Below are 288358 nucleotides of genomic sequence, written 5' to 3'. Positions count from 1 at the left end.
GGCATTTTTCTAAATACACTAAAATCGTTCATTATGTCGTGGGGTGATTAGATGAAAGTAAAATCCAAAATGCCAGATAATATGGCCCTTTAACTTGTTAGCGGCGGTTAGGGGCGATTATTTCACCAAACCAAATGATATTTAGAGACAAACTGTAGGAGCATATGAATGATATGATAACACCGCATACATGCCTATCAAGAGTTCCAGGGCCACATGACAGACTCTGGAGCAAGTTGGCCGGTTGTAATGTTCTCAATTTAGTAACCTTCACCCAGCAAAACAGTTCTGGATCAAGTTCCCCGCAAATGCATCATTTGTTGAGCACGACTACATGGTTTGGGTGGGGGGATGCTGACCATACATTTCAGTTTTGGATGTCCAATTGTGCATACCCTTCAGCGTGTTTCAGACATCGATTTGCTAGAACTTTGTCCATAACCAGCTGACGTGTACAGTGGCCTGTGCAAACACAGATTCTATTAGAGCGTCTAGAGAGAGAATACAATCAAGCTCTCGCCACTTTCAAAGCTGTTCCTTTCCCCACAACGTAACAGCACGTTGTCATATCCAGTAAGAGCATGAGCTGGCGGGATGTCAATGGTACTGGACATATGTTTCTCAGAAGTTGAACCAATGTCAACGGTTGTTCTTTCCTCGATTGGTGATTCCATTGTAAGAAGCTTGTTATAGACAGAGCTATTGCAAATCGCTACCAGAAACACGTTGGAGGGTATAGGCATCCAAAACGGGAAATCTGTCGTCATCATCCCCACCTAAACCATGTAGTCTTGCTCCAAAGAATAATGCATGTGTAGGGAACGTACAAAGATGTTATCACCAAGCTATTGTGTGGCGTTTTGACTGGAAGATCGTAATCCGCAGGAACTATATTGCTGGGTTAAGGACACTAAATTGAGAACATTACAACCGGTCAACGTGCTCCGGAGTCTGTTAAGTGGCTCAGATGTGGATGCAAGAGTGACATGCAGTATGGGTGCTTGTAGCTACACTAGGGATGGTTTAGATTATACAGTATTGTGCCCCCCTTTCCAGGGCCGATACATGTGGCCCTGGTGCTCATGATAGGCATGTATGTAGTGTTATTCTATCACTCATATGCTCCTATATCCAGGAATATATAATTTGTCTCTAGATATAGTTTGGTTTGGTGAAATAATCGCCCCAACCGCCGCTAACGAGTTAAAGGGTCATATTGTCTGGCATTTTGGATTTTACTATCATCTAATCACCCCACAACATAATGAACGATCAAAGTGTATTTAGAGGACACCTTAGGCTACTAAAGTCAATCATAAAAAAACTTTGTAAACAATTTCCAGGTTCAGTCATAGTTCCGCCAGATTAATAGTGTGGTGAATATACTCCATCGGAACTTAACCTTCAATCATTACCTTCCTCCATTTTCAACCAAAGGTAGATCAGTGTCATTCTGAAAATCATTTTGGCACTGATAATGAATTTTATGAATGCAAAATTTATTATCGGGGCCAAAATGATGTTCAGCATAACATAGTCTTTGAAAAATGCTTTTCCATGTCACGAAAATAGAAGATTTGGAGCACCATCTTGGATTTCCACCATCTTGGATTCTTACAATCTCATTTAAGATAGTGGGAATGGACTCTACATACCTGAAAAGCATAAAATAGACACATTACAAGCCATACCTGACCTTTCTAAGTGATCTGTCAAGCTCAAAACGTCCGAAAATCCAGAAAATAGTCACAATTTTGGAAAAAAATGGCCGCCGGCAGCCATTTTTGGCAAGAAAATTCTGAAAATATTATGGTGTAAGTTTGACCCCAAGTGGACTTCGGTGACGGGTAGAAACCTTAGAAATTCCCCAAAAAGTGAAAAGTGAAACACCCTACTGTTCACTGGTTCAACGGAAAGAGCGACTTGTACGTAACAAGAAGTATGGTCGTCTGTCCAACCTTCGCGTGGCCAGGTTAAATTCTATAAAGCTTTGTTGGAAACGCCGCTCTCCGGGTACACCCTCTCCGTGACTGGTATATCCCCTTCCGCCCCTCTCCTTGTACACCCCTCTCGGAGTACACACTCTCCTTCCTCCTCCCCCTCCTCGGGACTGGTTGAAATATATGTGGTTACTTAAGATGGTTATATGTCTAGCGAGGATGATTTAGGTTCGGACAAGAAGAATAAGAGAGAGAGAGAGAGAGAGAGAGAGAGAGAAATGGGGTTTAACGTCCACTCGACACATGGTTCAATTTTATTTCTTTAATTCGCTTGCGTGTAGGGGTCTCTAGCAGTGAGAGGAAACCGAAGGTCCCGGAGAAAACCCACGAGGTTGGATAGGTGACCCTACTCCTTGTCACGTACAACCGGGGATTCGAAACCATGCCACTTGACTCAATGACAGACCCTATGATACAGCACGCACGTGTTAACCATTCGCCCCCCCCCCCCCCTCGACAAGAAGAATAAAAGAAATGGGTTCAACGTCCTACTGTTCTGCTCCGACTGGGAAAATAAAGACGGACATATGCAATACAGCGCGCTATGAGTGAAATTTTGCCAGGGCAGCAACACTACGACCTACTCTTATATCGAATTCAAGCGGCTAAGGGTTCTTTTACGTGCACGCAAATGTGCACGGGACCTCGTGTTTTCGTCACAAGAAGAAGGCGAGCGGACTTACTCTTTCTGCAGCCGTATTGATGTCGACAAGGTCCCCTCCCATAGACTGACATCTTATTCTGGCATCTATCCATGATTTCACCAACGCATCTCTTGTAAATTTATAACAACTGTTAAATCTAGGAAACCATCCCCAAGGACACTTAGAGGCTCCTGAAAAATACAAACAAAATACCTAACAGCTGGAGGACTGCACCACACACTCATACAAATATACAAGATACGTCCACAGACATCACAAACAATATCGGATAAAGTGAATGGATCCTGGGCATAGTCGTAAGCGTCCACTCTGCTGTCTATCCCTGGCCTGTAGTGTTGCAGTCCTCACTCAAAATGAAAAACGAATTAACAATAAGAAAATACTCCCCAACGTTTTATAATACTAAAACTAGTGTAAGCCTACATAAAGAGAGAGAGGGAGAAAGAGAAATGGGTTCAACGTCCAAACTAGGTCATTTCGGGACTAAAACATGGTCCAATTTTATTTCAATATTTCACTTGCGCCAAGGACTCGTTAGCAGTGAGAGGAAAACAGAGGACCCGGAGAAAATCCACGAGGCTGGGAGTCTACATAAACTAATCCAAGTGAATTTCAATCATCTGCGGTGATTCAGTGAGTAAGGTACTAGCTCCCTAATCTGGAGATTCCAGCAGGTTCGATCCCGATATTGGCAGAGAATCAACTATGAAAATATTAAATTCTCTTCGAAAAGAATTGTCAGCCATTTTGATTATTTCCCCTTTATTTCTTAATACGTAACGCAAATCGAATAATCATTTAATATCCTTGAGTGGCATTTAGTATTCCATATAAATTGTGTTGTGTTTTTCAAATAATCATTATTTGGATTAATTATTAATTATTAGGGGTAAATAATGACTCTAGACAGGCTTTATCAATTATCAATGACATTAATGCACGACAATTAATTAGTATCAGCTATGTCAGCTAGTTGATCAATTTATGGGATGTCGCGACGAGACTGTGATTGACACTGGTATCAATACGATTAGAATTTTAAGATTGTTTAACGCCACTTCTCAAGAAGGATCGCACGTACCCCAAATTGTTATCGCAAAACTTATCGCTTAATATCTTAATCGGCAGTTTCAGTATTGCTTTATCCCAAATTGTGGCTTTGACAAGCGACAGCGTGATACATGGCCGAAATGATGCCTTGAAGGTTACGTCTCGACATTTGGGTGGCACGAAAACCGGAAGTTCCGTGTACACATTGACGTGCATTACGTATACATGCAGTATCTTCCTTGTCCCCGTTGGGACAGAAAGTAGCACGCTATAAACAAAGTCAACTCATATTTTAAGAGACACTTAATAATTGAGAAATACGTGCTGTAAAGTAGTTAAGTCTCTGAATCAATAGAATCCAAAGTCTTCGACATTGAAAACACGATCTTACCGGGACAAGATGTGCTTCTGCTATCCAATATTTAAGACAAAATAAACATTTTGCCATTGGTACAGGAATCGTGTACCATAACGTGTTTTAGAGCCATTTGTAACAAGGGACTCGAAGAACGAGGCTAGACATATTCCACAAATCATGTCAAGTCATGTCTCTTATCTGGAGGGCATGCGCAATAGACTGGAATAACCAGACGCTAGATTGTCATTCGATGGAGACTTCTGGCGTATTTCGCCGAACATAATTGATTTGAAATCGAGTAAAAACGGAAAAGATTGAATGTAAATCAGTTTATTTACATTCATATTACATTATTATATGCGTTGCAACCCATTTGTGTCCATATCTAGGTCCCAAATATTAGCGATTTAGTTTGTTTAACGATCACATACAGCATGTATTCTCTCTTATCGTTATCAAGAACAATGACATTTAGTTAACTACTTTTTTAATAAGCCGACCACTTAATCAGTTATTTTTATGCATATTAATTTCATTGTTATTGTTAACTAATCTTTGTAGCTGACTTCAAAATGTTTTTTTTTTCCTTTTTTTTCTTTGTTATTGTTAACTAATCTTTTTTAATAGCGCCACCATAAATATCATATATATTGACCTCAGTTAATGTGATTAAAGATACATTATAAAAGTTAAAAACTAGATAATGTAAAGGGAATTTACTGAAAATTTCAGTCAAATTGGTCCACCCTGAACCGAGTATTAGCGAGTGAATTTTAGGTACGATAAAAAATATAGTCTAGATTATCCATTTTTTGATTTAATCAGAAGCAGCAGACCGGGTTCTAATCCAAAAAATATCGCAGGCTAGCGATGCCATCGAGAGTTGAATATGATCTGGATAAGTTAATTAATGTCTAATTAATAATTTAGATAATAGTTCAAACCTAAAGAAAGACCTGCAATAGGCAGATTTAGATCTTGTATAATGTATGTTTAATAACGATAAGAGGATATTTATAGGTATGTCGTGTTTATATCATACAACACGTGATTGCATTGTGCCATGACAATTGTGTACTGTAATGTAACAAATGCAGTCAAAGTTATTTTCCGTTGGTTTTCACCCTCCTAACCTCGTGGGTTGTCTCCCGGTTGTCTGGTTTTATTCCCACTGCTAAACACCCTGAAGAGCAAGCTAATTATTGAAATGATATTAAACCATATGTTAGTCGTGAAATGACCTAGTTAAACCCCGTACATAATGTTGATTATAAGTTGAACTACTGTCTTGGTCTTGATTTGATTAGTAATGGGAAAGGAAGTCTGTGCGATTAAAGCTTAACGTCCACTTGACACAAACTAGGTCATTCCGAGACCAACATATGGTTCAATTTTATTTCAATAATTTGATTGCGCGTAGGTATCTTCAGCAGTGGGAGGAAACTGGAGGAACCGGAGAAAGCTCACAAGGTTGGACAGGCGACCCTACTCCATGGCACGTACAACCACGGAATCGAAACCACACCAGGGTCCGGTTCCTAGAAAATTCTTAAAGTAAGCACAAAGTCATGCTTCACTCTTTTTACGTAAGAAACTTATAAAAATACCGTCCCTAGAAAATTCTCAAGACCATTCTTACGGAAGCACAAGTCAAGTATAAGTCTAAGCACATTGTGACTGGTAAAGTTTACCATAAACTGAGACTACGATGCTCTTTAACGTCACAAAAGCAACTTTGGTATGCGAATTACGTCATAAATTTGTCGTCTGCTTCATTGACGTCATATATATATGGTTCATTTCGATACATTTGAATACATTTAAAATGTGCCACAAGATAAAAATCCCCAGACACATACAAACTAACTGAATAATTGTGAGAGCACCTGATCTTAAAGTAGCCTGTGTGTTTGTAGCCTATTGTTTACTTATTGGCAAATAAATAAAATGGTTCCAGGGTCACGTAGAAGCGACATTTTCTATAGTAGGCCTAGGCCTATTCTTAATTTCTTCTGGAGAAGGATTTTCTCTGTCTCTTGTAATTGTCTCTTTGGTATCAAAAGGTGTCGGAAATGCCGTCGAATAACTCTACGGTCAGCCATCTTTTTGAAGTGGAAACAGACTTAAGGTTGGTAAGCAAGCCGTATACCTTGCTTGGGACTTGTTGAAGAACGAAGTTGTGCTTAAGTTTTTTCTTGGAACGCATAATAACGTTCTTGTGCTTACAATGAAGTCTACTTAAAATCTAAGCACAAGAACGTTCTTAGGAATTTTCTGGGAACACAAAATAAGGTAAGTTTACTTAAATGAAAAGTCTACTTAAATCTAAGCACAAGAACGTGCTTAAGAATTTTCTAGGAATCGGGCCCAGTTGACTCAATGACAGACCTTATGATACAGCGTGCATGTGCTAGCCGGCCATCTCCCCACCCCCCGATGCAGTAAAGTATAACGTTAAAACTTATTTCATATCATTACAAATTCTGGTTTTATTATTAATACTTCATGCTAAGGTCCGACCTGGGGGGGGGGGGCAGTCATACCGGCTATCTGTTTTCACCAGCTAGTATGTCAAGGTCCTACAAAATGAACATTTTTTTTTTATTAAAATAATCGATCTTTTTAAAAGGGAAATCAGTGATAAGCTACTTTACAAAGCTGATTGTTTACTTGCAAAAAACCAAAAAAAACCCAAAATTTTGTTTATTCACAAAAAAATTGTTTTTTTTACCAAATCAATTGTTTTTCCCAAAACATTCGTTTTTTTCCCAAAACATTTTTTTTTTCCCAAAACATTGTTTTTTTTCCCAAAACATTGTTTTTTCCTCCAAAAACATTGTTTTTTCCTCCAAAAACATTGGTTTTTTTTCACAAAACATTGTTTTTTTTTCACAAAACATTGGTTTTTTTTCACAAAACATTGTTGTTGTTTTTTAACAAAATAATTGTTTACACGAAAACATAATTGTTTACTTTCAAAATAATTGTGTACTTTCAATTTAATTTTTGTTTACTTCCTCAAATAAGTGTTTATGTGTAACACCAACGGTTCAGTTACATCGCAAGAGTTATGTTTTTCGATTCGAATCAAGAATATTTAATCTAATCTAGTCTAAAACCCAATCTAATTAAAACACAGTTCCTATTTCGTTTCGTTTTTTTTTTAGTTTTTTAATCCGTTTTACATTTGGTAGAGGAACTCAAAATTATATAAAAAAACGAAACGGAAGTCCACAAGACAAAATTTTATGTATTTACAATTTCTGGACCATAAAAGCGCAACTTTTCGGGGAAATAATGACGTCACAAGGTATTTAGCGTCATATTATATTTAGTAACTCGTGCATCGCCGATTAGTGACAGACAAGTGTCGTGGACGAGGTAGACTATGCTTGCCTTTTCTAGAGCATTTGATACCACGCCTCACTTATTTGAGATTTGCCATTTAGTCTAGTGTGGTGCTTTCGATTTCCCGCTTGGACGTGGCAAGGAGTAGTGCCACCTTTCCAACCTCGTGGGTTTTCTTCGGGTCCTCCCACTTTTGAAATAAAACTGAACTATATGTTAGTCCCGAAATGACGTGGTTTGTGTCGAATGAATGATTATTTAATGTCAATGAAATTAGTCTTCAAAGGGGCAATAACCCAGAATAATTTATTGTAATTTAACATTTAAAACTCATGTACCCTAATCCTAATAATGCCTATTCTTTATTTCTGAATAATACAGTATGGTGAAAGGGGGTTGGATGGCCGAATGGTTAGTGTGTGTGCGTTGTATCATAAGGTCTGTCATTGAGTCAAGTGGCGTGGTTTCGATTCCTTGCTTGTACGTGACAAAGAGTAGTTTCACTTGTCCAACCTAGTTTGTGTCGAGTAGACGTTAAATCCCATCTCTTTCCTTTCCTCCCTCTCTCCCCCTCTCTCTCTCTCTCTCTCCCCCTCTCTCCCCCTCTCTCTTTCTCTCTCTCTCTCTCTCTGGTATTTCTAGACTATCGATGTAAACAATAAAATTGCCGCAAAATTCTACCACGTCTACTACGAAGAAACAGAAATCTTACCTTGTACAGGTACAAAACAAAACAAAAGGAAAAGAAATAAAGGTGTGAACGTCGCCATGAGATGCTGTCTGTTAGTAAATATACGACTGATAAATTAAATTATTGTTTTATTTTATATGATTATATATAGATATGAATATAGATAAAAACAGTTTAATGATATTGTTCAAGATGGCGTATTTACCTGTAGCACAGGTACATCGACAATCTAAAGGCTCAAAGGTTCATCATGTTGGACATAATTAGACTGGGGTTTAAAGTCCCGTCAATACACTACACATACATGATGATCTGAACAGTTGTACTGGAAGATCGCGTCAGGGGTCATACGAGCGGCTTTTGTCTCATACCGTTAGACATTGATTTATCAATCAGCGTTGACGTTTCAAGTGGTTTACCCTCAGTTCCGCGCACCAAGAAATCGCCGTAACAGACGGTTTCATTGGCTAATCCCTCACTTCAACCAGAACTCTCCCAAATCCTAGTGATCTATAAAAAAAGAAACGAAATTTTTGAACTATAAAAAAAGAAACGAAATAGGATCTGTGTTTGAATCAGATTGCGTTAGAGCCGTATTTACCCATAAACTTAGCAGGCTAAAGCCCAGTGTCTCAAGATCTAGGCAGCCCCTATTTTTACGCTGTCGAATCCTTTTTAAACACACAGAAGAGTCTTAAACAATCGTCATGATAATAATAATAATAATAATAATGATAATAATAACTTTTTTTTGAGAAGGATAAAGGATTAGGCTGCAGAAATTTTTCTATCATCCGGCCCTTCATGAAAATTATAATACAAATTTAGTTTAAAATACACTCATCTGCCTCTAGTTGTGTGTGTGTGTGGGGGGGGGGGGGCACATAAGTACTGGGTATCATCCATTGTTGACTAATTAAATTAGAGAGAAATGGGGTTTAACGTCCACTCTGTGCACGACACACACTAGGTCATTTCGGGACTAATACATGGTTCAATTTTATTTCAATAATTCGCTTGCGCGTAGGGGTCTTTAACAGTGGGAGGAAACCGGAGAACCAGGAGAAAACCCACGCTGTTGGACAGGCGAGCCTATACTCCTTGTCACCTACACCACGCCAGCTGACACAATGACAGACCTGGTGATACAACGCGCTCGCACTAACCATTCGGCGATCCAACATCGTTGTCTAATTAAATGATGTAGCCGACCTTGAACGTTGAGTTATCTATCTATGATTACCATACCATTGTTTCACTGACCTTCATATTGAGTTCAATCACGTTTTAAACGCTTGATCTGTGCTCTCTATATTCATTATATGTTGTTACTCCATATCAGTGGTGCACGGTGGTTGACCTGGAAAGGAACGGTGTCTAGTCCTTCGGGTGGGACCAAAAATCGAGGTCCCATGTTTCTCAATATCAGTGGTGAATGATCGTTGACCTGGCAAGCAACGGTGTCTAGTGCTTCGGGTAGGTCGATAAATCGAGGTCCTATACACAGGGGTGGTTTCGATATTCATAATAAAGTTGTTTCTCCTTATCAATGGTGCACGACCGTTGACCTAGCAAGGAACGGAAAATGAAATGAAATGGGGTTTAACGTCCTATTGTTCTGCTCCGACTGGGCTAATAAAGACGGGCATACGCCATACAATGTGCATGAGGGAAATTTTGCTCGGACAGCGGCGCTACGGCCTACTCTTATATCGAATTCCACCTGCCAAGGGATAATTTACGTGCACAGGTATGGATACACGGGACCTCCGTTTTTCGGCCCATCCGAACGACTAGACAGCTGTCATTATTATTATTATTATTATTATTATTATTATTACCCATTGCTACTCATGTGCGCTTTACAAAAATAGAGTAAAACAATATTACATTTCCATAACAATGATCGTGTGAAGGGGCTTTACGAAAAAAATGAGGAGCGTGGTATGAACGTAGAGCAATCTGATTGGTCGCAGAGGTCTTTATCGGCGTATTAAGAGCGTGACCACGGCGTGACCACGTGCGTTTTCCCGCTCGAATGTATAAATTGTCTTTGTTAACGATTTAATTCACGCGAGAAAATGAACGGATCACAGCGCTAACTGGATACGATAATCTATATCGGGAATGTTGTTAGATAAGATTGATATTTCAAATCAGTTAACCATAGCCATGTAGAAAAACTCATGTACGTTGTACAAATTCGTAGTGTATGGCATGGAGTGGAGTAGGTCGTAGCACCGCTGTCCAGGCAAAATGTCCCCCATGAAACTTTCGTTATTCTGATAGATGCCGACCCCCCCCCCCTCTGATTACACCCACAGTGTGTACATAGCTTGCTTACTCTATAATACAGGGACAGGGCCGTAACTAGCGCAGAGCATCGAGGGGGGGGGGGGCGGGAAGTGTTCTCAGGGGTGCTGTAATATTGACGGTCACTGCATATGTAGGGGTTTTTATGGTCGACAATTATTTCACGGGGGGGGGGGGGCATTTTCAGAGGGGTTGTGGGGGGTCCTATTTTCAGGCCTGCAGATAACACCCACAGTGTGCACATAGCTTATTTGGACTACTGATAAAACCAATTGTTATAATTTGTAAATACAAGTATTGGGATTATTTGGGAATGTATTATCTTATGAGATATTTATTATCACTGCTTATTTCTTCTAAAATGTTCTTAATAACCCCTTGTTAAATAATTTTAATATTTAAATATATTATTCCTGCTGTTGGATAACCTAATAGTTTAACGCGTGCGCCTTAGATCTTAAAATATATCATTGAGTCAAATAGGGTCGGCTGTCCAACCTCGTGAGTTTTCTCCGGGTCCTTCAGTTTTCTCCCATAGCTAAACACCCCTACGAGCAAGCGAATTATTGAAGTCCAATTGAACCATTTGTTAGTCCCGAAATGAGCTACGTTGTATCGAGTGGACGTTTCCGACTGTATTGCATAAACACATCATTTATTACGTACAGTGTTCGCATTACATAAACACATCACGTACAGTCTTCGCATTACATAAACACATATTGCACACATAAATACAACTATAATACATGCTTTATGACGTATATAGTGCCTACATTACATATAAACAATATATGATTTATTACGTTTCTGTATTACATAAAAACATCTGATTTATTACATAGTGTCTGCATTACATATACACAACATATGATGTATTACATAATGTCTGCATTACATATAACATAGTGTCTGCATTACATATAACATAGTGTCTGCATTACATAAACAAAACTATAAACATAATACATGTTTTATGACGTATATAGTGTCCGCATTACATATATACAACTATGATTACAGACATGGTTTTTACACAAGACACCTATCTGTAATAATTGTTTAATCTAATCAAGATTAAATGTACCAGGTACTATCAACTCGATAACAACCATCCTACACCTGTACAATAATATTACATCTGTAATTAGCTATCTATAGATAAACATAAACCCTCTATTGTTACCTGAATACCCTTTTTTCAAGTTCTTCGATAACTTAATTTCACCATAGATAAATAACATTTACATTTAAAAAAAAAAAAAGATTCACTTTCAATATGCTTTTCGCTCAATGTAAAAAAAAATCTCTTTCAGTCATCTAGAGGCGTAAAATCACCCCATGATCCTTATGACAAATTGTTCTATAACTTTCATGAAATTGAACGATTGTTTAGGTGCAGTGACGATACAAGTATATGATATTATCTTATTAACTCTACGAATAATGTATTAATTAATACTACGTGTATAACCTGGCCAGTGTCTTCAAATGAAATAAGTATGTGGTCATCTATACATACAATGACGTAGTAAATACACAACAATGAGTTTGTGGTGTTAGACTCAAATTCCTTATAAGAAGTTCGCATCCCTTTTGTATCTGTTTTCTCTAATTGTTGGGCTTATAACCAGGAGTTTACTGACAGTTAAAGGGACGAGAGACGTGGAACGAGTCAAGAGGCGGGCGGAATGGTTATCTTAAACTATCCATGTACTGTGTTGATGTTATTGTTTATGTGCCTGGCGTAGTTTAGTTCCTGTTCCCGATGTAAATAAATAATATATTTACTAAACTGATCTCTGTTATCACTACTAACAGTGTTACATCTTTGACACCATGACCCATAACCCTACGACCCATGACCCTGTGAACTAGATAACCGGAGAGAGAGGGGGAGCGAGAGAGAGAGAGATGGGTTTAACGTCCACACGACACAAACTAGATAATATTGGGACTAACATATCGTTCAATTTGATTTTAGTAACTCCAATGCGCGTAGAGGTCTTTAGCTATGGTATTTTCGGGAGGGGGTCTTTTAGTCTTTTACAATTATTTTTTAATATATTATCTGATTGGTGGTTTCCAGACTCTGGAGATTCGGTACTCAGGATATACTTTAGAGAGCAACATACACAGTCCGTGTTTAAAAACATACCTCGTGCTAGGGAGGAGAGAGCCCCCAGTCCGTGACTACGGGGTCGAGGGATTTCTTACTTATTTTGTAACATAGTTTAGTCAGAAAGATATCAGCAGCGGTTTGTTGAAAACATTAGAGAACAATCATAAAAGCTTATAATCATCGGAAACAAGTCAGTGGTTATTATAACACGGAGTTTAATCTTCACTTGAAAATTACAGACACGAACAGCGGCACCACTCTTATATTGGTTCTTTTACGTGCACGCCAATGTGTACATGGGATCTCGGTTTTTCGTCTCATCCTAACGACTATATGTTGTCCCTTGAACTACACTTCGTATGACACCACTGACAAGGGGACCACGCTGGAAAATCCTGATTAACTTTCTCAGGCCAACACCAGGATCGAATACCGGACTTCCGGGTTAGTGAACCAATTTCTTACTCACTAGGTCAAGGTAGCTCCCTACAAACGTAGTACGCACCATGGACACTATTGAGCTAGTCTCAAAACATCGTCCAACCCGGGGAGCCACAATAATTGACAGTCACCCCAAGAAATGAACCGATAAACAGCCCCAACCTCTCGTTAATGAATTAAACAAGATTGGCGCGGCGCCTAACTTGGACAAATTTGTCTTCAACTATGCATGCACACAAAAACCTTTATCACTGAGGTCGGCGGCCACCTTAAAACGGGGCCATAAAGTGGTTCGTCTTGAACCTACATCGACTAAGAGTGCTTCACCCACCACTTAACGCCATCACCGTTACACATCCACACGTACCGTCTATTTATAGCAATTCTCTCTCTGTCTCTTTTCTCCCCTTTTGCATGCCCATTTTTGTTGATTTTTTTTGGTCTAGAATGGACGAAGAGGGTTTGAATTAATATTTTCTGTCAGGTTTTGGTAAATATTCATGATTTTGAGGCGGAAGGATAACGGGGTTATCAGTTTGGCTACGGTGATATGTATGGCAACTATTTATATGTTTTTAGTATGCTTCTTCAAGTTTGTGTATCTCAAAATTTTGGTGGTCAACTTCATACAAATTTTAGTGCAAAGACATGACCATTTGTTCCTCTGTCTGTGGTGAAAAGCATTCAGCCCAACGAAAATTTGGGGAAAAGTTGGAGGTGGGCAAAGAGGCCAGAATTAACATTGAAGTCAATGGGGAAATTAATGGTGGTCTGCCTCCAGTTAACAAATATGGATTGTCGCCCTTTAATTGGTGTCCAACGAGACTCTTTACACAGTCACCACTATTTTATGGAGTATAATTAAATTTGTATAACCATAACATAAACACCATTCTAGAACTTTTAATTTCTACCCACATTTACTACAAAGCCGAGTTTATATTCTTTGAAATGCAGCCAATGGGTTTGAATATACCTCGTTAGTAGAATTCCATGTTATCAAATGAATAATTAATTTCTAATCCACAAAGACCGTCTAGTTAAACAATAAAACCGATCGCCATGCGTGGGTGGCGCACTGTCAGGCCTGTAGCTAGTCCAAAACTGTGGGGGGGGAGGGGGGGCAAGGGACGCCGATAGGGCTTCTGGTCTGGGTGCGCCCATGTACCTATACACGGTCACCGTGGACCGTGGGGTGCTCTTCCCCCAGAAAATTTTGCACCTGAGGAGAGGAACTATGAAAGTGACGGAAAATTTCAATTTTGAGACTGGATCTGCGATATTATGATATTTTGATATGAACATTATAAACTTTTGAAGGAAGAATACGACTTTAGCATACTTATAATAATTTATAAGTAAATGAAAAGTTCGGGTTTGAGTGCGACTTGTTTGAATATTGAAGATTATTACTTGAATCAATCTCACTCGGCATGATGCATCATTATAAGACGCCCCCCTCCCCCGAATCCATACCATTATGGGCGCCCCTCCGGGATAAGGCACCCCATAGATCACGTCATTTGGGCGTCCCATCAATCAAGTTGTGGTGTTAATCGTGTGATTCAATATGAGCGCCTCACCATTTGGTGGGCGCCTCATAAATAACGACATGATGGGCGAGGCGCCCATAAAACCAAGAGACATTGGTTGTACACCCTGCCATACTGATATGGGCACATTGTTCTTTAGCCTGAGTGTCTTTATGATGTCCACCAGCACACGAACACGGGGAGCTATCCGACAGGTGTAAGAGGTATTTCATTTACTTTTTGGTAACAGTTAATTGAGGACACCTGTTTCCATCAGGTGCTATTTCAATAAAGGAGTAATCTAGGGTCTCAGTTGATGATCCATTTCACAAGCAAAGCCCATGTAAAAATAGAGAATGCCTTTCTTTAGTCTCAGTATTCAATCTTTTGTCATTTTCGATGAGCTGAACCCCGATTGGTGTTGCTAATTTACTCCTGTAGTATTGTCAAATCATAATGTTGTTATTGATCAAATGAAAATGTTAAAACATCATGAAGATTATCAAAAGAAAATGAAAGATTACACTGATAAACGTAGAAATGCGACATCACATAATTTTAAAATTGGTGATATAGTGTATATGGCGAACTTGAACCCAAGTAAATTACAATCAAACTTTAATAGTATAAAATATGTTATTTTCAAATTTTTTGCTAATGAAACTGTTGAAATAGTGAATACAGAAACCGAAGTTTAATATATATATATTATAAATGTAAAGTTTTTAAGACTAGTACCTAGTGAAAATTATGACATTTTATTAGATAGTGATATGACAGTAGATTTGCTAGAACCTAAAGAAAACGTTACAGCATCGAAGAACAAAGATTCATTTAATGTGAGAAAATCTAAAAGAGTGAGAAAAAATAATAGAGATAATAATTTTGTGTATTATTATAACTGTTGATTGAAACATTTCAGTAAAAAGAAGTTTATTTAAAAGAACATTTGTATTTTCAAAGTATGAAAATTTAAGATTATTTTAAATAGATTTATAATGTGTATTGTTAAAACTTTATTTAAAGATATAGTTTTAATTTAAATTAAGGAGGAATGTAGGATTGTCAAATCATAATGGTGTTATAGATATAAGGGAGATAATTACTGTAAAACAAAAGAAAGGAGTTATCCTAAGAAAAGATGGAGACAGGTACGCATAAAACCAGAATTTAGAAGACAATTAAGAATAAATAAACAATGTAACAATTGTATCTTAGTTAAACGATTCTCAAACGAAGGCACGACACAGCAACTCTTAATGTGCATACATAAAAACGTACGGAAAGAATAAACCTTTATTAATGTAAAGCTCGTCTGATGGACGGAATATTATCAAAATATTACAATAGGTTTCACATAATAATAAAACGGGACATGGGTGTATTATTATCACAAAACGCTTGCTTACAGTAGGATTAAGGAGAGGCCTAACTATTTATCAATCTGATTAAAACACAGATCCTATTTCGTTTCGTTTTTTATAGTTCAAAATTTCGTTTTACTTTTCTTTACTACACTAGGATCTGGAAGGGTTGTTATATTACCGGCGTTTTGGTTAAAGTGAGGGAAAAGCCAATGAAACGGTCTGTTACGACGACTTCTTGGCGTGCCATGCACGGAACTGTGGGTAAACCACTAGAAACGTCAACGCTGGTTGATTAATCAATGTCTGACGTGTTAGGGTCAAAATCCGCTCGTACGACCCCTGACGTGACCTCCCACTACAACTGGTCAGATCGAAAGTATAAAATAACGAAACTATATATAGACCTGTATTTTAATCAGAATGATTGTCTATATAATATTTATATTATGTACGCCATCATAGCTAATGATACTGAAACCATGACAACAGCACGGGACAACGGTGCAGCATTATGGTTTCTTGTAGCTGTCGAAGGTGTAGTTATAGGATTCTTTCCTGGTGCTGCCGTAAGATTCTGTCCTGGTGCTGCCGTGGTACTATTTCCTAGTGTTGCCGTAAAATTCTTTCCTGGTGTTGTTGTAAAATTCTTTCCTGGTCCTGTCGTAAAATTCTTTCCTGGTCCTGCCGTGCGATTCTGTCCTGGTCCTGCCGTAATATTCATTCCTGGTCCTGCCGTGACATTCTGTCCTGGTGTTGCTGGTACACCTGCAGCTATGTTCCCTGTTCCTGCCGGAGATGTAGCTTCTACGCTACCTATAAATAACCAGGTTTACAATGACAAAAAGTACGAAATGACCCAGGAGTGGTACCCATTGCACTAGCTTATGAAACAAAGAACTAACACATACTATCTAACTTCGACAAAATTCTTAATAATCCTTGTTTTTACAATGCTGTTCTGTAAAAAATCGAAAAGACCCCCCCCCCCCACTTCCTATCATTGTACTCCTGGGGGTGGGGTTGTATGGCTAAATGGTTAGCGTGTGCGCGCTGTATCATAAACTCTGTCATTAAGTCAGATGACGTGGCTTCGATTCCCCAGTTGTACGTGACAAGTAGTAGGGCCGCCTGTCCAATGTCGTGGGTTTTCACCGGGTCCTCCGGTTTCCTCCTACTGCTAAAGACCCCTACGCGAATTATTGAAATATAATTGAACCATATGTTAGTCCCGAAATGACCTAGTTTGTGTCAAGTGGGTGTAATCATGTCACAGTTCTGTCGTGACGTAATTAAACATGACCACCATGTTCAACTGTCGTGGTTGGTTTCGATATCTTCGTATTATGTAGACGCATGCGCTGTAACCTTTCCACTCGATTGTTACTATTCGGGGGAGAATTTAATACCTTTCCCTGTTGATTCTCTCAATTCCAAATATAGTAACAATCGACTGAAAAGGGGGCATGCGCCAACTGAGCACGAACATATCCCGATCATGATAGCTGAAACATATTCGTTGTGTTTAATTAAGTCACGATTCTACTCACACCACCTCCGTTGTCGGAGGACTGAATTCAGCGTCACTCGATTACAGTATTCTGTCAATTCGGGACGTTCCGGACTGACAATCGAGTATCCCAAGTAGGGTGTTCTGGTGGATTATCTCTATTAGACAATTGATGGGTCTTGCGCCTGTTTGCTCACTACACTTATTATTTTAGCGTTTTCCGAGATGCTATCCGGATTATCGCCCTTATTGTTTAAATTGTTTGACGTTCTAATTCATGACGTAAAGCGCAGTGGACGCTTATGGCTGGCCCCCGGATCCATTCACTTGATTTGATATTTGTTTATTTGGTGCAATGTCTATTTTCTGTCTTGTCCGCAGGTTTATCTTGTAGATTTTTGCTTTGCGTGTAGTGCGGTCCTCCTGCACTTACTATAAGTTTTGAATGGCCCAGTTAGTGTTGAATGGAAAGGCTTTCATTAACTTGCTGGAATATGAAGATATGATACCAACCTGTCACCATGGAGACGACAATAACCACAGCTAGAATATATATTATAACAAAAGTCTTCATGTTTCGATATAAAAACAAGTTCTGGAACTGAAAGTTTTTCAAATCTGAAATTGAAAAGAAATGTAATTCATTTCAGGGTTTAATCCGAGTTGAAAAATTTGCTCAAATTGGTTAACATATCTTCCTGTGTGGAAGAGGCCGATCAAAATGTTTCAGCGAAATCATGGGTTGTGTTGTGGATGTCGATTGTTGACTTTTAATTCATCATATCTCTGTAAATACTGAAAGGAATTCAACCATTTTAGAGCTGATATTTATATTATAGATTTGTCTTTCATAATATTGTAGTTTACAAAAGGTTGACAGTTCCTCAAAATATGATAACCAGGGGCATTAAGCTGCTTCACGGGGTTTCGTTCCAGACAGCTGTTAGATACGTTGTATCATCAGGTCTGTCATTGAGTCAACTGGCGAGGTTTCGATTTCCGGTTTCCTACCACTGCTAAAGACCCTTACGCGCAAGCGAGTTATCGAAATAAATTTTAACCATATATTAGTGCCGAAATGACCTAATTTGTGTTGAGTGCACTTTACCCCCCCCCCCCGCCTCTCTGTCTCAGTTTGGTCACTTATCTCTCTCGTTTGATATGTACAAACATGTTGGGTTGTACAATGCATATCGTTAGTTTAGTAATCCTGGTTACCCAACCCCGTATATTAACCTAGTAACGTTATCAATAGGTATTATTTGAATTGTGACCCTGCAGCTACTTTTATTATATTTTTTCATTTCGTCATGTCAACACGGATTAAATCAACTTTAAAATGGTAACCTGGGTGCTATTTACACCAGGGGCTGGGCCCTAATCGCTGCTAATCTTCTTGTTGGACTGACGCCATTAGAAAAAAAACCCTCCAAAGCTCTCCAGTTCATGCATAATCGTCACGGAACTTGACGTACTGTTCTCTGGACAATTGCGCATATATGCCACAATTATATAGATAAAGATATATTTATATCGAATTCCAACTCCCAAGAGATCTTTTACGTGCACTCCAATGTGTACAAGGGACCTCGTTTTTTTCCATACCATCCGAACGACTAGGCAGCTGTTCTCATCAGGCCTTCCACTGACAAGGGGCAAGCACGCCGGAAAATCGCGATGAAATGAAATGAAATGGAATTTAACGTCCTACTGTTCTGCTAAATCCCGATTAACTTTCTCGACCAAAACACTAGAGAGCTAGCGTCTTACCCACTTAGCCACCGTGGATCTCGGGGCCATATACGTTTATGAGTCAACTGGCGTGGTTTCGATTCCCCGGTTGTACGTGACAAGGAGTAGGGTCGCCTGTCCAACCTCGTGGGTTTTCTCCGGGTCCTCCGGTTTCCTCCCACTGCTAAAGACCCCTACGCGCAAGCGAATTATTGAAATAAAATTGAACCATGTGTTAGTCCCGAAATGACCTAGTTTGTGTTGAGTGGACGTTAAACCCCCCCCCCTCTCTCTCTCTCTCTCCCTCTCTGTCTCTCTCATATACATTTATACTAGTTTGTTGAAGCTTGATAAATACGAACATACTGTTTTTTATGTTGTTATCAGATAAGGGATATACCGTATCGATCAAGATGTCTCGAGGGATTAAGATAATGCAGGTTTTGGGACGTTCCATTGTGTGTCCGGTATCTCACACAGGGGTGTGGTGGAGAACAGGATCCACAAAAACAAAATAATAATTATATCGTTAGGGGTTCTGGGAGTACTCGCCCCCTCCCCCTCCCCCCTTCCACACCGAATAATTTTAGACTATGACTATGTTGATGTGTACCATATCTCAAACACGGTATATGTTTGAGCATAGAACTATTTTTAGAAGGATCAGTCGATATGCACCCATTTTAAGAACCAATCTTTGCTACGTCCATTCTCGTTCGTCTATCCCAGGCATGCGGGTCGACACAACTCTACAGAATGAGTAATAGCTGATTCCCATAAACAAGCTAGTACAAAATATAGTTAAACTAGAGATAACCACATAACAGGGCCATCTAGCTGTACCCAGACATACGAACATAGACAGCATACCACAGAGATTCCACATCTAGCTGTACCCAGATATACCGTACATAGATACACAGCATACCACAGGGCAGGGCAATCTAGCTGTCCTTAGACAGACCTGAACCCTGTGGCTGTTTCACAAAAACTTAAGCTAAAATCACTAAAATAGATTTTAACCTAAAATCAAATTGAAATTTTAAATTTTATGCGTTTCACGAAGATCGATTGTAACATAAAATGCAATTTTAAAAGGTTACAATTGCGCTTGCGCCCGCGCATTGCACATTTCCGTTCAGGGCACTTAGCGTATAAGCAAATACGCTTCGAAACTGAAAACTGTTGACAGGTTGAACTAACGGTTACAATATAAATGGGGAGGGTTTCATAGGTTGTACCAATTTCTGCACATGGTCAGACAGTCGTAGAGAGATCAATTAAATGAGTTTATTGCGTATTATTCGTTTCGCCTTGAACTTGCATCCTGCTTTCATGACCTTGGCATTTGATTTATGATATTTTGGATAACAGAAGCTATTGCGAGTTATCACAAACATATGATATTTGTGACTCAAACTACTAATCTAGGCTGTAATTTTTTTTGTGTCGAATTTTAAAAGTATTTAACAACTTTGAAACTAATCCACCAAATATCCGATGTTCCGATGTCTAGATCTGAAATGTCAGTCCCATAAACCCTTTCAATGATACCAGAATGCCACACTTCTTATTGAATAATGCCTATCTATCTTACTCAATTAAAATGATTTTTTCCCCAAGATAAAATATCTTTGACTCCTAAAACTTCTCTGATATAGGTTGTGTTATTAACGTAAGCCTTCATTAAGAAATAATAATAAAGTTATGATATTAGAATTTAATTTCAAATAGGCCTATAAAATTTTTTCAATAAACAGATTTGAGATTATTGATTTATCTTGTTACAAATCATCATAACCCCAAAAACATTTGAGTAAATACTTTACATATGACATTTCTAATATTATACGCCTTTAGGTCTTCTCATATCAAGAAATTGGCCATTTTAAACCATTGTAAACGAAGATATTCTTCCCATGACATTGGATATGAAGTGATTTTTTTTTTAGTGTTGGGGTTCTTATTTGGGGCGCCATCTAAATGCTTAAATGCCTTACAATAAACGGGTACAATGTAGCTGTATTTACCATGCAATATTACGAAATTGAATGAGGATTATTTTTGTAAATGATGGAATGTTAAAATTATGTAATCCAGGCCATTGGCAATGTTATCATTATTCCAAATATATCTATATGTCGCAATAGATCTCACAACGTAGCCCTAATCATTGTTTGTTAATGTGGCGATTTTAAGTTAGGAGTGGGTGACGGCTGTCCTAAGTTAAATTTGATTCTAGGTTAGTGAAACGCCACTATTTACGATAAGATAAAATTTTAACTCACAATATAATTTTAGTGGATTTTATCTAAAATGCTTAAAATCGTTTTGTGAAACTCATCTATCTTAAGTTAGGATGAAATTTTAGTTTAAGGCGATTTTAAGGAGATTTAAGTTTTTGTGAAACTGGACCCAGCTGCACGTCATGACTACTACAACAAAAGTTAGACTCTCCGCAAAATAATGTTCGATGTGACGCCTCTACTAGTATAAAACAATTTGGAATCGAAAACGACACTGCTCGGGGACAATTCACACATCGACTTAGAAATAAGACATGAACCACCTCGGCCAACATCGAGTTCGATCCCGCAGCCCCAAGGCATCAACTAAAAACTTTGTTTAAAAAAAGTTTTACAACGCTTTCAATACTTACGTGTGATTATACGGTCTTGTTTTCTGTGAATTATCTCGAATATATCAGTACTTAAAAATAAATGTTATTTTTATCAAAAGCACTGTGGTTTTATCAGATAGTTTGATGTTTGTTGTAGTTGTTACTATGGTATTAAAAAACACAACTGATAACGCAATAATTCAAACGTTTTAGCACAGAAAGGAGATAACCTTTCAAAACCTAATATATAAATTATATAATTTCCAGGGGAGCTCGGAGGGGACGGGAGGTCTTGGGGGTTTGTATGGACAGAATATAGCAAATGCAAACGGGGCAACAAAAATTTGTTAGCCATATGAACCTCTCGAATGAGACGTGGTATCCGATGATTACATTGTGTCTCAGCTGTCATTATTTACCGAAAAACGAAACAACTAAACGTCACTCTATTTGGTTTGGAAAGCACAGTGGCTCAGTCAGTAAGCTGATAGCCCAGAAAGCTCTTGTGTGGTTTCAACATGTCAATGGAACCGGTCGGGAAACCGGGTACAAAGCCCGGACAGTGGCTCAGTCAGTAAGATGATAGCCCAGAAAGTTCTAGTGTGGTTTCGGAAACCGGGTATGAACCCTGGGCAGTTGAAATTCGAAATAAAAGTAGCCCGTATATGTCCCGTATGAACGTCTTCATTAGCCCCAATGGAACAGAAAGGACATTAACCCTCATTTCATTTCGTTATTTTGTAGTATAGGCGAAATGAAATAAACTGGGGTTAGCATTCAACTTTTCGGCACCAAATGTAAACGAATGTAAACCATACACAGTGCTAAGAGCGAAAATTTGCCTGAATATCGGTGCTACGACCTAATCGTATTAGAATAACGGGGGCGGGGGGGGGGGGGTAGCACGTGCTCGCTGTATCATAAGGTATGGCATTGTGTTAACTGGCGTGGTTTTAATTCCCCGGTTGTACGATTCCAACCTCGTGGGTTTCCTCCGGGTCCTCCGGTCTCCTCCCACTCCTAAAGACCCCTACGCACAAGCGAATTATTCAAATAAAATCGAACCATGTGTTAGTCCCAAAATGACCTGGTTTGTGGACGTCTATCTCTCTCCCTCCCCCCCCTCTCTCTCTCTCTCTCTCATAGAATTACAACTGTCAAGGGTTTCTTTCACGTTCACTCAAACGTGTACACGGGCCGTCAGGCTTTCGTACCAACTTGCACCACTGACAAGGGAAAGCGGTCTGGGAGATTTCGAGGAACTGTGGTATAGGAGGTAAATGTATGAATCATATCTCTACCATTAGACGTTGTTATGAAGATATATAATATTAGTTGAAACTACTTGTATCGGGATATCAACAGCTTTTTTTTATTATCTTACGTAATTTTTTTTTACCAGACAACATTGTTATCAGTGTTATTGCCCAATTACAAATAGCGTAGGTAAAGGTGTAACACATCGAATTTCTTTCCCGGGAAATGCAGTATTGACGAGACTTGTTTGGCCATTCCGCGGTTAAAGTTGCAATTTCATATTTTTACGTAATATTTTTAAAATTGATTAAAATAAAGCCTTAAAATAGATGGTATCAATAAAGAGTCCTACCTTGTTAAAGAATGATCCTATTAATCCTATAATTCACTATTGCCAGTTGAGAAATTGGCAAAAATATCATTTTCCTCTTCGAATACAAACGTTTGAGGATAGCTACTCCATGGTGGAGAATAGAAAACAAGGGAGGTAATTGTGTTATTATTTCCGGTGTAAATGAGTTTTAAGGGTGAGAATGACACCTATTATCGTATAATAGTGAGTTGACAACCTATTGAGCAAAAGACATAGAAATAATTATGTTTTGGCTTTCTTAGAAAATATGAAATTGTAACTTTAAGCCCCAGCTATGTGATTATTCGATTAGGTCAATTCTTGGTCATGGGTTCTTTTCCGACTGTCTGATGGTGCAGATCATCGTTTTCAACCCGTTGCGAACCGGTCAGTTTCACTGGATATATTAGTCTGCGATTTCATACGAGGTGAAAGCGGGACAGAGAGAGAGAGAGAGAGAGAGAGAGAGGGGTGGTTTAACATCCACAAACTAACATATGGTTCAATTTTATTTCAGTAATTTGCTTGAGCGTAGGGCTCTTCAGCAGTGGAAGGAAACCAGAGAGAAGCGGGCATATAGGAAATAGGGTGTCACTGGTCAGGCTTGACGGACTTTCCCTTTAGACAACACCGTTGTTGATTTGTTTCTTTACTTAGTCTATCCTACATCCTACAGGTCATATCTATTTCTATTACATCCGGGTTATGTCTCCTTCAATTACTCCAGGATCAGACCCATCAATTACGCCCGGATCAGACCTCTTTCATTAAGCCCGGGTCATACCCCCTCAATTACGCCCGGATCAGACCTCTTTCAATTACGCCCGGGTAATTCCCCTTTCCATTATTTCCTGGTCATACGACTGTGGTTTTTCAGACGGGACTTTAAACCCCAATCTGTTTTTAAAAAACTATTTTATCTATATTCATATCTATATATAATCATATAAAATAAAACAATAATTTAATTTATCAGTCGTATATTTACTAACAGACAGCATCTCATGGCGACGTTCACACCTTTATTTCTTTTCCTTTTATTCTGTTTTGTACCTGTACAAGGTAAGACGTTGTGTTATTTCTTGGGACGTGATAAAATTTTGCTTCGATATTTTGGTTTGTACCCGATGGTCAAGAACTATAAAATAAGTGAGGCGTGGTATCGGAAGGTCTAGAAAGAGCAGGCATAGTCTACCTGGTCCACGACATTCGTCATTAGTAGACGATGAACGAGTTACTAAATATTTGACGTCATTATTTCCCGGAGTAGTTGTAGCCATTTGGTATAATAATATAAAGAATATTTAGACCTTGGAAAAATATAAAAATATGCAGATCTTTTTGATTTAGATGTTTTAAAACAGAATGAAGTACATTACGGAAAACCTGCTAGGGTTAGGATTCATTACGATAACTAACACTAAAATCAACAAACGTGTAACCCTACGTCATAGTTTTTAACATCAACTCGACAAAAACTAGGTCATTTCGACACTGGCATATGGTTCAATTTTATTTCAATAATTCGCTTGCGCGCAGTGGTCTTTAGAAGTGGGGTTAAACCGGAGCACCCGGAGAAAACCCACGAGGTTGGATAGGGGACCCTACTCCTTGTCACATACAACCGGGGAATCGAAACCACACCAGTTGACTCAATGACAGACCTAATGATACAGGGCGCACGCGCTATCCATTCGGCCATCCAACCTCCATGATGCGTCCCCCATGCTAACCATTCGGCCATCCAACCCCCATGATACGTCCCCCATGCTAACCTTTCGCCCCCCCCCCCTCCATGGTGGTAATGAATCAAAGTGAGATCACGACAGATATAATGAAGGTAATCTAACATTTAGAGTGTCTGAACCTTGCATTTGTTGTTCTTGTAGCAGGTCCAGCTGTTGTTAACACAGGAGTAAATGTTGTGGACGAAATACCATATTTTCCTTTTAAAGCAGCAGTTCTTGCTTTTGACAACGCAGTAGTTTCTGTGGGTGAAGTAGTAGTAGCTGTTGGTAAAGCTGTTGCTTTTGATTTTGGTAAAGTACTTGTAGCTGTCGGTGAAGCAATAGTTTCTATTGGTGAAACAGTTATTTCTATTGGTAACGCTATTGGTACAGCAGTAGCACTTGCTGGTTTCATAGTGGCAGCTGTTGGCCAAGGAATTGTGGCTTTTGGTCAAGTAGTGATAGCCATCGGTCAAGCTATTGGTGCAAAAGGAGCAGTAGTGACTTTACCGCCAGCTAGAGCTGCAGCTGGTATTGTATATTGACGTTTAATCCAAAAATGAAATTGTAATTAGTAAACTCCCGTGTATAGCCAAATATACGCGAGAGGTCAATAATCATTATTTTGATTTATGAAATTATAAATTTAAATGTATAGAGCTTGTCTCACCACCCTAAACCAGAAGAGAGAGGACGACATATACTTGCCTGTTTCTCAATTTTTAATAGAATATTGGTTTTGAAACATATTGAGTCATAACTACTGACCAATCTCAGTTTTAGAATATGACTACTGACAACCTCAGTTTTAGAATATGACTACTGACCAACCTCAGTTTTAGAATATGACTATAATGTACTAACGTTTATAGATGACAAAAATGTGACAAGCTTCTTCATTATATAAAAAAAAATAATCGCTAAAATTGAAATTTAATTGAAATAAATTAATCTTAAATGACACAAGTCGTTATTTTGTTATTCGAAAAATACCATACAAATGGTGAATAATTATGTTATTGTATATTGTGGTTACTGTGGTATCCGTAGTCTACAGAGTTCGATATACAGACGATACGAGCTGGTAAATATGTATGGTCCATTATAATAAATGTTTTAATTTATTGCAAATCAACAACATGAATTATCTATACCGACTTTTTGAAATCATCAAAATGATGTTCTAGACAAAGCTCGCTCATCGATCACCAAATGGTGTTCAGGGGTTAGTTGATATCTGCGGACAAATCCTTAACTTTAAAGAGAGAGAGAGAGAAATGGGGTTTAACGCCCCACTTGACTAAAACTAGGTCATTTCGGGACTAACACGTGGTTCAATTTTATTTAAATAATTCGCTTGCGCGTAGGGGTCTTTAGCACTGGGGGGGGGGGGGCGGAACTGGCGGACCTCGAGAAAATCCACGAGGTTGGACAGGCGACCCTACTCCTTGTCACGTACAACCGGAGAATCAATACCAAGCCAGCTGACTCAATGACAGACCTTTTGATACAACGCACACGCGCTAACTATTCGGCCATTCAACCCAATGTGTACACGGGACCTCGGTTTTTTGTCCCATCCGAACGACTAGACAGCTTCCTTGAGACTGAAAACACTGTAAACATATGAAATCATTATTTTATTCAAATCTATTCAGACAGTCTTTACGACATAGATAACAGCGAAAATTTCAAATTTCAATTATTTTTCTCAATTTCACTGTTGATTGGATGGCCGTGCCCGTCGCCCACTGTATCCCCCCCCCCCTCTTCCCGCCCCCTGTGTACGACACCATGACAACTTCTTGTAATAATGTCCGTCTGCGTTTCTACATGCAATTCGCTGTTTAATTAGGGACACAGATTGTTTTTTTTTTTAAAAAAACATAAAAATTAAACAATAAAAAAACACAAAACAACGAAAGAAGCCTATTAATTAAACAAAATAAAACATACTTCAAAACATTGTTTTATAAATAAATTATATTTCAAATAAAACAGGCTTACATTTTAATAATTTAAACATCGATATTACACGTACATACTGATCATTTCAATAATAAACCGAGTTTTGATAATTCATAAATAATTTTAAAATAATAAACATATTTTATTATCTAAACAGAATAGAACTGAGTTTTAATAATTTAACCATTTATAGATAATTTTAGAATAGTTTATTATTTTAAAATAACTTTTATTAAATTAAAATAAATAAAAACATTCTGAGCATTAATAATTGTTTACTACACAAAACAAATATACAATATCCATTTATATACATGTTAAAGAAATTAACTCTAAATACACAAGATTAAAATATACCCGGGTTACAGTGTTAATTCCCCTGGTATTTATTTTAAACCACCCTGTTTATATTTAATTATTTAGAAGACAGCGATTAGAAGGTATGGGATACATAGAGAATCTCCTACTCGTCTTTTTTTATGTCAAAAATATTAACACAAGTCGATAAAGTAAAAAAAAAACGAGACTGTCGAGTTTTTTTTTTAAAATTTATCAGTATTGATATATTTTGATATAAAAAAAGAGTAGGAGATTGTATTTATCACACAATCCTTTCGTACACGCACAAATAAGTAAATATAATTCTTTGGTATAGATTTTATCATTTCTTTTACCCGTTGCAAAGTCCTATATATTGACCCAGTGTTTCCTTTAAGGTTACGGGGAGTATTGTAATTGTATACGGTAACTGAGAACTTTTCTCCAACAATATTACCGGATCCAAAAAGTAGTTCCTTTTTAATAAAAAAAAAGTAGTTCCTTTTTAATAAAAAAGTAGTCCCTTTTTAATTGACCAATCAAACTCATGTAAAGCGATATCTCTGAGTAGATTATGAAATTTATCACACAAGCATATCTACTTTAGAATGTGTTATTGGGTGATAAAATGTATTATTTAATGAAAAGATTTCAACACCCAGCCAGATTACGAATCTGGTTCATTTAATTCGTGAATTTCACCAAGAGTTCTTAAAACATTTGGTTTCTCTTCCTGATTTTCACTAAAAGTCTTAATGTTATTATATTTGGCAGGATTGTTTGTTTTATCTGTGTTGTGTTGAACATTTCACCCCATGATCGATTGTTTGTTCTGACTGTGTTGTGTTGAACATTTCACCTCATAATCTAATGTATGTTCAGTATGTATTGATTTGAACATTTCATCGCATGAGTTTTCTCCCTTTATTAAATCTTTAGAATTTGAGTAGATCGTCACTACCAGAAATGTCAATTTCACCCCGTTCATTTACTTCAACATAATTCAATCGGCCAACCGGCCCTGGTTGACTGTCGCCATTCCTGTATTTGTCTAAAATATCCTGACCGATGCCGAGAATTTGTCCCGGTCCGATTTCTCTACTCGCGCCTGCACCAGAGCTGACCGTAGCATTATTTGCATCAAGATTACTCGCCGACAAAGAACTTTCGTTGGTTTCATTCTCAAAGGAAAAAGTACGAGTTGCCTCCCCCAAAGGACTCATTTCCATATCACTAGACACACTGTTTGAAGTCGAGGCATTTTGATTAGTTGCTGAGTCATTCCCACTTCCGGTTCCGTTCTGAGTCACTCGTTTATCTCTCGTCAGTGTAAACACTACGGGATGTCTGTCTGGCATGAAGTCCGTGAAGTACATGGGGTTCTCGAACCCACCTTTCGACACGGTAGGTTTGTCTTTATAGATGCGGTAACTGTAGAGTATTATGGCGAACAGAATAAAAACTATCACAACAACAGTTATAACCAGTCCGAATATACCGTGACTTGTAAGGCCAGCAACGTCTAAAAAAGAAAACGAAACATGTTCTGTGATAATTACGTGGAATTACATGGAATGGGTCAGTTATTGCAATAAACAGATGCACAATAACATCATAATGTGGCAATGCGCCACTAGGGGGAGATGGGTTTAATATAGGCTACGCCTAGCTGTCACCCAACCCCTATTCAGATGCAATTTGTTCATAAAAAAATAAACGCGCCACTGTTATGGCGTTTCCAGGCTAATATAGTGCCTTATTTGTATTTGTATTTGCGTAAGCTCGCGAGGTTTTAGCAAAAGGGGGGGGGGGGGTGAGGGGAGAATACTTGGCGGGAACCTATGAAGTTAGGCAAACAACAGCCCAGGAACTGACTCATCATTTGAATAGATGAGGTTGTACTTATCTAAAGCTAGGGTTTCAGACCACTTGGTCACCCAAACCCGCGTCTGAGCCATTATGAAAGTCTCGAAGCTAGATAATTAGATAAAATTATAAGACTGGGATTTTTATTGCAACTAATAGACTATGAAGCATTAACTATCCAACCAAAACACGTACAATTCACAGTGTCAAAGTCACGGACAGCCAACAATAATCGCATGCCTCCTCAAGCTGCAGACTTTCCAGTCACGAACAACCCAAAGTTCCTGATATCTCACTAATATCACATCCTGATTGAGGAAATTTGATGTTTCCCTTTTCTTCAACACAGACCAAGCCCTATTTCGCCTTATTCATACAGACATTTTTTGCATGGTTTATCTTTATTTTCGACTTGGGTCACATTCTTCTCCAGGAATCGGCTTATGTGTTGGAATTTAGCCTACTTTATCATGTGATCATTAGCCTACTTTATCATGTGTTCATTAGCCTACTTTATCATGTGTTCATTAGCCTACTTTATCATGTGTTCATTAGCCTACTTTATCATGTGTTCATAACACAACATAATATCTTGCAACCTTGCAACAACTTAGGGATGATTACCTGAATCTTGTGAGCTAAATTGGTTTGGATTTTGAGACGTTTTAACCTGAATCAACGAGACGTCAAATAGACGCAATTTCAATTCCAATGTCGGAAATCGTACCTTGTAAAAGAGGGAGGAAAGGGATTTAACGTCAAGCCTACTCTTATATCGAATTCCAACTGTCAAGTGGTCTTTTACGTGCATGTCAATGTTTACACGGGACCTCGGTTTTTCGTCCCATCCGAACGACTAGACAGCTGTCCTTGTCAGGCCCTCCGTCCTGCATCACTGCAAAGGGGAACCACGCCGGAAAATCTGAATGAACTTTCTCGCTCGGCCAATGCTTCTGTTTGTCTTACCTTGACTTTTTGTTGATGATTCTAAAGATACCTTGTAAGATGTTGTCGAAATCGTGGATGAAGAAGATGAAGCTGGTGGTGCTGGTGAGGTATTAGATTGGGTTGACTGTTCTACAAATATAAATTTAAATTGATTATTTCATTCATGCTGTAGTAGGAAATTTTAATTTTAATTAGAACACCATTATATAATTCCACTTTACCTTGAATCGTTGCCCTTGAGGTTGTGATTCTGTTGGTGGTCGCAGGAAGAGCTGACGTGCTAGTGGTCGCGGTGCTTCTAGTGGTGGTGGTCGCAGGAAGAGCTGACGTGTTGGTGGTCGAGGTGGTCCTACTGGGGGTGGTCGCTGGAAGAATTGGCTTGCTGGCGGTCGAGGTAGTTCTGGTGGTGTTGAAAGGAAGAACTGTCGGTGTTGTATGTAAATCGATCCTAGGAGGAACTTCACAAATGAACGGTTTGGCTTCAGAACACTGATGATCTTCCCACATACCTAATGGTTCTTTACCTCTGACTGACACACACGTCTCAGTTTCATTTCCTGTAGATTATATATCAACAAACTATGTAAACGATGTATTTTTTTTTGTGCCGTTTGAAAAACCATAATTGAAACCGAAATCTGTCGAGAGAGAGAGAGAGAGAGAAAGATATGGGTTTTAACGTCCACTCGACACAAACTAGGTCATTTCGGGACTAACATATGGTTCAGTTTTATTTAAATAATTCGCTTGCGCGTAGGGGTCTTTAGCAGTCGGTGGAAACTGGAGGACCCGGAGGTTGGAAACCCACGTTGGATAGGCGACCCTACTCCTTGATACGTATAACCGGGGAATCGACACCACGCCACTTGACTCAATGCCAGACCTTATGATGCAACACGCACGCGCTAACCATTTGGCCATCCAATCCCCCTGAATGAAATGCGGTTTAACATTTTACTCTCCTGTACCACCTGAGCTTTTCAAGATAAATATTACACGGACAGCGACGGTTCGTCTATTCTTCGGTGAATTCCAAAGAGTAAGAGTACGCAAGTACACCGTGATGTGTCTCCCATCTCCCCTCAGTCCTGTTCTGGTGGTCCAGGGTCGATCCAGATGTTGGCCGAGCAGATGGAAACACCGATTTCAGGACAAAATTTCCCTCATAGCACACTGCATGACATGTCCACAGTGGCGGACTGGGTCTGAAAATAGTGGTTGCCAGGAGACAAAGGGGACCCACCCACCAATATAATTCTATAATTTAATTTTAAAAATGAATAAATTAAATTTTCAAAATATATGTAAGTGGAAACAAACAGATCTGATTAGAATTTTCATGCTAATAATTTTATTTCTAATATTTATATAATTTTTGATAATTTATATTTTGAATATATTGTCTAAGGGGACCCACTTCCTCAGGGGCCCACTTGCCATAGGGCAAGCTGACAACCTGATCAGTCCGCTACTGTATGTCCATTTTCGCTAGCCCCGTTGGTGCAGAAAAGTAGGACGTAAAATTCCATTTTATTTCAGAAGATACACTTAAAGTTCAATATTTTTAGTAGCACATCCTTTCTTATCGATGGCCATTTAGAATCGTGAATCTGTCGATATCTTTACCTGACAATCGGTAAATTCACCTGAGATTTCATAAACGATTTTGATTAACCTGACCAACTCACCTGTGTGTTTTGACTACCAGTTCGTATAACCTACCTGTGTTGGTTGAGTATGAGTTCGTGCAACATACCTATGTGAGTTGACTACCAGTTCGTAACATACATGTATGAGTTGACTACTAGTTCGTAACCTACCTGTATGAGTTGACTACTAGTTCGTAACATACCTGTATGAGTTGAGTACCAGTTTGTAACCTACCTATGTGAGTTGAGTACCAATTCGTATAATCAAGTGGTTTATAATCCGACCAGGTGTATCTACCAGGTGACAAAACATCCGATAATCCAATCCACATGTCAGAAAATCCACCTTGTAGAATTCTAGATGTTATAAACGCTTGGAGATGACTGAAAAATATGAATTAATATGGCTATCAGCAGGGAATACATGAGGTATTATGAAATGTGTATATTATTATCACTGTCAACATGAGATACGTGAATTGTTATCACTAATACGTGAGTCATTAGCACCGTCAACATGAAATACATTAGGTATTATCACTGTCAACATGGAATGCATGAGTCATTAGCACTGTCAACATGAAATACATGAGTCATAAGCACTGTCAACATGAAATACATGAGTCATTATCACTGTCAACATGAAATACATGAGTCATTAGCACTGTCAACATGAAATACATGAGTTAGTATCACTGTCAACATGAAATACATAAGTTAGTATCACCGTCAACATGAAATACATGAGTCATTAGCACCGTCAACATGAAAGACACGAGTCATTAGCACCGTCAACATGAATTGCACGAGTCATTAGCACTGTCAACATGAATTGCACGAGTTACTATCAATGTCAACATGAAATACATAAGGTACTATTACTGTCAACATGAAATACACGAGGTACTATCACTGTCAACCATAACTAAAAGTATACACTATAATATTCACGATACTCCTAGACCTATCGATGACCATATATATTTACCTGTTTTTTATAGAAACCAACGATCCGCTATATGATTTACAACGATTATCGCTCTCATACCAACTGTTTGGTTGATTGACGTGAAATATATAACATCTCGATTGGTAATAAACACCATCCTACAAAATAACATATCATATAGGTAATTAGTCTTGATTGATCCAGCCTACTAATACATACCATTCTAGACTTATAATAAACACCATCCTACAAACAATAGTTAATTAGTCTTGATTGGTCCAGCCCACTGATAAACACTATCCCAAAACGTAATATATCATTTCGTTAATTTGATCCAGACCAAATAGTTGATTAGTCTCGATTGATCCAGACCACAAACAGTTAGCCCAAATTCGTATGTAAGGTAACTATATAGGGACCTGACTATTCGTGTCTACCGTTCTAATGATAAGGCCAGCTCAATTTTACGTCATAGGTCACGAGATGTAAACAGGGCTAGCTCTAATCTCAACCCTAACCCTAACCCTGGTCCAAGCCCCAATGCTTGCCATATCCTTAACCTACAATCTCGCCAACAATCACGTGCCCTAACCTTATTTACATCTCAACGACCTTGACAAAAATTGAGCTGGCCTTAACAAATAGATTTGGCCCAATGAAATGTATGAAATGTTGTCTCAATTCACAATCAACAATACATTCGGCATACTTCTAACAGTAAAGTGGGGGCCATTTTCCTCTCAACAAATGCCACAATCTTTGAAAAGACAGCCAGCTGGTCTATATCAGATCTAACTGTACTGTAGTTTATTTATTTTATATCAAATATTGTAATCAACTAACATTTCGCGTTTTTTGAAGTCCTCCGTCGGGTATCAAAAACATAAGTTTCCCTAAACTCAACTAGTATATTAAACATGCATTAAGCAAGAGCTAAATCCGCCTATTGCAGGTCTTTCTTTAGGCCTGAAATGTTATCTAAATTATTAATTAGACATTAATTAACTTATCCAAGCCATAATCAACTCTCGATGCCATTGCTACCCTGCGATTGGAATACATTTTGTGATGGTTGATTTGACGTAAAAATGGATAACCGAGACTTTTTTTTTCATTATCGTAGCAACGGTAGAAATGACGATCGAGGCTCGCCTAAAATTGAATCGCCAATATCACAGTTCAGAGTGAAGCAATTTGAATGAAATGTTCAGCTTGTTATGTTTACATTATCTATGTTGTAACTATTATAGCAAGAACTGTCAGATCTATATCTAATCTTCCATAATGCGATTTTAAGTTTGAATTAAGCCCGTCTTACCTGTGGACACACCTGGAACTGTTTATCTGATTTACTGATGAGTTCCATTGGTCGTTTACAGATTGTAACAGGAGATGTCGAACTACAATTACTCACCAACCAGGTTCCCTTAAAGATACATAGACAGAGAAATAGGGTTTAACGCCCACTCAACTCAAACTAAGTCATTTCAGAGGAAACCGAGGGTGGTGGAGGAACCGGGGGGGGGGGGGACTCACGAGGTTTGTCATGTACAACCGGGCAATCGAAACCACGCCAGTTGGCTCAGTAACAGACCGTATGATACAGGGTACACGCGCTAACCATTCGGCCATCCAACATCCCGCTTCTGGAAGTGACATACCGAGTAGGACTAAGGTCGCTCCCCAACTCGAGCTACCCAGATACCTCAGATCTAGTCGGCCTCAGTTCGCTCCCTGACTCAAGCTGCCCAGATACCCCAGATCAAGTAAGTCTGAGGTCGCTCCCCGACTCGAGCTGCCCAGATACCCAGATCAAGTAGGTTGCTCCGGGACTCGAACTGCCCAGGTACCCCAGATCGAGTAGGCCAGCCTCGAACATGAAGAAACACACAACCACTAACAGACGATCATGGACTAAATCGTGATATTGTCTTACCTGTTGATTCATACAGACACAGTCTTCTCCGTCATATAGGTAGCCAGGTTGATTAGAACCCCAGTTTACATATCTCACCTGTTCACCACTAGACCATACAAACAGAGATTTATTCTCAAGATCATTCAAACCAATCCAAGCCTTGGTAACTGATAATAAAAATAACTTATATCTTTATCAATCTGATTCAAACACAGATCCTATTTCATTTCGTTTTTTATAGTTTAAAATTTCGTTATATTGACGTGTTCTGCATTATGTGAGTGATTAGCCAATGAAACGGTCTGTTGCAGCGAGATCTTGGCGTGCAGAACTGTGGGTATCCCACTAGAAACATCAACGCTCATTGGTTGATCAAATGTCTGACGTCATAAGGTCAAAAGCCACTAGTATGACCTCTGGCACGACTTCCACTGTAACCTGTCAGATCTTTATGTAGTGTAGGCCATCCTAAGTAAAAAAAAAAAGGAAATGAAATATAGATCTGTATTGTAATCAGATTGGTCTGAACAGTGACGTTCCCATCTCTTCTTCGTCGAATTCCAACTGTGACGGGTTTTTCACCAAACCCTTGCGAGATCCTGTACCACTGACAGGGGAAACCACGCTGAAAGATACCAGGGAACTTAATGGACCAAAACCGGGATTGAATTCGGGACCTCCTGGCTACTGAGCCCGTGCCTTACTTACTGAGCCACCGTGTTTCTATAAATATCTGATTGACTATAGAACAGTAATTTACATATGATCCTTACCTTCAGCAGGAATAATACTACAGATCATATTATTTTCATCTTTATTACTAATACTGACTAGATCTGCTGACTGTTCGACTCGACATAAATCTCTGGCTTCATTCCACGATAAACTCTTCTCAACAGCCAGATAACAATATCCCATATACTCCATCCAATATATATCATTACAACCATATATCATACCATCTATAACAATATCAATTATATTACAACCATACCATATATAATAATAACAATTTATATTACAACCATACATCATGATATCTATAATTATATCAACTATATTACAACCATACCATCTATAATAATATCAATTATATTACAACCACTCTATATAATATTATATCAACTATGTTACAACCATACATGTGACACCCATATATAATAATATTATATCATTTTATATTACAACCATATATATAATATTATTATAATAGTTATATTACAACCATACATCATACCATATATAATAATGTAATGTCAATTAATTATAGCACAGCCATACATCATACCATATATAATAATATAATACATGTATATCATTTTCATCATCATTTTTAATATCAATATTACAACCGTACATCATACCATATTCAATATCATCATTATTAATACCAATATTATAACAGATAATGATTACCTGAAACAGATGGTCCTGTTGGTGTTGATACAGGAATAATGGTCGTTGTTGCTGAAAATAATAATAATAATAATTTTAAAAATGTTGCTCTTTGCGGTTTTAATTTAAAGTGAGCCAGTTACTGGGGCTTTACCAGTCTGGCTTCCATTGTCAGTAGTATAGGACCACTGGCATGTCTAGTCCTTCAGATGGGACGACAAGCACTATGCACAGTTCGGCAATCAAATCAAATAATTATGTCATACGATGCAGTTCTATGAGTCGCTGTCTAGATGTGAAAAGTACAAAGGGACAAAAACTCTCCACATTCAACGTGTGACGCACACGCTCTTCTCTGCTACGGTTTCTACAGTTTTGTATCAAGTTGGATATATAGGTTACACTTATAGATTAAAAATAAAGTCTTTCTCTCTATCTCTCAACCCACTTAACTTGCTAGTGTGAGTTTGCTAATAGAACTCGCTACATTCTCTCCTGTAGAATGTACATGGTGGTCTAAAATCGCCCAAATCTCTATCTGATATCTATAATTTAATTAGTCAAAAATTAAGTAATTAATTATGATTGGTTACTAAGCCTAATGACCACACGACTAAGTCAAATATGGAATGGGAATATTCCTCATATAATTGTAATAAACAATAGAATTTATCCTTGGCCTTAGATTCCAACGCTCTGTTATTCTCACAATATTTCATAAACAATTTAATTTGAGTTTTAAAAAAACCTCATATCATAGCTAATATAAATTATAAATCATATCCTCTGATGCACTTATATTCGCCTAATGCAATTTCGCATAAATTACCAATTTATAATATCACAATTTGAGTTGTGTTAAAGAACCTATGACAGATGGACTGAAATTCGGCGTAGAGTAGGCGGAAACATCTCGGGCCAGACACACTCCTCGCAGTGTTTCGTTTGATTATACCTAATCCCACTAAACACTGCTTTAACGAAAGCAAATTTCTGTTCAAAATTATGACTGGTCAATGGTCCGATTAACAACCAATAGCTAACTGCGTTCCAAAAGCATTACGTTTAAAACAGAGCTCCATATTGGACCAAATATGTTTACATAACGTTAGGTCATGACTCACGATTTTATTATACCCAATTAACCAGTACATAGCAGAATATTGCCGAAAAACTAATTGCGTGACAAACGAGGCTGTCAAATCGAAAACAATCTAAACAATACTGTTTGGAGACGAACAAACTTTCACCGTCAATCCAGCAATGGCCAGAGAGGGATTTCTCGGGCCATTGCTTCAGGAATATGCTGACCAGAGAAACTTTCCCATTAAACCTCATTTTATTTCATTGTTATCATTAAGATATTTAGATATTTTTATCCCCAGATGCTAATATCATAATAAAAGTGCTTGTATCTCTTTAAGAATTAAAACACGGACTTACCTGGTGGATATGTTTTTTTACATATATATCTAGACTTATGATAACAATCCCAGTTGGTCCAGCCATCTTTCTCTGTATTGATTGATACACAGTCACGACCATCACTCTCCTCAGTCTGGGGGAAACCTATCCGATATAACACAAAAGGACTTTTAGCTTACTATATGAACCTGACGTCATCGCAGCCATCTTGGGATTATGACGTTAAAATGATGCGCAATTGTGTAAAGAACAAAGTCGTCGTACACAAGGGGATTATTAGCTTACTACTTAAACCAGAAACCGAACATGACGTCATCGCAGCCATCTTGGAATTATGACGTTAAGATGATGCGCAAATAAATTGTGTAAAGAACAAAGTCGATCGTACCCTGTGCCTCATTTTTCAAGAAGAAGAAGAAGAAGAGGGTGCCTTAAACCTATCCTTTTCGCTGTGTTTAGAATTTTAACCTGTCAGTGTTAGCGAGACGAAACGAATACAGGCCAACAATGTTGTAAAGGAACCAGTGACAGTTAGCGGGGGGGGGGGGGGAGATGGAACCCAACCTCCGTTTTCCTGAGGCTAACCGTGTACACACCAGTAACAGTACTCAATTAGATAGTCGTATTTTAGTCTCAAAATGATCGAAGCCATGTTTCACTTTAAATAGCAACGTTTACCTGTTTCCCAGGTAACATAATCTAAATAGCAACGTTTACCTGTTCCCCAGGTAACATAATCTAAATACAAAAATTTACCTGTTTCCCAGGTAACATAATTTAAATAGAAACGTTTACCTATTCCCCAGGTAACATAATTTAAATAGCAACATTTACCTGTTCCCCAGGTAACATGATCTAAATAGCAACATTTACCTGTTCCCCAGTTAACATAATCTAAATAGCAACATTTACCTGCTTCCCAGGTAACGTAGTTTAAAGGTGTCCCATCTGTCCATCGCCAGATTCCTGTTGTGTTTAAGTCATTTAATCCAATCCATATTAAAGCCATATTCTGATCGCTGATACGAGCTATAATAAAATACAACCAAAATATGAAGACAGGCATATGTCATACAGTGTGCTATGAGGGAAATTTTGACCGGAGAGCGGCACTACGGCCTATTCGTATACTGAATTACAACTGCCAAGGGATCTTTACGTGCACGCCAATGTGTACACGGTACTTCGGGTTTTCGTCCCCTCCGTCCTACACCACTGACAAGGGGAAAACACGTCAGAATATGCCGACGAACTTCTCGGTCAATGCAGTAATCGAACACGCGACCTCCAGACTAGCGAGCCAGTGCCTTATCCACTTAGCCACCCAAGAAGACAAACCCGTGGACAACAAAGAAATAAAAGAAAAACACTATCACATCCAATGAATGGATCCCGGGGCCAGTCACAAGCGTCCACTGTACTATACTATTCCAAGCCATGCTACACTCGAAATGAATACAAATTCAATACAAGGGAGACAACCTACCAACGCAAAACTCGAAAAATGAGAGAGAGAGAGTCTAACGTCAACTTTATTTCAATAACTCACTTGCGCGTAGGGGTCTTTAGCAGTGGGAGGAAACCGAATGATCCAGAGAAAAACCACGAGGATGGACAGGTGACCCTACTCTTTGTCACGTACAACCAGTCAATCGAAACCACGCTAGTTGACTCAATGTCAGACTTTATGATACATCGCGCATGTGCTAACCATTCAGCCATCCACCCCCACCCCACCTAAACCCCCACGACACATGGGAGTATTGTTTATGTGTAAATGAAATCGATGTATTATATTCGCCCCCGCCCCCCCCCCCCCACCCCAACCCACACCCTCGACAAACGGGGCATTGTAAATGTTTAAATGAAAGCTATATACTATTACATGTAAATACCTCTGATGTAGGTTTGTTCAGTGTTTGATGTTACACTTAATAGATCAGCATCCATACTCCGACAATCATTTCTAGCGTTCATCCAGTTTAATGATTCATCAGAGAACATATAACATGTGTTAGTTATCACAGATAAATCCCAAAATGGTCCACAATCTTTAACAGATAAAAAACAAAACATAGACATAGACTGTTTCCCCACTCACAGATAAATCCCAAAATGGTCCACAATCTTTAACAGATAAAAAACAACATAGACATAGTCTGTTTCCCTACTCAGAAATAAATCACAAGATGGTCCACACCAGTTAACAGAAAAAAACAGAAGCCTGTTTCCCCACTGCAAATTCGGATACTGGCTAAATAAAAATATTGTGTTAAAAACTCCAGAAAAATACAAGACTGTGAAAATATAAGTAGAACATAAGAAAGGTCCATTTGAGGAAAACAGACGTCCTCGAAACATGAAAACAACCACAATGTGATACGGGCAGAGTATTAAAATATATATAACCCCTTTGTGTTCCATTGTTGACACAATAGGCCCCAAATTTAATTGTATAGAGCTTACGCGGTCACAAATCCTATAGGTGGTCCCAAAACCCCCTGTTGACCTTGGAGTGAACGTATGCAGAAAAGCCGTTTTTCGCCGCAGCCAACTGCATGGCATGTGCCCATTTCCAGTAACCTAATTGGTACAGAAAAGTAGCACCTTAAACTCCATTTCATAACGTTTCGTAGATTAATCTTGATAAAGGGTTCGGGTGGGGTGGGTAGGGGATGCTTATAAATTCCTTATTAAATGGTTTAGGTACTTCTCTGCCAAATATTATCAAATACATCTTTTATGACGACTATCATAAGTGTACCTTGTATAGAAGCAGGTGAGGTGGTAACAACGGGCAAGGTGCTGACGGTTCCTGTAAATAATATAAATAATATCATCAGACATCTATTCCCCTTTAAATAGACCAGATTGTATTAATAGACGTCTATTCCCCTTTAATTAGACCAGATTGTATTAATAGACGTCTATTCCCCTTTAATTAGACCAGATTGTATTAATAGACGCATATTCACCTTTAAATAGGTTAGGTTGTATTAATAGACGTCTATTCCCATTTAAAAAGGTTATATTGAATTAAACAATTAAAACGGTTGTAATAATCCACAGAATGCTTTATAAACGCCAACATAATGTTTTATACAGAGGCAAAGCAATAGTAACATAAAAACAGTCCAAGAAATTATATCTTAATTTAGTAATTCTTAAGTCGAGTCAATGGCACTGGGCCGCCTAGAAATATACGGTATAATTGCATTTCATAGGTCTTTAAAAGTGGGTGGTAAGTCATGAAGTGTGATTATAGACACTATCCCTGGTATAGACACCATGAAATATGATTATGGACACTATCCCTGGTATGATATAGACAAAATGACTGGTACAGATAATCTACAGCAGGTGTTAGACCACTAAGAGACTTAAACCCCCAGCCTCGAAATATAATTAACAAGACTGTTAAGAATAAAATATATACGCTTTAGCCATGATACATAACATATCATGTATTTTTTACAATACGAACATAATTCAGTTTACCTGAAGGTCTTGGCTTTTTACAGACATATTTATTTTGATAATGACAAGGGAGATCGACCCATCCAGGTTGTGTGGTGGTAATAGCCACACATTTTCCACTGTTATCTGGCTCACCTAACAAACAACACATACAATTTTATAACAGTATAATCCTTGAAAGAGAGAGAGAGAGAGAGAGAGAGAGATAGATGGTTTAACGCCCACTCGACACATGGTTTATTTTTATTTCAATAATTCGCTTGCGCATAGGGGTCTTTAGCAGTGGGAGGAAACCCACGAGGTTCGACTGGCGACCTTTAAAATCGAAGCTAACCAAATGCAGAGGGTGTATAAAATTGATAAGACACAGTTTAGAATCGGGTTGGAACAAGATAACATTAAAATCCTTCCAAATCGAGGTTAAATAAAGCTCAGAAAGTCTCAGGTGCATGACACAAGCCGAAGGGGATTGCTGTCGTTTATAAATAGGTATATTATCCTTTAAAATTGAAATATACAATTTAGAGTTGGCTTGTCACCAGAAGTTAAATATGATTTAGTTATAGTTCCAGTATTCACTGGTATCCACTGTATCAACATTTATTTAAAAGAGATACAGTGTCTATGCTGAATATGATGATATGATCTTTTAGAAGGCCAGGGTGCATGATGCAAACCAAAGGGCATTACAATCGTTTATAGGTGTCATAATACTTAACAATTGGGTCAAACCGAGATACACTGACATATAGATCTATTTTTACTTTTGTTCAAATGACTTGTAACAAAAAGCTAAAATCATTAGTTTTAGTTCCCAAAAAATTATCAGTACATTAATTACCTTTTATCCAGTTGAGGGATGTAAGGGTCGAATTATCTGACCATTGCCAGAATCCTGTTCGTGATTGATCGTTTAAACCAATCCAGATATAACTCAACTCACGAGCTGTGATGTGATCTGTAAAATAAAAATATTAAATTACAGTACATATGGATAATCAAGACTTTGTTTATTATCGTAACAATGGAAGCAATGACAATCAAGGCTACACTGTTCCTTTAATGCGGCTTAAGGTGAAGTAATTTGACTGAAATTTTCAACCGATTCCCTTATCAATATCTAGTTTTTAACTATTATAATGAGAACTGTCAGCTCTTTATCTAATCTTACCTAATGCCTTTAATTAAGAAATTCAAACGTTGTACTTGATAAATGTGGAGTGTTGTAAGATTTAAAGGGTTTTAACTTTATGTAAAAGATGGAGGTGGTTGTTTTGGGGGGGTTTGTTTATAAATTTATAAGTATATACCTTTAACTCTATGTAAAAGTTTTTTTTTTTATAAATTTATAAGTATATACCTTTAAAACAAGTTGGACGTGGTTGTTCGGTTTGGGGTTTTTTTTATAAAATAAGTTCGTACCTGTTATATACGCTTGTTCTGCCGACGATATAATGCTTAATAAATCCCCACCATCTCTTTTACATTCTAACCTGGCATCAGACCAATTTAAACTATCTTCTGAGAACTGGTAACAATGTTGGGTTGCAGCAACCCATTCCCAATTTGTTCCACAAACTGAAACTTTAAAGAAAATCTATATGTTTTTGTATTTTCACAACTGGTGATGCTACTGGTGGTCTACAACCCGGAGTTCAAGTCAATCAGCTACAGGTGATGCTACTGGTGGTCTTCAGCCGGAAAGTCATAGTCAATCAGCTACATGTAGTAGCGGGTGTAGTGCACGAGGCAGGGTATAATCATTTTTTTATAGTACTCCCGACAACAATTGAGGAGTTCACATGCCTAACAATGAAGACGGCCATGCCGTCTAATCTAAGGGGGATGTTGCCTATACAGCGGCGTGTCTGCCAGCTCCTTAGCATGCACCTAAAAGAACGCTTGTCAGTTTCAATTGCAATCTGATTAAAATACAGATCTATACTTTGTTTCGTTTTTTTTTATACTTTCGACGGCCTACACTACATGAAGATCTGACCGGTTGTAGTGGAAGGTCGTGTCAGAGGCCAAACGAGCGGCTTTTGGCTCAAAGACGTCAGACATGTGATTAACTGATCAGTGTTGATGTTTCTAGTGGGTTACCCACAATTCCGTGAGAACTCGCTGCAACAGACCGTTTCATTGGCTAATCCCTCTCATCAAGATAACAACTCTTCCAGATCCTAGTGTAATAAAGACAACTAAAACGAAAATTTTCAACTATAAAAAACGGAACGAAATAAGATCTGTGTTTTAATAAAATTGTTTAAATGACACCATACAGAACATAATCTGATGTACATAGAAAAAGTTACCTGGTTTAGATGACGTCGTTGGCTGGGTAACCATAGGACTTGTTGTTGTGGCTATAGAAAAATAAAACAGGTTTTAAGAATTGAATACCACTTGTAGGAGAGAAATGTGATGTGGTAGGCTTCATGTTTATCATGATATTCAGTTTATTATGGTACATTGGGTTTTTATGTCGTCGTGCTGGTAGTCTGTCATTTGGAATAGGCTTTGGTTAAAATATCCTCGTTGTATATTGGGGCAATTTATATAAATACATGTATGTAATCCTTTGGAGACAGTCCCGGTATCCCGGTGGAGTTCCTAGGTTAGAATCCGGTGTAGGCTGAGAGAGTTCTTTTTTTTTAAGGTGGTTACCACTTGTCAGTAGTACAGGGTAGAAGGCCAACGTCCCAGGTTGATATACTCATAAAACAACCCTTGGCATTCGACCAAGAATTTGCGAATACGATGCTGCACTGGCACAATGTTCCTCGTTGCGCGAGGGGGGGGGGCAAATGGTTAGCGATTGAGCGTCTTATCTTTAGGTCTGTCATTGTGTCAACTGGAGTGGTTTCGATTAGTAGGATCGCCTGTCCAACCTCGTGGATCTTCTCCGACCCCACCTCTCTCTCTCTCTCTCTCTCTCTCTCTCTCTCTCTCTCTCTCTCCCCTGGTTAAGCTCTGTATGTCCACCTTCATTATCCCGATTAGTGTGAAAAGCAGCTTGACGTTAAACACCATTTCATTCATTCTGGGGGTAGAGTAAGTATTCATGATTATGGTGGTTTGAAATGCTCATGTTTACCTGGTGACATGTGATATTTACCTGGTGATGGATGTTTTTTACAGATATATCTGGACATTGTAGTACATTGTTGATTAAACCAACCATATTCCAGATTACTGATAGCACCACAATCAGCACCAGAACCATCAACAGTTTCCGGTTCACCTGAATAAATACATACATTGATTAAAAAAAACAACTATCAACAAATACCACCGGATCAGGAACTAAATATGACGTCGTCACAACAATCTTGGAATTGTGACGTCAACAGTCGAACAAACATGTCAAGTTTCATGTTGATCGTACAGGAATTAGCGGATCCGTTGAGCGTCGCCTCCCAAAAAACAATTACTGGTCCAAAAAGGACGACAACCGGCAATCGATACGCAATCGTGCCTGGATTCGTATCGATATACATGAAATGGGGGAAACTTTAGACTTTCTTTTTTCGAAGAATAAAATGAGCAGCGAAAGATGATTAGTTCATGGACCAGAAATTAGGTGAACAACATAAATAATTCAAACCCCAGAGAATAAATTAACATTCTTACCTTTCAACCAGTTTGTTAAGTTTAATGGAGAACCATCCGACCACTGCCAGGTTTCATCTTTATTTAAATTAGTTAAACCAATCCAAATAATTCCACTATCGTTACTTCCCCTTATACGACCTGTACGTGAAATAAAAAAAAATATACAGGTACTATATGAACAAGCAACCGGGCATGACGTATAAGAGAGAGAGAGAGAGAGAGAGAGAGAGGGGGGGGGGTAACGTCCACTCGACATAAACTTGGTCTGTTTCGGACTAACTAACATGTGGTTGAATAATTTCAACAATTCACTGGTGCATGGAAAACCTGGTAAGACAAACAACTCTACGCCTTTTCGCCTACAGACAGGGGGTCTAAATCACGCGCTATACCATTCGATCACCCCGAAGCAGAACATTAGGACGTTAAACCCACTTCCATTTCATTTCAAATGGAATGGGTTCACTAAAAATGATAAATACATTCATTAAAGCATTTTAATGCTTAGTTAAGCACGCTCATCGGTAATCATTTTGTGAGTGCAGACATTATTTTCAAGTCCCCCTTAGTCAAAAAAGGGATTCTTTACGGGCGCAGTAAGAGTAATGAAATGAGTGTAAATAGTGCTTAACGTCCCACGTTTCTGCGCCAACCGGGGTTAATGAAGACAGGAATAAGCCATGCAGTATGCTGTGTGGGGGATTTTGCCTTTACAGTGGCGCTACGACTTACTCTTATTTCGAATTCCAACTGCTCATGGTTCTTTTACGTGTACTAGGGACGATAAAAGACTCCAAATCGGGGTTCAACACGGGTAAAATAATAGAACCAACGGTTTACCTTCCACGTAATCCTGTTCAGTTTTTGAGGTTATACTTAAGAGATCCCCTCCCTTTCCTCTACAGTCACCTCGAGCCATCAGCCAGTTGAGTTGATTCTCAGAGAACTTGTAACACGTGTGAGTTTCCGGGGCCACCTCAAACCCTTCTCCACAATCTTAAATACAATAAAGGCAATATAAATCACTCACAATTTCTAAAAATGATTTGGTTATACCAGACAAAATTATCGATTTCACTGGAAATCTGATTACAACACAGATCCTATTTCGTTTCGTTTTTATAGTTCAAAATTTCGTTTTACTTGTCTTTACTACACTAGGATCTGGAAGAGTTGTTATCATTGACGTGTTCTGAATGATGTGAGGGATTAGCCAATGAAACGGTCTGTTACGGCGAGCTTTAGGCGTGTTTTGCACGGAACTGTGGGTAATCCACTAGAAACATCAAAGCTGATTGTTTAATCAAATGTCTGACGGCATAGGGTCAAAAGCCGCTCGTATGACCTCTGACGCGACCTATTGCTACAACTGGTCGGATCTTCATTTAGTGTAGACCATCGAAAATATAAAAAAACGAAACGAAATATAGATTTGTATTTTAGTTCGATTGATTTCACTTGATATTATATTTATTGGCACGCGGTTAAAGGTGAATTGGACACGAGCTGAGTCCTACTCCTACATGGCTGCATCGCATATTAATTGATTTATTTTTAACTTAGTGTTAGGGTTAGGAGAGGGGTTATAATTATAGGCTATGCCCGTACCTCACTCCCTTTCAATTTTAAATAAAATATTGTTTATCAAAAATATGACCTCTGTACATGTTAAACGACACAATTTATACTACTAACTGATTAGGACAGAGGTCATATGCCTATTCCTCAATCCTTTTCAATTTCTGGATAAAATATTGGGGTTTTTTTAAAAAAAGAAGAAGGAAAATATTATATACGGCGGCTATGTTGAACTCAACTTGGGATCAATTTACCACTGATCCTTGAGAATCTTTTACAAGCTTATATTATTATTAATTCCATTCAATTTACCATCCAATTATCATAAATTCTTTAAGTGGTATTATTTGGTAATTGAGAAACACATTAACAAAACTTTATTTTTATGGAACACAATCACTAGTTATCTATACGTAAAACGTTTCGATAAATATCATCTTATGGTTATCAAGCACAGTGATAAACAGGTTAATATAAACATTTTACTTACCGTATGCTGGAGTCTTCATTAATCCTGAAAAATATCATTGATAAAAAAAATAAAAACCCAAATAGAGAGAAAGATAGAAATAGGGTTTAACGACCACTCGACAGAAACTACGTCATTTCGGGTCTAACATATTGTTCAATTTTATTTCAATAATTCGCTTGCGCATAGGGCTATTTCGCAGTTGGGGGGGGGGGGGCGGAGAAAACCCACGAGGTTGGACAGGCGACCCTACCCCTTGTCACGTACAACTGGCGGAATCGAAACCACGCCAGTTGACTCAATGATAGACTTTATGATGCAACCATTCAGCCCCCCCCCCCCGGAATAAACAACCCAAATAGAAACCGTTTTACAACTAAATCTGATCTGGCTATTGCATTGTGTATTACGTAGCTCTACAATGTTGTTGTTCGCGGTGTTTAACGTCCGCTTCCAAGGAGGGTGATATCGCAGACAAGCAGACAAGTTATCTTGTTTTGGTTTTTTTAGGCACGCGCAGGGGTCCTTCCTGTGGAGTATAGTCGGAGCATCCGGAGTAAACCCACGAGATTGAGAAGGCGCTCCTATTTCCAAGCCACATACTTTCACACCAGGAATCGAAACCATGACCACAAGCCAGAAGTGACCGACCAGCTATAACTCAAAGTGTGCCAGTCTAAACCACTAGCCCACCCCAGCCTCACTTTTGTAAGGTCTTCAATCTGGACATGAACAATCCTAATTATATCTTTTCAGAAAAAAACGCTTGCGTGTTTGCAAGGGAGTCCGGCTTAGGGATCGAACAAAGGTCGAGGAACTGTACGAAAACTGGCAACGCAAGTAGACGAATTTACAATCATATACCCAATTTCCGCAGCTTTAAGTCAAATTTGTCTCTCACTTTGACCAAACGCTGGATAAAATGAAATGGGGTTTGACGTCCTACTTTTCTGCACCCAAAATTATAGTACCCCATGTATGTTCCACGCCTGGACTGTCCGATCGCAAATATGTCTCGTACTTGCCCACAAATTCTGTTGACAAAATGTTAAATGCATTTCTTCCAGTAGGCCGTAAAATGTCATTAGTACTATCCTTATTAAATAAGGAACTGGTCCCCAAAGGCTACGCCAATTCAAGTACGATTAACATAACACTTGACAACATTGCTCTTTGGACAATTGCGCATCAGATATCGCCGATTATGTCAAGAATCAGAGGTTTATATATAGTATTACCGTTTGGCGGAATACGATTCGAAGATTGTGTCTATGACGTCACGAATCTGAGGTTTATGGTAGTATCGTTTGGCGGAATACGATTCGAAGATGGTGTCTATGACGTCTCGAATCTGAGGTTTATAGTAATACCGTCGTGCTTGTTTCCAAGGTGACTGGATGAAGCAATGTCTTACCTGGTTGCTTGAGACAGTAGAATGAATGACCTACAGAACAAAGGGTAGGTTGCCATGGTTTATTTTTACCACCTGGTGATGAACTGATTATAACACATGGCGGTTGTCCATCAATCAAACTGAAATTACAAAACAATAATATGTTTCGTGATTCACCAATATTAGATCGATCAATGCTTGTTCAATATACCGACCTTTATTTTATGAGTATTTTTTTAATTTATATTTGTGTAGATAATAATCATAATAATTTATTTATTTATAAGGCGACAATATCCACATAAAAAAGATAATAAAAATATGGACACCGGTATGACATTGCTAAAACATAATATCCCTATAATAATTCATTTCATATACTTTAAAGTCGCTACATATTGCCACTTAAAATCTCTGAACATTATTTAAGGGATTTTGGGAATCCTTTGCAACCTATAATATTGTGTCAGTTGAATCTCATCCAATCAGTCTAAGAATGGTTCAATTCAGTTAAATATTTACAAAGATATAATGAATTGAAATTAATTAAACAAATGACATCCACTGCAGATATAGTCAACACAAGCCAGTGACATATGTGAGTTTGATAGGCCTCTTGTTAATCCGATGGAATCAGCACAGGAAAATAATCTACCACTGACATTTTCATTTTTTTTGTTTAATTAAATGAGTATTATTGAAGATTAGACAAAGAGCTGACAGTTCTCGATATAATAGTTTGAAAAATAGATAATGTAAATAGAATATGCTGAAAATTTCAGTCAAATTGCTTCACTCTGAATCGAGATATCGCCGATACAATTACATTGTAGCCTCGTTCGTCATTGCTACCGCTGTTACTATAATAAACAAAGTCTCGATTATCCATTGTTACGGTAAATCATCAACCACAAAACGTATTTAAAGCTACTTAATATCGGAGCCATCGAGAATTGATTATGGTCTTGGTAAGTTAATTAATGTCTAATTAATAATTAAGATAATATTTCAGGCCTAAAGAAAGGCCTGCAATAGGCAGATTTAGCTCTTACATAATGTATGTTTAATTAAAAGTTAAATAATCAATTTCAGTACATTTTAGCGAAACTTTTATATTTTTCGAAAATTGCACATGATGCACTGAGACTAATATATTAATTATGAACTATACCTAGAAACAGAATCGTCGCCATTATTCCAGTAATCATCTAACGTCAACTGTGCACCATCCACCCACTGCCATTTTAACTTCCCATTCTATTTATAAAAACAAACAAACATCAATAAATATTGTTCACGAGTTAAAATATACGATACAGCGTTCGGGAAATATTACCCACATTTCATTCTTGAGTTGCTTCCCTTATGTCTGTGTCTCTTGTCCCTCGGTTTGTTATTTGTATTTGGTGTGGTTTCCCCTTATTAGGTGCAGGACAAAAGGTTTGACAGAGACAGTTGTCTAGTCGTTCGGGTGGAACGAAAAACCGCCGTCCCGTGTACACATTGGCGTATACATGATCCCTTGGCAGTTGGAATTCGATATAACAGTAGGCCGTAGCGCCGCTGTATGGACAAAATTTCCATCATAGCACACTGTATGGCGTATACCCGTCCTCGTTAGCACAATAGGGGCAGATCAGTAGGACGTTAAACCTCATTTCATTTCAGTTTTGTGTTTTATAATTATTTCTGTGTGTTCCAGAGAAACATATTTAAAAAATAAATACGGTTTGTCTTTTAACCACCATGAATTCTGTAGTGGTACAGAACTGGGGGTTGGGACAAGGAACATTGTCTAGTTGTTCGGTGGGACGAAAAACCGAGATTCCAAGTAGTAGACGGTTGTGGGTACGTTGAGGAACCCTTGACAGAAGGAATTCGATGACGGGCAAAATTTCCCTCTTATTACACTGCATGGCATGTGTTCACTATCCTGGTTGGTGTAGAAAAGTGGGACGTTAAACCACATTTCATTTTATTTCATGTCATTTCCTTTCACAAATAAATTGTCTGTAAATATTAGGAGAAGGAAGAAAATCTTACCGTTTGTAGTACCGTTAATCCCAACCATAGGTCCTGTTTTCTGATGGTAGCTAAACTATACAAGATCGTCTCTATACTTGAATTTGTTACGACTGGTAATTCCGCATTCATACCGTGACATGTAGCCCTAAATAAAATAAACAATAATAAGTATAATGCATACCCTTCCTCGTGCACGGTACACGTGAACAACACTTACCAAAGTGTACAACAATAGTGATAAATAAGCGGTAAAGCAGTCTACTATCCATACGTCACACCCAAATATTCAAAAGAGGCCTTACTTTTGTAATGGTCACTAAAATAAAATATGTTCTTAAATGACCTAATTATTATTATTATTACATCATATTTATTATCATTACAGAATATTTATTATTAGTTATTAGTACAGAATTGTTATAGTGCGCCCTTTCATATAACGGGTTCATTGGCACCTTACAAAGTGACAATGTAATCATAAAAACATCCAACAAGATTAACAGTTGTATACAGAGTCAGTTAAATAAATGTGTTTTAAGTTGTTTTTTAAAAGAATATAGAGATGTACAACATCTTAAGGTAAATGGTAGATTATTCCATAAAACAGGTGCTGGAAAACTAAAAGAGCGCTGACCATAAGAGATTAGTTGAACAATTTTGGGCTTTAAGAGTAGTTTATCTGCATAAAGCTCGACAAATTGGATATATAAATTCGAATACCCGATTGACACGCTAATCAGGGATTCGATTTGCGAGTGTACTTGATGACGTGCACGTAAAAGAACCATTGACGTCTTAATAAGCCCGGTAGGTGCAGAAAAGTGGGACATTAAAGTGGCTAAGTCTCCAACTCAATATCATCCAAAGTCTTCCAAGTTGAAAACGCGAATTATTTGTCAATTCAAATCAACATTAATGTTGTGATCTTACCGGGAAAGGGTAGGCTTCTGATATCCAATATTTAAGACAAAATAAACATTTTACCATTGGTACACGAATCGTGTACCATAGTGCGTTTCAGCGTCATTTGTATCAAGTGACCAGAAACAACGAGGCTAGAATATTCCACAACTCATGTCAAACGGTCACGCCATATCTTATCTGGAGAGCATGCCCAATAGACTGGAATAACCAGACGCTAGAAATTGCCATTCGGTTGAGACTCCTGCCGTATTTCGCTGGACGTAACTGATTTGAAATTAGAGTCAAAACGGAAACAATTGAATGTAAATCAGTTTATATACAATCAGATTACATTATTATATGCGTTGCGACCCATTTGGGTCAATTTCTGGGTCCCAAATATTAGCGATTTAGCTCCTGTAAACTCTGGCATTTCATCTGACATTTTACACACGGTTATTGTGTTTTCACTTATGACCGAGCGAAGCGATGTGTTAAAACTTATATGTCTACTTACTGAGCACCATCAAAATTTGTGAGATGAGTGAAATATTTAAAGCAAGTATTACCATACATCTGCCAACCATTTTTACTGTCACATGTTGTAGTTAGAACTGTAATAAGATAGAATGAGATTTAAAAATGCTGAACAGAAAATATAATACTGTGAAAGATGGGCCACTTAAAGTAGCTAAGTCTCTAACTCAATATCAATTTGTCAATTTAAAACAACATTGATGTCGTGATCTTACCGGGAAAAGATGGGCTTCTGATATCCATTATTTAAGACAAAATAAAAATTTTACCATTGGTACTCGAATCGTGTACCAGAATGCGATTCAGCGTCATTTGTAACAAGCGACTCGAAGAACGAGGTTAGACATATTCCACAAGTCATGTCAAACTGTGACCAATATTCTTATCGGTGTAGACTGGAATAACAAGACGCTAGAGATTGCCATTCGACTTCTTGCGTATTTTGCCGAACATAACTGATTAGAAATTAGAGTAAAAAAAACCAAACGATTGAATGTAAATCAGTTTATATATATTCATATTATATTATTATATGTTTTGCGACCCAGTTGTGTCTATTTCTAAATGCCAAACAGTCGCGATTTACAGGTTAGTATTTACAAAGATATGATGAATTAAAAATTTGGCATCCCGCTTCAGACGACAAAAACAAGCCAGTGTCTGCGGTGAAGTCAGTGGGGGTCAATTACGATTTCAGGTTATAGCTTACCCTTGGGCATCTTACAAATCATCTGGTGGAGGTCATCACAATCACCTACTGCAAATATCTGACCCCAGATAGACCCACAACGTGTATCTGTATTATTGACTGATGTTTCGACTAGTCTCGACGCATCTCTGTAAATACACAATATATACCATATTTATAGCAGTCTGATAAAAACACAGATTCTATTTCGTTTCGTTTTTTTTTATAGTTCAAAATTTCGTTTTATTTGTCTTTACTACAACGGGATCTGGAAGAGTTGTTATATAACCTGCGTTCTGGATAGCATGGGAGATTAGCGAATGAAACCATTTGTTACGGCAACTTCTTGGCGTGCGATGCACAGAACTGTGGGTAAACAGTCAACGCTGATTGATTAAACAATGTCTGACGTCATAGGGTCAAAAGCCGTTCGTACGACCTCTGACGCGACCTTTTACTACAACCGGCCAGTTCCTCGTGTAGTGTAGGCCATCAAAAATATATATATAAAAAAAACGAAACGAAATATAGATCTGTATTTTAAACAGATTGTATTTATAGTATGCTATTATGGGTCAAACCGCTGGTCGGTTGGCTGATGCCATCCAATAAAGCGACTGGGCAGAAGGGGAAACTCAAAGTCTTGCGTCACGTTCAATCGTTGGGAATCTGACCAATAACCATATTGTAAAGACAAAATATCCACAGGCTAACTCGTTGCGAGAGAGATGGGATTTAACTTCCACTGACACAAACTTGGCCATTTCGGGACTAATACACGGTTTAATTTTATTTCAATAATTCGCTTGTGAGTATGGGTCTTTAGCAAGGTTGAAGGAGGGGGGAGGGGGGCTGGAGGACCAGGTGAAAACCAACGAGGTTGGACAGGCGACCCTACTCCTTGTCACCTCAATGACAGACCTTATGGTAGAACGCGCACGCGCTAACCATTCGGCTACCCACCTCCCCTAGTTGAAGTAGGAAATCAATCAATGGCCCCTTCTTTACGTGATTAGACGTGGGTGTACGTTTTAAAGGGACACTGGCAGTGACGAATTGTATTGTGAGTAATATATTTCATTTTGGCCTTTTATAGCCATGGGCCATTAATCTGTGTTGGTGTTAAGGCCAGTTTGATACAACATGTTGTCAATTAACCATAACCTTGAATCCTGTCCGGGATACATAGACGAGTGTATTATTGTATTACGTCATATCCGGAATACTTACATGAGTGCAGTATTGTATTTGTTTCCGCTGATCCAGTTAAATACATCTCCTCCAGAATCACCTGTCGTCTGCTCACCCAAATATAGTAACCCAGTCCACCATTGATTGCTGACGTCATCAGATAGATATTGGATCAGATAATCCAGTAACCACGCCTGAATATAGAAGAGTTTAAAATAGAGAGAGAGGATCGATGGCAAGGAACGGGCATGTCTAGGGCCGGATTAAGCTTGCATAGTGCCCCTGGCTAAAAAGGAAAAGCCACTGGGACCCTTGTATCAATAAGTAATAGGAAGAATGTTCCGGTCATAGAAAGGCCATATTCAGATATGTGGGGGTCCCTTTAATATTGAGACTCCTGGCTACAGCCCCCACCCCACCCCCAGTTGATAAGGTTTCTTTTGAATGCGCGCCAGGGTAAGGGTTAGGGTTGGCGCTAGCTCTGTTTACATCTCGACACTTTGACAAAATCTGCAGGCCCTAACTCAGTCTTAGCCTAACCCTAACCCACAATCTACATATGACGTCATATGTGCTAAAATGTGCAGGACCGTGTCTGATCCAGCGTTCTCCCACACTGACCAGGAGTTCCGTGGAACGGTCCTGGAGTTGTCCTAAAAAGTACCACGGTGCACACTTTGACATGCACGTAAATGATCCCTTGACAGTTGGAATTTGATACAACAGTAGGCCATAGTGCACGTAAATGATCCCTTGACAGTTGGAATTTGATACAACAGTAAGCCGTAGTGCCGCTGTCCGGGCAAAATGTCCCTCATAGCACCCTGTATGGCGTATGTCTGTCTTCATTAGCCCAGTCGTAGCAGAACAGTAGGACGTTAAATCCCATTTCATTTCATTTTATTTTTCTTCATTATTCCGGTTGGTGCAGAAAAGTAGGACGTTAAACCCTATTGTATTTTTATTAGTCACTGATCCACGGGAAATAATACATGTGGTTATACGTGACGTTTACCTTTTCTGTATTATCTGTCATCCACAACAGTTGACTTCTCATCAGCTGACATGTCCGGCTGGCTTCTAACCACGTGACCGCCTGGTCCTCGGTTGTCACATAATAACAATAGTCGGACTGTGGCCGTTCTGTCCAACCAGGGGGGCAGGTGCCATTACACACTATAAACAATACAATAATGTTGTTTTTATAGATATATATAATAAATAACAAAGGATGAAATGATATATATATACTGGAGCCTATAATAACGTGCCTTAATTGGAGCACGAACGTGCTTCAAAATGAAAGATCCGTGCTTCGAAAATAAGAAAAGCGTGCTCTGAAGAAAAAAAATTAGTGTATCTTTGTTAGCGATAGAATTTGAGTTTTGATGTTGATGTGATGATAGAATTTGAATTATAATTCAAATATTATCGTAACAAACTAGAGCTGAGTTTTCACGCGAAAAAAAGCTGCGCATAGCCAAACTCCTATGTAAACTGCGCCAGAATAGTCTACAGATGCCGTTTTTCAGCTCTGAATCTTTTTCAAAATCCGAGCTACGAGAATTTAACCTTATTTTAGGCCCTGGTATAGAGACCCCATAAAGTGACCTATAGAAATGAAATGGGGTTTAACGTCCTACTGTTCTGCTCCTATACTGGGCTAATGAAGACGGGCATACGCCATACAGTGTGCTATGAGGAAAATTTTGCCCGGACAGCGGCCCTTCGGCCTACTTTTATATCGAATTCCAACTGTCAAGGATTCTTTTACGTGCACGCCAATGTGTACACTGCGACTTTTTTGTCACATACGAACGACTATACGCTATCCCTAGGCAGGTCCACCCTCCTACGCCCCTGACAAGGTGGAACCAACACCAGGGTCGAATATATGGAACCTCTAGGTTAGCGAACCAACGTTTTACTCGCTGGGTCGCCATTGCCCCCCCCCCCCCCAACTACCTGGAGGTATGAAACAAAACAAAAATAACACGAAGAAAGTAAAAGAAGGGGCTTAACATCCTACTTTTCTGTGCCAACCGGGCTACTAAGTATACTTCGAGAATTTTGTTGAGTATTTATTTTGCTTCCATCTATTAAAATTGAAAAAGTTTATTTAGTCTTTGTGTGTATGACAGATGTGAAACGGAGTAGAAACGCATTACAAAACAGTATTCTAATTTTTGGATATGGTGGCCATTTAGGGCAGAAATGGATGGATGTGTGCAGAATGGATTATATATAGTTCATGTAGTGTGCTATGGGGGGGGGGGGGGGGTGTTGACCCGGGCAGCGGCGCAATGGTCTACTCGTTTCTGGCCTACCCTTTATATCGAATTACAACTCGTTTTTTCCCGGCCCGTTTCAACCCAGCGACTAAAAGTTGATAGAAATAGAGATAATATCGCATGAAGGTTAGTAAACCTGTAATTATGTTTTAAAGGGCTAATCCCGATATTTATTGGAGAATAAAACTGCTTAATTTTGTGTTAAAATCCTTTAGCTAAGGGCCAAGCAACTAACTCAATATTTGTGATAAGTTTTCAAACAACTTAAACCCGTCAGTCTTCATATGGAAATGGAGACCGGTGTCCCAAGCTGTATTATGTGGTGTCTGGGTAAAAATAATGTGTAGGTGAAATTACCTTTCGTTATCAAGAAGAGCACATGGGTTATTTACTAAATAGACCTCTCAAGGAACGGGAATCGATTATCAGATCACCCAACGAAAAAACTGCCCGGAAATCTTAAAAGGGTTACGTGTCCGGATAAGCAGTTTTGACGTTCACGTCCAAACGGCTCAATATTTTGAGCTGGAATTTTGAGAGAAGGTAAATACACCATTCCTCTATATTTTGACGCTTAAATTGCATACGTACTCTGACTTTTATTTTGGAGACTCTCTTGAAATCGGGATAGTCCCTTTAACTTATTTTAGATACCTTGCGTATCACTGCTGAAACAGGGATATCCGATAACTCCATTTTGTAAAAATTGGCATGACATTTATCACTTTTTTTAAAAAGAGTTCTGGGTTCCACTGAATTGTTATAACTAGTTTTTGAGGAATATTAGCGGAATTTTTTAATTTCAAAATCCCAAGAAACTATCCCGACTTATATAACAACGGGGTTAAACCGGGGCCGCCTGGTTAGTGAGCCAGTGCCTTAGTCCCTCGGGAAATGCTAATTGTAATCCGGTCGGGGAGGTCCTGGAATTTCCGGAGTCCATCACAGCCGCTTTATGTTAATGAGTATTTTGGGGGGTAGAAGGTAAAGTGGATCCAAGTTCAGTATTCTAAAAAGGGTTAGGGTTAGGGTTAATATTCCCAAAAATACTCATTTATATAAAATGACCATTGTGGACTCCGGAAATTCCCGGACCTTCCCGACCGGCCTACAATTAGCATCTCCCGATGAAGATACCGTGTGTTACTTCCATCTGTAAATATAGGTTTCCCTTAAAGAGACATTTAGCTGACAGCCGATATCAAGATATATAAGAAATAATACAGACAAATATCATTTTAAAATCGAAATAAATAAAGAGGAATTCCCATTATCAACGCTCTAATACGGAGGTGGTATAAGGGTGTTACGAGGCTATCAGTATACGTTATATAGGTACATTTGAAAGAATGCTCGGAATTACTTACTATGGCTTGTAATTATTGTACACTGTGACAAAAAATATCCGTGAAAAAACGTAAAAAAAATTTCCGAGAACAAAAATTACCAGGAAAATTTTATCCGTATTTGGATTTTCCTGTAATTTACAGAAATTCCTTCAATTAACATAAATTCCATTTTCAAACACCGAAAAAAAAATCCTGGTAATTTTTGTTTCCTGAGCATGGGAGTGATCAAAATTTCGTTGAATTAACCATTGACTTTATACGCGTTTTTGAAATAGCTTTATTTAACGTCCGCTTCCACCGAAATGATATCGCAGACAATCTATACGCAAACTCTTTCCGCTAATATAAGAGTACGGAATATACTAATCGAGAGACGAGCGCAAAGTATCACAAACCACTATACTCCCAAAGTAGTCTGTTTTTTAAGCTGTGCGAAAGTTAGTTAGGCAATGAATTACATTATCTTTTATAAGTAAAACGTTCATTTAGCGTTGATTTGGTCAATTGTTTAAAATTTTACATACAGTCTTATAAATAGTATAATATGTCAAATCAAAAATTATTTCTTTATTAATTGGTGAAACCTCAAAAGTTCGAATGCCGGGAGACTGGGAGGGGGGGGGGGTGATCAATTGGCTAATTCGTGCGCTTTAGATCATAAGGTCTGTCATTGAGTCAAGTGGAATGGTTTTGATCCCACATTTGTACGTGACGAGGAGTAGGGTCGCCTGTCTAACCTCGTGAGTTTTCTCCAGGGCTTCCAGTTTCCTCCCACTGCTAAAGACCCCTACACGCAAATATAGTATAACCTAGTTACATGCTAGTCCCGCAATGGCCTTGTGTGTGTTGAATGGACAGTATCTCTCTCTCTCCGTCTATCTCTCTCTCTCTCCGTCTATCTCTCTCTCTCATTGAGCTCGCACGTGGAATGGGGCAAGAATAATTTGTTTGGTCGTTCGAATAGAGAGGAGAGAGAGAGAGAGAGAGAGAGAGAGAGAGAGAGAGAGAGAGAGAAATGGGGTTTAACATCCACTCGACACAAACTAGGTCATTTCTGGACTAACATAATAAGGTTCAATTTTATTTCAATAATTCGCCTGCGCGTAGGGGTTTTCATCAGTGGGGGAGAAACCGGAGGACCCGGAGAAAACCCACGCTGTTGGACAGGCGACCCTGTATACTCCTTGTCACGTATAGCCGGGGAATCGAAACCACACCAGTTGACTCAATGACAGAGCTAATGACACAGCGCGCACCCGCTAACCATCCGGCCATCTAACCCCTCTCGTCTGAATGAGATAGCAAACCGACATATGTAGAAATAGGTTTCGAAAATAATTTGTTGTCTACAGCGGGATAAAAAATAAATATTGGCGACTTGTCTCTTTAAAATCAGAATCGTTATCAATATGTCCCAAATTTACATTCTTCAATTAAAAGGTCGTACTTTAAATATATAGACTACGTCATATAACTTACCGTCCACTCTCCCCAAACACAGGTAGAATATAACCAAGGCAGCGACGTTATACTTGTACATCCTTTATTTATAAACTTTCATATTTAAACATTGCTTCATCAACACCGTTCACATCAAATGTAACAGTTCGAGACGGGGTGTTTATCATTTTATCAGCCGTTTAGTTATCTTATCACCAACATTATTATAGAATAAAAGATGAGCATTGCTTACATTGAATTAGGCAAACATGACATAAATATATTATTTTTAGTATGCACGCTTTCTAAACAATAGTTTTATAAACTGCCTCATATTAACACGAACTATTTTTACTCATCTTCGTTTGATGTTTTGTATTAAATGGTTTCATGTGACTTTTTCGTTCATTCATTCATTCATTCATTCATTTTCTCCTATACAGCCAAATTTTTCTTTGTGCTTCGAAATCTGTGTGTTCTATTTAAAACACCACATCAGTTTTGTATTAACGCGGGCGCTGTCCTGGCAAAAATTAGTGACGTGATCTTGTCGGGACAATGGTAGATCTGTTTCGAAAATATCATTAACAGTAGTTCACTTACACTTTGTGGCAGGCCGTAGGAGGGGGGGGGGGGATATCGGTAAGAAATTTCTCAACAGCCGCTGTCCATAGATAAGATAAGAGAGGGAGAGAGAGAGAGAGATTTAAAGTCCACTCGACACAAACTAGGTCATTTCGGGACTAACATATGGTTTAATTTTATTTCAATAATTCGCTTGCGCGTAGGGGTCTTTAGCAGTGGGAGGAAACCGGGGGACCCGGAGAAACCCCACGAAGTTGGACATGCGACCCTACTCCTTGTCACGTACAACCGGGGAATCGAAACCACGAAAGTTGACTCAATGACAGACCTTATGATACAGCGCGCACAAGCTAACAATTCACCCATCCAACCCCCCCCCCCCCCCAGATAAGATAAGATTTTATTGTATGGAAACTTCCATTTAGGACAGTATACAATTTAAACATGTACATATATTTATAACAATATGACAAATAATATTCACAAATAAGGCGAGGGTAATTTTAATCTAGATTATAATATAGATTTGCTAACAGGACAATAGTATGTAATATACACATTTACATCAAACGGGTTTGATAATGACACAGCATTCAATACAATTATGAGGCAGAAATGAAATTAAATGGGGTTTAACGTCCTACTGTTCTGCTCCGAACTGGGCTAAAGAAGACGGGCATACGCCATACAGTGTGCCAAGGGATCTCTTACGCACACGCCAATGTGTACATGGGACCTCGGTTTTTCGTACCATCCGAACGACTAGACAGCTGTCCTTGTCAGGCTCTCCGTACTGCATCACTGACAAGGGGGAAACTATGCCGGAAAATCTGGATGAACTTTCTCGGTCAATGCAGGGATCGAAAACCCGACCTCCAGGCTAGAGAGCCAGCGTGATCCCCCAATTATGATGCATGGGTATAAATATTATAAATACATAAATAACGAGAAGACTTAGTAGGTCTATAGATATTGATTTTTAATATATAATAATGATATAAATCAAAAATAGAATATGGAATGAAATATATTAAATCATGGAAATAATTTGGATACAAAAAGGTAGAGATAGGCTACATGTAGCTGTATATACATTTTATGTTTTTGAATATATCTTATGAAATGAAATGAAATGGGGTTTAACGTCCTACTGTTCTGCTCCGAACTGGGCTAATGAAGACGGGCATACGCCATACAGTGTGCTATGAGGGAAATTTTGCCCGAACAGCGGCAATACGGCCTACTCTTAAATCGAATTCCAACTGTCAAGGGATCTTTTACGTGCACGCCAGTGTGTACACGGGACCTCGGTTTTTCGTCCCATCCGAACGACTAGACAGCTGTCCTTGTCAGGCACTCCGTCTTGCATCACTGACAAGGGGGAACCACGTCGGAAAAACCCCATAAACATTCTCGACCAACGCAGGGATCGAAACATACTTTATGCCCATGATTCAATGCCGAAAGTTGCAGTTTGTTTTGCACACTGATCAGCAGAGAATATTCGAAAAGGCCGCGACAATCACTGATAAAGATGACATCGATGCGACTTAATGAGCCACAAATATTAACTTTTTTCCTCCGACAAATTAAATTCTAAAACAATTTTTTTTTATGTATTAGAAAAATAAATAAAGACGTTTGACGTATTTGTAGGTAAAAATTATTTCCTATTTAAGTGTAAGTGGGTATTAAATGAGTAAAAGGGTTCATATCGCCCGAATGAAAAGTCACGTGTTGAAGGTAGTCATCTTTTACAGAGATATTAGAATCCTTTCGTAATCCTCTGTGAAACATATTGGTTGTTTTGTAGTGGTGTCTTATCGGACACTGTTGTTTTGTGACTTTTCGAAACCAAAAGGGGGATCACGTGTCTAAGTGGGTAAGACGCCGGCTCGCTAGCCTGGAGGTCGGGTGTTCGATCCCTGCATTGGCCGAGAAAGTTCATCCAGATTTTCTGGTGTGCCCCCCCCCCCTTGTCAGTGATGCAGGACGGAGGGCCTGACATGGACATCTGTCTAGTCCTTCGGATGAGACGAAAAACCAAAGTCCCGTGTATACATTGGAATGCACGTAAAAGATCCCTTGGCAGTTGGAATTCGATATAAGACTAGGCGATAGTGCCGCTGCCCGGGCAAAATTTCCCTCATTGCACACTGTATGGCGTATGCCCGTCTTCATTAGCCCATGTTAGGAGCAGAACAGCAGGACGTTAAACCCCATTTCATTTTTTCATTTGAAACCAAAAATCGTAATCGTCGTGTTCTGTCTAGTCTAGAAGACTAGTATCATTGTGGATGCCGAGCTGGTGAAGACTAGTTCGATGAAGTTCACCCCACTAAATTATTCACATGACACCGCTACAAATCTAAGCTAGTCCCTTTTCAGCATATCGTTACATACGCGCGTCACCGCTTTGATAAAACCCCATGATGTGTCCATAAGAAATATGAAACTGCAACATAACAACTATTTATTCACCATCACATTAGTTATTTCACAAAGGTTCACTGGTTACAAGTCATATTCTGATAGATACATACATAGATAATCTTAGCGTTTTGCTCGTGTTAACTTGCGGTAGAAAACAGTACGCTGTCACCAGCTCACATCACGCACTTTCATCTTTACTTTCATCGCACATGTTCACAACATCCGCTCGGTTGCTAAGCAACTGACTCGATTTTCAAGACACTAGATACTATCCTACAATATGCAATTAGACTCGATTAACTCACATTTAACTTAATATACTGCATGTATGCACAGACACATTATATTGCCATATGTAGATTTTGAACATTACATTCCGGCCCCTATCTTATGATAACAAAGAATAAGATATACAACATTACAATGTTCAAAGATCAAAATAAACAAGAAACTCTTAACTAGAGCTAATTCACCAAGCTAACTCACTTCACAAATACTGTTTCACAATTCAGCACTCACACTTCACGACTTTTACAATTATAATCAAACTAAACAAATGAATAAAACTGTAATTTACAACAAAATAAACAATAATGTTATAAAGAATGATGTCACAATCTACAAATTCACAAGTTTACTGAAGTTCACAATTAAGTTAAAGATTACATGATTCACATATAAAGAAAAGATACTAGTTGTACAGATTTCACAAATGAAAGTTACCTTTAAACTTAAAGTTATGACATTCTAAAGTATTTAGAAAGTTCACGGGTTCACAGTTCAGCACGATTCACAGTTCATCACGATTCGCATTTCACGCATCTTGCTCTAATAAAAAGCATAATTTAGTTGTCTGACCAATGTAGTGGTCTTTGTCCTTAGCTGTACACTTCTCACTAGACCTTGTTTATTTGGATATACATCAATAATAACACCCATAAGCCACGAACATCTAGGTGCATTATCGTCCACTATCAAAACTACGTCACCTATTTTAAAGTTCCTATTTGGTTTTAGCCACTTTTGTCTTTGTTGCAACATTGGGAGATATTCCCTAGTCCACCGTTTCCAAAATAACTCGGCTAGATATTGTATTTGCCGCCATCTACGTTTTGAGTAAATGTCACGTTCACAGAATACACCTGTAGGAAATGACGTCACAGGTTGCAACAATAATAATGAGTTTGGAGTAATTACTTCCAAATCATTCGGATCTTCAGAGACACGAGTTAAAGGACGACTGTTTATAATCGATTCCACCTCACAAAGAAATGTTTGTAATTGTTCTTCAGTTTGACTGGTTTTCAAATATTGTTCACTCAACAGTGATTGTAATATTTTGCGTATTGTGCGTATTTGTCTCTCCCATACACCACCGTGGTGAGAGGCAGTAGGAGGGTTAAAATGCCACTTAAAGTTAAGTTCTACAGCAAATCTGTTAAGATCAGCTTGATTAAGTTCTTTCACACCATCGCGTAGTTCTTTACTTGCACTTACTAAATTAGTTCCATGTCAGAAAATATGTCCTTTGGCACACCCTTTCTAGCAATAAACCGACGGATAGCACTAACACAAGAACTAGTATCTAAAGAAGTTGACACCTCTATATGGATGGCACGGGTAGTAAAACATGTAAATATCACTCCATACCGCTTTTTCACCGATCGACCTACTTTAATCTCAAAATGACCAAAGTAGTCGATGCCTACACTGGTAAATGCTTTAAGATCAGCTTGAACACGAGTTTTAGGCAAATCAGCCATCTTTTGCTGACCAGCACGAGAATTTATCTTACGGCATATGACACAGTTACGGATTATCTCTTTCACTAAAACACCAGATCTTATGATCCAGAATTTCTGACGTATCTCAGCAGTCGTATGATTACGACCCTGGTGACCTACTTTATGATGAAAGTATTTAACAATTAAGATCGACACATGATTATTCTTTGGGAGAATAATTTGATGTTTAGCATCACTAGGAATGTCAGCATTTCTTAATCTGCCACCGACACAGATTAGACCATTTAAAAATACAGGATCCAAATTTGACAAAGCACTATTGGACTTAACAGAATTATTTTTGTCACCAGAGATTATTTTATAATCTTCAGAAAAAACAGATTTCTGAATACACTGAATGATAGATTTCTCAGCACTTGATACTTCATCCACGGTCAAGATTCCATTCCGTAAACTGTCAGGAATTTCGAGTTTTTGGCTTTTCAATTTTAAAATAGCCTTTAGTCTTAACCACCACGATATACCGCGTTTAAGACGATTCCAGTTCGAATAATGATTAAATAACTTGTTTACATCGTCTTGATTTACCTTGATACACCCGACGTTTATTTCACTCACAGTTTCATTGTCAAGTTTTTCACTAAATACTGGCATAGGCGGCCATTTCTCAGATGACTCATACAGAAAACCTGGACCCGTTATCCAGTTGACAGATTTAAGGGCATCTGCACTAAGACCTCGAGAGGCATGATCAGCGGGGTTCTGCTTAGACGGAACATACCTCCATTGATCAATTTCCGATCCATCACGTATTACTGCTAAGCGATTAGACACGAACACCTGATAACGCGCTTTCTCATTCGCGATATACTTCAGTACCGTCTGGCTGTCTGTCCAGAAGTACACTTGGTTCACTGGTATAGTCAATTCCGTATTCAACATATTGTTAATTCTTACAACTGACGTAGCAGCTGATAATTCCAACTTTACAATTGTGTGCGGTTTAATAGGCGCAACACGTGATCTCCCTATCACAAATGACACATGTACTTCACCACGGTCACTTTCAAATCTTACATAAGTAACCATTGCGTATGCATTTTGCGATGAATCTGCGAAATGATGCAATTGTGTATTCACAATATTACCAAAAGACTTCGGCTTTAAACAGCGATCAATTGACACGTTTTCTAAGTTCGGTAAATCATTTACCCAGTTTCTCCAATCGCGTTCATGTTTTTCTGGTATTTCTTGATCCCAACCAAGTTTTTCGCGACATAAGTCTTGAATGATTAACTTAGCACGGAGAACGAACGGAGAAGCGAACCCAAACGGGTCGTACACAGAACTCATAACCGATAAAATGTTACGACGAGTTGCTTTTGGATTCATAGAGCTCACACTAAATTCAATTTTATCGTCTTCGACACCCCATTTCACACCCAATGCACGTTGCACTGGTAAATTGTCATTGATATTGTCGAAATCCAAGTTTTTGGTTTCATCAACTCTATCAGATGCCGGGATAGTTTTCATCAAATTGCGACTGTTACTGACCCATTTTGTCAAATTAAAACCACCGGATCTTAATACAGTACGAATATCTTTCACTAAGGAAATGGCTTCAGGTTCACTCGGCAACGATTTTAAAAAGTCATCCACGTAAAAATCATTGTTGATTGAGTCAATGACACTTTGATCTACTTTACCTATATTGTCGCTTGCTACACGTTTGAGAGCGAAATTGGAACAGCTCGGAGAACTGACAGCTCCAAATAAATGGACTAACATACGATATTCAGTTAATGCTTGATTTATGTCCCCTTTTGGCCACCATAAAAATCTCATAAAGTCTACATCAGATTTACTAACTCTGACTTGATAAAACATGCTCTCTATATCGCTCATGACAGCAAAATAGTCTTGTCGCCATCTTAAAAGCACACCGAGTAATTTATTTGTCAAGTCAGGGCCTGACAATAATTGTTCATTGAGAGATGTATTATCATACATCAAAGGGCAGTTAAATACCACTCTCACCTTATTGGGTTTTCTTGGATGCACAACATTATGATGATTTAAATACCATACTTTACCATCTAGTTTCACCAATTCACCTTTTGGCACTTTTTCGGCATAGTTTTTCGATTCTAAATTATTCATGAAATCGGTATATTGTTTATGAAGAAATTCATTGACACTTAATCTCTTTCTCAGTTTATAAGCGAACACTTCGGCTTGAAGCCTGTTATTTGGCATCACAACATCACGATTTCTTAAAGGCAGATTGGTTTCATAATGTCCATCTTTTAATTTTATAGAATTGTCCATAATATTGATGAAACGTTTATCTTCTACTGACATGAATTGTCGGTCATCACATAGCCTTTCACCGAATTCGAGATTAAAGTACCTTTTAACTTGTAGCTCTAAATTATGGTCAACATGACAATAATTAACACTAATATGATTTTCAAATTTCCCGTTAAGACCGTAGAACAACCAACCCAAAGGTGATCTTACAGCATACGGTTCACCGAGGTTGCCTGTACGAATCTCGAGTGGCTGTGTCGCCAATGGAAAGTTCACACCAATCATCACTGTCACTTTGGGTATACAGTTACCACCCAAATCAGGTAATTTAATGTCCTTAAAATGTTCCCATTTATTGATATCGGACTGTTGAGGTGCATCCTTTATAGTAACTGGAATTTCATCCCTTATGTACGCTGGAGGCAAATCATAAAATGCTTTACCACAAACATCACTAACTTGTACAAGATCAGTCACTATACTAGTGTTTATAGTCTCTTCCAAATTAATGGTTTTTAACACAACTTGAGTTTGTTTACATCTGAGTTTCAGATGATATGAAATCTCATTGTTAAAAAATAACACACCCGAGCCATTATCTACGAAGGCATAGGTTGAAACTATATCGTCATTCACTTTTGGTTTTAGGCAGATAGGAACAATTGCCATTAAAGGGTTTCCACCCATAATTTCAGCTTTAACACAACCTGAAGTTATTTTGTAGTTCGTATTATCAATACTTTTCTTGACACTGGTTTCACTATTATTATTAAAGTTTTTCCTGTCCCTTGCAGGATCATGCATAACAGTTTGGTGAGTTCTCGTACACTTGTCACATTTTGACCATTCAGGATTTGGACATGTATCCTTCATATGACCAGGATTTAGGCATGCATAACACAAACCAAGTTTTCTTACTGACATATCACGATCAGATTGAGTGATTCCAGCAAATCGTCTACACTGCAATAAAGAATGATACGTTTGCTGTCCACAATAAAGGCATGGCGACTTTGCTGCTAGATTTTCACGTTTCGTACCATGTTGTACCACAGGTTGAATGTTTGTTGCGTTCACTCTCCTTTGTGGGATTTTTGGTTGAACGCTGAATGACTGATAATTTGATCTCTGTTGGTAACCCAATCCACTAACTCTCGGATCGTTCTCGTTCCTTGATAAAACACCCACAAAGTTTTCAAAGTCAATTAAAGTAGGAGAACGATTCTCCTTTTCACGGAGTCGACCAACTTCCGAAATCCACTTTTGTTGTATGGCTATAGGCAGTTTACTACACAATGTCTTAATAAATTCAAAACCATCAAGAAAGTTCATGTCTTTATTATTTTGTTTTGAATTAACACAATTGGTTAAGAATATTGAAAACTTTCTTAACCCCACTTTATCACCATTCTGAATTTTCGACCAATGTTCAGCTTTTGATGCAAATGCAGAGGCTATGAGTTGCGAATTACCATAGTCCCTGTCTAACAGTCTTCTTGCTTCACGATACGCATCAACAGGCGGTTCTATCAAAGGGCAGAATTTGATCAGTTCGTGTGCTTCACCCTTTGTGTATTTTAACATAAATTCTAAAAGTCTGGCAGGGTCACTAGTGTTCCGTTCAATAATAAATTGAAAATTCTTCACAAATGTTTGATAAGATAACACATCAGTTCCATCAAAATAATGTAATTCCTGACTAGGAAGTACTTGGTCCCTCTGATTTTCAACAAGTTTAGCCAATATATCGGATATGTCAACATTATTCACAGCCGTTTTAGGGCAACTATCAGAACTCACAGGGATTTCCGGTTCAATATTCACACAACTTTCAGGTTCAGTCACATGATTAGAAACACTGCTGGGAGAATGTTCAGGAATTATAGGTTTTTGTTTCAATGTTAGTTCTGAATCTGACACTCTACTTTTATTTTCTAACACTGTTGCTATTTCTGTTGCTGCTTTAAGTTGTGCTCGCAGACGTATTTCTTTTTGTTTTCTGTTGATTTCTTCCATGGCTCCTTCCATGGCTCGTTGCATTTCAAGTTTTTGTTTTTCTAGTTGATTGGACTCTTCCAAAGCAAACAATTCCTCTTTTAGTTTAATTGCACGCATTTTGGCTCTAGAGGCTGAAGAAATTTTACTCCCTTTACTACTAATATTCGAGATACTATCTTCGGGATTCACAGTGGGTTTATCATCAACCATAGACATAGTACCGGCCCCATGTGGCGCACGTGCTGCTGTCACTTGTTCGTCATGAATACCGGCCCCGTGCAGGCCAGTCGGCCTGTCGTCATTCTCAGTTACTTCAATGTCATTTTGTATCACATCATCGGAAATCAATCCAGGATCCGAGACAGTTTCACGACTAGAATTTGTACTTACAATTTCTATGTGTGGCTCCAAGACAGGCGGAGGAGGGGTTATGTTTCCCGCTTCACGTTTCTTCATTCCAGACATCAGAAAAACACAAATTAATGTCACAAAAGTGAAAGTCGCACAACACGATGTTTTCATCGAAATGTCAATTTCAGATGTTTTCTACTTGATTATGTGGATGCCGAGCTGGTGAAGACTAGTTCGATGAAGTTCACCCCACTAAATTATTCACATGACACCGCTACAAATCTAAGCTAGTCCCTTTTCAGCATATCGTTACATACGCGCGTCACCGCTTTGATAAAACCCCATGATGTGTCCATAAGAAATATGAAACTGCAACATAACAACTATTTATTCACCATCACATTAGTTATTTCACAAAGGTTCACTGGTTACAAGTCATATTCTGATAGATACATACATAGATAATCTTAGCGTTTTGCTCGTGTTAACTTGCGGTAGAAAACAGTACGCTGTCACCAGCTCACATCACGCACTTTCATCTTTACTTTCATCGCACATGTTCACAACATCCGCTCGGTTGCTAAGCAACTGACTCGATTTTCAAGACACTAGATACTATCCTACAATATGCAATTAGACTCGATTAACTCACATTTAACTTAATATACTGCATGTATGCACAGACACATTATATTGCCATATGTAGATTTTGAACATTACAATCATAAATAATGTTGAATTGTTGATTCCTAGCCCGGTATACTTAATTAAATTAATCACATTGTGTAACGTACAGAATTTAAAAAAAAAATAATAATAATGCTTTATTCAGTAATAAAATCATACTATCTACATGTTGTTTATCGCTTGTAAAATGTCTATGTGGTTTGTCACGTCCCCGGGTTTTATCTGTGTCTAGCGCGTCTTTCTGCACTCACTATTGTCCAGGGCGATAATCTCAACCCTTGATGAACGCGACTAAAGAGACTGGATAACTATATCTTTATTTCTACCGGAAGTTGTTATGTTGCTATGTCGAGTAAAATATTTCTAGTGAATATTATGTGATATTTATGGAATTTTGACTAATTAGTATTCTTTAATCGCGTGGTAAGTTGATTAATGATTATCGTGAATTGATGAACGAATTCCTTTAGAAGTGATTTAAAGCGATTACATAGCCTAATTATTCCGATTGCAGGCAGAACAAACGTTTTCGAAATTTTGTTTGTAAAAATGTAAATTTGATCTATGATTCTATGACTATTTCACTGTCTGGTTCTTCATAAATAATAAACTAATTTGTCCCGTATGATCAAACTGCCTCTTAAACCTACACAGAGACTACAATTCTCGAGTACTACTAGTCTCGGTAGACCTAATGTGCGATAGGTTTTGTTGGCTAGTCTGTTGAAATACCGATATAAAAAATTCGGTACTATATTTCAGTAACGTACCAGTTCCCATGATCGTAGAGACTTGATATTCTCAGGGGGTATTCATGGGGCCTAGCCATGACCTCACATTCTCTAATTCAAGTGACCATGCCTGGGTGTTTTGCCAAGTTCTGGCTGTATAAGGCCACTATAGGCCTATATTAATATATATTGACATATTGTTCTTTTATTAAACAGTTGAGGTGTAAATTTTTCCTGTAGACAATTTCATTGTCTGTGGGGGTGGCCAGGTGGGTTGGGAATTTTCCAGCGAGTATAAAGAGCCAGAAGCGATTAACACTAACAGACTATTCAAAGTGGCTCCATTCTATGTTTCTGTTGCTGCTTATAATTTTATAGATATATAAAGGTTAGAGAGAAAATGGAGGCTGACGAGACGTTAAAACAGCAGTTTAAACTCTTACAAGATCAACAACAATTGAAATTACTCCGGCGAAAACAAATGAAGGAAGAAAAGGAAAACTCTTCAAATAATTCTACTAAGAATAAATCTTTTGGTATTGATGACAATTTAGATTTAAAGGTGAGATTACATATTTTACAATTTACCTGTTTTGAGTGAAGTCTGTATCATTACAGGCCCGGGACTTGCTTGCAGCTAGCCTCCAGATATGTTCACTTTATTATTAGATAAATACATTTGTTTTATATTGTTTGAGGGGGGTTGGATGGCCGATTGATTAGCACGTGTGCGCTGTATCATATGGTCTGTCATTGCGTCAACTGGCGTGGTTTCGAATTCCGGGTTGTACCTGACAAGGAGTAGGGTCGCCTGTCCAACCTTGTGGGTTTTCTGCCTGCAGGTCCTCCGGTTTCCTCCCACTGCTAAAGACCCCTATGTGCAAGCGAATTATTGAAATAAAAAATTTAACCATATGTTAGTCCCGAAATTACCTAGTTTGTGTCGAGTGGACGTTAAACTCCATTTTTCTCTCTCTCTTTTTTTATTGTTTGAAATGTCAGTGTATATTGTGTGTCACATCCTCGGGTTTGCCTTGTGTTGTTTGTGTGTGGTGCAGTCATCCTGCGTTTACTTTTTAATGTGAGGTTCTGTATGGTACAATATCTGTTTAAAAATCTGAAAAACACATAATGACCTAGTTTGAGTTGAGTGGACATCAATTCTCAACGCTCTCTCAATATATCACTGGATATCTGTTTGATTGATGAAGGGCTGGACTTTAACAATTTATAGAATTTAACAAAAATTACTATAATATGCCATTAAACCCCCTTTCCATTCCATCGTAATAAAAATCCTGATCATATACCTCACATCCAATCCATCCTATTAATAAACATTCCATTATTATACCATTAAATCCCATCCCATTCTGGTATTAAAGCTGGTTGTATTATTTTTCAGATTGAGAAAAACAATAGTTGTAATTACATATCAGAGGAATTGGTTGAACATCTTAATAACCAAATACGAGTAAGTTATAACACATGTCATCTGTTTCTTCTTTCTTCATCCGGGTAAGACGTTGGCTCGCTAGCGTGCATTGGCCGAGAAAGTTCTTCATTTCCCCTTGTCAGTGGTGCAGGGCGGAGGGCCTGAAAAGGACAGCTGTCTAGTCATTTGGATGGGATAAAAAAAGCAAGGTCCTGTGTATAGATTGGCATGAACTTAAAAGATCCCTTAGGCAGTTGGAATTAGATATAAAAGTAGGTCATAGTGCCGCTGTCCAGGCAAAATGTCCCTCATAGCACACTGTATGGCGTACGCCTGTCTTCATTAGCCGACTCGGAGTAGAACAGTAGGACAGTAGGACGTTAAACCCCATTTCATTTCATTTCACGTCATTTTCTTGTTTCTGTCTCAACACTTGTTTTCTTTTATTAAGATTTTAAACTTACTTTCAGTCTAGAATAAACTCTCACTTTTTATCAGACAAAGCGATACTGTATCTCTTTTAAAATCCTGTTTAAACCACTTTTTGATTTTATTGTTGATTTTATTGAATACCGGTATTGTTATCATTTATTTTGTGTAGGAATTACGTGATGAAAATGGTCGATGTTATAAATTGTTAAGTGAAAGAGAATTTGAAATAAAACAATTGAAGAAGAAGAAGATTGAGGAGAAATCAGCGTTATCTGGTGAATAATCAATTCTATATTTAAAACGGGTGGGGTGGGGGAGCGGCAAACGGTCAAACACATAGGCTTTAGACACTTATGTCTATCATTGGTGCAGTTTCTATGCCAAGCTTGTACGTGACAGGAAGTAGTGTCGTCTGCCCAATGTTATGAGTTTCCTATAAGCTTATTCATTTCTCTGTTCAGGTATTTTTTACCTTTTCTGTTTAATTGTAATCATTACCTTCTAAACTTTTAAATTCAGTTACGTTCAGTTCTAATAAAATTTCATTGAAGTAGAAAGACTATGAATTATTTATTGCACATTTTTGACACTTGTCACCAATTAACAAATCTGACATTTCACAGATTTTTTTTTTATTAAACCCACCAATCGAGGTTTGTATTCTTGGACAATATCTGAGTTTCACGATTTTCACGCTATTGAGTTTTTCATAATTAAAATGAAAATTAAAATGACAAAACGAAAGAAGTGTTAAGATTTTTTTTGATGTAATTATCGAAAATATTTCTTTTTTTAGGCGTAGAGATAACAAATGAAACTGCAGCTACAAAGATTGTTGAATTATCCAAAAAAGTTCGAGAATTGACATCGGAACTTGAATCTGAAAAAACTAAAAACAAACAAATTGGTAAAAGATGTCATGATTTACAGACACAGGTAAATTTTATTCTATATAATTGTGGGGGGTTGGATGGCCGAATGTTTAGCATGCGCGAGCTGTATCATACGGTCTGTCATCGAGTCAACTGGCATGGTTTCGATTCCTTGGTTGTACGTGACAAGGAGTAGTGTCACCTGTCCAACCTCGTAGGTTTTCTCCGGGTCGTCTGGTTTCCTCCCACTGCTAAAGACTCCTACGCACAAGCGAATTATTGAAATAAAATTTCACATATATATATGTTAGTCCCGAAATGACCTTGTTTGTGTCGAGTGGACGTTAAACCCCATTTCTCTCTCTCTATAGAATCGTAAAGTTAGTAATCCCAGACAAATGTGTCGGGGTGGGGGGTGTCACATTGAGTCATGTGACTGCATGGGCTTTGGATCATAATGTCTGTTACTGAGTGTAAAGAGGGCTAGGTCTATTTGTTAAGGCCAACTCAATTTTCGTCAAGGTTAGAGCATGTGATTGTAGGTGAGATTGTAGGTTAGGGTAAGTGTTAGGGCTAGGTTCAAGCTTAGGGTTGGGATTAGAGCTAGCCTTGTTTACATCTCGTGACCTTTGACCAAAGAGGCGTGGTTTGATTTAATTCTTGTAGGTAACGAGGAGGAGAGTCGCCTTCCTAACTTCGTGCAGTTTCTCTGTGCCTGCCGGTTTTCTATGCACAATTTAATTAAAAGTGTACCATATGTTGGGGAGGCACGATGACTCAGTGAGCAGGACGTTGGCTTGCTAACCGGAGATCCCGTGTTCAATCCCTGCGTTGGCCAAGAAAGTTTGTCAGGATTTTCCAGTGTGGTTTCCCTTTGTCAATAGTGCAAGACGGAGTGCCTGGCAAGGGACAATGTATAGTTGTTTAGATGGGCCAAAAACCAAGGTCCCGTGTGGAAATTGGAATTCGACATAAGAGTAGGCCGTAGTGCTGCTGTTCGGGCAAAATTTCCCTCATAGCACACTGCAAGGCGTATGCCCGTCTTCATTAGTCTAGTCAGAGCAGAACAGTAGGACGTTAAACCCCATTTCATTTTATTGATTACCATGTTAGTCCTAGAATAACCTACTTTGTGTTGAATGGATATTAAACCCCATTTCTCTCTCTCTCTTTCCCAAACTCACTGGGCTTAAATATCTATGTGTTAACTTTCCGGATGGGAGATAGAAATGGGGTTTTTAACATCCACTCGACACAAACTGGATGAGAGAGATATTGCCATATTACTATTATAAACTGAATTTTTGGACCTATAACTTATCCCTAAGCACTGCTTATCTGGTTCTTTCTTTTACTTGGGAGCGACGTCCTTCGAAGAATAGTCAAGGCTCTTTCAATTCAAGTATGATTGTCATTAAACTTGGCATGTTTGTTCCTTAGACAAATTTGTTTATATATATATGTCCACACAATTCCAAGATGACCACATGTGAAGGTGTCATACTGAGTTCCTGGTCCATGTACTACTACCGTTTTTGTTATTATAGATTTCAGCGATTCCAGAAGATGCCAGGAATACATTTGGTTCAGCGAGTACATTTCGATCTATTTATACAGATAATGATCGGGTAAATACACTTTCTTTATTTTGTAATTTTGGATTCATTGACTGTCCAATTTAAAATGATACTAAGTAATATTATCATGTATCTATTACTATAGGAACAAGCTGAGTTAGACGTAAAAGCGTTACAAGATAAGTTAAAACAAACGGAATCAAAAGTTGCTGAATTCAGAAACCAGTCGTCACAGTTAAAACAAGAACTGAAGATAGCGCACAAGGTAAATTCTTATTTATATAAAAAAAAACCAAATATTTATTATCAAGGGGGCCTCGTCAAACAAATTGTTCACAAGAGTTTTCTCCCAGTTTATTTGCCCTCGAGCAATAAATGAAAAGAAATAAAATCTAGTTTAACTTCCTACTATTCTGCTCCTACTGGGCTAATGAAGATGGGCTATTAGGGAAATTTTGCCAGGACACCAACTGTCAAGACTTGTTTTACGTGCACTCCAAAGTGTACTTTTAATTGCTCGATTTTTGTTACCATCAAAACTTCCTGCATCCCTGGGGGAACCACCCTGGAAAATGCTTGGGAAACTTTCATGACTAACACCCAGATTGAACCCTTCACTTACATATTTAATGGGTAGACAATCCCCAGCTCATGTTGATTTTTATGTTTTGATTTATTCCAGGTTTTAAATCAAGAAGTTGGAGAGAATGTAAATATACAGAGTTTATTGTCTGGTAATACAAACTGGCGAGGTCGAGCTCAACAAATTCTTTTACTACAGAAAAAGGTGATTATAAACTTTATTACCTGCTAATACAAATTGGATAGTTAGTTACAGGTAGAAGGGTTTGTTACAGATAGAAGGGTTTGTTACAGGTAGAAGAGGTTGTTACAGGTAGAAGGGGTTTCATACAGGTAAAAGAGTTTGTTATAGGTAGAAGGGTTTGTTACAGGTAGATGGGTTTGTTACAGGTAGATGGGTTTGTTAGTTACAGGTAGATGGGTTTGTTACAGGTAAAGAGTTTGTTATAGGTAGAAGGGTTTGTTACAGATAGAAGGGGTTGTTACAGGTAGATGAGTTTGTTACAGGTAGATGGGTTTGTTACAGGTAGAAGGGTTTGTTACAGGTAAAAGGGTTAGTTACAGGTAGAATGGTTGGTTACAGGTAGAAGGGTTTGTTACAGGTAGAATGGTTTGTTACAGGTAAAGGGTTTGTTAATTGCAGGTAGACGGGTTGATTAATTGTATTTCGTCTACTAATTACAGGTAGAAGAGTTAAAGCAGCAGGTGTCACCTTCTAAATCTCGAGATGAAGATGACCTTGAGAATGAACTGATGGGAAGAACAACGTCGTCCACACGTCGTCGTAACCAAGATGATAAATATCGTGAAGAATTGAGGAAATATGATAAAGAAAAGAAAGAGGCCCAAGAGGTATGGCTATTAAATAAATAACTTGATTTATTCCCTTGATTTGATATATACGTTTGTTGTTAATTGCTTACAATGCCTATGTTGTTTGTGTGTCTGGGCCGGGGTTAGTGGGTAAACACGTGCGTGTGAAATTATAAGGTCTGTCATAGAGTCTGTTAGTATGGATAAATACTATGGTATCCCTATTATTGTTCAAAAGGAAAAACCCACCAATGAAATGACAACTTACAATCTGATTAAAACACAGATCCTATTTCATTTTGTTTTTTATAGTTCAAAATTTTGTATTACTTGTCTTTACTACACTAGGATCTGGAAGAGATTTTATCATTGACGTGTTCTGGATGATGTGAGGGATTAGCCAATGAAACGATCTTTTACGGCGAGCTTTAGACCGGTTTTGCACGGAACTGTGGGCAACCCACTAGAAACATCAACGCTGATTGGTTAATCAAATGTGTGATGTCATAGGGTCAAAAGCCGGTCAGATCTTCATGTAGTGTAGGCCATCAAAAGTATGAAAAATCGAAACAAAATATAGATCTGTATTTTAATCTGATTGTATGAAAAGAGATCAGTGAACAGGCATACATGGAAAGTATAAAAAAAACGAAACGAAATATTGATCTGTATTTTAATCCGATTGGACGACTTATTGTATTTTTATTGTATTTATCAAGAATGAAATGATGACTTATTTTGTCACAGAAACTGGTGAATGAATTCAAAGCTCTAGAAAATGACCACACTGCTTTAAAATCAAAAATGGAAGCTGCTAAGGCAAGGTAGGTTTCTGTTTTTCCACATTAAAGATATTTAGCTCTACCACTCTTCCGATCTTCTGTGTAATGGATGAGATTTCTGTCTGGCTATAAAATACAATTTGGACAATATATTCTACTTTACCAGATTAAAGATATTTTGGTTGGGTTAGCTTTGTGCTGCGGGTGGGTGGGGGGTGGTAGGTGACAAGAAGTAGGGTCACCTGAAATAGAATTAAACTATATGTTAGTCCCAAACCTAGTTTGTGTCGAGTGGAAGCTAAGCCCCATTTTTCTCTCTCTCTGTTTGTGCTGCAGTGAGTAAGGTTATGGTCCCAGTTTCGATTTCATTTTCGATTGAAATAGTTGTTCAGTATTTGCCATGTGTAGGACAAGGTTACTGAAAAAATCAGATCCTGTTTGACCTGTTTAGACAGTGGCATCATGTTATCATCCCCTGATGTTGTCTGGACGTATCTGCGTCTATTAGCTGGGTTGGTGCAGAAAAGTAGGACGTTAAATTCTTATTTTATTCTAAATTAAACTATACTACATCCATACTATAACTGGCTTATTAATCAAGAAATATCAGTGACATTCTTCCATGATTGATTATTTATTATAATATTGTGGTTTTGTTTTAGAAATAAAGTTTTAGCCACGGAAATGAAGTCTATAAAACAACAAATGGCAACTTTATTAGAAAAGGGTAAAAATGATGATGAATTAATTCAAGCTTTAATGGTGAGTCAAACATGCTTTATTTATTATCGTAGATAGAAATATTGGGTTGTTGAACTGTGTATTGGGAGGTTGGATGGCCAAATGGTTAGTGCGAGCGTGTTGTATCATAAGGTCTGTCATTGAGTCAACTGGCGTGGTTTCGAGTCCCCGGTTGTATATGACAAGGAGTAGAGTCGTCTGTCCAACCTCGTGGGTTTTATCTGGGTCCTCCTGTTTCCTTCCACTGTTAAAGGACCACTACGCGCAAGCGAATTATTTAAATAAAATTGAACCATATGTTAGTCCAGCAATGACATAGTTTGTGTCCAGTAGACCTTTAACCCATTTCTCTCTCTCTCTCTCTCTCTCTCTCTCTCTCTCTCTCTCAATTACTTTCACTAATTTATAAATGATTTTATATATAGGTCTGGTGGAAGGGGTTGTAAGTAAGGCGCTGTATGTGACAAGGAGTAGGATGCCTGTCCAACCTCATGGGTTTTCTTTGTGAGTAAGGCACTTGCTCACTGGTTAACTCCCAGTATTAGCAGATTTTTCAGTGTGATTCTTCTTGTCAGTGATCCAGGACAGGGGGCGTGGCAAGGAATACAATCTAGTCATTTGGGCCCTGCTTTGTTGTGAAGTAGAAGAAGCTTTAAGTTGGAAGACAAAAGTTTAGGCATCTTAGCGGTGCTGTCCTGGAAAAATGTCTCTCATAGGACACTGTATAGGACACTGCCCGTCTTTATCAACTCGTCAGCAGCAGAAAAGTAGGACGTTAAACCCCATTTCATGTTATTTTGTTTTATTTATTTACAGAGACAACAGACTCAGTTGAAGGAAATGTTAGACACGTCCAACATACATCAGAAACAGAATAATCTCAATCAACAAGATATGTTGAATGAACTGTCAATCAAATCTCAACAAGATCATAATATTGTAGAACAACTTAAATCTATCGTCGCAGAAAAAGAATTTAAAGTCCATAGATTAGAGGAAGAAATAAATTCTTTAAAACTACAGGTAACAATAACAGGTTTATTGTGACGTTGGTCTTCTATTCGCAGGTAACATTAACAAGTTTATTGTGACCTTCGTCTTCTATTGGCACTTTTTGAAACTACAGGTAACAATCACAAGTTTATTGTATTGTGAGTTCGTCTTCTGTTGGCACTCTTTGAAACTACAGGTAACATTAACAGGTTTATCTAAAGATATGGTAACAAGATGTTGGGTTTTATCTGGGTTTTCTAGTCCCCCCCCCCCCCAATGACACAGCTAAAGGTAACAAACAATAAGTTTATTGTGACATTCGTCATCTCTAGGCACTCTTCGAACATAGATACGGCAACAAGATGTTGGGTTTTGTCTGGGTATTCTAGCCCCCCCCACTCTCACTAAAGACACTGCTACAGACCTCTGCAAAGGATGGTTGTCCAAGGTTTTTGGGTGATTTTAGTCATCTTTAGGAGCTTTCGAAATATAGATAACATTACGTGAAAGTTGTTTGCCTTACTTCATAGCTTTTAGCTGGGTTCTCTAGTTTAATCCCAATGCTAATTACTAAAAACACCTGCATATCGCGCCAGTGACATGGAACAGGATTGTCTTCCTCCGATAGCTGAAGAACACCTGCATAATGTGTCAGTGACATGGAACCGGGTCGTCTTCCTCCGATAGCTGAAGAACACCTGCATAATGTGTCAGTGACATGGAACCGGGTCGTCTTCCTCCGATAGCTGAAAAACACCTGCTCACAAGCGAATTATTTATAAAACAAAATAATTACCATAATTTAATATAGAAATGATCTAGTTTATGTGGAGTGGACATTAAACCCTATTTCTTCTCTGAGTGTGAACTGGACAGGGTTCAAATTCAGGCATGGGTTTTGATGGAGAGTCGACAAAATTCTCCTTCCTAATTTCGCACACATGACCATAAATATTGTGCTTCAGTTTCAAAATGACAGAGATTTTGTGATGACAAGAAGATAAACTACATTCCTTTCTCCTTCAATGTGATAATTTCCTCTTTCAGCATCTACAGAAGATACAAGATGAGGGTAGATCAAACATTTCAAATATGTCGCGACAATTCACGACCACTAATCACGACAGTCTAGTCTTACAATCAGTCACGCCACCTGGTACTGGATCAAGGTAAACTTCACTTTTATTTCACGGCAGTCTGTAGAACATGTCCCACCTGCAAACTGTAATATAAACATGCCCCACCCACAGTCTGTAATATTCATTTGAACCCCCAAACACTCATTCCACGATTTCGTATAGAAAGATTTGGAGTTCACAATTTTCATCCCTTGAAATTTCGTATCTGACTTTTTTATATCCACAAGAGCTTGCATGATGATTAAGTTAAAATTTAAGTAGTTTGTCAATTACTTTTCCCTTAAAATATTATTTAATCACCCCAATAAAACATGATGGCTTTTACAGTGAAACACTAAATTTGTGCTTTTTGACTTCCAGCATTTCCCTATAACCTCCATTTTCACTGCCCCTTAATTCATGATAATTATTCTTTGTATTTATATTGTAGACGTGACGAACGTCCTCCAACTGTAGCTGGTCGAGCTGAAAGTGCCAGATCGTTACCATCGCGATCATCAGTCCGACCACCGTCTGCGAGGTAATATAATTTATACTTCACTCACAGGATATTCTAGGTTTTATACTTCACTTCACTGGTTTTAAAGTACAATATTGGTGTCGGTTATTATCACCTATGTGATAGAACTGGTTAAACACGTTCCAAATATAATTTTAACACAGAGATCATTGCTACGATAGATGCGTTATAAAGCTTTCAAGAAAATGAAGTGACGAACTCAAAAGGAAAACATGAGTTATCCTTCTATATAACTGACTGAAGTAACGAGCGATAACAGATACACGAGCGAATTCTATTGAAGATGAAAAGTTGTTATCTGAGATAATGAGAGGATATCTGACAATTCAAAATAGAAATTGGCTATCACTAGATACGAGAAAATGAGAAAAATAGAAAAAGGTGCCTGCATTCCCTTGTTTTTGTTCATTATGTACTTGATTAAAACATGATGTTTATTTTTAACACATAGTTTTTGTAATTTCCAGCCATGTTTCATCGAATCAAGAGATAGGAGCGTTACAGTATCAGTGCCAGGAATATAAAATATTGATGCAAACGGCAGACGTGGAGAAAGAAAAACTAGCAGAACTAGTCAAAATATTACAAAAACGGTACTGTATATATATATATATATCTATCTCTATATCTTTATTCAAAATGGATAAAAGATTCATTAAATTCTTTGCCATGATCATGGACCTTATAATACATGGATTTATAATGGAGCAGTACACATGCCAGGTTACCACAGACGCTGCTGAGGGACATAACTCGTTAATAACTTCCGATAAGGCGTCTCAAATTCCTGTTATTAAGCTGTTACCAGTCCATGTATTATAAGGTCCATGCCATGATGTCTATCAGATTTAAAGAAAAACGACATTAGAACTTTATTTAAAGTGATTTATTAGTTGACCAATTTCTAAATGATTCGTTAAATTCTGTACATTATGACGTTTCGCTAAATTCACACTTACAGTTACACTTAGTAGGTGGAAACACAAACTTGGTCCATGATCTTGATAGGCTTTCATAACAGATAGATTGTTACAGATGAGATTAGTAAAGTACGCAAATGATTTGTCTCAGCCTCTTCGTATTTTGTCTACATGAAAGTCTTCTCTCTGGATTTAGTTCGTGAAAATCACGATTCAGAGAAAAATTATGGACTGGATCATAGGAATTAAACAAGGTTTAGCTAAATGTTGTGAACTTACAGCTATGGAGGCTGCTATCCGTCGGACACACTATTATGACGTGCGCTTCACGTCATACTTCACAAAAGCTGATGACGTTTAACGTCTAAGTGTAAATGTAAAATTTACAGAATTGAAGAAGTTAGGTTGAAACATAACAAGATATTATTATATTTATATATTATTTACAGAATTGAAGAAGTTGTATTAAAACATAATGAAAGTCAAACTGAGTTAATAAATCAACGTAGAAATAACGCCCTGTTAGAAAAACAACTTGCTAAATACAAGGTTGATCAGAATAAATTTACTAAAGGCAGTAAGTTATATGCTTAATATTATTATTACTCATGGGGGGGTAGATGGCCGAATGGTTAGCGGGGTTAGATGGCCGAATGGTTACCGGGGTTAGATGGCCGAATGGTTACCGGGGTTAGATGGCCGAATGGTTAGCAGGGTTGTTCACCTGTCCAATCTCGTGGGTTTTCTCCAGGTTCTCCAGTTTCCTACCACTGCTAAAGACTCCTACGCGCAAACGAATTATTGAAAGAAAATTGAGCCACACATGTTAGTCCTGAAATGACTTAGTTTGTGTCCAGTGGACGTTAAACCCCATTTCTCTCTCTCTATATCATACTGTCATCAGAGCTCGCTAGCCTGGACGCTGCGGGTTCGCTCCAGGTATTGGCCGAGAAAGTTCATTGGGATTTTCTAGTGTGATTTCCGCTTTACAGTAGTGCAGGACGGAGGGCCTGACAAGGACACCTGTCTAGTAAAAAAAACAATGTCACATGTAGGCCTACTCATTGGCATGCACATAAAAGATCACTTGCTAGTTGGAATTCAATATAAGAGTAGGCCACAGTGCTGCTGTCCGGGCAGAATGTCTCTCATAGTACATTGTATAGCGTATTCCCATTTTCATTAGCCCAGCTGGAGCACAACAGTAGGACATTAAACCACATTTCATTTCAATTCACTTTCTCTTCGGATTGGTTTTAAATTTTATTACAAATATTTACCTGTTTGTGTGTTTACAGATACAAGTGCCCGTAAAAAAGGTCTATCATCAGGTAGAATAGGAGGGGATCCTATTTATAAATCTCTAGATGATGAAACAGACGTTCAAACTTTAGAAGAAATTCAAACATGGTAAGTAGAAAGAAGATGTTGTTACACAAATTAAAGGCCCAATATGTGTGGTTTACAGGTCAATGGTTAGGCATTATGTAATATATTGGTACTGCAGGAATCTATTGACCCAAGTTTTGTTGCACAATGGACCTTTATGCAACTTCACAATCTGATTAAAACAGATTTCATTTAGTTTTTTATGGTTCAAAATTTCGTTTTACTTGTCTTTACTACACTAGGATTTTGAAGAGTTGTTATATAATCCGCGTTCTGGTTGATATGAGGGATTAGCCAATGAAACGGTCTGTTGCAGCGAGTTCTTGGAACTGTGGGTATCCTACTAGAAACATCATCGCTGATTGTTTAATCAAATGTCTGATGCCATAGGGTCAAAAGTCACTACAACTGGTTTAGATTCCCTGGTTGCATGTAACAAGGAGTAGGTTTGCCTGTCCACCCTTGTGGGTTTTCTCCAGGTCCTCCGGTTTCCCCCCATTGCTAAAGACCCCTACGCGCAAGCGAATTATTGAAATGAAATTGAACTATATGTTAGTCTTGAAATGATCTGGTTATGTTGAGTGGACGTAACCCCATTTATCTGTCTCTCTCCATCAAGGTATTCGCCTAATAAACACCTACACAAAGTTTAAACTGATGTTTTCAGGGGAACAGTTCTTAAAAATATTTAAAATATGTACAAAAATTACATTACTTATTTTACAGTTTTTATTTCATGTAATCGGCTGTGGTCTCTCTCTCTTCTATATCATAATAAAGATACATTTATCATTCTTGAAAGTAATCACACTTAATTTCTTTATCAATAAAAAAAAAACTTTTCTTTTATAGTCTGGAGATTCAGAAAGATGAAAATGAAGCCCTAAAGTCCGCGTTACACAGTACGTTACAAGCCAAAGAAGAAGATCTGAGAATTTATTCCAATACCATCGACGAAACTAAAAAAGTTTTACTCCAGGCTTTAAGACAATATAAACAGAATATGGTTCAAGATGGAACATTGTCGTAGATCGCATTGTTTGTCGTTTATTTACAAAATAGGATACCAAATAGAACATCAATCCGATTACAATACAGATCTATATTTCGTTTCTTTTTTTTTATATATCGATGGCCTTCACTACATAAAGATCTGACCGGTTGTAGTAAAAGGTCGCAGCAGAGGTCGTACGAACGTTTTTTTAACCTATGACATCAGATAATTGATTAATCAATCAGCTTTGACGTTTCTAGTGGCTGAGCCACAGTTCCGTGCATCAAACGCCAAGAAGTCGCCGTAACAAATGGTTTAATTTGCTAATCCCTCACACCATCCAGAATGCAGGTTATATAACAACTCTTCCAGGTTCTAGTGTAGTAAAGACAAATAAAAGGAAATTTTGAACTATAAAAAAACGAAACGAAATAGAATCTGTGTTTTAATCAGATTGATGGAATATAGTCAGATTGTCTTGTTTCTTTTACATAATATGATTCAACATGGAATATACAATCATGGATAGCCTTACTGTTCGTGATAGGATTCATCACGCCGTAGTTTTCTGTCTATACAAGATGCCGTACATGAAACACCAGACATGACAACAGCTTTAATGTGTCAAGTTTTGACAATCAAACCTGAGGAAAACTGAATGTAATATCACCTTTAACTTCCCATGTTTTTTTTTTTTTTATAATAAATGGTCAAACTGAAACCTGAGGAGAACTGGATGTGATGTCAACTTTAAATCAAGAATTGCATTTTTTTAAGTCATATGTTAAAATAAATCCTTAAAATACATGACATCTATACACACAGTCTCGTTCCTTGTTAAAAAATAATCCTAAATCATATACTTCACTTGTGTCAGTTGCGAAATTGACAAATATATCATTTTCTTTTTAAATCCAACATTGATTTTTACGGTGTTATTATTACGTGTGCAGGTTTGAAAGTCTCACTCAACCAGGCATCATTATCCTTATCTGTTTAACCACGGACCTTGACAATTGAGCCAACCCTCTCTTTTATTGTGTAGACTTCGTTATCCAGTGAAAAGAAATGATACAAATTCTAGATACTGTCGGCAAGTAGTACTTTTTTCCAATTTTTACATGAATGTTTTTTTAAGTGCTAGACTAATTCCTATGATTATATAAAAGTGATTTAACAACCTAATTAAGTAATAGATATATAAAAAACTATTCAATTATTGCTTTATTTTGTCTAGCTTATATTTTTATAAATGGAATGTCTGATTTTAATAGCAACCATTAATTATGTGTTCAGTTATTAATCATCATATGTTAGTACTTTCATTTTATACATACTGCTAACACTGTTTTATATATTTACAGTAAATAATCCAAGATAAATATCATTAGAATTTTAAGATTTTTTTCCGCCAGTTCTCAACAAAAAAATCGTCAGTACCACAAAAAATTATCGCCAAAATCAAATTTGGATTGCCACTTTCATATTGTTATCACAGATTGTGACTTTGGCGACTGACATTGTGAGCCCTGGTAGATGTAACCCGGTTGATACTGATGTATGCATACTGCTAACACTATTTTATATACAGTCGATATAACCTGGTTGATGCTGATGTGCCATTGTATACATACTGCTAACACTATTTTATATACAGTCGATATAGCCCGATTGATGCTGAGGTGCCATTAAATCACATATCATTCATTCATTATACAGTAGTACTGTTCTCTAATGTCCACCCTAATCTTACCATTTCCAAGTAAATGGGGGTTTTCTTTGGTTTATTTTTTTTTTAAAACAGGGATGGTAAGTCGTGCTACATTATATATACTATTCAAAAAAAGTAGGGGATATTTGATTTTTAAGTGTTATTAAAGTCACCTAATGAAACTGACGAAGAAACAAATGACAAAATGAAATGAAGTTCACATTCATCGATTTATTCCAAATGATCGTTAGACTTAGTAAGGCACAGACTGACCATTATAAGGGTAAAATGATACCCGGGGTCAAACAGCAAAGTTACCACAGCATCACAACCAAGTCAGTAACGGGTAAATCCTCCTCTGTTTGCCAAACAAGCATTGATCCGATGTGGCATACTCCTAATGAGACGTCTAAGGTCATTTTGGTCCAGATTGTCCCATTCCTGTTGCAACGCAGCAGCAAGTTCTTGGACATTGGCAGGACGTTGTTGACGTTGACGTAACCGCTGTCCAAGCATGTCCCAGACATGCTCGATGGGGGAGAGGTCGGGACTCAGTGCTGGCCAAGGTAATGTGGTGATGTTCTGTTGTTGGAGGTAACCTGTAACGATCCTGGCCCTGTGACATCTTGCGTTGTCATCCTGGAAGATGAAACGGCGGCCATGACGTTGTGCGAACGGCACAACATGGACTGCCAAGATGTTGTCCCGGTAGTACTGGCCTGTAACACGCCCTGCAACAACATGTAAAGCCGTTCTTCCAGCAACAGTGATGCCTCCCCACACCATAACAGAACCACCCCCAAATCGATCATGTCTGATGACGTTAACGTCTTGGAAGCGCTCGTTTCGACGACGCCACACCCTCCTACGTCTGTCCAAAAAATCAACAGTGAACCTTGACTCACCTGAAAACATCACATTGCTCCAGCGTCGATTATCCCAGTGTTGACGATCCCTACACCAACTACGTCTTGCCTGAATGTGATGATCTCTCAAACAAGGGATCACGCGAGGACGTCGGGCGCGAAGGTGACCCCTATGCAGTCGATTCCGAATCGTCTGGCCACTCACTCTCACACCAGTGTCTGTTTGAAGACGAGCGCTGATCTGATTTGCTGTGATGACACGATTTCTCAAGGCCAAGGTACGGATAAATCGATCCTGGGCTTGAGTTGTCGCCCTTGGTCGACCTGAGCGTGGTCTGTCCTGTACAGATTGTGTATCACGGTATCTGGACCATAGCCTGCTTATGACAGACTGAGAAACATTCATCGTCCGCGCCACAACCGCCTGTGTTGTGCCGATCTGTAGCATGCCAAGGGCACGTAACCTTTCATTTTGGGTAAGCCGACGCATATCAAAATTTGTTTTCTGGTCACTAAAACAATTAAACTGATGTTTCCACTCTGGAATTCAATGCCACAATGACTGTAACATTCAAAGTCAGAGTCGTGCAAATCTTGGGTTGGACCCCCATGATGATCCCAAGCATCACCTGCATTCCATGCGGTAGCTATTGGTGCGTTTGGGCGTCACATGTAACTGGAAATGTTTCTTCTGTTAGGTTCTATAGTGACTTTTTTCTTAGTTATTTGCATATTTTAGTATTATGCCCCCAAAATCAAATATCCCCTACTTTTTTTGAATAGTATATGACCAGGTGACGACTAAGATGCCTTAAATGCGTCCCTTTTATAATTTTAATTAAAGAGTGTTAACAAATGAACCTTTTAAGTCACAAAATAGCCAAATTCTCCCAGGTTTTAAAAATGTATTGTCAATTAATAAAGCTTGGGCTGCTCTTGATGATCTGATAATGTTTTTGTTTATAGTCTAACAATTTATAGTTAAAAATGGTATGGTTGCCATGGTGATGATAATATATTTATAATTAACAATGGTTTGGTTGCCATGGTAATAATATATATATAATTAAAATTGGTATGGTTGCCATACCATGATAATATATTTATAATTGACAATGGTATGGTTGCCATGGTGATGATAATATATTTATATTTGATAGTGATATGGTTGCCATGAAAATAATATATTTATATTTGATAATTGTCTGGTTGTCATGGAGATGAGAATATATTTATAATTGACAATAGTATGGTTGTCGTGGCGATTAGAAAATATTTATGATTGACAATAGTATGGTTGTTGTGATGAGAATATATTTAAAACTGACAGTGGTATGGTTGTCATGGTGATGAGAATATTTTTATGATTGACAGGTGTATGGTTGTATCATGATGAGAATAATTTATATTTGTATATTATTGTTGACAATGGTATCATTGTTATAGTGATGAGAATATATTTATAATTGATATTCGTATGGTTGTCATGGTGATCAGAACATATTTATAATTGACAATAGTATAGTTGTCATAGAGATGACAATATATTATTGACAATGGTATGGTTGTCATAGTGATGAGAACATATTTATAATTGACGAAGGTATAATTTAATGCTGTGATGTATTAATATGATTATTAGACAATAAATTATTATTGTGTGTAATAAACGAGTTGATTGTTGGAGACTAGAAACAAATTTCTACCCCCCTCCCCACCACCAGACTTTCGGTTAGACTCTTTCTGGCTCCAATCCCACGAGAACCAAGATGGAGTTGTACATCTTACATCGTACCTGAACCAACCGGGCTAATGAAGACAGACAAAATTCTGTCCGAACAGCAGTCTATCTACTACAGTTACATATGTCAAGGGTTCTTTTCTGTGCATGGCAATATGTTCCTGAAGCAACGCCGACAGCGAGTTTTATAACATCTAGCTAGTTAAGGCGAGATAAAGCCTACTATTGAGGATGATATGTACAAATGGCCGAATGGTTAACACATGCGTGCAATATCATACGGTCTGTCATTGAGTCAACTGGCAGGGTTTCGATTCCCCGGTTGTATGTGACAAGGAGTAGGGTCGCATGTCCAACTTGTGGGTTTTCTCAGGGTCATCCGGTTTCCTCTACGCGCAAGCGAATTATTGAAATAAAATTGAACCATGTGTTAGTCCCGAAATGACCTAGTTTGTGTCGAGTGGACGTTAAACCCCATTTCTCTCTATCTCTCCTTATCAGAGCCCCAAACCTGCATCACTGACAAGGGAAAATCACTCTTGAGATACTTTCTCTGTCAACATTGGTTGATTACATTACAACCTAGTTCCTACCAGTGAGTCAGTAAAATATGTCTAGTAGGGCATGTAAAATATCCTTTGAAAACTTGAACAAGCCAGAATTGCCACTGTTCAGGCCAAATTCTCTCGATTGGCGTCACCCACCTGTCATCCTTTACGAGTTCTTATCAATTTGTTTGGCAGACAAATGCCTTTAACAATAAGTAATATATAATTAAATTTTTAGAATAAATTTATATGATCTGCTGCTGGCCAATTTTTGTGTCAAATCATTTCATTTATTAGATTAATCATTTTGGGGGAGGGAGGGGGGCTCACCACCGGATCTCTGTGTATGATTAGGGCAGCTGTGTGTAGCGGCTTGCAACACAATTTTAACGTTTTAGATTCTCTCTTGCAGGCCTGTTATACTGACTTAGAGGGGTTGGGTGACCTTATTTTGTATCAAGCTGAGGCAAGGGTGACCTAGTTTGTATCAAGATGACGCAACACACCATTTCTCTATTATATGTGTTGCAACCCATTTGTGTCCATTTTTAGGTGCCAAAGAAAAGTGATTTGGCTCCTTTAACCCAGAATAATTTAATTTGACTAAAATTTTCAATATATTCATATTTCTGTACCTTAAAATCTGGCATAATGCCTCTCTTAACACGGAGAGTGAGAAAGAGAGAGAGAGATGGGGTTTAACCTCCATGACACAAACTAGGTCATTTTGGGACTAACACATGGTTTAATTTTATTTCAATAATTTGCTTGCGCGTAGGGATCTTTAGCAGTGGGAGGGTTGGACAGACGACCCTACTCCTTATCACATACAACCAGCAAATCGAAACCACACCAGTTGAATCAATGAAAGACCTTATGATATGATATAGCATGCACGTGTTAACCCCCATCTTTAAACACTGACTGTACTATAAAAATGAAATGAATTCCAACTGCCAAGGGATCTTTTACGTGCACGCCAATGTGTACACGGGACCTCGGTTTTTCGTCCCATCCGAACGACTAGACAGCTTTCCTTGTCAGCCCCTCCGTCCTGCATCACTGACAACGGAGAGTACTATATAAAACTCTGGCATAATTTAACATGATTATACTGATTGTACTATATAAAAGCTGAACAAAAAATAACAACTTCTAGTTTCTTCAACCTGACAGAAAATAAAATTTATTCAATTTTGAGATAAGAGTTTTAAAATATGAAAAAACGAAAAAAAATAACAATACAATACTCTACTGAGTGTTCAAAACTTTGTTTTACGAAAAAATTTCCTTTAAATAATTATGGGAAATGTGTGACAACTTGATTCCTTAATCGTGTTTTATCCCCTTTCAATGTCGTATCAATTCTTATAGAATGTATATTTATACACTTTGGTCCTCATATCTGAAGCTAAAGTTTACTATCTCAATCTTTCACAGCACAAGTTTTTAAAACTGTAACTGACTGCAAAATGTGAGAACGCAACAGGGAACAAAGTAAACAAATGAAAAAAGAAATTTTGTCGAAATTATAATTTAAGGATGATCTGTTCCTGAGTTGTTTTACATCTTCATGGGTTCTGAACCGTCACTGTTCTTGCCTTGTTTCTCGAGTTCTGCTCTATAAAATAAAAGTTTCAACGCATTATTTCTGATGAAATGTGAAATGGTTGTGTATACATTAATTAAGATTAAACATACATTATGCAAGAGTTAAATCTGCCTATTGTAGATCTTTCTTTAGGCCTGAAATGTTATCTAAATTATTAATTATACATAAAATAACTTATCAAGACCAAAATCAACTCTTGCTGCCATCGCTAGCCTGTGATGTTTATTGGATTAGGTTTTGATTTGCTGTTCGACTTCCATTCACAATTAAATCAAAAAATGGATAATTGAGACTATGTTTTTTATCCTACCGACTTCAGTAATGATGATTGAGGCTAGCCCCAATATTCAATCGCTAAAATCTCGGTTCAGAATGGATCAATTTGACTAAAATTTTCAGCAAATTCCCATTAGTTTTTAACTATTATGGCGAAAACTGACAGCTCTTTATCTAATCTCCCATAATGTATCTTTAATTTGACCCATGATACTCTTGATTCTTTGACCCTTGGGCAGCCCTTATTAGTTCTCCTTCGACCATCCCAAACAGCCGTTTCACGTGCATAGTGATGACGCTCCCAGAAAAACTAGCAAATGGTCACATATCTTTTTTATTTTCTTCGAAAAACTGGGGACATCAATATTTAAAGATACATTATGTAAGATTTAGATAAAAAGCTGGTAGATCATGCTATAATAGTTCAAAAATAGATAGTTCAAAAATGAATATATTGAAAATTTCATTCAAATTACTTTACTCTGAGTAAAGATATTAGCCCTTGAATGTTTGACAAGATCTGTGCACTGATTGTAACCACCATACTGGTTGTTCGAAGCTTAGCCTCACTTCACCGTTTTTTAGATTAAATCATTAGATGGCTGGATCGTTCTAATCTACTTATCATCGGGAGTAGGGTCGCCTGTCCAACATCGTATGTTTCCTCCAGGTTCTCCGGTTTCCTCCCAGTTCTAAAGACCCCTACGCGGTATTGAAATAAAATTGAACCATATGTTAGTCCCCATATGACATAGTTTGTGTCGAGTGGATATTAAATTCAATTTCTCTCTCTCTCTTCAGTATAAAAATTACTAACCGTAATTGTTTTGAGAAATCGTCTTCTATATTATCATCATCCCAGTTGTCTTCCCAAACTTTTATATCTTCATCATCTTCTTCTTCACCTGTCCAATCTAAAAACAACAATGCAATAGAACAATGTTAGAAAATGATAAACAACTACAAACTAGGTCATTGCGGGACTAACATATGGTTCAATCTTATTTCAATAATTCACTTGCGCGTAGGGGGTCTTAAGCAGTGGGAGGCAACCGGAGGACCTGCAGAAAACCAAAAGGGTTGGACAAGCGACCCTACTTCTTGTCACGTACAACCGAGAAATCGAAACCATGCCAGTTGACTCAATGACAGACCTTAAGTTGCATTTTAAGTTTGACTTTAACAGCATCAGACATATTTTCTTTGTAAATAGTGCTTAAACCATGTGATTTCATTGACCAATCACAGAGCTTCACTTTGTGGTGATCTGGGGTAATTTTAAAACCAAAGTTGACGTCCTACATACAAACCCAAGATTTAACCAATATAACAGGATTTACGGTCAGCAGCACACTGGTTAGACCATGGATTTGGCCCGTCAATTCCCTATGAAAATGAGGTAGTGTGTGTACTGGCCACCGGACTTAATAAGTCACTGTGACTGTAGTTTCCGTTAACACCTAAGGCATATAAAGCCTGACGAGATAAGGTCTTCCAAAAAGAAAAGTTTTTTTTTAAAACCAAAAATAGCAACATTCAAGGATTTCACTCAGAACAGAGAATAGGGGCTGGGTAAGTAATACACTGACTGTGACTGTCACTCACTTACTGTGTAACACCTGTGAGACATCTGAAGCCTGACGAGATTAGGGACTTCCGATTGTTTTGTTTTTTAAAACCAAAATAGCAACATTCAAGGATTTCAGAATAAGTATTTCTGGAGCAAATTCCACAGACGACATAGCAAAAGATACCGTACTAAAGAGAACCAGCAACGTGATTTAGCAAAATGAAGCGTCAAGACTTTGAGGTAGAGGTTTATCTTTTGAAGGTTTTTCGACTTTTTCACAAAATGTTAATGGTTTTTAGTCTTTTCCCAAAGTAGAAATATTAAACGAATCTATATTTTTATGAATTCATTGATACCTTCAGCGGGAAATTCTTCAAATTCGTCATCTTCTTCTAATAAACCCAAATCGGGTTTCTTTTGTTGCTTTTCAGCCATGCTTAGTATTTTCCTATCTTTTCACTGAAGAGTAGAAACATGTGAATTATGCCCCTTTGGGGAGCGTGCTAAATTTCGATTATCCAGTTCCATCGTACTAAAGAACATTCGGCAAACTCCGGCGATACGAAATGCAATGAAGTTTAGCAAGCTTCATTTAGCGGTTTGGGCAAAACGAACCCACCGTAATACATTCTTCGGCAGTTTTTCCTTTTGGCCACAGATCACTAAATATTTGCCCTTTGACTTTAATGTTAATTCTCGTCTCTTAGACCGGCTCTAACTTTTTCCCAAATTTTCGCTGGGTAGAACGCTTTCTACCACAGATGGAGCAACATGTGGCAACCTCTTGGCCAAAAGCACACACGTATGAGGTTCACCATGGAAAACTTGAGATACACAAGCTGGAAGTAGAGACAAAAAAACATTCAATTTTGGACCCTACATTTCAACCTAACCAACCTATCAACTCTTGTATCCTTCCGCCTCAAAATCATGAATATTCATCAAAACCTGGTAGAAAATGTATTTTCAAACCCTTTTCTTCGATTCTACACCAAAAAGTCAACAAAAATCGCCATGCAAAAAGGGGAAAAAGGGAAAGGGAGAGAAAGACTAAAAATAACTTTCGACGGCGTAGAAATATTTGGTGAGCTGTGTCCTTTTCCTTGGTTACTGTTCCATTTCTTTAGAATTCTCTCCCTTATCAGATTCAACGGCTATTTTTAAACCAAGATTTAATGCGAGAGAGAGAGAGAGAGAAATGGAATTTAACGTCCACTCGACACAAACTAGGTCATTTCGGGACTAACATATGGTTTTTAATTTTATTTCAATAATTCGCTTGCGCGTAGGGGTCTTTAGCAGTGGGAGGAAACCGGAAAGATTTAATGCTGTAGATATATTTTTTATATGTAATCCTATACGTTTGATATTTATGTTACGTTTTTAGTCCGGTAGTTCTATTTATACTTGTTCTTTCCATTTCAGTTGTTTATACTCTGGTTAAATTGATGCTTATTTTATAAGTTTCACTTATAACAATAACAGGCAATTACCAGCACCATCATATCACTACTAGGTTTCTAGCAGGCCCGTAGCCAGAGGGGGGCAATGTCCCCCCCCCCCCCCGAAAAAATGTTCCCCCCCCCCCCCCGAAAAAAAAATTGCCGACCATAGCACTAAAATACCTACTGTAGACTGTGCCGGGTGTGCCCCCCCCCCCCTAAAAACTTCAATGCCTCTCCGAAGCTAGCAACCTGGCTACCGCGGGCCTGGTTTCTAGGCACCTTATAAGATAGGTAGATATACATTATTATTGCACGAATATAGCTAACACCCTGATGTATCCGATTAAAACACAGATGCTCTTTCGTTCCCTTTTTTATAATTCAAACTTCTACTTGTCTTTACTAAACTAGGATGAGGAAGAGTTGTTATATAACCCGCGTTCTGATTAATGTAAGGGATTAGCCAATGAAACGGTCTGTTGCAGGGAGTTCTTGGCGTGTCATGCACGAAACTGTGGGTATCTTACCGGAAACATGAACGCTGATTGGTTAATCAAATGTCTGACGCCATACGGTCAAAAAACCGCCTGTATGACCCTAGTCCAGCTCTGAACGTAGGTCTCATTACACTCGCCTCTACGTCCAGGGAACGTGTTATTGAAGCCTTGGCGAAAAAGTTTGGCTTCCCAGTCAATTTTACTGGGCAACTTTTTACTGCGAAACGGTCGCGTGTCAGTCCCTGTGAACGCCTGAACAATATAAATGAAAATCTTAGTGAGAAAATAAGACCTTGCTTACCTCGCTAGAGTCAGTATGAGCGACACAACACGCTGTTAAAAAATACGTCTCCGTCTTCTAACCGACTTTGCGGACATCATTGAAAGGGTAACGCACAAATTTAAGAACTCGGCCATATAAGATGAAACGAAATTTAAGTAAGCCTGGGAGAAAAAAAATGAAATCTTTGAAAAGTTGAGAATCCTCAGTGATTTATTGCTTTGCCTAGCTAAATTACAATAATTTACAATCAAATTCTTTCAAAAATCCCAATTTTTTCGCACTTTCTCGGCCAACGCAGGGATCGAACATGGTACCTCCAGGTTAGCCAGCCAACGTCCCACTCACTGAGCCATCGTGCCTCCCGTTTTGCAATGCTATTCTAGGCCGTTTTACATATAAGTTACACACAAAGACTATTTTTTAAAATTTTATTAAACGGAAGGGGATTTTTTAATTAGTGTTTTCGACTAAAATCGGGGGGTTGGATGGCTGAATGGTTAGCGTGCGCGCGCTGTATCATAAAGTCTGTCATTGAGTCGACTGGCGTGGTTTCGAATCCCCGGTTGTACGTGACAAGGAGTAGGGTCGCCTGTCCAACCTCGTGGGTTTTCTCCGGGTCCTCCGGTTTCCTCCCACTGCTAAAGACCCTTATGCGCAAGCGAATTATTGAAATAAAATTAAACCATATATGTTGGTCCCGAAATGACCTAGTTTGTGTCGAGTGGACGTTAAACCCCATTTCTCTCTCTCTCGACTAAAACCGTCGATATACAAATGTCAGCTTCGTCTCTTGGCAAACCTCGGCAGATTCCGGTACCCAACATGTAGCCTCGGCTTTATGACGGTAAGTGATATGTACCTACACCTATACAATTGTGATGCGGCTATCGGTTTACTGATAGAAAAACTTGCCGCTTTAAGAAAAAAAGTTCTAAAAATGGTGTCGTTCGAAGAGTGTGTAGAGTTTTCATTGCAAAGTTGTCCTTTGTTTAAAGAAAACCGAATAAACTTGAAAGAAGAGAGAACGAGAGAAGTGGAGTTTATCGTCCACTTGACACAAACAAGATCATTTCGGGACTAACACATGGTCCAATTTTATTTCAATAAATCACTTACGCGTAAGGGTCTTTAGCAGTGGGAGGAAACCGGAAGACCCGGAGAAAAAGCACGAGGTTGGACAGGCGGCCCTTCTCCTTGTCACGTAGGCTACAAACGGGGAATTGAAAACACGCCAGTTGACTCAATGACAGACCTCATGATACAGCACGCACCTGTTAACCATTCGGCCCCCGAATTTAAAAAATGGGTTAGGGTTAGGGGTTAGGGTTGCGGACCCTCTGACTGCAATAACATCGGGATTATCAGTTAATCAGCTTTAATTATCCCGCTTTGATCGTTGCCATTTCTTATATTTTCCACAAAAAAACGTTGCCATCTACGACAAGCATGTCAACGTGCAGCTCACGGATTATCGTTAACAATTTCTAGGGGCTTGTAAAAAAGATTGCATGTCGTGTAAATATTTATTTTGTTTTTTGTGTAGGTCATTTTCAAATAAATTCATCAGCATATTATTCGTTTTAAATAAATATATAACTTTTATGAGAAACGATGATTATCAAAGAACCGTAAGTGCAACTAATGTTTTATCGTTTGGTTGAGCTTTTACTAACCACGTGTTTCATGTTAATAAATATTTTCTTTCGTGTTTTGAATTGGCCTATTTCTAATAAATTATCCCGAGTCCCAAACGTTGTATACGCGAGTCCCAAACGACGTATACCAAAGTCCCAAACGTCGTATACCCAAGTCCCAAATGTCGTGGTCATATTTTTTTGAGTCCCAAATGACGCGAGTCCCAAATGACGTGAGTCCCAAATGACATGTAATCCCCACCCCACCCCACACACACTTGAAAGAAAAACAGCTTCAGACATTGGAAGCTTTGTATGATAAAACACTTCATGGGCGCCGCCATTTGCAATCGGGGACTTGAAAGTAGTTCCAATGGCGAAATTCGTCATACAGGCGAGACTAGATGTAGGGTATGGTGGGCTAAACCCATTTGTTAATGTCGGCACAATTAGTCGTTGAGATGTAAATTAGGTTAGGGCACGTGATTGTTGGCGCGATTGTAGGTTAGGTTTAAGAATTTGGGGCTAGGTCCAGGGTCAGGTTTAAGAATATGGGGGAGAGGTTAAGTTTCCACATAAGCAATGACCTGGGATGAAAAGTAAGAAAAGTAAGACATTAAACTCTATTTCATTTCGCTTACACTTGTCTCAAATATTTATAACTCACGACCAATTACTCAGACGTCCATCATGACGTCATGCACTGGCTGGCAAGACGCCATTTTATGTTTTCTTCTTTAAATTGTAGGCCTACTAAAAACAATGAGCGAAATACAAGATTATAGAAGCCTATTATATGACAACAATAAAATATTATTGATTGATGGCAACAGGAAGTCGGTGAAATGGGGTTTGATTTCCTGTAAACATGTCTTAACGGTAAAGTCTAAAAATTGGAACCATCTTGACCCGACAAGTCGACGAAATGAAGGCGACGATCGTCGGGTTATTTTGTCGTGTTGGCGGGTTGATTTCGTCGACTTGTCGACTTGTCGACTTGTTCATAAGGCGACGATTTAGATGACATTTGAATGGCCGCTAACAGCCACCATATAAATGGCTGTAACATCACAGGCTGTAGATTTTTTGCTCAACATTCCACTGGTTCCAATCATTATAGGCACATAGGGGACCGCATTTTGCAATCTCCTCATCATAACTTTGTAGGCTGTTGACCGTTTAGATTTTTTGCTCCCTTCCGACACAATGATTGCTCTGCAGAAAGACACTTTACACCCCCTATCCCTTCGCTGTAATATCATCAGTATTACCCAAAGCTGCTATGAAAATTGCAAATTGGACCCCTATTCTCCAATTTTTAGACCAAAAGTCAAACAGCAAATGCAGGAAGAGGAGAGAAAAACAAATTAAGGGCGATTCGACCTACATTCCACGTACATGTGTGAGAGAGAGGGCGGATGGATTGACGTCCACTCGACCCAAACTAGGTCATTTCAGGTCGAACATATTCTTCAATTTTATTTCAATAATCCGCTTGTGCGGAGGGGTCTTGGGAAACCAGAGGACCCAGAGAAAACCCACGAGGTTGGACAGGAGACCCTACTCCTTGTCACGTACGTTCAACGTTGGATGACACATGTTTCATCCTTAAAATAATGGCCGAGCTCATTTCTCAGGTATGTACCAGATACCATAGCTTTCACATATTTTGGGGGGTTGGATGGCCGAATGGTTAGCACGTGCACGTTGTATCATAAGGCCTGTCATTGAGTCAACTCGCGTGGTTTCGAATCACCGGTTGTACGTGACAAGGAGTAAGGTCGCCTGTCCAACCCCGTGGGTTTTCACCTGGTCCTCCGGTTTTCTCCCACTCCTAAAAACCCCTACGCGCAAGCGAATTATTGAAAAAAACTGAACCATGTGTTAGTCCTGAAATGACATAGTTTGCTAGTTTGTGTCTAGTGAACGTTAAACCCCATTTCTCTCTCTCTCTCTCCCTCTCTCTCTCTCCACATAATTTATGAACCAAATTGATGTTATACTCTAGCCCCGACAAATTATTGTATGAACCGAACCCGACAAAATATCGGAATCTCCTATTCTACTTTGATCACTATAGCAACAAGCACTGCACCTCCAAGCAGCAGACAATAATAACAGATAACATCTGGGGCCTTATTAAAGAGTCGGTGCAGAACTGTAGGGGGTTAAACCCCATTTCATTTCATTTAATTTCCTTATTTAAAAAACAAACTAATTTAAATCATTGTACAATTCGTACCATTTCATAAATAGGGCCATAGGGCCATGGCCTATACACGGATACTACCTACAGAGCGCCGGTTCAATCTGATTAAAATACATTTCGTTTCGTTTTTGTTTTATATTTCGACGGCCTCTACTACATGAAGACCTGACCAGTTGTATAGTGAGAGGCCACGTCAGGGATCATACGAGTGGCTTTTGACCCTATGACGTTTGATGTTTCTAGTAGGATACTGACAGTTCCGTGCATCACACACCAAGAACTCACTGCAATAGACCATTTCATTAGCTAATCCCTCACATCATCCAGAACGCGGGTTACATAACAACTCTTGCAAATCCTAGTGTAGTAATGACAAGTAAAACGAAATTTTGAAGTATAAAAAACGAAACGAAATAGTATCTGTGTTTTAATCAGATTGGCACTGGTTCAGCGAATCCAACTGTACTACACTGCATTCAAATTACGTCTACTCGTAGCGTTGACCTGGCGAACTTATTGGCTGCTGTCGTCGATCCGGACAGCGGTGCCACGACCTACTGGTTTATTTTAAATTCCAACTATCAAGGGATCTTTTTCGTACACCCATATGTGTAGTCGGGACCTCGGTTGTTCCTCCCATCAACACGACTATACATTCTCTGTTGCCCGGCCCTACGTCCTACACCACTGATATAAGGGGGAAAATTCCGATGAACTCTCTTAGGGGGTGTTCGATTGTCATCCGGAACGTTCCGAATTGACGAAAAAGCAATCGAGTGACACGGGATTCAGACCTATCACAGATCTGTCAGTCCCGACAACGGAGGTGGTCTGAGTAGAATTGTGACGTAATTATCTAATGAATATGTTTCAGCTGTCATGGTTGGTTGAGATATTTTCTCATGCAGTCGGCGCATGCGTTCTGGCCCAAAATCCCATTTTCACTCGATTGTCCCTATTTTTGGGTTTGACAGAATTCAATCCCGGAATGTTCAATCGAGCATCCCTTTAACCAACACGCAGGGATCGAATACTGTAACTCCAGGTTAATGAGCCAACGACTTACTCACGGAGTCACCGCGACTCTTCTCGATCCATTCAACAAATGAAATGAAATGGGGTTTAACGTTCTACTGTTCTGCTCCTAAACTGGGCTAATGAAGACGGGTATACACCATACAGTGTGACATGAGGGAAATTTTGCCCGGACAGCGGCACTCAGGCCTAGTGCCTAATCTTATATCGAATTCCAACTGTCAAGGGATCTTTTACGTGCACGCCAATGTGTATACACGGGACCTCGGTTTTTCGTCCCATCCGAACGACTTGACAGCTGTCCCATCCGAACGACTTTACAGCTGTCCTTGTCAGGCCCTCCGTCCTGCATCAATGACAAGGTGGAACCACCGGGGGAACCACGCCTGAAAATCTGGTAGAACTTTCTCGGCCAATGCAGTGATCGAACACTTCCATTCAACAAGGAACACTTACTAACAAAATATTATTGTATTAAAAATACTGATACAGTTTATTGTAATGTATTGATGCGTGTATGATACGATATATTCGCCACTGGGGAATACCCCAATTGTTTATACGCTGTTTTACAAACACTGTCTATTATAAATATCTCAGCTCTTCTCAAATCTTTCTTCCATTTGTTGGCTGTTGACGTAGAGTTACTTCTCTTGATGTCATAGTTACGCTCAGCCACGCCCCCCATCGACGTAATACAGAACACATAGCCGTAAATCTCCAACGACGGTGTCGTGCCGAGAAAATCGTATAAACGCGCTGTGGTTTTATATGGATGCTCGGCTAGATTTTCATACTGTAAAACAATTAGTCTAGTCGAGTAGTCTTTTATTATGGCGTTAGTGACAGACATGTCCCTCGACATCTCCGCGCACAATTCTGTAGTATGCGTGCGCACTCTGCTTCTAGGGAAATATTTCGGCTCTGTTGCAATACGGGAGTTAAAAATTCCTCGCGGATCTCTTATTAAATGAATGATTTTAAAATTGGGATAATTTTCTAAAAGGGGTTTCGCTGAATTCATTGTCATTCGTATTGTTTTTATTATTCTTACGTTAGAGTTTTTGCACTCACGGATTAAATCTGGAAGACATTTTTTTATTTTGGCTAAACTTTTTTCTCTTCCTATACAATGATAATAGTTTGAAGTTTGACGTCCAAAATCAAGGAACAGATATCGTAAAGCTTTCACATCAAGTTGATACAAGTCGCACGTATACCAGGCTAGTAATTGGGTCAGTGCTTCCTTTCGAAGGTCGGTTTCCATGGTGAGGTTCCTGAAATGAGAAATAAAGAAGCGGATTAACTTCCGTTTTAACATTCATTAGTAAATGGAGAGCCACTGAGGCTAAGTGGGTAACACGCTGGTTGGTGCTAAATGATAAGGCCAGCTCAATTTTTGGTTAAGGTCGCTGAGATGTTAGGGCACGTGATTGTTGGCGAGATTGTAGGTTAGGGTTAGGCTAAGCATAAGGACTAGGTCCAAGGTCAGGGTCAGGGTTGGGATAAGCGCAAGTCCTGTTTATATCTCGTGACCTTTGACGAAAAATTGAGGTGACCTTATCATTTAACATTAACCACGCTGGCTCGCTAACCTGGAAGTCGCGTGTTCGATCCCGGCATTGGCCGAGAAAGTTAATCGGATTTTTCTGACGTGGTTTCCCCTTTTCAGTGGTGCAGGACGGAGGGCCTGAAAAGGACAGCTGTCTAGTCGTTCGGATGGGACGAAAAACCGCGGTCACGCGTATACATTAGCATCCACGTAAAAGATCCATTGGGAGTTGAAATTCGATATAAGAGTAGGTCATAGTGCCGCTGTCCCGGCAAAATTTCCCTAATATTACACTGTATGGCGTATGCATGCCCGTCTTCATTAGCCCAGTCGGAGCAGAACAGTAGGATGTTAAACCCCATTTCATTTCATTTCATTTATTTGTAAATATGAAATAACCATGACTTCATAAAAATATGAAACGAAACAGTGAAGACAAGCATATTTTCTGTGAGCGATTTCTTTTTTCTTTTTTTTTAAACCAACCATATATACAACCATGGAATGAAATAGAGTTTAACGTCTCGCATTTCCGGTTATTCGGGCTAATAGCGACGAGCACTCGCGGTGCAGTCCAATACTGTAAGAGGGACATTTTTCCCGGAAAGCAGCGCTACGAACTTTTCTTATTTCGATTTTGAACCATCAGACGACCTTTAACGTGCAGCCAGTGGCATACACAGGACCTAGAATTTTCGTCCTGTCCGAATGACTAGACGCCTTACACTCTAGTACCGTTTAAATATAGTATATATCTATCGTGGTATATTGATGATATTTACCTTCTAGTACCGTTTAAATATAGTTTATATCCATCGTGGTATATTGATGATATTTACCTTCTAGTACCGTTTAAATATAGTATATATCTATCATGGTATATTGATGATATTTACCTTCTACTACCGTTTAAATATAGTATATATCTATAGTGGTATATTGATGATATTTACCTTCTAGTACCGTTTAAATATAGTATATATCTATCATGGTATATTGATGATATTTACCTTCTACTACCGTTTAAATATAGTATATATCTATCGTGGTATATTGATGATATTTACCTTCTAGTACCGTTTAAAAATAGTATATATCTACCATGGTATATTGATGATATTTACCTTCTAGTACCGTTTAAATATAGTATATATCTATCGTGGTATATTGATATTAAAGGCTCGAACACATAAAATGCATGAGGGTGGCGCTGTAACACATCTCCCGTAAACGATGATCCACTGCGCATGTATGTTAAAATCATAACATATTGGACGGAGGGTGCGTCTATTTTATTATGTCCTCTAACAGCAACTGAAAAAGAAAACGAAAATAAACAACAACAAAAAAACAATAAAAAACAATAAGGTATAATTTTACCCCGAAAACGTAAGCACGGTCTGCCTTATTCACGATATTATGCCCGTCTTGGTGTAACCATGGTCCATAACATATCTCGAGAGTGCTCTATCGGACTGGAGGGGGGTGGGGGATGGTTTAAAGCGTGCGCGTTAAATTACATGGTCTGTCACTGAGTCAAGTGGCGTGATTTCGACTTCACGTTTGTACATAGGTTTTCTCGGGGTCCTCCCTCTGCTAAAGACTGCTACGGGCAAGCGAATTATTGAAATAAAATTGAACCGCATGTTAGTTCCGAAATGACCTTTCGAATTCCAGAGAGAGTGAAATGGGGTATAACGTCCTCTCGATATAAACTAGGTTATTTCTGGACTAACATTGTTCAATTTTTCTATCATTAATCTACTTGCGAGTAGGAGTCTTTAACAGTGGAGGAAATGAAATGAAATTAAATGGGGTTTAACGTCCTACTGTTCTACTCCGAACTGGGCTAATGAGGACGGGCATACGCCATACAGTGTGCTATGAGGGAAATTTTGCCCGGACAGCGGCACTACGACCTACTCTTATATCGAATTCCAACTGTCAAGGGATCATTTACGTGCACGCCAATGTGTACACGGGACCTCGGTTTTTCGTCCCATCCGAACGACTAGACAGCTGTCCTTGCCAGGCTTTCCGTCCTGCATCACTGACATGGGGGAACCACGCCGGATGATCTGTATTACCTTTCTCGACCAATGCACTTAGCCACCGTGATCCCTAACAGTGGAAGGGAACCGGATAATCTAGAGAAAACCCACGAAATTGAACAGGCGACCCTACTCCTTGTCACATACAAGCGGGTAATTGAAACCACTCCACTCGACTCAATGATAGACCTTATGATCCAACGCGTTAACCATTCGGCTAATCCTTTTCTAATTCCATCTGTCGCCTGTGGACGTATAAAATTTCCCCTATCGTGGAGGTAAGTAGCCTCCTTCGGAAGGGACGCTTAACCGCGATCCACCCGTATAATTGATGACGTAAGAGAAGACTGGACAGATGGAATTGGATGATACGTACCGGTAGGCGAAAATGTCGTTTACGGACAAAATCCCCCGACATAGTACCTCTTAACGCTGTTATCCCCCAACTCTTAATTCACGAAAACGCCGATTCAAAGCACCTGCTAAGATTCCAGACCGAAAAGGGTAAACATTAATGGCCATGCAGAAGGGGTGAAAAGGTGGTCCTAATTCATGTATTCCAGGGATAGTTAACGGAAGTGCAGCGCGGAGAGGATGAAAATATCATGTGACCTACTATATGCCCTTTCTTTCTCTGACCATAAATATTGTGTTCCAACTGTTACACTTGATATATCAACACCTGTAATAATATATTTAATATAAATTATAATATAGTAGTAGCAGGTAAAACGGTGCGCCGATAGGAGGGCTCTGGAGCCCCCCCCCACCCACCATAACCATAATACACATCATAAATTATAATAATATAGTAGCAGGTGAAATGGTGCAATGAAATGAAATGTGGTTTAACGTCCTAGTGGTCTGCTCCGAACTGGGCTAATGAAGACGAGGTGAAACGGTGCGCCGATAGAAGAGGCGCCGGAGTTTCAGCCTCCCCCCACCCCCAGCGAAGAACATAACATAATACACATCAATTATACTTAAACTGTTAATTAATAAATATAATAGAATTGTGTTAGGCGACTTGTATCCTTCTAAAGTCACGGCAGAAAACAAAATAGGTTGCCAGACAACGAAACATTCGCCTAAAGCAGCCAATTCGTCCGTGATGTCCAAAATTATACAGTTAAAGAACAAAAACTTTTTATACCTCTAAAGTCCTAGTAGGAAAATAAGATAGGTTGTCACACAACGAAACATACGCCCAAAGATCAGATGATAACTTTAGTCCTTAGCGTGTTCACAAGGTGCAACAAAGGGAAACAATTGCCCATAACTCTAGAAGTTCTATGTGGAAATTTCTGAAATTCTACAGGCGTCTTTGTTTTACTATCTAAATAATGAATATGAATTTAATACAGATCGGATGATCACTTTTGTAAATAGAGCGTTCACTAGGCTCAACAAAGTGAAACAAAGTCCATAACTCTGGAAGTTTTTAACAGACATTGCTGAAATTCTGTAGCCTTCTTCGTTTTATTAATTGAAATAATTCATACAAATTTAATACAGATCGAGTGATAATAGCGTTCACATGGTTCTTCAAAGTGAAATAAGGACCATGACTCTACACGTAATTAACGGAAATTGTTGAAATAAAAAAAAAAAGTCTATGCATTAAAGTTATGGTGGCTGAAAGCGTCCATTTAGATCGGCGGGTTTCTAGATACAACGCGAGAGTCGCCGTTAAGCCAGCACGACGAAAAAGGCGCCTTTTTCGGCGACTTTTTCGTCGCTCTGGCTTAACGGCGACTCTCGTCTCGGAAGTTTATAGTTAGTTACATGCGCAATGGCTACATTTTACTTCTTGTATGGGCATAGATTACCAAATGTAGGGAGAAAGTTATTTTTAGTCTTTCTCTCCCTTTCCCTTTTCCCCCTTTTGCATGCCGATTTTTGGTGTAGAATCGAAGAAAGGGGTTTGAAAATACATTTTCTGCTAGGTTTTGGTGAATATTCATGATTTTGAGAGGTTGGTTAGGTTGAAATGTAGGGCCGAAAATTGCATGTTTACTTGTCTCTACTTGTGAACCTCATACATGCTTTTGTGCAAGAGTTTGCCACATGTTGCTCCATCTGTGGCAGAAAGCGTTCTACCCAATGAAAATTTGGGAAAAAGTTAGAGCCGGTCTAAGATACGAGAATTAACATTAAATCAATGGGGAAATATTAAGTGATATAAAGACGTGTACATTTTAAATGTAATTCCAGTGTAACTAATCTGGTTTTGAAAGTACACGTGTTTGTAACACTCATAAATTTTAATTTGCCCTAGTGTCACTGAAAATGTTGATATAGCTCGACAGCCCAAATGTAGCGTAAAATGTAGCCATTGCGCATGTAACTAACTATAAACTTCCGAGGCGAGAGTAGACTGGACAACCTGGTCTAAATGACGCCAGGCTGGTTCCTACGTCACTGCGCTAGTCTGACTTCTTATTATGCAAGTCAGAAAAGGAGTGACGTAGGAGCGTGTCTGACGTATTAGAGCAGGTTATCCAGTCTAAGGCGAGAGTCGCCGTTAACCAGGGCGACGAAAAGGTCGCCGAAAAAGGCGCTGACTTTTTCGTCGCGTGGCTTAACGGCGACTCTCGTGTTGTGAAAGTCGCGGGTCGCCGTTAAGCTAGTACGACGAAAAAGTCGCCGATCGACCTTTACGGTCTAGTGTAAACGATGTGTACTGTGCCTTTAAAGTAAAGTCTACTGTAAACGATCTATTATGTAATTGGGTTACCGACCAGTGGATTAGTAAAAGTTCACGTGATAATTGCTCTAACAGTTGGCGGTGATATTGTGTTGCTGCCTTGTTGAGACGTGAAATATATCACCACTCTGCTATTTATATGTCAGGATAACTTTTCTTAACGACCATGTCGCGACCTGGTGGTCAACTCCGTCACTAGGTAAATATTCATCGATTAAATTGAGTTAAATATAAACCGTGATGGAGTCTGTTCCGTGTTAGTTAAGTCAATAAGAGGACATCTTGTTTACAATCCAATATTTGTCAATACATGTAGGAATGATGTAAATACACCAGCCCGATGAAACTCTATTTTAAACTAGCTAAATCTCTAACTCGATATCATCCAAAATCTTCAACATTGAAATCACGATTTATTTGTCAATTTAAATCAACATTGATGTTGCTATCTTACCGGAAAAAGATGGGCTTCTGATATCCAATATTGAAGACAAAATAAACATTTTAATATTGGTTCACGAATCGTATACCATAATCCGTTTTAGTGTCATTTGTAACAAGGGACTCGAAGAACGAGGCTAGACATATTTCACAAGTCATGTCAAACGGGCATGCCATATTCTTATCTGGCGAGCATGCACAATAAATTGACATCAAACGTGGTGTTGGATTCCTCTTTTTAAAAAAGTTCAATGTGTATGTATGCCTGCATAATTCGGAGACGATGATGGCATCATGCAGTGTCAACTGTCAAATTTCCTTAACAAGAACCTGGCAAACCCCCCTCCTGCAAAAAATCCTGGGTTCGACCCTGTACATACGCCACGCAGTGTTCCACGCCAGGTCGTCCGTCCTGCGACATTGACAATGAGAAACAATGCGTTACTCACTCACCGAGACACCGTGACAAAAGCCAACAATATTCTACATCAAATATTGAAAAACACACACACAAATAAAAGGACAGAAAGTGTGGATTATTCCAGAGTTGAATATCAACTTCTGTCTCGCGTATTTCTTGACTTAGATTTATCAATAAACAACAGACAAATGACCTTTATAAAAATGATAAACACACTTTATGTACAGCCTCACGCCATGATAACATTAGTGGAATTTTGGGTGTAGGTTGACGTCAAACAGGAAAAGTCCAGCACATAAATTTAGTGTTTTAAAGCGATCTTCTTTGATTGGCAATTTAGTAATTGGACATATTAAAGGAGGTAAATCGCTAATATTTGGGATCTAGAAATTGACACAAATGGGTCGCAACGCATATAATAATGTATTATGAATGTATATAAACTGATTTACATTCAATCGTTTCCGTTTTTACTCTAATTTCAAATCAGTTATGTTCGGTGAAATACGCCTGAAGTCTCAATAAAATGGCAATCTGTAGCGTCTGGTTTTTCCAGTCTACATCAAAAGTATTTATTGTGGAATATGTCTAGCCTCGTTCTTCGAGTCCCTTGTTACAAATGGCGCTGAAACGCATTATGGTACACGATTCGTGTATGTTTATACATGTAATTACTTATCTAAATTGACTAATGACCTTTAAGTGGATTAAGTTAATCTTTACCCCGAACCCCGATCGTTTTAATCTGAACACACTGTCTTATCTATTTACCTTTTCTGACCATCTATCTTAAAATAATTTAATATTACATGCAAATGATGCATCTTAGTCATTGAGTAAGTATGTACCTATATTTGAGTTAGGTCTCAGTAATATAAATATGTTAATTTATATCACATTTTATTTTATATGTTTACCTCGTATCATGTATATATTGAAATATTTCTAATTTAATTAGGGCGAAAATTATTTTAGTCTTTCTCTCCCTTTCCCTTTTTCCCCTTTTTGCATGGCGATTTTTGTTGACTTTTTGGTGTAGAATCGAAGAAAAGGGTTTGAAACTACATTTTCTGCCAGGTTTTGGTGAATATTCATGATTTTGAGGCGGACGGATATGAGAGTTAAGAGGATGGTTAGGTTGAAATGTAGGGCGGAAAATGGCATGTTTACTTGTCTCTACTTCCAGCTTGTGTATCTAATTTTTTTATGGTGAACCTCATACGTGCTTTTGAGCAAAAGGCTGCCACATGTTGCTCCATCTGTGGTAGAAAGTGTTCTACCCAATTTGGGTAAACGTTAGAGCCGGTCTAAGAGACGAGAATTAACATTAAAGTCAATTGGGAAATCATTGGTGATCGGTGACCGTCAGTATATGTGACCAGAATGTCTGATATCCAACAGCCGCGATTCCCAAAAGGATGTAACTCTAACATTTGGCCTACCAGCTCGACTAATGCAGCAATACAATATTACCATAATTATTACCATTCATATTATTAACCTTTAAGTTAACTCCACTGACCGACAGTAATGTGAATGATAAAAATACATGACATTTCATTGTCCCGGGAAATAATCACAGAGTGATCGAGGTTAGAAAAACATCACGGGCAGATCCGGGGGGGGGGGGCAGGCTCCTGTTAAGAAGGAAATTTGACAGTTGACAATGCATGATGCCATTATCGTCTCTAAATTACGTAAGCATACATACACATTGAGCTTTTTAAAGAGAGAAATACAGCACCCCGTTTGGCGGCAATTTTTATCATGAACTAATAGGATGACATTGTGATTTAATTTCATTGATGCAAAGCATTAATAGTGATATTACACATTTCTATATCATTATTGCGCACTTTGAAAGACGCAGACGACAAAAAATGACATTTATTCTATAACTACATGCAAATAGAAGCAAATATCATTGAATACAACCATTGAATACAGCCATTGAATAACCTATGGTTGTATTCAATGGCTTGTACACATACTACTTTTGTCCAGAATGACGTCACTTTCAGAATTACGTCAAACTGTAATGACGTCAACACTAGCAACCACAATTTTTGTAAAAAAAAAAATAGAAAGAAAAAAGGGCAGAACCTATGATGAATTTTGACGTTATTGGTGATTTTGTTTTTGATAATCTGGATAGTACAGTGTATTTTGAGATTTGCATGCAGTTATAGAATAAAAACAGAACTCAATGACCATTGAATACCGCTCAGGTTATTCAATGGTTCAAGAAAGTGTATCCCTGCGCAAGTATTCCACGAGCGCTAGTGGTATTCAATGGTCATTGAGTTCTATCTATTTATTTATTTTTAAAATGATTAAATAGCTAAAACCAGCAGGCTTAAATGACTTCATTATATACCGACCAAATATTTATCATGTAAGAATCTATGAACATCTTTCAGAATACGCAATGCAGAATAGCAATTTTTCAGAACTCCTCTTCAACAAAACAATGGGACAGATTTGATTTCAATATAAGAATTTCTCCGTCTCTTACTACTTTCAAACAAAAATAATTGAAACTAAATGATCTTATTATTCTAAATTCATTTTTACAAAAAAAACAAAAAAACCCAAAAACAATCAGATGACCGTTTTCTTGTAAACGGGTATAAATTTTTACGACATATCTCCGAGGATCCATCTTGCAGTCATCGATTTGAAGATTCTAAACATTTTCTCCACTGGTGTCCTTTATATTCAGATGCACGAAGAAATTCAATAAATCTTTTACCATTACATCAGTAATGAATTACATCATTTCTATTTGGTATAAATACTCAGGCAACATGAAGACTTTGATGTCACCAGAAGTTTCAATAAGGATTTTTCTCTTCTGATCAATTTGTAATTATGTTATAAAATAGTCTCTTCATTTTTATTTTCTTGTCAATAGTGTATACAGTTTTATATGTTTTTTTTTAGTTTCCCATTATTTTATAATATTGTTTATAATATATTTGATATTCCGTGTATGAGGTAAGGGGTGATGCATGTTCCCTGATCCCTTTTCATCAAATTGAAATAAAATATTGTTATAAAAAGATGTCGGGCAATATCCAAATGGGGTTTTAACGTCCAACTTTCGCCGTAAAGAACAGAGAGAGAGAGAGAGAGAGAGAGAGAGAGAGAGAGAGAGAGAGAGAGAGATATTTCAATATTATTTCAAAAATTCCCTTAGTAAAAGAAGGTGGGCTTCGTGGTATCCAACTAGCTTCGTCACTTTGTGGTCATGGACGCCCGATTCCGGCCATGGACGGTTGATATCGGTGACAAACGAGAAGACCCTCGTCGTATGGCAACTTTAACCCCTGTCTCGAAATACTGCAAGTAACAATATCAATACATGATTCCTGGAGGGATTCCAAAACGAACAAATAATTAGCTTTATGTGGCCTCATCCATTATGATTTGATTGGCGCGTTACTAAGGGACATATTTAGTTTCGCACATCGATCGATTCGATTGATCGAGAGAGAGAGAGAGAGAGAGAGTGGGAGAGAGAGAGAGAGAGAGCAGTTTTTTCGGAGATAGAGAAAAGGGGTTAACGTCCACTCAAAACAAACTGAGCCATTTCTGGACTAACATTATAGTACAATATTTTATTTCAATATTTCCTTTGTGGATAGGTGTCCTGTGGGATGAAACCGGGGGACTCTGGAAAATTGGTGTAATCAGGATTAACAACAGCATTGCTATGGTAACTACAGTACCTATTATTCTCTCCAAATAGGTACTTCCAAATATAGCAAGGTTTTATTAGCTACATGTTGACATATATAAGTCGAATCGTCCGTGTAAATAGAGGTCGGATCGCCCGTAGGTCACATGTAAAAATCAGTCGAATCGCCTGTACATTTAGGTCGGGGAGTGGGGCGGGGAATGGCCGAATGGTTAGCGCGTGCGCGTTGCATCATAAGGTCTGTGATTGAGTAATCTGGCGTGGTTTCGATTCCCCGGTAGTACGTGACAAGAAGTAGGGCCGCCGGTCCAACCATATATTCATCCCGAAATGACCTAGTTTGTGTCGAGTCGACGTAAAACCCCATTTCTCTCTCTCTCACACACACATTTAGGTCAAGTGTAAGTCGAATCGCCGGTACATTTATGTCGAATGTCGGTCGAATCGCCCGGAATTAACAGTAACTGATATAAAGCTACTCACTTGAATAAAACATAACCATACTACCAAATACCACACCAACAAAGAAAAGTAGTCCGTATCTACAGGCGTAGAAATTACGTGACGTCAGCATACTCCTGACAACCTTCACATCAATCATGATGTTTATATTTTATGGATGGTCCTGTTTGGGGTTCGGGTTTGGTTGGTCCCCTATTTCAACACCAGTTACACCTGTCCCTGTTAAAAAAACGAAACAAACATAATTTATAGCAAAATTTAATAAAAAAAATATAGGCAAAGGAGTATCATATGAACCGAGGGGGTGGATGGCTGAATGGTTAACGCGTGCGCGTTGTATCATGTTATTGATTCTACTGACGTGGTTTCGATTCCCCAGTTGTACGTGACAAGGAGTAGGGTCGCCTGTCCAACCTCGTGGGTTTTCTCCGGATCCTCCGGTTTCTCCCCACTGCTAAAGACCCCTACGCCCAAGCGAATTATTGAAATAAAATTGAACCATATGTTAGTCCCGAAATGACCTTGTCTGTGTCAAGTGGACGTTACCCCCCCCCTCTCTCTCTCTCTCTCTCTCTCCCATATAAACCAGTACCAACGGCCAACTCCTATTTGGAATTCCAACTGTCAAGGGTTCTCGGTTGTTCGACCCTAGACACTGTCCTTGCCAGACCCCCTGTCCTGTACCACTGACAAGGGGAACCGCGCATCCTTGATTTAATAATATACAAGGTCTTCACACTGTCGTACCGAACTACAGAGGTATAAGGTATAGTTTACCAGGGACGGATCATCGGATGACCACAACCAGTCGGAGAAGAACAGTAGGGTTTTATACCCTATTTCCACAAACATTACAAATTTAAGTGACATTTGCTAGAACGTCCACAAGTGTGTACAAATTGCGACAGTAAGTATCGGAAATCATCGAAAATCATTGAAAACCACTAGGCTTCTATGTCTCACGTACACAAACATGATGATCACTTTAGCCTATAGAATCCCCCCCCCACCATGTTTTAAAAAATTGATTAAGGGCGATAACTCAAACCGTAATTACCAGAAATCGGTAGATAGGTGTCTTTGTCTCAGGTATTGTGGGCGACGGATGGACGACGAAATATAAAAAATATCTAATTCCCAAAATAACAGGGGCCTGTTTAACGAAATTTTAACAGAGATAAAATTCAAATTTTAGTAATTTGATTGGATAATATTAGATTGATTTTAATTTTAGTGCTTAGCCAATCAAAATTGAAGTATCTACTAAAATTTGGATTTTATCTTTAGTTATCGAGAAACAGGTCCCTCATTAAAGGAGCTAAATCGCTAACATTTTGGACCTAGAAATTGACAAAAGTGGGTCGCACCTCATATAATACTGTAATATGAATGTATATAAACTGATTTACGTTCAATGGTTTCCGTTTTTACTCCAATTTCAAATCAGTTTTGTTCGGCGAAATAAGCCAGCAGTCTCAAGCGAGTGCAAATTTCTAGCGTCTGGTTATTCCAGTCTACAATGTGTGCAGATTTGGTGCAATGTGTCTATCCTCGTCCCTCGAGTCTCTTGATACAACTGGGGCTGGAGCGCATTATGGTACACGATTCGTGTACCAATGGTAAAATGTTTATTTTGTCTTAAATATTGGATATCAAAAGCCCATCTTTTTCCGGTAAGATCACAACATGAATGTTGATTTAATTTGACAAATAAATCGTGTTTTCATTGTTGAAGATTTTGGATGATATTGACTTAGCTACTTTAAATAAATGTGTTTTAAGTTGTTTTTTAAAAGAATATAGAGATGTATAACATCTTAAACTAAATGGTAGATTATTCCATAAAACAGGTGCTTGATAACTAAAAGAGCGCTGACCATAAGAGACTAGTTGAACAGTTTTGGGCTTTACAAATAGTTTATCTGAACATGTACGTAATCTTCGGCCTGGTGTATAAAGTTCTAAAAGATCTGAGAGGTAAACAGGTGCTAAATTATTTAAACATTTAAAATTAAGTAATAAAATCTTAAAATCAGTTCGATATTTAACAGGTAACCATTCCAGTGTAAATTATATAAAACAGGAGTTATGAAGTAAAACGTCTAGCTGAAGTATTCTGTACTTTTTGTAATTTATCTGTAAGCTTTAAAGGTAAACCAACTAAAAGTGAATTAAAGTTATCTAATCGAGAAGTGACCAGAGAATTAACAAGTGACTTAGTGACCTCTACAGTTACATATTTACTTATTTTACCTAATAATATTGAGGACCTCTGTTTTTCGTATCATTCGTACCACTATTCCTTGCTTGCCTGATAAAAAAGTCCGTTTCGTCCCGAACACAAAGTACACACTGGCTTCAAACCAAGCTTCTTGCTGTTTATAATATCCCTGTTCATCTTAGTTTTAACGCACACAGATATTTCTAGCAAACAAAAAAAAAAAACATACTCGCCTACTCAAATGTCAAGACGCGATATAGTTACATTTATGAAGGAAAGAGATGTCGTTTGTTCGTCTAGGGCATAAAAACCCTAAAACCAACAAACATGTGTTAGCTGTAACAAACCCGTTTAAAATACATGATCACTAAATAACATGACGTCATCGCCGTCATGACGTCATCGACGGTTGGATGGCTGAATATTTAGCGCGTGTGCGTTGTATCATAAGGTCTGTCATTGAGTTAATTGGCGTGGTTTCGATTCCCCGGTTGTACGTGACAAGGAGTAGGGTCGCCTGGACAAGCTACTGGGTTTTCTCCGGGTCCTCCGGTTTCCTCACACTGCTAAAGACCCCTACGCGCAAGCGATTTATTGAAATAAAATTGAACCATATGTTAGTCCCGAAATGACCTAGTTTGTGTCGAGTGGACGTTAAACCCTCTCTCTCTCTCTCTCTCTCTCGCTCTCTCTCTCTCTCTCTCATTTCTATTCTCTGATCAATGCGCAGTTGTCCAAGAAACACGTATGTCAAGTTCCATGTTGAACGTACTTGAATTGCCCGTCTAATGTGTTTGTCGCGAAATGACCTAGCCCCCCCCCCCCTCCAACCAACACCCAAAAAGTGGTCGTCGATCGCTTACACCCAATTCGACTTTAAGTCATTATCTAAACCACCATCCATCTTTATTTTTGTCGTCATAAAATAAAATTAGTTGATTTGAACTCAGACCTTTGTCGACTTTCTTCTACTTGACTGAAGATGTTTCCATGGATATCAATAATTAACCAATTAGAATTCAACAACAAAGATGGCGACTTCTCAACAGAATTGCAACCGGTAAAGTTCAGACATTAAGGCGGTTTCAACAATTCTGAAGCGTGCCCAATCAAGAACTATTTCAATTAGGCCTACGATTGAAGTATAAGGACTAAGAATCACGCATGACGTCATCGCCGCCATCTTGACACTGTGATGTCATATCAAATATCAAAAGCCCGTCAGTCGATGCGCAATTATCCAAGGAAGTATGTCGATCACACTTCAATTATCCTTAGGCCCCGAGTAGAACAACAACATTCAAAATGAGTGAAGTTGTTCGTTACTCGAAAATCAGTACAAGTCAGCATTTTTTATTCCACAGTAGGCTATATAGTGACTCGTCAACACGCTTCATCAAACAGCAATTCGGCCCTGTATTTTCTCCCACCGGCCCTGGACACAAGTCAGCATTTATTCCACAGTACACAGTCAATTGGTTTCATCAAACAGGTTCGTATGTTACCCACTTTAAATCTATACTGGTGTTGTCTATAAATATTTGTTGACATCAAGATGAACAAAATAACGATTTGAAATCAAACTGTGGCTAAGTTGACTGAAGATACAAGATTTTAACTTCAACGGAACGTGGTAAAGTTTGCCCTCAATGTATTTATTTGTTGTATCAGTGAATTCGAAACGAGGCTATAATATTTTTAGTAAATAGACTTAAAGAAAAGTGATAATAGAATATAAAAAAATAGAACTAAATCTGAATTTACAAATATTCAACTGTTTCTTCGTAATCCGATTTAATCCAATCTAAGATTTATCCACTGCTGATATTTTTATTTCGTTTTCCTTTAAATCAAATATTGAATATTTAACTGGAGTATATTTTTAATTAGCATAGATTAATGGGACACACATTAAGTAATTTGCAGAAATTGCAAATGGCTTACAGGGACTTTTAAATGAAATGAAATGAAATGGGGTTTAACGTCCTACTGTTCTGCTCCTAAACTGGGCTAATGAAGACGGGCATACGCCATACAGTGTGCTATGAGGGAAATTTTGCCCGGGCAGCGGCGCTACGGCCTACTCTTATATCGAATTCCAACTGCCAAGGGATCTTTTACGTGCACGCCAATATGTACACGGGACCTCGGTTTTTCGTCCCATCCGAACGACTAGACAGCTGTCCTTGTCAGGCCCTCCGTCCTGCATCACTGACAAGGGGAAACCACGCCGGAAAATCTGGATGAACTTTCTCGGCCAATGCAGGGATCGAACACCCGACCTCCAGGCTAGCGAGCCAGCGTCTTACCCACTTAGCCACGTGACCCCCGGGACTTTTAAAACAAAGATACTAGAATTAGGCAGTAGTCACAGTCTAATGGGATATACAGCAGTCACAGCCCAATGAGATATTAGCATTTTACAGTCACAGCCCATTGGGATATTAGCATTAAACAGTAGTCACAGCCCAGTGGGATATTAGAATTTTACAGTCGTCACAGCCCATTGGGATATTAGCATTAAACAGTAGTCACGGCCCAGTGGGGCTGTAAACAACAATCGTAGCCCAGTGAGGCATTGACATTAAACAGTGTGCTATATTATATTTTAAACATCTCTGTGCTTACCCTAACAAAGGATTGACTCATCCAAGTCTTGTTGACTCTTCTCTATAATCCTAACAACATATTCAACGTTGTGTAATTGGTTCTTTTTTCTTAAATGTGAATTGTTATTTCCAATATATCCAAGACTTGTCAGTCTATTTTGTTTTAAACCACATAGTTAATATATATTCATTTTGTGAACCTCTCGTGTCAACGGTATACAAATATAATCCACAACTTGACAGATAATTGTTTTATTTTTTAGTTTTGTTCTTCCCCAATATATTATAGATTTCCTAACCGCCAGAGAATAGACACGCTACGAAACTTTGTTCCGTCTGCAATATCACTTTGTTCCGTCTGCGATATCACTGTGTTCCGTATCCGATATCACTTTGTCGCCTGCGATATCACTTTGTTCTGTCTGCGATATCACCGTGTTCCGTCTGCGATATCATTCAGTTCCGTTTGCGATACCATGCACTTAGTTCCGTCTGAGGTATCACTTAGTTCCGTCTGCGATATCACTGTGTTCCGTCTGCAATATCACTTTGTTCCGTCTGAGATATCACTGTGTTCCGTTTGCGATATCACTCAGTTCCGTCTGCGATAACATGCACTTAGTTCCGTCTGCGATATCACTGTATTCCGTCTGTCATAGCACTTAGTTCCGGCTGCGATATCACTTTGTTCCGTCTGCAATATCACTTTGTTCCGTCTGCGATATCACTGTGTTCCGTATCCGATATCACTTTGTCGCCTGCGAAATCACTTTGTTCTGTCTGGGATATCACCGTGTTCCGTCTGCGATATCACTGTGTTCCGTCTGCGATATCACTGTGCTCCGTCTGCGATATCACTTTATTCCGTCTACAATATAACGGAGGAAATGATTGTTTTAGTGTATATGTATATTGTATTTCCTGTATTTATGTGCGGTTTGTTCTGTCTATACATTATTGAACAGTTTGTCTGCATTATCTACATGTATGGTTAATATACAACACTTTTTTTTAAGTCAACGTCTCGTATTTTTAGACCAGGAAGGACTCACATTTTACTGCCACTCAAAATATTTCCACAAAAACATGTGACATATCCTTTAGAAACCTGATAAAAAAATATATCAAAGCACATTAACCTTTCGTTTCGCTTAAAATCCCAAGTAAACACTATCCCAGTCAGTCCATTAAACCCTATCCTAGTCTGTCGACTCCAACTATAAATGTAAAACATGTATAAAATTCAAATCCCCTCTCGTAAAACATCATCTTAAAAAATCTTCCAGTTCGACCTCTGATATTTACTTCAAGTCTCTTACAAAATGTCACACCGTGTTCACGTCGCGGGGATCTTTTTTTTATCGTGTTGTAAAACCAAAATATATCCAATAGATAATGTCTGTCCTCACCATTTATAATTTTCTAAAATATAACCACTCACACTTAATCCAACATCTTAAAACATTCAATGATTTTTTTTATTTTGCTAAAATGTAAAATAATCGTGTTTCCTGGTTTAAAGTTAAATCTAAAATTAAGAATATATAAGTTCCTGTTCTTCATCCGATATCAAACGGTTCGCTCAGACACAATACAAAGCTTTGAACCTCATTTTGAACTAAACTTTCCGTTTACATCAACGTCACTGGTTTATCTAATTTACATTTCTGAATATAATATTTAATACATCCAGTCCTTTTGTATAATTAATGAACATTTACATCGACGCCAGGGTTTTATCTAATCCTCTCTTGTGACGTCATGTGACTAGAACGTGCTATTAGGTTTCTATGACTAACCAGACAAAAATATCTGGAGTTTTACATAGGCGAAGCGAAAATGGCGTGAACTGGCTCGCCAAGACTTCATAGAATATAGTTCTAACTAGTTTAATTAATATAACGGTACCTTGGACATTTTAAATATGACGTCACTTCCTTTTAGACAAACATTCTACTCGTAAACAGACTTGGCCCAAACACTGATTCCAATTCGTGATACCATTTGACATCAAATTTCCTAACGCCAACTATCTAGTAGTAGTATGGATGGTTGTCGTACATAAGACAGAATATGCTTAATATTCCTACAACATCTAACAATAATGTAACTGACATCTTAAACATCTCATACCACTTATCCTTCACTTCCGGTTGTAATTTTTGTTTATATTAACAAGTATTTCCTTTAACATTACACCAAAATCTCATATAGCATATCACGTGACTGGCATTTTAAATGTCACTTATCCTTCACTTCCGATTGTAATACATATTTAATCCCCTTAACTTGACACAACTGATCTCAAATAGCATATTATGACGTAACTGATATAACTAATGGCGTCACTGACACGTGATAAGGAACCTGACTATCGTCTCCAATATGAATACTAAACTGATGTCCATGGAATCAAATAACAGACTATTACAGATTCACAATGATATCCAAATAACACAATTAGTATCTGATCGGATTGTTGTATTTATATAACCACAAATAACCACATGAATCCTTCAGTACACACCATCTTTCCTCTTCAACCTACAACATCATATCAAAATATGTTCAACTTATTTGATAACCTCCGATCTTTTCTACACGACGAATTCCTCGCTCAATCGAATCCATTATGCAACGTGATTGACAAAACCGACGTATTTAAACCAAAAAGCAGACGTACTACAAATATGGTATGGAGTGCGCAGTGGGTGCTAACATTGATGTCATGTCAAGAACAAACAATGGTCTAACGATACGTCTCGAGAACAACTTGAGGCAATCAATGCAACACTAGAATACAAGTCTTCTTTCATTAAAAATCTCTGTCGTCTTCACTATTTTTATCTCCAGTGGTTCACCATCTTCTGCTACTCTGCTGATATCTGTCAGTTTACATGTTTGGCTTTGCGTGTCATTTTCGCCATATTATTTTAAAGATGCATTCCCGGGAAGGTATTTCCAATAAAAGAATGTAAGTGTGGGCCTATACTAACAGACAGCCTTATTTTAAGGTATGTCGTTACCGACTATCTTATCTTATATATATATATTTATATATATATATACAGAGAGAGAGAGGGGGTGGGGGTAACGTCCACTCGACACAAATTAGGTCATTTCGGAACTAACATTCAATTGTATTTCATTTGATATATACATTTGCTTCATCAAACTCATCCAACTTTTCATAAATCAATAGGCGTCTTCCTCACATGAACCGTGTATAACTTTCTAGCCAATCAGAGCGTCAACAAGCAATAGACGAATGTTTCAATGTTGACATATAAAATTATGAACTAGTATTATATCAACTAGGAATATAACCAAGCGTAGTGTTTGTGACGTTATCACCTCCCAATGTTGTTTTATTACACGTTGGCAATGTTTACAATTTGTCACGTTACCACCGGTGTTGGCGATGTTTATAATTTCTATTGTAAGCTTGTAATTCCATGGAGTAAGACGTCGACTCATTAATTATGTAAACAAAGCAAGAAATGGGGTTTAAAATCCTACTTTTCTGCACCGACTGGGCTAATGAAGACGGTACACTAATTAGGTGATTCCAAGTTCGATCCTGGCGCTGGTCTAGAAAGTACTTCGGTTTCTTCAGGGTCTGGCAAGGAATATCGTCTAGTCGATCGGATGTTCACGTTGGCGTGTATGTAAAAGAGCCCCTAACACGTGGAATTCGAAGGCCCAAACGCCACTGTTTGGTCACAATCTCGCTCATAGCACACTGCATGCGCATGCCCGTTTTTTATTATCCCGATTGGAGCATAAAAGTAATAAGTAACCTAGACAACACGTTGTTATAGCAACATTACCAAATATCAACAGTTATTTAATTGTTAAATGCGTAAATTATCAAGAATTAACAAAAGTCCTATACAAAAACTCACAAAACACGATTTTCACCCCAAAATATAATTGATCGTCCAAACAGACAAATTTCTCTACTACACACCCCTGTTATATTTACAAACATGGTGTACAGGGGGTGGGGTGGGGGCAGGGGTTAGTTTCTTGTGTTGAGATGAAGTCAGTAAATTTACACTTATTACATAAACCGCCATCTCATCATGTCTTACCGTTCGTCTTAACCACGATAAATTGTAAATAACACGTTTAAAGTTGATCTTCACACACAAAAAACTTGTTTGATCATAAAAACTCGTCATGTTGCTCCCATGTCAACGTCACGTAACGTCACGTAACGTCACGTAACGTTTATGTAACGAAACTAATGTAAATTACTTTATTTACATTCAACTCGGTGCACGAGGCCTTGGTTTATCGTCCCACCCGATCTACTAGACGCTGTTGATTTTAGCCCGCCCCCCACTCCAGTAATGCACAACCGACAATGGGAAATCACGAGGAACGGGAGCTAGGTCTAATTCTTAAGCCTAGCTGTAGGTCGCTGAGATGTAAATAAGGTTTGGGCGCGTGATATTTGACGAGATGGTAGGTTAGGGTTAGGGTAAGCGTTATGGCTAGGTCCAGGGTTAGGGTTGGGATTAGCGCTAGCTCTGTTTACATCTCGTGACCTTTGACCAAACTTGGAGCTGGCCTTATTAAATAGATCCAACCTGGAACGGGTTCGAAACCGGGATCTCCTGGTTAGTGCGCCTGCGCCAATGAATCCATGCCAGAGTTGTAGCTGCTTACCTCCCCTTGAGATATAAAATGTCAGTAGTTATGAATAAAGAGAGAGAGAGAGAGAGAGAGAGAGAGAGAGAGATTACATGATTTAGAAGAGATAAAGCCCTCTTTCGTTTCTGAAAATAGACTACTTTCAATTAATTTTATATTTTATTTAATGCTAGATCATATTAACCAATGTATAGAGAGAGAGGGACATAACACGCACGTGATCCCACTAAAGTCGCGGTCATCGAGCGATTTTCTGATTGTATATATGCTTGCTCGATTCTCCTTTATTGTATGGTGACTTATTGTATGCAGGGTTGATTTCCGCTCATGTCCTCATAATATTCCGGTTCGATGAATTTCGAGAAATGTTTTGGGAGAAATGGTTTGCAAGGTTTGTATTTGGAGATTTGTATTTAGAAATTTGTTGTTCCAGATTTGTTTTTCGTCATATTTCTCTGATGAAATGTAAATGTAGGCTAAGTTTTGATTTTCTAAAATACATTTTATCGTTATATTGAAATACAATTAAAATACATTTAACAAATCTGATGACAAATGTCTGATTTGTAAAAGAAATATTGATTTCGAGATACAAATGTTAATTTTACTGTACAAATGTCGAAATACGACAACAAATGAAGAAATAAGAATTAAGGACTGTGAATTAAGAGATAAGGACTAAGAACACGAATATAGAGCTGTTTGGTCTTAAATACCCCTCCACCTCACGGGTAAACACTTCAACGTTAATGACAAATTGTGTTGAGTGGACGTTACCCCCCCCCCTCCCCTCTCTCTCTCTCTCTCTCTCTCTCTCTCTCCCGCCCCTTGGTATTAGAACCGATTGAAGTTGAACCGATTAACGTCATCTTACCACACTGTTCCTGTGATGTCAGACTAAGCTTCTAATCCTGAAGGGTACCGAATGATGATTGATGGACGGATTAATAGACGTTAACAGGCAGATCAAAACAACATCATTGATGGGATTATCTCCCCCTGTCAATTATAAGTTCTATTAATTGGATTGCTAAAACTATCCACTCGACACAAACAAGGTCAATTCGGGGTTAATATATGGTTCAATTTTATTTCAATAATACGCTTTAGTTGTGGGAGAAAACCGGGGACACGGAAAAAACCCACAAAGTTGGACAGGTGACCCCACTCCTTGTCATGTACAAGCGGAGAATCAAAACCACACCACCTGACTCAATGACAGACTTTATTATCTAGTGCGCACGCGTTAAACCACTACACCGCCCTGCCCCTGATAACGAAAACAATCACACCCGTGGCATCTGAATTAATCTCACAAGAAATATAGAACAAGTATGCCTGCCTGTCTGTTGTCTGTCGTCCATGGGTTTGGCGTGGTGGGGTGGGGAGGTGTCCAAGCGCATTCAATTTACGGAGGCATTCAATCAAAGAGTAATTTTTTTAATTATCGCTGTTAACTGTGTTGTACAAGCTGTTCTACTTAATTTGAATAAAAAGTTTATATCATCTGTTTCTCAAATTTCTCAGTACGAGGTCCCTATACTGAAGTGTTGATGGAATGTAACTAACCAAGGAGTAGCCCTTATATTGAAGTCTTGATAAAATCGAGTCAAGGAGTTGACCCCTATATACTGAAGTCTTGATAGAATCGAGTCAAGGAGTTGACCCCTATATACTGAAGTCTTGATGGAATCGAATCAAGGAGTTCGGCCCCAGACATCATCCTATCTCAGTACTAGCCCCCTATACTCGACCATGTAATCAAAGAGTTGATCCCGGGTATCCACAAACCTCGACACATCACTACACCTTTCAGAACAACAGCTAAACAAAATTACTGGTTTAAACCTCGACACATCACTACATCTTTCAGAACAACAGCTAAACAAAATTACTGGTTTAAACCTCGACACACCACTAAACCTTTCAGAACAATAGCTAAACAAAATTACTGGTTTAAACCTCGACACACCACTACACCTTTCAGAACAATAGCTAAACAAAATTACTGGTTTAAACCTCGACACATCACTACACCTTTCAGAACAATAGCTAAACAAAATTACTGGTTTAAACCTCGACACATCACTGCACCTTTCAGAACAATAGCTAAACAAAATTACTGGTTTAAAGTACCTAAGTCTCTAACTCAGTATCATCCAAAACCTTCGACATTGAAAACACGAATTATTTGTCAATATTAATCAACATTGGTGTTGTGGTCTTACCGGAAAAAGATGGGCTTCTGATATCCAATATTTAAGACAAAATAAACTTTTTACGATTGGTACACGAATCGTGTACCATAATGCGTAACAAGCGACCCGAGGAACAAGGTTAGGCATACATGTATTCCACAAGTCATGTCAAACGGTGACCCCCATATTCTTATCTGGAGAGCATGCGCAATAAATACTATCAGTGTAGACTGGAATAACCAGTCGCTAGAGATTGCCATTCGATTGAGACTTCGAACATAACTGCTTTGAAATTAGAGTAAAAACAGAAACGATTGAATGTAAATCAGTTTATTTACATTCATATTACATTATTATATACGTTGCGACCCATTTGTGTCAATTTGTAGGTCCAAAATATTAGCGATTTAGCTCCTTTAAACCCGTGTTTCTATAACGGTGATAAATTTATAAACTGTTTCTGTTTCATTCTTTCAATTGTTCGTGCATTATTCATCCATTCAATTAAATATTTCTATTATTCTTGTTTCAATTAATCCTTCGTTATTAATTAAATTAATTAAATGTTAAGCTACTAATCGAATGACAGACGGTTGACAGTTGACATATTAATGAGTTTCATTACTGTCTTATTGTTTTATTTTACTATAATGTCTTTTTTGTTAATCTTTCGTCTTTATTTTAGGTTTCGTCCCGTTTCTAGGACAGTTACTCTGTTTGTCGGACGTGCTGTTCTTCGTATATGACGTTTAATGTTTTCCAGTAATAAATAATTTCAAGGATAGTTCCAGTCTTTAGTTATTATCAAAGGTTTTCACTGCTACATTTATATAGTAGTAATTACATATTTGAATAAAATAAATGCATTCATCTCCACACATGCAAAATACAATAATTATAAATGATTAAATATCAATATGAGAGAGAGAGAGTAGGAGAAAAATGGGGTTTAACGTCCACTCGACATAGACTAGGTCATATCGGGACTAACAAATGGTTTAATTTTATTTCAATAATTCGCTTGCGCGTAGGGGTCTTTAGCAGTGGGAGGGAACCGGAGGACCCAGAGAAAACCCAAGAGGTTTTACAGGCAAAATATGAATATGGATAAAGTTTCATGGTTATTATGGTGAAGAGAACGCATCATCAATATAAAGATTCATTATAATAATATGTGATGTTGACATGACCACTTTCCGACGTGGTTTCCCCTTGTCAGTGGTGCAGAACGGATGGCCTGACAAGGGCAGCTGTCTAGTCCTTTGGATAAGACGGAAAACCGAGGTCCCGTGTATATATTGGAATGCACGTAAAAGATCCCCTGGCAGTTGGAATTCGATATAAGAATAGGCGATAGTGCCGCTGCCCAGGCAAAATTTCCCTCATAGCACACTGTATGGCGTATGCCCGTCTTCATTAGCCCAGTATAGGAGCAGAACAGTAGGACGTTAAACCCCATTTCATTTCATTTCATTGATGTGACCACACCCAGGGTTCACGAACTATTTCCAGACAAACTATGTTTTAATTAAAGACGATACATGTGAAAATACAAGATAAGAATTAAATTATGTGTTTATTTATCAACCACGTGGTTTTCATTTATTTCACATTCCTGAAATATTTCAACTTTAAACATATATTATGTAATCTTGGGAAAATCAACCTATTGCAGGTCTGGCTCGAAATGTTATATATAAATCGTTATTTAGGAATTTATTCACATGCCAAGCCCATAATCGTGATATAGCATCGGTATAAACCCGGGACCTCCTGATGGCCATGATATAGCATCGGTACAAACCCAACCTCCGTGTAGTCGTCTTTGGCAGAGGGAGGAAACTTGAACACCCAGAGAAAACCCACGAGGTTGGACAAGCTACCCTACTCCTTGCCACATACAAGCGGGTAATTGAAACCGCGCCACTTGACTCAATGACAGGCCACCCAACCCCCATACATCAAAGGTGTAATAATGTGCGCTATATTAACTTCAACAAACATTAACACGTGTTGTTATTATAGTATTTTAAGTCATTTCTTCACAAAACTCGCTCATAGCTATACGCTGTCCCTTGTCTAGACTTCCGCCCTGCGCCAGGGAAAACCACGCTGGAAAATTCCGCGGAACTTTCCCGACTAACAGCGTGATCGACCCCCGGGGACTCATGGTTAGAGAACCAACACCTTACTCACTAAGCCACCGCGGCTCCCGCCTGCAATGTTCATAACTTGTCAAAAATATATGACATTTACTGATACCCTTTGTTCAATCCTGTGAGTTGGATGACCGAATGGTTAGCACGTGCGCGCTGTATCATAAGGTCTGTCATTGAGTCAACTAACGGGGTTTCGATTCCCTGGTTGTGTACGTGACAAGGAGTAGGGTCGCCTGTCCAACCTCGTGGGTTTTCTCCGGGTCCTCCGGTTTCCTCCCACTGCTAAAGACCCCAACGCGCCAGCGAATTATTGAAATAAAATTGAACCATGTGTTAGTCCCGAAATGACATAATTTGTGTCGAGTGGACGTTAAACCCCATTTCTATCTCTCTCTCCCTTTGTTCAATCCGCTTCTAAAGTTGGTAATTTTATATTGAGGTCACATGCACGTGGTAAACATGTGTTTATCTGTGTTTTAACCTTTCTCCTGTGTTTTTATTATAAATGTGTTTTTGGTGTAGAATTTACCATGTCTATATCCACACTATATTTATAACCTAGACGTATATCAGTGAACGGATGGGTGGGGATGATTTCAACAGGATATAAACATAGAACGACAGAAATGCTTTCATCAGACTTTTGCGCGCAGTCACGATATCTTAAAGACTCTATGTGAGGTTTTAGCATTATACTAGAAAATAAAATGAAATGGGGTTTAACGTCCTACTGTTCTGCTCTGACTAGGCTAATGAAGATGGGTCTACAGTGTGCAGTGAGGGAATTTTTCCCGGTCAGCGGTGATATGGCCTCTTATATCGGTTTTCTTTGTATTTTGTTTTTGTTTTTTTTTGTTTAATTATTATTTTGTCCATTGTGAATCAGCCATTACTAATTACTTCTGTACTGTCTTGATGGGTAGAAATACACGACACGTGTACTGATTTTAACATGTTCATTATACCATAAATATTTCATACTAGGATCCCATTTCATTCTAATTGTTTTAGTTCCTTCAAGTGTTTGTAGAACAATCAGTCAGTATAAGTTCAAACGGATATGACCGGACATTAAAGATACATTATGTAAGATTTATATTAAGAACTGGCCGTTTTTGCTGTAATAGTTCACAGATAGATAATGCAAAATGAATATATTAAAAATTTCATTCAAAGTACTTGCAGTTATGACAATATGTTTGCATCGAATATTTATTATCGTAACCGTGGTGCTGGTTATTCGAGGCTTTTTTAATCAAATCATTAAATGGTCGAGCCGTTCTAATCTATATTTACTTAAAATCGGAGCCATTCGATCGCATCGATATTTGAATATGATCTTGTTATGTTAATAAATGTCTAAATAATAATTCATATAACATTTAAGACTTAATATGCTAGTAGTATAGCTTCGGATTTACGTGAACTTGGAGAAAAAATCCAAAAGAAATGATTCTTGGTTTTTATGAAAGGTCTATTTGATAACAACTTCAGGATAAGAACACACCAAAATCGCCCTTGATCAAGAAACGTTACAGGCGTTCTAGTTTTCGTACCCTTTCGACTTAAAATATTTTCGTCACTTTATTTGGCACGTTCAGAATATATTTGTGAATCACAAATGCTTCTCCGCTATTAGACCATGACAAAATCAGTAAATTCACATATTGGTAAATTCTAATTGTAAAGATGTCAAATACCGCCCCACCCAACAGCTAAGCAAGACTTATACATTTACTAATTGCATGAAATTTGTTGCATGATGTTCAGGATCGTCACGTGCATCAAAAGTGCCAACTGCCAGATATTTTCAGTGATGGGGAAAACTGTCAGGAGTCCCTAATTGCCCCACTCCACCTCACTAGCTCATTTACTAACCACACGAAACATGTTGCTAAATGTTCAGCAAATTTACCCACTACTAATAAAACACTACTAAATACTACCTCATTATTGCTGGAAACTAAGTTCATTCAGATGATATTCCGGCGTGGTTCCCCCTTGTCAGTGATGCAGGGCGGAGGGCCTGACAAGGACAGCTGTCCAGTCGTTCGGATGGGACGAAAAACCGACAAGGATTGTAGATAATTTGGCGTATAAAAAGCAAAAATAGTTTGTTTCGGATTTTTTCCCCATGTTGGAGCGTCTTTTACCAGCCTATAAAGAAAAACCTGCAATAAGAAGATTTAGCTCTTGCATAATGTATCTTTAAACAAGAAATCTGGATTATTGCCCCTAGTTGACCTATTTCTAATTAATAATTATATAATTCAACTAATTAATACTTGACCCACATTAACCAGTTGTTTAAAATAATCTAAACAGTTGCCTGGTGTAAATAACAGATGATCTATTTTAATAAAAACAATTTACACTAACATATGGGTATTATTTTGAAGGTGTCGATGTAGGAAGAATTTGAAGAAATTTTGAGACATATATATAGGATTTTTATTACGGTGACCAAGGGGTGGGGGGGTCAGTTTAAGTAGCCTGATATATTTGTACGTACACTCTTCAATAGGGTCGGCTGTAGAAAATGCTGGAAGTTACAGGATATGAATACATTGCAACAGTAGGATATGAAAAAATAGCCACACTTGGCAGCCTGGAAAAAGTTTAAGTTAGTGAGCTGTGGGACCTCTTTCTAGTGTGGGGCCCAATTTAGGGAAATTGGTCAATTTCTTTTTTATGTGCTCCTCAATTAGAGTATTTCCTTATAATTCTCATCATTTTATATTTTCGCAGTTTAGAAAGTAGCATCTCTCTCTCTCTCTCTCTCTCTCTCTCTCTCTCTGTGAAAATCTAAAACTCCGGATAGGAATAGCATCACCTCACCCAATGGACCGAATCACGAACCAGTAAAAGAGAACTAGTGTCCACTTGTGTTCATTGTTATTAGGGTCTCACGGTACATTTAATGTTATTGACAATGATCTTATCACCAGGGGCACGGTCTTATCTTGCCATAGAAATTATAATCTTAGAAAATTTATAATGTTCTTGATAAGAAAGTTTCGAGTATCGACTCCAACGATAGACCGCCTATTAATAAACTAATAAAATATTAATTTGACGTGAATTGACTATAAAACGGTTACCATATAATCGAGTGCAAACATTTGAGAAGTATCTGGCAAACAAAGGATGCGTTGTAAATTTCAGAGAGCCCATGATCGTATAATAGCGACTTGATAACCTGTTGAGCAAAAGACACAGAAATAATTATGTTTTGACTTTCTTAGAAAATTTGAAATTCTCGCTTTAACGTCCGTCTCGCTCGCTCTCTCCCCCCCCCCCCTCTCTCTCTCTCTCTCTCTCTCACTCTCTCTTGCGCGCTTAACGTCCGCTGGTAATATCGCAGACAAATAACATGAATTCAATAACAGGAGGGCTTAATATATTTGTTAAGGCCAGCTCAATTTTCGTCAAGTGTCATGAAATGTAAATAAGGTTAGGGCACGTGATTGTTGGCGAGATTGTAGGTTAGGGTAAGGTCAAGGGTCAGGGTTGGGATTAGCGCTAACCCTGTTTACATCTCGTGACCTTTGAGCAAACTTGAAGTTGGCCTTATCAATTAGACCTAGCCATAAATGGAGATTATATTTATAAAATGGTCGCAATAGGCTTCCATAAATATTTGTCTTAAGCGTCATATAAACCATCAATGAACTTGATTGACTACATGTTAATTAATTACGGTCACGTGATAAGTTGTAATGGCTTCTGTTGAGGTGACGCTATAAGATAGGTTCTCCTTAATAATAATTTGAGATTATTTAATATTAAATATTTTTATACAATACAAATTATCGTCTTGTCCTTCAGTTGGGACAAAAGCGAAGTCCCGCGTACACATTGACGTGCACGTAAAGGAGGCCTTGAGAGGCTGAAATGCAGCTGCCTGGGTCAAAATGTCCGGAGCAGCACACTGCATGGCGGATGTCCGTCTTCATTGGCCAGCTGGTACTGAAAGATAGGAGGGAGCCACCGTGGCTCAGTGGGTAGGACGTCGGCTCTCTAACCTGGACGTCCCGACGTCTTCGATCCCGGTGTTGGCCGAGAAAATTCATTGGGCATGGCAAGGTACAATGTATAGTCGTTTGGATGTCACAAAAACAGAAGTCCCGTGTACATATTGCCGTCCACGTCAAAAAAAACCCTCATTGACAGTTGAAATGTGATATACTAGTAGGTCGTAGTTCAAAATTTCCTCATAGCACACTCACTCATTTTAAATTTCTCAAGTACATGTAAGTGGTTTATAGCCAACTAACAGGCATATCACCCGTCTCCTCGTACAAGGAATATAATAAACAGATCTGCTATATTATAAAATAATACGTTATATACAAACTATTTAGGACAAATGAAAAAGCGGAAGTGCTTGTTTATAACATGATTATTCATTATTCAGAAGATAAAATCTCTTTAAATATTAAAACGACTGGAGACAACAAAGTATATAAAACATCTAAACAGATCTGCTATGTACATACTATAAAATGATGGTGACGGTCATATAAAGTAAATAAGTTATATACAAATGAAATAAGAGGAGGTGCTGGTTTGTAACATGATTTAAAATTAATAAATTAAAATCAAATATTGAAACGTCTGGTGACAACAAAGTATCCATGTATTTATACCAAATAGAGACGATTTAATTCATTACTGATGTAATGGTAAAAGATTTATTATGTTTTTTCGTGTATGCATCTAAATGCTATCTTGTGTTTTCACTCTCACTATCCTTCGGAGTTATTTCAGTTAATGGTAATTTCTGTTTTAGGGTTTATCTCAGGGGGTAATGGATGCTAAAATATTCTTCAATTGATTTAGTTATTTACTGGCGATGTTTAATTAAAGATTTCATGCGCTACATTAATCCCTTGCAAAGTGTTGCTTCATCCCTCAAATGAAATGAAATGGGGTTTAACGTCCTACTGTTCTGCTCCTATACTGGGCTAATGAAGACGGGCATATGCCATACAGTGTGCAATGAGGGACATTTTGCCCGGACAGCGGCACTATCGCCTACTCTTATATCGAATTCCAATTGTCAAGGGTTCTTTTACGTGCACACAAATGTGTACACGGGGCCTCGTTTTTTTGTCCCATCCGAACGACTAGACAGCTGTCCTTGCCAGGCCCTCTGTCCTGCATCACTGACAAGGGGAAACCACGCCGGAAAATCTGTATGAACTTTCTCGGCCAATGCACGGATCGAACACCTGACTTTCTGGCTAATGAGCCAGCGTCTTACCCACTTAGCCACCGTGATCCCAAATTGACTTGAAAAAATATGAAATGAGTGAGTGTGCTATGAGTAAATTTTGAACAACGACATATTTGTATATCGCATTTCAACTGTCAATGTAATGAAATGAATTGAAATGGGGTTTAACGTCCTACTGTTCTGGTCCGAACTGGCTTCATCTCTTATAAGTATTTCAGTCCAAACATTGTTAATTTCGTTTAGTATTTACAAAGTTATGATAAATTGAAATTTTAAAGATCAATGCTGCCTGTGTGTAATAAAACGCCGCCATCTTGTATTGGTAGCGGAGAAACCTGATGGGCCTAGTTTACATCCGAATGTTTCAAGTCAGGTGATCATTTAGAGTTGATATTTTGGTTTTATTTTTTTAATCAAATGTTACATAATCAATCTGAGTACATATTTAGTGTGTAGTATGTTGGGAAAAAGTTGAAATTTTACCGAAAATGCAAATGATGCATCGAGCCTTTAAGAAAAAAAACCAAAATATTATCAATGGTTGATAATCCCCCGGGCCGAATTCATTCGGATTAAAAATAGACCCATGAAAAGAGTATACTACGTGCAATAATATCAGTTACTTATTATTTCATTATAATATAACAAAATACAATTTAGAACGTAAGTCATTATTTAATATCTATCTATCTATCTATATATATATTTGTTACTGTCGTTTATCTGTCTGTCTGTTCGGGGTTGGCGGCTACACTAGGTCTGCCCCGAGTCTGAAATTTGGGGTATAGGGGTAGCTCGGACCGGGGAGTAACATAGGCCTTGTGGCGTTAGTCTACCACTTCCGGTTTCGGAATTATGACCCCCGAGCGAAGCCGGGTATCCTGCTAGTATTGTAAATAAAATAGAATGTCACGATAAAAGTTCCCGGGAGGAAAATGATGAGAGAATAGGAAATGCTATACGAGAATACATAGATTTAAGAGATTGTTCACCATCTGAATATATATAATTAAATGAAATAATCAACTCTGTATTAATTGAGAACTTGTATATAATTTTATATGTATGTATTTTACTTGGTGTACGAATAAAATTTATTATCATAGGGGAGAGAAGAGAGACATTGGGTTTAACGTCCACTCGACATAAACACGGACTATATGTGTAGCATGCTTGTTTTGAGCCATCCTCGATGTCCCCAGTGGTCTCACTCCGTTCTACTCCACTATACCCTGGGTTCATCCATGCAGTATTCACGTATTCATAATTATTTGCCTATGATCGTAGCTTGAGTCTGCGAACCAATCAAAAATGGGTTTGAGCATACCCCGTTCATATCTTCTTCAGTGGATGCCGAATGCTGGTAAATATTGAGCGTAGGGTTGGATGGCCGAATGGTTAGCGTATGCGCGTTGTATCATAAGGTCTGTCATTGAGTCAACTGGCGTGGTTTCGATTTCCCGGTTGTACGTGATAAGCAGTTGGGTCGCCTGTCCATCCTCGTGGGTTTTCTCCGGGTACTCCGGTTTCCTCCCACCACTGCTAAATATGCCTATGCGCAAGCGAGTTATTGAAATGAAAATGAACCATATGTTAGTCCCGAAATGACCTAGTTTGTGTCGAATGGACGTTAAATCTCTCTCTCTCTCTCTCTCTGGTTGTGGTTCAGACAACGAAGAGCGTCTTGTCGTTCGGATGGTACGAAAAACAATGAACCTTTGACAGTTGAAATTCAATTGCTGTCCGGGCTAAATTTTCCTCTAAGTACACTGTATGACGTATAGTGTGGTATGACATGTCGTCAAAACAGCTTCCGTAGGATTTGTATGCTAAAATTGATGTTTTTGTTGTTTTAAGATGATTAGGGACCAAGCTATCCAAAAATGTCGGGGTTCAAATTTTCCGACCCCTTGTCCCCTCTGGGAGGGGCATTTTTGAAATCGGGACCCCTCTGAACGAGGACATGGCTATCTCCGCCAATAATAGTTGGGTTTTCATGATCTATGGGCTAATATACCACAGTTTACATCAATGATTTTCAATCAACAACGTTTGGTGAAGTAAATTATACACTACGATGGATTCTGGTGAATAAAACAATCTTTAACGCGGTGTAAAATAATTGTGTTCATTTTTTACATAATTCATTGATGGTCGATTTGTCTTTTAGTGAGACATTTTTCAGATAAACGTAGCAATGTTGTTATTAATTTATAAAAAATAATATTTAACTCGGTTCAAATATAGTATTTACATCATTAATATCGGTTTACAAATGGTCGATTGGAGGGCCTTTAGTTCTTAAGTAGTAGGCAAGAGAGAGAGAGAGAGCGAGAGAGAGAGAGAGAGAGAGAGAGAGAGAGAGAGAGAGGGAGTTTAACGCCCACTCGACACAAACTAGGTCATTTCGGGACTAACACATGGTTCAATTTTATTTCAATAATTCGGTTGCGCTTTGGGGTCTTTAGCAGTGGGAGGAAAGCGGAGGACCCGGAGAAAACCCGCGAGGTTGGTCAGGCGACCCTACTCCTTGTCACGTACAACAGGAGAATGTCGTTAAATTCGCAATATTATTATTAATTTATAAAAACAACATGTTCTGTCTTGGAATGCCGTTCAAACATTCTATATTCTGGTTATCAACAAACTTAGTGAATTATACAAACTCCCACAGAACTCCATTTCATTTATTCATTAAAACCTTCACATGTCTGAACTATAACGTTTGGGAACTCTAATTCTTAAAGTTGTATTTACAGTTAGTGAAGTTAAAAACAAATAGGGGGTTGGGTGGCCGAATGGTTAACGCGTGTGCGTTTGATCACAGGGTCTGTCATTGAGTCAAGTGGAGTGGTTTCGATTCCCCGCTTGTACGTGACAAGGAGTAGGGTCGCCTGTCCAACCCCGTGGGTTTTCTCCGGGTATAATATAGACATTATATTATACACAAACATTGTAAGTACGGAGCTTTGTGCCGTACCAATGAAATTTTGGTGTAATTTTAATTGGGCAGTGTTTTTGAAAGAATATTCATTTTGACGTTTTCGTTGTTCTGGAGGTATCTTCTTCCCTCGGGATTCTGGACTGTAATCAGGCTCATTATTGTAGAATAACATATCTAAAATACCAAGTCCTGGGCTGGTCACAGTTCCACAAGCGCTACTTATTCCCGTTCCTCTGCTGCTTCTTCTTGGTGGTACGACACTTTTTGAAAATAGCTCAATTCTCCACGAATTCAAGTACCATCGGCATTAAACTTGGCATGCCCGTTCCTTGGACAATTGCACATGTGACTCAGTGTTTGATTACGTCACAATTCCAAGAAGGCGGCGATGACTATATGTTCAGTTCCTTGTCCATATACATGTAGTAGCCTGCCGTCGTCCTTGCTGTCACACAACGTCAATATCATTCCAATACATAGCTGAAACCCACATAACGTCAATAGCTATCCAATACATAACTGAATCTCACATAACGTCAATAACTATCCAATACTTAACTGAAACTCACATAACGTCAATAGCTATCCAATACATAACTGAATCTCACATAACGTCAATAGCTATCCAATACATAACTGAATCTCACATAACGTCAATAACTATCCAATACTTAACTGAAACTCACATAACGTCAATAGCTATCCAATACATAACTGAATCTCAATACTGTTTGTCTGTTATTAATTCTGTATATTAACTTTATATTTGTTACATCTCACAATTCTCCAAGGAAACTGCACTATTTTATATTTACACAATTTCTGAATATTGAAAGGACGTTTATAAGTTTTAATAACTTTTTTCCAATCCAATTTTATCAATAATTATTTTTGTTGATGCAATAAAATATCAAACTGACTGAAACTGAGATATTAATTATACCCCTGTGGGTTTATTTTATAAAATGATGGATGATAATTAGAATATAAAATACCGGTCATACGACACTCGTGTTTATAAAAAATAGATTTGGCATCTCAACCAGATTTAATTAGTCGATGACTCCGGGAAAAAATAACCGCCAACATCATCATCTTCATCATCATAATTATATCCCACAGTCGCTATCAATGTCAGTAGCCTATGATGGTGATGATGGTGGTGGCGGTTGTGGGGGGAGGGAGGGGCATTATCTATATATATCCCGCAGTTGCTATCAATGACAGTAGCCCATCATGGTGGCGGGCTTGGCGTGTGGGGATGAGGGGTGGGCAAATCCACAATGTGCTATCCACCTCACAGTGCCCGACCATGGCGGTGTGTGGGGAAGTGGGTGTGGCGGGGAGGGCGGGGCAGATCCACAATGTCCGAATTTCATTACTGTCCTAATAAACGATCTATTTATACAATCTGAGTTAAGAAAAGTTCTGTAAATGTATTTTATAAACAAGTACATAAAATGATTCACATGTTGCTCCATTTTTTACACCGTATCTAAAAATATCTGGTTTCTGGCAGTGAGGTATATCTTAATGTATAAATACGACAAATTTCACATTACTATAAAAATATGCCTTTTACAATTTTATTTAAATCTTTATATATCATACGTATACACGCGTTTATTATTTGGTACTCAATATACATAATTGCTTGAATTTTATTTTTTAACTTTATATACCACCCTTATTACTTCTTTAATTCTATTTTCATACTTTATATACCCTACTATAAACTATTAAATATTACATATACATTATATATACGTATATGTTTAATTTTATTTTCATACTTTATATACCATACTATAAACTATTAAATATTACATATACATTATATATACGTATATGTTTAATTTTATTTTCATACTTTATATACCCTACTATAAACTATTAAATATTACATATAGATTATATATACGTATATGTTTAATTTTATTTTCATACTTTATATACCATACTATAAACTATTAAATATTACATATACATTATATATACGTATATGTTTAATTTTATTTTCATACTTTATATACCATACTATAAACTATTAAATATTACATATACATTATATATACGTATATGTTTAATTTTATTTTCATACTTTATATACCATAATAACTATTACATATAGATGTACTTATATATTTAGTTTTATTTTCATACTTTATTATATACCACACTATATCCGCCAATATTACACATATACAGACTTATAAATTTGACGGTATATCTCAAGTGTATGTCTATATACTCAGCCAAAACGGAAAGGGCGAATTAAATTATTGTACAAAATGTTAAAAACATAAACTGTATACAGACCACCTCCATATTCAATTTGAATTCAATAAGATCAACCGTATGTTTAGCAACAACTAATACCCGACAATATATTTGACAGGCTATTTTCATAATTCAACAGAGTAAAACTTTCTATTTTAGGGACCTAAGGGAGAGTCGAACTTCTCGACAATATCTTCTAATTAGAGTTTGAAACAGGGGTATATGAATATGGCACTCTATTTTCAGAAGAGTGCAAGATTCCATTTTGGGGGATCCATGGGAGCGCGTGGCACTCCCCTACGATATCTTCAAGGATTTAGAACAAGGATATAATAATATGTTACTTACTGGAACTAAGCTGTGAGTTTTAATCCCGGGAAACATCACACAATAAAACCAGGAATAATTCCAGAGAAGAAAACCATTCTCTACAGTTCTACACCGATAACACGTCAGTTCTCTCTCGAGATTACCCTACATCTGTGGCTGGGATGTTGTACACACACATACACACTACTGGATAAAAAGTCTGTGTCTATTTATAGTAACGCTGATGACGTACAGCTGGTAGAGTATATTACATTTATTCGTTGATACAACTATCGCGTCGAGTAGGTTTCATGGTCCCTCGTGCCGCTTGATAGCTAACGTAGAGTGTTGATTGATGAAGAAAGAGGAAATTAATTAATTAATTAGTTTTCGTAACGTAATTATTTTTTAATTTGAAATGGTGGATTAACGTACATCCGGGGCAATTAGGCGGGCACGTGTCATGCAGTGTTTTATAAGGTGAATTTTGCCCCGACAGCGACGTTCCGCCTATTCTTTAAGGGATCGTTTACGTGCACGCCGACGTCAGCTTCCTTTGATGTCAATACGTGCATCTACACATACATGTATAGTGCTATTAGTGGGTCAACACGTACATGTGTAGTGGGACTACTTGTACATGTATGTAGACCGCGTCTACACGTACATATAGTGGGTCCACACGTGCATAATACATGAAAGTGTACCTAGTCGTATGTATGGGACGAACATAAACCCGATCCACCCGTGTGCAATTGGGAGAGAGAGAGAATGGAGCTTAACATAATTACAGACTAATATCGTCGTCAATATCTAAAGTTCTCGAACGGCACATTCACAGTAATTTATATAATTATTTCAAGATACAATATTGAAGATTAGATAAAGATCTGGAAGTTTCTCACTATAATAGATAAAAACTATAACGACGTTAATGATGTAAATGGATTATGCTGTAAATTCTAGTTAAACTACTTCGTTCTAAGTCTAGGGTCATACGCCTACCACCTTCGTTCTAAGTCTAGGGTCATACGCCTACCACCTTCGTTCTAAGTCTAGGGTCATACGTCTACCACCTTCGTTCTAAGTCTCGGGTCATACGCCTACCACCTTCGTTCTAAGTCTAGGGTCATACGCCTACCACCTTCGTTCTAAGTCTAGGGTCATACGCCTACCACCTTCGTTCTAAGTCTAGGGTCATACGCCTACCACCTTCGTTCTAAGTCTAGGGTCATACGCCTACCACCTTCGTTCTAAGTCTAGGGTCATACGCCTACCACCTTCGTTCTAAGTCTAGGGTCATACGTCTACCACCTTGAAAACTCCAGTTCCTGTCCGATCACTGAAGTTAAGCAACGTCGGGTCCGGTTAGTACATGGATGGGTGACCGCCTTAACATGCATACAAATGTCCAAAGAGCAACCTATACACGTCTATAGTTATGTCCAGTGCTAGAAAGAAATGTTTTACTAATCTATCGGATGATCATCATTCATATCAACATGATCACATTTCAAGCCAAATTCAGGCATAGTCAAAATCCTGTACCGCGTAATTGATGCTTACGGTTGGCCCCCGGATCCATTCACTTGATTGCTTATTGTTTGAAATATAACCGAGGGCTTGATACACAAAATCATATTTTTCATTTTTCAGATCACACACACGAAATATACATCGTAACTGTAGAATACCGCCTAACACGGAACACCTCAGATCATCTTGAAAATTAAATAATAAAATGTTAAAATGTTTTCCACGTGGACGACACACCCTGACCACTGGCTTCTCAGACCGCGGCTCGGTCGACTTAAAACGAGAATGTTTTAGGCATTCCACTTATTTCAGGTGGGAATAGAGTGGGAATTTGGTTGCAAGAACACAAACATTTAAAAAAACAAATTTATTGGACCACTTTCAAGTTTCTGTATACACGACCTGGAATAGTAGAAAACGCATATGTAAAAAAACATTGGGCTCGTGCGCCTATGTTCGGGAATACTTTGCACACTAACAATATTATATGAATAATTATAAGTAGTATATATGTAAATTCTGAGGTGTCTTTTGAAAATATGTGAGCTGTTTTTTTCTTAAATACAGAACCACAGCTTGCCCAGACGTATATTAGACGAACATTAATTATCCTATTAAAGACGTTTATCACCCAATAATATATTCGCGTGTGTCATAAATTTCATATCGCTTTACATGAATTTGATTGGTGAATCAAAAAGGAACTACTTTGCATAAAATTTGCCAAATGTTTTTATTGTATTTTTGTGACCATATATCCATCTTTACCTGAGCATCAAGGCTCCTTCCCAAACACAGAATTGAACCCAGGAAATGTTCTCAAAAACGCAACCTGACTTCTAAGATGGTAATATGTTTTCTCCATGATTTTCATGTAACTCAAGCTGCACGTGCTGTTCACCGGGACCGGCCCTATAATATGCACCCCCATACCTGGTTGAATCATTCACACTACAACGTCAGCAGCATGTCACGACTCACGACAGCTCAGAGGAACCAGGCGCTTGGAAGACTCGGCGCTGGCCAAACTGCCCAAGCCGTTGTCAATCACTTCCAGGTCAATGTTCGGACCATCTACAGTCTTCAGCAACGCTTTCGGGCCAACAACACCACGGATGATCACCCCGAACTGGTAGACCAAGGGTTACCACAAGGCGAAGTGCGACAGCACGTGCAGAATCCCTTCACACAGGCATCTGAGACAGCACGTCAGACAGTGGGAACACACGGAAGACCCATCAGTACCGATACAGTGCGCCGACGTCTCACCAGAGAGAACATCCATTTCCGTAGACCTTACCGTGGACCGATCTTCACCCCTCGCCATCGACGTGAACGTCTACAGTGTGCCCAACAACACCGATGAGAGTCGGTATTGCGTATCAACTGCAGATGGCAGGACCAGAATATGGCGTCGACGTGGCCAGCGTTATTCTGACTAATGTGTCATGGAACGAGACTCAAGGGGGAGGGGGGAGGGGTCCAAGCATAATGATTTGGGGTGGAATCGGCCGGAACCAGAGAGTTGGTCCTGTGATGTTCCAAAATCCTGGTCCAGGGAGAGGAGGCGGCATCGCAGCAGTGCGCTACATCGATCAAGCTCTCAGACCCCACGTCATACCACATTTCGCACGTCATCCAAACAACGTTTTCCAACATGACAATGCCCGTGCTCACACCGCCAGAGTTACTCGGGACGTTCTACAGCAGAACGGTGTCAACGTTATGCACTGGCCAACCCTTAGTCCGGACTTAAACCCGATTGAACATCTTTGGGATGAAATTCAGAGGAGACTTAATAACGTCGTACCGAGACCAAACACAGCTTGACAGGCTGAAGCCTAGGATGGGGACCGTCATGGATCCTTCAACCAAGATGTGGTATAATATGTTTGACACTGCAATACGTCCATCTTACACATGTATTTTTAAACACGTCGCCATCCTCGGCTTTTCTCAGTTTTATTATTTCTAAAGCTAGGTTCCTACTATCGTGCGATACGTTACCATAGGGTTGTCCCTAACGAGTCCACGATCTGGAAGATACGTTCAGATATGTTGCGATACGATCAACAGGATTGCTACGACTCACCTCAATATATGATAAGACCTGATAGGATCACCACGATTACTCCACGATTAAAACCATGATTTCAGTCGTAGCACGAATCGTGAAACCTAGCATTACACCCCCCCCCCCACCTTCCTCTAGTCGTGAGGGTCAGGGAAGGGTTTGGGAAGGCCATCACAAGTGGAATAGCCTAGTCTCTTTTAAAATACAGATCTACATTTCGTTTCGTTTGGCCAGTTGGTTGGTCGCGTCAGAGGTCATACGAGCGACTTTTGACCATATGACGTCAGATACTTGATTAACCAATCAGCATTGATGTTTCTAGTGGATTACCCACAGTTCCGTGCACCTCACGCCAAAAGCTGGCCATAACAGACCGTTTCATTGGCCAGTCCCTCACATTGATCCAGAACACGTCAGTGATAACAACTCTTCCAGAAATTTTGAACTCTAAAAAACGAAACGAAATAGGATCTGTGTTTTAATCAGATTGTGAATAGCCTCTCTTCATCTAAATGTCTGTGATACAATGATATTTGTGTGAAATTGATTGGCATCAGTTTATGTAATGTATAATCGCATATCGAATTTGGGGCTGTATTAAATAGATCTATCCCAGTCTTCTAATATCTCTGTCAAAGATGACTACCTTCAACACGTGACGTCTCATCACGCGGCGTCAATCATTGGCTCAATGGCGCGTGCATTGTTTACATAAGACCTTACTGGTAATATCCATTTACACTAAAATAGGTATTTACCCACAAATACGTCAAACGTCTTTATATATTTTTCTAATACATAAAAAAAAATGTTTTAGAATTTAATTTGTCGGAGGAAAAAAGTTAATATTTGAGACTCATTAAGTCGCATCGATGTCATCCTTATCATTGATTGTAGCGTCCTAGCGAATATTCACTGCTGATCAATGTGAATCAATCCACGTCAACCATTTGCAGAGATAAATCGGTGAATAAAAATGTATGTTTTTATAAATATAGAAATACAGTATTCGTTTTCACTTTTATTAAAAGTGGTGTTCATCACTCCAAGAATTTGAGGTTGTATTAAATAGATCGCCTACTCTTTGTCCAATTCCAACTGTCAAGGGTTCTTTTGTTTGTCACTTGTCAGCTCCGCGGACGATAACACTGACATGTGGAAGTGCAATTTATTATCTTTATTAGCGAGGAGCGATTTTTGCCTGCATAGCGCCACTTCTACATATTTTTTGAATCTGAAATGAAATGAAATGGGGTTTAACGTCCTATTGTTCAGCACCGACTGAGTAATTGAAGACGGGCATACGCCCCGGAAAGCCGCACTATGGCCTACTCTTATATAGGATTCCAACTGCCAAGGGGTCTTTTACGTGTACGCCAATGTGTACACGGTATCCGTTGTTCGTCCCATCCAAACGACTATACGTTATCCCTTCCCTGGCCACCTGTCCTGCACCACTGACAAGGGGAAACCACGCCGGAAATCTCCATGACCCTTCTCGGCCAACGCAGGGATCGAACACGCAACCTCCAGGTTAGCGAGTCAATGGTGGCTCCTGTTTTTCGAGATTCCTGTCTCGTGTATGGGAATATTGATACCCCACCCCACCCACACTTCTATCTTGTAAGTATAATTCAAGACGCGTAATAATTGTTGAACTGTGTATAAATGTCTCCAGACATCTACCAATTTGACCGATTCGATCAGGCATGTAGTAATTCTGTAATGTTCTGTCCCTGGTGCCAGAAATTAGAAGCGATACTATTAGATCTATATATATGTAAATGGGGAGAGAATAAACAATGGTTGATCAATATACATCGTGGTGAATTAATTAACAAGACAAGCGGGGGCATTTCCTGTATTGTTTGAACATTCCTAATTAGGGTTCCACACAGCGGCAGTCTATAATACTATTATTTTAATTCTGATAATTTTTTACTATCATTTTCTATGTTACTATTTCTCAGAAACTACTACTTATAAGGTTGGTTTTAAATTTCCATGGAAACGTGGGCGTTACCTCGATAAAGCAATTTTGAAACGTGTGAGTCAAACGGTTATTCCAATTTTGTGACATGTTTTCGAAAGCCATTACCAGGGCACAATTACCCACCATTTGTGAATTTTGATTTTTGAAACTTGTAATAATAAAATACATCCATAAAACCTGCAATGAAAAAATCACACTACGATTATAATTCGGGGATAATCACACTACGATACCATTTGTGGATAATCATGCTATTACGCTACGATATTAGTTGTCGATAAATACGCTACGATACTGCTTGGAGATAATCATGCTACGATAATATTTGATGATAACACGCTACGATACTGTTTGGGAATAATCACACTACGATACTGCTTGGGGATAATAATGCTACGATAATAAGATAATAATCACACTTCGATTCTGTTTGGGGATAATCACACTACGATACTATTTAGAGATAATCACACTACGATATTATTTAGGGATAATCACACTACGATATTATTTGGGAATCATTACAATACGATAATATTTAGAGATAATCACACTACGCTATTATTTAGAGGTAATCACACTACGATATTATTTAGAGATAATCACACTACGATATTAGTTGGAGATAATCACACTACGCTATTATTTAGAGATAATCACACGAGGATATAGGGGATAATCACACTACGCTATTATTTAAAGATAATCACGCTAGGATATATGTGGATAATCACACTACGATAGTATTTCGGGGATACTCACACTACGACATTATTTATAGATAATCACACTACGATATTATTTAGAGATAATCACACTACGATAGTATTTCGGGGATAATCACACTACGACATTATTTAGTGATAATCACACTACGATAGTATTTCGGAGATAATCACACTACGACATTATTTAGAGATAATCACACTACGATATTATTTAGAGATAATCACACTACGATATTATTTAGAGATAATCGCACTGGGCTCTTAACTAGTATTTATTTATAGATCACAATAAGAAAATTATTATAAGACATCGTTTCGACGTTTGTTATTTTGTCAGGAACGACATATGTGATGGTTTCGAAGTTCCTAGGAAAGCGAGTATAACTTATGGAATAAAGTCAGTTTTGCACCAAGGGAAATACCTAAAATCGGGTGTTCTTTTTGAAAAAAGGAGGGATTTAATGGCCGTTTTTTTTGGTTTTTTTTAAAAATGAAACCACTCTGAATGTAATTAAATTGGTTATCTAAAAATAGCTTCATAAACAGAAGTAACATTATTTGTGGTTTCAGAATTCCTTTTCTGGCCACGTCATAATCCTTTCACGATAATAAATATATACAATCAATTTATATTTCTGTGGACACGTTTCACCGATACAGGACGCTACGTGTTAAAGGGCTTCGATGAAACCCGTCATTACTGCAACGCGGGTCTAGAAATCTAATTATTATTCTTCTATGGCTGACTGGGTTTTTAATCCCCGGTCTTTTGTAGGTAGCAAGGATCTCATGAGTAATAATCCCGCTCGTATTATATTATTAGTTTCTCGCTTCCGCAATCGTACAATCCGATTTCAATTAATTCTTATTACTCGATTCCCGGTTGTATGTGACAAGGAGTAGGGTCGCCTGTGGCTGCAATATTTGCTGCCGTGATAATTCTTATTCACAACTACAATTGATACAATATTCGAGGCTTTGCGCAAGTCGAATTAGGTTCAATTGCAAAAAATTTCAACATATATCATCACAGTTCGCATGGAAACAAGTAATTATGTTACAATTAGTGAAGATTGGAACACTGAAATCATAATCTTATCTTACCGAATAGTTTTTCTGTATTTTCGAGTAATATAATATCACGTAATTCTGGTTCGGCGGTAATTTTAAAATGAACTTAAATTTCGCATAGCAGTTGGGTTTCATCAAATCATATAATTATGCGGTAAATTTTCACCTTTATTTCACTGGGAATTGGTTTATTATATGTTAATCTATGTACAGTGTAATTTGAAATTAAGGGAGTTAGGCCAATAACTTTTTTGTAGTCAAATGACTACAAAACTTGCTCAAAGGAAGGTCCTAGGACGGTCACCTACTGTGGCTAGAGCAAGACGGAAGACGGAAGACATCAGTGGTGGAACCATTTCTAGGTCGCATGTCCAACCACGCGGGCTTTCTCTTGTACCCGACAAGAAATATGATCGCCATGGCCCGTGAGAAGGGGAAGGGGCAGCTGGGTCATTTTTCCAGGGGGCCCGGAAAAAGAATTGTTGGTATAAATTATTAAAAATAAATATACTGTTATAAGTACTTGATCGTAAAGTAGAAAAAATACGGTGACTTTTCTGAATGTGTGTACCTAGTGTCATGGGTAGGATTAATCGAATTCTGTCAGTCCACATTTTTAAAAAAAAAATTGAATTTAAAACTATAAACCACGTGCGCGGGTAATCACGCCGTGGGGCACCGACTTGTCCTCGTTCCATCAGGGTATCCGGGCCCCGGCAGGTAATCGGGGCCTAGTCCAGACCACAATGATGGTGAGCGCGCCAGTGTTATCGATCACTTATGTAGGCTGACTGGTATTCGATTATTAAAAACGAACTGAAAGAGAAACTTTCATTTTCGTCCTCGTTTCGTTAGGCGTTAATAAATCTCGATATTTTTCGATATTTTTGGCAATTGTGGACCTTTTGCCGACCAATGACAGCGTGATTCGTCACTTATATGCCCGAGAGAAGCTTATTATCCGTTCTGTCTGGCAAATTTAAGCGTTGATAATGGCTTGCCACGTACTGCGATTAGCAAAAGTATCGATAATTCTATCCCTGTCACCGTCTTCCAATATTGCAGACTATAGCAAACATCAGGCATTTATCGGTATGACATTATATCGGAAATTACGAAAATCCACTTGACAAGAGAACAAAGAGCAATCAAATTCAATCAAATTCCGCAACGGTCAAACAATGAATCAGCTGCTAGTAAAAACCTCAGTCACAGCCACGAGATTAAAATCACAAAATAATCCAAGTACAATCTCGACAAATAACGGCACGTAGTACATAGCGGTGTGGATTGACAGGAACTACACTTTGAGTTTGAGAACTAGACGCCCTGAATCAAAATCAAAAGTGTGTGATTTTCTGAAACTCTGAATTCCGGTTGGGAATATAGCATCACCTCACACAATAGTAAATGTCCCGGATTTCGGGCACTTTATTATGCCGGATGGAATAATTTTCATATTTTTCCTTTTATATCCACTCAGGTTTCGCCCCCACCCCCCACCCCCATGAAAATATTGTCGACCATTAAAAAAATAGATATACATTGCCCGTCAAATTTACAGCACCCCTGAGAACACTTCCCGCCCCCACCCCCACTCGTTGCTCTGGGATAGTTACGGCCCTGATGACCCCTCCCCCCTCCCTCCCCCAACAATGTCAAAGCCATTTGGCAACTCAAATATAAAATACATTTTACTTTGACATTTGGTTTAACTTGATGGACTTGAAATGAATGACGGAGTCATGGCGGTTTAAGTAAGATAATATAGCGCCAAAATATAGAGGAATGGTGTATTGACCTTATCTCAAAATTTCAGCTCAAAATTTTGAGTCGTTTGGACGTGACCGTCAAAACTGCTTATCCGGACACGTAACACTTTTAAGATTTCGGGTCAATTTTTCGCTGGGAGACCTGATAATCGATTGCCGTTCCTTTAGAGGTCTATACAGCGAATGACCCAAATGCTGTACTTGATAACGAAAGGCAAATGTCACCTACACATTAATTTTATACAAAAAATGTCTGGTTTTATCTAGACACCGCATAATACAGCTTGGGACACTGGTCTCCATTAACAGATGAAGACTGACGGGTTTCAGATATTTGAAAACTTATCACAAATATTGAGTTAGTTGCTCAGTCCTCAGGAAGAGGACTTTCATGGATTTTCAAACAAAATTAAACAGTTTTATTCTCCAAAAAATTATCGGGATTAGCCCTTTAACGTCCTACTGTTCTGCTACAGTGTGGTATGAGGGAAATTTTTGCCCGGACAGCGGCACTACGGCCTACTCTTACATCGAATTCCAACTGTCAAGGGATCTTTTACGTGCACGCCAATGTGTACACGGGACTTCGGTTTTTCGTCCCATCCGAACGACTAGACAAGCCCTCCGTCCTGCATCACTGACAAGGGGGATCAGTAGGACGTTAAACCCCATTTCATTTCATCTTATTTCTTATTATTTTAATCAAGTGAAATTTGTCGATCTTGTTAATGATATCATTACGTCATCAGAAGATGAAATAACAACACGTCACCAGCTGCGGCTGAGCATTCTGCACACGGAGAGATCTTCCCTGAATGGCCGCCATATCCAAACATTAGTAGCCTGTTTTGTTAATGCAGTTCTAATCCGTTTTACGTATTTCTTGCACACAAATTCTAGATAAACATTATCAGTTTTATTATTAAATGGAAGCAGAATAAATACTTCTCATAATTCTAGATGTAGGCCTATACTTAGTGTTTTCGATTACGTGGGTGGGGGTGGGGGTGGATGGCCAAATGGTTAGCGCGTGCGTGTGTATCATAAGGTCGGTCATTGAGTCAATTGGGGTGGTTTCGATTCCCCGGTTGTAGGTGACAAGGAGTAGGGTCGCCTGTCCAACCTCGTGGGTTTTCTCCGGGTCCTCTGGTCTCCCCCCACTACTAAATATCCCTATACGCCCAAGCGAATTATTTAAAGAAAATTGAACCATGTGTTAATCCCGAAATTACCTAGTTTGTGTCGAGTGAACATTACCCCCCCCCCCCCTCTCCATCTCTCTTTTCGATTAAAATCGCCGAAGTAGGAATTAAAATGTCGGTCAGTCTGCTACATGTCTGTTCTCGAACACAGCTAATTGTAAGTTTCGTATGCTTGCTTTAATCGATGTCCACTTGTAACTAGCTTTATATATACGTTCGTTTATTTGTTACATGTATATTTGTTGTATTGTATTAATGTCATTTTTGTAATTGTATACTGCTCCTCGTCGGCGTTTTTATGCAATAAATTATTATGCCAGCTGCTCTGTATGTCAGACGCTAGGATATTGCAACTAGTGGAAAGAAAGAAAGAAAGAAATGGGTTTTAACGTCCACTCGACACAAACTAGGTCATTTCGGGACTAACATATGTTTTTAATTTTATTTCAATAATTCGCTTGCGCGTAGGGGTCTTTAGCAGTGGGAGGAAACCGGAGGACCCGGAGAAAACTCACGAGGTTGGACAGGCGACCCTATTCCTTGTCACGTACAACCGGAGATTCGAAACCACGCCAGTTGACTCAATGACAAGCCGTGCTAACCATTCGGCCATCCAACCCCCGACAACTAATGGGAAAACATACTAATACTCAGTTTAATTCAGAGCTAATGATGCATGATGTAAGATTTAGATAAAAAGGTCATAGAAGTGGCCGTTCTTGCTACAATAGTTCAAAGATGGGCGAAATGTTACATTTTTATTAATATTACTAATACATATTTTACAAAAAAAATTAAAAAAAATTTTAAAAAAATTGTGTCGACTTCTCGTTCACCAAAACAAGTTAGTCATCTGACGTGGTGAGCCCATACTCATCCCAGTGTTTCGTTTGATTAGACCAAACGCCAGAGAGGGATTTCTCGGGCCAATGCTTCAGTAAATGTGGTGAGCCGTGTGGAAAGAGTTTCGTCCCTTAGTGTGCTCTTTTATATTAGAGAACAAAATATTAATTTACAGCGGGAACTAAAAATGTAAACAAAGTTGCGAAGGGTAAGCGATGAGCGCAGTACGTTGATCAGGTTACTCTAGGGTTAGGGTTAGTAGTAGAAATCTTGTGAAATCGTGTGGAAGTCAGAAGTAGCCGGGTCAACGTACTAGGCCGCGATGTGTTCAGTAATTTAACTCTAAGATTAGCCTATAGTGACGCATTGATCATTTCAATAAGAAATCTGACATTCTGTTGTCGTTACAAGAGTAGAATTTGAAACTCTATGTTCACTTGTTGGTCAATTCAAAGGAGCTAAATCACTATTCATTGATCAGTTATGTTCGGCTAAATAATTATATACGCGAAGAGTCTCTAAATTGAATGATTAGAAATTACAGTAAAAACAGAAACGATTGAATGTAAATCAGTTTATATACATTCATATTACATGATTATTATTATATGCGTTGCGACCCATTTTTGTTAAGTTCTAGGGGAGATTCTAAAGTCTTGTCATTACTGGTAAGGTGCATGGGGCAGGTGATGCTGCCTCATTCTAAAACACAACAGCTTATTTATTTAAAGGAGCTAAGTCTCTAACTCAATATCATCCAAAATCTTCAACATTGAAAACACGATTTATTTGTCAAATTAAATCAACATTCATGTTGTGATCTTACCGGAAAAAGATGGGCTTTTGATATCCAATATTTAAGACAAAATAAACATTTTACCATTGGTACACGAATCGTGTACCATAGTGCGCTTCAGCCCCAGTTGTATCAAGAGACTCGAGGGACGAGGCTAGACACATTGCACCAAATCAAACGGTGTATGTAGACTGGAATAACCAGACGCTAGAAATTTGCACTCGCTTGAGACTGCTGGCTTATTTCGCCGAACATAACTGATTTGAAATTGGAGTAAAAACGGAAACCATTAAATGTAAATCAGTTTATATACATTCATATTACAGTATTATATGCATTGCGACCCACTTTTGTCAATTTCTAGGTCCCAAATGTTAGCGATTTAACTCCTTTAATGGGCTTGTAATGTGAATAATTATATATAACATTTGAAGCCAGAAAAAGGGTCTGCACTCTACAATAATACTAGGCAGATGTTGCCCTTACATGTATCTTTAAAATTTTACATAAAATATTTAAATACGAGGTCAATTTTTAATATCTATGTTCCAATATCATTAAAATACAGATCTATATTGCGTTTCGTTTTTTTAAAAAAAACTTTTGATGGCCTCTACTACAATGTACATTAAGATCTGACCAGTTGTAGTGGGAGGTCGAGTCAGAGGTCAAATGAGCGACTTTTGATCCTATGTTGTCAGACATTTGATTAACCAATCAGCGTTGATGTTTCTCTAATGGGTTACCCACAGTTCCGTGCAACTCACGCCAAAAACTCGCCATAATAACAGACCGTTTCATTGGTTAATTCCCTCACATCATCCACAATGCAGGTTATAATTATATTACAACTCTTTCAGATCTGTGTTTTAGTCAGATTGATTTATGTTCTTAAACATACATTATGTAAGAGCTAAATCTGCCTATTGGAGGTCTTTCTTTAGGCCTGAAATTTTACCTAAATTATTAATTAGACATTAATTAACCTATCCAGACCACAATCAACTCTCAATGGCATCGCTAGGCCGCAATGTTTATTGGATTAGGTTCCGATTTGCTGTTCGACTTCCATTCATAATTAAATCATGAAATGGATAATCGAGACTATGTTTTTTATCCTACCGACTTTAGTAATGATGATCAAGGCTAGGCCGAAAATTCAGTCGCTAAAATCTTGGTTCAGACTTTTTCAGAGTGGATCAATTTGACTGATATTTTCAGCATATTCCCTTTACATTATCTAGTTTTTAACTATTATAGTGAGAACTGCCAGCTCTTTATCTAATCTTCCATAATAATGCCTATTTAATCGTATGCGTTATTTTTAAGGTGCGTTATAGAGAAGAGAGAGGACAATGAGGTTAACGTGTAGCGTGGAGATCGTAAACAGACTTCTACCCTCACATAATTTAAAGAAACCATCACAGAAATCGCATTCCCAGATATCATTGGGTAAGAAACCTGGTTCAAGTGGTAAAGATGGAATCTTGTTTCTCATGATCTGTACGGCTAAAGATAGAAATGGAACTAAAATTGTGGTAAATACTTTATTAAACATACATTATGCAAGAGCTAAATCTGCCTTTTTCAGGTCTTTCTTTAGGCCGTAAATGTTATATAAACTATTAATTGGACATTAATTAACCTATCCAGGCCATAATCAACATTAGATGGCAGCGCTAGCCTGCGATCTTTAGTGGATTGTAAGCCGATTTACTGCATAACTTTCCTTCTCGATTAAACAATTAAATGGATAATCGAGACTATGCTGTTTATCGTACTGACTTTAGTAATGATGACTGAGGTTTATGGGAATTTCAGTCGTTTAGTTCTCAATTCATACATGTAATGGATCAATTTGAATGAAATTTTCAGCAAATTGCCTTTACATTATCTAGTTTTTAACTATTATAGTGAGAACTGCCAACTCGTTAACAAATCTCCCATAATGTATCTTTAATTAATATAAATTAACCTTTCCACTCGACACAAACTGAGTTATTTTCAGGACTAACATATGGGTTTAGCTATGGGAGGAAGCCAGGAGACATGCTTAGAATTGAAAACCACCCCACTTGACTATGTCACAGATCTTAGACTCCCTAACCCTTCTGCACTTGTTGCATGTAAATACTGACTACAGCTACCATACAGTTATTTAAGGGAAACGTAGGCAGTGATATAGTTGATACTGGACAGTTCAGAATCTGATGAAACTAAGATTTGTTAGAGTACCTATAACTGACTGAAATATGTGAATAACTATTGGTATTATAAGATCATTTACTAGTGTCTGTGCATGACTCATGTGGTTTAGGGTGATCGAATGACTCCGCATCCATAGTTAGGCCTGTCCGAGTGCTAGTGGGTTAATGATGTATTTACAGATTGCTTCAAGTCGATGATCAATAAACCTAAAATGCCTTTCAAATGTTTATGAAATAAAATGGAAAAGATAACTTTGGTGTAAGCAAAATTAAAAGTAATCACAAGATAACTTAAGAGAGAGCGTTTAACATCAACTCAATGCAAACTAGGGACTAACAGAGGAGGAAACCAGAGGACCCAGAGAAAATCCACTACGTTGGATAGGCGTCCCTACTCCTTGTAACGTACATGTACAACCGGGGAATCGAAACCACGCCAGTTGCCTCAATGACGGACCTTGTAATACAATGTGCACACGCTATATAACCTGCCATTCGGCCAATCAACCTCCCCTATTATGAAGGAAATTTTGTTTGAATATTTTGATTTCCAAATGAGGAGTTTGTTTTAATATATTCACTGAACAGACTAGATGGTTTAAACAATATTTAGGGGGGTTGGATGGCTGAATGGTTAGCGTGAGCATGCTGTATCATAAAGCCTGTCATTGAGTCGACTGGTGTGGTTTCGAATCCCCGGTTGTACGTGGCAGGGAGTAGGATCGCCTGTCCAACCTCGTGGGTTTTCTCCGGGTCCTCCAGTTTCCTCCCACTGCTAAAGACCCCTACGCACAATCGAATTATGTAAATAAAATTAAACCATATGTTAGTCCCGAAATGACCTAGTTTGTGTCAAGTGGACGTTAAACCCCATTTCTCTTTCTCTCTCTCTCTTAAACAATATTTATTCATAAAATATCATATGTACATGAAACATCACATGATATGATACCAAAACAAGCTAAAAGATTATATAAATTTGCTTCATATATGGCTATTTTAAATTCCAAGAACTATATCATCTTTAAACAATTTTATTATGCCATTTCTCTCCCCTAAAACCCTCTCTTCACTCCCGTCCTATACTCAACTACCAGTCCCCACTTCCTCCCACGCATGCGTACACCTCTCTAGCAGACAACATACACACAAACAGTTATACATGTAAACAGATGACATGGTTAACAGCTGTGTTACTTACTTGTGATAGATGCTTCTTCCCTCTCTTCTATTTCATTTAGCCCTTGTCAGTGATGCATGACGGAGGGCCTGACAAGGACAACTGTCTAGTCCTTCGGATGAGACGGAAAACCAAGGTCCCATGTATACATTGGAATGCATGTAAAAGATCCCTTGGCAGTTGGAATTCGATATAAGAGTAACCGATAGTGCCGCTGCCCGGGCAAAATTTCCCTCCCTCATAGCACACTGAATGGCGTATGCCCGTCTTCATTAGCCCAGTATAGGAGCAGAACAGTAGGACGTTAAACCCCATTTCATTTCATTTCTATTTCATTTAGATTATCAGGATTAATCAAATTAATTGAATTATATACGCTGTGAGCATGGATTACTAGCTTTATATAGATGTACATATTATTGTATATTTACAGGTAAAAGATAACATAGAACAGTTTTTTGCTAAGTTTATAAATGAAGGTAAAGCTACAGTACGAATCAAAGAACCTCAACATGATATATGTATTAGTAAGGTGAGACATTCAATTGGATTAAAACACAAATTTTTATAGTTCAAAATTTCGTTTTACTTGTCTTTACTACACAGGGATCTGAAAGAGTTGTTATCATTGACGTGTTCTGAATGATGTGAGGGATTAGCCAATGAAATGGTCTGTTGCACCGAACTGTGCGTATCCCAATAGAAACATCAATGCTGCTTGGTTAATCGAATATTTGAATCTGATGTCATACATGTAGGGTCAAAAATCTCTCTTATGACCCCTGACGTGACCTCCCACTACAACTGGTCAGACCTTCATGTTATAGACGCCATCGAAAGTATAAAAAATGAAATGAAATATAGATCTGTATTTAATGAAATTGTGAGACATTATACCCCATTTCTTTTACCTTTGTGACAGCTTTATATTACTGAAAATTAAAAAACAAATTTTTTTATTTTATTTGATAATTTCAGGCTGATCCATTACAGTTAAAGAATTTCCTGAATTTACTTCGGGCCGCAAGTCAAGGCAATGATCTGGAAAGGATAACTCTGTCAGCACTGGCACCGGCATCGGCTCGTAATGTCGAAAAACCTAAATCCAAAATGGTGGTCCTCACGAGAAAAGAGTATCCAATAACGACCAATTTTCCTTCTAGTTTGGTCCATTTACAAGTTTCATCGTGCAACATGAAGCGAGTTGATTCTAGGATCCTTGATCTGAAAAAATTACAAGTTCTGGATCTGAATGAAAATTTGATTCAAGATTTGCCAGAAAAATTTAATAAAATGCTGCAACTTAATACAGTGAAATTTTCTCATAATAAATTCATGAAATTTCCCCTGCAGCTGTGTAGAGTGCCGTTAAGCGATAATTTAGTTAGTGTGGACCTGAGCGACAATCAACTCACCCGCATACCTTTAGAACTTTGTGAATTGAAGAGTTTGTTTTATCTAAAGATCGATAGAAATAAGATTGAGTTGTTGCCGCCGACGATCGGTAAATTAATCCGACTTAAACAGTTGTCATGTGTGGAAAACCTGATCAAAACTTTGCCAGCGAACTTTAACCGTCTGCAGTTAGATGACCTTGATCTGTATGGTAACCCTTTAGACCTACCTGAAGCTGATACAGTGATTACCTCTCATCTTGAATTTCCAACCCTGTTAGAAGTTTCAGCTCGTGCCATCAAGAAAATGAGGTAGAATCAGGGAAGATTTTCTTTATAGTCATTGATATACATGTACTATTTTAATTGATGGGGGAGGGGGGTATTGTTATTAAAGTGCCGTTTACACCATACAAACGGTCGGATGCAACATATTGGACGACTGTTTACACCATACAATGGTTCCATTCATTGTATGGCAACATTTGTTCCTATCTAGTAACTGAATAAAATGGCCACAGGGCAACACTTCTCATCCCCGTCTTCATATAGTTATATAGTCTGTGCTTTGTAGACAGATATTCTAATTCAGTGGTTGATAGGCTGAGAATCCATTTTAGAGGTCATTAAAGTACTTGAAGGGACAAAAGAAGACATCTTTAATCAGGCATTCAGGTTGCCAAGTCAGATATGACGTCATGTAATTTGATTGGCTGTTGCATCAGTTAATCGGATGAGAATAGAGCTAGTCCTATCCATACAAGCAGCTATCCATCCGAACATTTTTCGGATGAGTTGGTCAGATGCAACAGTTGTATCGGTTGGTTGTGTCGTGTATATGCCGCTTAAGTGTCGTACTGGCCGAGAAAAGTCCTCGGTGGGGGGGGGGGGCCAGTCTGGTTTACCCAGGTCTAAGTAGCTGGGCAGATTAATCCCGATTGACCAAGACTCGAGTGGAGCATAAACCTCATTTTTCCCCTCTATTAATATTCGTGATCACTTTGACAAGACGTAAAAATTTACACTTTTGTATTTTATGGTAAGAATAAGAAAAGTTCCGCATTCTATATACAAAACACCATTTTATTTTGTATTTTTCAGAATTGCGTACAGTAACGAAGAATTATTTCCACAACTGTGTAACTATTTAGATTCGGCCCGACAATGTTGGTGTGGTAATTATTGTTTCCGCTGTTCGGCAAGATATATTCTACGTCTGGACCTGCATCAAATGGTAAAGAACGTGACAGGATGGAATGTGGTCGGACAAACGCTGGTCCCGGTTGAAGCCTTTCTCTGTTCTCAACACTGTCTTAATAAATTCCAGAAAAATCCTAAAGCTTACTGGAAGAAAAAATAAAAGGGACTGGATGATAGTTATGGTGGGTTTAATTTCTCATATGTGGACTGATAAAAAATCTTTCAATTTGTTCGATTTATCACCCAATAACACATTCTACAGCTCTGTGGGGATAGCTCTCTGGTTCACCATCGATGGCATGGATTAAAATGTATTGAATCTAAAACCACATGTGAGATAGGCAATGTTTTATTCAACCTCTCTAAGTATAAAAGATTCCACATATGGGAGATAACTCTCGAGTACTCCAATAAAGAACAAAGCAGAGGGAACTCTTCCATGAAAGGTGGCATTTACTATATGACACTACACACTGTAACCCAGGTATCGTTTAATCTTGTGTATCTAGCACTAATTTCTTTCACATTCGTTTAATGTCCAATCTTTGTTTTGTACATGTGTCGAGTTTAAAGCTGACTGATTAATTTTGATAATGAGTGTCCAATTTACAAGTATTTAATTTCCTGACCACTGTTCAAAAATTAATCATTATACATCATTAATCAATTGGGTTGTTTATTTTTTTAACAGTGATTGAGAAATTAAACACTTGTAAATTGGACACTCATTATCAAAATTGAATGGTCAGCTTTAAACTGGACACACATACAAATTAGATGATTTTGGGTGATTTTAAAGATTTGATTTAAAAAGGAATGTGATAAAAAATAGTTCTAGGTACACACAAGGGCGTGGACTTGTCATAACTTTTGGGGGGGGACGGACTAATCCTGGAACCTTTCATTACCAAACCAAAATAATAATTACGAACAGTTTACCAGTGTTATTTCGATGAAAGCTGTAACTAGGGGTAATATGATGACATATGGTAAAATTGACTACCTACAATTAAGGGGGATGATATTACTGTGGCGTGACCCAAGTCAGTGGTTAGATAGCCTTCAGAACGGGACATTCATGTGGATATAAACCTGAAAATCTGTCCTGGCGATCAAAATCATGGGGGGGGGACAGAGACCTATTCGTCCCCCCCCCTTCCGATTCTAAGGGGGGACCCGTCCCCCCCTAAATCCGCGCCCATGGATACACAAGATTAAATGATACACTGGTTAAATACAGTGATGGTGGCGCTGGTCTGTTGATGTCAGTGATGGTGGCGCTGGTCTGTTGATGTCAGTGATGGTGGCGCTGGTCTGTTGATGTCAGTGATGGTGGCGCTGGTCTGTTGATGGTTACAGTGATGGTGGCGCTGGTCTGTTGATGGTTACAGTGATGGTGGCGCTGGTTTGTTGATGTCAGGGGATAAAGAATGTAGTGAAACTTTTCAACACTGATTGGAATTAAACAGTTTCGTATTACTGTAATTATTGGTAATAAATTATTCTGCTGTTCTTACCGTGTCTTGGACTCTGTGGGGGGTTGACTGGCCGAATGGTTAGCATGTGTGCGCTGTATCATGAGGCCTGTTAACTGGCGTGGTTTCGAATCCCCGCTGTATCATACAGTCTATCATTGAGTCAACTGGCAGGGTTTCGATTCCCCGATTGTATTGGACAAGGAGTAGGGTCGCCTGTCCAACCTCATGGGTTTTCTCCGGGTTCTCTGGTTTCCTCCCACTGATAAAGATTCCTACGAGCAAGTATATTATACACCCAAACCAAAAGGAAGCAAATTAGTATAAGCCTATTTGGCCTGTTCTTGTATCCTATTCTTTATGCCATTATATTGTATAATATTCTCGAAATAAATACTGTTTAAACCAAGTGAGTTATTGAAAATTAGTCCCGAAATGACCTAGTTTGTGTCAAGTGGACGCTAAACTCCTTTTCTGTCTCAGCCAGTCAGTCAACACTAGGAAAATGAAATGAAATGAAATGGGGTTTAACTTCCTACTGTTCTGCTAATGAAGACGGGCATACGCCATACAGTGTGCTATGAGGGAAATTTTGCCCGGGCAGCGGCACTATCGCCTACTCTTATATCGAATTCCAACTGCCAAGGGATTCTTTACGTGCATTCCAATGTTTACATGGGACCTTGGTTTTCCGTATCATCCGAAGGACTAGACAGCTGTCCTTGTCAGGCCCCCTGTACTACATCACTGACAAGGGGAAACCACGTCGGAAAATGTAGGGATCGAACACCCAACCTCCAGGCTAGCGAGCCAGCGCCTTAACCACCTAGCCACTGTGGCTCCGTCAACACTAGCAAATTAACCATCATTATTCAATCAAATGGAGGAAAAAACCCCAAACCACAAGATGGATTATTAATAATTATTTTATTCTTTTTAAAGAAAAAAATTCTTGCATCTTGTTGTACATATCATACACTGTTCATATTATACACATTATCTATATATAAACAACAACATTCATTGCCATGGAAACACGCACAAAATAATAAAACATATCTAATAAACGCTTCTATTAATTCATATAAATAACTTAATATAATATATCCCACGACTGGCAGCTTGACATCGTCGATCTGCTACTCGGGTGAACGATTAATGAATAGCTGAACCACTATCGTCAAGAATAATTGTTTAAAGGGACGTGGAATCGGTGAATATGGCTAAGAGAAGATAATTCATGGTAGTGACTTGAGAACCATCTTAAATAGTCCTGCTGGTGTTGTACAAATCATATAGTTCTCTCTCAAGAACCTTAAATAGTTTGCCTGGCGTTAAAGGGTTCTCTCCAAATATGGCATGAAAGGGGAAGATAATTCACGACAGAGGTCTGAGAGCCATCTTTAATCGATGATTCATCTGGCATTATATAAACTATCAGTTTGTCCACTCCACTCCTTGGATCCAACACCGACTGGGCTAATGGAGACCGGAGAGCTCTCGAGGACACGGTTTCAGTTTGTGCACTTTATCTTGTTCCCTGTTCTCCACCTACAGACGGGAACGGTAAATTTGACCACTTAAAATTAACCCGTCGGCACCCAGGTACTCGAAACTACTGCACCCCCAACCCCCACCCCACAAACGGTGGATGGATGCTATATAGTAGCCATTATTATAATGAAAAAGGGGCGGAGCTAACATTTCACCCCAGGCTATTGACAGCTGTCAATCAAACTGCAATCATCAATATGTAAACCAACTGTGGAGAGCTTATCTCTTCCCTAATTTTGTGGGATACACCCCCTCTAAAAAGAGGGTTAGAAGGTAGTTTTTACAAACAAGGGTTGGGAGACGAAGGTTGGGGGGGGGGGGGGCAGTCCTTATAAATAAGGGTTTAGGGGTACTCGTCACAAATGCGAGGGTTAGGAGACAGTCCTTGTGTGAGAGAGTTAGATCAGAATCCTTACAAATAAGGGTTGGGGGGGGGGGGGCAGTCCTTATAAATGAGGGTTTAGAGATGGTCCTTTACTAACGAGCACAGGTATTAAACAATAATTAATATAACATGCTGATTTATATACAATCGTAAACATTCTACCAAACAACGCATACAATAATACAAATAATACCGTACATTCAATAAAATAAATTAAACGGCAAGCTTGATTAAAAATTACAAAATGTTTTCCTTTAAAGTACATGTCTTGTAAATTTTATCAAATGACGAAGCCCAAGTTGATCCCAGAAGCCAAAATTTGTAAAGTTTAAAGACATTCCTACATTTTTCTCCCACATCCCTTTCAGGCACATTTTACGATGGAATTCATTAAAATTTTATTTAAAATATATTAAAGATGCAACCATTTCATTGGTTAAAAATTAAAAATCCTGTCCAATTGATGGGCTGCATTCTTAGAACATTTAAGTTTTTGTGAATATAGACCAGGGTGCTTTTCTAACATCAGCAGGTGAAGAATATGTTAAAAAAAAAAATGGATCAGACTCAAATACCACGGACAGGTATTCTCATATCTCAGACAGTTTGAGGCATTCCAAGGAACAGTACAGGTTTATTTCTTAAACCATTGACATCTTGGTTAACGGAGTGACAAATCTTCCTCAACTACTGATACGATCTAATTTAAAACATCTGCTTAATTCATAGATTCATAGCCAATCATCGTAACAATGGGGAGAGAGACAGAGAGAGATGGGGTTTAACGTCCACTCACACAAACTAGGTCATTTCAGGACTAACATATGGTTCAATTTTATATCAATAATTCGCTTGCACGTAGGTGTCTTTAGCAGTGGGAGGACCCGGAGAAAACCCACGAGGTTAGACAGGCGACCCTAATCTTTGTCACGTACAACCGGGGAATTGAAACCACGCCAGCTGACTCAATGACAGCCCTAGTGCTAACCATTCGGCCATCCACCTCCTTCCCCACCCCTTGCTAATTGTTGTAACTGTGCAGTCAAATCGTAGCTAATCAACATATTTTCTTCACCAGCTGAAGTCTAAGAGAATACGCTCTCAACACGTAATTTTTTTCAGTCCAAGGATATCTTTTAACTTAAGCTAACATTCTGACGAATTGAATTCAGACCCCAATCCTTAGGGTTTCTGTCATGGCTCAATTAAAAAAAAAATAAAGAGAAGGGGGAATTGAACAAGAGGGACAAAATTACATCACTTGAAAAAACACATTTATTAACAATATACGAATAATAATAAATAATCTAATTTCAAATTCAAAATCACACCAAAAAAAAAAAAAGATTCACAACAAAATAAAAAGCACAAGAGTTATCTCCACCTTGTGTATATATAATAAGAGTCCATATTTCATATCTACATCGACTTACAGTCTATATATATGTACAGTTATCATAGCATACCTTCATTTACATATACAACTATAGAACAAAACTAGATAATCTGGACACAAAATTTTATCAAGATTAACCAGGACAGTTATATATATTTATATTAGAACAAATAAAACTGGATAATCTTTGCAAAAAAGTTTTATCAAGATCAACAGGACACAATTTAAATAGAGGTTACATTGATCAGTTTTTGACCATGCTGTCAATATAACCTATTAGAACAAATGAACAAATAAAACTGGATAATCATGGCATAAAGTTTTAAAAAGATTAACCAGGTATAATAAGTTGATACTAAAGAGAGAACACTATATGTAATTCAGTCGGGTCAGATGTGTGCCTCTAACGTACAAATAATAGGTTTGTCCGTCTGCTAAATAAAGCAGCTAGGCCTTCAATTAGCTAATATAATGAGGGCATGATGAACAGATTAGTGGAGATATCCGACCACATCTTTATTTTTGTAAAACCTTATTTCTATCTCGAGGCGTGCATTGTAAAACCCTATTTCTATCTCGAGGCTTGTATCGTAAAACCTTATTTCTATCTTGAGGCTAGTATTGTAAAACCCTATTTCTATCTTGAGGCTAGTATTGTAAAACCCTATTTCTATCTTGAGGCTAGTATTGTAAAACCCTATTTCTATCTTGAGGCTAGTATTGTAAAACCCTATTTCTATCTTGAGGCTAGTATTGTAAAACCCTATTTATATCTCGAGGCTTGTATCGTAAAACCTTATTTCTCTTTGGTATTGATACATCAATATTTTAATTGACATGAATTAAAAGAAACGATGTCTATAAGATCATGTGATGCTCAGTACAATATAAACTGACAAACCATGAATAAAATATTTATTTTAACAACAGCAGGATATAATCTGACACAAGTCAGCATTGATACTTCGCCATTACTATTTTAACGACAGGTGCTCTTTTATCATTCCATAATGTTCCAAATTGACAGAATAACACAACTCCCAATAAGGAATAGATCGCGACTTAAAATGGCTAGGTGTGACGATTGGTTGAAATATCTAGTTTTTTGATTAGCCTGAATATTGTGATCTGAACTCCTCTTGTTGAATCGACGGCCATTCTTCACGGGATTCATAGAATTGGATTCTGGACATTTTTTTTTTAAAATTGTTCAAATTAAGCACCCCATTTATGTCTTCTCTGTTATTTTATCTGTCAGACTTTTTAAAGGCTAAAAGTTCGATCAAAATATTATAGACATGTTCACCTTCAAAACTAGCAATTTTAATGGCTAAGAATTTAATAAAAATATATTTCTAATGGCTGACAGTTTTATTATAATATTTTGAATCATATTGTCCTGCATGCAGAAGGACAATAACTGTCAATTTTTTGATGTTCATAAATCTTCCTCGAATTATTTGTCGTCAGTTTTTGTGTCCATATTTGATTCTTGAAGACAATTCGGAAACACATCAGGCATTAAACACTAGATCTACACACTGAAGAACCACTAACTATGTCTCGCGACCATCTCACCTCTGTAACATTTTCATAAAACGTGAGTCCTCGCGCGACACAGGAGGCTCTCATAGATCACAATAATTGAAGATAACGCCTACTAACAACGTGTGCTAGCATTCTGGGGACTCTGCATCTAAATCCATAGAGTCTAATAACATTATCATATGTTGTCCTTGGAAACCATCACTAGAGGTTGACGGTGCAGCAGCTAGATCATCACCAGGGCTATCTGGTTTTGAAGCTGGTGATTGGTCCGTTGAATAATGTTTAGCTTGAGGATCGATCAAACTGGTTTCTTCGTCTGATTCGGTTAATTCTGGAGGAGGTTTTAGTTTGGATAATTCTTCTCTAAGTTGATTGTAGTATCTCTGAAATAATATAAATGATAGCATACAAAATATATTCTGGCAGTAATTATTGGAAATTGTTGAAATGTACCTGTACATTTATCACATGCGTTACACCATGTCTCACCCCTCCCCCTCGTACGTTTCAAAACATGAATGATCTTATAAAACGATAGTTTTACCTTTAAAGCTAGAGTACTATGTGCTATAGAAATGATAGTTTTACCTTTAAAGCTAGAGTACTATGTGCTATAGAAATGATAGAATTACCTTTAAAGCTAGTGTACTGTGTGCTATAGAAATAATAGAATTACCTTTAAAGCTAGTGTACTGTGTGCTATAGAAATGATAGAATTACCTTTAAAGCTAGTGTACTGTGTGCTATAGAAATGATAGAATTACCGTTAAAGCTAGAGTACTATGTGCTATAGAAATGATAGAATTACCTTTAAAGCTAGAGTACTATGTGCTATAGAAATGATAGTTTTACCTTTAAAGCTAGAGTACTGTGTGCTATAGAAATGATAGAATTACCTTTAAAGCTAGTGTACTGTGTGCTATAGCTCGACCAGTACGTTTATCACTACTATAACTCTCCATTTCACTGATCCATCTTTCACACTGGTTTAATATTTCATGACGTTTCATATAAAAATGACGTAATAATACCTGAAATATAATAAACAATTATTATCACATCAACATTATCACTTTAATATCTTGTAGACACAATACTTTGCTTATTTCAAAATATTCCCTTGACAGTTAGAATTCAAAATTAAGAGAAGGCTGTATCAATGCTGTCCGGGCAAAATTTCCCTCATGGCACGCTGTATGCCCGTCTTCATTAGCTCAGTTCGGAGCAGAACAGTAGGACGTTAAACCACATTTCTTTAGATTTAATTTTAAAATATTTGGCATTTTTCGTTTCGATGGTTTATGTGCCAGATAGGAGGATTTTGCGGGGAAAAGAAATGAAATGGGGTTTAACACCCTATATTTCTACACAACCTAGGTTATTTAAGACGGGCATATGTCATGCCGTGTACTCCAAGGGGAATTTTGCCCAGGGAGCAGCATTACGGTCTACACTTCATTGATATTCCAACTGACAAGGGTTCTCGAAGAGACTAGAAACAGTTTCTTGCCCTCGGTCATGCACCAGGGTTCGAACCCTGAATCTCAAACTGAGTAAGCCAGTGCATTCATTACTTACTTAAGGTCCATTTATACTGAGCGCGACCTCGACCACAACCGCGAACTCTGTGATTTTCAGCACGCATCATTCGTACTGAAAACAAAGATACCCAGGGAAATTCACTCTTCTGTCTTGTCACCTGGCGTGGCGAAGCCGTCTCGTGTTACCTGCCACAAATACATCACGTACATGACTTTTGACCTTGCTCTCTGATGGGATAATGAAAATCTTCCGTGCAAACCATTCCCAAAAATTGGCTTCGGTTTACGGCACAAACAAAAATTTGACTGCGTTCGTCGTCAGTATGAACGACCCCATTGAAATTGCAGTTAGGCAAACAATTGCGGTAGTCGTGTTCGTGGTTGGGGTCGTTGTTGCTGCCACTGCAGCTCCTAGATTTGCCTGGAAAACACTCTTTCCATTTCTAAGGGTCAGGTGTAATGACACAGCTAGCTATGTATATTTTTACTTACATCTTTAAAAGCAGCTGAAGGATTTTTTAAAGATTCTAACATGGCCCATTTTACTGTAGCTTGTCTGATGTTAGAATCATATTCTCTAGAACTGGCCATTCCAGACGGTGTTCCTCGAGACCTCTCATAACCCGGTTCATTAAAATATGGTTCATTTACTAAAATTAACGACTGTATTGACACTAACACCTGAAAATAAAATATAAATTGAGAATCGATATTGTTCAAGATTTAGATAAATATAGCTGACAATTCTTGCTATAATAGGGTAGATATTATATGCTAAGACAGTCATTTCTGTATAAAGGGAGAAACAGGGTTCAACGTCCACTCGACACAAACTAGGTCATTTCGAGACTAACATGGTTCAATTTTATTTCAATAATTCACTTTTGCGTAGGGGTGTTTAGCGGTGGGAGGAAATCAAAGGACCCGGAGAAAACCCATGAGGTTTGACAGGTGACCATACTCCTCGTCACATACAAGCGGAAAATCAAATCCACGCCACTTGACTCAAAGACAGACCTTCTAATCCAATGCGCACACATTAACCATTTGGTCACCCCCGACAACCAACCTTTGTATCAAAGAGATTATTTTAGTTTATATCATTGTAAAGTGGAGACAATATTTGCTGGAGTGATCAAGACTATACATGTTATTAGAATTAAGTGTAAATAAATTACCTGTAAAAAACTAGAAGTGTGAGAGTTCCATTTTTCTTCTGGTCGGCCGTGCCACGTATTTAAAACACTTAAACAAACCTAGAAAACAACCATACAATACATTCATATTCTCTGAGACACGTAAACCTAGGTTTATATTCTCTAAAACATGCTACATTTTCAGATTATGGAATGGGGCAAATAATTTTTGCGGCTTGGCGAGTAGCGTATTTGCTTACAATCTGATTACAATACAGATGTATATTTCGTTTCGTTTTTTTATACTTTCGATTGCCTACACTACATGAAGATCTGACAAGTTATAGCCATAGGTCACGTCAGGGGTCAATTTAAAGACCAACTTTTGATCTATGACATCAGACATTTGATTAACCAATCAGCATTGATGTTACTAGTGGATTACCCACAGTTCCGGGCCAAAAAGGTCAAACACTCGATTCGACAGACGATTTGATTGGCTGACCCCTCATTTCAAGCAGAACACGAGTTAAATAACAAGTCTTCCTGATCCAAGTGTGGTAAAGACAAGTAAAACGAAATTTTGAACTATAAAAACGAAATGAAGTAGGATCTGTGTTTTAACCAGATTAATTTGCTTACTAACTGGATGTTCAGGGGTTCAATCCCAGTGTTTGCTGAGAAAGTCCTTCAGGATATTTCAGCCTGGTTTCCCATTATCAGTTGCGCAGGACGAGTGGTGTTCCTTAGTCAGTCTTGCAGGATGGAGTGGTTATCTCATGTCCGTCAAGCAGGACAGAGTGGTGTCACTATGTTTGTCGTGCAGGATGTAGTGGGGTCCCTTTGTCGGTCTTGCAGGATGGAGTGGTTTCCTCATGTCCGTCAAGCAGGACAGAGTGGTGTCCCTTTGTTAGTCGCGCAGGACGGAGTGGTGTTCCTTTGTCAGTCTTGCAGGATGGAGTGGTTATCTCATGTCCGTCAAGCAGGACAGAGTGGTGTCCCTATGTTAGTCGTGCAGGATGTAGTGGGGTCCCTTTGTCGGTCTTGCAGGATGGAGTGGTTTCCTCATGTCCGTCAAGCAGGACAGAGTGGTGTCCCTTTGTTAGTCGCGCAGGACGGAGTGGTGTTCCTTTGTCAGTCTTGCAGGATGGAGTGGTTATCTCATGTCCGTCAAGCAGGACAGAGTGGTGTCCCTATGTTAGTCGTGCAGGATGTAGTGGGGTCCCTTTGTCGGTCTTGCAGGATGGAGTGGTTTCCCCATGTCCGTCGAGCAGGACGGAGTGGTGTCCCCTTGTCAGTTGTGCACGAAGGATTGGTGTCGCTTTGTCAGTAGTACAGGACGGAGTAATTTCCCCTGGTCAGTCAAGCGGGATGAAAAGCCTGACAATGAACAGTGTCTAGATATTTTGATGTGAAGAGAAGCCCAAGACTCCTTAAATATACTCTGATAGTTGAATATCAAATTAAGAGTAACTCTAGCACAGCTGTCTGGGAAACATTATGATCACAACACAATGCATGGTGTATGGCTGTCTTCATTAGATCACTCCATGTAGAAATAATGTCAGTTAAACGTTTTTTCAGAGAGAGAGAGAGAGATTTATGAGGTTTAACGTCCACTCGACACAGACTAGGTCATTTGGGGACTAACATATGGTTTAATTTTATTTCAATAATTCGCTTGCGCGTAGGGGTCTTTAGCAGTGGGAGGAAACCGGAGGACCCAGAGAAAACCCATGAGGTTGGAAGGCAACCCTATTCCTTGTTACATACAACCAAGGAATCGAACAACGACAGTTGACTCAATGACAACCCTTATGATACAGCGCGCACATTTTAACCATTCGGCCATCAAGCCCTGCTTTCATTGTCAGATCCACATGTATCTTCCCTGATAAGTGGGAACCTCAATAGAGAAATACCAAAAGATCTTTGGTGGCTCTGGAGACCAATGTCGATCATAAAATTTATACAGTGATGGGAGGAAGAAGCCTGCTTATTTTCAACGATCCTGAACCTTTCTATTCATGATATATATCTTGTGTATTAAATGTAGAAAAGTAATTAATGCGTTACCTTGCCGTCATTATATAAATTAGGATTAAATCTAACAGTATGGTTGCCGGTGGTTTCTAGATTTATACAGGGTGGCGATTCAGGGTAATCAAGGGGGAAATAAACATCGAATTCAAAACAGCCGTTAGCATAAGGTGTATCTGCTGGTCCTGTTATCAACACCTGGAAATTAAAATACATAGCACAGTTTAAACATTACAGTTTAAATTACAATTTATTTTCGTTTCGTGATTGTTATAAGCTAAGTGAATAAGATGCTAGCTCGCTCAGCAGGAGGTCTAAAGTTCACTCTCTGTATTGGCCAAGACACTTTCTCTGGAATTTTCGGTGTGGTTTCCCCTTGTAAGTGGTGCAGGAAAGAGGATTTGCACGGAACAACGTCCACTCACCACAAACCAGGTCATTTTGGGCCTAACATGGTTCAATTTTATTTCAATAATTTGCTTACGCGTAGGGGTCTTTAGCAGTTAGAGGAAACCAGAGAAAACCCACGAGGTTGGACAGCGCTAATGATTCGGCCATCCACCCCACTCCCTGCACGTAAAAGAGCCTGTGACAGTTGGAATTCAATATAAGCTATGACCTGGCTATCTCTTTCTTACTCTATAAATGTAATAATCGTTACCTTCATGATGTCGAGTCTATCCTCATCACATCTGACAAACACACTACTACTAGCCGATAGAGGCAGTGATGTTGATAACGTCACAGCTTCTTGAGCTAATCGTCGTGTTCGACTCGCATTATTCGCTTCTCCTGAGCTTTTAACATTCGACTCGAAATGATGTGGTACGATAAACTTGATTCCATTTCCCTCTTCTATTACCATTTCAAACGTGTCTAAAAAAAATAAAATATAATCTTCATTCACAGGTCTTTGGTGTAGCATGGGTAAAGCTACCAGAGTGGTTACCCTTGACACAAAATTTTTAGTGGTGCAAAAAAATGATAAATAGACGATAGTGCACCCTTTTACAGAAATTCTTCAAATGTTTGATCATTCTACACAGTTGTTTTTTAACTTGAGGGGCAAATAAGATGGCCCTTTAAAGTTTTTACTGTGATAATAGTACATAGGTTAGGGATTAAGGGGCAAAATATTTGTTTTGCTCTGGTATGCTGGCAACCCTTGCTAAGCCATTCATTTTCTCATTTCAAAGATGTAACAAGTGCTTTAATTGGTCAAGATGTAGTATTTCAATTCTTGTAACAAGTGCTGTGATTGGTCAAGATGTAGTATTTCAATTCTTGTAATAAGTGTCTTGATTGGTCAAGCTGCAGCATTTAATTTTTGCAACAAGTGCTGTGATTGATCATTCTTGTAAGAAACTTACCAAACTGTAATTCTTTCATAGATTTCATGTATTTTTCTTCTGGTGTTTGTTTTATGATGGCTTCAGGTCCAATAGATGATCCTCCTACTTTCTCTCTCTGATAAACTGGAAAAAAACCCAACAAATCAATAAATACAAAGCTTAATAACCACAGACCTTTTACCACTGTGCAAACACAGAGAGAGAGAGAGAGAGAGAGAGAGAGAGAGAGAGAGGGAGGGTCATTTCGGGACTAACATATGGTGCAATTTTATTTCAATAACTCTCCTGTGCATAGGGGTCTTTACAGTGGGAGGAAACCAGAGGACCTGGAGAAAACTCACAAGGTTTGACAGGCGACCCTACTTCTTGTCACGTACAACCAGGGAATCAAAACGACTCTACTTGATTCAATGACAGACCGTATGATTTCATAGCCAAGTGTTAAACCACTAGACCACTCCTGCAAAGACATTCTGGTAAATCACAGTGCGATACCCTATGGAATTCTGAGTTCAACTTTTATAGTCATTTGAAAAACAATTTTTGTATTTTCTGTTTCGGCTACAATAATCAATAGGGTAGATGAAGATGGGCATACGCCATACAGTGTGATTTTATGGGAAATTTGCCAGAACAGCGGCACTACGGTCTACTCTTATTTCTAATTCCAACTGTCAAGGGTTCTTTTACTTGCATGCCAATGTGTACACAGGAACTAGGTTTTTTGTCCAATCTGAATGACTAGACATTGTCCTTGCCAGGCCATCACTAACAAGGGGAAACCACTCTGGCAAGTTTGGGGGAACTTTCTCGGCCAATACCAGGATCAAACCCTAAATGTGATTGTATTGTTGGACTTACCTTGTTGTTGTTTTAATCTATCAGTTGCTATGCCAACTATTCTAGCTGTATCTTGTATATCAGGTATTAATAAAGCTAATCCTTCACTTTCTTCCTCCATTTTACCTTTACTACTCTTATTACATCTACAAATTAAACCAATCAAATTACATGTAACAGTGACAACTCTTATTACATCTACAAATTAAACCAATCAAATTATATATAACAATCACATACTCTTGTTAGATCTATATATTAAACCAATCAGATTACATATTACAATCTTTACATCTACAAATTAAACCAATCAAATCATGCGTAACGATCTCCAATCTTGTTACATCTACAAATTAAACCAATCAAATTATACGTAACAATCTTCACTCTAAAACTTAAACCAAGCTCAGCTTAGCCTTAGTGGAAAACGCTAATCCATTCGATCAGCTCATTCCCTAAAACTGGGACAGACGAACGGACAAAAAAACAAACTAGGTGATAAAAATAAATCTTACTTGAGTCGACTAGCGTAAGTATCAACACAGCCCTTCATTTTATCCAATAAAACTTCAATGGCTACAGCAGTATCTTGATTACCTTCTGCCTCTAGGGGACAGAGTAGGGGGACCAGGGAGGGGCAGACGGCTAATCCCCGTAATAACTCTAACAAGGCTCGATATAACGGAACATGACGAGCCATATCCAGAACGGAGTCGTTCCGTAGATAGGAAGAAATCGCCGGAATAAGACAGGATTGGCTGAGCAGATCGGGAACAACGTCTGGGAATAAGGTTTTCTCGGTTGGAGGTGTAAACGTTGGCAACGAGAAATCTTTCGGCAACAAACCACCAGGATTAATGTAGCTACCCAAAACCTAAATTAAATTTAAAACATATAATATGTTAAAAGAGGCATTAAGGGAGATTAGATAAAGAGTTAAAAGTTCTCTTACATGTCTAATTAATAATTTAGATAATATTTCAGGCCTAAAGAAAGACCTGCAATAGACAGATTTAGCTCTTGTATAATATGAGAAAAGTGTCATAATTGTGCTTTATCCTTTGTCGTCAGATGTGGGACAGGATGGGCACTCAAAGTGCGAGATAATGATATAGACACATGAGATATCACAATTAATGCTTTGCATCAATAAAATTGAATCACAATGTCATCGTATTAATTCATAATAAAAATTGACGTCAAACAAGATGTTGGATTTCTCTGTTTAAAAAGATCAATGTGTTGTATATTCGCCAAAATGACGATAGAGACCATGTATTTCTCAAAAAATTTCAAGCCAAGGTTGGGTGGGGGTGGAGTACATTTTCTCAGGAACCTGGCAAACTCCCTCCTGCAAAAATTCCTGGATCCGCCCCTGATATGTTTAACTTTCTATTTAGCTTTAAGTTCTAAGTTTTAAAATTTGAAACAATCATCAGTCATGTGACTCATGTGGTAATTTATATCTCCATATCCCAAACAACTAAACAGTAAATCAACTTGGCATAATTCATGTTTCTTAAGAGTGAGAGAGAAATGGGGTTTAATGTCCGCTCGACACAAACTAGCTCATTTCGGGAATAACACATGGTTCAATTTCATTTCAATAATTTGCTTGCTCGTAGAGGTCTTTAGCAGTGGGAGGAAACCGGAGGGCCCGGAGAAAACCCACGAGGTTGGACAGGCAACACTACCTATTCCTTGTCACGTACAAGCGGGGAATCAAAACCTAGACTGATGAGACAAACCTTATATGATACAACGTGCACGCGCTAACCATTCGGCCATCCAACCCCCGACCTATTAATAAAGATGGAAACTATGGTTACATACCTGTAGCAAACATGTGACATGTTCCTCTTCACTTTTCTGTCGTAATAAAGCTTGTTCCGCATCCCAACTAGACGTGGTAGAACCCGTTCCAAACCCTGTACCTTTAGCCCAATAATTCTGTGTTTTTTCCTGGGTTGGGTTCAATCCGTTACTAGTTGCTACCTGCATAGCTGATAAAATCAACTGGGTCTAAAAATAAAAAAACAAAATGAAATCGGGTTTAACAGGGGTTTTATGGTCTTATCATATTTCAGTTTTTCGGGTTTAACAGGGGTTCTATGGTCTAATCTTATTTCAGTTTTCAACTATTAGGTGTTCTTAATAATAATGAATATTTATAGTATACTGCATTCATTCGATCCAAATTAGAGAGAGAGAGAGAGAAAGAAATGGGGTTTACCATCCACTCGACACAAATTAGGTCATTTCGGGACTAACACATGGTCGTTAGCAGTGCGAGGCAACCGGAGGACCCGGAGAAAACCCATAAGATTGAACAGGTGACCCTACTCCTTGTCACATACAACCGGGGAATTGAAAGCACACCAGTTGACTCAATGACAGGCCTTATGATACAGCGCACACATGCTAACCATTCGGCCATCCAATCACTGTGTTTGAAAACCAATAGGATTCTTTGTCTTATGACGATAAATAATATGTATAAAGTTTAAGCTCATTGGATAATAAATTAGTATCTAGACTATCCACATGCAAAGTTTGGATGACAGATGCACATAAAGATGAGGTCTATATAATATATGTTTCAATGTGGGCGTATAAATACTCACACACAAGTCAAAGATTGTATTAAATGCCAATTTTACCTCATGTTGAAATCCTGCTGATGAAACTCTTGGTGCGTGATGACTTAAAACTGATAAACAGGCCAGTATAAGATGTACAGCCCCGATATCTAAACCCATTCTACGTAATAACAGACCATCATCAGTTGTTAATGGTGTAGCATCAAATAATGATTTGAGCACGGTGAAAGGCAAGGTAGGTAATGAGTTGGCTATAGGTGACGTTAATATATGACCTGAAACATTTAAATATAACATGCTTGGAATAAAGAATATTTTACTTTAAACATGCATTATGCAAGAGCAAAATCTGCTTATTCCAAGTCTTTCTTTAGGCCTGAAATGTTATCTAAATTATCAATTAGACATTAATTAACTTATCCAGACCATAATAAACTCTCGATGTCAAGGCTAGCCTTCGATGTTGGCTGGATTAGATTCCTATATGCTTAACGGCCATTGATAATTAAATCAAAACAGTGGATAAGCGAGACTATGCTGTTTATATTAATGATTTTAGTAATGATGACCGAGACTATGCGAAAATTTCACCCGCTTCGTTCTCAGACACAGCAAATTTCAGCAAATTCCCTTTACACTATCTAGTTTTTAACTATTATAGCGAGAACTGCCATCCCTTTATCTTATCTCCCATAATGTATCTTTAACCCTGAGTATAGTCAGACAAGCCTACGGATGGCTTGGGGTTTACGATCTGGTCAAAATCATACATCGCTCAGTTTGTGAAAAGAAATGAAATGGGGTTTAACGTCCTACTGATCTGCTCCTATGCTGGGATAATGAAGACGGACATACGCTATAGTGCAGCGGCACTATGGCCTACTCTTATATCGAATTCCAACTGCAAAGAAGGGATCTTTTACGTGCATGTTAATGTATATATGGAACCTTGGTTTTTCATCCCATTTGAATGACTAGACAGCTGTCCTTCATAGGCCCTCCGTCCTGTACCACTGACAAGAGGAAACCACGTCTGACAATCCCAATGAACTTTCTTGGCTAATGCAGGGATCAAACACGCGACCTCCAGGCTAGCGAGCCAGCATCTTACCCACTTAGCTACTGTGGCTCCCCCACTCAGTTTCTATGGTTATATGTGTGCATTGCCAGGGACAAGAATTTGGCATGGACCGCGGACAATGTTCTGACTATTCTGTCAGGAGTTGTTTTTTCCATGCATGCCAATGTGTAAGTGGGTGGATCCTAGTTTTTCCTGTCCCATTTGAACAACCAAGCACAAATTTTTTTCCTTGGATCTACATAAATAGAATTGATGACAACTTGAACCCACATGTTGAGAATATACTTACCACCATTTCCATCATCTGTTACACCTAAAACTAATCGTAACAAACACTGGGCTTTTTTTCTTTCTTTTAATAAAACCTCTGCATAACCTGGTAGACGTAGGAACAGACCGAAAGCTATCAGGGAGTGTGGCGGTATGGTTGGCATGGTACCAGCAGGATGACGCCCTCTAGTGGTAGGTGCTGGAGATACAGGTTCTACATACGGCTAAATAAAGTATAAATAATTTATAAAAACATCTTGTACGTTATGGAAGGGATCAAGAGCAATAACTCTGGCAGTAATTCATAAATATCAGAGATAGAAGGAGAGATGAGGTTTAACATCCAGTTAACACAAACCAGATCATTTCGGGACTAACATACAGTTTAATTTTCTTTCAATAATACACTTTGCGTGTAGGGGTCTATAGCAGTGGGAGGAATCTGGAGCACACCCAGAGCAAAAACACACAAGGTTGGACAGGCGATCCTACTCCTTGTCACATACAACCCGGGAAATTGAAACCACGCCAGTTGATTCAATGACAGACCTTATGATATAATGCGCACGGGGTTGTAGTTTACATTTATTTATATATATATTGGTCACTTACATCATAAAGTTCATCTGACGATTCCACGGTGACCCAATCGAGACCAATATCAGCCACGTTATTATTTTCTGTAACAGGTTCAGTTGTAGCCGCTTGTCGTGTTATCTCCGGGTAGAGTAACGGAAGATGTTCCGCTAACAACGCCAGACCACCAACACTAGCAAATATTTGAAGAGCAGAAGGTGTTGAATTTGTCGTTAACAGTATTTCATCAGGTACTGTATCGTCTTCATCTTCAACGGGACTAGAATCTAGATGAAAGAATACAAAATATATTTAAACCTTGTGACGTTGTAGTGCTGTGTTATGCAGAGAAGGGAGCAGAGAGGGCTGCAACGCCTGGCATCCATTTCACAGGGTATCCAATCAAAGAGTGAAGTCGTTTTTTTTTAAATTTGAAATTATCGCTGTCAGTATAGGCCCAATATTGAGTCAGGGAGTTGTCCTAATAACTCCATGCCACTGTCTTGTGTCCATGATATGAACGGCTTTGACATGCAAATATCCAGACATTAGGGAGAGAGAGAAAAATGGGGTTTAACTCAACACAAACTAGGTCATTTCGGGTTTAACATATGGTTCAATTTTATTTTAATATTTCGCTTGCGTGTAAGGGTCTTTAGCAGTGGGAGGAAACCGGAGGACATGGAGAAAACCCATGAGATTGGATAGGCAACCCTACTCCTTGTCACATAAAACCGGGGAATCGAAACCACGTCAGTTGACTCAATGACAGGCCTTACCATACAGCGCGAACATGCTCACCATTTGCCATCCAACCCCGCCTTCCACCCCACCCCCAGATGTTAGATATCCAGACAACAACTGCTGGTTTGATTAGCACCACAAGGGGGAATATGGCAGATTGGGTGCACAATATGAAGGACCAGTCCTCTTCACTTGTGGGAGGAAACCGGTTAGACAGGCCACCCTACTCCTTGTCACGTAAAATCAGGGAATCGAAACCACGCCAGTTGACTCAATGACAGATCTCATGATGCAGCGCGCACGTGCTAACAATTCAACTATTCAACCTCCTTTTGAATTCAATCTGACTAAAGTATCGCGTTGACATAACCTAAAAACCCCATTCCATACCAATTTCCTAAATGCTACAAAATTCAGATCCAAATCAGTAAACTTACTTAAATCCATAGAAAGATTATTGGTTTGTCGAGATCTTGGTTTATTGGAAGCTAACTTCACCTGGAATTCTATAGCGTTACTATGGTGACATCCCCTCTGTTGTAGAAGATTTAAAAGTTGAGATAGAGTTAACTCCCCTGGGAGCGCTTTACCTGTTAATGAAAGAGGTGAAAAAAATGTATTTAACTTATTACAAGTTTAATTAAAGCCTGACAAGAATAGTGTCTAGATCTTTGGATGGGACAACAAACGGAGGTCTGATGTATACGTTGGCGTGCACGTAAAAGAATCTATGACAGTTGGAATTCAATTGCTGTCCATTTAAAATTCCCTCATAGCACACTTTATGGCGTATGCCTATCTTCATTTGCCCCAGTGGTACAGAGCAGTAGGACATTAAACCCTATTTGTATCATGGACCGGAAATCTTCCTTTGTTCTTTTCGTTGAATAAGCAAATTGTTTTCCCTCTAGTAGATTGGGTGGAGCTTAACTGTGCAATAACTAGACATGTTCAATGTTATTGAACTCTTTTGCTGGTTTACACTAGTTTTAGTACAAATCATATAGAGAAGTGGGGTGGGTTTTCTGTGCAACAACAACAAGCATGTTGAGCAGGTGTCACTGTTACAAGTCTTTTATAGCACGCTTCATTCGTTAACAGGTTTAACATCTCGGCCTACAGCCTCGATGTTTAAACCTGTTAACTCATGAAAGCCGTGCTATAAATATAACTTAATTCAGACATATTTCTGGTTTTCTCCAACAGATATTACTCATCTGACCCGTGAGGACCCGATTTGAAGAAACCCCGACTGTGCTCATATTTAAACTTACTGTTAAACATTTGATGTTGTAAAGAGAATGTTGGTAATTTTAATGGCGTTGAGGAATCCAGAAATTCAGTATTTCTCCTTCGTCTAGTTGGAGGTCGAGGAGGTAGGGCGGATGATTTACTGGTGCTAGCAGACGTACTCGCTGGACTTTTCTCTCGCTTCTGTTTAGCTAACATACCTAAATATATAAAGAAATGTGATTAAAGAATCTCCCAATAAATAAATCAAGAAGATTTGGTCATCAATAAATAGAGAGAGTTAACATCCACTTGACACAAACAAGGTCATTTATTTCTGAACAATCTTATGGCTCTATTTTATTTCTATACTTTGTTAGTGTAGGGGTCTTTAGCAGTGGGAGGACCTGGAGAAAACCCACGAGGTTGGACAGACGCCCCTCCTCCTTGTCACATACAACCGGGGAATCAAAACTACGCCAGCTGACTCAATGATAGACCTTATGATCCACCCCCCCCCCCCCCAGTCATCAACATCCAGTACCCTTGTATACCAAGACTGACAGTTGGACTTGTCATCGTCCTATTAGCTAACGCACAAATTTGCTGTGTATCAATAGATCGGAGTGTACCAATGCAGTTCAGTCACAGCTTACGTGGAATCATCCCAGCAATCATCAATAAGGTTTCTATTTTTAATTTCTGCAAACATATACCCAAAGTTAAGCCAAATTTTTTTCTATGGCAACTAAAACCCCAAAATGTCTGGTTAGCAAAAAACACAACTAGTGTAATAGGTTGGTATTTATACAAAGTTTCATAAAGTTGAGGAAGCCACGGTGGTTAAGCTAGTAAGACACAGGCTTGCTAGCCTGAAGGTTGGGTGTTTGATCCCTGCATTGGCCGATGAAGTTAATCCAGATTTTCCGGCTTGGATCCCCCTTGTCAGTGGTGCAGGACAGCTGTTTAGTTGTTTGAATGGTACAACCAGCGGCTGCCAGGCAGGATACGCCCACATTTTCGAGAGATGGATAGAGAACAAGCAAAAAAGAAAGTGATTTTTCGTACAATCATGTGCCATAATTCAACAAATTACAATTCGATATGCGCAAATATGAAAAGGAACTAAGATCTTTGGGTTATAAACTTACATTTCAAGTTTCAACAAAATCGGATAAAAATTGTGACCTCTATAGGGTCCACAACCTTGATATACCATATTTTTACGCGATTTGAGAATGAAGGGCGGCCATTTTGTCTGTCAGTCCTTAGGGTGTAACGGTGATATAATAATACGTTTTTTTAAATCGGACAAAAATTATGACCTCTATAGGGTCCACAAGCTAAAAACGCGATTTTTCGTACAATCAAGGGCCATAATTCAGGAAGTTACGGTCCGATATGCACAAATATTGAAAGGAACCGAGATCTTTGGGTTATAAGCATACATAGTTTAAACTAAATCGGATAAAAATTGTGACCTCTACAGAGTTCACAAGCTAAAAACGTGATTTTTCGTACAATCAGGGGCCATAATCCATGAAGTTACAGTCCGATACATGCCAATATCGAAAGGAACCAAGATCTTTGGGTGATAAACCTATATTTCAAGTTTCATTGAAATTGGATAAAAATTGTGACCTGTAGACTGTTCACAAACAATAGTGGATGGACAGACGGACGGACAGGGGCGACGACAATATACGTCCACATGAAAATGTGGGCGTATAAAAACCCAAGGTCTCGTGTACACATTGGTGTGCGCGTAAAAGATCCCTTGACAGTTGGAATTCAATATAAGAGTATGCCGTAGTGCTGCTGTCAGGGCAAAAGTTTCCTCATAGCACACTGTATGGCGTATACCCGTCTTCATTAGCCCAGTTCGTAACAGAACAGTGGGGCGTTAAACCCTATTCCATTTTTTCATTTCATAAAGTTGTCTTGAAAGGTCCATGAGACAGAAGGGGCCGATTTCAATATCAATCCCTAAAGAAAATAGAGTAATTTGAGATTGTACGCACCTGCAGCATTAGATAAATATTCTACAACTTCGAGACCAGTTTCACCAGAATCTTTTTTATTCTCCGATTTTTTATCATCTCGAGATTCAAATAACTGAGCTGCTATAGACTGGGTGTCTGTAAATAAACAACAAGTATAAATAAATTGAGCTGCTAGAGACTGGATGTCTGTAAATAAACAAAACACTGTATTAATAAACATAAATAGTTGTAAAAAAAATCCATTTATTTCGGTGTGGTTTCTCATTGACAATGGTGCAGGATGGAGGGCCTGGCAAGGAAATGAAATGAGATAAAATGAAATGGGGTTTAACGTCCTACTGTTCTGCTCCTAAACTGGGCTAATGAAGACGGGCATATGCCATACAGTGTGCTATGAGGGAAATTTTGCCCGGGCAGTAGCACTATCGCCTACTCTTATATCGACTTCCAACTGCCAAGGGATCTTTTACGTGCATTCCAATGTATACACGGGACCTCGGTTTTCCATCTCATCCGAAGGACTAGACAGCTGTCCTTGTCACCACTGACAAGGGGGAACCACCATAAATCTGGATGAACTTTCTCGGCCAATGCAGGGATCGAACACACAACCTCCAGGCTAGCGAGAGAGTGTCTTAACCACTTAGCCACGTGATCCCTGCCTGGCAAGGACAGTGTCTAGTCGTTCAGATGGGACGAAAAACAGACGGCCTGTGTACATACAATTTGATTAAAATACAGATCTATTTCGTTTCGTTCTTTTATACTTTCAATGGCCTACACTACATGAAGATCTGACCGGTTGTAGTGGATGGTCGCGTCAGGTGTCATACGACTGACTATTGACCCTATGACGTCAGACATTTAATTAACCAATCTGCGTTGATGCTTCTAGTGGGTTACCCACAGTTCTGTGTGCCTCACACCAAAAACTTGTCGTAACAGTTTGTTTCATTGGCTAATCCCTCACATCATCCTGAATACGTCAATGATAATAACTCTTCCAGATCCTAGTGTAGTAAAGACAAGTAAAACGAAATTTTGAACGAAAAGAAATAGGATCTGTGTTTTTATCAAATTGGTGTACATATTGGCGTGCACGTAAAAGATCCCCTGGCAGTTGGAATTCGATATAAGAGTAGGCCGTAGTGCTGCTGTCGGTGCCAAATTTTACTCATAGCACACTGTATGGCGTATGCCCGTCTTCATTAGCACAGTAGGAGCAGAACAGTAGGACGCTAAACCCCATTTCATTTCATTTCAATAGCTCACTCGGAGCAGAACAGTAGGCTGTTAAACCCCATTTCATTTCCTTACCCCAGTCGGAGAAGAACAGTCAGAGGTTAAACCCCATTTTATTTTATTTCCTTACCCCAGTCCGAGCAGAACAGTCGGACGTTAAACCCTATTTTATTTCCTTACCCAAGTCGGAGAAGAACAGTCGGACGTTAAACCCTATTTTATTTTATAGTAGAACCACATACCTGGTATAACAGTGAGAAGATCGGAACATTGTGTATTTAAATTAACGACCATCACACGGAAACCTTGACCTGCTCCATAACGAGGGTGATGCACTAAATAACTCATTCCTGGTGTCTTTAATATCGACTGAGTTCGAGGTGATTTTAGAACGACCAGTATTCTCTCATCCTGTAATAATACTTGTAGTAGAACTCGTCTGGTGAATCCGGACAACGGTATGGAACCTAATAAACTACCTGAAACATTAAAATATTACATTTATTAAATAAACATTATAGAATCTCCAGTTAAGAGGGGGACACATTAGCCGAATCATTCGGCCGAATCCTTTGCCCGATTAACCAGACAATTGCATCACCTTTCACGTCACATGATTAAACATGGCAGCGACCATGTCTTCAAACCATCACGTGACTTCTCGATATGAGTGGATGATGAGTTGTGATTGGCTCATGAATTCTACAATCGGGCGAATGCTTCCGCGAAGCGGACACACTAGGCGAATATATCAAACATGTTTGATTCGGCCTAATGACAGTGGACACACTAGGCGAATTTCGACGCCAATTGATTCTGTTCAATCATTTGGCTTGTGTGTCCACGATGTACAATTTGTGACTTGCGTGTTTAATAGCCGTAAAAATGCTTTGGAGATTTTCGTTGTTCTATAAAAAAATATTTAAATGATTTTACTGTACAGTTATTTGATTATGGTTGTGAATTATTTCAATATACTACTTCTTTAACTCCTGTGGTCTAAAGTGCAGTAGCTTTGGGCATTTTAAAAATAAAACTCAAGGTAAATAGATAAAGTAAAATAGGGTTTAACCTCCACTAGACACAAACTAGGTCATTTCTGGACTAACATATGGTTCAATTTTATTTCAATAACTCACTAGCGCGTAGAGGTCTCTAGCAGTGGGAGGAAACCGGAGGATCCGGAGAAAACCCACGTACCAGTGAGGAATCGAAACCACGCCAGTTGACTCAATGACAGACATTGTGATCAAAAGCACATGCGTTAACCATTCGGCCATCCAACCCTCCTTCAATATAAAGATCATCAGGTTTTTTTCTGTTTTATTCAGGGAATTGGGGATGTCCGTATCAATTGCTGAACAATTAAGGGGACGCTGGAATTTACCACCACACAGACATGCACTATCTGGAGTGAAGACGAGAATTACCTCCCCTAGTAGTACCTTGATGTTGAATGACGTCACATAAAACTTTAGCGAAGAGAAGTTGATTGGCTGGATGTACGGAGATCATTTCGTTAAAACAATGTATAGCAGCCGTTTCTAACATGGATCTCTCTTCTGTCGACATGACCTATAAAAAAACACAAAACAATAATTTTTATTCAGCACCATTGTATCTTGAAGGATAAGATTGGATCTTTGTTTAATCGCACGTCTTATCTCTCCAACCTATGATAGACCAGACTCTCATTTACGATTTCCTGGTGAGGAAACACTTGTCTGCGATATCACCATAGGTGGAAACACACAGAGAGAAATGGGGTTTAACATCCACTGGACACAAACTAGGTCATTTCGGGACTAACATATGGTTCAATTTTAATTCAATAATTCGCTAGAATGTAGGGGTCTTTAACAGTAGGAGGAAACTGGAGGACCCAGAGAAAACCCACAACGTTGGATAGGTAAGCATACTCAATGTCACGTACAACCGGGGAATCGACACCACGCCAGCTGACTCAATGGCAGACCTAACCATTCGGCCGACCTACCCAGCTTACAACAAAGTTCGACTTGTTGTACATGTTGAAGATGTATGTCTAAGGATCTAGATGATTTTGGGTGATTTTAAATGATTTTTACAAACAAAGATTTGATATTGAATGAATGTGAAAAAAATTAGTGCTAAATACACAAGATTACAGTGTATGTTGTAAAACTTGTATGTATAAGAATCTAGTGGTAACTTACTTTAGGTTTATTTGTTGTATTATTAGATGGTGGTTGTGCTGGATTATTACACAGAGCCGTTAGTAAAACAGGCCAGAATATATTTCCTTCAGGACTACCCAACCAATCTTTAATCATTGACTCGGAACTAACGGTAGCGAATAGTCGTAGAACAGATGCCACAAGTTCCACACTCATGATACAATTCTTATCTACAAATATAAAAACATATAAAATCATTTTCTAATACTTCATCAAATCATCCTATGTAAAAGGCTAGGCACATTTTCGGAGAGAGAGAAATGGACACAAACCTGGTCATTTCGGGACTAACACATGGTTCAAAATTTTACTTCAATAATTTGCTTGTGCGTAGGGGTCTTCAGCAGTGGGAGGAAACCGGAGGACCCCGGAGAAAACCACAAGGTTAGACATGCGACTCTAATCCTTATAATGCAACGTGCACAAGCTAATGCTAACCAATCGCCGCCTCTCTCCTACCTTTTTGGTGTCAGTCATGCAGGTGAAAGCCCTTTATTAAGTCTACGGGATTTAAACAAGAGGTCCTCCTAATTGATGGTCCAGTGTTCAAACCAATCAACTACAACGATCCCCGCATACACACAGCTGAAAAATCTCATGAGTAGGGGGTTCTTTGTGCCATACAAGTTCATGGCATTTTAACGGATAACTGCTTTTAATTCAAGCATCACAATTATTTAAACAAGCCTTTTAATTGTAGAAATAAAACATTTCATTTCAAGAAGTAAGAAATTCATTAAAATCACATTACTGCAATAAAATCCATATAAAATGAGAATAGATAAATAATATTTACTCATGTAGAGATACCTACCTGACGAGGTATCATTAGTAGCTGGTTTATTCTGTGAGGTGGCGCCACTACCGGCAGCAGATGGAGCTTTACTTTCAGCTATAAGACTAATTTCCTGGTTCGCGAATTCAAACAACCCTTGAGCTAACACGGCTGGAAATCCTGAATCTAACAACTGTCTAACGGCTACGGGAGATTTACACACGGTTCCTAATGTAACTAAACGATTCTCGTCTAAAATAGTTGGATTGAATTCCTGAATGCTGATTGGTGAGTTATCTACATGTGACGGCTGCCGTGTGGCTTCTTTTGAATCGTCTGATAACGGATGTTGTGTCGCTTCCTTGGTGTCATCTGTCAGCGGTTGTTGATGACTTTGAAAACTGTCTTTACGATCGTCTGTGATGGATGCGGTCATACTGGAGTTGAAGTTGACGAGAATTCCCATCCATTCGAGAATATTAGAGAAGAAACTAGGTTGTATGTTACAAATTGAACACAATACGAAATCTATAGACTGTTTCAATAAACTGTCCGGTGTTAAAACCATTGACCATTTATACAAACAACTGAAATAGATCAAAGATAATTTAAACTTACATACTTTAGGAATGAAATGTTATCTAAATAACGTAAGATTTAGATAAAGAGCTGACCATTCTTGCTGTAATGACTCAAAAATAGATAATGTGAAATGAAAACATTGAAAACTGAACCAAGTTAAATTAAAATCTTTAAATGGCAAACCGTTCTAATCTAGTTAAAATCTCTAATTAATAATTTAGATAACATTTCAGGCCTAAAGAAAGATCTACAATAGGCAGATTTACCTCTTGCATAATGTATGTTTAATTAGACATTAATTACCTTACCCAGACCATAATCAATTCTCAATGCCATCAGATGTCAGCGATGTTTAGTGGATTTGAATCAGTTTTATGGTGGATGAAATAACCGTAAAAATGAATGATCGAGACTTTGTTTAGTATCGTAACAACAGTAGTAATAACGATCGAGGCAGGCCTAAAACTGAATCACACATATCTTGGTTTAGAGTGAAGCAATTTGACTGGAATTTTCAGCATATTCTGTTTTTATTATCTATTTTGTAAACTATTATAGCAAGAACTGTCAGCTCTTTATCTAATCTTACCTAATGCCGCTTAAATGGAAATCAAATAAAATGTGATTTAACATCATACTTTTCTGCTAATGAAGACAGGTATATGACATATAGTAGGCTAACGAAGACAGGTATATGACATATAGTAGGCTAATGAAGACAGGTATATGACATATAGTAGGCTAATGAAGACAGGTATATGACATGTAGTATGCTAATGAAGACAGGTATATGACATATAGTAGGCTAATGAAGACAGGTATATGACATATAGTAGGCTAACAAAGACAGGTATATGATATATAGTAGGCTAATGAAGACAGGTATATGACATATAGTAGGCTAATGAAGACAGGTATATGACATATAGTAGGCTAACGAAGACAGGTATATGACATATAGTAGGCTAATGAAGACAGGTATATGACATATAGTAGGCTAACGAAGACAGGTATATGACATATAGTAGGCTAATGAAGACAGGTATATGACATATAGTAGGCTAACGAAGACAGGTATATGACATATAGTAGGCTAACGAAAACAGGTATATGATATGTAGTAGGCTAACGAAAACAGGTATATGATATGTAGTAGGCTAACGAAGACAGGTATATGACATGTAGTAGGCTAACGAAAACAGGTATATGACATGTAGTATGCTAATGAAGACAGGTATATGATATGTAGTAGACTAACGAAGACAGGTATATGATATGTAGTATGCTAATGAAGACAGGTATATGATATGTAGTAGACTAACGAAGACAGGTATATGATATGTAGTAGGCTAACGAAGACAGGTATATGATATGTAGTAGGCTAACGAAAACAGGTATATGATATGTAGTAGGCTAACGAAGACAGGTATATGATATGTAGTAGGCTATAAGGGACAATTTGCATGGACAGGGGTGCTACGGCCATCTCTTAATTGGAATTCCAATCGTCAAGGGTTCAACTTTATTTTAATAATTCCTTTCCGGGTAGACGTCTTTAGCATTGGGAAGAAACCAGAGGACCTGGAGAAAACCCACGAGGTTGGACAGGTGGCCCTCCTTGTACCGTACAAGTAGGGATTCGAAACCACGCCACTTGACTCAATGATAGACTTTATGGTTTCACATCCACGCTTTAAACAACTACCCCCCCCCCCCCACACACACACACAGTACACAGGACCTTGGTTTTACATTCCATCTGAATGACTAGACACTATTTCCTGCCAGGTCCTCCATCCCATATCACTGACGAGGGGGGAATCATGCTGGAAAATCGAAAGGTATTTTCTCGCCTAATATCGAGAGCGAACCTGAGACCTGGTGGTTAGCGGGCAAGCTCTCTACGTGTTTCGAAACAGGAGACCAAAGATAGAGAAATGATGAATATTAATTGGTTAATTTACCTGACAAGATCTTGATTGAGTAAACCGATCAGATCATACTGAACAGGTAACGACTGACTGTGCCATAGTATAGCAGCGATACAGTGTATATGAGTTGGTGCCGGGTTGGATAAAGAACTTGGATTATCTCCCCTATATAAACCTGCGAAACCACGGTTTGTCATGTTGGCACGTTCTATACCTTTTCGGGCACAATCACATAACCACTCTAATAAAGCACAAACCCTGAAAAATACAAAATATATTTGAGTAAACTGGAGGGAGTGAATGGAACAGCAGTTACCAAGTTAAATCTTTAATTTTAGTCTTCACACGGTGTCCTTGCTAGGCCCTCCGTCCTGCATCATTGACAAGGCAGAACGAACATGGAACTTCGGGTTGGCCAGCCAGTGTTTTACTCACTCCGCCACCGCGGCACCCTGGTTTCATATTGACCTAATCTAATGAACAATTGATATTAAAACAATACTCACCTGTGTCTACTACCTGTATCTTGTATGGTACCTAGTTGATATAATATCTCTACTGTTGATTGATTAGCGTAACCACTGACTTTACCTAGATACGATTTCTCTATACCTGTGAAATATCACAATATAAAACACTGTTGAATCAAGCAATTGACCTTTGTTGAAGGGAATAAAATAGACCTTATTGTCTCATCATTATCTATGGTAATACTTGGGACCCCCGAACAGGGAGACACTGCTTTTCAGTGCCAGCTCCTCCTGAGGAACTTTCTCAGCCAACCCTTGATCGAAACGTGGAATCCCTGATTAATAACCAAGCAACATGCTCACAAGCTTGGTTTAAATAACACATAATCCCAGACCTCCCTCGCCCTTAATAAGGCAGTGCCAACCTCATCGATCCGCTGTGGCTCGCCCAATAAAATCCACGAGCTAAAATAACAGAGAAATCTCACCTCTATTTTGTCGTTGGAAAGGTTCACGTAAAATAAAGTTAATCAGTTGTAATCCTAACTCTGTCGATAATAATCCTATCTTCAATAACACAGCTTCTATTTTACTGTTATACAGACAGGCAGATGGGGAGACGAGGAGAGAAACACACGTCTGTAGAAGATACGGTGTCTGGGATGCGGCCACTGCAGCTCCTACTTCGTTTCCAGACATTGAAAGACAATGGTGCAATAGTCGGACCCATAATACACTGAAAACAAACACCAGATTCATCCAAATAATCAATAAACAACAAGCCAACATGGAGGCTGATGTCCCCTGTCGCAATTCAACAAGAGCATCGCTAACGCAGCAATATACGTCCACATTCCTGTTTTGTTTGATATGGTCCAGTTTGCTTTGAGGGTCTGTGAAATAAAACTGGGTAGTAGGACTGCTATCAGTTTAACACTTCGTTCACATTAACAGAACACAATTTTTATTTTAAAACAATCGATGTCTTTATTCTAAAAGCATGACGTTTCGAATAGGTATGCAAAGTTTCAAAAGGATCTGTTAAGAATTGCGGTCTGTAGGCAAAACACAAGACACACAAACATTAGGCGTGGCTCTGTCCCAAGGGGTCGAGCATGCACCAAAAATAATAATAGAGGTCGGCCTTAGGATTAAGGAATAAGTATAAAAAGTAGCCTTAGACTATAAGGAATAAGTATAAAAAAGTTTTCAAGATGATCGATTAAGAAATGCGGTCTGCAAGTGACACACAGACATAAAAAAGAAACTGGGTGTAGCTTTGCCCCTGGGGGTTGGGTATTCACCACAAATAATAGGGATGTTCCTTAGGATAGAAGGAATATGTATGCTAGGTTTCAAGGTGATACGATAAGAAATGCGATCTGTAGATGACAAACAAATAAATAAATATAAGGGATGGGCGTGGCTCTGCCCCTGGCGGTCGGGCATGCACCAAAAACAATAGGGATCATCGTTAGGGTATAAGCAATTCATATGAAATTTTTTCAAGACGATTGATTAAGAATTGTGGCCTGTAGGTGACACACAGGCATAAAAAGAAAAGAAAATGCTCGTGGCTCTGCCCCTGGGGGTAAAAAACAATAGGGATCATCGTTAGGGTATAAGCAATTCATATGAAAAAAATTCAAGACGATTGATTAAGAATTGTGGCCTGTAGGCGACACACAGACATAAAAAAGAAAATGGGCGTGGCTTTGCCACTGGGGGTTGGGCATGCACCCAAAACGATAGGGATGTTCCTTAGGGTACAAAGAATAAGTATGCAGAGTTTCAAGATGATACGTTAAGAAATGTAGCCTGTAGACGACAAACAAACAAATACAAAAAATGGGCGTGGCTCTGTCCCGGGGAGGCGAGCATGCACCAAAAACAATAGGGATCATCCTTAGGGTATAAGGAATAAGTATGTAAAGTTGATACGTTAAGAAATGCGGTCTGTAGATGACAAACAAATAAATAAATATAAGGAATGGGTGTGGTTCTACCCCTGGGGGTCAGGCATGCACCAAAAACAATAGGGATCATACTTGGGGTATAAACAATTCATATGAAAATTTTTCAAGACGATTCATTAAGAATTGTGGCCTATAGGCGACACACAGACATAAAAAAAAAAAAATGGGCGTGGCTCTGCCCCTGGGGTCGGGCATGCACCCCAAACGATAGGGATGTTCCTTGGGGTACAAAGAATAAGTATGCATAGTTTCAAGATGATACGTTAAGAAATGCGGTCTGTAGATGACAAACAAATAAATAAATAAAAGGAATGGGCGTGGTTCTACCCCTGGGGGTCAGGCATGCACCAAAAACAATAGGGATCATACTTGGGGTATAAACAATTCATATGAAAATTTTTCAAGACGATTGATTAAGAATTGTGGCCTATAGGCGACACACAGACATAAAAAGAAAAGAAAATGGGCGTGGCTCTGCCCCTGGGGTCGGGCATGCACCCCAAACGATAGGGATGTTCCTAAGGGTACAAAGAATGTGTATGCAAGATTATAAGTTAAGAAATGTGGCCTGTAGACGACAAACAAACAAATACTAGAAATGGGCGTGGCTCTGCCCCTGGGGGTCGGGCATGCACCAAAAACAATAGGGATCTTCCTTGGGGTATAAGGAATAAGTATACCAAGTTTGAAGAAAATCCAGTAAGAATTGCGCCCTGTAGGCGACACAAAGACACACGAAAAGAAAATGGGAAATGGGCGTGGCTCTGCCCCTGGGGGTTGGGCATGTACCCCAAACGATAGGGATGTTCCTTAGGGTACAAAGAATGTGTATGCAAGATTATAAGTTAAGAAATGTGGCCTGTAGACGACAAACAAACAAATACTAGAAATGGGCGTGGCTCTGCCCCTGGGGGTCGGGCATGCACCAAAAACAATAGGGATCTTCCTTGGGGTATAAGGAATAAGTATACCAAGTTTGAAGAAAATCCAGTAAGAATTGCGCCCTGTAGGCGACACAAAGACACACGAAAAGAAAATGGGCGTGGCTCTGCCCCTGGGGGTTGGGCATGCACCCCAAACGATAGGGATGTTCCTTAGGGTACAAAGAATGTGTATGCAAAGTTTCAAGATTATTAGTTAAGAAATGTGGCCTGTAGACGACAAACAAACAAATACTAGAAATGGGCGTGGCTCTGCCCCGGGGGGTCGGGCATGCACCAAAAACAATAGGGATCTTCCTTGGGGTATAAGGAATAAGTATACCAAGTTTGAAGAATATCCATGAAGAATTGCGCCCTGTAGGCGAACCACAGACACACACACACACACACACACACACACACACACACATACATACACACACACACACACACAGACAGGGGCGACGGCATAATACGTTCACATTATGAATGTGGACGTATAAAAAATTAATATATAACTCATACAATCTGATTAAAATATAGATCTATATTTCGTTTCGTTTTTTTATGACGTCAGACATTGATTAATCAATCAGCGTGTCTAGTGGTTTACCCACAGTTCCGTGCATGGCACGCTAAGAAGTCGCCATAACAGACAGTTTCATTGGCTCATCCCTCAATTCAACCAAAACGCTGGTAATATAACAACTCTTCCAGATCCTAGTGTAGTAAAGACAAGTAAAACGAAATTTTGAACTATAAAAAACAAAACGAAATAGGATCTGTGTTTTAATCAAATTGTTAACACATAATAATAAATTGCACATTTATCTTTTTGAAAAAAAAAATCGAGCAATCAAATTGATTATCTATACTTAGTCTAAGCAGGAAATGTTCACGATCAAACTCTTGTCCCAAAGCATCGGCCAATGAAATTGCTTAGCTCTGCTTAGCTTTTGTGGAAAATGTTAATCATTGAACTCAGTCAAGAAATTCACCTAATGAACATCAACACCAAGTTTAAACATTCTACCTCAGTTAAAAGTCGAGTTGTTATGTTCCAAAGTCTTGACCAATCAAATTACTTATCACTAAGCAGAAAATTCTCGTTATTGAACTTAGTCAAGGTAATGATATAATGAATCTATACTCAAAATTTCATCGCTCTCACCCAATCAGAACTAAAGTTATCGTGTTCAAAAACATCAACCAATCAAATTGTTTATCTCTGCTTAGCATTATTGGAAAATGCTCATCTTCGAACTCCATCAAGGCATTGACCTAATAAACACCTACACCAAGTTTGAACATTCTAGCTCAATTAGAAGGAGAGTTATTGTGTTCCAAAGTCTCGGCCAATCAAATTGCTTATTGCTCTGCTTACCCTGAGCAGAGAATGTAATGAAACTATACGCCAAGTTTGATCACTCTCACTTAATTAGAACTAAAGTTATCATGTCCCAAAGCATCAACCAATCAAACTCCTTATCTCTGCTTACCCTAAGCAGAAAATTCTCATTTTCGAACTCCCAAAAAGTGTGCCGGACAGGCAGTCTCTTCCTTCCTTCTAAAGGCAGGGGACAAAAAAGATCAAGTTTTTCAGGAAACTGACATAGTTGATATTTATATATACAAAATGCCAAGTTGTCAATGAAGGATACATTACCTTGATTTAGACGTTGAATCTTCAGTTTGTGGATTATTGTTAACCGTGGATACGGTACTACCAAACGCCGAGTGACCCATCAACGCTACTTGAGCTAGACCAATCGTCATAGAATCACGAGCTTTATGTAATCGTATTGTTATAGTTGACATCACTTCTGGTTTGACGAGTTGTAACTTAATATACGCTAAACTTGACGTCATCATGGGTGGACACATGGGGGTTACCATGGCACCATCATGAGATATCTCCAAGGAAACAAATGAAGGGCAAGCTGAAATATATATCAATATGGATTAAACATCTAAACAAACTAGGGCATTTCGGAAATAACATATGGTTCAATTTTAAATTCTATAATTCGCTTGCGCGTAGGGGTCTTTAGCAGTGGGAGGAAACCAGAGGCTGGACAGTCGACCCTACTTCTTGTCATGTACAACTGGGGAATCGAAATAACGCCAGTTGACTCAATAACAGACCTAATGATGATACAACACGCAGGCGATAACCATTCGGCCATCCAACCCCTCATAACATGTGATGACAGACTTTGAAAAATATCCAAAAATTATTCTCAGCGCAGGGCTGGATTCAGTGATGAGTGAAGATATACTAACTAGAGAGTGAAGCATGTGGTTGTATCTGTACTTCACGTAATAATATAGCAAAAGGTAACTGTATGGTCAGATCTATCCATGCTTCGTCAGGATAGAAATGATACGACCAAGCCGCGGATCTCGCTCGTCTGTGTGGTGGAGCTGCCTGGATTAAAACCTCCGCTGGACTAGCTGTCGGACTACTTGATGATATCTGACCTAAAATAAAACAAATGATATGAAATTGGGTTTAATGTCCGACTGTTCTGCTCCAACTGGGCTAATGAAGACGGGCATGCGGCATACAGTGTGCTATAAGGGAAATTTTGCCCGGACAGCGGCACTATGGCCTACTCTTACATCGAATTCCAACTGCCAAGGGATCTTATATCAAATTGTACTGTCACATACTCCATTACTTAACAAACTTATTCATATTATTCAGGAATAGTGGTCTGAAGTCTTCTTGAGTTATTTGTGTTAATTGAGTTACTTCCCTTGATTAATAAAAGGCTTTGATCCCAAATGGAATTCTGAGATGAAGTGAAATGTAAGATGCCTGTTTCTAATTAGCTCTTCTGATTGGCATAAATAATCCACCAAATACCACAGTACACTTGACTATGTTTTTTTACGCGTACATGGGACCTTGGTTTTTTGTCCAACCCAAACAACTAGATTGTCTGAGTACAACGGTGCAGCCAGCATTGGTTAAGTCACCAATTAAGTTGTTAAAATAATCTTACCTAAAGGAGCGAAGTTCTGCATACCATCGACGCTGGAATCTGATTCTGCTGAATCAAGTTTAGCGTTTTTACTACCACCTGGTCCAGCGTTGTTTATATGTTGCATTATAGTTGATATAATGGAGGGATGGGTGCTGATCAACTGTTGATTACAATTAACTAATTGATTACACATCAACTGTACACCACCTGAATAAATAAATATATAAATAACATTAGTATTACAGTACATTGTATATTTATTGGAAGATTTTACTCTTTCTACACCACAGATGAGACATTGGACCTTTCTCCAAGTAGGGAGAGAGAGAAGCATCCACTCGACACAAACTAGGTGATTTTGGGACTAAACTATGGTTCAATTTTATTTCGTTAATTTGCTTGCGCGTAGGGGTCTTTAGCAGTGGGAGGAAACCGGATGACCTGGAGAAAACCCATGCTGTTGGACAGGCGACTCTACTTCTTGTCACGTACAAGCAGGGAATCGTAAACATGTCAGTTGACTCGATGACTCAATGATTCGACCACCGATGCAACAAAGAAAAGAAAACAGATTTGTCTCCAGACATCAACAGCTTGATGAAATAAATGTCGTAAATAATGTCTCTATCTGTTAATATCCATTCTTAATTAAATATTTAGAAGTCGAAATGAAATGAAATGAAAATGAAATGAAATGGGGTTTAAAGTGCTACTGTTCTGTTTCGAACTGGGCTAATGAAGACGGTCATACGCCATACAGTGTGCTATGAGGGAAACTTTGCCCGGGCAGCGGCACTACGGCCTACTCTTATATCGAATTCCAACTGCCAAGGGATCTTTTACGTGCACACCAATATGTACACGAGACCTCGGTTTTTTGTCCCATCCGAACGGCTAGACAGCTATCCTTGTCAGACCCTCCGTCTTGCATTATTTAGAAGTGATTACAGATAATAATTAGCTTCCCCTGATTACAGACTATTGTAAATACAACTCTTCTACAGAAATCAGTTACTGTATTTCTAACCAGAGCTACATTTCTACAATGATTCTCTTGTTGTTTCCAAGCACAATAGTGTAGGTCAGAAAGAGAAATGGGGTTTAACATCCACTCGACCTTAACTAGGTTATTTAGGGATTAACACATGGTTCAATTTGAACTGGCCAGTCAGAGGAAGCAGTAGTATTGGACAATCGGAGAGGCTAGAGGAACAAGTATTGGACAATCGGAGAGGCTAGAGGAAGTAGTAGTACTGGGCAGTGGGAGGGGATAGAGAAGTAGTAGTACTGGGCAGTGGCTGGGGCTAGAGGAAGTAGTAGTATTGGGCAGTGGGTGGGGCTAGAGGAAGAAAGAAGTAGTATTGGGCAGTTGGAGGGACTAGAGTGTTAATATCAATCAAATCTTAAATGACAATGAAGAATAAAAATTCTTACCCATATCCAGGAAGAGTTTGACTGTTCTGATTGAATGGACAACTTTTAAAATAAACCACAACAAAGGTTCCGACAGACGACACAGTGATGTCCATCGGTTATCAGAACCACGGGACATATAATCTAATATCGCCTGCAACATTAGTTTAGGATCTGAACTCCTCTGATTCAACGTCATCAATATTTGATACACGCTATCACCGACCGACACAGGATTATTGCCTGTCCAGTTCTCTTGAAGAACTCCTAAAATAACGGCCATTGAATTACTGCTACAATAACTTAAGGCCTGAATCAGATTCTGCATAATATAATGATGTCCGAGAATAATATCTGCTAAACAACTAGTTGTGACTTCAGGTGTCTCCCCTTCGTCCGACTGCTGTCTCTTTTGGTCGTCTGACATTGCCACCATCGGTGTTGACGTCGCTAAGGCTTGTGTCAGTTTGTCCGTATCTGACATGGCATCGGTCAGTATAGGGGTCAAGGGTTCACTAATGATGTCATGACGTTGGGGTTGAGTCCGACCCGGCAGTTGAACTTGTATTAAAATATTAATCAGTTTCATTAAGTTGCACATTAATAAATCTCGCGATGATTCCCCTAGAACTGATCGGGAATCTCCTCCCCGCAATAAATTTGTAAACAGACCCCCGAAACACGACCGTGCGTTGATGTTTGTTTCAAGAGAACTACGACATGCGACTTGATCCTGACAGATGATGTGTTGATGAACTAAGCAAGTAATTGATTGGATGACACTAATAGCGTTACTGACGTCCACCTGACTGTACGATAAGTCGAGAGCGAACTCTGTTAATTTACATTGAGCATCTAAAGGACCTATACATGTGTAGAAAGCACCCCTGAAAATAGAAAGAAAAACATTTATTATACTATTTTAAAGATTTTTAATCAATTAATGTGATTCTGTCGTTGTTCTGTTGGGTTTAATGTCCACTTTCACGGAGAGCGATATTGCAAACAAGTCTGTTCTGTCGTAGAAGCCCTCCTTTCACAGTTGTGAACAGGTTCCTTGTGTTTGGCTAATTTGGCAATACATTGGGGTGCTTGATTGTCTCTGCCTTGTGGTGTTTCCCCTTGTAGCATATAAATGCTAGGGGGTCATTCGCCTAAACATTCTGTAACGAAATTGCCCCAATCTCAACAAAAGTGACATGAAATGAGAGCGAGAAATGGAGTTTAACGTGGTCGACTCGACACAAACAAGGTGATTTCGGGACTAACATATGGTTCAATTTTATTTCAATAATTCGCTTGTGTTTAAGGGTCTTTGGCAGTGGGAGTAAACCAGAAGATCCGGGGAAACCCCCCCGAGGTTGAACAGGCAACCCTACTCCTTGTCACCTACAACCAGGGAATCGAAACCACGCTAGTTAACACAATAACAGACCTTATGATACAACGCGCACATGCTAACCATTCGGCCATCCAACACTTCTTAAAGGTATTATTAAAGCCCTTACCTTTCAGCTGTTAGAATATAGATCAATTTAAGGACCAGCTCTTTTAACTTTAACGCTGTATCTCTTCCTGATTTAATCAGCAGACGACGTAAAAACTCATTGAAAGATTTCACCGCAGATGGACCAACCTGTAGAGAAAAAATATTTCAGTCAGAAAAAATAGATTGCCAGGCAACGAAACAGATGCCCACAGCAGACGGACCAAAATGTAGAGGAAAGAATTCAACATTAATATTTCACTTACATTGATGTTGTCAATAAACAAGGAAATTTAGGTTGCCAGGCAACATCCACAGCAGCTAAATCCTCCGAGCAGTCAACCCCTGAGTAGTCGACAAGGGTCGTCGCATATTTATTCTTTTGTAGGTAATGGGAGCATTTTCAGGAAAGATATTCCAGTTACATTAAAGTCTAAATCAGTCCATCATAAACCCTTTTCATTCACTCCCTAGTCTCAGAGTAAAAGATTACATAATAGGAGATAACTCCAAAGGACTCCAACTACTAATAAAGGGGAGGAAACTCTCCCATGAAATGTGCTATCGGAACACAATGTATGGAGGATATGAGGAGATATAATCGGGCCCGAAGCCAGCCAAAATTTGGTGGGGCTACGGAATTTTTTGGAGGGGCTGAGGATGTAGCCGGCTAAGAACGCTCCTAAGAAATCATTATTGTTGGCGAAATATTTGGGGGGCTAATTCGATTTTTTGGGGGCTAAGCCCCCCCATAGCCCACCCCCTGGCTACGGGCCCGGATATAATCACCATGGGAGATGCCAAATGTAGGCCGTTTGGGGAGGTTAGGGGGTTTCTTGAGTCCAAAATGGCCGCTTTAAATAAAAGGGAATTTTGGGGAATACTTAACCTAACCCTAACCCTTTTTTTAGACTGAACTTGGATCTCATTTACCTTTAACACTTCTTAAAAGAGTTAGGATTAGGGAGAGGGTTAGTATTCCTCAAAAATACTAATTTCTATGAAGCAGCCATTTTGGACTCTGGAAACACCCAAACCTCCCCAACCGGACTACAATTAGCATCTCCCAATCACCATACGACAGCATTGTACTTAAATTTTTTATAACAATTTGAAAGCGTCCAGATTTAACAAAAGTTTACCTGAGAAAATTGAGCTCCTGCTGCAGACGGTCCACTAGACGAGGTTCCTGATAAAAACTTGGTTAACAAAGGATTTAAATTACTATTGGCTAGTATCACAGTTACCATGGAAATCTCTTGTGGAGTCGTAGATGCAGAAGATACACTAGGTTCACAAGGGGTTTTCTGATTGGCTAATAAACATAATGTCTGGAAAACTAACACCCACGTCCTGACTGGTGGATTGGGTGCCATGACGACTGCATCAATCAGATTACTAACAGATGCCGGATTCAGAGTTATAGTGGGAATACGCGAAGAATTAAAAACAGTTTGTCCGCTGGTTTCCTCGTGACTTTCATCGTTCAGAATGAGCCAATGATGTAAGACTGTCTCCAAGTTAACACGATTCGTCACCAGTTGACCGAATAAACGATTAAAACATTCACTGAGCATCTCGTTGGATGACATCTGAAATAAACACAACAAACAGTTGAGATGTTGCTCTCTAAATAAACACAAAATAATGTATATCAAGCATTTTATTAAATGAAATGAAATGGGGTTTAACGTCCTACTGTTCTTCTTCGACTGGTCTAATGAAGACGGGCTACGCCTGCCATACAGTGTGCTATGAGGGGAATTTTGCCCGGGCAGCGGCACTATGGCTTACTCTTATATCGAATTCCAACTGCAAAGGGATTTTTTACGTGCATGCCAATGTATACACAGGACCTCGATTTGTCGTCCCATCCAGACGAGAAGTGGGAGGAAACCGGAGGCCTGGAGAAAACCCACGAGGCTTGGAGATAGAGAGAGTAACGAAAATAAAATACAATTAATAAATATCACGATTAAAAATTGTTAATAAAACTCACCGATTGATGATTAATAGAATTGGTTGCTTCTGCTGATAGTTCATCATCTGTCGAGTGTTGTGATTGGCTGACATTATGAGAGAGGGTGTGGCCAGCAGGCGGGAGAGGGGACGAAAAGGCACTGTGTATATTATCCACCTGAACAGACGACATTACCTAAAATAATACAACGTAAAATATATGTTTAATATTCCTTTCAATGGTACCTAAAGTAATAGAGAGAGAAATGGGGTTTAACGTCCACTTGACACAAACAAGGTTATTTCAATAATTCACTTGCAAGTAGGGGTCTTTAGCAGTGGGAGAAAACTGGAGAACCCGGAGATAACCCACGAGGTTGGACAGGTGACCCTTACTCCTTGTCACGTACAACCGGGGAATCGAAATGAAATGAAATGGGGTTTAACTTCCTACTGTTCTGCTCCGAACTGGGCTAATGAAGACGGGCATACGCCATACAGTGTGCTTTGAGGCAAATTTGGACTGGATAGCGGCACTACAACCTACTCTTATATCAAATTCCAACTGCCAAGGGATCTTTTACATGCACACCAATCATGGGACCTTGGTTATATATAACAAACCTTTAATCTTAGTTCTGCTTGTGTTCGTAGACCTAATTCTAATCTAGAATCTAGAGCTGTAGATAAACCCTGAAAACCACCGTTAGTCTTCTGGATATTCAAATAATCCTGGTTCTTGCTCGTTAGACTTTTCATTTTATGTTTCTTATATGGCGTAAAATTACTGAAATACAAAAACATCACAATATTCTGTAGATTAATAAAGGCTATTCTTCATTTTGGGACTTATACATGGTTCAATTTTATCTCACTAATTCGCTTGCACATTTGGGTCTTTAACAGCGGGAGGACCTGGAGAAAACCCACGAGGTTGGACAGGTGACCCTACTCCTTGTCACGCACAACCGGGGAATTGCAACTATGCCACTTGACTCAAGACAGACTTTATATTCGGGTAACCAACATCCCCAGTATTTAACAACATATGATGAAATGAAAGTTTCACAACATTCAGTTTACTCTGCCAATTCCAACTGCCAAGGTTTCTTTTATGCCAATGCCAATCTGTACACTGGACCTTGGTTTTTCATCCCATCCGAACGACTAAGACCGCTGTCCTTCCCAGGCCCTGCCCTCAAGTTTTGCACCTCTGACAAGGGGAAACAGGACCTAAAAAGCATAGTGGACACTTACGGCTAGCCCCCGGAAACATTCACTTGATCTGATATGTACGTTTGTTTGTGATTTCTGCATTTTGTGTCTTGTGTAATTGTTTGTGTGTGGTGCAGTCTCCCATCAGTTACTTTCTTGGTCAATATTGGGTTCGAACACGTGACCTGCTGGTCAGTCAGCTAGTACCTTGTTCCCTCTGCCACTCTATAAATAAACTTACGTTGTCTGGTAGTTCAAGGCTTCTGGTAGTCCATTACTCAAAGTCTCTTCTCCACCCATAGAACTCATATAAACAACTTGAAACGGTCCATCATTGGTTGGCGGGGGTTTCACAGATTCACCAGTAACGTATTCGTGTAATTTCTCGTTTGTTTCATCATCTAATTCACAATCATCCAGTAATAAATCGACCATCAGAGAAGAATCTTTATCGAACGTTGCACCATTTTCTTTAATCTGTGAACCTTCAGCTTCTAAAATAATAAATTACAAAATCTCAGATAAAAACTTGAACAAAACAAATATTAATGAGTAGTCAACAATATCACTACAACTTGGCTATCATTTAGTTGTGTTGTTTTAGCAGGAAATGAAATGAAATGGAGTTTAACGTCCTACTGTTCTGCTCCTAAACTGGGGTAATGAAGACAGGCATACGCCATACAGTGTGCTATGAGGGAAATTTTGCCCGGGCAGCGACGCTACGGCCTACTCTTACATCGAATTCCAACTGCCAAGGGATCTTTTACGTGCACGCCAATGTGTATACGGGACCTCGTTTTTTTGTCCCATCCAAACGACTAGACAGCTGTCCTTGTCAGGCCCTCCGTCCTGCATCACTGACAAGGGGGTACTATGCCGGAAAATCTGGATGAACTTTCTCGGCCAATGCAGGGATCGAACCCCCAACCTCCAGACTAGCGATCCAGCGTCTTACCCACTTAGCCACCGTGACCCCCTGTTTTAGCAGGAGTTTCTGTATTGAATGTTAAGTTTCTAGAGCAGTGTTGAGTAATTAATTAGTCTGATGAGAAAGTAACTAGTTATAAACCCAACGCCCATTATCTAATCTAGACATACCCTTTAAACTACACAACATGAGTAGTCAACAATGGACGACAGGTCAACACTATATTCCCAGCATTTTGAGACTAAAATATCGTAATTTATATTTCCATGTATATGCATGAAATTCAAGATAGGAGAAGCTTGCCTGGACAGTAGGGTGTCCACCTTTGATTTCCAACTTCCGATGATTGTGTTATGTGGTCGCCAAAGGTTGTGTTTTTTTGTACGATCCGAACAACTAGGTACATTTTTTGCCAGCTTTAAAGGCACCAGTGTTTGATGTATTTATTACATGGGAACATTTATTTACGCAGTTTGCCAGCCTCGACAGTGTCACTGGTGAATGTTTGGCTTGAAAAATCTGGCAAGGCCCTTCCTGACCCACAACGAGATTCGAATCCTGATCTTTTTTTTATCGCACTCACCGGACGAATCACCATTACTGTCATCAAATGTAGGTAAACTGACACTCTGTGCCAAACTGTCATCTGTCTCTGTCACTGTCACGTCATCTTCTGTCATACTTCTCATCATACTTGGATACAATCTTTCTCCTACAAAATATATTTATTATTACATTAAAATATCATTTCTTCTATTTAAAACATAGCGATTGACCCGGCGTAGCACACGGTATAGCCAGCCATGAAACAGAAGTAGTATAACTCTGAAACCGGAAGTCCAACACCACTTGGTCCATGTTACTCCCTAGTCCGAGCTACGCCTATACACCAAATTTTAGCTGCTCGACAGCCCTAATGTAGCCGCCAACCCTGAACAGAAACACAAACAAAAGTCACAAATATTAGTGTAGATTGGAATTGAGAGAGTAACTGAGTTTAACGTGGGATCAAACATCCTGGTTAGCGAGCCAACGCCCCTGAAAACTACCAAGGCCTTCAGTTCAAATGAGAGAGTTCACATGACACAAACTAAGTCATATCGGGACAAACCTATGGCTCAATTTTATTTAAAGGGACAATAACACTCTTGCTGGCTTGAAAGCTCCAGAAAATAAATAATATCTCTATCTAAGTACAATGTACTAGATGTTTAAGTGTCCTACCTGTTGTGTAAATTATCCATTACATCCTATTTTACTTGTCCAGAAGGTTCGAAAATATTTTTAAATTGAAGTTTCATTTGAAAAGGTTTACGTTAGACATTTCAAACCATTATGTTGAATTTTTCAAAATTTTTAAATAAGGTGTGTTAAGATGAAATTTGTATCATCAATTAATTGAAATATTCTAAAATAGTACAATTTGTTGACCAGAATAAAGATTGGGACATATTATTCAGTTACAACAAGAGTGGTATTGAGCCTTTAAATAATTCGCTTGTGATTAGGGGTCTTTAGCAGTGGGAGGAAACCAGAGTACCTGAAGAAAACCCACGAGGTTGGACAGTTGACTCTGGTCGTACACAGGCTTGGGGTTGGCACAATGGAGTGAAATGTGGTTAATTGGTTTAATGAAGTGGGCATACAGATAATCAAACCTCCGCTAAATTAATTAATAAATAAAAATAACTGAATCTCACCATCCAGTATATCTTGTAGCAGACACATAATAGCATGACTAGCCCACGGACCTCCCCATGTCAGGTTACCATGATATTCTTGATTGGCAGCCAATAGAATTAATCGTTCTAATTGATCCTGGCTCATTGCTTCTGCCAGAGTAATTGCTGGTCGTGTTACGTTACATATTCTGGCCAGAACCTATAAAAAAAATTAAATATTAAAATCATAAAGACAGAAAAATGGGGTTTAACATGCATTCAACACAAACTAGGTCATTTTGGGACTAACATGTGGTTTTATTTTATTTCAATAATTTGTTTTTGCGAAGGGGGACTTAACCCTTTCAATGCTAGACGTAAATCCACTGCCTGTGCTAGACCCTTTTTTGAGGAAAAAAGGGAGGTTGGAACTGAATGCCAAGCAGTACTTATGGAAGCTTTTATGAAAAATCTTTTTGTCTGTTGGGATAGGCATGAGTTTGAGCTAAGAGGAAAAAATAGAATTTTGGAAATTTGCATAATAATGTAGTCACGTGACGTCATGGCGGCCATTTTGGATTTCTCATTTCTCACTAAAGCTAACACGAAAACGAATTTTTCTCCATGAAATACTTATGTGATATTGTTTTTTTCACTGGATTTTGATAAAGATATATGATATGAACAAAAATATCAATAGCAGCCATGAGCAATGCCACCACGAACACGCGCATCACGTCTCCCACTGCCATGACCACGTGCGCATTGCAATACCTTGTTTTTACTTTCACTTTCATCCCCAAGTCCCATATCATTATCAATATAGTCAGTCAATAGATCTACACGTTCGGAACTCAGGAATTGCCTACGTCTTTTACGATCCAACAGGCCAGCATTATTATCAACATCAGAATTATTGTCAGATCTACTGCAGACACAGGGCTATCGTGTTCACATTGGGCTTGTTCATCATGCACGGGAGACATAGCTAGCCGTGGGCGGAACTTCGCGCAACAAATCACACACTTTATAATACCAATCACTGTCCTGACTACTATCATTATCAAGTAACTGGAACCAAATTATGCGTATCATCTGCCTCGAAATTGTCCACGTGTTGGTCAGCAAGACGTCATTCACGACTTCGTCGAGAGTGCATCGTCTACGTTGTCACTATGCACTCCGCCAATTTCAATCAACCCCGATTTCTCAGGATTCAATTCCGACGTTCAGGAGTGACAATCGAATAACCCTAGATATAGTTTAGAAATAAATTCTACGAACCTTTGCAGCAACAACGAATAAATCCGAGTGACAAGTAGAATCTAGTCCGAGTAACAACGCCATTAAACCATGTACCACCGACAAACATTTCTCTCGTGGTAAAACAAGACCTTCCATTTCTAGATCATCATCTTTAGCTGACGTCCAAACTCCACTAGAGCTATCCTTCGGCATTTTACGTAATATCTCCATGTCCGTTCTCCTCATATGGATCAAATCTTTCAAATGCTATGGAAAAAAATAAAATAAATGTTTTTGCTTTTAACATGAAATCATGCAAGTATTGGAGAAAAAATTGTCAACTTTGTAAGATTTCATCAGAAAATTTTACGATTATCAACTAGTCAACACAAAGCCTAATTAAAAAAATCAAATGGGGTGTTTAACGTCAGATTGTTCTGCACCGATTGGACTAAGCAAGATTGCAAAACGACATACAGTGTGCTATGAGGGAAATATTGCTCTGACAGCAACTGTTAAGGGTTCTTTTACGTGCACTTTAATGTGCACACTTGATCTCTTTTTCATCCCATCCAAACAACTAGACACTTTTCCTCCTCAGGCCCTCCCTACTGCGTCACTGACAAGGGGAAACTACGGTCGAAAATCCTGAGGAACTTACTCACTCGACCAACACTGGGAGCGAATCGGAGACCTTGTGTTTAGCACCCAGAACCTTACTCACTGAGCCAATTTAGTGTTTGTTTTAATGGTTCGAGGGAGGGGATCGAGGGAGGGTTGGAGAGAAGGAGTTTTAATATAGCATTGAGAGAGAGAGAGGGAGTTTTAAAATAATATTGATTGAGAGAAAGGGATACCAAGGGAGGGAGAGGGAAAGAGACAGATATGAGGAGAGAGGGTGTTTTAATTGACAGCAAAAGGGATACCAAGATACAAGGGATCAACCGAGGAGAACCTTTGGTACTTTACAAGCTAAACCAGGACCTGACTTACTGAATCACCGAATCAATATAAGAGAAAGTTTCCGTACCTTAGATGTATATTGTGACACTTCCTTTCTAAACTGTGATTCTTTATGTTTTAATAGAGCTTGAGCTTCCTTACTACTCTCTGATAATTTCTTCTTCGTTAGTTCGAACTCCAGTAATTTCTGTTTATGATGCAGTAGAAGTTTCTGGTTGCTACGACGATAGATTCGACTGGATTTAACTTTAGTTTTTGTTGATGTTGACGACCAGTGACCGTGTATAAATGCCCAGCGATTGGTCAGACAGGAACCTGTAGGTAAAAACATAGTTTGATTTAAAGCCATTGAACGTCTTTTGAGGGATTTTGTATCCCTTAAAAACTACAAAATGATTAAAGTTGAATTTTGCAACAATCGGAATCCTCTGCAGTGCCACCTGTAAGTGTTGGGGAAAAATCTGTTGCTGAGACTCTTATCAAAGGCCTGGCTTATATAAAATGAAATGGGGTTGAACATCCTACTGTTATGCTCCAACTGGGATAATGAAGACGGGCATACGCCATACAGTGTGGTATGAGGGAACTTTTGTCAGGACAGCGGCGCTATGCACTGCTCTCATATCGAATTCCAACTTTCCAGGGATCTTTTACGTGTACTCCAATGTGTACGTGGGACCTTTTTCTTTTCCCTTCCAAAGGACTAGACAGCTTGCGGGTAGGGGTCTTTAGCAGTGGGAGGACACCAGAGGAATTGGAGAAAACCCACGAGGTTGAACAGGCGACCCTACTCCTTGTCATGTACAACCAGGGATTTGAAACCACGCCAGTTGACTCAATGACAGAGCTTATGATACAGGGCACACATGCTAATCATTCGGCCATCCACCCCACCCCCCTTCTTTTCAGAACAACTTGGCGCTGTTCCTTGCCATCCTGTATGGCGCTGGATTAAATTAAAACAAAATGTCAGCACTATTGATTTATTGAGTGATGAAGTAGGACGTACTATTATCTTTTCTGTTCTTGTCCGTATCTTCCCCTGATGAACCATCAAAATTACGACATAAAAACAGCAATATCCAACTGACCAATGAAACGTCTAGAGGACCTGAAACACAACCAATCATTTTATCACAACAAAAAACAAAGAATGGAAATGAAACTGAGCTTAACGTCTAACTTTTCTGCTCCAATTGGGCTAATGAAGGAATGGAGTTTATCGACATGCAACCCACATCTGAGCTTTACTGATAAAAAGACAGTGAGTCACATCTTAGTCACAGCTACTTTGGGTTAAAAATTTTAATTTGGCCAATTTGAGATAAGTACAACAGAAAAGGGATAATTTGGCCAGGGTACCATTTCATTTACCGAGGGATCTTACTATACACAAGACCTTAGTTTCCAAAATGAATTCTCTTAATACAGTGTGAAAGAAAGGGTCAACAACCGAAAGCTTTAAGCCATCGTTAATTATGTCACAGTTCAACATACATGATATCTGTTATCGGGACTAATAGAAATCTGACATAAACCCATTCTGTGTCACTTGATTGGGAAACTAAAGAATAGATAATGTCCAGCCCTGCCCCTCCCCATTATTCATATCAGGGGTTAGGATGAGGACTGTATATCAGGGGTGATGATGAGGACTTGATATCTGGGGTGATGATGAGGACTTGATATCAGGGGTGGTGATGAGGACTTGATATCAGGGGGTGGTGATGAAGACTAGATATCGGGGGTTGTAAGACTGGATATCAGGGGTGGTGATGAGGACTTGATATCAGGGGTGGTGATAAGGATTGGATTTCATGGGATGGTGTAACATGTTTACCTGTTGTAGAATGTCCACCGTCTGCTGTATTTTGTTGAGATAAAGGCGAGAGAACTTGAGATAACATCGCTAATAAACTCTCCATGATATATCCTGATGATGGTCCGGATAATGCTCGCTGTCCTAACGCACTCAACAATACAAATACCCTGAAACACAAACATAGATAACAGTTGCTATTATATTTCAATTTATATTTTAAAATACGCCATCTTTTCTATAACAAACTGATTTCCTGCCAAAATTATTGCCTGTTCTAAAAATTTGCTTTAAAACATGTCAAGTTTAAATTTGCGATGCTGAACATGAAACATTCTACTGTTCTGCATCAAATGGTGTTTAACGTCCACTCGACACAAACTATGTCATTTTGGGACTAACATATTGTTCAATTTAATTTCAATAATTTGCTTGCATGTAGGGGTCTTTTATCAGTGAGAGGAAACCGGGGACCCAGAGAAAAACTACAAGATTGGGCAGACGACCCTACTCCTTGTCAAGTACAAGCGGGAAATCAAAGCCACCCCAGCTGACTCAATGACAGACCCCCCAAGCAGTACAAAGGGGAAACCATGCTTGAAAATCCGAAAAAACTTTCCCCGGCCAGGATTGAACCTAGTCAGTAAGATAGCGAATTAATCACCGGCTGAAGCCCCAGAATCCACAAAGAAATATTATCTCACCTGTCTTGAGGAAATACGGCTGTATTGGTGGAACTAAACAATTCTTGTAACATGTTACCAAGGAAACCACCCCACCACGGCTGACTGCCACATATTCGAACCAACACGAGTCCAGCTGTTACTTGCATCCTCCTCGTACCCAACAAACACAAATTCTTAAACAACAATTCCGTTGTCTGGGGTGTTAACGATGTATACAGTGTTGCAGGGGGTTGTGGGATAGTTGGAGATAACGATGTGATGCTTAACAGCGTGTCGAGAAGACTCTCCAGCATCACTCGTAATTTATCTGTCGATGCTTCTCTCAGATGATAAGCAAGACTTGCCGTTTGGTCGTAACTTCCTGTTTTGATTCCAACAGCGTGTTGTAGACGAGATATAGCTCTGTTCGCTAGGTTGTACTGAAGTTGTAATTGTAAACAATCATTATAAGACTGGATAATCCCACCATCATCGTCTTTACTCTGTTTCTGTAAATAATACTGTACATGTGCTGTAGAAGACTGGACGACCTCGACTGCCGTCAGCAATGATTCTAGTCTTGTACGAGCCAGACTATAACGGCACTGTAAGTCCTCTTGGAGAGCTATAAACATGCCAAGCTGCGATATTAATTGCGACTGACTTTGAGCTTCAAGTTGACTAGTTGATGTTGTCGTGGTAACGGCCTGGTTGTCATTATTTTCCTTCCATTCCCATGGTAATATGTAACTATGACCAAAGAATGAACCAATTGGAATCCGAGAGCGAGTAGTACCAGCTCCGTAACGACCAACAGTAGTTATCTGAAATATCCAAACAAAGCTACAATATTTAACTCACAGAACAGAAATGAAATTGGTTTATAACGTCCTACTGTTCTGCTCTAACTGGGCAAATGAAGACGGGCATACACCATACAGTGTGCTATGAGGGAAATTTTGCACGGACAGCGGTACAAAGGCCTACTCTTATATCAAATTCCAACTGCCAAGGGATCTTTTACGTACACGCCAATGAGTGCACGGGACCTCGTTTTTTCGTCGCATCCCAACGACCAGAGAGCTGTCCTTGTCAGGCCCTTCGTCCGGGGGGAACCACGCCAGAAAATCTGGATGAACTTTCTCGGCCAATGCAGGGATTAAACACCCGACCTCCAGGCTAGCAAGCCAGCGTCTTACCCACTTAGCCACCTCAATTTGGAACTAAAATACAGACATTAAGAACAAAAACAGCTAACAAACCTTTAAATATCTACAGACAGGTGGTGGCATAATATTATTCATAATCAATGTTCGAATTCCTATATCTGATGCCACAACCAATCGCTGTCCATCTATTTCTTCTCCTTGTATCCAGACATCTATAGACAAGGACGCCAGGTCTCCACAAGCAGGTATTACAACATCAGTTATCAATACTGATTTACCGAAATCTAACGTTACAAAACGTCTCGCACCTGAAACAAAATAATCAGAATATCAAAATGTCAGGTCTGAATTTAATCTATAGATATGTTTGCTAATAATGACAGAGAAATTGGGTTCAACGTTCACTGGAAACAAACTAGGTTGTTTCGGGACTGCTATATTTTAATTCAATAATTCGCCTTGGGATATGGGTCTTTAGCAGGGAGAGGAAACTTGAGTACCCAAATAAAACCCAAGACGTTGGACAGGTGACCCTACTGCTAATCACATACAAGCAGGAATCGAAACCATGCCACTTGACTCAATGACAGACCTTATGATGCAATGTGCATGCATTAACCATTTGGTCATCCAACTCCCGTTATTTAAATGCATGTCTGGGACATCATGTCCGGTGGTGCCGATTTTATTTGGTCAAAATACAATCTGATTAAAATACAAATCTATATTTCATTTTTTTTATACCTTGATGGCCTTTACTACATAAAGATCAGACCAATTGTAGTGGAAGGTTCGCGTCAGAGGTCATACAGGCTTCTTTTGACACTATGACATCAGACATTTGATTAACCAATCAGTGTTGATGTTTCTAGTGGGTTACCAACAGTTCCGTGCAAAACACGCCAAAAACTCGCGGTAACAGATTCTAGTGTATTAAAGACAAATAAAACGAAATTTTGAACTATAATAAAGGATCTTTGTTTTAATGAGATCCAGACGTGGATGTAATATATGGATATACCTGAATGCATTCTCTCTATGACTAGTACTTGTGGTGTAGGTAATTGTAACATAGCTGGTGTTTGTGGTATAATATATGTTTTATCACCCTGTTGACCAACTGATTGTGGTACTCCACTACTTCCTAACTGTTTCGTTTCATCAATAACACCAACACCAGGCTAAATAACAAACAAATATTAACTTCAATATTATTTTAGTTTCTAATATTATTTGGTAAAAATTTATAGAATCTAAATCATACATTTCATAAATTTCAAGGGACATAATGAGTCTTAGCCCCTGTCCTCCATTTTTAAAATAAATCATTAAATGGCCGACCATTCTAATCTACTTAAAATCAGAGCCATCCGGTGGCATCGAGAGTTGATTATTGTCTTGTCATGTTAATAAAAGTCTAATTAATACGAGAGTTGATTATGGTCTAGATAAGTTAGTTAATGTATAACTATAGTTTATATAATATTTAAGGCCTAAATAAAGAGCTGCAATAGGCAGATTTACCTTTTACATAATGTATGTTTAATTAAATATCAAATAATAAATTTGAGTATCTACATGAATAAACAAATGATGACGTGTGACTTGAAGAGTTTCTTCACCAATAAATCTAAATCTGATTTTAAAAAATAAATAAATAAAACACAAATCATATTTACCTTTGATAGCCCACCTGCTTGAAGATGCCATGTTTCATTTGGGGGTGTGGCGGATGGGGTCATCTGTTGAGGGGTTGATTTAGGGGTTGGTGGGAATAAATCGGGGGTAGAAGGAAAGGGACATGGCTTTGTGTTGATGGCTTCACAGATAGCAGCTTCTAATTGGGTACTGTAAGTTGGTTGATGCAGTTGTTTTGCGTACATCTGAGCAAGTTTCTTTAACGAATCAGCTACTGCATTACCTGTCATGGCTGACATGGCTCCACCCCCTCCAATAACAACGGTAGGAGGAATTTCACCGAAGTTTATTGTTCCTGAAACTCCGAATGGAACCGTTGTGGAAACTGTCGTACTACCCTTGGCATCAAGCCGTTCTATCCTAGTGCCGTCACTAGTTGAATGACAAGTGAAATGCAGTGGTTCAACTTCTAACAATCCCAACATGCTACTGCTGTTATGGTTACGGGAGAAATCATTTTGATTTTTTGTGCTGGTTTTGTCGGCTTGTAAAGATAACATTTCGTAAATATCAGGTTCTGTTGTTGTACTTGCAGCTGGCATAGTATTGGTTGAAGTCGAGGCTGTACCTTTGATAACATTGGCGTAAGTTGACGCCTGTGTACCTTGACGTAAATTAGCCGGAAGTTCGACATCAAAGAGATCAGGATCAAAGGGATGACCGTATAAACCATACCTGATAATAAAACAGGTAAACCAATCGTAATTTCAGAATGTATTATTTTTAATGTTTATCAGAAAATATTCTAAATCCAGAAAATGGATTAGTAGTTTTCAGTAGAATTCGCTAAAGACAACTTCTTTTTATACTACCACATAGAAATGTGGTCGTATAATACCATCGCCTCCGTCCGTCATCTACAATTTCTTGTAAACTCTCAACAGAATACATTTACCATCTGATCGTTTTGAAATTTATATACATTATTTAGATTAGTAAAATGAAGAAGCCTATGGAATTTCAACAATTTCTGTTAATAACTTCTACAGTTATGGTCCTTGTTTCACATTTTTTAACCTTGAGAATGCTTTAACGACAAAAGTTATCATTCAATCTGTATGAAATTGATATCAATGTTTTGTAAATGCTCGCATTACTTCCAATAGAATAATTATGCAATCACTCTTATCGACTGCTTGGGCGATTTAGCTGCTTTCGGCGTATCTTGAATAGAGTAGGAATTTGACCGATTAGTTGACTGTTTGCTGTTGACAAGGGAATCTGGTTAATAGAGTCCAAGATTGTGAGACAGACAGCCCATTTTAATCGACCGTGTCCACAAACCTAAATACTTGACTAATAAGAACAGCTAAAGAAATAAAGGAAATGGACAGGGGTTTAACATTCCGAGGATGATATAAATAAATGACAACAAACCTTGTTTTTAAGAGATTATGAAGGGGCGATGCCCTTTCTGCATATAATTTAGCTACAGCTGTAAGAATCTCCATACATTTTTTTGATACAGTTGCCACGTCCATACATTTAACATGGTTGAATAGAGTAAAGAACCACTGCATGGCGCCACTTGATGACGTACACGCCACCAGGGGCAGACAATCCAACATCGCCTGGAGTAATTGATAACTGAAGTTTGGTGCCATATCAATGTCAGTAGAAACTTTTGCATATCTGAAAAACAAATAAACAAACTTTAACTTAGAAATGAAACGAAATAGGGGTTTAACGTCCTACTGTTCTGCTCCAACTGGGCTAATGAAGATAGGCATACATCATACAGTGTGCTATGAGGGAAATTTTGCCCGGGCAGGTCTACAGCCTACTCTTATATCCAATTCCAACTGTCAAGGAATCTGTAACATGCATGCCAATGTGTACATGGGACATTGGTTTTCTGTGCCATCCGAAGGACTATGCCAAGGCCTAAAAGGAGGGAACCACGTCAGAAAAAAATCCTGATGAACTTTCTCGGCCAACAGAGATTGAACATGGGAGCTCCAGGTTAGCGAGCCAACATCTTACCTACTGAGCCACCATGGCTCACACTTTAATTGAGAACTACGTGACTAGTGGGAACCTGGAGAGATTTTTGTCATCCTACTCCAGCATTCTAACCCGACACATTCTAGTTAAGAGTTACTTGCCCTTACTGTTAGATTACCCAGGCCCCTTTAGCAGTAAGCTGGAAAGCCTGGACTCGACACAAACTAGGTACTGACACTGAACTCACTGCTTGCATAGATGACACATTAGTCATCGGCAATGCAGTGCTTCAGACAAATTGACCACCTGCACCAAAAGATCACATTTTTAAGCAATTAAAAAACTGACTTACTCAATACTAATAGCTAACATGGCTGAACATTTATGAGCAGTTGTTCTGGTACCCTCGATAATACAAGTTTTAATTATACCACGTAAATATTTCTCTGTAGATAGAACGATACAACGGTCACCAGTCCTGAAACAAAATATATACAAGTTTTAATTATACCACGTAAATATTTTTCTGTAGATAAAACGATACAATGGTCACCAGTCCTGAAACAAAATATAAATATTATTCTGATAAAATAATACAACCGTCTCATAACAAAATAAAAATATCATTCTAATGACAAAAACACTAATATTTGTAATAGTTACTGATGCATATAAAGAAAGAGAAAAACAAATGGGGTTTAATGTCCACTTGAAAAAAAATAGGTAATTTCGGGACTAACACATGGTTCCAATTTATTTAAATAATTTGCTTGTGTGTAGGGGTCTTTAGCAGTTGGAGGAAACCGGAGGGCTCGGGGGAACCCATGAGGTTGGACAGGCGACCCTACTCCTTGTCACGTACAATCGGGGAATCGAAAGCCCGAAAAATGTCTCAATTCCATTGATTATATACAAAGAAAAGAAATGAATGTGGAAAAACCCCACAAAGTTGGACAGGCCAAATTTGCTTGACTCTTATTGGAAATATCCACCCTATAACTGCCGTAGGAATGCATCTGTACACCATTTTTTCAGAAAATCTAGTTTTTTTCTAGTTCCATAGACACCAAATTTGCCCTACTTTTATTGGATATAACTACTCTATAAATACTGCCGTGCGTGGGGATGTATCTTTCAGGGCTTAGCCTAGAATGAGAGTCTTTAAATTTCTAGATTTACCTTTTACATGGATCATTCATCTGTATGGCAACGATCCACGATAAAATATCCAACGACATATTTATAACATGCTCTAGTCCAGCGGAACACAGATCTTCTTCACTTGTGCCACTAACCAACTTCAATAACTTCTCGTGAAAACTCTGTAAATCTATCATAGAATTACGCTGAGTTCTCTCCCTTGCTACGCTCGTAGGTTTCATCTTACGTACAGTGATCGACAGCTCTTCCAGCCAATCACATCCTTTCAAATCTAATGGTTTTTTATTGGGTGCCGTGGCAGCCAATCGTTCTGTGGCGCTGGCACCATTCATGAACGGAACATTTTCAAAAAGTGATTTGATTGTTTTGGATTTTAATTTATCAGAGCTGGAACTACTTGACGGAGTAGCTTTACGTTTGTTGTCCTGAAATATTAAAAAAAAACAAATATAAAAAAAAATTATAAATCTAAAATCATGAATCCTTAAAGCCCCTACTAATCATTTGAGGGATTTTTGAATCCCTTGTAAACTACAGATCCTATTTAGTTTCGTTTTTTACAGTTCAAAATTCTGTTTTACTTGTCTGCACTACACTAGGATCTGAAAGAGTTGATGTGAGGGACTAGCCAATGAAACGGTCTGTTGCAGTCAGTTTTTGGCGTGCGGTGCACAGAACTGTGGGTAACTCTCTAGAAACACCAACACAGATTATTTAATCAAAAGCCGACTCAAACTAGGTCATTTCAGGACTAACATATGGTTTATTTTTATTTCAATAATTTGCTTGCGCGTAGGGGTCTTTAGCAGTGGGAGGAAACCGCAGGACCCAAAAGTTGGCCATTTTGATACCCTGGATTCCAAGTCGGCCATTACATGTATATGTAATGTTACCATGATACTGATATTGATACTAACCTTTGACTTGACAGGATCTTTATTATCCGAAGGTTTGTTTGGAAATCCCTTTAAATGTATTAACAAGGATCGGGGTTTTGAATTCAGGAGCTGGGGACTGGTAAGAGACACAATTCCGGTATTTCCCGATAAATCCAAACAGTTTGATAATTTTACAGGACCACACAAAATTTCCGCATTTAGGCTTTCCAAAAACGCCCTTGATATCACAGGATTAAACATTTTATCAGAGTTACTGCCCTTGGCTTTAACATCGGGAGTTGATTTACTCGACTCGGCAGGACCATCTTGTGCTTGTTTGTGTATATTGCCGATGTTCTGCCGTAAAAGAGTTATTTCTATGTTCGGTTGAGAAGCACACATATTTTGAAGAGAGAATTTGATATCAACATGTCCGACACAGCAAGGTTTCGGTAAAACAACTTCAAACATATGTTCATCCCACGTAGAACTGAAGAGAAATAAAAAAATACAAAAAAATATATTTTTCTTAAAAAATTAAATTACAAAAAAAATAAAAGTAATATATATTTTTTTTTAATAAAAAATGGAATAACCAAAAAAAAAAAGAATTAGTGTTACATGTATAACACTGAGAAGTTGATCTACCCTGAACACACAAAAAATTGGCCAGGCGACCCTACTCCTTGTCACATACACCTGGGGAATCGAAATCATGCCAGTTGACTCAATAACGACAGACCTTATGAGACAACGCGTACGCACTAACTATTCGGCTATCCAACCTCCCTATTAATGTACGGACATATTGTAGATGCCTGATGGCCTGTAGATTGTACAGGATGTTAATTTAAAAACGGAGTACACACAAACGGGCGATATCAATGGATTCACATACTTATCAGATGCTAATTTCCATGTTCGTGTATGTTGAGTTGCCTCCCCTTGTTGTTGTAAATGTTGTGGGTGTCGCCTCTGTTGTTGTTCCTGTTGTATTTCTGTCCAACATGGTGGAACTGTTGCTGTATATCTTGGCATCAGATTCTCAAATAATGTCAGACCTCGTAAAACAGATAAATTCTCTGGTGTTAAAGGTTTCTTGGTTAACAGTTCAACGTCTGAAATAAATTCATTCAAAACTTTAAGAAAACATTCTTCATCTGGAAATGTATTGACCACCCCAGCTTCCCGAAAAAAAAAAGCGATCTTTCATAAGACTGGGGTTTAAAGCCCATTTGTCGAAACCACTACTGTTCCCGTGACCTCAAACTGCCGGATTCACAGATATAATTATATTTCATACATGTATCTTAATGACTCTGGCGATTGAGACACAAGCGGTGAACTGTGGATAACCCACTAGAAACATCAACGCTGATTGATTAATGAATGTCTGACGTCATAGGGTCAAAAGCCACTGGTATGACCTGACACGACCTCCCACTACAACCGGTCAGATCTTCATGTAGTAGAGGCCATTGAAAGTATAAAAAAAAAAAAATGAAATATAGATTCACAGGCGATCCTACTCCTTGTCACGTACATATACAACCAGGGAATCAAAACCCCGCCAGTTGACTCAATGACAAACCTTATGATACAGCGTGCATGCGCTAACTATTCGGTCACCTAAACCCCTGGTAGATAAAGAAATATTTAAACTTACTTAAAGGAGATTTGGTAGATGAAGACAAACAGCCATCTGCTGCATCTTCTATTGGTTTACTGGACAACTGTGTCTCATCCTCTTTTATACTTCTAGTGCTAAATTTATTGACACATCCGTCTGGTATATCATGACTACTTTGTTCACTTATTTGATAAAAATGTAATTTACCTGATCGGGTACAAGCACACAACCTCTCAATACCTAGAAATATATTTTATAACAATTAAAAATAACGAGTTGACAGTTCTCACTATAATAGTTCAAAACTAGATAATGTAAAAGGAATTAGATGAAAATTTCAGTCAATTTGATCCAATCTTAACCGAGAATTTAGTGATTGAATTTTCGGCCTAGCATTGATCATCATTACTAAAACATAGTATCGATTATCCATTTCATGATTAAATTATGAATGAAAGTTGAGCAGCAAATGGGATCCTAATCCAGTAAATATTGTAGGCTAGCGATGCCATCGAGAGTTGATTATGGTCTGGATAAGTTAATTTAATGTCTAATTAATAATTTAGTTATCTTTAACGTTCAGATTCCTAATATTATTGAAATGATTTATTTCGGTGACGTTTCGAAGAGTATTCTCTCAACGTCATCTAGCTAATTAAAATGTTGAGAGAATAATCATCGAAACGTCGCCCAAATCAATATGCAGCCGGTTTTCCTTAAGCATGTGTTATAGTTTATTGCTCTATCCAGTTACTAAATGCCTGTGAAAGATTATGAAATGAAATGAGGTTTAGTGTCCTACTGTTCTGCTCTAACTGGGTTAATGATGCTGGCTCAGTAACTACATGTAGGAGGTCCACAGGTTGATTTTTGTGTTGGGGGAGAAAGTTTTACATTATTTTCCCGTCTGGCTTACTTATGTCAGCGATGCAGGATAGTATGGTATGGTAAAATATCTAATGTCTACTCTAATACCTAAGCCTACATGTAATTAGCTAGGAAAATGAAATGAAATGGGGTTTTACGTCCTACTGTTCTGCTCCGACTGGGCTAATGAAGACGGGCATATGCCATAAAGTGTGCTATGAGGAAAATTTGCCTGGGCAGCGGCACTATGCCTACTCTTTTATCGAATTCCAACTGCCAAGGAATCTTTTATGTGCAAGCCAATGTATACACGGGACCTTGGTTTTTTGTCCCATCTGAACGACTAGACATCTGTCCTTGTTAGGCCTCCTGTCCTCCACCACTGAGATGGGGAAACCACAGCAATTAGCTAGGAGGTACAGGGTTTGATCCTGACGTTAGCAGAGAAAATTGCTAGTTTAATGTACTTCTTCGGATAGGTTGAACAACCTACATATAGTATGGGTAAAATAAGGTTTCAAGTCTTGTACCTAAATTATGTCAGTGTTAGGGTAGAATAAGGTTTTGAATCGTGTACCTAAATTATGTCAGTGGTGGGGTGGAATAAGGTTTTAAATTTGATGCCTAAAGGGTTAGATACAAAGGTTTTGAGTCTGGCCCCTGAAGGTTTGGAGTCTGGCCCCTGAAGGTTTTGAGTCTGGCCCCTGAAGGTTTTGAGTCTGGCCCCTGAAGGTTTTGAGTCAGGCCCCTGAAGGTTTTGAGTCTGGTCCCTGAAGGTTTTGAGTCTGGCCCCTAAAGGTTTTGAGTCGGGGCCCCTGAAGGTTTAAAGACAATGTTTCTACGTACCTGTACAATAAGTTAAAGAAAGAAAGACATCATTTTCACTGGGTTTAATTTCAGCCAACACATTCATATCTAATAAATTAATTATATTAACAATTCCCGATTCTAAAATCACACCAACTTGTCCTAATAACGTTTGTTTACTTTCCTTTCTCACGGCCTTCCCAACATCCTCTTCTTCCACCTGATCAACCACTTCCTGTGGTAGGATCAGAATGGATTTAATCACTTCCTGTGAGTTATTAGCCCTCCACTCGGCACACGCTGTCATGTCGAGAGAAACTAAAACATTATTATAATTAACTTTAAATACAACTATTCCACCGTATGACCTGTCAACGTCGGTCGATTGGCTGTTATACGTTTCCACATTAAGTGAAGGGGAGATAACTACCACAACATGTTGTTTATCTAGCGTCGGTGTTATAGACTTGACTTCCAGTCCCTTCTGGTTAAATCCGTCGGGTAGTTGCAAACACTGAGTTATGGTTCCTGCTTGAACACTTGTTTTAACGAAGTTATCACACAAGATATCGGGTTTATTTGACGTTCCCGACAGAGCAGAACCTTTTACACCACTGTTGGTGTTAATGTCCGAATCAGGCTCGCTATTACTCGGTGATCCTGGAATGTGATTACCTATAGGACCCACTTGTAGTGGTGGAGGTGTGAAACCAACGATCTGAACATCAGGGTCAGGCCAAGGTTCATCTTCTAAAAATACTGACCAATCAGAAGGCACTGAATGATTAGGAACAGGGGGGATAATTCCCACCTCACCATTCATAGTGGGTTTACTGATCTTGTCAAATGTTTTAACATCCTTGCGAATAATTGGTTTATCGGCTGATACCACTAATAACTGTGGAAAAGAATCACATGCTGCTTGACCCTGATAATCACCACCTAGTTCCGATATAATCTGAGCTTCACTACTAACTTCACGATTTACTTTATTTAGTAACTGAACATCATCATTTCTTCCATCACTTCCTGTTTCATCGTCTATCTCATTGTTAATACCACGAAGCAACACGCCACAGAACAATACAGGGGGATGTTTGGCATGTGACGTCGGTGCCAAATCTTTATTTTTACTGACGACACATAGTGACGTCACTTGAACATCATTGGATGGACGAGATCTTTGAATGGACGTCAAATCTAAAAAAAAAAAATGGCGAGAAAAAATCATAAGGTTGATAACGGACCTGTATTTCTAAGTTCGAGGACATTTGATTTATCATTTTCTCGGTCATTTTGGCACTAGCATATCGTACATCTCATTTCAATGTGAGAGGTAACCGGATGACCTGGAGAAACCCAAGAGATTGGTCAGCAACTAAATGCTGTTCCTTGCCAGGTTCTCCATAAAACAACATTAACAATGGAAAATCCCCAGTTAGTTTATTAGCCAAATAGAAAAAACAGAAATAGCCCATACATTCCCTTGTTTTATTCATTCTATAAAAACATGGTAATGCATGGACTTCTTCTATTTTTCTGTCTAGTGTCAGTCAATTATTTTATTGAATTGTCAGATATCCTCACACAGTCTCATATAACAACTTTTGGTCTTCGAAGGAATTATTAGTGAGCAGAAATTTGCCCCTGTATCAGTTATCACTCTTCACTTCAGTCAGTTATATAGAAGGATAACTTGTGTTTTCCTTTTGAATTCGTCACTTTCTTTTGTAGAAACCTTCACTTCGCATCTATCGTAGCAATGATCACTGTGTTAAAATTATATTTGGAACGTGTTTAATTAGTTTTATCACATATGTGATAATGACTGACACCAATATTGTCCTTTAAAGTCCTACTGTTCTGCTCCAACTGGGATAATGAAGATGGGCAATATACTATACAGTGTGCTATGGGAGAAATTTTGCCCGGGCTGCGGCACTATGGCCTACTGACAAGGGGAAATCTTTCTAGGCTAATACGATATAAATGATGTCTGTATATTACCTCTGTCTGTATATTCATCTGGTAATGTTGTTTCTGTATCTGATGAACAACTATTACCATAACTATCTTCTGATGTTAAACTACTGTAAAATATATATCAAACTAGGTCATTTGGGGACTAACATATGGTTTAATTTTATTTCAATAATTTGCTTGCGCGTAGGGGTCTTTAGCAGTGGGAGGAAACCGGAGGACCCCAGGAAAAAACCACGTGATTGGACTGGCGACCCTAATCCTTCTCACGTACAACTGGGGAATCGAAACCACGGGAGTTGACTCAATGACAGACCTTATGATACAGCGCGCACATGCTAACCATTTGGCCATTCCCCATTTACAGAAAACAAATTTTGTCACTTCCCCTCAATTAGAAGCACAGTTATTGTGTTGTAAAATTTCATCCATGTACCCATTCAAGACATTCAAATAATAAATATCTTTTCATGTTTGAACATTTAAGCTCGATTAGAAGCAGAGTGATCATGTTTCAAAAGTTGTGATCTACAGACACACGCTTAGCCAAAGCAGAAAATATTAATCACAGAATTTAAATAAGGCATTTATCCTTGAACATCTACACCGTGTTTGAACATTCTACCTCAATTAGGAGAATTATTGTTTCGTAAAAATAGTCCAAAAGCTGCGATAGACGGAACTTAGGACAGCCGTTTAACTTAAAAAGAAAATGTTCATCATCAAACTCAAGTCAAGGCATTCACCTAACGAACAACTACACCTCAAATAAAGCAGATTCATTGTTTTCCAAAAGTGGTGACAGACGAACCTAATCTAATAGTCCCCTGCTTTCAATCAACAGAATGAAATGAGGCTTAAAGAGAAAACTAAGACTTTACCTTGTTTTAATGACATATACAGGTGACAATGCTATGGAATATTGATTATAACTGAGCGATGTCTCTAGTCTTTTTCAACCAATGATAAAATCTAAGCAGTAAAAATCTTGTCAGCATTAACTAAGTATTATTGTGTACATGTATATTGACTTGTAACATGGATGGGAAATCTTCCTTTGTTCTTTTCGTTGAATAAGCAGATTGTTTTCCCTCTAGTAGATTGGGTGGAGCTTAACCGTGCAATAACTAGACATGTTCAATGTTATTGCACACTTTTGCTGGTTTACACTAGTTTTAGTAGAACTCATATAGAGAAGTGGGGTGGGTTTTCTGTGAAATAACAACAAGCATGTTGAGCAGGTTTCAATGTTACAAGTCATTTTTAGCACTCCTTATTTGTTAACAGGTTTAACATCTCGGCCTACAGCTTCAATGTTTATACCTGTTAACTAATGAAAGCCTTGCTATAAATATAACTTGTTATATTTTCACACCTTATCATTGCTTGATAATGACTAGAGAAGCCTAGTTGAAACCTCGCTCAGTAAAAAGCAGTAATTGTATTCCATAGAATTGTGACCTATTTAAGATTTTACCTGTGTGAGCCTACTGCTGAATCTGTAATAGTTGATGAAGGTTTTTTATTTCGTTCTAACCAACAGTTTGTTTTATTACTAACTTTCTGTGGATCTAAGTTAAACTGACAATGTTTCTAAAAAATAAAACCAACACAAAATATATATTACTGAGAGAGAGAGAGAGACTGAGAGAGAGAGAGAGAGAGAGAGAGAGAGAGAGAGGCTTTAACATCCAGTTCAGGTCATTTTGGGGCTAACATATTGGTCAATTTTATTTCAATTATTTGCATGTGCATAGGGGTCTTTAATAATAATAATAATAAATCTGGAATTTTTTGTACTATCCAAACGACTATGCAACAATCTCCTTGGAACTGGGTTGTTTGCCCCACAGGCCATCCCTAACAAGTGGAACTGGGTTGTTTGCCCACAGGCCATCCCTAACAAGTGGAACTTGATTGTTCGCCCCACAGGCCATCCCTACAAGTGAAACTGGGTTGTTCACCCCACAGACCATCCCTAACAAGTGAAACTGGGTTGTTCACCCCACAGGTCATCCTTAAAAAGTGGAACTGGGTTGTTCACCCCACAGGCCAACACTAACAAGTGATACTGGGTTGTTCACTCCACATGCCATCCCTACAAGTGGAAACTAGCTTGTTAGCCTCAGGTGACATCTCTAAAAAGTGAAAACTGGACTTTATATTTAATGGCCCATGTCTAGATATTAAATTTTATCAGGAACATAATTAGTAAAATATCGTGGACATACATACCTTTAGAACTCGAGTGATGTCCCAGACAACTATATTACCATCTAATGTTGATGTAGCCAAATAATCTTCATCACTCGTGGTACTCACACAATGGATCTAATCAAATATACAATAAAACATATATAAAATCCACTCAACACAAATCAGGTCATTTTTGGACTAACATACGGTTCAATTTTATTTCAATTTTTTCCTTGCATGTAGGTGTCTATAGCAGTGGGTGGATACAGGAGGACACAGACAAAAACCCACGAGGTTGGACAGACAACCCTACACCTTGTCATGTACAACCGGGCAATCGACTTAATAACAGAACTTATGATGCAACGCACACATGTTAACCATTTGGGGTTTTTAATTTGCAGTATTTTATTTTTTGTCCCTCCGAAGGACTATAAGAAATAACCTATGTAGAATACCTTATCTTGAGGTGAGCCATGAGGTAAAGCTGGCTGTGTAGCATACGTCACTGTAATAAAAAGAATTTATTTTTAAAAAATCTTGAATTTATTTTTAAAAAATCTTGAATTTATTTTTAAAAAATCTTGAATTTATTTTTAAAAAATCTTGAATTTATTTTTAAAAAATCTTGAATTTATTTTTAAAAAATCTACTATAATGGTTTTTCTATAAGATTATTTATTTATATCAAATTAAAAAATGATTTGTTTTTACATTCAGACACCTCGTATGTTTCGCATACATGGATCCAATTAATCTCTCAATCTCTTAACAAAATAAAATGGATTTTAACGTCCTACTCTTCTGCATGGGTATACTGAATTTTGCCCCAACAGCAGCGCTACGGCCTACTCTTATATTGAATTCCAACAGCAAAGGGTTCTTTTACGTGCATGCCAATGTGTACACAGCACCTCGTTTTTTTCATCCTATCTGAATGACTAGACAGCTGTTCTTGTCAGGTTTACGTGCATGAACAATTTATACACATTGCACCATGTTTTTGTCCTAACGACGAGAGAAATTATGCTTATCAGCCCCAACCACAACATACCTGATAATGGAACATTTTGTGTAAATTCTCCTTTCACAAACGGACATGATGGTGAGTGACGTTCATGTTCTGACCTGAAAAAAAATCAAAAAAATCAAAATATTTCTATACATTAACGTAAATATTTACATATTATAGGTGTCTACGAGAACAAAGATCAAGAAAACAGAGAAAGGCTAGGTCATTTCGGGACTAACACATGGTTCAATTTTATTTCAATAATCTGCTTGCGCGTAGGGGTCTTTAGCAGTGGGAGGAAACCAGAGGACCCGGAAAAAACCCACGAGGTTAGACAGGTGACCCTACTTCTTGTCAATACAGAAAGGAGAGACAAAGTTTGTTATTTTGGGACTAACAGATGGTACATGTGAAGGGTGTAGGGGTCTTTGGCACTAGAAAACTGGAGATTCGTAGAGGAAACCCTACTTCTTGTCACGCAAAGTAAAACCGAGTGATTGAAAACTTACCATGGTTCGTCAGTCGGTTCCCAGCAAACTAAACAAACATTACACGTGAAGCACATAGCTCTGTCATCACCAGTTGCATTCGGTTGGTGATAAAAACCCGCCTGGGCCATCGGATCGGGTAGCGCCCACCTGTACAAACAAAACAATTTAAAAACACACTTAAAAAACATCCACAAAGACACTTGACTTGAAAAACCATCCACAACATAACACTTTACTCAAAACCTAAAATAATTCATACAGCCAGAAAAATCTACAGAAAAATTATTTGGGGACTTTCAATAATTTGTTTGTGCAAAATAGTGGGATGAATTAGGAGGAGGTAGATGTAGAAAAAAATACTGCGTTCATCTTTCAACTCACTCGATGAAGATCACAAGAGGGGCAGTGTTAGAGATTCGGTCGGCTAGCGTAGAGCTAAGTAATGTTTTTCCTATTCAATTGTGATAAGTCTCCAATTTGCAAGTGTGTAATTTCTCGATCACTGTTCAAAAATAAACACCCCAAAAGCTTGTAAATTGGACACTCAAAATTGAATGGTCAGCTTTAAACTGGACATAAGTACAAATTAGATGATTTTTGCAAGTTTTCATACAATGTTACAGTGCTACTATCCACAGGTGCCTGTAACGTGGAAAATATTTCTAAAATAACACTAAGTATATGTCTAAAGTCGGATAAAAATTGTTCGATTACTTAAAGAAGGTCACATGGATAATTTTAAAAAGTCATCGTAGACTCAAGTATTGTCACTGGTTGACGGAATCTAGAATAGTGAAATTTGATCCCAATTATTTAATCTTTTATTCGATAATCTTGCTTATGAACATGGACCTAACAGAGCTTAACATATACTTAGTCATAGCTTGGTGTTATTTTTGAAATATTTTCCACGCTATAGGTGCCTGTGCTACTATCTAGGATGTTCAACCGATCTCCCGGCATCCTACTACCAAGATTAAGATATCATTCAATATCAAACTCACTTGTAGTTCATGTGTGGCCATTTTATAAACGTGTCACGTCGAGCTGCTTCACTGTACATTAACGCTCTTTCCACACCACTACCAGCATCAGATATATTGCTAGGCAACAAGTATCCTAGACGATCCGTAATGGCAGACGCAATAGACAAGCCATGTCCATGTTGATTGGCTCTTTTCATTTCCTTCACCAGGTTTCCACAAACAGATTTGAGAGCACAGTGTGGTAATTTTAAACACACAGTTGCCCACTGAAATGAAAGTTTATATATATTAATTAGAAATGAAAGAATGAAATGGGGTTTAACGTCCTACTGTCCTGCTCCTAACCTGGGCTAATGAATACGGCATACACCATACAGTGTGCTATGGGGGAAATTTTGACTACTCGTAATCGAATTCAAATCGTCAAGAGATCGTTTAGGTGCACGCCAATGTATACACGAGACCTCGGTTTTTCGTCCCATCCAAACGATTAGACAGCTGTCCTTGTCAGGCCCTCCGTCCTCCATCTGACAAGGGGAAACCATGCTGGAAAATCTGGATGAACTTTCTCGGCCAATGCAGGGATCAAACACCCGACCTCCAGGCTAGCGAGCCAGCGTCTTACCCACTTAGCCACTGTGATCCCATAATAATTATTACTGTATAGCCTACACGTAATATAACACAAAGTTCCTCTTTCAAACCCAGAACTATACACGTAGGGATCTTTAGCAGTGGGAGGAAACCAGAGAACCCGGAGAAAACCCATGAGGTTGGACAGGCAACCCTGCTCCTTGTCACATACATTGTACAACCGGGGAATCAGCACGCACGCCGCACCCTAAGCATTTTGTATTTCCCTCATATCGGATGACGTACATCTATGTCCGTCTTCATTAGCCCAGTCGGAGCAGAACAGTAGGATGTTCTTTAGACAAGTTATAAACAGAAGATATCTCTTACAGTTTTGAAGCAGTGCATATCTCTTACAAAATGTACTTCAGACTATAGTTTTAAACAGTGCATAGCTCTTACTTTTGATGCTATATTTAGACAAGAGTTTTAAACAGTGCATATCTTTTACTTTAGATTATACATGTAGTTTTAAACAGTGGATCTCTCTTACTTTTGCTGTTTTGTGGTTTCCCTTCGTCGATTCCTGAGTCACTTCAATTCCTCTCTCAAATTCTTTTAGAACTTCTTCAACATAGTCTACACCAGGTAGATCTGCGTTTACTAACGCTTTAAACAACTGGGTAGCCTGAAAACAAACCGAAACAATTAAGTCAATGATAAAGTCAATGAGCGTCATTTGCATTAATAAATGCACTTAAAATGATTATTTAAACATGCATTATGCAAGAAGCTAAATCTGTCTATTGCAGGTCTTTCTTTAGGCCTGAAATTTTTTCTAAAGTATTAATTAGACATTAATTAACTGATCCAGGCCTTAATCAACTCTTGATGGCATCAGATTTCTCTGATATTAAATAGATTAGAATGGTTCAGCGATACTTTGATTTAATCAAATATGGAGGACAGAGACTTAGCTTCGATCAACCAGTACGGTGGTTGAAATTATTGCACACATCTGTCAAACCTTCAAAGGCTAATATTCATTTTACATCATCTACTTTCGAACTATTATAGCAAGAATGGCTAGTTCTTTATCTAAATCTTATATAATGTATCTTTAACATTTAGTCACGAAAATTAAATGTTCATATCAAGGGTAGATAGCAATCTGATTATAATACATGAACAGATCTATATCGTGTTTCATTTTTTTTTATAATTTCGATGGCCTACACTACATGAAGATCTGACCGGTTGTACTGAAAGGTCGCATCAGAGATCGTTTGAATGGCTTTTGACCCTATGACATCAGACGTTGACGTTTCTAGAGGTTCACCCAAAGTTCTGTGCATCTTACGATAAGAAGTCGCCGTAACAAACTGTTTCATTGGCTAATCCCAGACACCATCCAGAACGTGAGTTATATAACAACTCTTCCAGATCCTAGTGAAGACAAGTAAAACGAAATTTTGAACTATAAAAATCGAAACGAAATAGGATCTGTGGTGTAATCAGATAGGGATTCAATTGTATTGTATGGATAATCATCAAGATATACTCAGGAATAGTTATTGTACACCAGGAATCAATCTCAAAATGTTTCCATGGAAATACAAGAATTTATTTAACCACGATTTTTTTTCTGATTTGCAAAAGTTTTCCTGAAAAAAAAAAGAGACGAAGGACAGAATCCAATATCAATACAATCCCTCTGCCTCGTTCAAACCTATTCATTTGATAATTTCATTAATCTAACAATAATTAAATACTCCTATACATTAACCAATCAATAAAATCAATCAATAAAATCAATAACAAAAACTATAAAGATTAACTTTATTTTAAAAATTTACATCAGTACCTAAAAATCAATACACATAATATCAAACATCAATACATTGACAATCAATCAGTTTCAATTCATTACAATATTTACATGGTCACATATACAAATATTCTGATCCTCAACTAATAAGCCATGGACGGTTTTTCATTTTGGTGTTTTTATTTTATACTAATTTTAATTATTTTATAGGAATGCATGATTATCCAGTACCATTTATAATTTATCATAGTTGCATACATGTACTTGATAATTGGGGCTACATGTATTGTATTGCACATTTTACGCATTCATTTCAATTTTTTATAGAGTTGCTTACTATAACCTGGGGAAAATATTCGGTAATTAATGAGAATTTTTCCATTTTTTTAAATAACGGATGACGATGCCCTTTTTAACTGAAATGAAATGAAATGGGGTTTAACGTCCTACTGTTTTGCTTCTATACTAGGCTAATTAAGACAGGCATACACCATAGAGTGTGCTATGAGGGATATTTTTGCCCGGGCAGCAGCGCTATGGCCTAGTCTTATATCGATTTCCAACTACTAAGAGATCTTTAACGTGTACACAGGACCTTGGTTTTTCATCCCATCTGAACGACTAGACAGCTGTCCTTGTCCGTTCTGCACACCTTTTCTTAATGACGTAGAAGTATCTGAGAATTAGAATGGGATTTATTTATGGCCTAACATTGTATAAACCTAATCACTGGAAGCAGTTTTATCAGCTACTGTTTCTTTCAATTTAATTACAACTAACGTCATTTAGATCCTATTATAAGTTTCTATTTTTATTGCTCAAATTACATTTTATTTCTGTTAATTACAGTAAAATCTAGAATAGATTTTAAATAAATCAAGTTTGATTAAGTCGAGATTTACTGTACATGTGCAGTGAACAACAGCAGACTATAAAATATTAGTGATTTTAGACATCAACATGTATTTATTGTATGAAAAATTACATTTTTAGCTTGTGGTCCCTCTAAGGGTAACAATTTTTATCTGATTAAAAAAAACGTTTGAATATACATGTATCACCATTACATTTACAACCTAATGATGGCGGAGTTCAAATTTCGTGAAAATCAGACAAAAACAGCTGGACAAAATGGCTGCCCTCATTCGCAAATAGTGTAAATATTTGGTATTTTTCAACAATAATCCAGCATGGACTGGTAATTCTAATATTCTGTTCAAGAAGCCGTGAAATTTATGTAAAATTGCTCTCATTGTTAACTGATCTACATGTAAGTAAAATCTTGTTTTTTCTCCTGACAACGGATCAAAATACATGTGTGTATTACTACAATATGATTCGGGTGACATTACACAGTCTAGTATGGTGTTGTGTACACATTTATTTCAGTGCATCAGCTTTCAACAAGAGCACACACACAAAAAAATATTTTACAAAACTCATATCTTTCGTTTTACCAGATCCTATTTCGTTTCTATTTTTATAGTTCAAAATTTCGTTTTACTTATCTTTACTACACTGGGATCTGGAAGAGTTGTTACATGTATATATACATGTAACCCGTGTGCTTGATGATATGAAGGAGACGGTTTGTTACGGCGAGTTTTTGGCGCGTTTTGCACAGAACTGTGGGTAATCCACTAGAAACGTCAACGCTGATTGATTAATCAATGTCTGACGTCATAAGGTCAAAAGCCTTCCACTAGAACCGGTCAGATCTTCATATAGTGTAGACCATCGAAAGTATAAAAAAAACGAACAAAATATAGATCTGTATTTTAATCAGATTGGCGTCATGGTCATCATATATGCAAATGGAAAAAGCCATTGAACGGCTAGGTCACCAGATAGTAGGCCAAAAATCGAAAAAAATTCACAAAGTGAAACCGGAAGTAAACAAAACTGAAATTCAAAAACCTGCTCGTTAAGAATTGTTGGCATTTGGAGTAGATTCAAAACAAAAAAAAGTTTTCGAAAATTGGAATCAATATAGCGCCAAACGGTTGAAAATGTTATCAAACAAGAACTCTGCAAATTAAAGATAATATCTGGGGCTAACACTGCATGTGCCATTTTTAGAATACACATGTATTTTTAAAATGGAGAGAACTATTCATGTGCAGGAAAAATCGGAAGGCATTGGTAATTTCCGGAAGTCGTCACAAAATTTTTAAGGCATCAATTTGTTCTTTATTCCAACAAAATTTCAACTTGATACCTCAAATACATGTACTAACGGAGATATGCCATCTTGAATGTCAAAAACAAAATGCTGAAGATAACTTTCGCACATCTTTCATGCTAAAATTAATTGAGCGAACTTCCGAATTTTAAAAAAAACGTCCGCGAGAGCCCCTATGGGATTCGTCCAAAGAATCCCAAAATTACCCGACTAAGATCTATTGAGAAATAACCAAGATATGGGGAATGTGAGTTTATTTTTTTTCCCATCCTTAAAACACTTCCCGTTTGTCAAAAATGACCCAATTTAAATTTAATAAATAGTTCCAATGAGGTCAACAATAACTATATTGGCAGAATGTTTGCACCATGCACAGTTTGGGAAGCAACTTCTGACTAAAATCCACAATAAAAAATTCAAAATTTTATGAAAACAATAGTGTTTTGTTTGGTAATAAAACCCTACCTCAACAAGTGGAAGTTCACATTTAACGATATCTTCTGTTTTAGTGACAGGAACTTGTAAAGCTGTATCCAGTAGCAATACTCCGCGCAGATCTTTCCGTATTCCTATAGCTCGTCCATCACTAAATAATGTCCGATCTTTCTGAGGGAGGTAAGCACAATGTATCTCTGAGCAGGACTCGGCTAAAAAAAAAACAAAACAAGAATAAACAAAATAAAACAGCAACCTTAACAATAAAATAATCAAAGTAAAAATTCCTTTAACCCGTTATGTGCGTAGGTCGTTATATAACGTCCTGGACAACTGCCACTCACTGTGTGTAGGGCATAATATAACGTCCTGGAGGTATTTTCCCCAACCTATTCTTAGAACATAGTACATAGTTCTTCGTAACTTCGTCAAATTAATTACACAATAGGGGGTAGTTAACGTTTTAAAAATGTCACGCTTAACGGGTTAAGAACTGAGTGGTTTAACACTAAAATATGATACATGTATCTACATGAGTCTGAATCAGATTGAACCCAGAGAGAGAGAGAGAGAGAGAGATCCATTCGACACAAACTAGGTCATTTCGGGACTAACATAAAATTCAATTGTATTTCAATAATTCGCTCATGCATAGGGGTCTTTAGCAGTGGGGGAAACCCAAGTAATGGACAGGAGACTCCTTGTCAGGTACAACCAGGGAATCGAAACCATGCCAGTTGACTCAACGACAGACCGTATTATACAATGCGCACCTTAATGTACATATTAGCACAGCGTAAGTGGTGACAAATGTTATATTTTAGTGAATAATGCAAATGATGCTATGGTACTATAAATTCGGTTTAAAAAAAACACCTAAAAATGAAAGTGCCTAAGTCAAAAAATGAAATTGAACCATATGTATGTTAGTCCTGAAATGACTACTTTATGTCAAGTGGATGCTAAATGCCATTTTATTGACTCTTGCCATTGAGATTTGTGGATAAGTGTCACATGATCAGGCCTGTTGCTGGATAAATCACTAAAGTCACATTAGACATTTTTTAAATACTCTTACAAATTATGTCGGCTCTGACAAAAGGTCTGTCTGTTTTGACCAAATTATGTCCGTATTGACCAAATTATGCCTAGTTTTGCCTAAAGTGCATTTTGGCGGTTATGACCAAATTCCCTTATAAAACGACTACAATTTCAGTTTTAATTTGTCCATGTACACATTCAGTCCACCCACTTTAGGAATCAAATGTTGCACCCACAATTTTTAACATCATGTGACAAATCAAATTAAAAATGTATTCCAATACTGTGTACACATAGTTTATTCTTTAATTAACCCTAGCTATTCAGGAACATGTACAGCAGCATGTTTAGATGTACAAATCTTGTATGTTATTCATCATACAGTATACATGTAGCTCAAGGCAAAAATACTATGCATATTAATGTAATTGGTTCTTTTTTTTTTACCAAAATGGCTTATTTTACACAAATCTATTAGGTATCGAAATAATACAATATATTTGTTGAAGCTTTAAATTTTAAAATGTAAATTATTTCTTTTTATACAAAAATGGTTTACATGAGTTACATGTACATGTATATTACACAAATCCGTTAGCACTGTAATGTTGATATCGTTGACTAAGTAACAAATAACTGTTATAAATGAAAACATACAACACCAGCAGATCAAAGCCATCATTTTATATAGGCCTACATAATGTGTATAAGTTAGTTTAAATTGTTAGTAATCAGGCAGTAGTCAGTTAAGTGCTTTGTCACTAAGGTGTTAAAACTGTGACTATTAAATGGAGTACACCACTATGTCCAGGTTTATGTATTCAATAGTGATGGGTGTTATAAATAGTCACACTTTTACACCAGTAGTGATATCTTTTACAGCTACATGTAGTTACACACCTGCATGTACTAATTAAAGATAAATTATGGGAGATTCGATAACGAGTTGACAGTTCTCACTATAATAGTTAAAAACTAGATAATGTAAAGGCAATTTGCTGAAAATTTCATTCAAATTGATCCACTATGAACCAAGAACTAAGCCATTGAAATTTCCGTCTAGCCTTGATCATCATTACTAAACTCAGTACGACAAACAGCATAGTCTCGATTATCCATTTATTTGTTAAATCGTGAAGGAAATTTATGCAGTAAATCGGCTCCATAGACAGATTTAGCTCTTGCATAATGCATGTTTAAACTATAAACATCAGGGCTGTCTCAAATATTGTCCGATTATTAATGACGTCAAATGACGATTTGACCGCCATGACACATTAATAATCATTCTACTGGTAATCTGAATATAGTCGCCATTATTTATTTTTCTCCTTTATTTAAAATCATTCCTATCAGAAAACCAATTATTCCTTGGAAAAATCTAGCATTCTGTATACACAATTCGTCAAGATGCACAGAAATTAATAAGAAACGAGGATAACTCTAACAGTACCGGTCGTGTGGAAATCGGAGTGAGAAGTCAAGCGAAAGAAATAAAGCTCTATAACGGTGTTTGCAAACTTTGCGGAATGAACAGTATTTATTTATAACAGTAAGAATCTATTCATCATTAAACAATAAATTTTGTAAATAATATAAAAAGGAGGACATTTTTCAATATTTATGTTAAATAGTGTCAAGACAAATCCAAACCGTGATATATCGCGGTATGTTCTTGGGTTGATAATTTTCTAAAGACAGTATTTTGACAGTTTTTATTTCTGTGATGGTTTTATATAGAATAACCGACATAACACCCAGCTTTACTGTACTTAACTTTCACAATACATAAAGATGGCTTAGATATACGGCTTAGATGTTACAATTTATTTAATTCTATGATATATATAATACACAATGTACCCAATTCCCCCACCCCCTTCAAAAACATCAACATGCAATAGTAATTAGTAATGAACTTTTACTACGATTAACTGGGGAACCAATGTACAAATAAGGTATAGTAACCCATTACAGACAAAAAGATTTATAAATGTTGATTTCAGTTTCAGTTTGGTCATTGTAATAAACATAAATAAATGATAATTTCCGTGTGACTGTGACAATGATGATGTTGTCATATTGTTGAAGAAAGTAAATTCTGGGGGCCAATGTGAAGGCTTATTAAACTATGTATTACCAAAATAATTCAATGCATAGATTCATAACACATATCAATTTCATTTATTAATATATTTCGTTAATAAGCTACAATATTGTTTCCAAAAATAGATCTGTAATCACTTCCCATTCCAAATTTACAAAACACTGCGAGACTGCAGATTTCAATACGATCATCTACTTACCACAGAGATGGGATTTTTGTAAAATAACGCCAGAGGTGGCGTCTAAAATTTTAACACACTTGTCCTTTGTGGAAAGTATGACGGAATTAAGAGATGAATGGTATGTTACATGTTTTACGTTTTCTCCGACGGATAAACATCCGTCCTCGATAACTAACCACTGCTTGTCAGTGGCCGCCATGCTATTTTCCCCTATTCTCGTAATGACATCACTTCCATTTCAAGAACAGATTTTTAGATCCTAAAAAAATTAAAAAGGGCATTAATTGTTATTTATATTCATTAAAACTCTATTTGAGATAGCTGAAATTGAAAATATTTGCAAAAATGATATTGTTGGCAACGAAATGTTTTTATTTTGTGGTCACGTGATTGAGGTAACGTGACCGTAACACGCATGTCATGTCGGCTGTCAAGTAAACGTGTTGTTCATAATTTTCATTTATCGTTTGTTGTCCCACCGGTTGCTGATCAAAAATGTCTGGTGTTCAAATTATTAGTGACAGTACAGTGACAATTAATGTTACTTCGGTATGCAATCAATTTGGGGCGGAGAAGCGATTTCCGAAAAATTTAACGATTCTAGATTTCAAGGTTTGTATGTTCATGCTGAAGAACTGACTCACCGCAGCAATGAGTGAATGATGTTACTTTGTGATGCTAATCTAGTCTAGAATGTTCTTGATTTTTTTTGATTTTTTTTTTTGATTTTTGTTGTTATTATTATTGCTTTGGGGTTTTGTCCTCCCTGGATGCTGTAATTCATTTATAATTTATGTCATCAAAGTTGTCTGGGTCTCCTTATTAAATATTATGGCACTAAGAATACTAAGATTAAGAAAGGCTGCATTAAATAATTACGGTAGGCCTACCAAATGCCAGTTAACTTGTCCACACCATTTATATACACAAAGAACAACTTTTGTTTGCGACTCCATTTTAAATTCACGGCGAATAGGGAATTTTCAGATGATGATACATATGCTTGCACAATCGATCGCTATCATTTATCAGCCAATCAACGGTTCCATGCCATATAAGGAATACTACGGAGGAATGTAGTAACTATAAGGCAAGGTTAAATTTGGCGTGACAGACAGTACAATACAAACAGTACAGGACTAATAAGAAAGATTATCAATTTGATTGATTGAGACTGAAACATGATAACTTTGCTTCTGATTGGTCGAGCGATGAAACTTCGAGTATAGATTCATTATATCATTAGCTTGACTAAGTTCGATGATGAGCATTTTCTGCTTAGGCTAAGTAGCAATAAGCTATTTGATTGATCAAGACTTTGGAACATAACATCTCTGCTTTTAATTGAAGTACATGTACAATGTAGAATGTTTTTAGTGTAGATGCATGTTCATTAAGTGAATGCCTTGACTAAGCAGAGCTAAGCAATTTAATTGTAGATGCTTTGGGACAAGGTAACTTTGATTCTAACTGATGAAGAGTGATGAAACTAAGTATATACACGTGTTTCACTACCATGTACTTCAAAACCTTGACTGAGTAGGATCATGAACATTTTTTTGTTTAGACGAAGTATAGATGATCAGTTTGATTGCTCGATACTTTTCAAGAAGATAAATGTGCAGTTTATTTTGTGATTGTGGCAGGGGAAATCAGCCTCACAGTTGGCTGTTTAATTGAGTCCCCAGCCTGAGTGACCAATAACTTACCATGATTTATGTATGTATTTGTAGGGGAAGTTAGAACTGTTAACAGGAGGACAGCAGAAAACTATGAAATTACAACTGTATAATAAAGACAATAAACTTGTGTGTTTAATAGATGATGATTCAGCGTTATTGGGTTCTTATCCCATTGATGATGGAATGAGGATCCATGTAAGTATTTATAGAATGTGAACTTTGACCCTGTTACATTTTGAAAACCATAACAAGTACGGTAACACAATGCATAGATTGTACATAATGGATGAAAAGAACATGAACATGCAAGTTGTTTAGTGTAAGCTAAACAAGATCAATCTAAGGACAGACCCTTGACACCGGAAGCCACAACAAATGGGCTGGAAGTAAAGGTCTAGGAAAAAGACACAATTTCAGGAAAAATCTTGATTTTGCCAATTTTCGAACCTCTGTATAAAACACTGGATTTACTTACTTGTGTAGCTTTATAAATATTATTGTTGTCTTGTTCACATTCTAATTAACTGGGAAACAATAAAAAAAAATATTGAAAAGTCACATTTTTGTTCGAACTGTGATAGACTGTAGCACCCTCTTTAAAAATTTTAAATTTATGTTTTTCCATTTTTTTCTCATCGATTCCAACATAAATTGAAGGTAGCCCCTTAGGTTTTAAAAATTTTGTAAAATAAGGAAGACCCTAGTGATCATATTGTTGTTTTTATACGACTAGGTCGAGGATAAAAATCTTACAGCTGGAGAATTTGATGATGTATCGAAAGTAGAAAAATTTGAATTAGATGAAGAAGAATACGCTAAAAGAACAGGTATAATATTAGCAGTTCAAGAAATTATAATAATTTACAAACTAAGAAATTAGAATCATTCACACCCAATCACCTCAGGCTAAGAAATTAGAATCATTCACAACCAATCACCATGCGCTAAGAAATTAGAATCATTCACACCAAATCACCACAGGCTAAAAAATTAGAATGATTCACAGTTCACACCCGATAAACAAGCGAAGAAATTAGAATGATTCACACCCAATCACCACAGGCTAAAAAATTAGAATCATTCACACCCACCTTAGAAAGTAGAATCAGTCACACCCAATCACCACAGGCTAAAAAAATTAGAATGATTCACACCCAATCACCACACGCAAAAAAATTAGAATCATTCACACCCAATCAACACAGGCTAAGAAATTGGAATGATTCACACCCAATCACCACAGGCTAAGAAATTAGAATGATTCACACCTGATCACCACAGGCTAAGAAATTAATAGAGCCATTCATTGATAGGATTCTCAAAAATATTGGAATATTAAGCCAGTGTTAAGAAATAGTCGACATTCTAAAAAAGAAACGTAAGCAGACTAAGATAGTAGAAACTCAGGTTAAGCTTCATCCATCCTATTGTTTTAGACGAGAATAATCTTGTTTTTAACTTCAATAGATTGTTTAAACTTGGTGTAGATGATCATCAGTTGAATGTCTTGACAATTCAATAATCAGTATATTCTACTCCAATTAGGGGGGTTGGATGGCAGAATGGTTAGCACGTGCGCGCTGTATCGTAAGGCCTGCCATTGAGTCAACTGGCGTGGTTTCGAATCCCCGGTTGTATGTGACAAGGAGCAGGGTTGCCTGTCCAACCTTGTGGGTTTTCTCAGGGTCTTCTGGTTTCCTCCCACTGCTAAAGACCCGTACGCGCAAGTGAATTATTAAAATAAAATTAAACCATATGTTAGTCCCGAAATGACCTAGTCTGTGTTGAGTGGACATTAAACCCCATTTCTCTTTCTCTCTGTATAAACAACATAATAACTTTGATTCTAATTGAGTTATCGAATTTGATTGATGGATGCTTTGCAAACATGTTCAATCTCTGCATTGGTCGAGAAAGTTCATAGTGATTTTCCGACATGGTTTCCTCATGTCAGTGGTGCAGTACGGAGGACCTGACAAGGACAGCTGTCTAGTCATTCAGATAGTATGAAAAACCGAAGCCCCATGTATACATTGGCGTGCACATAAAAGATTCCTTGGCAGTTGGAATTCGATATAAGAGTAGGCCGTAGTGCTGCTGTCCAGGCAAAATTTCCCTTATAGCACACTGTAAGTAATTAATGAATGCCACCTATTTATTTTAGATTTGTTTTTATATTGTGAAATTTTTTGTTGAATTGCATTTTTTAACTTTTTGACCAGATTCCGTTCGAGCGTTTAAAGAAAGAAATAAAATGGGTCGATTTAATCCTGAACTTGTGAAACAGAAAGAGGAAGAAAAACTGCAACAAGATTTACTTGAGAAGGAGAAAGCTGAGACTATGAAAGTTGGTGATAGGTTAGTAAAAGCATCCTCTCATGAAAGTTGGTGATAGGTTAGTAAAAGCATCCTCTCATGAAAGTTGGTGATAGGTTAGTAAAAGCATCCTCTCATGAAAGTTGGTGATAGATTAGTAAAAGCATCCTCTCATGAAAGTTGGTGATAGGTTAGTAAAAGCATCCTCTCATGAAAGTTGGTGATAGGTTAGTAAAAGCATCCTCTCATGAAAGTTGGTGATAGGTTAGTAAAAGCATCCTCTCATGAAAGTTGGTGATAGGTTAGTAAAAGCATCCTCTCATGAAAGTTGGTGATAGGTTAGTAAAAGCATCCTCTCATGAAAGTTGGTGATAGGTTAGTAAAAGCATCCTCTCATGAAAGTTGGTGATAGGTTAGTAAAAGCATCCTCTCATGAAAGTTGGTGATAGGTTAGTAAAAGCATCCTCTCATGAAAGTTGGTGATAGATTAGTAAAAGCATCCTCTCATGAAAGTTGGTGATAGGTTAGTAAAAGCATCCTCTCATGAAAGTTGGTGATAGGTTAGTAAAAGCATCCTCTCATGAAAGTTGGTGATAGGTTAGTAAAAGCATCCTCTCATGAAAGTTGGTGATAGGTTAGTAAAAGCATCCTCTCATGAAAGTTGGTGATAGGTTAGTAAAAGCATCCTCTCATGAAAGTTGGTGATAGGTTAGTAAAAGCATCCTCTCATGAAAGTTGGTGATAGGTTAGTAAAAGCATCCTCTCATGAAAGTTGGTGATAGGTTAGTAAAAGCATCCTCTCATGAAAGTTGGTGATAGGTTAGTAAAAGCATCCTCTCATGAAAGTTGGTGATAGGTTAGTAAAAGCATCCTCTCATGAAAGTTGGTGATAGGTTAGTAAAAGCATCCTCTCATGAAAGTTGGTGATAGGTTAGTAAAAGCATCCTCTCATGAAAGTTGGTGATAGGTTAGTAAAAGCATCCTCTCGTTTAAGTCACTTTTACCAGGGGCGTCACGGTGGCTCAGTGAGTAAGACAGCTCGCTAAGCTGGAGGTCCTGTGTTCAATCCCTGTGTTCACTGAGAATGTTCATCGGGATTTCTCGGTACGAATTCCCCTTGTCAATGGTGGAGGAAAGAGGGCCTGGCAAGAGATAATGTATAGTCATCCAGATAGGACAGAAAAACCGAGGTCTGGTGTGCACATTAGCTTGGGAGCATCCATTGTTTGCTAGCAGTATATGTAAATGAAATGGGGTTTTAGGTTTAACATCCTACTTTTCTGCACCAACTGGGATAATGAGAAACCATTATTTGTTCTGACGTTATTCTTAGTTATAAACTGAACAAATAGAGAGAGAGAGAGAAATGAGGTTTAACTTCCACTCGACACAAACTAGGTCATTTCAGGACTAACACATGGTTTAATTTTATTTCAATAATTCGCTTGCGCTTAGGGGTCTTTAGTAGTGGGAGGAAACCGGAGGTCCTGGAGAAAACCCATGAGGTTGGACAGGCGACTATACTCCTTGTCACGTACAACCGTGGAATCGAAACCACGCCAGTTGACTCAATGACAGACTTTATGATACAACGTGCACACGCTAACCATTCGGCCATCCAACCCCCCCACCCTGAATAAGTAGAGTTTACAGGAAAATACAAAAAGATTTGCTCAAGTTTCTCTAATTTCTGTATTTAAAGTTGCTAACTCAGCATCATCCAAAGACTTCGACATTGAAAACACAAATTATTTTTCAATTTAAATCAATATTGATGTTATGGTCTCACCTGGAAAAGATGCGCTTCTGATATCCAATATTTAAGACAAAATAAACATTTTACTATTGGTTCACGAATCGTGTACCATAATGCCATTTGTAACAAGGGACTCAAAAAAATGAAATGAAATGGGGTTTAACGTCCTACTGTTCTGCTTCTATACTGGGCTAATGAAGACGGGCATACACCATACAGTGTGCTATGTGGGAAATTTTGCCCGGGCAGCAGCACTATCGCCTACTCTTACGTGCCAAGGGATCTTTTACGTGCATTCCAATGTATACACAGGACCTTGGTTTTTCGTCTCATCTGAAGGACTAGACAGCTGTCTTTGTCAGGCCCTCCGTCCTGCATCACTGACAAGGGGGAACCACGCCGAAAGATCTGGATGAACTTTCTTGGCCAATGCAGGGATCGAACACCCGACCTCCAGGCTAGCGAGCCAGCGTCTCACCCACTTAGCCACGTGATCCCCTGGGACTCGAAGAACGAGGCTAGACATATTCCACATTCCACAAGTCATGTCAAACGGTGACACACATATTCTTATCTGGAGAGTTTTCGCAATAAATACTATTGGTGTAGGCTTGAATAACCAGGTGCTAGAGATTGCCATTCGATTGGGACTTCTGGCATATTTCAGTTTATATACATTCATATGACATTATTATATATGCTGCGACCCATTTGTGTCAATTTCTAGGTCCTATATGTTAGTGATTTAGCTCCTTTAATTTATAATGGGGGAGTCGTAGTGGCTCAGTTAGTAAGGTGCCAGGATATCTGGCATTTGGGTCCCAGGGTTTTTCAAGAAAGTAAGGTGCCAGGATATCTGGCATTTGGGTCCCAGGGTTTTGTCAAAAAAAAAAGGTGCCAGGATATCTGGCATTTGGGTCCCAGGGATTTGTCAAAAAAGTAAGGTGCCAGGATAACTGGCATTTGTGTCCCAAGGTTTGTCAGTAAGTTCCCTCTGATCTATTTAAAGATTTGTATTTATTTTTAGATGTGAAACCCGAGTTACAGGACAGCCTACACGGAGAGGAACGATTAAATATATAGGAACAACAGATTTTAAACCAGGTATATGGGTTGGGATACATTATGATGAACCACACGGTAAAAACGATGGAAGGTAAGATATTTATATCACCAAACTCCAGGATACAAACAATCTGATTAAAACACAGATTCTATTTCGTTCGTTTTACTTGTCTTTACTACACTAGGATCTAAAAGAGTTGTTATATAACCCGCGTTCTGAATGATGTGAGGGATTAGCCAATGAAATGGTCTGTTACAGCGAGTTCTTGGCATGTGGTGAACTGAACGGAACTGCGGGTAACCCACTAGAAACATCAACGCTGATTGGTTAATCAAATGGCTGACATCATAGGGTCAAAAAGCAGCTCGTATGACCCCTAACGCAACCTACATGTACCACTACAACTGGTCAGAAAATGGGCTCCCTTTAGGCCCCCACACCACCTAAATGGGCAGGTTAATTCCCGGCAGCAATCCAGATGTTTGACTAGTAGGCATTGACAAACAATTATGCCCTATCAGACAATTTCCCTCTCTTAGTATGATTAACTGAAGCAGGCGCCCGGTCTATATGGGTGTATCAATGTATTACAGAGATATATCATATAGGTGTATCAATGTATTACAGACATACATCATATGGGTGTATCAATGTATTTACAGAGAATTGATGACAAATCTGATTCCAGTTGGGAACATGAACAAATTTTTAGCAAAAGGGAGATAATTCTTTTATGACCTCTTTCCATTTGATCCAGCCTTAACAACACACTGATCCGCAGTGAATATTTGCTTGGCGGCGACAATCACTGATAAGGATGACATTGATGCGGCTTAATGAGCTAGAAATATTAACTTTTTTCCTGCGACAAATTAAATTCTAAAATATTTTTTGTATTTATTGGAAAAATAAATAAAGACGTATTTGTAATTAAAAATTATTTCCGATTTAGTGTAAATAGGTATTAAAATGACTAAAGTGCAGCATTCTCTCCGAAGCAGTTATGTCTTATGTAAACAATGCACGCGTCATTCAGCCAATGATTCACACCGCGTGCTGTGACAGCACGTGTTAAGGCAGTCATCTATGACAGAGATATTATACGAGACTCGTAATTCTCTGTGAAACAGATTGCCTTAACAACCCAAGTTGGAATTAGCAATTGACACACGTTACAAAAAGATAATATGGAACAGAATTACTATTTTAATTAAAGCGACATTTCGTGGAGATGGTGAGGGGTCTCTCAGTGTTATCAACATATTATAAGTGAATGTCTGTTAATATCAGGGATGCACTGGATAGTGAATTTGACCATATTTATCGGATTGTACGTCCATACTTGTTCATAGATTTACAACAAATTTTTATTTTTATATTTGTAGCGTTAATGGTAAAAGATATTTTGAATGTCAGCCCAAATATGGAGGATTTGTTAAACCATTATTTGTAGAAGTTGGGGATTTTCCAGAAGAAGATTTTGGATTGGACGATGAAATGTAACTTTAACCAATCACTAGTCACGACTCAAACTAATCGTACGATCACCATCATTTATAAATGGGCCTATATTGATCCTTTATATTCATGTGGCCAGCCTGTCGACAGCTTGATTTGTAATTATATAAGTTACGCAGCTATTTCGATGTAATTATTTATTATTTTTTTAATTATTTTATTCCTGGCAAATTATTCTGTTTTTATTTAATGTTGACGAATCTCTACATGCCTTAAAACTTGAGGGGGGTGGGGGCGAAAAGTTAACGCATGTGCGTTATATCATAAGGTCTGTCATTGAGTCAACTGGCGGATTTTGATTACCGCTTGTACGTGACAAGGTGTAGGGTCGCCTGTCCAACCTCGTGGGTTTTCTCCCATGACCACCTTCCATATGTTAGTCCCAAAATAACCTAGTTTGTGTCGAGTGGATGTTAAACCACATTTCAATCTCGTTCTCTCTTAAAATTCGAGACGTTGTTTTTGCTAGAAATCTCTACAACTGGGGAGTCAAGGTGGCTCAGTGAGTAACACATTGGCTTACTAACCTGGAAGTCCCATGTTCGATCCCTATGCTGGCGGAGAAAGTTCATCAGGATTTTCGGGCACGATTCCCCCCCTTGTCAGTGGTGAAAGATCGAGGGCCTGGCAAGGGACAACGTATAGTCGTTCAAATGGGACGAAAAAACGAGGTCCCGTGCACACTCGATATAAGAGTAGGCTGTAGCACCGCTGTCCAGACAAAACTTTCCTCATAGCACACTGCATGGTGTACCCCTTTCTTTATTAGCCCAGTCGGAGCAGAATAGTAGGACATTAAACCCCATTTCATTTCATTTCTCTACAAATGTTCTTAAATCTGTGAGAGAAATTGTCAAAAAAATACAGTGAATTATCCGTAAGAGTTGGGTTTTTTTACCTTATATTGGCTGTGATGAAAATTTGTTGAATTCAGATATTTATGTCTGCAAGAATCTTGGCATGAATCATATCACAGGGATTCTCGAAAAATATCCTTTTCAAAAAGGGGGGCTGGATGGCCGGATGGCCGAATGGTTAGCACGCGCACACTGTATCATACAGTCTGTCATTGAGTCAACTGGCAGGGTTTCGATTCCTCGGTTGTATGTGACAAGGAGTAGGGTCGTCTGTCCAACCTCGTGGGTTTTCTCTGGGTCCTCCGGTTTCCTCCCACTGCTAAAGACCCCTACACGCAAGCGAATTATTGAAATAAAATTGAACCATGTGTTAATCCCGAAATGACACAGTTTGTGTCGAGTAGACGTTAAACCCCATTTCTCTCTCTCTCTCTCCTTTTCAAAAAAGTTAGTAGCTGTCTTGCCAAAATGTGGCTCAGTATTGCATACATGTTAATCCCACGATAATACATCACGGACAAAACATATGTGTCATAATCAATCTGGTTAAAACACAGATTCTATTTCCTTTACTTGTATTTACTACACTAGGATCTGGAAGAGTTGTTATATAACCCTCGTTCTGGATGATGATAGAGATAAGCCAATGAAACAGTCTGTTACGGCGACTTCTTGGCGTGCGATATGTGGAACTGTGGGTAACCCACTAGAAACATTGTCTCAATAGATTCACCATATGTTTGGCGCAATATAACCCGGTTGGAGCTGACGTGCTATTAAACAACATTTCATTTCATTTCATAACGTTGATTGGTTAATTGAATGTCTGATGTCATAGGGTCAAAAGCCACTGACCCCTGACTTGACCTTCGAGTACAACTTGTCAGATCTTCATTTAGTGTAGGCCATCAAAAGTATTAAAAAAATAAAACGAAATATAGATGTGTATTATAATCAGTATAGTCAATATGTAAACACTGCCATTCAATACAGTTATATACACTGGAATATATATATATATATATAAATATATCATTTATAAACCAATACCAACCAGAAAGATGGAGCTGTATTGTACATGAGATTCAACCTGGCGGGTCACCATTTGATTTCAGTTGAAAAAAACAAAACCTGACCCTAGTCCTGACATTTTTACCCTAAAAACAAAACAACGGACCTTAGTCTTGACATTGTTATAAAAATGGTAGGCATAGATAATAGACAATATATACAACATGTATGTTGCCATGGCAATGACATATAACCAACAGTTTTTGATACAAGTCAATGATGAAATAAAGTGAGGCAACTTGATATATCAACTGGTTCCTTGTAAAAGATGTAACTATAACAAAGGCTTTTTCACTCAAATGATCCCTTACACAAGGAACCAAGTTAAACTAGGTATCTAGCCAAACCATGATAAAGAGGCAGGTGAGAAATCTTAGTGTGAAATGTAAATTCTGTAATGTTTCATTTACCTGTAAAAGTTGGATGAAATTTTCACCCAGCTTTTTACTAACCTGTATTACTTCATTATTAATGAACAGATTTTAAAATTGGTAAATTTTTTGTCAAATTAAATAATATATTGTAATAATGTATACATTTGTTTTCTGCTTTTTTATGTTTAAATTAGCAAAACGGCATAATTATTGCAATTTAACTGAATAAATTAAAATACAGTGGTTTTATAGTTTCTTTATAAATCGTAAGTTAACAGTTGAATTCCAAGTTTGGATTTGAATGGAAACAAAAATGTTAACTGATATTTTTTATAGGTAATAAACTTGTTACTACGTGGCTTGTGTCCGTCTCCAGTAGCCGGAAGGGGCAGAAAAGAAAGGCATTGATATTAAGGTCCCCTCTATGGGTATTAGTAGTTGCCTCAGTTTATCAAGCACTGGATTTGAGTTGAGACAAATAGTGTTATCAAATTGTTCAACAATTGAAACGTGATAATAAAACCAGCAAAACAGTTTTCCTCTATCCTGCCACAGCTTGATAAAATATGGATTCTAAATACCTATAGCATAATATTTAGGGGGGGGGGGGGGTTGATGGCCGAATGATTAGCGTTTGCGTGATGTATCATAAGGTCTGTCATTGAGTCAACTGGTGTGGTTTCGATTCCCCGGTTGTAGTGACAAGGAGTAGGGTTGCCTGCCCACCCTCGTGGAATTCCTCCTACTGCTAAAGACCCCTACGCCCAAGCAAATTGTTGAAATAAAATTGAACCATATGTTTGTCCCGAAATGACCTGGTTTGGGTCGAGTGTACGTTAACCCCCCCCACCCTCTCTCTCTCAACTAGGCTGAGAGAATGAAATCATGTTATTTTTAAGTATACTAAACAGCAAAAAAAACAAACGTCAGTGCGATTTCAAAATCAGAAAGGCACTTTAATCAAATCATTCTAGAGAACGACTTACAAAACGGATCAAAGCAATTTTAGAGTCTGTACACAGTCTAAACATCAGTATCTGGTGTGTCCATCGCGAGTGTCAATAACAGCAGCGTAGCGTCTGTACATGGAGTGGACCAGGCGATTGATGAACGCCATTGGCACCTGGAACCACACTCCCAGAAAAGCCTGGCGCAATCCATCGGCTTTGTTTAGTCTCGGTACGACGTTATTAAGTCTCCTCTGAATTTCATTCCAAAGATGTTCAATCGGGTTTAAGTCCGGACTAAGGGCGGGCCAGTGCACAACGTTGACAGCGTTCTGCTGTAGAAAGTCCCGAGTAACTCTGGTGATGTGGGAACGGGCGTTGTCATGCTGGAAAACGTTGTTTCGATGACGTGCGAAATGTGGTATGACGTGTGGTCTGAGAGCTTGATCGATGACGTAGCGCACTGCTGTGATGCCGGCTCCTCTCCCTGGACCAAGATTTTGGAACACTACAGGACCCACTCTCTGGTATGGGGGTGCATTTTATAGGGCTGGTCATGAGTTACATGAAAATCATGGACATTACCATCTCAGAAGTCAGGTTGCGTTTTTGAGAACATTTCCTGGGTTCAATTCTGTGTTTGGGAAGGAGCCTTATTGCTCAGGTAAAGTTGGAGATGTGGTCACAAATATACAATAAAAACATTTGGCAAGTTTTATGCATGCGTCTATTCAGAGTAACATACCAACCTGACGTTTCTTTTGCTGTTTAGTATATTTAGGTTCTTAGGGGGGTGGATGGTCGAATGGTTAGGCGCGTTGTATAATAAGGTCTGCAATTGAGTCAACTGACGTGGTTTCAATTCCCCGGTTGTACGTGACAAGGAGTAGGGTCGTGGGTTTTCTCCGGGTCCGCCGGTTTCCTTCCGCGGCTAAAGACCCATACGCGCTTGTGAATTATTGAAATAAAATTTAACCATATGTTAGTCCCGAAATGATCTAGTTTGTTTTGAATTGACGTTAAAGCCCACCTCTCTCTCTCTCTCTCTCTCTCCTCTCTCTCGAAACTAGTTTGAGAGAATGAAAACATGTTATTTTTAAGTATTATGTAGACTATTCTTACAACCGTGTAACCTGTTTCGATATAAAATCGTATGCTGTGTAAACTGTTGTCCCCTTTTTAATATACTATTAAAAAAAAGTAGGGGATATTTGATTTTGGGGGCATAATACTAAAATATGCAAATGACTACGAAAAAAGTCACTATAGAACCTAACAGAAGAAACATTTCCAGTTACATGTGACGCCCAAACGCACCAATAGCTACCGCATGGAATGCAGGTGATGCTTGGGATCATCATGGGGGTCCAACCCAAGATTTGCACGACTCTGACTTTGAATGTTACAGTCATTGTGGCATTGAATTCCAGGGTGGAAACATCAGTTTAATTGTTTTAGTGACCAGAAAACAAATTTTGATATGCGTCGGCTTACCCAAAATGAAAGGTTACGTGCCCTTGGCATGCTACAGATCGGCACAACACAGGCGGTTGTGGCGCGGACGATGAATGTTTCTCAGTCTGTCATAAGCAGGCTATGGTCCAGATACCGTGATACACAATCTGTACAGGACAGACCACGCTCAGGTCGACCAAGGGCGACAACTCAAGCCCAGGATCGATTTATCCGTACCTTGGCCTTGAGAAATCTTGTCATCACAGCAAATCAGATCAGCGCTCGTCTTCAAACAGACACTGGTGTGAGAGTGAGTCGCCAGACGATTCGGAATCGACTGCATAGGGGTCACCTTCGCGCCCGACGTCCTCGCGTGATCCCTTGTTTGAGAGATCATCACATTCAGGCAAGACGTCGTTGGTGTAGGGATCGTCAACACTGGGATAATCGACGCTGGAGCAATGTGATGTTTTCAGATGAGTCAAGGTTCACTGTTGATTTTTTGGACAGACGTAGGAGGGTGTGGCGTCGTCGAAACGAGCGCTTCCAAGACGTTAACGTCATCAGACATGATCGATTTGGGGGTGGTTCTGTTATGGTGTGGGGAGGCATCACTGTTGCTGGAAGAACGGCTTTACATGTTGTTGCAGGGCGTGTTACAGGCCAGTACTACCGGGACAACATCTTGGCAGTCCATGTTGTGCCGTTCGCACGACGTCATGGCCGCCGTTTCATCTTCCAGGATGACAACGCAAGATGTCACAGGGCCAGGATCGTTACAGGTTACCTCCAACAACAGAACATCACCACATTACCTTGGCCAGCACTGAGTCCCGACCTCTCCCCCATCGAGCATGTCTGGGACATGCTTGGACAGAGGTTACGTCAACGTCAACAACGTCCTGCCAATGTCCAAGAACTTGCTGCTGCGTTGCAACAGGAATGGGACAATCTGGACCAAAATGACCTTAGACGTCTCATTAGGAGTATGCCACGTCGGATCAATGCTTGTTTGGCAAACAGAGGAGGATTTACCCGTTACTGACTTGGTTGTGATGCTGTGGTAACTTTGCTGTTTGACCCCGGGTATCATTTTACCCTTATAATGGTCAGTCTGTGCCTTACTTAGTCTAACGATCATTTGGAATAAATCGATGAATGTGAACTTCATTTCATTTTGTCATTTGTTTCTTCGTCAGTTTCATTAGGTGACTTTAATAACACTTAAAAATCAAATATCCCCTACTTTTTTTGAATAGTATATAAGGAACTTTAGATCGATCACTGTGACAGAATATATAGCCTTTCTGGTTTGGGTATAACCATGAAATCCAACAGTAGAAAGTTACAATAGTATCCACACCAGACAAACCTAGACGATCAAAGCCAAAATAAAGATGTGTAGCAGAGTTGTGCACACACGTTGACATGCACGTGAAAGAATCCTTGAATTTTCGAGCAAAATTTCCCTCATTAGCCCGGTTGGAGCAAAATATTAGGACGTTAAACCTCATTTTATTTCCACAAATAGTCGGATATTAACTGTCTTCTAAATATGGCCCAAAACTGAGAGAAAGCAATTATTTATTGACGTTTTTCAAGTAACTCATTAGTTTTCAACAACACGTCTAAAAGTCTAAAATTGTGTTTAGTAAATTTCCGTCTAAAAGTCTAAAATTGTGTTTAGTAAATTTCCAATAATGAATCTACTTTTGACCTATGCGTCCGTGAGAATTAATTTGTAGCTGTCCACAAACACTATTACTACCTGTATATTTCCTCAAGGTCACGAGATTTAAACAGGGGTTAGGTTCGGTTAAGGTTTACATCTCGTGACCTAGAGGAAATCTGCAGGTGGCCTTGGTAAATAGATCTAACCATATCTCTGACAACAATTCTCGTACGACATAAATTCTTACAGACCTCAGTTATCTCCCCTTAACAACACGCCAACATTTGGTTTGTGAATCCTAATGTAAATATAAGACAAACGATATGGTAACCTACTAAATTTATGTCTCAGCTGAACTAGAGTTCTGTTTTCTTTAAAATCAACACTGATAAAAAGTGCAGAAAGGCTTTTTTGTTTTAACTATAAAACTGGTTATCTCCCCTGTAATGCTAAGCCCGTAACTCCCATTCGGAAAACCTCGGCTAGATGTAGGGTACAGGCACTGATAGAGATCAGTGGGTACAGGAATCTGCCGAGGTTTGCCGAGTGTCATAACTCCATCAAGAGTTATCACGCCGCCGTCCCCAGTTGGTGGAGTGGAACGGAACGATACCACTGGGGGGATACCGAGGGTTGTTTAAGTGGCATTTAGTAACTGGATGAGAATAACACATGACACAATTATATGGAATACAAGTTACTTGAAGGGTTTATTTCAGATACGTTTCGACGGGGGTTTTCCCGTCTTTATCAAGCAAACCGCTGTAGGCCTATCATAAAGTCTGTCAATGAGTCGACTGGCGTGGTTTCGAATCCCCGGTTGTACGTGACAAGGAGTAGGGTCGCCTGTCCAACCTCGTGGGTTTTCTCCGGGTCCTACGGTTTCCTCCCACTGCTAAAGACCCCTACGCACAAGCGAATTATTGAAATAAAATTAAACCATATGTTAGTCCCGAAATGACCTAGTTTGTTTCGAGTGGACGTTAAACCCCATTTCTCTCTCTCTCTCTCTCTATCAAGCAAACCCTTTAAGTAACTTGTATTCCATATAATCGTGTCACGTGTTATTGATAACGAGGATGTCACGTCGTAGTGGCAATCTATCAGCAGTAAATATTCACATTACCAGTGTAAAACAGATTGGCCCCATGCATCACGTGCAACCTTATAAATTATTAGGTTTTTTAGATCTCGTGGTAGCCTATATTTAAAATTAAAAACACTTATATGGAGATCCAACTTCTGAATTTATTAACATGCTACGTTTCGATACACATAACGATATCGGTATGTGTATCGAAACGTAGCATGTTAATAAATTCAAAAGTAGTATATCCATATAAGTGTTTTTAATTTGTGAAATCTACCTCTATATGTCTTACAAGGATTATATTTAAAATGATTTGAACCAGATCTCGTTGGTAAAACCCCGTCGCATGACATCCATGACGTACCTTGGTCTGTAATATTCCGAAGATCTTAATATTAATGACCACAAAGAGGCCAACATGTCACATCCCTGGTCCGTAGCTAGTGTGTGTGTGTGGGGGGGGGGGGGGGTGGTAGGGCGATTCTGCTGATAGAAATTGCCACATCTTCTCCCTCAGAAATCTAGCAACTGTCTCTACGGGGCTCGCATGGTATCTGTCCGGAACCAAATGATGTCTGAACTTAAATGGCTGGTTTTGGAGAGAGAGAGAGAGAAATGGGGTTTAACGTCCACTCGACACAGCTAGGTCATTTCGGGACTAACATATGGTTTAATTTTATTTCAATAATTCGCTTGCGCATGCGGGTCTATAGCAGTGGGAGGAAACCGGAGGACCCGGAGAAAACCCACGAGGTTGGACAGGCGACCCTATTCCTTGTCACGTACAACCGGGGATTCGAAACCACGCCAGTCGACTCAATGACAGACTTTATGATACAGCGCGCGTGCGCGCTAACCATTCAGCCATCCAACCCCCCGGCTGGTTTTGGGCTTTTTTAACAGATTTGCTTACGTTATGACCGACAGTCTACATTTCCTATTTGCTTCTTTGTATTCAGTTTGTTTGTTTTTGTGACAGGTGGAACATGTGCCCTAAATGTATTCAATATACCTCGATTCCATTGAATACTGAAACGTTTCTTGATTGATTTAGAGCATTCAGTTTTAGACTACATTTTTTTTTATACATTTCACCGATGTGGTTACTTGTATAGTTGAATTTTACTACAGTATGTTTACATCCGTATTTCTTGTAGCATATAGCAGACCATGACTCATGCTGGCATTACACAATGGTTTCTTTGAGCTGTATTCCTGATTGTTTTTAAATTTGAGTGAAGTCTGTGTCACTACAGGCTCGGGACTGTACAGTACAGTGGACGCTTACGGCTAACCCCCGGATCCATTCACTTTTTTTTTAAATTGTTTGTTTATTTGTGGTTTCTGAGTATGATGTCTTGTTCATGTATTTGTTTCTGTGTAAATTATGTGTGGTGCAGTCCCCTGCACTTGCAAATAATGAATTTGATTGGATGGTTTCAGTAATACAGTGTATGATGCAATAAGTCCATTTCCAATCACGTGCATGATATTCTGATTCCCACGGAACCAGCTAATGTTTACCAAATTATAATTCTTTTTATTTGTAAATCCGTCAATCGTACAATGTGTGAATCCGTCAATCATACAATGTGTGAATGTGAACCCAATAATAAGTTAAAGATACAATATGATCGCAAAGATCGTAGTACTACACTGTTCCGACCGGGCTAATGGAGACAGACATACACCATACAGTGTGCTATGAGGGACATTTGCCCGGATAGCGGCGCTCTAGGGCCTACTTTTTTATTGAATGAATGTCAGTTGCCAAGGCCTCTTTCACGTGTACGCCAATGCGTACACGGGGCCTCGGGTTTCCGTCCCATCCGAACGACTGCGTTGTCCCTTGCCAGGCCCCCCGTCCTGCACCACTGACAAGGGGGAAACCACGCCGGAAAATCCCTATGAACTTTCTCGGCCAACATAGGGATCGAACACACGGAACCTTCAGGCAAGCGAGCAATGTCTTACCCACCTAGCCCCCGTGACCCCGCCCCCCCCCCCCCAAGTTAAAGTGAGATCGGCCTTTGATTTAAGGTGCAGTAACCTATGCAAGTAGACGTATTGCGTCATTTACGTTTGCACATTTCAAAGCAGACGACATTTAATTGTATTTCCTGTATGGCGGTAATTTGAGCTTTAAATTCCGGGTTTTTATATGGCAGTATTTGTTCAATCAATCAAGTTTTTAAGATCTGTTATTAATTTAACCGGAAATTGAAGTCATTGCAATAATAGGTTTGTTTTCAAAGGTCACAACCGGAAACGAAAGGTTTTTTTTGGTGTTTTTTTTTAAAAACAATATTTTTATTCAGGAAGTCTGAATGAGATTGGTGCAGAAATGAAATGAAATGGGGTTTAACGTCCTACTGTTCTGCTTCGACTGGGCTAATGAAGACGGACGTACGCCATACAGTGTGCTATAAGGGAAATTTGCCCGGGCAACGGGCCTACTTTTATATCGAAATCCAACTGCCAATGGATCTTTTACGTGCATGCCAATGTATACAGGGGATCTCGGATTTTTGTCCCATCCGAACGACTAGACCGCAGTCTTTGTCCAGCACCACTGACACGGGGAAACCACACCGGAAAATTCAGGTACACTTTCGCGACCAATACCGGGAGAGAACCCACGACCCCAGGCTAGCGAACCAGCGTCTAACGCACTTAACCACCGTGGCTCCCGATTGGGGAACAGGCTTAGCCTATGTAAAACCCATCTCCCTAGATAATATATATACATAATATTAATACAAATGTACAAATGGGTGTAAAATGGCAAACACATACCACAGGCACTTGAAGGGATTAAAATAAAACTTCTTACTACTGCTTGACTATATACTATAATATATATTATATACTATAATATATAGTCAAGCAGTAGTAAGAAGTTTTATTTTAATCCCTTCAAGTGCCTGTGACACATACATATATATATATATATATATATATAACAAAATGGCTGAAAATGTACAGTATATATTATATGTTACCAACCAGACACCCTAGTATCATCGATACTCAAAGTTAAACAAAATATTGAAAATAAAATACTTATTGATCGAGATTAGAAATATTATTGTTTACATTCAGACCGAGTGCATTCAGACCTTGGGTTGTGGAGTTGAACGGGAGACAGTTAATGTGGATACAGGCTCCTATAAATAGTCTCTATCACCCAGACAAATATCCTCCGTACCTTGAAGACTAGGAGGTTTTGGGTGATCGAGACTACCCTATAAACGGAACTGTTTTATATTTTTTAAATGGGGTTTAACGTCCTACTTTTCTGTTCCCCAGGGCCCGCGAAGAGGAGTGGGGGCGGCAGCTGTAACATTTGTCCAGGGGCCCGGAGCCTAGAGATTTGTTGGTATAAATTATAAATAAATACACTGTAGCATTGTAGAAGTTTATAAAGTAGAAGAAAACCGGTGTTTGTTCTGAATGTGTGGGTAGGATTAGAATAGGATTCTGTCAGTCCACCTTTTTCGGAGAAATTGGTAAATTATAAACTATAAGCCACCAGCCCAGGCCTTCGCTCCGTGAGGCCCCGACACGTCCTGGTTCTGCTTGAGGTTCTCGTCGCCGTCAAGGTATCCGGGTCCCTTTCCGTCGATATCCAGTTCAACATGATTTTGGGCATTGAACGAATAAACGAATAGTTTCTGTGATGAAAAAAATGTCTTTTGGATATTTTGACGTCTGATGGTCATGGTTTTTGTTTTTCCATTTGTTTGCTTCCTTAAGGATACATTATCGGAGATAAGATACAGAGTTGGCAGTTCTCGCTATAAAAGTTAAAAACTAGATAATGTAAAGGGGATTTGCTGAAAATTTCAGTCAAATTGATTACCCTCTAAACCGAGATTTTAGTGATTGAATTTTTCCGCCTAGCTTCGATCATCATTACTAAAGTCGGTACAATAAAAAAACATAGTCTCGATTATCCAACTCATGATTAAATTAAGAATGGAAGTCGAACAGCAAATTGGAACCTAATCCAATAAACATCGCAGGCTAGCGATGCCATCGAGAGATGATTATGGTCTGGATAAATTAATTAATGTTTAATTAATAATTTAGTTAACATTTCAGGCCTAAAGAAAGATCTCCAATAGGCAGATTTAGCTCTTGCATTATTTATGTTTAAAATGTCCCGTCTTCATTAGCCCAGGTTAGGAGCAGAACAGTAGGACGTTAAACCCCATTTCATTTCATTTCATTTCCTGTCAAAATCGTGCACAAACCTAAAACGTACTACATGACGTATTCGGTATGTCATATGCTGTATTATTATTATTATTATTATTACAGCATATTTATAGTGCACCCTTTCATATAACATGTTCAGAGGCACTTTACAAAGTGACAATGTAAATCACACATAAACAACAAGATTATGGGCATGTTAACGATTGTATACAGAGTCAGTTAAAAGCCTGATTAAATAAATGTGTTTTAAGTTGTTTTTTAAAAGAATATAGAGATGTACAACATCTTAAACTAAATGGTAGATTATTCCATAAAACAGGTGCTTGATAACTAAAAGAGCGCTGACCATAAGAGACTAGTTGAACAGTTTTCGGCTTTAAAAGTAGTTTATCTGATGTACGTAATCTTAAAATCAATTCGATATTTAACAGGTAACCAGTGTAAATTATATAAAACAGGAGTTATGTGGTCACATTTCTTAGTTAAAGTAACAAGTCTAGCCGCAGTATTCTGTACTTTTTGTAATTTATCTATAAGCTTTAAAGGTAAACCAACTAAAAGTGAATTAAAGTTATCTAATCGAGAAATGACCAGAGAATTAAAAAGTGACTTAGTGGCCTCTACAGTTACACATTTACGTATTTTACCTATATTTCTAATATTAAAATAGCACAATTTACAAATATTATTTACTTGAGCTCCCATAAGCATAAAACTATCAAAGATAGCGCCAATATTACGAGCAGAATAAGATGAAAATATATCACAATTACCAATTACAACAGGGGGGTTATCTTGTGCAGATTTACTTAAGTGATGCCTTGAGCCTAATAACAAATATTCGGTTTTATCATCATTCAATTTTAGAAAGTTCTTTGACATCCATTTTCTAATTTCACTAATTCTGTTCTCAAGTTGCAATTTTGATAAATTGAAAGAAGATGGACAATTAGGTGTAAATGAAATATATAATTGAGTATCATCGGCATACAAATGAAAGCTGAGACCATATTTTCTGACAATATCTCCTAATGGTGACGTATAGAGGGTAAATAAAATCGGACCAAGAACAGAACCTTGGGGAACCCCAGATTACAAAACAGATTCAGACGACGATTTGCAATTACCTAAAATACACTGTTTTCTACCCACAAGATAGCTCTCTAAAAGATTTAATGCAGAGCCACAAATACCGAATTTAAATTGAAGTCTACGTAGAAGAATGGAAGAGTCCACCGTGTCGAAAGCAGCAGATAAATCAGTTTTGTGTTTAAGCAAAGTGACCTTCAGTTACCCCAGACCATGTATCTTTCAAAAATTTTCAACCTGGGACTGCGTGTTCCAGGGCCCGGGGGCTGCTTCCTCCGGTCTAATGAAGACGGATTGTTTCTTGTAAACATAGATGTTAATTTATTACGTCAAATTGGATTACGTCAGAATTAGTATCAGATAATCACGGCCTACACGAATGGCGCTGACATCCGGTTTCAACTTCAGTGACGTCAGATAATTATAATTGTATTAAGATTGCCAAAAGATAATTTCACATCTCCCCTGTATAACATATGACAGTAGATGATAAACTCGAAGAAGCGAGACAACTATTTAATTATTATATTACGTTAGTGTACAATTTCAATTAAAGGAGTGAAAATAGAGTCGGCTCACGTGACTCGGTGACAACAGCGTCGGCTCACGTGTCTCACTAACCAGGATGTCCTTGTTTGTAGTCAGATTTCCACTTGTCAGTGGTGATTGGTGAAGGCAATCTGTTTCACAGAGGATTACGATGGTTGCCTTGATTTGATTTAAACAATATTTTATTCAAATAAGATAGATATTGTATACATTATACCAAAGGTAAAAATTTAAAAACAAGCCAAAAGCTTATATTAATTCGTCTCCTTAATGGCTGCCTTCAACACGTGACGTCACGTCACGCGGTGTCAAAAGACATCCTTATCAGTGGTTGTAGCGGCGGTGGGCCTGTGGAGAGAGAGAGAAATGAAATGAAATGAAATGGGGTTTAACGTCCTACTGTTCTGCTCCTATACTGGGCTAATGAAGACGGGCATACGCCATACAGTGTGCTATGAGGGAAATTTTGCCCGGACAGCGGCACTATCGCCTACTCTTATATCGAATTCCATCTGCCAGGGGATCTTTTACGTGCATTCCAATATATACACGGTTTTTCGTCTCATCCGAAGGACTAGACAGCTGTCCTTGCCAGGCGGAGAGAGTGAGAGAGTTTAACGCCCACTCAACACTAACTAGGTCATTTAGGGAATAAAACATGGTTTATTGTAATTATGTTGATATAAACGCCTCGCCCTTCGTCTGGTTGAATGGAGTGGTGAAAAGGAGAGAGAGGAAGAGAAATGGGGTTTAACGTCCACTCAACACAGAGTTGGTCATTTCGGGACTAACATATGGTTCAATTTTATTTCAATAATTCGCTTGCGCGTAAGGTCTTTAGCAGTGGGAGGAAGCCGGGGGCCAGAGAAAACCCATGAGGTTGAACAGGCAACCCTTCTCGCCTTGTCACGTACAACCGGGGAATCGAAATCACGGACTCAATGACAGACCCAATGCGCACGTGCTAACCATTCGGCCATCCAACCCCCTCATTTGAAATGGGGTAACACCTGTGGCATATATGTATAGCCTCGTTCATAGAATCACTTTATTACAAATGGCGTCCGAAAGCATTCTGGTACACGATTCGTTTACCAATGGTAAAATGTTTATTTTGTCTTAAATATTGAATATTAGAAGCCCATCTTTCACGGTAAGATAACAACATCAATGTTGATTTAAATTGATCAATACGTCGTGTTTTAGATGTCGAAGACTGTGAATGATATTGAGTTAGCAACTTTCCTCCTTTAACTCCGATGGTGCAGAAAAGTAGGAACTTACACTCCATTTAATTTCATTTATAGTTTCATAAACATATCTTGAATGGTTTAGGAGACGTGTCCTCCAGCATTTCATACCAAAATTTAAACCCCACTTGCTTCGGTGGAATCACAAAATTATTCAACTGAGAAATTTCCAATTAGCACACAGCGCAACTGCTATCATAAATCAAAGTGGTATTTTGTAAGATTTAGATAAAGAACTGATATTTCTTGAGACAATTGTTTAAAAATAGATAATGACAAATTTAAAGATACATTTTATAAAAAGTTGGCCATTTCAGTCAAATTACTTTGTTCTGAACGGAATTGTCACTGTTGGAAGTTTGGACTAGAAATAGACATCGATTGTGTCTGCACCGTCTATGAGAATTGGCGATCGTTTGATTGACAGACGATAACTCCACCCACATATTCTCGATTATCAAGTAACATGCTCAATGGCTATGGTAGCCTCGCTTGGCAGGCCTTTCATCACCAGTTTCCGGTAGTGACATCAGCGACTAACGGTAAACGTTAGCTTGTCGCCATTTATTGTTTTAATTTTAAATGGATGACTGTTTAAATCCAAACTGTATCCAAGCCATCCGTGGGTCTACAGAGTTAATTTTGAGCTTGTGTAAATAAAGGTCTAATTAATAATTTCTATGACACCTGAAGCCTAAATAAAGACTTGCAATAGGCAGATTTAGCTCTTGCATAATGTATGTTTAATGTATTGAAAGTTTCAGTCAAATTATTTTTATTATGAGCGATGAATAGTTGAAAGTTTTGATAAGAAAAGAGTAGTCGCTATCGTCATTGCTACTATTGTTACGATAATAAACAAAGTCTCGATTATCCATTTAAAAAAAAATTACATGTAAATGACCATTGTGTTTCAATCGATTGAAAATCGCGACTGATTATGTAAATAAATCTCTAATTAATAAATGAAATATCCTTTGGGGTCTAAAGAACGGCCAGTAATACTAATAGACATGTTGGGCTCTAATATAATGCACCTTTATTGTGTGTACAGAGTTTCATAAGATATCTTAGACGGTTTATGAAATATACTTTGAAAACAAACCAGGTCAGCATGTTTTACTAGCTTCGTTCGGGGGTGGGGTGGGGACAATAAATTGTTATCAACCGAGAAGATCAAAAATATTACGATTACGATATGTAGAAACTAAACAAAATACAGGGTTAATATTATAACATTATAGGACTGGTTAATTGTTATCAACACCATGCACCGACTGGTTAATTGTTATCAACACCATGCACCGACTGGTTAATTGTTATCAACACCATGCACCGACTGGTTAATTGTTATCAACACCATGCACCGACTGGTTAATTGTTATCAACACCATGCACCGACTGGTTAATTGTTATCAACACCATGCACCGACTGGTTAATTGTTATCAACACCATGCACCGACTGGTTAATTGTTATCAACACCATGCACCGACTGGTTAATTGTTATCAACACCATGCACCGACTGGTTAATTGTGATTAAATAAGACTAAATAGAAATGAAATGAAATGAAATGAGGTTTAACGTCCTACTGTTCTGCTCCTAACCTGGGCTAATGAAGACGGGCATACGCCATACAGTGTGCTATGAGGGAAATTCTGTCCGGGCAGCGGCACTATCGCCTACTCTTATATCGAATTCCAACTGCCAAGGGATCTTTTACGTGTACGCCAATGTGTACACGGGACCTCGGTTTTTCGTCCCATCCGAACGACTAGACAGCTTTCCTTGTCAGCCCCTCCGTCCTGCATCACTGACAAGGGAGAACCACGCCGGAAAGTCTGGATGAACTTTCTCGGCCAATGCAGGGATCGAACACCCGACCTCCAGGCTAGCGAGCTAGCGTCTTACCCACTTAGCCACGTGATCCCCCAAGACTAAATAGAGAGAGAGAGAAGAGAGAGAGAGAGAGAGAGAGAGAGAGAGAGGTGGGTTTAACGTCGTCCACTAGACACAAATTAGGTCATTTCGGGACTAACATATGGTTTAATTTTATTTAAATAAACACCATGAGAGAAATCAATTCATTGGTTAGCGGACGAGAGAGTGAATGAGGTTTAACGTCCACTCGACACAGACTAGTGCATATCGGGACCAACTAATGGTTTAATTATATTTCAATAATTCGTTTGCGCGGAGGACCCGGGGAAAGCCCAGAAGGTTGAACAAGCGATCCTACTCCTTGTCACGTACAAGCTAGGAATGGAAGACACGTCACTTGACCAGCAGGTTAGGGTAGACAGTACCTAGTCGTTCGGATGCACCTAAAAGTACCCTTGACAGTTGGAATTCGATATAAGAGTAGGCTGTCTTGCCGCTGATGGGCACAACTTCCTCCATAGTACAATGTTTGGTGTATGCCCGTCTTCATAAGTCTATGCTGAAAAGTAATAATAATAATAATTGATTCATATAGCGCTGCTCTCGGGCGCTTTACATAAGTACAACTAATATAAAATTACAACAATCACAAAACATTAATTCATAAAAAAAAAGACATAAACTAAAAACAGAGAAGATTATTTAGCACACATGGTAAAAGTCTGACACAAATACAGCTAGAACCGTATTCAATCAGTTGTAATAGATTTGATTTCTTTTTACTTATCGGTTTGACTGACTGAAGGGCCCAGAGGTGTACAATATATTATAAGCTTTTCTTACACGCACTGTGGTCTTAAACATCATCCACCTCCTCTTCGATCAATTATGTTTTAAACACTTACATCTTCATCTAGTCGTGAGGTTAGGGGTGTGGGGGTGGGGGTGGGAAGGGGCCACATAAGGGGAATAGACTAGGGCCACTCTTGGTTTAAATCCGGCACTGAGGGGTCACAGTATTACATGTGCCATTTTTACCTGTCCAATCTTACCTTGAATTAAGTATATGTTATAAATAGCCCATTCAGGCCCTGACTGGTTTATAATCTTTTTATCGATATATCCATATGAGACACCCCCCCCCCCACCAACCAAGCCCCCAGCCCCCAGCCCCCCCCCCCACCTTCATCTGACATGTTACCGTAGCCATTATTACCTTTGACATTATTACTCTTACATAAATTCTAGAAGCTAGGTATATGTTTATATATTTTTAATCTTTTAAATCAATGTAACCGAGCATGTTCTAATGGATTGCCATCTTCTTTTTACCTGTACAATGATTACCTTAAATTTAAGAGCTAGGTTTATGTTTGATTTGATATTCTAGAACCGATTGATCTATAATAAATAATCAATAAAACCGAGCATGTCCTAATGAGACCCCATCCCACCCCCACCCCTCCCTCCGTTCTCTCCTGTAATTAATCGATCGTATGATATCCAGGTAGGACTTCTGTTTCTATTATTATTGTTTCTATTTAATCTATATAAATGATAGTACAATATACCATTCTTCTAACTACTTTTATGATTGGTTCAAATCGCCTGATTTATCGATCGTCGAGTGCTTCTAAGTGTAGGCCGTCTGTTGGGGTTACTAGCAACAACCAGACGCCCGCCTGCTGGATTATATGTATTTTCCTTCATCATGTTTTAAACGGATAAACTAAACGAGATCGTAAGTTTTATTTATTATTTTATTAAAATATTCCACACGCACCCTTTAATCCATGGGGATATCAGAATCATTTCTTTTTATTTGAATAATCATTTGGATTTAACATTTTAACAATTCATGGTTTGTGTTTTGACGGGAGTGATAAACAAGTCGAACAGCACGATAAATACACGCAATGTCTTTTGTAATTATATTTTTAAGATTTAACACGTTTCGGTTTGGAGAGGATTTTATTTTTAGATTCATTAGTCTTATGACAGTTTGATTTGTCTGTTTTGACGGATGTGGCTACAACCATGGCACCACAATGTTTTTAATTTAACGCGGATAGTTAGATTTTTTTTACCTTAGTTAATAGTGAGTGGGATTAGGTTTTGTGACATTTGTGTTGTCTGTTTTGAGGGAAGCGATTTTTTAAAATTAGGACAGGTAGATTTCTTACCTTAGGTAATAGTGTGATTTGTCTTTGTGACAGTTTGGTTTGTCTGTTTTAAGGGAAGCGAATTTTGTTTAAATTTAATTCGGACAGGTAGATTTCTTACCTTTAATACCAGACGTGCTTTAACGTCATTTAGCAACGTTTAGATAATATTAAAACATTACTAGGCAACAGCGGAAAGTTGACCGACAAAGTTTACCTGGCCAGACAAAAACTGTATTCTTGAGTCCATAGTTTTATCTTATTGACGATTTGAAGAAAAACGTCCCCAAAAAAGGAATAGTACGACGATTGGTTCTTGAATATTATCTGATTTTTAGTGTCAAGTTGATGAATTTTATGTTAAAAATAAAACGTTTTACGGTGTGAGGAATTTAAATCCCCTGTAAAGTAAAATATTTTAACAGTTGAATCTCTGAAAGGAATATAGGTCCTAATATGGTTATACTTATAATAATAATAATAATAATATCGTCATTTATAAAGCGCGTTAATATTGAAGAAAACAGTTTCTAAGGCGCTGTTGGTTTTTATATTCACTGATTATTTACAGATCAGGGTTTTGAAATAGGAATGTTTTGAGTTGAGATTTAAAATGGCCCACAGACGGTGATTGTTTCATTGATTGTGGTAGTCTATTCCATAGAAAAGGACCAGCATAAGAAAAGGCACGTTTTCCAAGTTGTAAGTTAATGTCTGGAGATTTTAGAAGATGTTTTTTCTGAGAACGGAGATTTCTGCTGGTAGTATAGGGTTCTACAAGACTTTTTATATAAGATGGAGCTTGGCCGTTTAACGTTTTGAAGACGAAGAGGAGTAACTTGAACTTAATTCTTTGCTGAATTGGGAGCCAGTGTAAAGATAGCAATACAGGGGAGATGTGTTGATGTTTTGCAGTTTTAGTGAGGAGTCGAGCTGCTGAATTTTGAACATGTTGTAGTTTGTTAATCTGATAGTCTGGTAAGCCATATAGTAAACCATTTATAACATTAATTCGATATGAAATGATGTGGGGTTTAACGTCCTACTGTTCTCCTCCGACTAGGCTAACGAAGACGGAACATTAATTCGACATCCTCCGTAGACAATGTAAACAAACCAGCGCCACCTAAAAGTGTCGGATAAAATCTTTTGATGGGCCTCTTTTTAATTAACTACTGTAAATATTAGGGTTGTTTTTTTTACTTAATTAATTTAAAACATTAATTTGAGTAGAAATGGGATAGTGTCGGAAAATAAATTCGCTCAGTATTGTCGACTTTGTTTTAGCTATAGTGTATTTTAGTTTAAACTGTCGACGATTTTAGTATTAGGAAAACAACGCGACCTTTTATGTTGATCCAAATCAGATTAAACATTGTTTGTGTCGAGTGAACGTTAAACCCCACCTCTCTCTCTCCTCTCTCTCTCCTCTCTCTCTCTCTCTCCTCTCCCTCACTCTCTCTCTCTCTCCCTCTCTTCCCCTCTCTCTCTCTCTCCCCTCTCTCTCTCTCTCTCTCTCCCCTCTCCCCCTCTCTCTCTCCTCTCTCGCTCTCCCTCTCTCTCTCTCTCTCCTCTCTCTCTCTCCCCTCTCTCTCTCCCTCCTCTCTCTCTCTCTCCCCCCTCTCTCTCCCTCCTCTCTCTCTCTCTCCTCTCTCTCCCTCTTCTCTCCTCTCTCTCTCTCTCTCTCCTCTCTCTCTCTCTCTCTATCTCTCTCTTGATTTGCAGCCACCCTTCATAGTCATGTCAATGACTTTATGAAAATAATATCGCCTTTCTAAGCCATAATTATTATTATTTAATCGGATGCGTTATTCGTTATGCAGACCTCCTGTATAGTCAAGTCCGTGACGTTATTCGTTATACAGGATACTTGAATAGTCAAGTCAATGAATTTATTCATTATGCAGCCACCCCCTGCATAGTCAAGTCACTGAATTTATTTCGTTAAGCGGCCTTCCTGTTTTGTCAAGTCAGTGACTGATTTCTACTTCAGTCATAAAATCCGGTCATTTACAACAAAAAAAAACTGAACGATTTGGTCAAATTCAAAAAGTGGATATACACCCGTTTAATGCATCGAAAACCCGTTCAGATTTTGCTATTATTATCTAAGACTTTTTAGTACATGATTAAATAAATGTGAGGAAATCCTGTCATGGGGAGAACTCGAGCCGATTAGTTCTCGTTTTGGTACAGTCGTCCCCATTTTGTTTTTTTTATAACAAAATTGATTTAAATCAACTGTTCAACACAAAATTTGTTAATTTTTTCAATAATTTCTTTATCAACGGAAGTTATAAGTTTTTTAAAAATGAAGACGGATATTTGTCACACAATCGTTGTTTTGAGCCAAATTAAAGAGGTTGTGTGCTTTTAAATAGGGAACTATTCCAACCCTTTTTTTTAAATGTCTATACAACCTTTTTGGGTTATTATAATATTATTTTGTTGAAAATTCCATTATACCCTCTATTTGTAGATTCCTATCTATCGTTTTAAAACACCGTCAATTTACACAGTTCTGTGGGTTTTTACATCCCGTAGCGCCGCTGTCCGTTGCAGAATTTACCTCATAGCACACTGTACGCTGTATGCCCGTCTTCATAACACCATCGGAGCAGAACAGTAGAACGTTAAACCCTGTTTTATTACACTTAAGTTTTTACAGTTTTACCGATTGGAAAACATCAAAATGTAATTCTATTGAATAAAGCCTAACAATCGATGTATAATGCGGCGTATCGTTGACAACTAATAAAGAGAATAATAAATATATATATATATATATATATGATTGATGATTATGAACTTGTGTAAAATTTATATAAATCAGGATTTGGTGTAATAAATTTATAAACAAAACACCCACCATTTCCGGTATTTTAAGATCGGAAATTTTACATTTCACGCTCTGGACGCAATATGGAGATTCTATCGATTTTACGGCCCGGGGGTGGGGGGGGGCAACGAATTAGTTGATAAGGTACCGGATTTACCGTCGCAATCTGCATCTTCAATAGAAGGCTTGATCTCGCTTTAACTCCGTACTTGTTACCTAGATGTTGCAAAACTTGCAACCGTTGCTTCGAGAACTTGGACAGTGTGAAGACTAGGGTAACACAATCTAGGCAACAGTGCAAGATTTACCTATAGGATTGACAGATTGTGAAACCTAGGACCCCCAAGATCTAGGGAGTCTCTAGTCAAGGTGTATAATACTTTTGACACTGTCATAAGCATTGTAATATAATCTTAAACATCTGTCATCATTCCCGGCTTCACTCAAATCAAAAACAGACTTTCATCTTACTCTAGTCGCGAGGAGGGGACGGGGGTCAATAAACGCTATTGCCTTAAGGTAGGGCCTATCTCTCTTCATGTAACTCAGGTAAAAATTATATCGAACACTTTTTAAAAAAACGATATTAAATTTTAAACTGATGTTTAACAACACCCAAGCCCCACCCCTTCACAAGAAATATTATATGTTTATATTAAATACGGATTCTAATAACATACTGTTAATACGTAAACGTTACTATGGAAATAGAAAGCGTTTATCTAATTGCTCTTCAACAAACATGTTTTATTTCCTAATACGTTTTGAACACGTACATTACAAAAGTAGGCTGTAATCACTAAATAATTCACAATCAATTTTATAAAATATGATGACAAATTATTTACATTTTTTAGATAACCTATTATAACCAACCAAGTTGTCATTTGTCACGCAATGTTTAAAACCGTTGAAACAATTGTATCGATGTCATGGCAACATTAACGACAATCATACAATATTAAAGGGCAATTATCACACTAAGTCAACAAACTACATAACATTAATTTCATAACTTTTAAACTCATTAAGGAAAATCGCCATCAAAAACCACTCGTACATTTTCCATCCAATTAATTTAAACATCTGCTATGTAATGGTGCGGTAAATTTATGCTAAAGCGTAGATTTTACCAACTGTTAAATTTTACCGGGACCCAGGGGCTAAGTGAGAGGGACACATTGACGAGCCTTGCGTCATGGTATTGAGTTTTTGCTTCATGGTTTTGAGTTTTTGCGTCCCCCTGAGTTTTTGTGCCTCCTCGCAAATGGCAAAAAATTACACGGATTCAATGCGGTTTTCAATGTGATCTTGTTCCTCATGCATAATCATGGGTCACCACGAACCTGTAGGGACCGTGGCGTTTTCGCGTATTCTTTATCGAACTAGGGGGTTGGATGGCTGAATGGTTAGCGTGCGCGCGCTGTATCATAAAGTCTGTCATTGAGTCGACTGGCGTGGTTTCGATTCCCCGGTTGTGTGTGACAAGGAGTAGGGTCGCCTGTCCAACCTCGTGGGTTTTCTCCGGGTCCTCCGGTTTCTTCCCACTGCTAAAGACCCCTACGCGCAAGAGAATTATTGAAATAAAATTAAACCATATGTTAGTCCCGAAATGACCTACTTTGTGTCGAGTGGACGTTAACCTCCATTTCTCTCTCTCTCTTTATCAAACTCTAAATGTCACGGAATCTGCTAGTGAACTCTTAGCGGCACGATTACACGCTGTTCATCGCCAGGCCCTTCGTTCATCGCCAGGCCCTCGTTCCCCTCCAGGCCCTCGATTCTGCACAAAATATTGATTATTCTTGTATGTGTAACAAGGAAATTTGGATATTTTTGGTCCAAACATTTATTTTTTGTTTTCTTTTAAATTGGCCGACTGCGATAGGTAATCGCCATCACGAACACCAGTCTCCAGTACGGAACTATCAGAGGCTGAGTTATTAACTTCAACCCCTAATATTGTCTCGTTATTTAAACATACATTATGCCAGAGGTAAATCTGCCTATTTAGGCCTGAAATGTTATCTAAATTATTAATTAGACATTAATTAACTTATCCAGACCATAATCAACTCGCGATGCCAACGCTAGCCTGTGGTTTTTAACTGGATTAGGATCCGATTTGCTGCTCAACTTTCATTCATGATTTAATCATGAAATGGATAATCGAGACTATGTTTTCTTTATCGTACCGACATTAGTAATGATGATCGAGGCTAGACCGAAAATTCAATCGCTAAAATCTCGGTTCAGAGTGGATCAATTTGACTAAAATATTTTTCAGCACATTCCCTTTACATTATCTAGTTTTTAAATATTATAGTGAGAACTGCCAGCTCTTTATCTAATCTCCCGTAATGTATCTTTAAGCGTTTAAAATTAGCGATGGCCGTCCTATAAGCTTACACTTTTAATACCGTCTTCATTTATATAGCCTTTACATAAGTTAGGTTTGCTTCAAGGTTATTAGAAGGGCGTCTCTCGTTGTCAACATTAATCAAGTATTGTTTTCTTTATTTTATTATTGCTTGATAATGACTAGGGAAGCCATGGTGGATAAGTAAGTAAGTAAGATGCTAGCTCGCTAGTCTGGAGGTCGATGTTGGTCGAGAAAGTTCCTCGGAATTTTCCAGCGTGGTTTCCCCTTGTCATTGGTGCAGGACGGAGGGCCTTGCACGTAAATTATCCCCTGGCAGTTGGCATTCAATAAAAAAGTAGGCAATAGCGCCGCTGCCCGGACAAAATTTCTCATATAGCACACTGTTGGGTGTATGCTCTTCTTCGTTATCCCAGTCGGAGCAGAACAGTAGGACGTTAAACCCCATTTCATTTCATAATGACTAGAGAAGCCTCAGTAATATGAAATAATTGTATTCCAATTTCATTCCATAACTAAAGACCACTACGCGCAAGCGAATTATTGAAATAAAATTGAACCATATGCTAGTCCCAAAATGACCTAGTTTGTGTCGAGTGGACGTTAAACTCCCATAGAACTGTGACCTGTATATTCATTATCCCGGTTGATATGGAAATCTTAAACCGTTAAACAATATTTCATTTGAAGAGGAATTAGACGTATTAAAACCATTTCCCAGTCTTTAGGCTAAATCTTGTTTTGTTTAATGGAAGCAAAAAAACAATAGCCATCTTAGTTACCGTCAACTCGTATTTTTTTACCCAATCAATGTAATCATTATTCTTTGCTGCAGGGCAAAACAATATCTATATTTTATAATCGGCGTAGGTTAGTACTAAATGATAAGGCCAGCTCAACTTTTCGTCATAGGTCACGAGATGTAAACAAGGCTAGCGCTAATCCCAACCCTAACCCTCTCTCTGGATCTAGCTCTAATGCTTACTCTAACCCTAACCTACAATCACGCCAACAATCACATGCTCTAATCTTATGTACATCTCAGTGACCTTGACAAATATTGCGCTGGCCTTAACAACTAGATTTAGCCAATGGGCGCTGTTTCGCGGAGCAAATAATAACGTTATTAAAGCTTTTAGCTTAGACTGGATGCCCCCCCCCCCTTTCTGACTTACATTTAGATTGAGGCAAATAACAACCGCAAAATAGAACAAAACGTATACACTACTATATCAATATGACGACCATAACAACACTCAGAATAAAGTCAGTTGACTTACTTCTTCATTGTTATTTTAAAACTATTTATAGCGAGAATTGTCAGCTCCTTATATAAATCTTCCTACATAATAGATCGTTAACGATAAACCTTGTCTAAGATTACCCGGATGTTCAGTGTACATTAAGACTTAGCTAATCTGAGAAATTGACGGATTGATCTTTTTTTAATTTATAATCTAGGATTTCTCTCCACCTGATCTGGTGTAATTGACGACATGGTGGTGGGAGTGGAGGGGGAGGGGGCGGAGTGAGATGGCAGAATGGATAGCGTGCGCGCTGTATCATTAGGTCTGTCATTGAGTGAACTGACGTGGTTTCGATTCCCCGGTTGCAAACCTCGTGGGTTTTCTCTGGGTCCTCCACTAAGTTTCCTCCTACTGCTAAAGACCTCTAGGCGCAAGCGAATTATTGAAATAAAATTAAACCATATTAGTCCCGAAATGACCTAGTTTGTGTCGAGTGGACGTTATACCCCATTTCTCTCTCTCTCTCGTGACGACATGGTCGGATGTGAAATGATATATGAACATGCTCACCCTACCCCAGTCTACCCACCTACCCTAGATCCAAGGTAGCCTAAAAGTTAGAGCCAACTGCAGATTTTGTCATGGTCTCGAGGTGTAAACAGAGCTAGAGTTACGTGATTGTTGACGAGATTATAGACTAGCCCTGTTTACCTCTCGTACCCTTTGACCAAATCTGCAGTTGGCCTTAATTTTTAGACTTAACCCCAGATCCACCTTATGTTGAAATATGATTTCTAAACGATTTGTTTACGTTATAAACTACGTACACTCGATGTTAATATCCATCAATACAATATTTATCCGCTTCATTAGAATCAATGAATGGCGCCGATCGTTGTTGGTAATTAAACACAGTTCCACCATTGTAAGGTTGACACGATGCATCATTATCACTTACTATACAAGAAAATAATCACGACTATTAATATGAAATACTAATTAGTACGTCCTTATCATTATACCTCAAGGCCAAATCAACCAGGTTTGTTCCCTCAATGAATTTATTTCTCGGAGGTTGTTGTTGTTGTTCTTAGTGTTTAACTTCCGCTTCCACCCAGTTATCGCAGACAAATTGTCTTATTTTTCATTTTTATCATCTTAGCCCAAGCGCGGGGATCTTTCCTGTGGTAGGAAACTGGAGTACCCGGAGTAAAGTCACAAGGTTGAGAGGGCACCCCTATCTCCAAGTCACATACACAAGACATCATTATACATAACAAACGCTTACACCAGACATCGATATACATAACATACGCTCACACCAGACATCGATATACATAACATACGCTTACACCAGGGATCGAAACCACAACTACAAGCTAGAGATCATCGGTCAGCTAGAGGTCGAAGAGCGACACCCTAGACCACTAGGCCATCCCAATCTCTTTAAATATCAAGGTCTGTTGAGTCAAGTGGCGTGGTGCCGATCCCAAGCTTGTACGAGACAAGGAGTTTGGTCGTCTGTCCAATCTCGTTGGTTTCCTCCTCTGGGCCCACCGGTTTCCTCCCACAACTAAAGACCTCTATGCGCAAGCGAATAACTTAAATAAAATTTAACCATATGTTAGTCCCAATATGGCCTAGTCTGGGTTGAGTGGATGTTAAACCTCATCTGGTTATTGTTTTAATCAGGACCCCGAAGGAGTGAAAATTAAAGGGCGTCTGGTTTTATTCTTATCTAATTTATCTATAAATTAACAGTTTTCGTCTGTAAACTGATAAATAGTTATATGATCGCCATTTGAATTTATATGATAATATCTGATTTTATTGATAATATCTGATTTTATTGATAATATCTCGTTTTATTTGATAATATCTGATTTTATTGATAATATCTGATTTTATTGATACTATCTGATTTTATTCATAATATCTAATTTTATTCATAATATCTCATTTTATTCATATCTGACAATAAAATTTTATTCATAATATCTGATTTTATTGATATCTGATTTTATTGATAATATCTGATTTTATTGATAATATCTGATTTTATTGATATCTGATATTATTTCCCGGTTTAATCAACTCTATGAGACACTCACATTGATTATTTAAATATAACATTTAATAAATTGGAGATAATCCCAAATGAGGCCCATCAATAGATTTCAGCGGAACCCCCAAATGTTGACCATATCCTTTATATCATCTGCAGAGAAATCCGAATGTTACGAAATTTTATCGTATCCGTATGCAAGCGATCTAAAACACCTTATCCATGGTTTCAGCCATCTTTTCCTAGCAATCGGAACGTTTTATTCTGCCATCTTATCCTTGCTTCCAACCATCTTATCTTTGAATTCAACTATCTTATGTCATTGAGTCAACTGGCGTGGTTTCGAATCCCCGGCTGTACGCCTGTCCAACCTCGTGGGTTTTCTCCGGGTCCCCCGGTTTCCTTCCCCCACTGCTAAAGACCCCTACGCGCAAGCGAATTAATGAAATAAAATTAACCATATGTTAGTCCCGAAATGACCTAGTTTGTGTCGAGAGGACGTTAAACCCCATTTCTCTCTCTCTCAACCATCTTATCCCTGCTTTGAACCATCATTTTATGATTACGAGAACTGAAATCAAGAAATGACGGATGAAATATAACACTTGTAATTTTGTTAAAAGCGTTTACAAGACAATATGACCTGGGGTTCCATTAAAATGTTTAAATATTGAACAATTATATATCAAGCTGCATTGAATTTATTTGGAGTTAATGTCCTATTTTTCTGCATCGACTGGGAAAACAAAGACATGCACACGCCATGCGATGCGATGTATTATAGGACATGCACACGCCATGCGATGCGATGTACTATAGGACATGCACACGCCATGCGATGTACCATAGGACATGCACACGCCACGCGGTGTATTATAGAGCTTCTTAATCACTGAGCCACAGTGAATCCCAAATTGATAAAGCCACCGATATCGAACCCCTGGACCAGTGCCTTTTTCACTAAGCACACTAGATAAAACCACCGGAATCGAACCCGGGTCGCCTCGTTATTTAGCTAGCGCCTTAATGACTTAACCACCATGAATCCTAACTAGATAAAACCACCAGAATCGAACCCGGGTCGTCTCGTTAGTGAGCTAGCCCCTTAATGACTTAACCACCATGAATCCTAACTAGATAAAACCACCAGAATCGAACCCGGGTCGTCTCGTTAGTGAGCTAGCCCCTTAATGACTTAACCACCACGAATCCTAACTAGATAAAACCACCGGAATCGAACCCGGGTCGCCTCGTTAGTGAGATAGCCCCTTAATGACTTTTAAAACCACCACGAATCCCAACTAGATAAAACCACATTACATGACTTTTGTTGATCTGGAATTTATGAAATCTTCTCCGTCATTTATTAATTTGTTTTTCCTCTGGTCCAAATCCCATCATCATTATTAAGGTGAATTAATCGAATGACTAAAAACATTAGATATAATTCAGTCAGATAACGTATAACATTATGGTCATCACAATTAATAGAATGGCTGCCAAAAAAACATTAGATAAACAGGGAAGATGCATGAAGGAAGTAAATGAAATGAAATGAAATAGGGTTTAAAGTCATACTGTTCGACAGAAATGTCACATTAGAATCAATTTTTTTTAGGAAAGGTAGCAATAATCATGGGGGGGGGGGGGGGCTGTAAAGTCCAGTGGAAGAACGATCTAAGTCATTTTTGTCTTTTCGCATAAAAGGCAAAACAGACTTTTGGACGAGAATGCTTAACGCGAACAGAACAACGAGTGGGTTGAATTACAACTTCAAAATGATGTTTAATACGAATCACAATTACCATTACAACAACTAACTTCCACTTTTCAGCCAAATTAAGGTCAAATAAAGGGTACGATGGACGTATTTGTCCGGGAGGCCATTTTAGAAGGGACTTGGTTCGTTTTTACCTGAAATTGATTGTTCCACAGAAAGCTTATACAATTTGCTACCAGATGGCGCCATTAACTGGGGTTTGTTGAAAAGGTGACTTAGATCGTTCTCTCCCGGGGCTCTTCATGTATTTTTTATGTTTGTAATTCCATATCGTTCAGACGTAGATCTGACTTAAAAAAAATCGGATTAAAATACACATCTATATTTCGTTTCGTTTTTTTTTTATTCTTTCGATTGCCTACACTACATAAAGGTCTGACCAATTGTACTGGGGGGTCGCGTCAGGGGTCATACGAGCGGCTTTTGACCTATGACGTCAGACATTGATTAATCAATCAGCGTTGGCGTTCCTAGGGGTTTATTTACAGTTCCGTGCATCCCACGCCAAGAACTCGCCGTAACAGACCGTTTCATTGCAATTCCTCACATCAATTAGAACGCCTGTTATATAACAACTTTTCCAGATCCTAGTGTTGTGGTGCGAAGACAAGTAAAACGAAATTTTGAACTATAAAAAACGACACGAAATAGGATCTGTGTTTTAGTCTGATTGGACTTAGAAAAGAATGAAATAGAGTTTATATGAATAGAAGTAAATAGTAATAACCACATTTTTTTACTTGGCAATTAATATAGACCACCTTCATCAACTTCTAGTACAAACCAACAGATATTTAACTCTCTTCAAAACGCTGTAACCGACCCCTTGGACAAATGTATAATTTTAGGTGACTTCAATATTGATATATTAAAAATATCTAAAAGTTTTATTCACGGTGTGATTAATATATTCGACCGTACTCCGCTGATAAATAAATCTACTCCATAAAAACCAAACTTATTTAATAGATTTGATATTAACCAGCTCTAAGAACAACTGAAAATAGTGTACTTGATAATTTATCTACTGATTAGTATATTGCAGACTATCATTTAACGTAACAAAATAACGCAGCTTTAAGCCAACGGTATAGAATTACGCAGATTTAAGCCAACGGTATGGAATAATGCAGCTTTAAGCCAACGGTATTGAATAACGCAGCTTTAAGCCAATGGTATTGAATAACGCAGCTTTAAGCCAACGGTGTGGAATTAGTCAAACTCAAACCATGAGGGCGTAAAGAGGGACGTTATAGCTACTAAACGGCATGGTCTTATCAATAGTTGAAATGTAGCAGCATGGTGGGTTCAATTTACCAACTCGCTCATCGATATGAAAAAATATAAATATATACCTAGCAAAATAGTGACAATATGATAAACCCTGGATGACTTGCGCAATAAGAAGCATGAAAAAAACAAAACAAAACAAAAATAGAATACATAAAAAAGCATTGCATAAGATATTAGTCTCTGATCGGAAAAAAACTTTCCGAAAATTAGAAATGATTACATAGACTTAATCAGAAAAAAAGGCTACAGAGATTAGTTTGACAAAATAGATAAAACAAATAGTTGTACAAAAAAACCTTTGGAACAAAAACTGGGTGGAAACTCATTAATTCATTACTAAAACACATGCTGCTTCTATACAAACAATCTGATTCAAATACACATCTATATTTCGTTTTGGTTTTTTTATACTTTCGATGGCCTACACTACATGAAGATATGACCGGTTGTGCTGGAAAGTGTCGACAGGGGTCGCGGGAGCGACTTTTGACCTATGACCTCAGACATTGATTAATCAATCAGCGTTGATGTTTCTAGTTGTATACCCTGTTCCGTGCATCGCACGCCAAGAACTCGCCGTAAGACGTGCGCGTAGCATCACAAGGTCTGTCATTGAGTCAACTGGCGTGGTTTCGATTCTTGTCGAGTGGACGTTAAACCCATCTCCCCCTCTCTCTCTCTCTTGCTCTCTCTCTCTCTCCATCATAATTGTAAATGGAATAAACTCATATATAGCATAGTAAATAAAGTAAATTGGCCTCGCTCTCTAAAATATCGATTGAATAGAAAATCTTTAAAAACAATATACTGATCTTTTATCTTCCACACTTTGATTATGTCGATATTATCTGGGATGGGTGCAGTGATTACTTCGCTGACAAACTAGAATCCCTACAATTAGATGCACTGCGCACTATCTGTGGGGCAGTTAGAGGTACCAGCCATGCCTTACTCTATAAAGAGACTGGGTTTGTTCCACTATCTGTGGGGCAGTTAGAGGTACCAGCCATGCCTTACCCTATAAAGCGACTGGGTTTGTTCCACTCTTGGAAAGACGTCGACTTCATAAATTAAAATTAATGTATAAAATTATTAACAACCTCGTTCCATCATATCTCTCTGACCTATTAGAACTGTCCTCTACCCCGAACAATTATACCCTTAGAAACAAAGATAAACTAAAGGAAACCAGATGCAGTACCGAAATTTTCTCCGAGTCCTTCATCCCTTCAAGTACACGAGAATGGAACAAACTTGACGTTGAAATTAGAAACTTTCGATCACTTGCTATCTTTGGAAATTCACTAAAGAAGTTAGATATCATCGTGCCACCACCATATTACTATCTAGGAAAAAGAAAATTACAAATAAAATCCCCTGTAAACTAAGAGTATCCTGCTCAAATCTACCAGGCTATAAATTCCTCAGACACGTCGATGATAGCCCGGCTTGTCTCTGTGGTAACAACTTCGAAGATCCCGAACATTATTTACTCGTATGCCCCTTACATTCTGATGCAAGAAAACAGATAACCCAAAACCTTTAATATAATTATAAAACGATGAGTTGTCTATTGTAGGCCTTAACATACAACACATTTTATTTTCCAAGAAGTGCAACAATTTATTCATATTTCACAAAGATACAAATCCATATTAGTCATTTTCAGCCCTTCACACCGTACAATCATCGTATATCCTCGCCTCTCTCAACTGGTTTGTGACTGTGAGATATGGAGGTATTAGATGATATTACGCTGTTCGGACCTTACCATACCTTATAAACCTGTAACGGTAAATCTCTTTGATCTTTGGGGTATATTCTATGTCCGGAATAACTTGAGGTCTGAAAGTCGGGGGCGGCTTTGAATATATACAGGGAAATTTGGTGTTATTCTTCTGAAAGTTTTTCTTTAAACCTGTAACGGGGTTATTCTTCCAGGGTAGGTTTATTTTTCCATAAGAAAACATGATATGAGCTTTTTCTTGCGTGAATTCTGGGATATTCTCATCTTGCGTACATGTAAACATAGACGGTTTATAAGCAAGATAAAGTCCTCGACTTCGGTTATGCTGGGAAAGAAAGACTTCAGAAAAAACCTTCGTCAGAAAAATCTCGGCCTGCCTGTCTCGTTTTTCTTTTTCTCGGGTTATTTTCTTCAGTCTTTCTTTCCCCAGCATAACCTCAGTCTCGTGCTTAATCCTACACATATAATACGAAACACTATTTTTAGAATACATTTCTACCTATTAAAATTTCTACAATTTTTGTTTCTAAATTCTCTATTATGTGTATCCTATATGTTCAATATTTATTTATGTATATATGCTTTTATATTTATATTGTGTACATGTATCTAATTAGGCATAGTCTGTTCCCCAATCCAAATTCAGATATTTACTGAATAAGAATTTTGTTTAAAAAAAAAACGTGGATACTGTATAAAGGAAGTAGAACCTAAGGGCATAGTTATTCTAATTATTATGCGTCAGTGTTGCAGGAAGGCGGGAGGATTGGGCACAGTGTCTAGTCCTTCGGATGGAGCGTAAAACCAGGGTAACGTGTATACATTGACGTATACATATTCATTCACAGCTCAAAGTCGTCTTTTGATGCTACGTGAAATCAGTTTATATGGTTCACTGTCAACACCGATTGTTGTCGATTACCATATACGTCCATAGTCGACTTCCTGGGGGTGGGGTGGGAGTGGTGGCTAAAGAGGGCAATAATCTCACCCAGATTGGTGGGGTGGTGGTGGTGGTGTGTGTGTGTGTGTGGAGGGGGGGTGTTATTCAAGAAATTACAGCGACAAGACTGTCACTCGATAAACAAATTTATAAGCTAGAAATGACAGGATATACTTTTGTAGATTAATGAAGCGAGGATGAAATGGGATTTAACGTTCTAGTTTCCTGCCCTATTCGACCTATGTACTCGTATTTCAAATTCCAACTGGCAAAGGTTATTTTACGTGCATGCAAATGTTTACACGGGACCACGATTTGTCGTCCCATTCAAATGAGTAATGAAGCGAGGATAAAACTACATTGAAAGGAGAATATGAATTAAACGTCTTCTCCCTTGATTTATACAAACCGGGATTACAGATATTTATACTATAGACAAACAATGTATATCATTCGTTGTCATAGTTACCATTTACCTGTATATGGCTTTAATCTACCTGTATATAGCTCTCAGGAATAGGACAAACATATTTATTAAAATATCGATTTGTATCCTGAATAGATGTAACAGTGGAGATTGTTATTGGCCAGGATTTAAAGGCATCCGGATTAGTGGTATATTAATATACTAGTCGCAACCATAACCAGCTTTATAGATAGACTAATCGCCTTCCCGCGTTAATAGTCACTGGTGTCAGACCAATTATACAGGACGACCAGGGTCTAGGGTGGGGCGGCCCATGCATCAATAGACAGTGGACTCAGACCAGTTATACAGGACGACCAGAATCTAGGGTGGGGCAGAGGGGGAAGTGGCCCCTGCATTAATAATACAGGACCACCAGGGTCTAGGTTCGGGCACAGAGAGAGAGAGAGGCGGCCGAGGCATCAATTATATGGAACGACCAGAGTCTAAGGTGGGGCAGAGGTGGATGTGGCCCGGGCATCAATAATCAGTGGATTCCGACGAATTATACAGGACGACTAGAGGTCGGGGCGGTGGGGGCGGCCCAGGCATGAATAGTCAGTGGAAAAAATATACAGAACGACCAGAGGGGGAGGGAGGCGGCCCAGGCATCAATAGTCAGTGGACTGCGACAAATTATACAGGAAGATCAGAGTCTAGGGTGGGGCAGAGGGAGAGACAGCCCGGGCATCATTTTCTTTTTATTATTATTGTTATTTCCAATCAATTATATTCGGTGGAATACGTGAACAATCCAAATTTAACGACGGTCATTTGCGCTTGCTTAGCTCATTCTGCACATTTTTAAAAAAATTATTTTGTCGTTTAGGAATGAACAGAGAAAGTTAACTATTTTAGCGTGTAAATTAGATAGCAATGTACCAAACTTTTCCACAATGGTTGATTTTTTTTACATTTTACCTTTCTATATTTTAGGGCCAAACAGAAATAACTCACCAACCGATCACCATTGTCAGTCTAACGCAGTATCCAGAAACATATAGTCCGAGCAGCAGTGTCCAGAAACCTATCACCTGAGAAGCAGTGACCTCTTCGTCATCCATGAACATTAATTTGAGGAAACCCTAACCCATTAATTTGGACGCATGATGTTACTTGTAAATAAGCGGCCAAATTTGTGTTTTTTTACCTCTCTTGTATGAAGTTTAAGTCAGGAATTGTCGAGATTTTCCAAGTGGGTGTTAAATTGATCATCCTGAGTTATTAGACTTTACGGAATCTTTTATAATAGGATAAATCGGGCAGCTCAAGACAAATTCCGTCTTAGAAACCTCCAATTCATATAGCAAGGACCTAGTGAAAAGTTTACATTGGACCTAACCGTGCGACCTTGTTGGGGGTCAGGAGATATTATTTTCGGGACAGTGCGACTATGCAAAGGTCATAAAATATTTGTATTCTGGACACCTGTTAATGAGGTCTTGGTTAGTCAAGGCCTAGTTTTCTCTACTATTCTTCACAAGTTTTTACAAAAAGAAAAGAATTTATCAAAAGCCGTGGGTAGGCCTATAAAAGTTTGCAGTAGGCCTAGTTAGGATCGGGCATAAAGTTAGGTGACGTTGTGCAGACTATAAAATTTTGCAGCATCTTAGGCCTAACCGCTTGACATTTTCAAAGCCAATTCTGTAGGCCTAACTGTGCAAAACTGTGAGATCAACAATATAGGCCTATCAGCTGAAATCTAAAGGAGATGCTGCTGCTGTGACTGAATGTGTATTGAATGGAGGGGAGGGGTTGAATGTGCTAGTTATTAGGGCGGTATGACCCGACCTAGAAGGCGAGGCTGCTGTACCATTATACATCTACGTGAAGATAACGCCAGGTTCATACTTCTCGCCGTCGTCATGGTGATATATATGGCGGCCGGCGCTACGGTTTTTATGTTTTTAGAACGTGATAACGAGGTTAAAGAGAAGGAAGATTATAACGAGACTCTGACTGCGTTCAAAACGAAATATCCGCAAATCAACGACTCCGACCTAGATGCCTTGTTGGCGTTACACAGTAAAGCGGAAGCAGCAGGGTATGTGGGTAATCGAAGAGATCGATGGGATTGGCCTGGATCTTTTTATTTTGTTGGAACCGTCGTATCAACCATAGGTAAGCCATTTTCATTTTTACCGACTTTACATCTTTTGTAGTTGAAAACGAAAACCGGATACTTGTCGAAACGTCGTGTTATATTTATACATGCTAGTGATCGTTTTCCCAATCTGATTTTTAAAAAATACAGATCTATATTTCGTTTCATTTTTTTGTACTTTCGATGGCCTACACTACATGAAGATCTGACCAGTTGTACTGGGAGGTCGCGTCAGGGTCGTACGAGCGGCTTTTGACCATATGACGCCAGTCATTGATTAATCAATCAGCGTTGACGTTTCTAGTTGTTTACCCAAAGTTCCGTGCATCGCACGCCAAAAACTCGCCGTAACAGACAGTTTCATTGGCTAATCCCTCACTTCAACCAAAACGCTGGTTATATAACAACTCTTCCAGATCATAGTGTAGTAAAGACAAGTAAAACGGAACTTTGAATTACAAAAAACGAAACGAAATAGGATCTGTGTTTTAATCAGATTGTCATTTTCCATATTTGTTTTTTATGTGTTTTTCTTTTTTACATAGGCCTATTTAAATGTGTATTAGGATAAGTCTAGCTTCAAACCCATAATTTAGGCCATAGCCTACTCCAATAAGCCGTCCATGCCTGGAAATGTTCGATAAAACCGTATATGGTTATACAAGCATGAGATATGCTTGTCCAAAAACCTTAAGCACTCATGGGGTATGCTTGTCAAACAAAACCCCAACAAAACCACCCACATCTACTTCTACAGAGCAAACAAACGGAATGAATTTTCAGCGCTATATAATTTTATTTTATTTATTCACTGTGCAAAAGGTTATATCTATGACTAAAGTCTAGTACCAAGTTATTTGAAATACAAATACATATATGACCATTATGGCACTGTGTTGTTCTGGTCTGGTAATATTCTCTAGGCTCAGATATTTCAGCTAAACATACATTATTCAAGAGCTAAATCTGCCTATTACAGGTCTTTTTGTAGGCATGGCATATTATATAGACTATTAATTAGACATTTATAAACAAAACAAGACCATAATCAACTCTCAATATCATCGCTAGCCTGCGATGTTTACTGGATTTGAATCCGATCTGCTGCTCTACGCCCATTCATAATTAAATGAAGAAATGGATAATCGAAACTATGTATTTTATCGTTCCGACTTTAGTAATGATGATCAAGGCTATGGCCCAGAATTCAATCGCTAAATTCTCGGTTCAGAGTGAATCAATTTGACTGAAATTTTCAGCAAATTCCCTTTACATTATCCAGTTTTTAACTTTCATAGTGAGAACTGCCAGCTTCTTATCCTATCTCCCATAATGTCTTTAATTTTCAGCGAATTCCCTTTACATTATCTAGTTTTTAACTATTATAGTGATAACTGCCAGCTCTTTATCTAATCTCCCATAATGTATCTTTAATATGACAGTCAACATAGCTAGCTATATATGGTTAACGATAGTTTCGTATGTGACCTTTGAACTGTACTGGTCATCCATGACTGGGCTAAATCTATTTGTTAAGGCCAGCTCAATTTTTGTCAAGGTCGCTGGGATGTAAATAAGGTTAAGGACACGCGATTGTTGGCGAGATTGTAGGTTAAGGTTAGGGTAATAGCTTGTTATCTGGAATACCTCACAAACTGATATCAAAACTCCAAACTGTTCAAAACACTGCAGCTCGAATCATCAGTCGATTAGACAGGAACTCGCACATTACACCCGCACTCAAAGAACTACATTGGCTGCCAATTAAATCAAGAATAGATTTTAAGCTCTTGTGCCTTGCGTATAAGTGTTTACATGGAACTGGACCTTCCTATCTAGAAGATCTGTTATTACCATACTTTCCAAGACGTCCACTCCGTTCTCAACAGGAACATCTTCTTATAATCCCAAAATATAAACTCAAATCATTTGGATATAGATCGTGTCTTCATATTGTGCCTGTTTTGTGGAATTCATTACCACTAAACATTAAACTGTCACCCAGCCTAGAAACATTCAAAACTAACTTAAAAACTCATCTATTTACGGCCTATTATGGCACCCAGTCTGTGTAGCGCCTTGAGCATGCATACTAGCATGGAACTGTGCGTGATATAAATATACATATTATTATTATTTTAGGGTAAGCATTGGGGCTAGGTCCAGAGTTAGGGGTAGTGTTGGGATTAGCGCTAACCCTGTTTACATCTCGTGACCTTTGACCAAATTTGAAGTTGGCCTTAACAAATAGACCTAACCCCATGACTGATTCCTCTATACAGAGCTAGCTAACAATGGTTTGGTATATGACCTATGACCTATGAACTATGTCCTGTACTGGTTATTAAAGAATATATGTACTATAAACACTCCACTTGGTATAATTATTTTCCGATGATCGAGACACAAAAATCTCCCCTTTCTTATGGTCGTCTGGGTGGAAGTATTGATGCATCTACGCGTATGATGTAGACCAGATACCTGGTTATACGAAGATGAGTTTATATAGACATGGTCTGGTCTACATCATGCACGTGGATTCCAGGTTGTGCGAAGATGAGTTTATCAAGATAGACATACTCTAGTCTATATCATACACGTAGAATCCTGGTTATACGAAGATGAGTTTATCAAGATATACATAGTCTGGTCTACATTATACACGTAGGAACCTGGTTGTACGAAGATGAGTTTATCATGATAGATAGAGTCAGATTCTGATCAACATCATACACGTAGAATCCGGGTTGTGCGAAGATGAGTTAGTTGAATCCCAAGTGTGCTATCATGAGGTTTTATCCTGATTGACAGACTAATTATGTGTATATAATATTTTAGTGTATATTACGGTGTGTATGTTGAATGTGTGTTACTTGGTGTCATTGTGCCTCGTGTCACTGACAGATAAAACTGTCAACATCTCAGCAGGTGACATGACATGAACGTAAGTTCAGTCGGTCTTATATATAAATGAAATGAAATGAAATTTAACATGCTTCTGTTATAATCTTAGTGGGCTAATGGATACGGGGTCTAAATATATAATGTACTTTTATTTGAGCAGAATGTAGAAGTGTTGTTTTGGGAAGGGGCGGGGGAAGCTGGGGTAGGGCTGAAAGGAAATGGGGTTTAACCTTTTGGGTAGAGAGAGAGAGAGAGAGAGTTTAACCTCCACTAGACACAAACCAGGTCATTCGGGACTAACATATGGTTCAATTTTATATCAATAATTCGCTTGAGCGTAGGTGTCTTTAGCAGTGGATGGAAACCGGAGGGCCCAGAGAAATCCCACGAGGTTGGACAGCCGACCCTATTCCTTGTCACGTAGAACCGGGGAATCGAATCCACGCCAGTTGACTCAATGACAGACCTTATGATGGAAATGGAATGGGGTTTAACGTTCTGTTGTATACATGATGACGTTCACATAAATGAAATGAAATGAAATGGGGTTTAACGTCCTACTGTTCTGCTCCGACTGGGCTAATGAAGTCGGGCGTACTCCATACAGTGTGCTATGAGGGAAATTGTGCGTGGACAGCGGCACTACTGTCCAGGAAAACGGCAATCTGATTAAAACAAAGATCCTATTTCGTTTCGTATTTTTATAGTTCAAAATTTCGTTTTACTTGTCTTTACTACACTAGGATCTAGAAGAGTTGTTATATAACCGGCGTTCTACTTGATGTGAAACGGTCTGTTACGGCGAGTTCTTGGCCTTTTTATGCACGGAACTGTGGGTAAACCACTAGACACGTCAACGCTGATTGATTAATCAATGTCTGACGTCATAGGGTCAAAAGCCGCTCGTTTGACCCTTGACGTGAACTCCCACTATAACTTGTCAGATCTTCATGTAGTGTAGGCCATCGAAAGTATAAAAAACGAAACGAAATATAGATCTATATTTTAATCAGATTGGAAAAAACGGCGCTATGGCATACTCTTATATGGAATTACAACTGCCAATGTGTGCACGGGACCTTGGATTTTCGTCCCATCCGGACGACTAAGGAGTAGAGTGATGATATTTGCTGGAGGGGTTTGAGAAGTAATCAGGTTGGAATTCTGTCAGTGATTTCTGTTGTACAGATTACATAAGCTAAGAAATTGGTATAAATATGCACCATGAAAAAACAGTCCTTCTTGTCCGCTATATCACCTCGGTGGAAGCGGACGTAAAATACAACTAGCTCACACACATAACAGCCCTTGCTTTACCTGAATTGTAAAAAGGCAACAGGTAACGTTAGAATTAAGGGATGGGCTCGTTAAGAGATCGAGGAAGGGATAATACAAAACATAACACATTGTTCACAAATTACCATTATTATCATATTACATCTGTTTGCCTAGTAACAGAAGTAAATCTATTTTTAAATTACTGTATTATATTTGGTGCTTAGTAACGGAGATAACACTGATATTAGACCACCGTCTGATTAGCCAGAGGATTATAATAATACTCAGTAAGTCGTGTTAAACACCTCCCTGTGATCGAGTACATAGCCAAGCCTTGAGTACATGATAATTAATTAACTAGATTAGAGCCGTGGGGTATCATATTCACCTGTTTGGTTAGATTACTGACAATGGTTACAGAATCAAAGTTAAACATACGAGCATTATGGCACTGGGTTTTTCTGGTAATATTCTCTAGGCTCTTAGACACAGATATACCAGTTAAACAGACATTATGTAAGAACTAAATCTGCCAATTGAATGTTATATAAACTATTAATTAGACGTAATCGCTATCACGGACACCAGTCTCCAGTACGGAACTATCAGAGGCTGGGTTATTAAATTTAACCCCTTATATTGTCTCGTTATTTAAACATACCTTATGAAAGAGCTAAACTTGCCTATATCAGGTCTTTCTTTAGGTCTGAAATGTTATCTAAATTATTAATTAGACATTAATTAACTTATCCAGACCATAATCAACTCACGATGTCAACGCCAGCCTGTGATATTTACTGGATTAGAATCCGATCTGCTGCTCAACCCTCATTCATGATTATTTAAATCAAGAAATGGATAATCGAAACTATGTTTTTTATCGTACCGACTTTAGTAATGATGATCGAGGCTATTGCCAAAATTCAACCGCTAAATTCTCTGTTCAGAGTGGATCAATTTAACCGAAATTTACAGCAAATCCCCGTACATTATCTAGTTTTTAACTATTATAGTGAGAACTGTCAGCTCTTTATCTAATCTCCCATAATCCATCTTTAATATACTATATAATAATAGAAATAGAATTAAGTATCCGACTGTTAATATCACATAGAAATGAAATGGGTTTAACGTCCAACTGTTCCGTACCAACTGGGAAAATGAGGATGGATATACGTCATGCTGTGTGCTATATAGGGGAATTTTCTTACCGCGTTTATTTATTTATTTAAAAAACATTTACAATAAAGCTGTCTGTACCAAAGTGCTGCGATGCGCTTTACCTAACAATAAGCTGAATGATAGGATTATTTGAATTAAATAAGTTTAAAAGATGAATGGTGAACAAAGACCACATAAAAGAGTAAAAGGAAGAGATAATGGGGTTTTATTTTAAATTTAAGCGTTAGGTTATCCAAGAGGTTTTGACCTGATGTACTAAAATATTTGTTGTCTTATTATACAAGTTTTAGTTTATATGTCTATAATAAAAGACGTCCTTGGACTCATGCTAGGTGGTTACAAGATGACCAGGGACTTATGCTAGGGGGTTACAAGATGATCTGGACTTGTGCTAGGTGGTTACAAGATGATCAGGGACTTATGCTATATGGTTACAAGATGATCAGGGACTTATGTTATAGTTACAAGATGAGCTGGGGGACTTATGCTAGGTGGTTACAAGATGAACTGGGACTTATAGTAAGTGGTAATAAGATGAGCTGGAACTTATACTAGGTTGTTACAAGATGAACTGGGACTTATGCTAGGTGGGTACAAGATGAACTGGGGGACTTATGCTAGATGGTTACAAGAGGGTCTGAGACTTATGCTAGGTGGTTACAAGATGAACTGGGACTTATGCTAGGTGGGTACAAGATGAACTGGGACTAGGAAGTTACACCAGTAAAATAAAATGGTACAATTTTATTTCAATAATTCGCTGGCGTGTAGAGGGTGTTTAACAGTGGGAGGAAACCGGGGGATCCGGAAAAAAAACACGAGGTTGGATAGGCGACCCTACTCCTTGTCACGTACAACCGGGAAATCGAAACCTAAATTGGACAGTCTTCTAAATATACATCCATGGATATCAAAGAATAGTTTGTTTGTTTGTTTGTTTGTTTGTTTGTGGGTGTGTTTATTTGTGTGTTTGTTTGTTTGTTTGTTTGTGTGACCGTGAGGTCCGTCAGATATTACAAGAGTCTGGAATGGTTCTTCAAATCTTTAATACTGGAAACTTATAATAACAATTATCTACATACATTTACAGGACAGCGGATAACCGACTAGTACCTTATGCTACTAAGTCGGATAGACCTAAATGACTGACGTATCAAGTACAATCACATATTTATATGGAATTACTTCTAATCACTTGGCTAGATCAAGTGTTGACATAAATAAGCATTGATGTAATAATGTACAATATAAGAAATAAAACAATGGTAAATAAAACAATTAATAATCATACGATTGGCATGTTCACCAGGCAGGCCATATTGTCAGTTACTTTCTATCTATAACAGTTTTATAAACAATAAGGGATTATAATAAATTAACATGTCATTAGGATTACATAACATTTCACCCTTGGCTAGTCACCTTTTAATAGCACACATACAATTAATGTTTTAAAGGAATAGAAAAGTTGGTGTGTCCTCACTGTGCCCACTTTTGATTAATCCAATTAAGGTCTAATTAGGATTAGTGGATTAAGCGGATTAGGATTAGGTGTTATAGGTAATTAGATGGAAACAAAAACCAAATATTTTATGGAATTTGTATTCTTCATGGACTAAGTTTTCTCCACCTTGAGCATTGGGGATGTACTGGATGTTTACTTGAACGTTTGCCATGATGAAATATGACAGACTGACTTCTGTGTGTCCTTATAAAGACCGTGTAATGTGTAGGCTTACTGAACATAATTCATATTATATTCAAGTGTCATTTTTTGAATAAAATTCATCACTTTAACGATTACAGTGAGTTCATCTCACCAATTATAAGACTGAATATTTAGTCACTTTCAATATTTGTTTTTTTCCATCTAATTACCTATAACACCTAACCCTAATCCGCTTAATACACTAATCCTAATTAGAACTTAATTGGAATAATCAAAAGTGGGCACAGTGAGATGTAACCGAAAAGTTATTGTTCCGAGAGTTTAAATAAATTCAATCTGAAGGCTTTTACTTTTAAAATTAATAATGCATTATCTTAAATATTCAAGATTTAAATTATACTATAACCAGCACGGTTATATTTGTTTGTGTGTTTGTTTGTGTGTGTTCGCTGTAGGAATGCAAATAGTTGAACCATTTTCTTAGAACGAATTTAATAGTGCTATTTATTTTGTATTTGTTGCAGTAATTTAATGTTGAAATCGACATTTGATGAACAATTGACATTGAAATGCGACCACCACACGCCCCCTCCCACTTTATTAATTACATGTTTTTGTATAAATTCAGTATAGCGCTCCGTGAGTTGAAATTCTTGTAATATAATCTTTTAGAGGTAGTTATGTTTTATAATTCATGTAATATAATCATTTAGAGACATTTAGTAACTTGATACAGTAAGTGGTTATTATCGTACATGAGATATAGTAGCAAATTAGTAGTTATACTGGAAGTGCTAACTCATCTAAGAATTAAAGATGGCGGTTGATTTCATTTTAACAGGAATGAATATTATAAGTCAAACATCTATAATTCTAATATCTAGTGAGCTACAGGTATATTACATCTACATATTACATGTGTTAATCATATACCTGTAATTATCTACATACAGGTATATCAGGTAGACGAGAATCAATGTTCAATTATATACGACTAATTATAGATTAATTTAATAAAATGACAAACCTTGCCCATATATCTATTATAGTATATTCACAACAAATCACACCGTAACATCCATAATTATTGACATCACACCACACAACACGCCGTAACATTCATAATTATAGACATCACACCACACAACACGCCGTAACATCCATAATTATAGACATCACACCACACAACACGCCGTAACATCCTTACTTATAGATATCACACCACACAACACGCCGTAACATCCATAATTATAGACATCACACCACACAACACGCCGTAACATCCATAATTATAGATATCACACCACACAACACGCCGTAACATCCATAATTATAGACATCACACCACACAACACGCCGTAACATCCATAATTATAGATATCACACCACACAACACGCCGTAACATCCATAATTACACAACTACAAAACTGGGTGTAACTGTTTCGGGAGAGAGAGAGAGAGAGAGAGAGAGAGAGGGAGTTAGAGAGAGAGAGGGGCTGGGGGGGTAACGTCCACTGGACACAAACTAGGTCATTTCGGGACTAACACATTTCAATAACTTGCTTGCGCATAGGGGTCTTTGGCAATGGGAGGAAACCGGAGGACCCGGAAAAACCCCACGAGGTTGGACAGGCGACCCTACTCCTTGTCACGTACAACCGGAGAATCGAAACCACGCCAGCTGACTCAATGTCCACCCCCCCCCCTCCAGTCTAATAGAAGTATACCTTTTTAGCACGACAATTTCCCGGAAGTTGTAAATCACTACATATTTAGTTTCAAGAGGGAAACCGGAGGAACCCGCAGATTGCAGAAGACACCCGATTGACATCGTAGAAGAAAGTTTCATGGCGATTTAATTGCCTTTTAATGGATTATTAAATCGAGCATTAGACCGACGTAAAAATGATCCAGAATGTGAAACTATCGATAATGCCTGACCTTTGAGTGTTTTTTAATCAAACAGAAAGCTAATGTAACTTTAAATAATATAGATGTTATGTTTTATCTCGAATAACCAGTTGTATGTTTTATCGCGAATAACCAGCGATATAAGACATGTACAGTGTAGTTGTTAGTTAACAGTTCTAGACCATTTAACGTCACTTTACTCACCATGTTTTAGACAGTATAATTGTGATGGCTGTCGTGATGCGTTCGCCCTATTTAACGTGGACCTTTGATGATAATGGCCGACTCTGAGATCCGGTATAGCCTCCATTCTCACATGATGGTTATATTGAGATCAGAGAAAAGATAAACTTGTCCTCCATCCTCACATGTCGGTTATGTTCAGATCAGAGGAAAGCTAAACTTTGCCTATTTACTCACATGGTGTTTATGTGTAGATCAGACGAAAGATAAAAGTGGCCTATTTTGTAATGGAAGTTAATCAAGCTAATGTTGATCAATGTAAGTAAGAATTGAGCCTCTCAGTGGAACAGAGAGGAGGAACTGACAAGGAACATCAAGGGACGAAAAAGCGTGTACACCTTGACGTGCACTTAAAAGAACCTCTGACAGTTGGAATTCGATATAAGAGTAGGCCGTAGTGTCGTTATCCGGGTAAAATTTGCCTCACAGCACACTGTATGGCATATGTCCGTCTTCATTAGCCCAGTCGGAGTAGAACGGTAGGATGTTAAACCCCATTTCATTTCATGTCATTTCTGAGTATGATACAGTGAAATTTATGGCGGCATTATTTGAATGCCTGACAAATGATATGCTTATTACCGTGTTTTTAATAGCTCTGTGACATAGCTCTGTGACACTGCTTCAGTTATAACGAGCAATTAGCCTTAATTGATTATCTTTCGTCATACTGAGAGAAAAAAAATTAACAGTTTCATGTAGCATTACAAAGTTGCAATATATAATTGATGATCTCCTGGTGATCCAGCTCCTAACTGATGGTGGTTTGTGATCCAGCCCCTAACTGACGGTGGTTAACGATCCAGCTCCTAACTGACGGTGGTTGGTGATCCATCTCCTAACTGACGGTGGCTGGTAAATTCCTAACTCGCGGTGGTTGGTGACCCATCTCCTAACAGACGGTGGCTGGTGATCCAGCTCCTAACTGACGGTGGTTTGTGATCCATCTCCTAACTCACGGTGGTTTGTGATCCAGCTCCTAACTCACGGTGGCTGGTCATCCAATTCCTAACTCACGGTGGTTGGTGACACATCTCCTAACCGACGGTGGCTGGTGATCCAGCTCCTAACTGACGGTGGTTTGTGATCCAGCTCCTAACACACGGTGGTTTGTGATCCAGCTCCTAACTGACGGTGGCTGGTGATCCAATTCCTAACTCACGGTGGTTGGTGACCCATCTCCTAACCGACGGTGGCTGGTGATCCAGCTCCTAACACACGGTGGTTTGTGATCCAGCTCCTAACTGACGGTGGCTGGTGATCCAGCTCCTAACTCACGGTAGATCAGTGCGTGAAGCACTGGCTCAGTGACCAGGCGATTCAGTGTTCGGTCACGGGTTCGCTTCCTCGTGGTGACAGCTGTTATGTGCAAGACGGAGGGCTTAAAAGAACACTTGGCAGTTCAGATTCGTTGAAGGGAGGGCGGAAATGCCACGGCCCGCGCAACATTCTGTCAAAACACACTGCTGTTTGTCTTTTAGCCCGATTGGCGCAGAAAACATATATGCTAAACCCCATTTCACTTCATTTGATTTCGGTATTCAGGATGACGTAGATAATACGTCAGAGAGCGTGATCGCACGTTTAAAATGGTATTGAACCTATATTAAACATTCCTTGGCGTTCGATTATTAGCGAGTATTTTATTGATATAACAACCTACTTGGGTTGATTTGGTTGGAAGTGAGAATTATCTCCCCATCATCGACAACAGGTTTTTTTTTTTATAAATTGGAATCTCTAATCCAAGCCTGTCTGTTTAAGAGGGGTTTTAAAGTAGAAAGCTTGTGCTAATTTTGTCCTCTTCAAATCTTTGGTTCTCGCAACTTTTATAATTATAAATTGTCAACATCAGAGGACAGAACTCGTTAATGGAAATAAAGGCCGGTTTCCACAGTTGCTCCGACATGATGTTTTCTAAAATCAGTCGGGTGGTTTGAGATAGGCGCTGTTGATCATTAGGTTAAATTATCCAGGCTAATCATGGGCTTTTAGGTGACTAGGGTTGCCTATGTATCCTCTCGGATTTTCTCCGTGCTCTCCGGTTCCCGGGGATTGAGTTGCCGAAAGGTTAACGCGTGCGCATTTGATCATAAGGTCTGTCATTGAATCATGTGTCGTGGCTTCGATTCCCCGCTTATACGCGACAAGGGGTATGATCGCCTGTCCAATCTAGTAGGCTTTCTCCGCGTTCTATGGTTACATCCCACGGCTACGCGCTAGCGAATTATTGAAATAAAATTGTACTATATGTTAGTCCCGAATCGACCTAGTTTGTGTCGAGTGGATGTTAAACCCAATTTCTCTATCTCTTTATTAGTATTACTACTTCCTGACCTTGTTATCAATGCGCTGAAACGATCAAGTCCCACTAGATATCATTACACTTTGCAGGACGACGGGCCTTGGATGCTCTCTTTCATTTCATTATATTTCGTTTAACCCCATTTCATTATATTTCGTTCAACCTCATTTCATTATATTTCGTTTAACCCCATTTCATATTATATTTCGTTTAACCTTATTTCATTTTACCCCATTTCATTATTTTTCGTTTAACCCCATTTCATTATATTTCGTTTAACCCCATTTCATAATATTTCGTTTAACCCCATTTCATAAACTCACGTTTAAATAAGAAGACCCGGTCATCTACAGGGTCATACAACACCAGCGCTACTGATAAAATCACACTATCAAACTATCAAAACATTGAAACGGTATATAAAGGAGCTAAATCTCTATTCTTTGGCAACTAGAAATAGACACAAATGGGTCGCAACGCATATAAAAATCTAATATAAATGCATATAAACTGATTTTCATTCGATCATTTCCGTTTTTACTCCAATTTCAAATCAGTTATGTTCGGCGAAATACGCCAGAAGTCTCAATCGAATGGCAATCTCTAGCGTCTGGTTATTCCAGTCTACACCGATAGTATTTATTGCGCATGCTTTCCAGATAAGAATATGACGTCACCGTTTGACATGACTTCTGGAATATGTCTAGCCTCGTTCTTCGAGTCCCTTGCTACAAATGGTGCTGAAACTCATTGTGATATACGATTCGTGTACCAATGGTAAACTGTTTATTTTGTCCTAAATATTGGTTATCAGAAGCCCATCTATTCCCGGTAAGATCACAACATCAATGTTGATTTAAATTGACAAATAATTCAAGTTTTCAGTGTAAAGGACTTTGGATGATATTGAGTTGGAGACTTAGCTACTTTAAATTGCTGCTCGACACCCACCCCACACCCATCGACGACGTGTATTAAAACCGTTGATAATAATTAGAGAGATTTTGAATCTCTTGCAATATTGTAAACCGTGAATCTCTGACAGGAAATGCATTGAAATGAAATGAAATAGGGTTTTACGTCCTACTGTTCTGCTCCAAACGACATTATGCCCGGACAGCGGCGCTACTGTCTACTCTTATATCGAATTCCAACTGCCAGGAGTTCTTTCACGAGTCCGGGACCTCGGTTTTTCGTCCTATCGGAACGACTAGACGACTGTCCTTGTCAGGTCCAACGTCCTGCCCCGCAGACAAGGGAAAACCAATCCCTGTTCAGTCTGGCAACATAAGTAATCCTCAACAGACGATATAATTGATCCAGCGCCATCTGTGATGTTTGAAGTCCGATTGAATAACACACTTACGCTATTTTATGGATTAACAATTACTGTTTCTCATCTTTATCAAGCAAATGGTGATTGAATACAATGTAAAACGTTTATAGTATCTACAATACGATGGAGCTGTGAAGGTGGACCTTAAACTTCCTATTCATTCTCTTCATTTTCACGTATTCGTCTCACAGGTCTCAGTTATCATCAAGCCGCCTTTTATCTCTCCACTCCCGAGCTTCGTTTGATGAAATCCGATTGAATTCAGGCGAGAAATGAAACCTTTTGAACCGGCTCTTAGCGAGAAGAATAATTACAAGGTAATGATGTAACAATTGAGGTATAATAATAGGTATAAACGTCCAACACGCCATTCTTAAAACACTTTTACATCGTACGTGTACAACAATTTACACTTCAAAGCATCTTTAATTACGTAGAACGCAGATATTTATAACGTCGTGGTCTTGTAGTTGGATCGGGTTTCGATTTTTATGAATCGGCATAGATTGAGGGTGGGGTTGGTTCCTACAGTTTACAGTCATCGGCTTGTTTGGTTGTTATGAATCGTCAAATTTTGTATTTTTGGGAATCAAGAGGAACTTTGTCTTCTTCTTCTAGACGGGATGCTCTTTTTCTATGAGCAACGCTCTTCTTCTAGGGCCTACGATCTTCTTCTACCGGGACGACGCTCTTCTTCTAGTAGACGCTCTCCCTCTAGAGAGAGGGCGCTCTTCGTCTAGGCACAACGCTCTTCTGTTAGAGAGAGGGGACGCTATTTTTCTAAGGCCGACGCTCTTCTTTTAGGAGCGACGCTCTTCAGTTAGAGGGGGCGCTCTTCTTCCAGGGGCGACACTTCTCTTAGAGGAGACGCTCTTCTTCTAGAGCGGACGCTCATCGTGAAGGGGTGACGCGACCGCCTTCATTAGCCCGGTTGTACCAGAAGAGTAGGACATTAAATCACCTGTCAATTTTATTTTCATTCCTTTTTGCCATCTTATAAGATGTAAGGATTTGACATTTTAAGGACAGTTAGTAGGACCAATTGAGACGTGCTGATTTTGCTGTTCTTGTGAAATAACCAAGAGCTTGTCAGATGTTTCATTCCCAAGATTTGAAAATCAAATAATTTGTAATGGACGTTTTTGCACAAATAATTTGTCCAAATTAGAATAAATTGTTTCATACCAGTATAGTTTCAATAATAGCTTGATAAAAATAATGGCATTGCTTTTGTTCAATTAAGTAACCTCTTTATGCTGCCTCCAGATAATGATGATGTTGGACGAAAATAGAAACTGGTTGTTATTACGACCCGATGTTCAGTGACGCAGATTAGCTGTAGATATATTGAATGTGGTGTCAATCAATTCCCAATATTAACCTGCTCGTCATTTGCTTATAATGACATCAAATGGCTTTCATGTTGGTAGCAATATTAATTATAGAGTATGATGGATAATCTGACATGACTTTGATCGAAATCGTGAAACTGAGAGAATATGACATATAACTATTTTAACAACCTTCAATCAAAGACAATTATTTCAAATTTTATTGAATAAAAAAAAAAACAATTATTTCAAATTTTATTGAAAAAATAAACCAAACATGGTTTAAAGCGTTCGCGTTAAATCATAAGGTCTGTCATTGTGTCACGTGGCAGTGTTTCACTCCCCAGCCTGTACGTGACAAGGAGTAGGGTCGCCTGTCCAACCTCGTGGGTTTTCTCCGGGTCCCCCGGCTTCCTCCCATTGCTAAAGACCCCTACGCACAAGCGAATTATTGAAATAAAATGGAAGCGTATGTTAGACCTAAACTGACCTAGTCTGTGTCGAGATGACGTTAAACCCCCCTCTCTCTCTCTCTCTCTCCCTCTCTCTCTCTCTCGCTCTCTCTCTCTCGCTCGCTCTCTCGCTCTCTCTCTCTCCCCCCTCTCCCTCTCTCTCTTCTCTCTCTCTCTCTCTCTCCCTCTCTCTCTCTCTCTTAGTATTTCTACTTTCTTATTATTTATGCTCTGAAACGATCAAGTTATATTTATAGCAAGGTTTTCATGAGTTAATAGGTTTAAACATCGAGGCCGTAGGCTGAGATGTTAAATCTGTTAACGAATGAAGTTTGCTATAAATGACCTGTATCTTTGACACCTGCTCAATACCCCACCCCACTTCTCTATAATGATTTCTACTAAAACTAGTGTAAACCAGCAAAATTGTGCAATAACATTGCACGGTTAAGCTCCAGCCAATCTACTAGAGGGAAAACAGTCTGCTTATTCAACGAAAAGAACAAAGGAAGATTTCCCGTCCATGTTACAAGTCCCATTAGGCCCTGTATCCATAGGCTGTTCCCTTGTGGCGTGTTCCCTTGTGACCTTGTGACGCGCCACAAGGACAATGAACCTTTGTTTTTTAATGTGCCCCGTCTTCATTAGGCCAGTATAGGAGCAGAACAGTAGGACGTTAAACCCCATTTCATTTCATTTTAATGTGCCTGTTCCCATAGGTTGTACCCAGGGAACATGTAGCCTCGCGCACGGTACATGTGGTCTTGTGACCGGGAACACAGACAATGAACTTGTCCATTTTTTTGCAGCTGCACAAGAGGTAACACGCCATTACGAGTACGATATTGTATGGAGATACATCTACACTGTTGAAATTCGTTGTCATCAGTATCATCAAGGTCTGGAAACTTGTGTGAAATTCACCCAGTTCATTGCGAGTTCCAAAAAAATGGCCGGACCCAGCACCGTGGGCGTTGTCAGAAGACATGTTGTCTTCTGAGATGAGCACCAGCGAGGAAAATAAATGCAATAGCGCCACCCTTCCAATTTTCAATAGTGGAGTTCATCGTCGAGCTATCAATAAAACAACTGTTCGCATGATGATAGTTGTGTCTTGTGTTTATCATGTTTTCTCATCAACGTTCGTATGGAGACTTTTCATTTACCTATCTTTCCATTGGACATTGCACACGCCACAAGGGGACAGCCTATGGATACGGGCGGGTACAGGGTCATGTCACAACGTCACAAGGGAACACGCCACACGGGAACAGCCTATGGATACAGGGTCTAAGACATCATTCAGGATAACAGCCTTGGATGTTCAGTAATTTGCCATACGTTAAGCTGATTGGTCTCGATGTTTTGTATTAGCCATACGTTAAGCTGATTGGTCTCGATGTTTTGTATTAGCCATACGTTATGTTGATGGGTCTGGATTTTTAACCATCTATCAATATACATGTATTACCGTACCTTAGCGTCCTACTACAAAAACAAATTAGTGAAAACATCATTAATACACAGATGGTGTTTTCATTTTCAGATTAATTAATTAATTAATATTTATCTTTAATAAATCATCACTGCGATAAACAGCTGTGACTTGTTTGGAAAGGGCAGAGGTAGAGAACAGGACAAATGTGCCCTGAAATAGTCACTAGTACAGGACTATAAATAATGTGTCCTGAAACACCAGTACAAGCAAATGAGTCCTGAAGTGGACACCAGTACAGGGGAAATGTGTCCCGAAATATACCTTAGTACAGAACAAATGTGTCCCGAAATATGCACCATTTCAGGAGAAATGAGTCCTGAAATAGACGCAAGAACAGGGCAAATGTGTCCTGAAATATACACTAGTACAGGAGAAATGAGTCCTGAAATAGACGCAAGAACGGGACAAATGTGCCCTGAAAAAGATACCAGTACAGGACAATTGTGTCCTGAAATAGACATCAGTACAGGACAAATGTGCCCTGAAATAGATACCAGTACAGGACAATTGTGTCCTGAAATAGACATCAGTACAGGACAAAAGTGCCCTGAATTAGACATTTTACTTCGGTAGATAGGAATTAAAACAAATGGATATAGTTTTTAATGAATAACTATCTCCTGCAGTTCATGCCGTAAGAGCCTTCCATGACTACAAAATAACACCCGCTTCATGAGGTAAGAGGTATCCATCACTACAAAATAACACCACCACTTCATGTTGAGTGGTCGTCCATCACTACAAAATAACACCGCTTTGTGTGTTAAGAGTTGTACGGATCCCCTCCTTTGACAGATTTTACAAATCTCCCAGGACCCCCACACTATCTGCATTTCCCCTGTTCAGTCGGATTTCACAATATCAGGAGTATTTTTCTTCACGGACCCCACGGACCCTCGTTTCTTCACGGGCCCCGCAGACTCCTTTTTATTTCATGGCCCCGCTCGCTCCCTTTTCTTTATGGGCCAGCAGACTCCCTGTTCTTCAGGGACCCCACAGACCTCTTGAACTCAATTGCCCCACAAACTCCCTTTTCTTCACGGGCCAAGCAGACCCCTTGGACTTTTCAGATCCCGCAAACAGTTTCACCACTGCGAAAAGCTGGTTTAGAGTATATATGAGCGAAATTGTAATAATATTATTATTATCATTCCAGGCAATATTATTAGTATCATTCCAGGCAATATCATTATTATCATTCAAGGCAATATCATAATTATAATTCAAGGCAATATTATTATAATTCAAGGCTGTATACTGGCACTTTAGTAATACAAACACACTGAAACTATTGTATACTGGCTGTATACTGGCACTTTAGCAATAAAAACACACTGTAACTATTGATTGAAGATGCCGGGTCTTTAAAAAACACCATTTAATAAGGTCAAGTCAATCGTTTAATTAGACAAATGAGATAATGTTTTTTATTGTCTGATATATGTACCTTAAGACCACAACAGAACATTGTTTCTTACCATCTAAATAATTACTTCGTTTAATATAACATGGAAACTGTGTATCCTATGACCTTTGACCTTTAGATAGTAATTACATCTCGGTGTAGATCAATACATCAAAATAATGGCAATATTTTATACCAATATAATTGATCACCTGTACTATTGATCTCTCATCGATTAGATAACCTCTCGTGATTTCTGCCGCTATTAATGATTATCACTGTTTACCAGTCTCTTTAGGTAATCAATAAAGCACCGTAAATCAATCGACATGACCCTAGTCTTGATTTCCTAGTCGCTTATTAACTCCATAACGTAAAGATAACCTGACCCCCTCGGGGCTGGACAGTACGAGTCTTAGATACACCAGATTAGACCAGTCGTGTTATAAGAGATCATATAATCTGTCAAAGGGCACTTGTTAATAATGGAGAGATAATGGTAACAATATCAATATTTTAATAATTGTAGATAAGCTTATCTGCGATATCAAACTAGGTGAAAGCGGATGTTAAACACCACTGGCTGACTGTAAATTAGCTCAAATAATTCTGTCTAATATGCCGGATGGTTGGATGGCCGAATGGTTAGTACGTGCGTGCTGTATTATAAGGTCTGTCTTTGATTCAACTGGCGTGGTTTCAAATCCCCGGTTGTACGACAAGAAGTAGGGTCGCCTGTCCAACCTTGTGGGTTTTCTCCAGGACCTCCGGTTTCCTCCCACTGCTAAACACCCCTACGCGCAAGCAAATTATAGAAGTAAAATTGAACCATGTGTTAGTCCCGAAATTACCTAGTTTGTGTGTCTCTCTCTAATATTCCCCCTTCATTCACTTCTAAATTATAAATATATATAGAGCTCACAATTCTTAATTGCAAATATGTAGGCTACAATTCTTAATTACATGCAGGCCACAATTCTTAATTACAAATATATGTAGGCCACAATTCTTAAATACAAATATATATAGGCTACAATTCTTAATTACAAATATATGTAGGCCATAATTCTTAATTACAAATATTTATATATTCTACAATTCTTAATTACAAATATATGTAGACCACAATTCTTAAATACAAATATATATAGGCTACAATTCTTAATTACAAATATATGTAGGCCATAATTCTTAATTACAAATATATATAGGCTACAATTCTTAATTACAAATATATGTAGACCACAATTCTTAATTACAAATATATGCAGGCCATAATTCCTAATTACAAATATATGTAGGCCATAATTCCTAATTACAAATATATGCAGGCCACAAGTCTTAATTACATCTATATGTAGGCCACAATTCTTAATTACAAATATATTTAGGCTACATTTCTTAATTACAAATATATGTAGGCCATAATTCTTAATTACAAATATATATAGGCTACAATTATTAATTACAAATATATGTAGACCACAATTCTTAATTAGAAATATATAGGCTACAATTCTTAATTACAAATATATGTAGGCCACAATTCTTAATTACAAATATATGTAGGTTACAATTCTTAATTACAAATATATATTGATTGGGAGTTACAATCCTAGCTCAAATTTTAGCTCTTGGCCAATGAAAGATCAGAATTCTTAAAATATTTAGCTTGATATGTTTCATAAATAAGGTCACCGTGTCTCTCTCTCAGGGCGAACAACATAGCGGTAAATGGAATATGAT

General features: G+C 38.5%; 8 protein-coding genes and 1 long non-coding RNA gene across 14 annotated transcripts in view; 4 read left to right on the top strand and 5 right to left on the bottom strand.

Annotated features, from left to right (window-relative positions):
• Positions 1-16433: 16433 nt before the first annotated feature.
• LOC126822759 (uncharacterized) lies at positions 16434-21825 on the bottom strand. Its single transcript, XR_008788346.1, has 3 exons — positions 21785-21825; positions 17908-18012; positions 16434-16700 (listed from the first exon to the last, which is right to left on the bottom strand). It is a non-coding gene; the product is annotated as an uncharacterized LOC126822759 (long non-coding RNA).
• Positions 21826-41827: 20002 nt separating this feature from the next.
• On the bottom strand, positions 41828-44149 carry LOC126822761 (CD209 antigen-like protein C). Its single transcript, XM_056100880.1, has 3 exons — positions 44113-44149; positions 42468-42572; positions 41828-41952 (listed from the first exon to the last, which is right to left on the bottom strand). The coding sequence occupies exons 1-3, from the start codon at positions 44147-44149 to the stop codon at positions 41828-41830; spliced, it is 267 nt and encodes an 88-aa protein (XP_055956855.1).
• A 24762-nt stretch (positions 44150-68911) lies between these two features.
• On the top strand, positions 68912-84389 carry LOC126822734 (coiled-coil domain-containing protein 13). The gene is made up of 18 exons (XM_056101418.1): positions 68912-69008; positions 69695-69878; positions 70722-70790; positions 71353-71458; positions 71980-72119; positions 73603-73683; positions 73778-73897; positions 74315-74419; positions 74899-75066; positions 75775-75851; positions 76472-76571; positions 77367-77573; positions 78591-78712; positions 79113-79202; positions 79670-79795; positions 80572-80699; positions 81421-81532; positions 82364-84389. The coding sequence occupies exons 2-18, from the start codon at positions 69717-69719 to the stop codon at positions 82539-82541; spliced, it is 2091 nt and encodes a 696-aa protein (XP_055957393.1). The 5' UTR covers positions 68912-69008; positions 69695-69716; the 3' UTR covers positions 82542-84389.
• Positions 84390-98388: 13999 nt separating this feature from the next.
• Positions 98389-134079, bottom strand: LOC126822746 (carbohydrate sulfotransferase 1). 6 transcript variants are annotated; one of them, XM_050551799.2, is made up of 5 exons: positions 133924-134079; positions 109288-109485; positions 102152-102217; positions 100609-100798; positions 98389-99209 (listed from the first exon to the last, which is right to left on the bottom strand). In XM_050551799.2, the coding sequence occupies exons 2-5, from the start codon at positions 109403-109405 to the stop codon at positions 98426-98428; spliced, it is 1158 nt and encodes a 385-aa protein (XP_050407756.2). In that variant the 5' UTR covers positions 109406-109485; positions 133924-134079; the 3' UTR covers positions 98389-98425. The 6 variants fall into 6 exon arrangements, with proteins under 6 accessions (XP_050407756.2, XP_055957213.1, XP_050407755.2 ...); XM_056101238.1 differs by lacking the exon at positions 133924-134079 and adding an exon at positions 116005-116953; XM_050551798.2 differs by lacking the exon at positions 133924-134079 and adding an exon at positions 114116-115998.
• An 11141-nt stretch (positions 134080-145220) lies between these two features.
• Positions 145221-153396, top strand: LOC126822744 (leucine-rich repeat protein 1). The gene is made up of 6 exons (XM_050551796.2): positions 145221-145311; positions 147229-147437; positions 149720-149818; positions 150265-150992; positions 151782-152062; positions 153121-153396. The coding sequence occupies exons 2-5, from the start codon at positions 147255-147257 to the stop codon at positions 152038-152040; spliced, it is 1269 nt and encodes a 422-aa protein (XP_050407753.2). The 5' UTR covers positions 145221-145311; positions 147229-147254; the 3' UTR covers positions 152041-152062; positions 153121-153396.
• Positions 153397-154265: 869 nt separating this feature from the next.
• On the bottom strand, positions 154266-212352 carry LOC126822725 (baculoviral IAP repeat-containing protein 6). The gene is made up of 50 exons (XM_050551743.2): positions 212272-212352; positions 210304-211464; positions 208627-208830; positions 207859-208078; positions 207000-207450; positions 206101-206507; positions 205274-205399; positions 204355-204609; positions 202959-203652; positions 202301-202460; positions 201373-201587; positions 200150-200934; positions 199467-199615; positions 198636-198737; positions 197694-197941; positions 196703-196930; positions 195458-195638; positions 194341-194469; positions 193068-193320; positions 192236-192398; positions 191652-191807; positions 190795-191244; positions 189675-189802; positions 188188-189053; positions 186772-186960; positions 186047-186244; positions 185430-185703; positions 181356-181603; positions 180904-181009; positions 180431-180655; positions 177924-178471; positions 177089-177279; positions 176339-176468; positions 175136-175372; positions 173670-173786; positions 171693-171869; positions 170856-171008; positions 169711-169961; positions 169118-169322; positions 167808-168022; positions 166981-167169; positions 165663-166021; positions 165169-165293; positions 164326-164430; positions 163617-163831; positions 162992-163153; positions 160958-161035; positions 160272-160460; positions 159135-159269; positions 154266-158621 (listed from the first exon to the last, which is right to left on the bottom strand). Exons 2-50 carry the CDS (start codon positions 211085-211087, stop codon positions 158364-158366), a joined length of 12633 nt encoding a protein of 4210 aa, XP_050407700.2. The 5' UTR covers positions 211088-211464; positions 212272-212352; the 3' UTR covers positions 154266-158363.
• Positions 212353-213717: 1365 nt separating this feature from the next.
• Positions 213718-224107, bottom strand: LOC130012867 (baculoviral IAP repeat-containing protein 6-like). The gene is made up of 7 exons (XM_056100879.1): positions 224087-224107; positions 216948-217195; positions 215962-216090; positions 215495-215568; positions 214899-214948; positions 214480-214575; positions 213718-213837 (listed from the first exon to the last, which is right to left on the bottom strand). The coding sequence occupies exons 1-7, from the start codon at positions 224105-224107 to the stop codon at positions 213718-213720; spliced, it is 738 nt and encodes a 245-aa protein (XP_055956854.1).
• A 1567-nt stretch (positions 224108-225674) lies between these two features.
• Positions 225675-236159, top strand: LOC126822749 (tubulin-folding cofactor B). Its single transcript, XM_050551806.2, has 6 exons — positions 225675-225888; positions 227010-227153; positions 227692-227785; positions 229181-229316; positions 232058-232186; positions 233482-236159. Exons 1-6 carry the CDS (start codon positions 225772-225774, stop codon positions 233597-233599), a joined length of 738 nt encoding a protein of 245 aa, XP_050407763.1. The 5' UTR covers positions 225675-225771; the 3' UTR covers positions 233600-236159.
• Positions 236160-267935: 31776 nt separating this feature from the next.
• The window catches only part of LOC126822745 (potassium channel subfamily K member 12), a 56369-nt gene continuing 35946 nt past the window's right edge, over positions 267936-288358 (top strand). Inside the window, exon 1 of the mRNA XM_050551797.2 lies at positions 267936-269114. Within this exon, the coding sequence (XP_050407754.2) occupies positions 268775-269114 (340 nt within the window). The 5' untranslated portion in view covers positions 267936-268774. The remainder of the gene's footprint in view (positions 269115-288358) is intronic.

The sequence above is a fragment of the Patella vulgata genome, chromosome 5 (assembly GCF_932274485.2).
Source record: "Patella vulgata chromosome 5, xgPatVulg1.2, whole genome shotgun sequence".
NCBI lineage: Eukaryota > Metazoa > Mollusca > Gastropoda > Patellidae > Patella > Patella vulgata.
The sequence above is the reverse complement of the archived record's forward strand: the minus strand, read 5'-3'. Positions and strand labels throughout refer to the sequence as shown.

What these genes read in the sequence shown, in the direction of transcription:
- LOC126822744 (XM_050551796.2), top strand. Translation starts at nt 147,255, where the DNA reads ATGAGGTTAACGTGTAGCGTGGAGATCGTAAACAGACTTCTACCCTCA. An exon ending in GAAATGGAACTAAAATTGTG is followed by an intron (nt 147,438 to 149,719) that starts GTAAATACTTTA and finishes GTATATTTACAG; the next exon opens with GTAAAAGATAACATAGAACA. An exon ending in CGTGCCATCAAGAAAATGAG is followed by an intron (nt 150,993 to 151,781) that starts GTAGAATCAGGG and finishes TGTATTTTTCAG; the next exon opens with AATTGCGTACAGTAACGAAG.
- LOC126822746 (XM_050551799.2), bottom strand. Translation starts at nt 109,405, where the DNA reads ATGATTGATGTGAAGGTTGTCAGGAGTATGCTGACGTCACGTAATTTC. An exon ending in AGAGAAAGAAAGGGCATATA is followed by an intron (nt 100,799 to 102,151) that starts GTAGGTCACATG and finishes TTTCTTTTTCAG; the next exon opens with TTGCTGTTAGAGGACATAAT. An exon ending in TATTTAAACGGTACTAGAAG is followed by an intron (nt 99,210 to 100,608) that starts GTAAATATCATC and finishes TTCTCATTTCAG; the next exon opens with GAACCTCACCATGGAAACCG.
- LOC126822761 (XM_056100880.1), bottom strand. Translation starts at nt 44,149, where the DNA reads ATGTCCAGATATATCTGTAAAAAACATCCATCACCAG. An exon ending in TAAAAAACATCCATCACCAG is followed by an intron (nt 42,573 to 44,112) that starts GTAAATATCACA and finishes TTAAAGTTTCAG; the next exon opens with TTTGTGGAACAAATTGGGAA. An exon ending in GTTAGAATGTAAAAGAGATG is followed by an intron (nt 41,953 to 42,467) that starts GTGGGGATTTAT and finishes TTTATTTTACAG; the next exon opens with ATCACATCACAGCTCGTGAG.
- LOC126822725 (XM_050551743.2), bottom strand. Translation starts at nt 211,087, where the DNA reads ATGAATGGTGAGGTGGGAATTATCCCCCCTGTTCCTAATCATTCAGTG. An exon ending in TGTCACAATATACATCTAAG is followed by an intron (nt 196,931 to 197,693) that starts GTACGGAAACTT and finishes TTTTTTCCATAG; the next exon opens with CATTTGAAAGATTTGATCCA. An exon ending in CGTCAGATGAACTTTATGAT is followed by an intron (nt 169,323 to 169,710) that starts GTAAGTGACCAA and finishes TACTTTATTTAG; the next exon opens with CCGTATGTAGAACCTGTATC.
- LOC126822734 (XM_056101418.1), top strand. Translation starts at nt 69,717, where the DNA reads ATGGAGGCTGACGAGACGTTAAAACAGCAGTTTAAACTCTTACAAGAT. An exon ending in GTCATGATTTACAGACACAG is followed by an intron (nt 72,120 to 73,602) that starts GTAAATTTTATT and finishes TTGTTATTATAG; the next exon opens with ATTTCAGCGATTCCAGAAGA. An exon ending in GTCAAAATATTACAAAAACG is followed by an intron (nt 79,796 to 80,571) that starts GTACTGTATATA and finishes TATTATTTACAG; the next exon opens with AATTGAAGAAGTTGTATTAA.
- LOC130012867 (XM_056100879.1), bottom strand. Translation starts at nt 224,107, where the DNA reads ATGGATAATCGAGACTATGCT. An exon ending in TGGATAATCGAGACTATGCT is followed by an intron (nt 217,196 to 224,086) that starts GTTTGTCGTACT and finishes CTTTCATTTCAG; the next exon opens with TGGGCAACTGTGTGTTTAAA. An exon ending in ACAAAATGTTCCATTATCAG is followed by an intron (nt 214,949 to 215,494) that starts GTATGTTGTGGT and finishes TTTTTATTACAG; the next exon opens with TGACGTATGCTACACAGCCA.
- LOC126822749 (XM_050551806.2), top strand. Translation starts at nt 225,772, where the DNA reads ATGTCTGGTGTTCAAATTATTAGTGACAGTACAGTGACAATTAATGTT. An exon ending in TAACGATTCTAGATTTCAAG is followed by an intron (nt 225,889 to 227,009) that starts GTTTGTATGTTC and finishes ATGTATTTGTAG; the next exon opens with GGGAAGTTAGAACTGTTAAC. An exon ending in CACGGTAAAAACGATGGAAG is followed by an intron (nt 232,187 to 233,481) that starts GTAAGATATTTA and finishes TTATATTTGTAG; the next exon opens with CGTTAATGGTAAAAGATATT.